Below are 230,807 nucleotides of genomic sequence, written 5' to 3'. Positions count from 1 at the left end.
ACAGAGGTATGTAGCGTGTAGACTGCCAGGGAGAAAGAGGCCATATTTTAACAGATCTGTCTTAGGCACTGATGTTTTACTCACACACATGCTTGTATTCTCCATATTTGATTAACTTGTGGCCCACACTCAGCCAGTTACTTTTGAATGTCTTTCACTGCTGTCAGTATTTGCCATGTTCTATGATTTGGGTTTGTTTGTCCTCCAAAGGTCCCCAGTGTGGCCATACGAAGACAGTGAAACCTCTAAGAGGTGAGGTCTACTGGGAAGTGACCAGGTCCTGGAGGACATCACCCTTAGAAGAGATCATTCAGTCTTATGGGATTCTACTCAGTTCCTGCAAGAGCCAGTCTGGCCCCAGAACCTCTTTGGCTTCCTCTCTTGCCATGTATTCCCTTCTGCACATGGCAATGGCTTCCCTGACATTGTGATAGAGAATATTGTGATTCAGCCAGGAAAATCCTAACCAGCCAGTGCTTTCATGATATTAAGACTTTCCAGCTGTCAGACTGTGAACTGAGTAAGCGCCTTTACTTTATAAACTTTCCAGCATCAAGCATTTTGTGATAGTAATAAACACAAACTGAAAAAGATCAGTGGGTAAAGGACTTGCCTTGCAGACAAAGACCTGAGTTTGACCCTAAGAACCCATGGAAAAACAGGTGTGATGACATGCACTTGTATTCCAGCACCAGGAGGTGGACAGAGATGGGTCCCTGAGATCCCCAATACTCACTGGACAGCCAGACCAGCCTACTTGGTGTGTCCCAGGCCTGTGAGAGACCCTGTCTTTACAAAAATTGTGGACAGTGCCAGAGGAATGACACCAGAGATTGTCTTCTGACTTCCACATGCATGTAGCCTCATACATGCATGTTTCCACACAAGTGCCTATGCCTACACATGTATATATACCCACACACATGCATGTGCCCACACATGTGCGTGTACCACACACAAAAAGAAAAGTAAAACAAATAGGAAGGAAGCAGACTAACACAACCAGCCTTATTACTACTTGTATCTTGGGGCTGAAGGGACGGCTCGATGGTTGAGAGCACTGGCTGCTCTTCAAGGGGACCCGAGTTCAAGTCCCAGCACCCACATGGCAGCTCACAACTGTAACTCCAGTTCCAGGGGATCTGACATCCTCATATAGACATACATGCAGGCAAAATCCCCAATGTACATTAAATAAATAAATAGACCTTTTTAAAAAAAAACTACTTGTATCTTATGATAATGTAATGTTTTCACTGTTCTTTGAGGGGTGGAGATTTTAAGTGTACACTGAAGAGCAAGTCAAGGAATGAGAAGTAGGTCCCTTTCATTGATTTGGACCCTGCCCTTTATTTATTCCTGCCTAGGGCTTTTAGAAGATCATGAAACCACACTCTCTCTCTCTCTCTCTCTCTCTCTCTCTCTCTCTCTCTCTCTCTCTCTCTCTCTTCTCTAAGCCTGTTGTGTTACTGTCCACAGAATTTTGACTTAGTCTGGCAAAATATCCCCACACCTTGAGAATGGCAGAATGGAGCTGCATGCTGTGACTGACTAGTTGCTCTTGGAAAGGCTGGGACTCCCAGTTTCTCCACAGCTTGGCTTCGCCTGCCCTGAGCCTTAGGGGATATTGCAGAAATAACAGACCTAGGAGTTCCACACTGCAGTGAAGGTTCCCACCTTCTGTACATCCTGGACATTTAAAAACTTAATTAATTTTTATAAAATAGCTATCATCAGCTGCATAAGATAGCCTCCCTAAATTCTTAAAGTCCTCCTAGACAACCTGTTGTAGCACACACCTCTAATCCCAGCCCTTGGGGGGAAGTGGGGCATCCTGAGTCCCAAGCAAGTTTAAGATGGAATGGGACTCCGAAAACAAAAACAAAGGGAAAATTAAGCTCTGCCCAGCATAGAAACACAGGCGATTTCCTTCGGCCTTATATATACACCCCGGCGTCATTTAGGATTCTACTATGTACTTAAAATGGTTCCTAAACTTTGGTTGTATCAGAAGTTCTCTGAAGTATCTGGAAACTTGTCATCAACAGAGACTTCTGGACTCCAGCTCAAACTCACACATTTAGTATTTCTAATGAGCTCCTTTGTTAATTTTAACACAATTTGCTTTTTTAAAAAAGATTTCTTTTTCTTCTTTTTAGTAATGTGTATGCATGCATGTCCTGGGGTTGGGGAGTAATTGTGCCTTAGTGCAGATGCCCTCTGAGGCCAGAGTATCAGATCCTCTGGAGGTGGAGATTCAGGCACTTGTGAGTTGCCTGCTGTGGGTGATAGAAATGAATTCTGTAAGAGGAAGTACTTGCTCTCACCACTGAGCCATGTCTCCAGCCTACAGTTTGCTTTTGGGAAACTACTGCCCAACATGGATTCCAACTGGTCAGTTCTGAGGACTGAACCCAGAACGCTGTGCATGCCATGAAAACACTTTTCACTGAGCTACACCCAGCTGGACAGTGAAGCCTCTTTACACAACGCACATCTCCACATTCTAGCTCTTTCTCTGGCCTCAGATAGAACCACCCCTTTTCTTGTCTTAAAACTTAGGCTTCAAAGCTCTGTTCTGAAGTCAGGAAGTTTGAGAAATCCCAGATGGAGGTGCCAGCAGAAAGCGGTCCTGTAGGGTTGGTGGGTCAGTAGAGGGACTTTCTCATTCAGAAAGCATGACTCAGCCAGCCTGGAGTAAACTTCCAATTCTCTCCTCCCCTCCCTAGTTCCTCATGTGGTTGATCCAGATGTTTGCCTTTCACAGGACTGGTGTCTACTTCCCTGTGGGACAGCTAAGGACAGCCTAGCTGTGCTTTATTGGCACTGATGCCCCTCACGACCCACATAGACTGAAGATACACAACTTGAGTCTCTTCAGCCCCAGTATGAACTCCTGGAACTTGTGCCCGCCAATTAAAAGTCTCCCTGGAAATATGTGTAGCTAACACCTTGGACCTCAATAAAAACATTCCTCTCTCTCTCTCTCTCTCTCTCTCTCTCTCTCTCTCTCTCTCTCTCTCTCTCTCTCTCTTCATCCCCATCCCCTCTTTCCTCACTCCTCCCACTCTCCTTCCATCCTTCTTTATATCTGTACTCAATTTCCAAGTTCCTACATTTAAAAAAAAGCCTATGTTCTCAATATGCAGGAGATCTGGTGCAGAAGGACCTTGAGGTCTGGATTAGACTGGGCCACACAGCAAGAATGCATCTTTTAAAATTCTTAAATTAAAAATGGATAAGTAAAGCAAAGAAGAGGATAGAAGCTAATGTTTGCATGGAGCTGGGAGGAAAATGGAATTAATTAAGCATATCCCTGCTCTGTCATGAAGAATCAAGGAAGTATAAAAAGGAAAAAGTCTATGTACATAAGAGACCATATACATGGATGCCAGTTGCTTCCTGAAGGTCCTAGTAAATTGTGTGGTCCTGCATTACATTTTTAAGTCTCTAGAAAGATTGATAGCCTCATGTCTGTCCTTCCTTTATCTGGCCCCATCTCCCTACAGGGGCTATTTCTTGCCCAGAACTGACCTTCTGGCTTTAACCCTTGAGTCATAGACCACCACCACCCCACCTCACCCTGCGACACCCACTGCAGCCCTCAGATTTTTCTCAGGGTCCCCTCAACATTAGAGGCCTTCCCCTTCAGAGGACAGAGTTTGGAGTTGTCAGGTACCTGAGCAGGTCTTTGGTGGCTGGGTCTCTGGCCTCTTCTAAAAGCAAGTGTTGCAAAAGGTTGTGTTGTGGCCTTTTATCCTGTGGACAACACACTTTCAGTTTCAGGTTGGATTTGAAAGGGAAGCCAGAGAGTTTATGAACTACTTAAGTTAGACAAATTGTACTTAGTTGCTATACCTTTTCCATTTTCCGTCTTTTTTATTTGCTTTTGTTTGAGACAATGTCCCCTTAGCCAGGATTGGATTCTTCATGGCTATGTAGCTGAGGATAATCTGGACTCCTGACTCTCTTTCCACAAAACTAGATTTATTTGTGCAAAAATAGAACCCAGGACCTTGTGCTGCTCCGCAATCACTCTACCAACCAAACTGCATCCCCATCCTGCATCTTGTACTTTGTATCAAAATGAGGCAGAATCTTTCTGTTGTTCCTCACAGGACTGGTGTGTGTGTGTGTGTGTGTGTGTGTGTGTGTGTGTGTGTGTGTGTGTGTGTGTTTGTGAGAGAGAGAGAGAGACAGAGACACAGAGAGACAGAGACAGAGACAGAGGCAGATATTGCAGAAAGCAGAAGTTGGTTGACTATACACCATTTTACAAATTATCTGAAAGCTTGTGGGTAACTCACCTCTCTCTCTCTCTCTCTCTCTCTCTCTGTGTGTGTGTGTGTGTGTGTGTGTGTGTGTGTGTGTGTGTGTGTGTGTGTCCGTCCTATGTGTGTTGATTTGAGGGTGTAGTATCTTCTGGAAGTGGATTTACAGACAGTTGTGAGCTGCCACGTGGAGCCTGAGAATTGAACCTAGGTCCTTTGGAAGAACAGCCAATGCTTTTAATTCCTGAGCCCTGAGCCATCTCTCCATCCCCCTGTGGCTCACATCTTTAATCCTAGCACTTGGGAGGCTGAAGCAGAAGAATCTCTGAATTTGAGACCAGCCAGGTCTACATAGTGAGACCCTGTGAACAAAACAAAACCACCACCAAATTGCCTGAGGCCTTTAGGGCAATTAGGTAAAGGTGAAGAGAGGTGACCAAGTTTGTTTGTTTGTTTTTAATTTATTGATTCTTTGGGAATTTCACACCATGCACCCTAATCCCACCCATCCTCCAGTTCCTCCACATGGACCCCTCACTCTTGTGATCCCCCTGAAAGAAAACTCAAAATTAATTAATAAATGTAAGCTAACAGTTAAAAAAGGAAAAAAATGCTAAAAAAAAATACGTTTAAAGATTCAAAATTAAAAATATACGATTAAAAAAATCAATTAAAATAAAAAATTCAATTAAAATTTAAAAACCTACAAACCAACCCAAAAACAAACAAGCAAGCAAACAAAATAAGACAAAATGAAACAAAACAAAAAACCACTTTGTTCCTCTGTGGCAGGGTCCTGTGCTGTTGTTTCCTTTGCAGAGGGGGCCAAGTAGGCACAGAGTCAAACCACACAGACTCCGGGAGGATGTCGAAAGAATAAGCTCAGTTTATTCAGGAAGAGGCAAGCCTTATATACCCTCCACCCCGCCTTGGGGGGAGGGCTGATTAATATGCATCTGCTGGTGTGACATGGCTGCCTCTCATTGGTCCAGGTCATCTCCAGATCATGTCTCAGCTGCTGTTGCTAAGACCATCATGCAGACCCAGGTTGGCTCTTAGAAAGTATCTTTTTTACTTGTTTGGGCCTCAAGCCTACTAGGGATGAGTCATCCCACAGTTCCTCCATTTTTGTCTCTCCACCCCTTCTTCATCTTACTGGCATTGGGAGCTGCTGTGTATCAAGCAGTATACTCTTTTGTCCCAACAGCTTTCCTTGCAAATGCTCATTGTATGTGCTATTGGTCAGGCTCAAGGCCTATAGCCTCTGGCATACCATCCACACTGGATCCCCAGGGAAACTCCCCAGATTCCCACTGTTGCTCCAAGTCATATAGACGATGTGGCCATAGGTCTGAGAACCAGTCCCTTCATGCACTCCAGCAGGTCATAGATGGGGTAGATGTTGGATGGTGCCAGCTCAAATCCCTGGTTTGTAGCTGTGTGGCTGCTGAGTTGGTCAGTCTGGGTTGTTGGGACCTCCCCCTTCAGGTGAGGGGTGGGACCAGTTCTCCCCTGCTGGTAGTGAAGGGTGGAGCCAGCATTCCCTAGTGTGGGGTGCCAGCTCTCCTATTAGGGGCAGAGCCATCTTTCCCATGCCAGGGTTATTGGGGTCAGTTATCCCAGAGCTGGTGAAGGACAGGGTCAGCGCTCCAAAGATTGGAGAGGTGGGAAGGGGCAGCTCTCCCCTGGCCAGTGAGGGGAGGGGCTAGCACAACAAGACCCTTGTACTTCAACTCACGGTTCAGCACATGGTTCCCATAGGCCCCTGTGGTAACATGGCAACTGATATCAACACAGACCCTATCTGTGGCAGGGCCATGGACACAGACATGACCATCAACAGTAGCATGGGCTCGGATGTCACCATGGCCCTGGGTAGTAACACAGGCCTCTCAGATTAGCATGGGCCTAGAAGCATGAGGTCCCCAGACTCCAACACAGTCCCAGGTGGTGGTAGAGACCCTGAGCAGCCACATATCCCCTAATGGCAATAGAAGCCATAGACCCTGGTTGTTATAGGCCACAGACTTAGATGGCCCCTAGCAGCAATTCAGGTCAGATGCCACTATGGCCCCAGGTGACAGCACAGACCACACAGATTAGCATCACCATGGCTGCAGGGTGGCCCTCAGACACCAAAATACTTCCAGGTGGAGGCCTAGATGCCAGGCACCCACTCCATCCTCCATGGCAACAGGAACCTTGTTTATCAACACAGACTCTGGCTGTGGTAGGGTCACAGGCCCAGACATGGCTCTAGGCTGCAGCTCAAGTTCAGACATCTCCATGGTCCCGGGTGGCAGCCCAGGCCCCTAAGATCAGGATGGACCCTGTGATGGCATGGCCCCTGGGCACCAAGCTGGCCACATGTGGTGGTCCAAACCCTGGGCATCCCTCAAGGCCTTCAGTGGTAGCAGGAGCCATGGACATCAGCACAAGCTGCAGTTGTAGCAAGCCTATGGACGCAGACATGGCCCCTGCCCCAGACTGGACATCATCAGGGCCCAAGATGGGAAGCGGGCCCCCACATCACCCTGTTTCTCACCACCTTTGCCTCCCAGATCCACTTCTTTCCACAGGACATGAACCTCACTGCCTTTCTCACCCCTATACCCCTCCACACATATGTTCACCAAAATGGCACCCAACACCCAGCACTTCGAAGCACAATTTGAAAGGATTATTAGGTGCTGCCTGTTTGGAGGAAGAGCGTCACTGGGGGTAGGCTCTGAGGTTACAAGAAGCCCATTCCCAACTCAGAGACTCCCTCTTACTGCTACCTATGGATCTGGATACAGACCACAGAGCTGCATGTGTTCCATGTACATCCAGTACCATGTGTGTCTATATGACACCATGCTTCCCACCATGGTGATAATGGACTAAATCTCTGAAACTGTAAGCAAGTCCCAATTAAATGGTTTCTTTTATGAGTTGTTGTGGGCATGGCTTCTCTTCACAGCAATAGAACAGTGACTAAGACAGAAGTTGGTACCAGGGAGCAAGGTTATAGACACGACCATGTGGCTTGTTGGAAGAATGTGAACTTTGGGAGTTTGTAGAAACATTGGATTAGTAGAAAATTTAAGTGGGGCTCAATGGGCCAGACTAGTAGGAGCATGGAAGACTGTGGTGCTGAGGGTGATTTGAACTGTGGTGCTGAGGGTGATTTGAATTGTAGGGGACCCCAGCTCAAGAGGTTGCAGAGGAGAAGAATATTACTAAGTGGTCTAGAGTCCATTGTTGGGATAGTTGGCAAAGAACATGGCTGCTTTCTGCTCTTGTCAAAAAAGTCTACCTGAGGCTACATGGAAGAGTTTTGGAGTTTAATGGCATTGGACGAGGAAATGTCAAGACAGCCTTGTACTGACTGTGTCCTGCGGTTATTAGTGGCCACTCTGATGCCAATCAAAAACTAAAAGGAGCAAGCTGAGCAAGGAAAAAACAAAATGTAATTTGAAGAGAAAAAGAGCACCAGGAACTATATTAGAGCGAAGTCAGTTGCTCAAGGAGATTAAAAAGTTTAAAGAAAAGCTATATGGAATAAAGGCAGTGGTGACCTCAGGCCAAGACACCACAGCTAAGCTTCCAACTTGTGAAAAGAAATTAAAGAAATGCTTAAGGAGTAAAGGAAACCACCAAAACAGAAAGCTGGTGAAAAGGTATATGAGCAAGGGGGCAAGTTCCAGCCCCATCAATCAGCAGAACTCCGATTGGCTACTTGGTTCTGGATTTAGAGTCAAGGATGCAAAAAAGGGCTGTGGTGTTGTGGGGTACCCACCAGAGAATACTGCTCAGACATGGTTTAAGCCAACAGAAAGTCTTTATTAGCTGGTCAGTGACTGCCGTGGGTGTTCAGGACCCAAGCGCAGTCCCAAGTTTTTCACAGGGTGAACTTTCAAGCACCAACACCGTATTCTGGGTTGACATACTTCAGTTAATAAGAACAGTTAGCCGGAAACAGAACTACAGAAGCCAAAAAGCAAGGTTACTACATTTAAGACTTTCCCAGAACCTTGGACTTGGATAGATTAGGTCTTTGCTTTCATTTTGGCAGATGATACTGAGTTTTACAGCCTGAATGGTACTGGCATCATGGAGTCGCTCGTGCTAGGTCTGGGAGCCTACTAAGGTCCAGGGCCCTATTACATTCCCCACTAGTCTAAGTGAAGAAGTCAAATCAAGGACTTACAGTGCTCTATAGTTTAAGATGGAGAACCCCTCCATTAATCCAATCAGAACGAGAATTGAAGTGCCAGTCAGTGATGGTAGCAGAGTCAGTAGCCAGGGGGACCAAGAGAACAGAGACCAGCACCAATTATCTAATCTCTCTCTCTCTCTCTCTCTCTCTCTCTCTCTCTCTCTCTCTCTCTCTCTCTCTCTCTCCTCCCTCTCTCTCTCTCTCCTCCCTTCCTCTCCATCCCCAACGATGACAATTTTTTTCTAATTACTCCTGATCAACCAGAATAGAAACAACAGGTTTCTCCCAAAGCCATACTTAAGTCCCCTACATCTCAGGAGAAATGAGTCTAAGCCTCTCTGACTTTGTAGCAGCACTTCTGCAAGGGAATCTAACTGTTGTCCTAATTCAGAAATTGAAACTTACAATACTTCTAGGTCCTGATCAGCCTGTCTACTTACTTTCTGAAGGTTTTATCTCCCATGACAAAGGCTGATGTATCTATGGCTACTGAGCTAGTTATCCCTGCTCTGACCAGAGTGAGAAGAGGACAGGTGCAGCTCTTCATTCATTCATTCATTCATTCATTCATTGTAGTCTAGGGTCCATATTGTTTCTTTTTTCCATTACATAAAGCATCAGAAGAGCACATTTAGTCAAGCCATTAGTACATGCTAACCAAGTGGTCTCAGGGGCTTGGTGCTTTTTCTGTTGTCCAGATGAGTTAACCCGCAAGGCAGAACAGCGGGCATCAGAATAAGGGGAAACACCTAGGTTAAAGGTTTTTCTGTAACAGACAAGTTTAAGGCCCATGTAAAAGTCCTCTAATGTTATTTTAGGCTGCTACCCACCTCCACCCCTGTCACAATGGGTTATGAGCTTACAATCTGCTTAGTTCCTATCTCTGTGTATCATGGAGGCTGAGTATCTAAGCATAACCAGCAGCACTGACCAATTTCTGGCTGGGAATGACTAACTCTATCCCCAGAGTCCCTCCCTGTGACATGGAGTCTGATTCCGAAGGCTTTCCCAGTTTCCCAAAGGTCAGATTCTTTTTATGGAATTTTCAGATTTTTAATTTTATGGCCATTGGATTACATTTTCCTATTGTACATTGCTGGGGAGGGGCCTTTCTTTCTATGTATTCATCCATGTGTTTTCAGGAAGCTTCTATTTACAGCCCTAGTTTTTGCAAAAGAAACACCCTGATTCCTGACAACTAGGGGTCCCAGCCACAGGGTATGCATAGAATTGTAATCTCTGTATACTTATCTAAAAAGATAGACTTTCCCATCTTTCTGTTTTCCAGTACAACCAGATATTTAAAGTGGGCATCAGTAAGTAAAGGTAAAGATGAAGTATGGGTTACTGGCCACATTATGTATCTAAAATATATATAAGCTATATATATTATAGCCACATTAGTTGTCACCTACCCATATCTGTCTTTCTCAGTTACCAGCTCCAGGTCTGAGGGCAGTGGGGGCTGGAATATGACCTTGTATTCATATCAAACATGAGACTCAGGAGGAAGTAGAAGGGCATGGAGTGGAAGGGTTTGGGTCCCAATGAAACCTTAATTTTCATGGGTCCATTGTGTGGGAGACAGTCCATTTGGCAGGAGCATCTCTTACTTCTACTTTCTTGACATGGATGTGGTGGATCCATGGTGTAATGCCAGCTACCTTCACCACCATAGGAGAAGCGACGATCACCATGTAGGGTCCTTTCTAAGTTGGTTCCATTGCCCATTTAGCTAAGCCCATTGGCCCAGACAGTATCCCCGGAACCAAAGCACAAATTGGTGGTAAACTCAGAGAGTGATAGGGTCTCTGGGATAGTCCAATGGATAGACTTCATGGAGATATGGAGAGTCTGTATTGACTTGAGAAAGGAGTGGTTAGGGAGTCCTGACAACTGCTGGTCTGAGCTGGGGAAACAGTGGGGAAAGTCTTCCAAACATAATTTCATTAGGGGGTAAATTGTCTCTAACTGGGGCTCAGGGTGTCCAAAGCAAAGAAAGGGATGAAATGGTCTATACACCCTTCACTGGACTCTAATACAGTTTTGTTAGACTTGTTTTGGGGTTTTTTGTTCTTTTAAATGTCCTGACTATTCTCTTTACCTGACCAGTACTCTGAGGTCTCTATGCACAATGAATTCCAATCTAACCCGACTATTTTTACCATTAATTACAATAATTTGATTCATATGCTCTACAGCCAGTGGGGAATGGTGTACTAGCTAAAGAACCTCCATTTTATGTTAGGCATCCATCTTGGTACCTAATAGTAATTTGACTCTAACTCCAGTCAATGGACGATAACTTCTTAGTAACCTCAACTAAGTGACCCAATCACCCCTGTCAAGAAAAGTACACCCATGACCACTCCTTTGTAGTATACTATCACTAGCTGCCTTTTTGGCCTCTGAAAATTGCTTATGCAGATACTCAAGGGCTATTCTTAAGTCCCCTTGATTACCTAATCTTGACAGAGCAAAACAGTTCTTGGTTTGCTTGTGCAGATTGACACTCAAGGTCTTCTTGTGGTTTTCACATTTAAAAATCCTTCCCTCATCTCCGCCCCTCCTGGCTCAACAGTCTCTGTTTTCCTCAGAGATTGTTGTCCTTCTAGCAGCTACAATACATTTAGCTGATTACAATCTAAATTGAGTCTGTGGTCTTTTCCCAGGGGCCCCTTACTCCATAACATGGGGATTAAGGGAAGCTTTATACACTTGAGCTAAACCCACTAAGGGTGAGTGCAGGACACAGACTTGCTGATCCATATGTGGCTCAAAACGGGCCTGTCTGGGTTTCTGAGATGGCTCAGCAATTCTTGATGTTTGAAACTGACAACCTGAGTTTGGTCCCTGGAACCTGCATAAAGGTGGAAGACAAGAGCTGATGCCCAGAGTTTCCCTCTGACCCCTAAACACATTTCAAGGTATGAACACACATACCAGGCAATATAGTGATGATAAAATTTAAAAATTTAATATGCTTATCCATGTCCTTAAAGATGATGAGAGTTATTGAAATAGGCTGATAGATCTCAGTAGCTGGCTGTATTTTTGATGTAGAGTAGGGAGTGGACTTTATCTAGGTCAGCCCTTACATTTATGGTCCACTCAATTTGTCCTGCAGGAGCATCTGAGAAATGTACAACATGAACTTTCTCAATTGTATCAATGCAGGCATCAGACTTCATGCCTTAGGAAAGTTTCTCAAACAAATAGTTCAACCTATAAGAATACCTAGTCACAGAAATCAAAGTGTGGTTATAAACAGTTTATTTCCTAGATTGTAACATTTACCACATACTGCATGCTTTAAAACTGTCACAGCTGACCATACAGACAAACACTGCTTTTTAATCATAGCAAAGTGTCAAGGGGTAGTAAATTTGAAGTCAGAGCATAAAATTTCACCCACAGACCCAGCAGGTTCCTTGGGTGTCTATGGAAGTCATGAACACTAAAGTAGATCTCCCCCAAAATGATTGCACCCTTCATTCTACCACAGACCTTAGAGAACCACCAAGTTCTTGCCCCTGGGCCTCCCTTCAACACTCAGACCCATGAACTGCAGGCAGGAGAGGGCTACAGCTCAGCAAGAGGAAGCAGCTGGACCAGGAGACCAGGTAGCACCACAAGCAGCAGGAATGCCCGGCTGTCTCTGGCTCCTGTAGATGGAAGGAGAAAGAGAGTTTTCATATGGGCTATCTCAAGACAGGGATAGCTCCCCTAAACATTCAGAACTTTACATCCAGCTCAAAGTCCAAGAGAGTAGGTTCTTGGGGGCCAGGATTCCTAAAGTACTCAAATACCAGGACGTAAAAAAGCTGATAGATCCCCACTATTTCCAGAGTACTGTGCTCTAAGACACTGACTGGGGTTAAAAGCCTTTCCTCTTAAGAGTCTTCCTGGCCTTCTAGGGAGCCCCACAGGCTTTTCCTTCTTCACCCAAAAGGAGGTTTCTGGGTCTGAACCTTCTATAAGTCCATTGTTGCATCAATGTATATTCCTTCTGTGCCAGCTAATGTGAACTAGAACCTACCTGTGGCTCTCAGCCTGCTTGGACATCAACCATTTGGCCCAGAAGGGCAGCATCTTCTGACTGAATTTTGGACCTGGATAGGAGTCATGCTTTTTGGGGGGCTTGACATAAATTCCAAATTACTCTATGCAAATTCGTGAAGCCCCTGTGATCACTCCTGTAGTTTCACTTCCTGCTTCAAAGACTTCCCACGTTTCCAGAAACAGAGCTAATTTGATCTAAGATTGCTCTGTACTCAGTAGTCTAACTGTAGCTCATTTCAGGTTCTCCCTGGCCTCTCACTCAAACATAACTTCCTCGGACAACATTTAGTGCAGCCTGGATGTAAGTAAGTAATCCAGACACTGTGCAGATCCTAAGTGGTGGGCATAGGAGACAAGGTCTCTAGACGGTAAGCAAGTGATTTTCCTGTGAATGTCAAAACCAGTATGAGTTCGGGTCAGATGACTGACAGGTGTACATGGTTCCTCATATTTAAAAATAAAAGGCATTTGTCGATTTATATCTACATACCAATCATACGTCTTGAATGCCTCTCTCTTAATTCTCAAAGCAATACTAGTAGAATATTTGTACAGACATTTGATAACTTGCCAAGAGTCACAGAGCTATCGATGTTTGAACCAGATTACCATGGAGTCTGACTCCAAACCTATGACAGAGAGAATGGTATAGTAATTTCCTCTGGAATATTGAGGAAGGAGTGCTATGATAAGTGATATTTAAACTATGCCTTAAAAAATTGCCGGGCGGTGGTGGCGCACGCCTTTAATCCCAGCACTCGGGAGGCAGAGCCAGGCGGATCTTTGTGAGTTCGAGGCCAGCCTGGTCTACAGAGCGAGATCCAGGAACGGCGCAAAGCTACACAGAGAAACCCTGTCTCGAAAAAACAAAAAAAAAAAATAATCACCAAACTAAAATTGATGGTGTCTTCGCTCCCATAGACTGAGACATGTGGTCAAGGGATGAAGAGAGAACCCAAACCACACACAATGATGGGTATACAGTCATAGAGACCTCCAAACACAGGGAATTTTTGGTTTGAGAGGATAAAAACCCACTGATGGCACTTCTCACTCCTCACAGGGCTGGGCCTGGTAATATCATTTTCCTGAAGTCCCTCACTGTGTGAACCATTTCTGATACACCTTCACTGATGCATGTGCCCCTTGGCTTTACCAAAGCTACCCTTCATCATTCTAGGTACCTCACCTTTTGCATGGTCTACCAGGTGTCTTCTGGTAGGGAGCACCCTCTCTTCCATTTCATGATGTCCCCACCAGCTCCACCTCTAACACAGACCCAGACTCACCTGAGCTGCTGAAATCAATGTCTATTTCAATAAAACCACTGTCTGTTTCAATAGACCCACTATAGTAGCAATTGAAGTTGCTCTTCTTTCTTTTGGGGGAGCCCAGAAAAATTATGTCAGACCCTTTTGCATTTTGTGTTACAGTTACTTTGTGATAGACTTCATAGACTGGAATTAACACCTCCTCTTCTTGAGGGAAGAAGGAGAATGCTTTGATATCAACCCCCAAGCAGGTTTTGATGTTAAATAGTGTCCCATGTTCACTTAAAAATGTTGAAACAGCAATTTTCCAAGCTGAAGTGGAGGAAGCGAACTGCCCAAACCGCACAGAGCCGTCCCCTCTGTAATGAAACTTGTTCTTGGTTCCTCGATAAACTGAGTAACAAGTCTGGTTACTCAGAAGCTGAAGAGCTCTTGTTAAGTAGTAATGGAAGGCCTTGTAATGGAAGTTAAGGGGATTTTTCTTGAATTCTCTAACAGCTCTGTTAAAACCTTCATGGATGTTCCCGGTGTAGGCCACTAAAGCCATTCCATGGAAATCTTGGAAACCTTCGGGAGTGCTCGTTGTATTTTTTATCTCCTTCCACCGTTGCTCTGCCTTTTCCCACTCAAGTTTTAAATCCCCATTCATGTTGAAGTCTTCTTGTAACAGCTGGGGTGCTTTTCTCTCCATGTCTTCGACACAGCCCTCATACTGATCATCAAATGCATTGGGAGCCATGTCCAGGTTGGAAGCCTCAGTCAGGCCCGTCACCTGAAAGAGAGAAGTAGGTTCTTTGTTACTAGATAAGTTTGCTAAGTTGTCAGTATGTGCTGGGTGCTGTCTGGAGCCTACAGCATGAGATGTTGCATGCGGCATCCTCACACATGGCACATGCATGGACACATTCTCATTATGTTATGAGGGGGTGCAGAAAGGAAAGGCTGAGATCTCTGATTTTTTTTGTTTATGGATACTACAGTTTTTCTTCTTATTCAATTCTTTTTTAGCTAGCATTCAAAATAACAGGACTCATCATCACATTTTCATATACATATATCATTATATATTGCTCATAATCATTCACACACAATGTCCCCCCCTTACTAATATTATCTTTACAATACTTCTTCAAGAGTCATGCTCTCTAACATCCTCTAGCCACAGACTCAACCCTGGCCACTGTAATATCACGAAGTCGTGGGCAGGTTAAAGCAAGGTCAACAGGATGTGGGTTGAGAATATTACCTGCTGGGTGAAAAACCAAGTCAGGAGGAGTGTGTGAACTTTTAAGTCTAGAAGAGAAGTCATCTTCAACTTCAAGAACATCTGCAAGCAAATATTAGACAATGAAAGTGGGATCCTACTCAGTTCCTGCAAGAGCAAGTCTGGCCCCAGAACCTCTCTGGCTTCCTCTCTTGCCATATATTCCCTTCTGCACATGACAATGGCTTTTCTGACACTGTGATAGAGAAGATTGTGATTCTGCCAGGAAAACCCTAACTAGTCAGCACTTTCATGATATTAAGACTTTCCAGCTATCAGACTGTGAACTAAGTAAGCGCCTTTACTTTATAAACTTTCTATCATCAAGCATTTTGTGATAGTAATAAACACAAACTGAAAAAGATCAGTGGGTAAAGGACTTGCCTTGCAAACAAAGACCTGAGTTTGACCCTAAGAACCCATGGAAAAACAGGTGTGATGACATGCACTTGTATTCCAGCACCAGGAGGTGGACAGAGATGGGTCCCTGAGATCCCCAAGACTCACTGGACAGCCAGACCAGCCTGCTTGGTGTGTGTCCCAGGCCTGTGAGAGACCCTGTCTTTACAAAAATGGTGGACAGTGCCAGAGGAATGACACCAGAGATTGTCTTCTGACTTCCACATGCATGTACCCACACACATGCATGTGCCCATGCAAATAGATATGCCCACACATGTACATGTACCCACACACATGCATGTGCCCATGCAAGTAGATATGCCCACACATGTGCATGTGCTCACACACAAAAAAAGAAGAGAAAAGAAAAACAAAAAGGAAGGAAGCAGACTAACACAATCAGCCTTATTAATTCTTGTATCTTATGAGAATGTATTGTTTTCAACTCTTTCAGGGGTGGAAATTTTAAGTATACACTGAATGGCAACTTAAGGAATGAGAAGCAAGGTCACCCTCATTGCTGTGGACCCATCCCTTCATTCCTGCCTATGGCTTTTAGAAAATCATGAAAGCTCTCCCCGACACTTATCTAATCTGTTGTGTTACTGTCCACAGAATTTTGACTTAGTCTGGCAAGATAATCCTCTCCCCACACCTTGAGAATGGCAGAATGGAGCTGCATGCTGTGGCTGACTAGTTGCTCTTGGGAAGGCTGGGACTCCCAGCTCCTTCACAGCTTGGCTTCTCCTGCCCTGAGCCTTTAGGGGACACTGTAGAAACAACAGATCTAGGAGTTCAGCACTGCAGTGAAGGTTCCCACCTTCTTTACGTCCTCAACTTTCAAAAATTATTAATTTTTGTGAAATAACTACAATCAGCTACATAAGAGCTGAGCTCACTGACATCTTTGCTTACAGACAATCACACTCTCAAGGACATCAGACAATTTGCTTCAACTTGATGTCAGGATAGATTGGACAGCACAATGGTGGCACTGAGCACTTGGGATACAGAGGCTAGTGGATCTTTGTGAGTTTCAGGCCAGCCAGGACTCCACTGTCATACCCTTCTTCAAATAAAAGATATAATGTACAAATAGCTACAATGAAATGGACAAAAATAGCCAAAAAAATTTATGTTGGACCAGGCATCAGAAGCAAACAAAAGCCTGATGGTGGTGGTTCACAGCTTTAATCCCAGCACTCAGAAAGCAGAGACAGGTGGATCTATGAGTTCAAGGACAGCCTTGTCTACAGGGCTAGTTCCAGGACAACCAGGGATAAGTGAAGAAACCCTGTCTTGATAAATAAAACAAAGAAGAGGATAGAAGCTAATGTTTGCATGGCACTGGGAGGAAAATGGAATTAATTAAGCATATCCTTGTTCTGTTCTGAAAAATCAAGGTAGTATAGGAAAGAAAAAGTCTATATATGTAAGAGACTATGTACATGGATGCCAGTTGCTTCCTATACGTCCTGGGAGGTAAATTGTGTGGTCCTCATCATATTTTTAAGTCTCTAAAAAGATTGATAGCCTCATGTCTGTCCTTCCTTTATCTGACCCCATCTCCCTACAGGGGCTATTTCTTGCCCAGAACTGACCTTCTGGCTTTAACCCTTGAGTCATAGACCACCACCACCCCACCTCACCCTGGACACCCACTGCAGCCCTCAGATTTTTCTCAGGGTCCCCTCAACGTTAGAGGCCTTCCCCTTAGAGGACAGAGTTCAGAGTTGTCAGGTACCTGAGCAGGTCTTTGGTGGCTGGGTCTCTGGCCTCTTCTAAAAGCAAGTGTTGCAGAAGACAGTGCTGTGGCCTTTTATCCTGTTGACAATACACTTTCAGTTTCAGATTAGATTTGAAAGGAAGCCAGCGAGTTTATGAACTACTCAAATTAGTTAAATTACATTTTTTACTATACCTTTTCTGTCCCCATCTCTTTTTTGAGTTTTTCATTTTTGCTTTTGTTCAAAACAAGTTCCCCTTAGCCTGGATTGACCTCTCCTCGCTATGTAGCTGAGGATAACCTGGACTCCTGATTCTCTGGCCACAAAACTAGATTTATTTGTGCAAAAATAGAACCCAGGACCTTGTGCTGCTCGGCAATCACTCTACCAACCAAACTGCATCCCCATCCTGCATCTTTTCCTTTGTCTGTACCAAAATGAGTCAGGATCTTTCTGTTGTTCCCCATTGGATTGATGCGGGTTTGGGCAGTGACTGTGCATGTGATATATAGATAATGCAAAAGGCAGAAGTTGGTTGACTTTTGCCCTATACTCCAATTTTACAAATTAGCAGAAAGCCTGTTGTGGTGGTTCACACCTTTAATCCCAACACTTAGGAGGCTGAGACAAAAAATCTCTGTGAGTTTGATACCAGTCAGGTCTCACTACACTGTGAGACCCTTTCAACAAAACTACCACCAAATCACCTAAGCATTTCAGGGGAATTAGGTAAAAGTGAAGAGAGGTGACCATTTTGTTTATTTTTGTTTGTTTGTTTGTTGGTTAGTTTTTCAAGACAGAGTTTCTCTGTTTAGTCCTAGATGACCTGAAACTCACTCTTTAGACTTGGCTGGCCTTGAACTCACAAAGATCCTCCTGCCTCTGCCTCCTAAGTACTGGGATTAAAGATGTGCACCATTGCTGCCAGACTTGAGTGGTGACCAATACTAAGGCTCACTTTTGCATCCTTAGTTGCTCCTGGCTACAGTTTTCTCTTATGCTGACTAGAGCATATGAACAAAGTGTTGATGTTAGAGTTTCCTCTGAGAACTACCTGCTTCTTTCAATCCAAGATCTTGTAACGAATCCATCTTCTTCCTGGGTCTCTAGACACAGCCACCAGGTGACATATTTGGTAAAAAATGCCATAACAGACCAGGTGGCCATAAATCTATAACCTCCTGTTCTGTCATGTGAGGAGAAGAGGGGGGAAAAAGAGGCTCCCCCAAAATAAATGCCCTGGGACCTTTTGTGCATCCAGCTTTCATAACTGAACTTTCCCAGAAATAGAACTAGGAAGAGTGTATGCTTATGCTGCTGTATATTTGGAGGATCTTACAAGTAAGAAACCTAACCCCCTTCCTCCTCTTATTTCCCTTATCTATTCCTCCCTTCCTCCTCCTCCTCCTCCTCCTCCTCCTCCTCCTCCTCCTCCTCCTCCTCCTCCTCCTCCTCCTTTGGAAACAGGGTCTTGTTATGTTACCCAGGCTGGCACAAAGTCTTGGTCTCAAGTCTCCTCAGTAGCTGAGAATATTAGATATCATTGCCCTGGATCTAACTCTCCCTTTAATCAAGATCTCTCACACAATCTTGGTGCAACAGGCTCCAGTGCTTTGGTTTGTTCCCACACTACTGGATAATCCCATGATGTTATATTGGACAAGACATTGTCTGGTCCTGATGATTGATATTGGACTAAAGGCACAAAATCCTACTGGCAGAGAAATGCAAACCTGAAAATTGTGGAAGTGTTCCCAGGTGTTCCCTATGTGCCTGAAATCCCAACACTTGGGAGATAGAGGCAGGTAGATCAGGAGTTCAAGGACAGCCTTGAGTACATAGCAAATTTGAGACCAGCCTGGACTACCTGAGAACTTATCTCAAAAATAGAATTTTAGAAAAGGAGGGTGGGTGGGGGATGTTAAGAAGGCCACTGCACAGGAAGGTGCTCAAACCTAAATTAGAAATCTCTTGGGGACAGGGTAGACAAATCCTTTATATGCCAAGACTGTGAGAAAGAGGAAGGTGGCTGTGAAAGAAGGGGGTGACAAAAATGCCATGAGTGTGTTTTAACACTCAACACACTGTGTGAGGCACGCCTTAACTGGTGGTGGGAGCCATGCTGTGGGTGATTAGGCACAGGAGTGGCGTTCAGCTGCTTCAGTGGTGCAGGCAGTTAGATTGTAGGAAGTTCACATCAAATTCGGCTCACACTTAGCCTGTCTGACTATCAGAACTTCTAATCAGCCTTGTTAGCGTTCCTTCTTGCCCAAGACTGGCTCAGAGGGACTGTCCTTCTATAACTCAGGGTAAGGGCAATCTAAAGGAGGAATCCCTCTTGGTGGCAGTGTTCCTGGAGGACCGACCAGTTGGTGCATCTGTTGGTGTGTTGAGACCAGCCTGGACTATACTCGGTCCTCCAGATCCAGCATCTTAAACGTAAAATGCCTAAAACAAAAAAAGGAGAGATATCAATGTGAAATATCCCATTAAAGTAAAAGTTAGAGCCCAAGGGAATCCAGAAAGTGGATTCTAAGAGGTAGCTAGATGGAGATCTTTTGATTCAATGGCACTGCTGCTTCCTGAGCTAAGACATTGAATTCCTGATGAAGCTGTCTTGATTACTTTTCACATGGGAGAATGCATAACCCCAGCATTTTACCTAAGAGCCCAAACAGCAGCCTGTCCGGTTGGAAGTCCATCCCATCTCAGTCTGCAGCATTGATGGTCCTTTAGGTATATAGGGAGTCTTTAGATTGTAGCCTGCAATGATTCTTAGGTCCTAGGAGGGAAAAATCCAGGAACAGGATAATTTAGAATCTTCAGGAGGATCCGAGCTGCCAATTTAGTTGTCACAGATGCAAGACAGGAAAGAGGGAGAAATACAAGAAACTGAATTTGAAAAACTGCAGTCAGATACTGAAGGAAATTGGAAGAACTGAAAATCTGGTGGGTGTTGAAGGTCAGGTTGTGGTGGCACAGGCCTTTAGTCCCAGCACTTGGAAGGCATATCTCTTTAACTTCCAGGCCAGTCTGGTCTACATAGCAGTTCCAAGCCAGCTGTGACTACACAGTGAGACCCCATCTCAAAAAGACAAAAGTATGGGCAATTTGGGCACGGTAAGAAGACCTCGTTCAATTTATAGGCAGGTACCAAAACTAGTTGCTCCATTGCAGAAACTAATTACATTTTACAAGATAAGATGGGGCTTCTATGTGTATCAATGATCCACAATTGATAATAGAAGAAATAATGTAAAGACCATTAATAATGTCAGAATCTGGTTATTTCAAGGTGTGGTCTCATGTAGCCCAGGCTGGCCTTAAAGTTACAATGTAGTGGTGGTGAGGTAACTTTAAATTCCTGGTCTTCTTGCCTTCGCCTCTCAATAGGCATTTGTCTCGGCTAAAACTCTCTTCTCATCAACTCTATAAAAAAGTCCACACAACTTTTTTTTTGTTAAGAAATTTCCTGTTCATTTTACATACCAACCACAGATGTCCCTCTCCTCCCTCCTCCTGCCCCCCAGCTTTCCCCCTCAAACCATCCCCCATTCCCACCTCCTCCAAGGCAAGAATTCCCATGGGGAGTCAGCAGAGCCTGGTACATTCAGCTGAGGCAGGTCCAAGCACCTCCCCCTGAACCAAGGCTGTGTAAGGTGTCCCACCATAGGCACTGGCCTCCAAAAAGCCCGCTCATGCAGCAGGGATGGATCCTGATCCCACTGCCAGGGGGCCCCTTAAGCAGACCAAGCTACATAACTGTCTCCTATATGCAGAGCGCCTAGTCCAGTCTCATGGAGGCTCCACAGCTATTGATCCACAGTTCATGAGTTCCCACTAGTTTGGTTTGGTTATCTCTGTATGTTTCCCCATCATGATCTTGATGCCTCTTGGTCATAGAATCCTTCTTCTCTCTCTTTGAATGGACTCCTGGAGCTCAGCCTGGTGCTTGGCTGTGGATCTCTGCATCTGCTTCCATCAGTTACTGGATGATGGCTCTATGATGACAGTTAGGGTATTCACCAATCTGATTACTGAAGTAGACCAGTTCAGGCACCTCCCCAATTTTGATTGATTCCCAATTTTCTGAGACATACTGATTTCCAAAGTGGCTGTACAAGTTTTCACTCCCATCACCAGTGAAGGAGTGCTCCCCTTGCTCTGCATCCTCTCCAACATAAGCTGTTATCAGTGTTTTTGATCATAGCCATTCTGACAGGTGTAAGATGGTATCTCAGAGTCATTTTGATTTGCATTTCCATGATGACTAAGGATGCTGAGCAATTCCTTAAATGTCTTTAAGCCATTTGAGATTCTTCTGTTGAGAATTCTCTGCTCAGCTCTGTAGCCCATTTTTTATTGGATTGTTCGGTATTTTGGTGTCTAGTTTCTTGAATTCTTTATATACTTTGGAGATCAGCCCTCTGTCAGATGTGGGGTTGGTGAAGATCTTTTCCCATTCTGTAGGCTGTCGTTTTGTCTTATTGACCGTGTCCTTTACCAAGCCCACATGACTTAGTCCATTCTATGAGTTTCTTTTGTCTTGCTTTCTACAGATATTTCTGTTCATCCAGTTGCATCCTAAACTTTCTTCTTTTGCATTCTGAAACAACTTGACATTTTACTGTTATCATTTCCTTCACAAAAGCACTTCCTGGATACCTTATCTACGAAGTTAGTCTATGCTCATGTGCATGCTTGTGTGTATGTGTGATGTATTTGTTTGTCTCTGTTTGCCCAGGTATGCTCACATGAGCATATGGAGGTCAGAGGTTAATGTCAGATCTACTGCTCTGCACACTGTATTTACCTGAGCCAGTCTGTCACTAAGCTTTTGAGACTGCCTTTGTTTGCTGTGTGATCTACAGAGGCTGTGTGGAAGTTTCCAGGGAGGGATGCAGGAGAGACCAACCAGCTGTCCTGGAATCTCAAAGGCATCTGAGCAGATAAAGCCTCATACTTATTCCTAGTCTCTCCTCAGCCACAGGTGTGAGCTCTTGAGGAGTGCCTGAATAAATGTGGGAGAGATGGCTTTCTGTCTCCTTGAACTAAAAAAAAAAACAAATTATTGCTAGTCTGTACAGTCTAAAGAATGATCTATGATAGCCATATTTGGTATTTTGAATCAATTAGTTTATTAAGTGTACAACAAGCCAAAGGATAAGAATACATGGCAAGTAGCAGTCAGGTAGGTAGGTGGGTGGGTAGATGGATGGATGGATGGATGGACAGGCAGATAGAAATAGATAGATGATAGGTATATTGATAGATAGATAGATAGATAGATAGATAGATAGATAGATAGATAGATAGATAGATAGATAGATAATACATAGATAGTAGACAGAGAGAGATAGAAAAGCATCCATCAAAATGGATGTTCAAAATATCCAGCAGAAATTAGCTGAAGAAACCCCATTGAAGCCCTATAGAGATCAACTTCTCTGTCAACATAAACATTAAACTTGGCTTATTTAAACAGGGTCAAAATGGAAATTTTAACAAATATGAAAGGAGGGGCTGGAGAGGTGGCTCATTAGAAAACCATAATTTTGGTTCCCAGCACCTGTATTGAATGGCTCATAAGGATTTGTAACACTCCAACTCCCAGAGATCTGATGTCGTCTTCTGGCCTCTGTGAATACCACCATCCCCATGTGCATGGGATACGAGAGAGAGAGAGAGAGAGAGAGAGAGAGAGAGAGAGAGAGAGAGAGAGAGAGAAGAGAGAATTAAATAAAAATAAAATAAAATATGTACCAGGCTGTGGTGGCACATGCCTGCACTCAGGAGGCAGAGGCAAGCAGATCTCTGTGAGTTTGAGGCTAGCCTGGGCTACAAAGTGAGTTCCAGGAAAGGTGCCAAAGCTACACAGAGAAACCCTGTCTTGAAAATAAATACATAGATAGATAGATAGATAGATAGATAGATAGATAGATAGATAGATAGATAAAATATGTAAGAAGTGCTAGAGATAATGAAAATGTGCTTCAGGTTTCACAAAGTCTTAAGAAGGTTTTTGAACACTTTACCATAGAGAGGCAATGTTCAAAGGGATATCTGTGCTTACCCTATTTAAATGTTATGCTGTGTATACATGTAACACTGCGCCTTAGTGTGTGATTGGTCACAAAAGGGGAGTTATCAAGGATGAGTGACCTATTGCATCGTTTGCAGTGGGGTGTCCACAAAGCTCAATGCAGACAGGGATGCAGGTTACTAAGTGCATAGTTGGGAAAGGTAGCTTGAGCCAAAACCTGACCCCTGGCTGCTAAGCCTTCTGACTGTTGTCTGCCTCAGCCCCACTAGTGGCCACGTTTTGGTAGTTCCACGGGATCCCAGGGACCTGCGCTTCTTGAATTGGCGTGATTCCTCCATCCTCTGGCAAGGCTTCTTCCATGGTCCTATGGGGTCACCTGTGTTCCAAGAAGCATGACAGAAAATAGAAAATCAAGAAGAAAAGTGAACAGCCACCGTCTTTTAGGGGTGAGGCCTGTAACTTGATCACATGGCTGTACCTAACTATAAGGGAAGCACAAGGCCCAGGTTCAATCCCTGACACCACAAAAATCTCCACCTGTCCTCTGCATGATGCTCAGTGTGTCTCATCTACATCTGTTAGACAAAGATTATTAGGACCAGGAAGCCAAGAAGAAGCCAGGGTGAAATTATAGGAATAAGTATTTGTTTGTTTGGAGACAGGTCTTGACATAGCCAGGCTGGCCATGAGCATAATATGTAGCTGAGGGTGACCTGAAACTCCCGATCCTCCTGCCTCAGCACCCAAGTGCTAGGATTACAGGTGTGTATCACCAAGCTCAGCTTTTCTCACAGCAGTTGCTTGTTGTTGTTGTTGTTGTTGTTGTTGTTGTTGTTGCTGTTTGTTCTTATGTTTTGTTGGCTTGTTTTGGGGGGTTTTGGTTCTGTTACAGGTTTCACTGTGAAGCCCACTCTGGGCTTGAACTCAGTATGTATCTCATGCTGGACTCAATCTCGAGAGCAGGGATGACAAGCAGCAGTACCATGCCAAACTCTGAAGCCTGTGTTACTAAACAAAGAGCATCAGTAAAAGTAATTATTCAGGTAATTATTCAAGAGGCATACATATGTTTCTTTCCTTAGTGAATTAGTTGCAAACTTACAAATATAAAGTTGAACTTACATAAAAGCATGGTATATGTAACAATCACACAGTGGAGGAGGGACACCAGGAAGCTGTATGTGAGCAGGAAAATGACATTAGATGGTAACTCAAGTCTAAAGGCAGAGTGAATGGGGCTGGAGAGATGGCTCAGCGGTTAAGAGCACTAACTGTTCTTCCAGAGGTCCTGAGTTCAATTCCCAGCAACCACAGGGTGGCTCACAACTATCTCTAAAGGGCATACATGCAGACAAAGCACTTGTATAATAAATAAATAAATAAATAAATAAATAAATAAAGGCAGAGTGAAGGCTCCTAGAAAGAGCAGACATGTTGCTTAATATAAGACTGTATAAATATATTTTGTCCTCCTTTTAGCTTTTCTGAAAGACATAGATTGTATAAGACAATAATTATAACACTATTGTTGAGTGTTAAAGAGAGATGATAAATATCAATTATGGCCCTGGGACCAGCTGCCCAACAGGAATTGTGCCTCTGTCCCTAATTCCCCCGCACCCTGGAGATAACAGCTGCAAAGACTCTGTGAGTGATTTGGCTTAATAGAGGGTGCTTTCCCTCCAGCAAGGGCTACACAGTGAGGCTCAGATAAAAAGTTAAAATTAAAATTTAAAAAAAAACAGTGCTGGGGATACAGCTCAGCTAGTAGGGTGCTTCCTAACACATTTCACATTTGTGAAATCCCACATTCAAAAATGCACCACACAGAAGTGCTGGGAAATGACTGTACTGGTGGAGCAACCCTGAGTGATGGAAGAGAAGACCTGGTGATAAATGCTTTCCCCATTTTTCCCAGGATGGTTAATATTCTTTTATTAAATAGTAGACAACCAGTCATTCACAGTGGCCAGTTCAGAAAGACATCTCTGTCCCCACTTCCTTCTTTACATTTTCTCTATCATGACCTTCGCTTTCTGGAATGAAACTCACAAATAAATTACTTGGATATAAATCTATGGTTCGAGCTCTACTTTCAGGAACTCTAGCTAAACAATTGGCTCATTTTATTTAAGTACAATCTCAAGTGATTTCCTAACAGAGAAGGTTTGAAAAATATTGTATCTTCTACATTTAAAAATATTTCTCTTCTATCCCACACAATATTGTTTAGTTGGGTATAAAATTGTCGATTAAAAGTAAATTAAATTCCCCTTAGGAAATTTGTGCGAACTATTCAGCTTTCTTTTCATTGCAAGTAGTTTATGAAAACTCTGTATAAGAATCCAGCCATCAGGTTGGATGGCACTTGCCTTTAATCCCAGCACTCAGGAGGCAGAGGCAGCTGGATCTCTGTGAGTTTGAGGCCAGCCTGGTCTACAAAGCAAGTTCCAGGACAGCTAGGGCTGTTACACAGAGAAACCCTGTCTCAAAAAATCTGGAAAAAAGAGAAAGAAAAGAATCCAGTCGGGTGTAAACCCTTTAGAGCCTTCAGTTTCCCTTCTCCATTACCCTCTGGGAACTTCCAGAATCTTCTTTCTATTTCTGAATTTTAATAATGATATATCTTGATGTGAATGAGTCTTTAAATTCTTTGTTCTGAGAAATTAATGGACCCTTTTAATCTGTAGACTGACTTTTTAACATCAAGGAAATTGTCTTCATTCTTTGATAATGTCTTGTTCTTGGCTTTCCCCCAACCTCTTGTGTGTGTGTTTCCTTGTCTTTGTTCTACATCCCAGGAAGTTCACAAGAATTTATCTTATGGTCTCTTGTGTCATTAAAAGCTTGAAAAATTTTTTGGCTGTACAGGAGATTGAATCTAATGTCTCATTCATGCTAGGTACGCACTTTACCACTGAGCTACAGCCCTAGCCTTTGACAAATATTTTTAACCCAAGACATCCTTCTAGGCTTCTAATTGTACCTCTCCTGTACACCACCATCAACATGTTAAGCTCTTTATTTTCTTAAGAGCAGTTTGGGTTTCACAGACAAGTGGAGAGGCATAGACACAAACATCTCTTAAACCCTATACCCCTATAACCTCCCCCAGTTCCTCTGTTTGTATAGCATCCTATCATCATCCCACATTGGTATCTTAGTTAAGTGCTAACACCTCCCACCAGCTCTTTTGTTTTATATAGCATCCTGTTATCATTCTATATTGGTGTCTTAGTTAGGGTTTTGCTGAGACGGAACACCATGACCAAAAAGCAAATTGGGGAGGAAAGGTTTTTGCTTGGCTTACACTTTCACATCACTGTTCATCATCAAAGGAAGTCAGGACAGAAACTCAAGCAGGGCAGGAACCTGGAGGCAGGAGCTGATGTCAAAGCCATGAGGGGTGCTGCTTACTGACTTGATCCCTATGGCTTGCTCAGCCTGTTTTCTTATATAACCCAGGACCACCAGCCCAGAGATAGCACCGCCCACAGTAGGCAGGGCCCTTGCCCATCAATCACTAGTTAAGAAAATGCCCAACAGGCTTGCCTACAGCGGGGTCTTATGGAGGCATTGTCTCAATTGAAGTTCTCTCAGATAACTCTAGCTTGTGCCACATTGATGTAAAACTAATCGGCACAGTTGGTCATTCTCTTTATTCTTGCAGACTTTCTTCATGTGTCTGTTTATATGTAAAAATAAGGCCACAAGGAGCTGGCATTGGAACTCTGGGTACATAGGCTGAACTTACTTGTTGGGGGACATTTGTTTACACTGTGTAAAGATATGTCTATGCTTTGCCTCACCTGCCTAAGGCACCTGATTAGTTTAATAAAGAGCTGAATGTCCAATAGCTAAGCAGGAGAGAATAAGCGGGACTTCCAGGCAGAGAGAGGAACCTGGGGTTAGGATCTGGCATGGGAGGAGAAGCCAGTGAGACACTGAGGAAGTTGGATGTACAGAAAGGAGAAGAGGCAAAGAGCCATGTCGCAGAACACAGGTTAATAGAACAAGTTAATTTAAGTTATGAGAGCTAGTTGGGAACAAGCCTAAGCTAAAGGCCAAGCTTTCATAATTAATAATAAGTCTCTGTGTCATTATTTGGGGGCTGGTGGTCCCAAAAGAAACTTCAGTGAGAAAATCCAACTACACTCACTCATTCAGACCCCGAAGCAAGCCAGCCAAAGGCAGACTGTCCTCTTTGGCCTCACAATGTCAGTAGCTCTTCTTGATCCTGATCAGCTCCATCATCGCCATCAACTTTCTTAGTCCTGGAGAAAGCCAGAGGAGAAGGGTTGGAGAAGGGTCAAAGGCAACTTCTTCAAATGAAATGGAGTAACGCCGGTTGCATTACTCACAAATGTTTGCAGAGGTTCCTCTGCCCCCCACTCCCCCACTCTGCTATGTCACCCCACTACTTTTCTGTGTGAAGGACAATCTTCGTTTGTGATCTCACTCCTTCAAATGCATTCCATCAGAGCAGGGCTAACCAGACCTTGCTTGTTTCTCTCAAGATTTTGGTCTTAGGCATAAAGGTTTATCAAAAGCTCTGAACATAATCACAGACCAAAGATTAGGAAATATTCTGTACCGTAAGTAATTTAGATATTTGCTCGTGATCGTCCTTCTTTGGGAATCTCCCCATCACATAGCTGATGCCGATTAATGTTCACTTTATCAAAGACTATTGGGTAGGAGCTGCTTAAATAACTCGACTTAGTGGTCAGGATTCATTGTAGAAACTGGAATTATACTAATACAGATAATAATAAGCAAACGTCAAGGAACGAGTATCTAGAGAGTTGGAGAAATAGAACCTCTTGTTGAAGGTGTAGAAGACAGAAAAGTTACTTACTAGAAACCTTGCATACCTCTCTCTCTCTCCTCTCTCTCTCTCTCTAGCCCTGGATTTAAAATGACAAAGAACATAACTGCACAAAATGTTCATAGAACATTCTTTATAATAATGAAAAAATCGCTGGGAAGTAGTGGTGCACACCTTTAATCCCAGCACTCAGGAGGCAGAGGCAGGCAGATCTCTGTGAGTTCGAGTCCAGCCTGGTCTACAGAGCAAATTCAAGGACAGCCAGGACTACACAGAGAAACTCTGTCTCAAAAGACAAATAAATAAATAAATAATGATTACGATGGTGATGATGATGATGATGATGATGATGATGATGATGATGATGGTGGTGGTGGTGGTGACAAAAATCCAAAGCATCACGAATGCTTAAAACCAGAACACACAGTCATTAAGTGATGACTGCAGAGATGGCTCAGTGGTTAAGAACACTGACTGCTCTTGCAGAGGACCCAGGCTTGGGTTCCCAATACACACATACTCCACTTACAACCATCTGTAACTCCAGCTCTGGGAGATCTGACTCCGTCTTCTGGCCTCTGTGGGTATTTCATGCATGTGGTACACTTACATACATGCAAGCAAAACACTTAAACACATAAAATAAATCTTTTTTTGGGGGGAGGGAGGGTCTTTCATGTAGCCCTGGCTGTTCTGGAACTCTCTGTGTAGGCCAGACTGGCCTCAAACTCAGATATTCTCCTGCCTCTGCATGGCCACTACACCTGACTAAATAAAGTAAGTAAATCTTAAAAAATAAAAATAAAGTGGTGACTGTATGCTTGGGCTATAGTTCAGTGGTAGAACACTTGCCTAGTTTGGACTTGAACTTACGAGTGAAATATAGGTTTTTCTTTTATATGATGATCTGAGTTGGTTCTTTCACAAATATTGAAAGTATGGTCTTTAACTCTCTCCCACGCCTGACTAAGGCATTGTTAGAAAGAAAGCCCACAAGCCTGACCCCCAAACAGAAGACAGAAACCACAGGTTGGGCTCATCTAAGGTCTCGCTGCACCCTCTGAATTGTGGGTAAAGGATATCTGCTCTGATCTCTTCATTTCCTGCCCCGACTTCCTTCTTGGATTGAAATCAGTGTTTCCACCATAGAAAGGGAAATGTTGTTCTGGTTTCTATCCCAAGGTAGCTGACTGGTCACTGAGAGGAGAAGTTCTTTGCAGAATCTGATGGCATAGGTGGTTCAGTGGTAGAATTCTCTTTGCAGAATCTGGAGATGAACTCTTCGTGAACCTGTGGGTCTCTTCTCAACGGTCTTTCTCAAGTTCTACTTCCCTTTCATCCAGCTGCTGAAACAGCCCAGGGAACCCAGCCCTTCACTCTGCTGTATGCTTGCTTTGTTGGTGTTCGTTTGCTTGTTTGTTTGTTTGTTTGTTTGTTTTTCAGAAAGGGTCTCCCTCTGTAGCCCAAGCTATCCTGGAACTCACTATGAAGCCCCGGCTAGGCTTAGATTCACTGCAGTCTTTCTGTCTTAACCTCCCAGATGCTGAGGTTACAGGCATGTGCTACCATGTCTGGCCCTCTACTTTCCCATATGTATTTTAAAGGCACCTCACATACATCTTGAAAGGCATCTTCGTTCTGTGCTAACTCTGCTGAGATACTTATTGGAATCACATTAAGTTTGCAGATCGGTTTTGGGAGAACCGGCCTCTTTATAATTTCTGAAGCAGAAGTTTTGAAGATTTCCTTATAGATCTATCAAGTCCCAAGGGCTTGAGATTCTCAGACACGCCTGTACCGTTTCTTCTCGTGTTTCCTGGGGCTTGCTGCTGCTGTGGAGAGGGATTGTTGTAGCTAAAGTTTTCCTGCCTTGCCCACAGTCAGGACAAATCTTTGTCACCCGCCAGTCCCACAGCTGCTCAGACCCAACCAAGTAAACACAGAGACTTATATTGGTTACAAACTGTATGGCTGTGGCAGGCTTCTTGCTAACTGTTCTTACAGCTTAAATTAATCCATTTCCATTAATCTATACCTTGCCACATGGCTTGTGGCTTACTGGCATCTTCACATGCAGCTTGTCATCATGGCGGCTGACAGTGTCTCTCTGCCTCAGCTTTCCACTTCCCAGCTCTATTCTCCTCCTTGTCCCGCCTATACTTCCTGCCTGGCCATGGGTCAATCAGTGATTTATTTATTGACCAATCAGCAACACATTTGACATACAGACCATCCCACAGCAGATTGTCTCTGCCAATCTTACGTCTCTAACACTGGAATACTCGTAGTGACTTGGCAGCACCGCTTGTTGGCACTTGTTAGTCTCGGACAATGGAATTCTCATGTCTTCTTTATCAGTATTTCAACCCTAATATCCTTTTTCTTTACTGTGCTGCTCTGGCTGGAGTCTCCGACTTGCTAACTAGAAGCAATGGGAGGGGGCTTTCCTGTGCCCCCTCCCTGACCTCAGAGGACTGCTTCCAGAGTTTTTCCATTTAGGATGAAGCTCATACTTTTGCACATTTCTAAATTATGTGTATGTCTGTGGATGGGTTGTGCATATGACTGCAGTGCCTTCAAAGGCTAGAAGAGGACATCAGACACTGTGGAGCTGGAATTACAGGTGATTGTGAGCCTCCTGATGTGTGTGCTGGGAACCAAACTAGAAGGTTCTCTATAAGAACAGAACATGCACTTAGCAGATGAGCCATCTTTCCACCCCCAAAACATACACCTTTTTAGAGACACAGTCTCGTGTAGTGCAGGCTGGCCTTGAATTCACTGTGTAACCAGTTCCTAATCTGCCTGTCTCTCACTCTCAGATGCTGATATTACAGGCCTCTGACTTCATGTCTGGCTTTAAACTCCTGAATTAATACTCTAAAGGTATTTTTAATTCATATTCATGAGTAAAATTGACCTATAATGTTCCTTTTTAAAAGTATCTTTGTTTAAACCAGATTTGGTGACTCATGCCTGTAATCCCAACACTTGGAAGACTGAGGCAGGAGGAGTGCTGTGAGTTCCAGGAAAGCCTGAGCTACAGAGTTAGATCCTATCTCAAAGAAAATAACAGAAGTAATAACTAAATAAGTAAGACATGAAGAAATATCTTTTAAAATTTTTAATAGAATGGCTGTTTGGATCTCAAGAGAAAGAGAATCAGCAGACTGCTGTGGAGGAAGGAGGTAGCAGATAAGGGAGAGAGGTAGATGATAGATAGATAGATAGATAGATAGATAGATAGATAGATAGATAGATAGATAGATAGCTGTAGATAGATCAACGGATAGAAGTTAGATGGACAGGGGTTGGGGATTTAGCTCAGTGGTAGAGCGCTTGCCTAGCAAGCTCAAGGCCTGGGTTCAGTCCTCAGCTCTGAAAATAAAAGACAAAAAAAAAAAAAGAAGAAGTTAGATGGACAGATGGCAGATAGACAGATAGATAGACAGATAAATAGATAGATAGGTAGGTAGGTAGGTAGATAGATAGATAGATAGATAGATAGATAGATAGATAGATAGATAGACAGACAGGAGACAGACAGACAGATAGGGAATTCATTGATTTGTTTATAGAAGTGGGCAAGTCCTGCCGGGTGATGGTGGCACACGTCTTTAATCCCAGCACTTGGGAGGCAGAGCCAGGAGGATCTCTGTGAGTTCAAAGCCAGCCTGGTCTACAGAGCAAGATCCAGGACAGGCACCAAAACTACACTGAGAAATCCTGTCTCGAAAAACCAAAAGAGAGAGAGAGAGAGAGAGAGAGAGAGAGAGAGAGAGAGAGAGAGAGAGAGTTTCTCTGTGTAGCCCTGGCTGTCCTGGAACTTATTCTGTAGACTAGGCTGGCCTTGAACTCAGAGATTCACCTGCCTCTGCCTCCCAAGTACTGGGATTAAATGCATGCGCCACCACCGCCTGGCTTTCTTTCTCATTTTTAAATAAATATAATTATATCATTCACCCCCTCCTTCTCCTTCTTACAACCTCTCCTGTGTTCCCCCAATTAACACAAACACACACACACACACACACACACACACACACACACACACACACACACACACATATACGCACGCACGCACGCACACACACACACACACGCATGCACATGCGCGCGCGTGTGCACATTTTCCAGCTAAGTCCATTTAGTGTTACTTGTATGTGTATGTTTTATAGAGCTGATCACTTGGAATTGAATAACCACTTGGGAGGCTTCATCCCTGGGGAAGACTAATTCCCTGTCTCCTAGCAGTGTTGAACTGCCTGTAGCTCTTCATCTAGGGGTGGATGTTAGGATCCTGCTCTCACTCTTCCAGGTCTAACATCTTACGTGATCAGAGGGGAGGGCGACTCCGTACTGCTGCTTGGTCACGCAATCCCCGCCTTAAAAAGTCAGGCCCGGATCCCCACCCCTCTCTTTTCTGTTTCCTCTCTGCTCTGCTCCTGCCATCTTTCTGTCTCTCCAGGCCTGGTGTCTATCTAATAAAGCTCTTTCTAACTGCCATGGCCATGACTTTTCTGCCAACCCACCAACGCCGTTCATCTTTCAGTAGAACCTTGTAAAATTGCCCATCCACTTTGGCACATTGACTGGTGTTGTCTTTGTTCAGGTCTTGTTTAGGCATGTTGTTGAGATTTCATGGGTATAGCTTACCTGTCAGATCTAGAAGACAGTCTCACAGAAGACTTCCTGGCCCTCTGGCTCTTACAATCTTTTCTACCCCCACCCCCTTCTGAAATGCTCCCTGAGCCTTAGGTATAAGTGTTGGGTTGTAGATGTATTGTTTGGAGATGGGCACCCACAGTCTTTTATTCTCTGTTATGGATGGTTGTGAGACACTAAGTGGGTGCTGGGAGTTGAACCCTGGTCCTCTGCAAGAACAAGTGGTCTTAACCACTGAGCCACCTCTCCAGTCCCTTTACTTTTTAAAAATTATTCTATGTATAGATGAATATATGTAATTTTCCATCCATTTTCCTTTTTTTGTTTTGTTTTGTGTTGTTTTTTCGAGACAGGGTTTCTCTGTGTAGTTTTGGTGCCTGTCCTGTATCTTGCTCTATAGACCAGGCTGGCCTCAAACTCAGAGATCCACCTGGCTCTGCCTCCTGAGTGCTGGGATTAAAGGCATGGGCCACCACCACCCAGTCCCATCCATTTATTTTTAACTTGCCTAAAGTATTGTATTTGAAGTGAGTTTCTTGTAAAGAGCATATAGTTGGGTCATATTTTATAACCTACCCTGGCTATTTATGCATCTTAATTGCTGTCCTTAAATCATTTCCATCTCATACAGTTACTAACATGTTAGGGCTTAAATCTACCATTTTGTTTGTTTTCTGTATCCTGCCCCTCTTTTTCTTATCTCCCTATAATTACTTGAAATGTTTTTTTAGATATTTATTTTTATTTGTTTACAGTACTTTTTAAAAATTCAGGTGGGGCTGGGTGACCAGACAGGCCTCAGACTTGCTATATTTTGTTAATCCCTGTTGTGGAATATTAGTTGAAGATGTGTTACATTCATTTATTGTGGGAGCCCGTTCTCGGGTTCCTCGTGGCTTTACCCAGCAGGTCCGCATAGAGGATGATGAGTGCAGGTGTCTGAGATGGTCTGCACTTGGCTGTGCTGGGGGAGGAGGTCTTTTGCTCCACCCCTTGGCGTCTCTATAAAAACCCTGGGGCAGAGACAGTTGGCCCGTTGGAAAAGGTTCCAGGCCCTCTTGAGGCTGTCCTTTATTTTCTATCTGTTTATCTCCGCAAGATTCTCTGCAATAAATCCTTCTATCTTATATTTCCTGCTGCTCACACTCAAGAAAACTCTGGGGAACTGTGGGGGTGGTGGGTAAACGCCCCACAATTTATGCTGTGGAATATTTGTTTAATGATGCAAATATGTATTGCATTTGTTTAACTCTGTGTTACTTTGCCTGTCCAAAACACCTAATTGATCTAATAAAGAGCTGCCAATAGCTAGGCAGGAGAGAGGGACAGGTGGGGCTGGCAGGCAGAGAAAATAAATAAGAGAAGGAGAAGGGAAGAAGGGAGAGGAGAAAAGAGGTAGGAGAGAAGGACACCAGGGGCCAGCCACACAGCCAGCAACAGAGTAAGAAATAAAGAAAGACTAAATAGAGAAAGGTAAAAGCCCAAGGGCAAAAGGTAAATGGGATAATTTAAGTTAAGAAAAGCTGGCTAGAAACAAGCCAAGCTAAGGCCAGGCATTCATAACTAAGACTAAGTCTCTGTATATTTATTTGGGAGCTGGGTGGCAGACCCCCAAAGAGTCAGAAAGCAAAGAGTTAAAAAAAAAAAAAACAACTACAAATCCCACCCACGAGAATAAGACTACTATCACAATTTGAGTCAAATTTGAAGCAAGCTTGATTTTTAGTGGAGTGCACCCAAGAGCTGGCCAGTGACTGCCTCCTAAGTTAGGTTAAAGAGAGCAGCCCTGAATCCATTTCTTGAGCCCCTTTAAGGAGTAGAATCATGAGTAGTTGCAAAGCAAGTTTGCAGAAGAGAGACAATGGAGCAATAAAGAAATGGAGGAAAAATCTCAAAAAATGTCATGTGGTCACCATATGATTAGGGAGGGTTCAGAGGGGATCAGGAAGGGTAAGGGTGTTCTCAAAAACAAGGCAAGGTCATGGGTTAGGGAGGTCAGGAAACAGACAGCAACTCAACTCTCACAGTAAATAGAAACTTATTTTTAACAGTACAGCATAAAGGCTCCGGCTTCAAAATGGAATCATATCCTAGGATGACAAGCTTTTGATCCTTCTGTTTCTGTCACTCGAGGCCTAGAATTACAGGTATGCAGCCGCCATACTTAGTGTGGTGCTGAAGACTGACGCCAGCATGTCATGCATGCTAGGCAAGCACTCTACCAACTGAGCCACATCCCCAGTCCTGTTTACAGTGTTTTGAGTCCATCCATACCTTTGTATAGCTTGTTTGATGTTTTTCTGGACATTATTTATGTCTGTACATACCATCACAGTCTACTGGTGTCATCATTTTATCAAGTTTGGGTGTAGAAATAATCTTGCTTCACTTAAATCTGTTTATGTCCCCACTTACAAATATTTCAAATATTTCCTCTCTATGTAGAGAGGGAACTGAGTACTCACATAAGCCCTGGAAAAACCAGGAACATTAATCATGAAAGGTCGTCTCCTCAAAGGAGGAAATGAATACCCATTTTCCACCCAGATGTTGTTAGTGACCTGATGACCTTTGCTCTCTATAAAGCCAAACCTCACCCAAATCCCCTAGAGTGTTTATCCGAGACTCTCCTTCTCTGGACCTTTAGCTTTAGTTTTGTTTCCCAGTCAATAGGACCCATCCTTAGGGGAGATGTCACATGTGCTTCATGGCCTGCTGACCTCTATGCTATCATGGTCAGGGACCACACCAGATCCTAGACTTTTAAGTTATAGAACCCATCTTCATGGTAGAGGTCACATGTACTCTGCAAAAGAGTTTCAATATAGTCATGCCTTAAGCTTTATTGTGTGCATAGGACTGAAATAATTGTTACCAGGAAAACTTTTTCCAAAACTGTACTGGACTTAAATATATCTAAAATAAACAGGCCTGGAATCAGATTCTAGAAGTTTGAACCAGTTGGGATGGTGGTGGCACACGCCTTTAATCCCAGTACTCAGGATGCAGAGGCAGGCGATTTCTGTGAGTTCAAGGTCAGCCTGCTTTACAGAGAGAGTTCCAGGACACCTAGGACTATGCAGAGAAACCCTTATTGAGGAAAGAAAGAGAGAGAAGGGGGTGGAGGGAGGGAGGGAGGGAGGGAGGGAGGGAGGGAGGGAGGGAGGGAGGGAGGGAGGGACAGAGAGAGAGAGAGAGAGAGAGAGAGAGAGAGAGAGAGAGAGAGAGAGAGAGAGGGAGGGAGAGAGAGAGAGAGAGAGAGAGAGAGAGAGAGAGAGAGAGAGAGAGAGAGAGAGAGAGAGAGAGGTTTGAACCAGCACCTGCCTACCAAAGTCACACTGAACCGGGTTTTCTTTTTATCTCACAAAGATCATTTGTCTGCTGACACTTGCAGCCTAAAGAGTGAGTTCCTGTTTCCTCACACCCTTATATACCTTTCTCTGCCCTGCCATATTACTTCCTGGGATTAAAGGCGTGTGTGCTTCCCAAACAAAGGCATGAGATCTCAAGTGCTGGGATTAAAGGTGTGTGCCACCACTGCCTGGATCTGTATCTAATCTAGTGGCTGGCTCTGTCCTCTGATCCTCAGGCAAGTTTATTAGGGTGCACAATATATCCCCCACAGTCTACTGAGAATAATACTCTCAAAGAAACAGCTATGGTAACACTTTCTGCCATCCCTTACTCAGGAGGCTGAGGCATAAGGATCCCAACTGTGAGGCCAGCCTGGGCTACACAGGGAGACCTCTGTCCCAGAGAGAGACAGAGCATTGTAACCAGCTGAAGAAGTCCTGAGTGAGTGAAGCCCTGACGTGGGCAGGGCAAACCCATTTCCCCTTAACGGCTAGGCTAAAGAAGAATGTCAAACCTTTCCTTGGGGGCCCCAGTGAGAGTGGTGTTACCAGTGTGTACAAAAACCAGCAACTGTGGCTTCCTCTTCCTGAATGTTTACAGCCTGAGACTGCTCATCTATACCTCCTACCCAGACTAGCTAATCCTGCCCCCTGTGCTATGCATAAAAAACACACCGAGGTTTCAGGTTGTGGTTCCAAGTTGCTGGAAGTAGTAGGTGCGGCTCCATCAGTGCCCAGACCCCCACAGGACCCCAGCTTTCCTGTACATGTGTCTGCATCCCTTCACCGCCCCAGTCAGGGTTCCAGGACCCGAGCCTCACTGGTCATGGCAGAACATGGAGAATCTGTTCTCTCTCTGCCCCTCATCGGAGCACAGTTACCTGTAATGGAGGCTCCAGCAAGAAATGGGTATCTGCAAGCCAAGGAAGGGAGACTTGTGGGGAACCAACCTGTCTTGCACTTTGCTCTGGAGGTGTCACAGCCACCATGACTTAGACATAAATTCTACTGTTCGTGGAAGATGGTGGCGCATGCCTTTAATCCCAGCACTAGGGAGGCAGAACCAGGCAGATCTCTGTGAGTTCGAGGCCAGCTTGATCTACAGAGCAAGATCCAGGACAGGCACCAAAACTACACAGAGAAACCCTGTCTCAGGGGAAAAAAAAAAAAAAGTTCTAGTGTTTGTGACACCTAGGCTGGGGGGTATTTGTAAGTGAAAATCTGAGCAGGCAAGCATATCATAGTATAACGAGTAGATGGTTTAAAACTAGAAATCTTGGGTGTTTGCATGCTGAGACTCTGAACCTGTGCTAGCAGCATAAGGGGCTACAGGTTCCACCTCATTATTGCCAAGTATGGATAAGAGGACAAGTCCTCCACCTAACCTCCAACCCCCAGGTTCCTTCCATGCAAAAGGAGGAGGGCTTCCCATGACTGCCTGTTAGGAAACAAAAGGCCAGGCTCCCTGCATGGTCTATACACTAACTGCAGTGTGAGGGGATCTTATTAAGGCTCAGCAGGGATGAAACTCCCAGCTCACTACTCTGCCTTTCCTGCTGTTCCCCCAGCAGGGAGTTCGGTGCCTCACTGCAGATGAGGGTGGAATCTACACTCCCACTCAGCGTTGGCTGCCATATGGGTGATGAAGTCGTGGATTTTTCCCTCCTTTGGTGCTTGGCTACTGTACAGCAACTGCCATTAGCACTAAGTCTTTGAGATTCATCTGTTTTTTCATATATATTAGTTGTTCATTATTCCTCATTGGTGACTAGTATTTCTGCCATACTTGGCATTTTAAGTATACCCCAAAGGCCTTGTCTCCAGGTAGTATCATTGATGCCAGTAGACCTCTAAGAAGTGGGACTTAATGAGCGGTCTTTAAGTCATTGGGAGCATGCCCTCCAAGGGAACAATGGGACCTGGGCCCTTCTTTTTCTTTTTAGTTTCCTGGCCATGAGGTGAGCAGTTCTCTTCTGTTGCATGATGTGCTGTCTGCTAAAAAGCCACTAGCCAGTCAATCACGGACTGAAATCTCTGAAACCATGAACTAGAATAAACCTCTCTCTCCCTCTCTTGCTCTACTCCTGCCCATATATACAGCCACACCCTTTTACCTTATACTAAGTTAACTAGCTTAGGTATTTGTTATAGTGATGGAAATATCTATAAATAAATACATATGATTTATTGATATACTGTATGTACACAAATACTGATATACTTGGAATATTTAAGTAGTCTGTGGCCTCTCTTTTGCTCTGTTAATGGTGTCTTTTGATGTACAGAAGTGTTGTGGTATATATGTTTAACTATGCAAAGATGTGTTGCAGCTGTTTAATTATGTAAAGAGATGTTGCTGTTTTACCTTGCCTGCCTAAGGCACCTGATTGGTCTAATAAAAAGCTGAATGGCCAACAGCTAGGGAGGAGGTCTAGGTGGGACTTCCGGGCAGGGAGAATAAGTAGGAGGAGGAATTTAGGCTCAGGGAAGAAAGAAAAGAGACTCCAGGGAGACACCAGGGGCCAGACAGACAGACATGGAGGAAGTAGGAAAGTAAACATACAGAAATGAAATGAAAGAAAGGTAAAAAGCCCTGAGGCAAAATGTAGATGAATAGAAACAGGTTAAATTAAGTTAAAAGAGCTAGCGGGACAAGCCTATGCTAAGGCTGAGCATTTGTAATTAATAATAAGTCTCCGTGTCTTTATTTGGGAGCCGGTTGGTGACCCAAAAAACATTCCAACTACACTGTTTGTTTGTTTGTTTGTTTTTTGAGACAGGGTTTCCCTGTGTAGCCCTGGCTGTCCTGCAACTCACTCTGTAGACCAGACTGGCCTCGAACTAACAAAGATCCACCTGCTTCTGCCTCCTGAGTACCTGTGTACGGAAGTTCTTGATGAAATTCAACTTACCCATGTCCTTCTTAGTAAATCTTTTCCATCTATGTTTTCCAAGAAACTTGACTACTTGGTTTTAGTTCCACATTGGAGTCTATAGCCCACTCTAAATTAAATTTTGATGATTGTGTAAAGGGGTCAAGTTTCTTTTTCCAACATAGTTATCTCATCAACCCATTTTTTTAAATAGCCCAACAAAGTGGAGTGGATTCCGTCATGAAAACCATGTGGGTCTGCTGCTGGGCTCTTTATTCTATTTCTAGGCTGACTTGTTCTTTGTTGGTGTTGGTGGTGATGTTCCCAGAACGGCAATAAAAAGCTGTAGCGAGGAAATGTGGATAAAGTCCTCCCACCTTCTCTCTCTGGGGTGACCACAAGCCACTGGGGAGATGTTTATCTCCCCTCCATGCTTTAGCAGACATAAATGCTCACATGGTCTGTATTTACAAAGAAGTTTTTAATGTGGAGAAATGTTTACTTGTAAAGTGGAGACAGTCAACTATAAATGTGGAAATGGAATAATTATACAATTATTGCAAGCTGTAGGGAGCACCATGCACAGCGGCTCTAAGTGTTTAGATTGGCTAACTCATCTAATCCTCACAATGGCCTTAAAGGATGGGGCAATTGCTCCCAATTTACAGATGATAAACATGCCCGGAGACACACCTGTTGCTTGAGTTTTCCTGCCTGGCCCACAGTCAGGACAAATCTCTCTCACCCGCCAGTCCCAAGCCGCTCAAACCCGATCAAGTAAACACAGACACTTATATTGGTTACAAACTGTATGGCCGTGGCAGGCTTCTTGCTAACTGTTCTTACAGCTTAAATTAATCCATTTCTATTAATCTATACCTTGCCACGTGGCTTGTGGCTTACCGGTACTTTACATCTTCCTTATCCTGATGGCGGCTGGCAGTGTCTCCCACTCAGCCTTCCACTCCCAGCTCTATCCTCCTCCTTGTCCCGCCTATACTTCCTGCCTGGCCACGGACCAATCAGTGATTTATTTACTGACCAATCAGCAACACATTTGACATACAGACCATCCCACAGCACTTCCCCTTTTCTTTTCTTAAAAAGGAAAGTTTTAACCTTTACACATCTCCAAAGTCAGCTTGGTGTATTTGGGAATTTGGGCGTAGCTTCTCTTACTACTTCCTGCTGGAGGGGGGCGCTGTATCTTCTGGGGAAACAAAGAAAATTTTAGGATCATGGAGTAGTCCGTGAGGCTGTATCATCTGAGCCAGTTGCCTTGAAACGGTTCTGGATGTTGGATCATCTGGGCCATGGTGTTATCGGAGACCTTTCAGGTGGTCTTGGCTGGTCAAACCTGATGTGTCTTAATCTGGAACAAATCCATAGCCTCTGGCTTTCTGTGGAAACAAAAGCAGAGCCTCCTTTCCAAAGCAACATATCCTTACATCCAAATTTTGAAGTCAAGGTACCTTTAAAATATACATTTTGGCATAACTCAACAGCTTTTATAATCAAATGTTTTTCTTTAGTTACGAATATCAAAGAGAACATAATCCAGATTCTCTGTGTGGTAGCCATCTTTACGTGGCTTATTTTTTCATATTAGCTTGAGCCTATTGCTTTAAACTGTAGCCTTCTAAGCCTGAAACAGCGCTGGTGCTGTGGCTGCTGGCTCCGCCCACTTCAGCTTCCCAACATGGCGACGGCGGTATGCTTACCGCCAGTTCTGGGAGCCATCGTGGGTCTATGCTTTTATCCAAGCAGCATGTAGCCCAGAAACCTCTTTTTTTTTGTTTTGTACTAGCAAAGGCTAAATCCATCAAGCAGCTTAATGTGCCACTTGCAGAGGCCTCATTCCTGCCATACTGCAGGTCGAGAGCGCACGCCAGCAACCCGCCAGTAGCTTAAACCGGCAGCTGCCGCTCATTTGAGAGAGACAATTAGGAAGCTGTTTTTAGCTCCATTTTAGAATCTTTTTTCTCAGGTTTTAGGTGGAAACTCTTGCCCCACGTTGGGCGCCATTTGTTGCTTGAGTTTTCCTGCCTGGCCCACAGTCAGGACAAATCTCTCTCACCCGCCAGTCCCAAGCCGCTCAAACCCGATCAAGTAAACACAGACACTTATATTGGTTACAAACTGTATGGCCGTGGCAGGCTTCTTGCTAACTGTTCTTACAGCTTAAATTAATCCATTTCTATTAATCTATACCTTGCCACGTGGCTTGTGGCTTACCGGTACTTTACATCTTCCTTATCCTGATGGCGGCTGGCAGTGTCTCCCACTCAGCCTTCCACTCCCAGCTCTATCCTCCTCCTTGTCCCGCCTATACTTCCTGCCTGGCCACGGACCAATCAGTGATTTATTTACTGACCAATCAGCAACACATTTGACATACAGACCATCCCACAGCACACACCCATGTACAGTGGACAGAGAGTTCACGTCCAGGCAATCCAGTCCAGAGTCCATGTTGATAATAAAACCTGTGAGAACATCAGCTGTGTTTGTCTCCATGATGGGTTTGTTACTTACATCCGGCTCACATCATTCTCCTCTTCCAGGACTCCCCACTCCGTTCCTCTTGCCTTCTAGTACACAGCACAGACGCATCATGACTTCTGGAGTGGGTTATTCAACATCTGTCTCCTTCTACATCCTTACTGCAGGCTCCATGAAAGCAAGGTCTAGTCTATCTGTTCACCTTCAGATGCCCAGAGTGGTTCCTGCCGCACAGCAGATGCATGCAAGGGTCTTGCCACACAGCAGATTGTCAGGGAGACAATGTCAGAAGGAGACATGAACTCGGGTTCCTTTCTTTGTGCTCCAGTATGATGCAGTGGAAGGTGCTGGAAGCTGATACATACCCCTTGAGTTTAGACATGGACTTGGCGACCTGTGCAAGCTTGGACTTTAATGCTCAGAAATACTTACTTGTAATATTGGGTTAAGCAGGGTATCTCACATCTACAAGGCTGGCATATAGTAGATATTCAACAGTTACATGACTTTCCTGAGTATTTTTGCAATACTTAGGTGATTTTTAATATTTATTTATTTATTATTTGCTCATTTGTTGCTGTGCTGGGGGATTGAACCCATGGCTTTTTGTATGCTAGGCAAATGTTTTACCACTGAGCTACATTCCCGTCCTCAAGTTTCTTAATACCTCTGTACTTCTTAGGTTTTGTTCATTTGTTTGTCTGTAGAATAAAATAATGAATAATGAATAATTCTGCTTTTAGGATTATTGTTAGAATTCAAGATGATAACTATACATTACATAGAACTCAGGGTCTGGCATAGAATAAATATCCAGGAAAGGTTATCTGCTTATTATTATAGGTGAACTATCTTCTGCAGTGCCTGGCACACAGTAGGTACTCTGTAAATAGGTGAGGCCCATCCTATCATTTTGGTCTGGACAGAGTTTTTATCTGTCTGCTTCTGGAGAGACAGTGTTGCCTCTGCCAGAGTTGGTGGTGTACAGACGCCACCCAGTGGCTAATATTTGCCACTGCACCCTCAGCTTCTGGTAAGACTTCCTGGCTCCATTCATACCTTAAGGATACTCTTCCCTGTACCGTTCCTTAGGAGACCAGAGACATTGGAAATAGAGAGGAAATGGAATTTACAGTTAATTCAACAAAACTTAGTGATCAGTTACATATCCCCGTGGGAAAGATGTATGAGCTATCTAAGACAGTGGTTGTCAACCAGGTGTGATAAATAAAAATACCCATAAGAGGATATTTATTTGACAATATCTGGAGACATCTTTGACCATCATAGGTCCAATCTAGGTCCTCTAAAAGAACAGCAAGTTCTCTTAACTGCTGAGTCATCTCTCCAGCCCTAAGTCCAAGATCTTAGGTTTACCACCAAAAAGTAAATTTATGTAGCCTGGAGAGATGTCTCAGTGGATAAGAGCAGAGGACCTAGGTTTGGTTACCAGCACCAATGTGGTGGCTCACAGCCATCTGTAACTCCAGTTCCAGGGAATATGATGCCCTCTTCTGACCCCTCTGGACACCAGGCAGGTACATGGCACATATACATACATACAGGCAAAACACTTATACACGTAAAATAAGTAAATCTAAAAAGAAGTTTTTTAAGTAAATATATGTGTCCACTGGGAGAGCTACAGCCTTCTGTGCAAGAAAAACAATACAAAACACTATGAACCAAGGAGAGATTCTACTTCTCATGCTCTCCGACATTTATAGCAAATTTAGGAAGAAGTGAGGTCCCTCCTTCTCTTTTTCATTTGTTCCACACTGAAGAACAATGGACGACGAACATGCAGAAGAGGGTCCACGCAGCAGGTGAGAGAGCTGAGGGGGGAGAACTGTCTATCAGCATGCTCTCTCGACCCTGGGAAGAGGATAAAAGGTTCAAAATATGGACCTCTCAGACCTTTCCAGCACCGCACTATAATCAATAAAGCAAGCAGAGGGGCTCCCCACCCCCACCCTGTAGACGCCTAGCTAGGTTCTCCTCTAGCTACCAAGGAAATCCTTGGGGTCATAAAAACCTCGAGTGTCCAGCCTGATGGGTACCTGTCCCCACTGCTGACTCTGTGTTTGGCCTCCCAGCTCTCAACCCTGTACAACCTGGATACCCTGGAGCAGCCCCGTGTGAGGTGAGAGATGCCATCCCTCTGGCTGGGGAAGGGAGTGTGCTTTCCAAGCTCCTCATTCTCAAGTCTCTAGCTCAGGAAATCAATAAACTTGTGCTGACAGATATTACTTTGAGTTCTATTCATATGTTAATGGATGTTCTGCTGCCTGGTGAAACCTTGCTTCTTTTTGGTATCTGGTGGGAATCATTTGATCCACACAGGCTGGGATGGGAGGCATCTTTCCTCTCCTTGCCTGTTTACCTGATCATTCCATTTCCTCTAAGGCATGATGTGAATTTTCAAAGATTGTAAAAGTTCCTTGGAAAAGCTCTCTCTGGAATCATCCTTTGAATTTTTGTTTCCTGTGTCTACAGTGCTTCTGTTTTCTGGAGAAAATTCAGAAAAAGACCATGGAGAGAACCCAGCTATCTCCAGCTGCCAGTTCTCATCTTTCCACCTTGTCCAGACAAGGTCTCCCTGCCACTGTATAAGCCAGGGTATCTGGTTCTTAAGAGTCTAGAGATTCTGGGGCTGGAGAAATGGCTCAGAGGTTAAGAGCACTGGCTGCCCTTCCAGAGGTCCTGAGTTCAATTCCCAGCAACCACATGGTGGCTCACAACCATCTAAGAGATCTGGTGCCCTCTTCAGGCATGCAGGCAACATGCAGGCAGAACATCGTAGACATAAGTAAATAAATCTTAAAAAAAAAAAAAAAAAAAAAAAAAGAGTCTAGAGATTCTCCTGTGTCTACCTCCCACTTCCCATAGGCATGCTAGGTTTACAGATGCCTGCACTACTGAGTCTGGCTTTTATATATGGGTTTAATGGGTCCAAAGTCAGGTCTTCGGGTCTATATGGCAAGTGCCTTTTACCCCAGAGCCATTTCCCCATTCCCACTCCCATCCCACCCTGTTTTCTGACCACACCCTTCAGTCTGTCCAGTTCGCACTTGCTTTATCCTAGAGCATCTCAAAGAGGTGCTTGGTACCCAGACCTCTGCCTGTCACCCTGGCCTCCTGCTCAGTTCGGGTGCCTGGATACTTGCCCAGAAAACTCTCGCAGCCACACCCTTCTACCTGGAAACAGGTCTCCTGACTCCCATGACCCTCTGATATGTCCTTAGACATACCGGCAGCTTCAGTGGCTCGTTTCAAGTGGTATGCAGACCTTTCTGTCCTTTCTGTACAGTAGGAATCCAGAGCTCTGCTGGACTAGAAATGGCCTGTGTCTTGTTTTGTTCTGAAAGAATCTCATCACGTAGCCCAGTTTGGCTTTGAACTTGCTTTGTAGTCAAGGGTAACCTTGAGCTCCTGATGCTCTTGCCTCCACTTCTTCCGTGTTGGGGTTGAAGGTGTGCACCACCACGCCTGGGTTGGCCTGAGTCTCTCAACTGAGCTCTCATTCGGAAACCCTGCTCTATCCCGTTGCAGCAGGCCTGCCTCTTAGAAACCCACTACTCTCCAGCAGCGAGCTCACTGCTGGCTCAGTGTTCTCTGCCCTGGGGGCTTCTGGTAGAAAACATCCCCTCTTCTACTCCCCGACGGCTCCACCAGCCCCATCTCCTACATAGACCCAGACTCATCTGGAGATGCAGTGGGAGTTACTGGCAGTTCTTTCATTTGTCTGTTTGCTTTTTCAAAGTTAATATTGTATATTTCCCTTTGTCTGGTCGTTTGTTTGCCTGACATTCCAAAACGCCTCATGTTCTCGGGAATCAGTACCTCAAGTTCCTGCAGAGCAAAACCACATTCTTCAGTAGAACCCCTTCAGAAGACTGATGGCGAGGCCTGAGCCTGGCCACCAAATTATGGTGGGTGAGTAGCTATTTGTTGAAAAATAGATGTGAGGTAAATCACGCACAATGTACATTTCCTTTCTCACTGTAATGAAACTTGGTCCAAGGGCCTCGATAAAATGTGCCCCACTTTCCTGGAGGGCGAAACTGAAAAGCTCCTGTCAAGTAATAATGGGAGGCATTGAAGCAAGAGCAGGGTGATTTGATGGAATTTTCTCGAAGCTCTGCTAATTCTGTCTCAATACGCCCAGCACACGCAGCCAGAGCTGATCCAAGGAAATGGCTGAATCATTTATTCTGCTTTGGGTTATTTGTGTTGTTTCTTTTTTTCCTCCGAGCTTTCAAGCTCAGTTTAAATTTTTTCATTTGCTTCCTATTGCCTTTTTTTTTTTTTTAAATAGCTAGGGTACATTTTTCCATTTTTTCAGTACAGTCCATGGGCTGTGAGATGTCATCAGTCATGCCTAAGTCCGCCTGGCTGCTCACCTGTGAATAAGGAAGCACATTCCTTCATCCAGTGTGTGCTGGAGGCTGGCCAGAGGCTTCAGCATGGACTTTTCTCTTGTGCAGCCTGAAATTCCACATTCTCCTCTCACTGAGCTCATGTCTGAGATGTGCATAGTGACTGCACAGTGGTTGTCACAGAGAGAAATAAGTGTTATGGCTTTTATTTAACTTTACCATTTCAAAAACTCATCTTATTTGAGATTCACAATCTCCAACAGACCCTAGCTATCTGTCCATCCCAAAGGTTATCTTTAGATGTGAAGAGCCTCAGAAAAAATGAGGGTCCAGGGATGGGAAAACTTTACCTGTGTACTGTTAGCTAAAAGAGTTGAAACCAAAAAATGATTGGCATGTCTAAAATCCATATCATCTATAGTTAATGATATCATTTTTAGTTACTGTGTCATCTATTAGTTGAATGAAGATTTCTTTTTAAAAGATTTTTATTATAGTTGTTTTGTTTTGTTAAGACAAGGTCTCACTATGTAGTGTTGGTTGTCCTGGAACTTGCTATGTAGACCAGGCTGGCCTCGAACTTACAGAGATCTGCCTGCCTCTGTCCCCAAGTGCTGGGATTAAAGACATACACTACTGTGCCTGGCCCTCAAAGATTTTTATTAATTGTGTACAAGTGTGGGAGAGGTGTGCATACATGTATGCCTTTAGTATACCATTCCATAGCACTTCCAGGTCAGTGGTGTCTGCATGATAGCATATATCCTAGGACCAATGAATTTATAGCATAAACCTTCTTTCACTATCAAATGAGCTTGTTGGTCGTGAGTTACAGGTGGGGTAACATTGTAAGAGAAACTGTCTTTGTGAATCTCTGGACAATGATTCTGACAGGAGTATCAGGAGCAAAAAAGAAAAATCTGGAAATATATCTATTCCCACAAGTATTTCTGTCTCCAGTAAAGGAAGCTTTCTGATTTACCACTAGATTCCTTTGGCTAATCCCACTAGGGAATGGTGCCATGCTGGGGACAGAGTGTCAGCTTCTGCTGTGGCCACTGGACATTCACCAGAGTGGGAGTCACACTAACTTAGCTGAAGGGTTGTACATGTTTAAATTGAGCCTGGTGTTCATTTCTGCCATTTTGTATCTGTTCCAGTGAGTAACCACTGGCACAGCTGGTGGAAAAAGCCAACTGATATGTACATGCCAAGTCATTCTGTCTATCTGACTTTTGAGTTTATTTATCATGGATGACTGTTGGGCATTTCGGTGGGATATGATTGTCTTTATACACTAAGCCTGTTCTAATAGGCCCTTCTATAAACCTCTTCTCCTGATCATCTCTGTCATGAGCTATAGAATGATGAGCCAAAGAAGACAATAAATAATGAATTGTGTAGCCAATAAAGGAATTCAGCCAATTAGTATAGCTACTTTAAACATGTGGGACATAAGAAAATAACCAGGTCCACTGTGCAGACAGTCAGGGCAAAACTCCATGTATCACATGTATCCATACATCCACATTCTTACCCACAGGTCAGTTTGTGCCACCAGTAAACGAGATCAGCACAGAACCATTGTCTGATAGTTCCCCAAAAGTTTGGGTATTTTGCCCTCTGGATACATAGTTGCTTGAGCAAGATACTGTAAGCCTTTTAGGGTTATACTTGTGGCAACATCCCAGGTCCTTCTCTAAATGGATGCAGCCTGCCTTCAATCAGTAATCTGTAGCCTGGGAGCTGCTTCCTTTGAAAATTGGGTGTAAGACAATGAATTCCTGCTATGCTGACTTCGTCATATAGACAAAGTCATCTTTGTAGATTGTCCATCTGCTCCTGCCTAAGAGCCCCACGATCAATCAGCTGCTACCTCAGAGCTCAAGAAACCAAACGATCTAATAGGCCTTCTGTCTCTGAAATATATTATGTAATTTATCCACCTTGATTCTTTTTTTTTTTTTTTTTTTGGTTTTTCGAGACAGGGTTTCTCTGTGTAGCTTTGCGCCTTTCCTGGAACTCGCTTTGGGCTTTGGAGACCAGGCTGGCCTCGAACTCACAGAGATCCGCCTGGCTCTGCCTCCCGAGTGCTGGGATTAAAGGCGTGTGCCACCACCGCCCGGCCCACCTTGATTCTTAAGGAGCCACTACCTGGCCTTTGCCCATCCAGAATCCTGTTATTTCCAAAAAGCCCAGTTCTCAAGTGGGTCCCCCATGCTGTCTTAGACATTGCTTTCCAGGGGTTCTCTACATGGTGCTGTGGTAAACGAAGAACCTTCTCTGGGTGGCAAGTGGGGGCAGCTGAGGAAACCACAGATTTAGGTCCACTCTGCTTCCTGTCTCCTGATTTCAGAACCTTGACAATTTGTCATTCTAATTGGCTGGAGGCCACTGCTGCTGTCTCCAAGCTTCAGAAGACTTGAGAAGTGAACTGCCAAAGGCACTTGTGGGCACTCATGGTAAATTCTATAGTGCCGATCCCATAAATACATTCCTGCCAATCATTTTATGCCAATCAAACTCAGAAGTTCTCCTGCTCGGTCTGATGCATTCCACCCATGCTTTCCAGCTTGCCCTGATTAAATGCATCAGCTCACAGGCTAATGTCTAAAAGAATGTTTATAACTTTAAAAATAACCGATGCAGCCAGGTGTGGTGGCGCACGCCTTTAATCCCAGCACTGGGGAGGCAAAGGCAGGTCAGCCTGGTCTACATAGTGAGTTCCAGGGCTGGTACACAGAAAAACCCTGTCTCAAAAAAGAAAAAAAAGACTGATACAAAATTCTTATTTTTAAGTTTTATTTATTATCATTGAGTGGTGCACCTGTGGAGGCCGAATACAACTTCTTGGGGTCAGTGCTCTCCTTCTACCTTGGTGTGGATCTGGGACTCAAACTCAGGTCTCCAGACTCATGTGGGATGCACTTTAACCATCTCAACACCTGACCCTACAGTGTGAAAATTGGAATGTGCCCCTAAGTCCCTTCGGCCAGGGTCCTTCTCTTTAGACTCACGTCAGTCACTCCTCTTGTTGTTCTCAAGCAAACCTTTCATGGTTACACTGAAGAACCCTCTGTTCTCCTAGCCTTTGGATAAGGGAAGCAGAGTGCCCCAGAGGAGTTAATGCTTTAGCACAGCACATCCTGACGCACAGCGGGAACATAGAAAAGTCATTTACAAAAGCAGGAACCAGGCAGGCAGGGCATGGCTTTATTTACATCAATGGTTCCTCAGTCTGTTTAGGTAACAAATCCATTGTGAGTCAACTAAAAGCTGTGACTCCCCTCCAGAAAAACTGCTTTTATTTTGTTACTGATTTTGTAGTTAGCATTTAAAGGGATTGGCCCAATGTATTATTGCAAGTATGTAAAGAATGTCCATCAGAAAGAGGGTGGCTGGTTATGCACAAAGACCCGCACCATCTGTGTCCAAACAATTATCAACCATTTGAGAAGTGCATCAGTTGACTGGTCCCAGGAGTGGGTAGGCTGGGAATTTCATCTTCATGAGGAGTGGTTCTCAATCTGTGTGAACTGGGGTCTTTCCAGGGGTCACCTAAGACCATCAGAAGACAGAGATATTTACATTACAATTCATACAGTAGCAAAATTACAGTTTGAAGTAGCAACAAAATTAATTTTATGACTAGGGTCACCACACCATGAGGAACTGTATTAAAAGGTAGCAGCATCAGGAAGGGTGAAAAACACTGTTCATGAGGCTTAAACCCATCAACCATTCACATAATCAAATCCTCTTTACTTTGAATTCACATGCACTGTGCTGGCTGTGTCAACTTGACACGAGCTAGAATGATCTGAAAGAAGGGAACTTCAGCTAAGGAAACGCTTCCATAAGATCCAGCTGCAGGGCATTTTCTTAATTAGTGATTGATGAGGGAGGGCCCAGCCCACTGTGGGTAGGGAGGGCCCAGCCCACTGTGGGTAGTACTGCCTCTGGGCTGGTGGTCCTGGGTTCTACAGAAAGCAGGCTGAGCAAGCCATGAGGAGCAAGCCAGTAAGCAGCCCCCCTCCATGGCCTCCGCATCAGCTCCTGCCTCCAGTTTTTGTCCTATTTGAGTTCCTGAACTGACTTCCTGTGATAATGAACGGTGATGTGGAAGTGATGTGGAAGTGTCAGCTGAAATAAACGCTTTCCTCCCACGTTGCTTTGGTCATGGTGTTTTACCACAGCATCAGTAACCCTCACTAAAACAAGCACTAAACAGACTTCTGATTATAATTTGTCTTCTTGGGGACTCTGTCTACAGGACAAAACTGATCAGGGAAGAGCTAGATGCCTCTGGCAGAAAGAGTCCTGGTGTGACCTGGCCAGCCTGAACCAACTGGAGCTCTCCCTTTTTCTTCTTGAGACAGTCTTGCTCTGTAGCCCAGGTTGACTGACCTCAGGTTACTGACGAGTAGGATTACAACTATGTGCCATGTCTTGCAGCGATTTTAAAATGCATCCTTCTCTGAGATTGGCTAGTGGGAATCTACAGATTAAAGACGATTCTAAGCTTCTGAGTATCCACAACGGAGAAATAACCTCTCTGCAGAACTGTTCTGGGTTCCTAAGCCTGTAGGTCAAAATGAACATGACGAATTTGCCACACTTCAAATCTAAAGCTCTGAAACGTCTCGTCTCTATAGTCTGCCAGGGTTATTTTGACTTGGGAATAAATGAGAAGAATCATATGTGGGATGTTCAAGGTCTCCTGCAGAACAAAGGCACTTCGGTTATTTATATATGGGGTTGCAGACATCAGGCAGAGTACACCGGTTTCCCCTGACGACCAATTACTGCACAACATTTTGGGATTCAAAATGTCTTACCATAGGAAACAATGTTAAATTTTTGAAGACCTAATATTTTCGAGAAGACTTTCAGATAGTCTTACAAAGCCACTTTTTTTAAAAGGAGATAAAATATTGAACAGGATGACTACACATAAAAATCCCCCATGCCAGCTACAATCTCTAGACCATTTTCCTTTCATCTTTTCCACACAAGGCCTTAGGACTGGCTTCAGAGTTCTGCATTTTATCTGTCTTACACCTTAATAACACTCTCTCCCTAGAATTTTTTCTTTTTTCTTTTTTTTCTCCTTTAGCAACTGAGAGATAAGAAGGCTTTATCTTCAGGCAAGATTTTATTAGCCAGAACTCAATGGGTAATGCCAGGTTTATAGAAACCTAGGAATTAATAACTTGAATGTGGAAATAACATGTTCTTTAAAAATGTATCAGTCACATTTCACCCAGCATGTAAATTGTCTCCTAAATCAAGTCTAAACTCTCAAGCTGAATTTTAATCCCTTCCAGAAATTGCTCTCATCCATATATTCATTTCGCCCTCAATCCCAGCTCTGGCAAGCGACTGTCTTTGTAGAGGTTCAAGTGCAGGCTGTTAATTTCATTTTGAGAAAGGGTCTTACTGTGTTGTCCAAACTAACCTCAAACTCACTATGTAGCCCAGACTGGCCTTGAATTCACCATCCTCCTGCCTCAGCTTCTCTGTGCTGGGATTACAGGCCTGCGTCATCATGCCTGGCTCACAGAAAGTTTATTTGGGAGACACAGGGGCCACCTGCAGGAGAGAAAGGGAAAAGACATCTAGCAATCAGCCAAGAAGCTGTGTTATCAAGGAACTGCCACAGAAAGCAGCTAGAGCTTAACCCTATGGAAGTCGGGAGTCGCGAGATGGTACAAGATGTACCAGACTCGGACCAGCAGGGAGGCGGGGAGCTGAGTCCTTCCCTCCCACTCTCATCGTCACTGGCTGAGGCCAGCTCGGGGAATGTCATTTCTTCAGAACCCGCACCACGCAGAGTTCAGAGTTCGTGTTCTGAAACAGCCCCCAGAAGAGTGATGTACCCAACACGGAAATGGTAGGATCAGAAGGGTCTAGGCAGGGCACTGAGAATATTTTCCAGACCTGGCCCCTGCCCTAAATAAGTCTGTGTCGCTCCAGTTTTCTTTCCAGAAAACCATCTTCTCATCCTTCAGCTTCCCTGCATAGCCCTCACACAGCTGCTAAGCGTGTGAGCCAGGAGTGAACAGGAGAAGCCGTTTAAACAAAAGTGCTTTCCTCTGAGAAAACACAGCCCTTAGGGACCACAGATCGTCAAGGAAAACACATCTTTGTCAGAAAATGAGGCTGGTAATCCTAGCGTTTGGGAGACAGAGGTGGGAGGATCAGAAGTTCAAGGCCAGTCAGGGTTATATAGAAAGTTTGAGGCCAGGCAGAGATAAATGAGACTTTGTCTCAAAAGCCAAACCAAAACAAGAGCAGAGCCCTCCTAAAGCAGCTCCTGCCTGTGGGCACAGCTTGGGGAGCGAAGTAGGCATTGGCCTTCACATGGGTAGACCCCCCCAGCCACTCGTCTTTAGCCAAGACAGAAACGGATCAACAGTATTATAGAATCCTACCGACTTCTGTCAACCCTCTCCTCTACAGCTATCCAGGACTTCTACATAGTAGAGCCTGCCAGCAGAGTATGATTGCAACAGATACTGGGCAGCAACAACTCGGTGTATTAAAGAGTTTTGTGACTCCGGGGAAGGAGAAATCAGGTGTTTCAGAACCAACTGGTGGGGGAAAAAAGCAAGAAAGTAGAAATTGGAAAAAGAAGTGTTGCCTGTGTTCCCAAAGCCTGTCGGTATTTCCGTCCAGCGGGCTGTCCAATCCTCTTCTCCTAACTTCCAAGACAATAAAGAGGAGCCCTGTCCATTTGGCATGCCCAACATCCATTTTATGGCACCTTCAAAATGACACAGGAGAAGGTGACAGATTAAGAAGAGGTGGGCTCCTGTTCAGAGCCTTGGTAAAACCTAGACCAGAGAGAGCACTCTGTATGCGGGCTCTGGGTGCTACTGTCAAGTTCATGGACAATGCAATGTGAAAATTCGGTGAATTACTTCTTTTCTTTAAACATTTAAAATTAGGGGCTGGAGAGATGGCTCAGCTGCTCTTCCAGAAGACCTGAGTTCAATTCTTAGCACCCTATGGTGGCTCACATTCCCCTGTAACTCCAGTCCCAGGGGATCTGATGCTTTTCTGGCTTTACCGGTACTGCATGCACATGGTGCACAGACATTTCATGCAGGCAAAACACACATAGACATAAAATAAAAATAATTTAACAAGTAAAGAACATTTAAAATTACATTTATACTGATATAAAAATTAATTAAAACTGAGACTGGAGTGGTGGCACATGCTTGTTATCTTAGCACTTAGAAAGTGGAGGCAGGAGAATTAGAGTTCAAGGTCATTCTCAGCTACACAGCAAGGTCAAGGACAGGTTGGTTGGTCTATATGATATCCTGTCTCAAAGAAACCAAAATAATAATAAATAGAAATAAGCATGGTGCTACGTGCCTGTAAGCCCATCATTCAGGAGGCTGAGGTAGGAAAATAGGCACAAGTTTGAGGCCAACCTGGTCTATGTAGTGAGATTTAGGCTAGTCAGGATAGCTAGATGCTGTTTTAAAACACAGATAATAGGGCTGGTGGAATAGCTCAGAGAATAGAGGAGACTATTTGAGCCTAATGGGCTGAGTTAAATCCCTGTAGGACCCACATGATAGAGGAGAGAACCAACTCCTAAAGACTGTTCTCCGCAGTTGTGTAGCTTGGTCTGTTTGCGGGGCTCCTACCAGTGGGATCAGGACCTGTCCCTGGTGCTTTAAGCTGACTTTTGGGAACCTATTCCCTATGCTGGGTTGTCTCACCCAGCCTTAAGGCAGAAGGAGGAGCTTGGTCCTGCCTCAACTTGATGTACCATGCCTTGTTGATGCCCATGGTTCACATGAGGGACCTTGAGTAGATGATGAGAGGTGGGAAAATGGAATGTTCCTGCTTGTCTTAGTTACTTTTCTGTTGCTGCGATAAAACACCATGACCAGGGCAACTTATAAGAGAAAGCATTTAATTGTGCTTACAGTGTCAGAGGTAAGAGTCCATGATAATGAGCAAAGGCATAGTGGCCAGAAGAGCTTAGAGCTCACATCTTGATCTTAAACAGGATCAGAGAGACATATTGGGAACAGCTTGAGTCTTTTGAAGCCTCAAAGCCCCTCCCCCCCTTGATAATCTTCCTGCAAGGTCATACCTCATAATCCTTCCCAAATAGTTCCATCAACTAGGGACCAAGAATCTAAACATATGAGCATATGGGGTCCATTCTCTTCCAAACCTTCCAATTACTACTCTTTCCACAGATACTAACCCTTCCTTCTTCTTCCCCTAAGTTCTCATTTTCAGAAGAGGACACGGATTAATTTATTTATTTATTCATTTTTTATTGCCATCCCTCATTCCCAACTCTAGGTACCCTGTTTAATATATCGGGTGTTCATCCTTTTCATTGTGTGTTGGTCTGTTTCCTTTTAAGATCGGGTCTCATATATCCCAGATACAGCCTAGATTGGTCTCACACTCCTGAAGAGCCACCTGCTCCCACCTCCTGAATGCTGGAAGTACATGTATACACCACAACATCTGGCTTAATTATGCTTCTTATAAACTATATTATCTTGGATACATGAAATTTTTTATTTGTAAGATGACCTGTGCTCATTTTTTTTTTCTTCTCTTGTTTTATTTTTGTACAAGGTCATCCTCACTGAAGGGTTTGTCAAGTATTCCAGGTTGGCCTTGAACTCATGTCAATGAGGATGACCTTGAACTTCTTATCCTCCAAAGTACTGATATTACAGGTGTGTGCCACTGTCCCTGATTTATGCCACCCTGGGAATTGAACTCAAAGCATGATGTATGCTGAAGGAGACCCCCATACAGTGGGGGCTTCCTCCCAAACCCTGGGTTAGACACAAACACCTGTTTTCACAGAGAGATCCTTTATTAAGCAGGGAAGAAAAGTTAAAGTGGCTGCTTTCTGACTCAGGCAGAGAAACTGCAGCAAATGGCCTTGCAGGTGTGATTTTAAGAGGAGAAAAGGGGAAGTCTGTGTTAGAATGGGCTAGGATACAGTGGTAAAGGAGGTAAGGGAAGGGGGACAAGGGAAAGGAGGAATGGGTATTTATCCTGAGGAACAAAGGACTGCCTCTGGATAGAGGGAAGACAGACACAGCCCATAGGCAAATGGTGGTTTATAAAGGTAAAGGCGAAACCCTGTGTTAGGACAAGGTGTTTAATTTTAATCAGGCATGTTAATTAGGTGAACCAAAGGGGGCTTTTGATTGCGGGGCTTTGGTAGTCAGCCTCAGGAGGAGGAAATGGCTAGACCTTGGTGGCTAGCTTTAGGAATGTAATCTAAAAGTTTTTAGCAAGGCAGGGGGAGTTTGGGGGAAGGGCAAGGCCTGCCAGAGCCACGTGTTCAAGTGGGCTAGTGTCCCTTCACATACTAGGCAAGCACTCTACTAATTGAGCTACATCCCAGCCCCCTCCTTAGTTCTTTTGTTTACCTACAATGTTTCTAAGACCTTGCCACAGTGCTGAATACTCACCCCATTTGCTGCTCCTAACGGATACATAATGTCCCACACCCCATATTTTACCTACTTAGTCTCCCAGGGACAGGAAAGTAGATTGCCTCCAACTCACTTCTTTTAAAAACAAAATCTTGCAATGTACACTCTTGTGCATCTCCCACTTGGACATGTGTGAATTTCCCTCAGATGCGCACCCAGGAGGAAAATAATTGGGTGGCAGAGCACATGAGCTCTCTGTTTTAATGAGTCCTGCCAGGTTGCTGGTAGGAAAGATGCACCAGTCTGCTCTGACAACATTTAGAACTAATTAGCTTTCTAATTTTTGCTGGTTAGCAGGGCAGAGGCGATCCTTCCCTCAATCTAAGCCATGGATCGGCACACGGCGGTGCTGCAGATGGAGTCAGTGGTCATCGATTCGGCCGCCCCTCACATCTCACACCTACCGAGCTTTGAAATCAGTCAGCTTGTGGCTCCACATCTCCCAGGGCCACCCCACTCCCTCTTTCCCCCTTTCCACCACAGTCTAGGAGAAAGATTCCCTTCTGGCTACTGCAATCACACCACCAATATATTCTACATCTGTTACCAAACTAATATTCTAGCAGCACCGCCCTTTAAGGCAGGGATGAGGAGGTTAAGCAGAAATAGAGGTAAGAGTTTTGGGGTTTTTTTTTTTTATTTTTTAATGATTTGTTTATTTTCATTTCATATGTAATGGTGTTTTGCCTGCAAGTACGTCTGTATAATGGTGTCTCATGCCCTGGAACTGAAGCTACAGACAGTGGTGAGCTGCCAAGTGGATGCTGGGAATTGAACCTTCTGTCCTCTGGAAGAGCAGCCTGTGCTCTTAACCACTGAGTCATCTCTCCAGCCCTGAGGTGAGAGTTTTTAACCTAAGACTCTAGTGCAGGGGTTAGATTTTCTTTCTAGAGAGGAGTCTCTTGTCCTAACAAAATGTCATCAAAGACATCTTTCTTAGGTAAATCTCCATACAGGACCCACGTTTGTTGTTATTTTGTTTTGAGATCCTTTTGTTTTGTTTGAGGCAGGGTCTCACTCTGTCACCCCTCCTGGCCTGGAACTCACTACATAGAGTTGAATTCATGACAGCTCTCCTGCTTCAGACTCCCAGATGCTGGGACTGCAGGTATATGCCACCATGGTCAGCTAGAATTCACTCTTTTGAGTAAAGGAAGTAGATAAACTAGATGTGGGAACACGTACTGTTAGTCCTGGCAATCAGGCTGAGGTGGGAAGACTGCCATGAGTTCCAGGCCAGCCTGGACCACAAGGTAAACTCCAGGTCCCCCTGTGCTAGAGTGATGTCCTGCCTCCATGCTCCCATAAAGGAAGAAAGGAGGACCAGGAGTTCGAGGTCATCCTCTGCTACATACAAAGTTCAAGGACAGCCTAAATGACATGAGATTCTGTCTCAAAAAGTCAACAAACAAAAACAAAGAATGGAGTCAGGGGTAGGAAGGGATGGGTAAGGGGTGGAAAGGACATTACAAAAATACAGAAGTGTCTCACAGAGCCCAAGGAGGAACGCCATCGGAGGGGCGTTTGGAAGTCCTCAGCGTAAACTGCAGCATCTCCCCACCTCTATTTCCCTCTCAGCCTGCATGGCAAATTCCCACAAATTCTCCCAATCAATGTTGCAAGTGTCACAACCCAACAAGACCAAGACCGTTATCTCTTGGCTTTAAGATTAAAGGTGACTCACACCTTTAATCCCAGCACTCGGGAGGCAGAGGCAAGTGGATCTTTGTGAGTTTGAGGCCACCATAGGTTACAGAGCTGGTTCCAGGACAGCAAGGGCTGTTAAACAAGGAAACCCTGTTTCGAAAAAGAAAAAAATTACCTCACTTTGCCAAACTCCCTGTATTTCTGTCACCCAGAAACCTGCCTAATAAAGAAACTGACAGAAACAAAGCACCACGAGTGAGAGTCAGAGGGAAACACTTGGTTTGTAGCTGCTGGATGGTCTATAAATGGTCAGAGCACGAGAAATAATATGTACACTGGATGCAGACTGTAGCTAGGAATCCTGAACTGGGAGCTGGATGTAGAGGACACAGGTGACTGGATTGTCACCCAAAGCGAATGTGAGGTGATGTGTGGTTTGTGTCTGTGGGGGCACCTGGAATTATACCTAAGAAGAAAGGAGAGAGAAGACAGCTGTGTGCTCTGGGCAGGTGTGTGTGTGCCCTGGGCAGTGGGGCAGCTGTGTGTTCTGGGCAGTGGGACAAGTGTGTGTGTGCCCTGGGCAGTAGGACAGCTGTGTGCCCTGGGCAGTGGAGGATAGGCTGACTGAACAAAACTGTATATGTTTCGCCAACTTCCCTTATACAAGAAAACCTTGAGATGCCAAACATTACTTCTCAAATTCTGCTGGTCAGAACTCAGACCTATGGCCACACTCGTGCAAGGAAGAATGGGAAAGGAACCCCAGAATATGACCAGAAGTAGAAGAAAGAAATTTGCTGACCATCTGGACACTCTCTGCCACCGAGGCCTTCCACTCTGTAGAAGTGGTTCCAAAACTCTTTGGATTCCAGAAAACCAGTTCTGTTCCCTGTCCACCATTTCCTGTCTTCTGGACAGCAGAGCATCCCAGCAAATCCTATACCTAGCCTGGGCACAGGAGGCCTAAAACTCACTTGCCCTTGTCCATGTTCATGGTCTCATCCTACACAGCAGTGGGAGGCGGGGGAGGTTCATTGCCGGAAAGGGGGGGAACTTCCTGCCTAGAGAGAGAACATGAGAAATGAAGAGTCACATGGTGTTTATCCCCCAGCTACATCAAAGAATCTACAGTGTGTTAACAATCTCTAGGCTCAGAAATGGAGAGGAATCTTTCCTGTCTGAATCTGCAGCACCAGATACATATTTATATCCCTCTCTAAATGAGGGGAGATGGAGATAGCAGAAGAAATGTCATTCTACTCAAACCAATATATATATATATATATATATATATATATATATATATATATATAGAGAGAGAGAGAGAGAGAGAGAGAGAGAGAGAGAGAGAGAGAGAGAGAGAGGATACACACACACACACATATATTCCACAGGCTTCCACGGTCTGCTGTTGGTTCTACCCACTGTTTGGGAGTTGGTGTTTGGGAGTTGGTGTAGGGGTGCTGTTTATCCAAGGGTCAATGAAAAATAATGCAAAATGGGCAAAGCTGCTTACTTTATAACCACAGCACTGAGAAAGCTGTGGCATAAGGATCATGAGACCCAGAACACCTAGACTACAGATTGAGACCTTATATCAGATAATAAAACAATAGAAGATACTAAAATAATTCACAACAGCCAAGGTACAGAAGAACTACCCTAGATGTCCATCAACAGATGAACAGATGGGTAAATAAAAAATAAAATGTGGGGGGTCAAGAGACGGCCCAGTAGATACTCTGCAAGCCTGAGGATCTGAGTTTGAATCATCACAGCACCCATGTTAAGAGGGAAAAAACAGCAACAAACAAACAAAAAATATGGCATGGCTGAGAGTATCTGTAACCCCAGCACTGGAGGGCAGAGGCAATGGACCCTGAGAGATCACTGGCCAAATAGCCAACCCAAACGGTAGGCTTATGGTTTACTAAGAGACCTCATCTCAAGACATAGGGCAGAAAACAATAGAGGAGGACTGCTGTGGGAACACACACACACACACACACACACACACACACACACACACACACTCGTACACTGTGAATATGTTTCAGTACCATTGGTTAATAAAGAAGCTGCTTTGGCCTATAGCAAGCCAGGATAGAGCCAGGTGGGAAATCCAAGCAGAGATACAGGGAGAAGAAGGGCGGAATTGGGAGGAGGTGCCAGCAAGCCACCAGAGCAACAAGATGTACTAGAGAGCAGGTAACACCACAAAGCCACGTGGCAAAATACAGATTAATAGAAATGGGTTAATTTAAGTTGTAAGAGCTAGTTAGTAATAAGCCTGAGCAATAGGCCAAACAGTTTGTAATTAATATTAAGCCTCTGAGTGATTATTTTAAAAGTGGCTGTGGGATTGGGCTGAGCAGAAAAGCCTCTTTTTACAGAGGACACCTGGGCCTTTCAGCTGAGGACTCAGAGGCATTCAGTCTGAGGATTCGTGGAGGAGTTGGCGAGGTGGGACGCACCAGAACCGACCAGAACATGCTGCCTGAGGCCAACCCAGGGCCCAGCTGCCGATCCTGCGAAACCCAACAACTTGGAGGTGTTGGTGAGATTGCCCTACTGAACAACTGGCTCAGCTGACATCCATTTGGGAAAGGTTTCAGAAGCCTACAGTCTTCAGTCTGAGGAAACAAGATCAGCTGAGGAGTTGACGAACGAGCAAAACACGATCAGAGAACACAAAAGAAGGAGCCGCCCAGCCACCAAACCAGATCACCAGAATCATAAACCCACCCTACACCGACTGGGAACAGGTAAGCACCCATCTCCGGACTGGCAGACCAGGTCTCTAGCCCCAAGGCCCTATCCATCGGAGTCCCAGGGACCAGACAGCTACCTTTCCCTGCTCCCCCACCAAAAAAAAGGAACCCATACGAACCCAACAACCACTGGAGCCATAAGCACACCCTGCACCAACTGGGAACAACTGTTCCCTGAGACAGAACCCACTAACACTGATTGGACTAAGCTGCTCCCAGAGAAATAGAGCCTAACAGCACCGATTTAACCAAGAACTCCTAGTGGACCAAGACTAACAATTAGAACAAGAGAGGCACCTTCAGACACAGACAACGCCTACACCAAGCAGAGGAAGAGATGAGTAGACGCCAGTGCGAAAATACAGGCAACAACATAAAGACCTATATGACAACTTCAGAACCTAGCGATTCTACACCTGCAAGACCTGAACATACCAAGGCAGAAGAAGCAGAAGAAATCAATCATAAAAATGACTTTAAGAAGATGATAGAGACCCTTAAAGAGGAAATGAAAAACTCCATTAAAGAGGAAATGAAAAACTCCATTAAAGAGGAAATAAAAAAATCCCTTAAAGAAATGGAAGAAAAAAACAAACAAAAAATTGGAAGAAATCAAAGAAAGCTGAGAAAAAGTAATTAAACAGATGAAGGAAACAATTCAAGATTTGAAAATTGCAATTGAGACAATAAAGAAAACACAAACTGGGCTGGAGAGATGGCTCAGAGGTTAAGAGCACTGGCTGTTCTTCCAAAGGTCCCAAGTTCAATCCCCAGCAACCACATGGTGGCTCACAACCATCTATAATGAGATCTGGTGCCCTCTTCTGGCATGTAGACAGAACACTGTATGTGTAATAAATAAATAAATCTTAAAAAAAAAAAAAAAAAAAAAAGAAGATGCAAAAAAAAAAAAGAAAACACAAACTGAGGGAATGCTGGAAATAGAAATTCTGACTAAACGAACAGGAACTACAGATGCAAGCATAACCAAACGAATGCAAGAGATGGAACAGAGAATCTCTGACATTGAAGACACAATACAGAAGACACCTGGTATATTGCTCTGGCATCTGCATGTATGTGCACAGGCACATACATCCACATACTCATGTGCATTCAACACACACACATACTCACACACACTCATGTACACACAAATATATAAAACAAATTTTAAATGGCATATATACACAATAGAATTTTACTCTGTTACAAAGAATGCAATTGTGTCGTTTTCAGGTTAAGCGAAATGAGACAGATTCAGAAAGACAAATGTTTTCTCCCTTATGTGGGAATCTATATTTGAACACATATATGTTATATGAACATGTAAGTGGGGCTTTGAGAGGGAGGAAGAAGTATAAAGGGATGGGTAAGAGGAACAAGAGGGTGATGGAGAAAAGACAAAATATCTCATGCTTTCTCTCATATGCACAATGTACACATCTGTATGTATGCATACAGGACAAAAACACAGAAGGGAGACTGTACAAGGGGGACAGAAGACCTCAAGAGTGGGAGTAAGAGAGGCAAGGGACAGTGGTGGTGTGGGAGTGATTAAGAATTAAGTATGGCCGGGCAGTGGTGGCGCACGCCTTTAATCCCAGCAGGTGGATCTCTGTGAGTTTGAGGCCAGCCTGATCTACAGAATGAATTCCAGGACAGCCAGGACTGTTACACAGAGAAACCCTGTCTCAGGATTAAAAAAAAAAAAATAGGTATGATATTAAAAAGCAAAAACAAAAAAAAAACCTATTTCAATGATGTGTGTGTGTGTGTGTGTGTGTGTGTGTGTGTGTGTGTGTGTGTGCGCACGCGCGCGAGAAAATGCCATATTGAGCTGGGGAGTGGTGGGACATATCTTTAATCCCAGCACACAGGAGGCAGAGGTAGATGGATCTCTGAGCTTGAGACCAGCCTGGTCTACAGAGCAAGCTCCAGGACAGCCAGGGCTACACAGAGAAACTTTATCTTGAAAAACCACAAAGAAAGTGTTATACTGAAATCCATTATTTTATATTAACAAAATACAGTAAATAAAGTCTGGCAGTGGTGGCTCACACCTTTAATCCCAGCACTCAGGAGGCAGAGGCAGATGGATTTCTGAGTTCTAGGCCAGCCTGGTCTACATAATGAGTTTCAGGACAGCCAGAACTGTTACACAGAGAAACCCTGTATCAAAGGGGGGGGGGGGTTGGGGATTTAGCTCAGTGGTAGAGCACTTGCCTAGCAAGCACAAGGCCCTGGGTTCGGTCCTCAGTTGGGGGGGGGGGAGGTAAATAAAATAAATTTAACCATATCCTATTAACCCAACATAGTCTTTGTATTTATTTACATTTCTTAGCATGCTTATCCCCAAATGCATGTTGTCAGAACACAGACCCTGTTTAAGACTACCTTATGACTATCATCCCAGACAAAAGCAACCTGAGGAGGCATGGCAATGAAATATAACGTGGCAGCCTCGATGGGATCCCAAAGAACATGGGACATTAGGTGAAAACGAAGGAAATTTGAAGGGCAGACTTCAATAATAAGGTGTCCATATTGTCCACCAATTGCCACAAACGTCACACAGACGTAAGACATTTGAGGTCGTTAAAAGAGGTGACTAGGTCCGGGTACATGGGAGCTCTCTGTGTTCTTCCCCATTTTTCTGCAAATCTGAAACTGTTCTAGCAAGTCAAGTCTATTTTTAAAAAGACCACATTATTATTCCCTCAACTAGCTGTTTTTCTAGCATTAGGCATTCATGCTGGTTCTGGTTTTCCACTGCTAAAAATAGTGTTCTAAGAACAGCCTGTACAGAGACCTTTTAAATGAGTTCAGAACCAGAGTCAGCCTCCAGGAGACCCAAAATGGTGGTGAGCTACCGTGTTCACTTTTACCTCTTCTGAGCCCTGAACCACAGCGCTTCCCAGCTTGCGAGATGCTTAGCGCATCTCACCACAGCACTTCATGGCCCGCATATGGCAAGCACTGTTCCAGTCTCTGCCTCTGTTCCCATCCCTAGAGCGAACCCTGACCCGAGGCAAGGGTAGTAAGCAGTTCTGGTCAGACACTCACTGAGCCTGTGAACTTACACAGAAGCACCTGTGATGTGACAGGTACTGCTGCTGCTCAAGAAAGCCCTCTTAGCCGGGTGTGAGGACTCACACCCCTGTCCTCCAAACTTGGGAGGCTGAGACAAGAAGACCACTGGGAGTTTGAGGCCAACCCAGGCTACATCAGGAGAATCCTGTCTCAAAACAAAGGCAAAAGAGAATCAGCGCTCTCTATGCACACAGCCATTTTACTCTAAGTATTTCGTGAATTCCTGTTAGTGGCACCTCACTTGAGGGTTTGCATTTTAAAAGCGAGGCTGGTTTCATCCTCTGCTTGGAGCACTTTTCTCCAGATGGTTTCCTCTTCTGTGATACAGAGACGAAATCCAGAATCTATATAACAAGCATTTTTTGGTTCAGGATGTATCAAGAATGAAAAGTCATTTTATACGGGGCAGTGGTGGCGCATGCCTTTAATCCCAGCACTCAGGAGGCAGAGACAGGCGGATCTCTGTGAGTTCAAGACCAGCCTGGTATACAAAAGCAAGAGAAAAACATAAAACAAGACCCATAAATCAGAGAATAAAACTATGATTTAAATATGTGGCTTGGAGCTGAGCATAGAAGCTATAATCTTAGCACTCAAGAGACTGAAGCAGGGAGATTTTGCATCTGAAGCCAGCCTGAGCTGCATAGTGATACTCTGTCTCCAAAAATATTAATTAATTAATTAACTAAATAATTAATTAAAATAATTTTTAAAACGTATGATTAGCATTTTTATATCAGTGGTGGTGGGAAAAATGGAAAAATTATCAGCCAGAAAGAAAATGAAAAAAAAAAACTGGACATAGTGGTGCATACCTTTAATCCTAGCACTCGAGAGGCTGAGGCAAGTGAATTTCTGTGAGTTGGAGACTAGCCTGGACTGCATAGCAAGTTCCAGGCCAGCCAAGGCTACCTAGAATTGGGGGAGGAGGGTGGCTAGTAATACCTGTCAATGGAGAAAAGTAGCAAGAACGTTGGTAAAGGAACTCGGACCATGACATGATGTGTCTAGGACGTGATGCACCCTGACTCCTTCTAAAAAGGGCAGGAAGAAAGAGAAGAAACTGGGAACACTGGAAGCTACCCGCCTTCTGACTGGTGATGAGTGGCACCGGTAGTGTGCACGACTCAGCCCCAGATTTTGGCGCTGATACTTTTCTCTAGGCACAAGAGCTAAGACTCTGAGGGAGATACTGGTTTCAACTCCTGAAGTAGAAAATGCTTCATCCAGAGCCTGGAACATCCTGTCATTCAAGCAATCGAGAACACATTCCAAGATTCCAAGAGCAAACTGACAAGATCAGAAAGGTCAGCCTAAAAATAAAGCATTGGATGGCCAGAGAGTGACCACAGAAATTCCAGAGAGGGAAACATGACCCCAAGATGTCAGGACTGGCCAAGCCCACTAAAACAGGGTCCTAAACATTTGGGAAGACTTCAAAAAGAATACCAAGAAGTGGATATGAAGCAAAACACTTACAACATAACGGACTTAAACTCCCATTAATCAGCACAAATTATGTCAGTTAAATGCATGAGTATAAACGTCAGTGGGCTTTGAGGGGCTTGGGATGTGACTCAGTTGGTGGGATCCTTTCCTAGTGTGCACAAAGGCCTGGCTTTGATTCCCAGCACCACAAAAACTGGTGGTGGGCATGGTGGTGCCAATACTGTGAAGTGGAGGCAAGAAGGTCAGGAGTTCAAAGTCACTCTCAGCTATATAGGCCCTATTAAACACACACACACACACACACACACACACACACACACACACACACACACCCCAGAATTGTCTTGGAGAAGAAAAAGAAATCTTTGACAGATGTGTATCAGCTGGCCATAATACTTTAGACCTGTAATGCCAGAAAGTTACAAGGTTAAGGCAGGAGGATTGCTACAAGTTCAGGCCAATCTGAGCCACCTAGTGACAACTCTAAGGCCAAGGCTAATCAGGATCCATAGTGAATCCCTGTCTCAAAGGAATGAATAAATGAACCATGAAAAACATTTATAAAAGTAAGAGAGCGCTTGTAGGTGGCAGGTTATTTGTGGAAAGCTAGGGTAGTTTTGCAGATAAGGATGCATCAGAAGTTGAGAAAATGTAAATAAAAAGGGGAGGTATGTCAGATGGGCCAAACTGGGAGGAAAAGCAATTTTCTGGGTTAGAATGAAGGAGGAAGCTAAGCTCAACGAACAGAAAGGATAAACCCAGGGGCCTGGGGAGATGGCCCTGTGGTTAAGAGCACCTGCTGCTCTTGCAGAGGACCTGGGTTCAGTTCCCAGCACCTGCATAGTGGCTCATATAACTGTCTCTAACTCCAGTCCCAGGGAATCTGGATGCCCTTTTCTGGCCTCCCTGGACATCAGGTACACATGTGGTCCATGAACATACATGCAGGCAAAACACTCATAAACATAAAATAAAAATTGAATGCACAAATCGGTAAATTCATGGTTTTGTGTACAGTTCCTTAAGTCCCCCTCCCTTCCTCCCAAAGAGTGGCACCGTCTGCAGCAACTGTCAGGCTGAGGGAGCTCAAACAGGGCCGTGTCAGCTGAGGTAAGAGAGGCCGACAGCGTGTCAGAGAGAACAATAGTTACGAGGGAGATGTCAGAAAGTAAAAATAGACGCTTCATATGAAGATGAAGAGTGGGAATTATATAAAATGGGTGAGGGAATGAAACGAAAAACAAAAAGACATGAATGTTTATCTAAGTTCAGTGGTGTCTTAATAATGAGTAGACAGGGGGCTGAAGAGATGGCTGGATGGTTAACAGCACCTGCCACGTTTGCAGATGACTCCAGTTCCGCTCCCAGCACCCATGTCTGGCAGGCAGCTCACAACTGCCTACAACTCCAGCTCCAGGGGATCTGACACTCTCTTCTGGCCTCCTCAGGCACCCCAACTCACACACATACACAGACACACACACACAGACCACACACACACACACACATTTTAAACTTTTTAAATTTTTTTATTTTATGTGTATGGATGTTTTGCCTGACTGTATGTCTGTGCACCTCACACATGCCTGGTGCCCAGGAAGATCACAAGGGGGCATCAGATCCCCTGAAACAGGAGTTATAAGCAGACGTGAGCTGCCATGTAGGTGCTGAGAACTGAATCTGAATTCTCTACATGAACAGTGTTCTTAACGTCTGACCCCTCTCTCCAGCTCCAACATACACAATTTAGGAAAAAATAATTTTTTTTTAGGTAGAAAGAAGTAGACATGAGCCAAGTCCAAGAAAAAACAAACAAAAACCTAGTCCTCTGCCTGAGAACCGAAAGAATGGGAAGATCACAATGGGCCGTGTTGGCAGTGAGAACGACCAGAGCTCAAAGGACCATGCCTTCCTCCTTCATGGGCCGGTACTGTCTTGCTGTGGGTTTCCATTACGTACTCTGGAAGTCAAGGTCTGGGCATAGTTTGCATCCTTACCTCTTTCCTAAATGTTCTCTTCATCCTCTTGCTCTGAAGAGGCTTCTTTCTTTATAGTCCTCTCAAGGTGGATGTTTGCTGTTCCTCAGACCTTGTATCACCTGGCCTAGGGCCTTAGCGATGTCCTTGTTCATGCTCCTTGTTCCTCATTGCTAATCCCTAATGTACCCCCTCCTCCATAAGACAAGACTACACCATGTATAACTGCCGTGTATATAGACACCTGTCCTCACCTGCCCCATGCCTTGAAAGTTCCAACCACTGGGCTAGGATAAAGCTCAGTTGACAGAGTGCTTGCCAAGTATGCACCGAGCCCTGGGTTTGATACCCAAAACTGCATAAACTGAGCACAGGGACTCATGCTTGTAATCCCAGCACTCAGGAGGTAGAGGCAGGAGGATAAGGAGTTCAAGTCCTTTCTCAGATACATAGTGAGTTTGAGGCCATTCTGGGCTACATGCGATCCTGTCTTTTTTTTTTTTTTTTAATTATTTATTTATTGTGTATACAGTATTCTGCCTGCATGTGCCCTTGCAGGCCAGAAGAGGGCACCAGATCTCACTACGATGGTTGTGAGTCACTCTGTGGTCACTGGGAATTGAACTCAGGACCTCCAGAAGAATCAGTGCTCTTAACCACTGAGCCATCTCTCCAGCCCGCGATCCTGTCTTAAAAGAAAGAGAGGAGGAGAAAGAGGGGAGGGGAGGAAGAGGAGGAAGGAGTGGAGGTGGAAAAGGAAGAAAAAAGGAGAGGAGGAGTAATCTGGTTACTGGACCACTCTCTCCAACACCCCACCATCACTGTGAGGATGTCCATGTCCAGCCAGATGAGTGTTCCAGAGACCTGAACAGATATTCTCTTCTCCACTGAACATGCATGTTATCCATTCTACCCAAGACATTCCTATGCATGGTCAGTTTCAAGACTCTTATTCTGTTCTCACCTCTTTTCTAACCCAAGTTCCCTAGAACACAAAGCCCAAGGAAAGAAACTTTGCTGATGCTTTGTGGACAGAAGCAAGAGAGAGGGAAAGGGACAGGCAGGCAGGGAAGCCGAGACAGTTCTTTACCCAGCCCACAACATCTGCACGATATCCAGCTGGGTTGAGAGTCCAGATGGATCCACTGAACAGTCCAAGAACAGTCTGACAGGAGAAGCAGAAGGAGCCATCCATCTCCTGTCCCTGTCTTCTCGTGTGTTTCCTCCCACTGCTCAAAATCGTTCCCGCGGGGCTCACAATTTGACCACTCTGGAGAGTCCCTGGGGGAGCCAGAACATCATGAATCCAGTCAGCTCAGCCCTTATGCTGGAGCTGTTAAGAGTTCCTGATGAGGCGGCTGTGACAGATGCTGTTGCAGACAAGCTGGACAGCCTGTCGTGGGCAGACTAAAGACAGAAGAAAATGAGCCATCTCAGGAACCAATCCACCTATGACATAAAGGGCCCACGCCAGGAGAAGGGGGAAGCCAGTCAGGTTGGGCACACTGCATCCTTACCTTGACCATGCATGTCCATCATCCACACCATACGGGTCTATCCTTACCCTTTCATACTGGATCTTCAGCAAGAAGAAAAGAAAAAAATATTTCATTTTTTTTCTCTAAGAAAGGAAGTTTAAATTCAATTCTGTAAACACATGCCCAGTTGCACTTAGTATCTTAAAAAGGAGGCCTAAAACATCAAGTTATTACATTACTAGAGCTGGTAATGGTTGACAGCACTTTTTTTTTTTTTTTTTTGAGACAGTGTCTCCTGTAGCCCAGGCTAATCTCAAACTTACTATATAGCTGAGGACGATCTTGAACTTCTGATACTCCTGCCTCTACCTCCCAGGTGCTGGGATTGTAGGCATGCACCATCATGCCAGGCTTTATGCAGTTCTGGGCTACTGGGCTACTTCATCAGTCCAGAGCTGATGGTCATTGATATCCAGGGCCATAGTTGGTAATTATTATCTTCCTCATCTACCAGCCATTCTCGGCTTGGTAAACACTTCCATGAGCCTGAGTTACCACACGGAAATGTCTTTCATTGTCTGCTGACCCACTGGCATAAGGAGTCCAGAGTGGTCACACAGCTCCCAGGTCACACCACACACACACACACACACACACACACACACACACACACACACACACACGTCAGGTAAAAAGTTACTGGAAACATGAGTTCTACAAGGGGGTCATTGAGAAACATGGTGTTCATGAGCAGTATTTCCACCAACCTGGAGTTGCCAAGACCTATTTATCATAGGTATTAAGGGAGACAAAACCATCTCACTCAGTACCACAACAGTAATGCACCCCTGAGGGAACTACAAAGATTGGTACCATTGCCAGAATTTGAAAGATGCCTGGTAATTATTTTGCCACACTCTTATTTAATTTGTCCTTTTGGCAGATGCAGAATCTTGATGAATCTTGAAGAATGACAACAGATCACTATCAACATAATTGGGAAGGGAATCCAATTATAGCTGCAGCCTTGGTGTGGTGTCTTTATTGGAGCTAATCAATACAGCCCCTGGCATCTGGAAAATGTCTCCTTTTCAACCTAAAAGCAAACTGCTTTCATGTGGCATGACAGCTGTATTCCTTCACTGATTTACCTCAGGGCTACATCAACCTTCAATTTCCAGTATCACATAGTTACAAAGGAGACTCAGTTGTCTTGATGGCCTGCAGAATATAAGGCTGGTTCCTTTTATTGATGTTAGTATGCTTATTGGACCTGATGAGCTGGAAGTATCAGGTATCCCAGGTACTTTGGTAGAACACATGCAATTTAGGTAATGAAAGATAAACTGTAACAATTAAAAAATTTGATATATAAGTAAGTTCCCTTCAATGGCTAGAGGATTCCAAGGCCTGGGACATATTGAAATTCAGCTTTGAAAATGAAAGACAGGTTGCTTTACTGTGCATTGTCCACTGTGAGCAAAGAGGCCCACAGCTTGGTAGACCTGTTAGGATTTGGTGGGAAATGCACGCACACACACACACACACACACACACACACACACACACACACACACGCATGCACGCACACATGCACTCATTTGCATCATTTGAATTTGTTGCATCAACCTGATGGCTTGCAAGCATAAGGCTTAAAGTTTTGAATGAAGCCCAGGGCAAGAAAAGTCTCTGTAGCTGGTCTAAGTTGCTCAAGTTCTCATACCCTGCTGTTTGGTATGAGAAGTGTCTTGCAACAGACGGAAAAAGTGTAGGGGTGGGCAGGGAGGCTACCAAGCACTCACTGAAGAATCATAAGCAGACCTTAGAAATCTACCATGGGCCTTAATTGAATGCCTATACACCATGTGCATGCAGGAGCCTGAGGAGGCCAGAAGAGGGTGTTGGATCCTCTGGAACTAGAGTTACAGATGGTTTTGAGACATCCATCATAGGTGCTGGGAATTGAACCTGGGTCCTCTGCAAGAGCAACAAGTGCTCTTAACCACTGAGCAATCTCTCTAGCCCCATGGATCTGATAAAGTTTAAATATGAAAACGTGAAATCTTAAGTGATGGAGCCTGCAAAGGGATGCTGCTGTCTATACAAGTTGGAATCGCAATCATAAAAAGTGATCAATTACTACAGTAATTGCTAAAATCCAAGAGAAGCTAAGTAGTTTTGACACAGGGCATCTCAGACTCTTGTATAGTCAGTTAGTTTTTCCACCATTAGGTGCTCTATCTATCTATCATCTCAACAGGGTCTCATTATGGAGTCCTGGCTGATCTAGAACTTACTATGTAGAATAGGGTTGCCATGAACCCAAAGAGACACATCTGACTCTGTCTCCCAAGCACTGAGATTAAAAAGCCGTGTCACAATGCTTGGCTAGGTTCTTTTTATCTCATATCCATTTTATTAAACCCAGCCAGTTAAAGATGGTAGCTATCTACAATTTCTATAAGAGCTTTAATACATAGAGGTATAAAAGCAAGCTGTGGGATGGAGAAATGACTCAGTGATTAAGAAAGAGCACTGGCTGCTCTTTTTAGAGGATCTGGGTTTGATTACCAGGACCCACGTAGTGGCTCACAACCATCCTTAACTCCAGTTCCAAGGGATCCAACACCTTCTTCTGGCCTCCTTGGATACAAGGTACACATGTGATACTCAGACATACAAACAGGCAAAATCCTCATACACAAAATAAAATAAAAGGACGGTGGTGGCGCGGGCCTTTAATCACAGCACTTGGGAGGCAGAGGCAGGTGGATCTTTGTGAGTTCGAGGCCAGCCTGGTCTACAGAGTGAGTTCCAGGACAGCCAGGACTGTTAACACAGAGAAACTCTGTCTCAAAAAAAATAAATAAACAAACAAACAAACAAAAAATAAAATAAAATAAAATAAAAAATAGAGCCGGGCGGTGGTGGCGCACGCCTTTAATCCCAGCACTCGGGAGGCAGAGCCAGGCGGATCTCTGTGAGTTCGAGGCCAGCCTGGGCTACCAAGTGAGTTCCAGGAGAGGTGCAAAGCTACACAGAGAAACCCTGTCTCGAAAAACCAAAAAAAAAAAAAAAAAAAAAAAAAAAAAATAGAAAAAAAAACAGTAATCCTCCTGGCTGTAACCCAAGTAGAACTGACTTTACTCTTTCTCCTCTGCTACGTCCTCCTCTGCACCTGTTCTAGCACATCATCTCGTTCAGTTTTCAGCCTGGTAGGGTGCCACTGGCCTTCACATCATCTCGTTCAGTTTTCAGCCTGGTAGGGTGCCACTGGCCTTCGTTTCTCAGGAATAAAGCTTTGTATCCTTCATCAAACAGTGGTCGCTACCGTTGCTCCTTCGGTTATTTCTAGGTAGAAGTGCCAAGACATGCCATTGAGTTCTGCCCTGCAAACGTTCTCCTCGGTGCCTCCATCTACCTCTGCTTGCTGTGATTGTCAGGGTCAGTAACCCGAATCAGTATAGCTTTCAGTGCCTGCGGGATCACAGGCACAGTGACCAGATGTCTACTGTAGACTCAGAATGGCTAGTGGCTTTATGGTGTCCCAGTGGAAAGTTCTCCACCCCCGGGAATACACTGAGGGAAGGAATACATATTTAGGGGTTGGTTATTGGAAGTGATGATGAGAGGAACCGATTTCCCTACCCTACTTTCTCTCCCTCCCTGCAGATCAAACATAGAGCTTCCTGTCCTCAGTAAATGCTCTTCCACTGAGCCACATCCCCAGCCAGAGAGGGGTCATCTTAGTCCAACTCCAGACACTGGCTAGCAGATAATGAATACTCTTCATCTTGGAAGGCAATGTCTTGCCCACAGAATATTGCCCCCAACCTGGCAGCTCGGCTGAGCTCTCTCACCAGCGGTCCTGCCAGCGGCCTTCAGATACATAAAATATGGTAGGACACTGAATCTTGTGGTCATTGTTATGCGCCTCCTTTGCCATAAGACAGATTTTTGGTCAAAGGCAAGATTATTTGAGATCTCATGTCAGTTCAGGCATCTAAGGCCAAGCTGCTCTGGAGGGGGAGCGATGTGGGGAAAGACACTTAGGACAGGAGCAGCAACCATCCGAGCAGGGGTCAGTGTCCGTAGTGAGCGATCACTTCCCTTTCCACCAAGTAGTTCTAGTAACCTTGTCACCTGTATTAGTCAGCGTTCTCTAAAGGAACAGAGCTGATCAAATGAAATTGTATATTTAAGGGGGGTTATTAGGGTGGCTTTCAGGCTGTGGTCTGGATAGTCCAACAATGACTGTCTCTTGACAAGAAAGGCCAAGAATCTGGTAGTTGTTCAGTCCATGAGACGGGATGTCTCAGTAGTCCCAATGTGGAGCTGGAGACCCAGGGGATTCCTAAGGAACTGCTGGTCTTCAACCTACATTGGAAACCTGAAGAAGTGGGTTCTAACACTAGTGAAGGAGAGCCTCGGCAACAGGATAGATAAGCGTGTCAGCTAATGAGGGCAAGCAGGCAAAAAGCAAAAACTTCCTTCTTCCGTGTTTTTATGTGGGCCACTACCAAAAGCTATGGCCAGCTCTAGTTCAGGTCTTTCTACCTTAAGTAACTCAATCAATAAAATCCCTCCTGGGTATGTCCAGCTGTTTGGTTTTAGTTGATTCCAGATGTCGTCAAGCTGACAACCAGGATTAGCCATCACACCACCAGACAGGGGCAGCTGACCCAAAAGAATGATACCACATGCAGGACTCAGCATCAGTCACTTGTGTTGACATATCAAGCATTCATCAATTGAAATACCGTATCTGTCTGATCCAAACTCTACAACATGGGGTTCTTGCACAGCTTCCATCCCCCACCACTGTAGCTAATCTGTTCCTGGGCCTACTGTGAGAATGAATCATGGCTGACAGAGACAGATATTTTCTTAGAGTCACTCTTTTTTTGTTTGTTTGTTTGTTTTTGTTTTGTTTTGTTGGTTTTTTAGAGACAAGGTTTCTCTGTGTAGTTTTGGTGCCTGTCCTAGATCTCGCTCTGTAGACCAGGCTGGTCTCGAACTCACAGAGAGTCTCCTGGCTCTGTCTCCCGAGTGCTGGGATTAAAGGCGTGAGCCACCACCGCCCAGCTTAGAGTCACTCTGAACACCTGGTTGAAGAGTATCATCGCTAGAGTAGACAGTGGCCAGTGACGGTCCCCAAGACCCACTTCCACTGATCTAGCTACATTATTCTTCCCTGTGCCACTCTGTCACCAATTTTCTAATCGTTCCAGATTTCGGCACAACTGGCTGAATCATGCATAACTGCTAGGAAGTGGATGGATGCTCTTATTTCAAGCTATTATTTTTCCTCTGTTATTAGTGACAGAGGGCTGAAGAACAGTTCTGTGATAGAGCACTTGCTCTGTGTGTGAGGCCCTGGGCCAATGCCCAACACTAAAGAAAATAATAACAATAACAGTGGCAGTTCAGCTGCTCCTACGTCTTCTAGGTCTCCTTAAGTGAACCATTAGTGTAGCAGCTGCCCAGTCTGGGCTAGCAAGAACTAGTGCACTGGGCCTCAGCACTTGGAAGACAGAGGCAGATGGATCTCCATGAGTTCAAGGCCAATCCTGTTCTATGTAGTGAGTTCCAGGACACAGAGATGGTAACTCAAAACAAAACAAAACAAAACAAAACAAAAACAAAAAACAAAAACAAAAAAAACCCCTAGCACACTGGGAATAGAGAGATGCTCCAGTAGTTAAGAGCACTTGCTGATTTTCCACAAGACTCATGTTTGATTCCCAACACTCATTTGGTAGCTCACAACCTTTGTAACTCATTCCAAGGGATCTGATGCCTTCTTCTGGTCTCTACAAGTATTGCACTTACTTTTACACAAAGACATGCATGCAGGTAAACACACTCATACACATGAAATGAAAATAAATAAATCCTTAAGGAAAAAAACTAATGCAGTCATACAAAAGTGTTTCCTCCTAATAACTCCCTCCCTACATACATACATCCCAAAGCTGCATGTATGAATCAAGAAGGACTGGCAGCAGTTCTGGACTACACCATGGCTACCAGGCTAGCCAAGCCTACAGAGCAAGACCCTGTGCCAAAAAAAACCTAAAATCATTCCTAAATTACTGCTTGCTCTCCAGAGCTTAAAGAGCTCTTTCATCTGGATAGCTCCCTTCCCTGCTTTAAAGACCCCATTTGTGGGCTTGTAACAGGGCCCCAGACCTTAGCACACCTGACACCATGATGGAAATACCATTCAGGCTGTAAAACTCAGCACCTAGGCAGCAACATCTGCCAAAATGAGAACAAAGACCTAATCCATCAAAGTTCTTAGTTCCTGGAAAGTCCCCAAATGGACTAACCTTGCTTTTTGGCTTCTGTAGTTCTGCTTCTGGCTAAGTGTTCTTGGCTAACTGAGGTGTGTCATCCTGGGAAAGGCTTGGGACTGCACTCTGGTCCCAAAACCCCGGTGTAGTTGCCAGCTGGATAATAGAGACTTTCTATTGGCTTGAACCCATGTCCAAAAGATCTTCTCTGGTAGGTACCTCACGATAGGCTTTGCATGTATAGTATTTAAAAAAAAAAAAAAAAGTTTCCTGGTACATTGACTCAGGGAGATAACAAAATGCAACAGAAGAACAGGCATTTAGAGACCAAGATAAACCCAGAGTGTCACCGTGGATGGAGAGTGGCAGGGTGCCACCTATACAAGGAAAAAGTTCAGTAGAATGGAAAGGATGTGGAGTGAGGGATAAGAAAGTAAGAATTGAGAGACCTAATGCGAAACATTTCTTGGTAAAAGCTCAACTACAATGAAGCACTAGTGAAGGCTGCCCACACTAGAGCAGTAACCCTATCCAGACCCTCTCACCATCCTCTGAACTCACCACCCCCTACTCTCTAATCATGTGGCTCCCTCTAGACTAATCTAGAGGGCAGGATCTCCTTCTGCTTCATCATCCCTGTATCTGTTCCTGTCTCCCAGCAACCGGCACAGTATCCAGCACAGAGTTCACTGGACAATCGATCAATGAAGGACAATGTGCAAGGTTTTGGTAGTCATGGTGACACAGTGTTCAGATTCTCCTGGTCAAGGACTTGCTGCTCACAGTCAGTGAGTGTAGCTCAGCAACAACAACAAAAAATGCCACTTACTGGTGATTGTGCTAGGTGGGAGAAAAGGGAGAGTGAGCAGAGCATCCAAAGGCTGCATCATTTCAGTCTGACCTGGACCACTCTTACAGCTCTAGGTGGGATAAGGCTTGACCAGGTCGGCTTAGCCATTCATTTTCTTCCCCTGCCCAGTCCTGCTTCTTCCCTCATATCTGCCCAGATGTTGAAGTCAGTGATATTTGTAGACTGGACTAAGTGCCTAGATTAGTAAATCCCACCTTAGGGATGTCATTCATGATGATATTTTCAGAGATGATTAGATCCTGAAGACTCTGGCCCAATGAAGGGATTAGCCCCTTGATGGAGTCTAAATACAGTGGTTGTTGGTGGAAACCAGGAAGAAGAACCCTAGTTAGAGGAGGCAGGTGGTTGTGAGCATGCCCTGATCTGTTCCTGTAGTCCTCTTTCTCTACTTTTTTGTCTGCCCTCAGGCAAACAGCTTTCCTCTGACACACACTCCTGCTACTGTGATGTTTCTGCCCAAGTACATGGTCCAAGTGACCAAGGACTGTATCCTCTAAAGCCATCAGTCCAAACAAATTCTCTCTCCCTTGTTTCTTTCTCTTTTTAAATGTATTATTAATGTGTGTGTGTCAATGCTTCACAGACTTGGAAAGAACAATACTCAACTTCATATGGAAAAACAAAAAACCCAGGATAGCTAAAAGAAGCCTGTACAATAAAGCAACCTCTGCAGGCATCACCATCCCTGACTTCAAGCTCTACTATAGAGCTACAGTAATAGAAACAGCTTGGTACTGGCATAAAAACCAATACACAGACCAATGGAATTAAACTGAAGACCCTGACATTAAACCACACACATATGAACACCTGATTTTTGACAAAGAAGCCAAAACTATACAATGGAAAAAAAAGAAAGTATCTTCAACAAATGGTGCTGGCATAACTGGATGTCAACATGTAAAAAATTGCAAATAGAGCCATATCTGTCACCATGCACAAAACTCAAGTGCAAGTAGGTCAAAGACCTCAACATAAATCCAGTTACACTGAACTTGATAGAAGAGAAAGTAGGAAGTACTCTTGAACGCATTGGCACCAGAGATCACTTCCTAAATATAACACCAGTAGCACAGAAACTGAAAACAACAATTAATAAATGGGACCTCTTGAAACTGAGAAGCTTTTGTAGGGCAAAAGGCACAGTCAATAAGACAAAAAGACAGCCTACAGAATGGGAAAAGATCTTCACCAACCCCACATCTGACAGAGGACTGATCTCCAAAGTATATAAAGAACTCAAGAAAGTAGACATCAAAATACTGAACAATCCAATTTAAAAAATGGGCTATAGAGCTAAACAGAGAATTCTCAACAGAAGAATTTCATATGACTGAAAGACATTTAAAGAAATGCTCAACATCCTTAGTCATCAGGGAAATGCAAATCAAAACGACTCTGAAATACCACCTTACACCTGTCAGAATGGCTAGGATCAAAAACACAAATGACAATCTATGTTGGAGAGGATACAGAGCAAGGGGAACACTCCTCCACTGTTGGTGGGAGTGCAAACTTGTACAACTACTGTGGAAATCAGTATGGCAGTTTCTCAGAAAATTGGGAATCAATCTACCTCAAGACCCAGCCATACCACTCTTGGGCATATACCCAAGGAATGCTTAATCATACTACAAAGATACATGCTCAACTATGTTTATAGCAGCATTATTCATAATAGCCAGAACCTGGAAACAATCTAGATGCCCCTCAACTGAAGAATGGATTAAGAAAATGTGGTACATATACATAATGGAGTGCTACTCAGTAGAGAAAAACAATGACATCATGGAATTTGTAGGCAAATGGGTGGAACTAGAAAATATCATCCTGAGTGAGGTAACCCAGACTCAGAAGGACAAACATGGTATGTTCTCACTCATAAGTGGATACTAGATATAAAGCAAAGGACAATCAGACTGCAACCCACAGATCCAGGGAGGCTACCTAGCAGGGAAGACCCCAGGATGACTATGGCTTATAATAAGTTTTGATTTTGCCCAATCACTGGGCAAGCTTTAGTGAAACATTTCACTATTAAAATAAGAATTTGTACCGTATCAAGCTGAAAAAAAAGTATTGTTAATAAAAAAAAGAAAAAAATGTGTGTGTGTGTGTGTGAGAGAGAGAGAGAGAGAGAGAGACAGAGACAGAGAGACAGAGACAGAGATGGACAGACAAAGATGAGACAGAGAAACAAAGAGAGAGATCCATGTCACAGCACTCATATGTGCAGGTCAGAGGAAAACTGTCAATCAGTTCTTTCTTTCTATCAAGGCTTCCGGGGTTGAACTTAGGCAAGTGCTTTTACTCACTTAGCCCTCTTGAGCAGCAGGCACAGGCCCAGAGCACAGAATAAGATCATCATGATGAGACTGAGAGGAAGCCCTGGGTTCAGATTAGCCTCCTCGGGTTCAATGCCCAAAGTCTGTCAACAGGAGACTTGCTGAGAGAACCTAGTAAGTCGCCCCCCCACCCCCCGCTGAGTTCAGCTACTTTTCTCACCCTTTGGCCTCTCTGCTTCACACTTGGGGGCTCTCTAGAGGAACAGAACTGATAAAGGGTACTTCTTTAAAGAGGCCTTCCCTGACCACTCAGCCTCTGTGGTGTCCCCAGAGAAATCTGATCTGTCTCCATGGTGACTCAGCACTCTGCGTTAAGATTGCCTGTTGGCTGCAGGGCTGTATGACAAACCATTGCATGTCTTGTTCATGACCATAGCTTCATTATTTACATGCTCTCTGAGGCCCAGTAAATGAGGCTGAATATTATCAAAAGTTTGTAAGTTTTGTTTGTTTTGAGACAAGGTCTCTCTACATAGCCTTGGCTGTCCTATGGCTGTTCTACTCGATCTGTAGACCAGGCTGGCCTCAAGCTCACAGAGATCCCCCTGCCTCTGCCTGCAGAGTGCTGGACTCAAAGGTGTGTGCCACCCCACCCTGAAACACTTTGTTTTAAAGGTAGGCAAAAGTCCAAGATGGATACTCAGTGCATATTCACTGAGAGGCGTGGAGCAGAGCGGAATGTACAAATTCTCACTTTAGAGATATTCAGCTGCGTTAACATAGATGCCCACAAGATGTCAGTGTTTCTACGCAAGGAAAAAGAAAATGATCTGCCAGTTTGGATGATACTGATTTACTGGGATGTAAAACATCAATAGTGAACATTCACGCAGAAACAACAGAGCCTTTTGGTTAGAGAGGATGGGTGAGACATACTCAAAGTACATGCTTCAAGTTCACGGGAGCAATTAAAACTCCCCTTTCTTTCTGCTTGTCATCCTGATGCCCCAGCTGCACTGTGACCACCACAAGGGTAACTATTTTTATCAGGCATAGGGTAACCCTAACATTTGTGAAGTAGAGGCTGGAACATCAGGAGTTCAAGATCATCCTCAACTATATAGAAAGTGCAAGGTCAGTCTGGGCTACATAGAAATGTTATTCAAAATAATAATAATAATAATAATAATAATAATAATAATAATAATAATAATAATACCAAGTCAGGCAATGGTGGCACATAACTTTAGTCCCAGCACTCTGGAGGCAGAGGCATGCAGATCTCTGAGTTTGAGGTCAGCCTGGTCTACAGAGTTTCAGGACAGCCAGGGCTACACAGAAAAACTCTATCTTGAAAAACCAAAACAAACGAACAAATAATTTCTTATTTTATGGGTGTACCAGTGTAATTATAACTTAAATTCCAGTGTTTTGCTATGGCGAGTTAGCCTACCACCGAGCTTCTTTTACACTCTCGCCAGTGTCTTTTTCTACACAGGCTTGTCACAGTTATTTTACACGTGTAAAACATTTTTACACACAAGTACATGCAACTATTGTAACAGGCCCCCAGACTTTAAGAGGCACAACTGACTCATGATGGAAGTATCATTCATAAAACTCAGCACCACCAGCCGAAATGAAAACAAAGACCTAATCCATCCAAGTCCACACAGTTCTGGGAAGGTCTCTAAATGTACTAACCTTGCTCTTTGGTTTCTGTTGTTCGGCTTCTAGCTAATTGTTCTTGTTACCTGAAGTATGTCAAACCAGGACATGGTTTTTGTGCTTAAAAGCTCACCCTGAGAAAGGCTTGGGACTGTACTCAGGTCCTGAACACTCAGTGTAGTCACCAGCTGGCTGCTGTGGGATGGTCTGTATGTCAAATGTGTTGTTGATTGGTCAATGAATAAATCACTGATTGGTCAGTGGCCAGGCAGGAAGTAAGGCGGGACTAAGAGAGAGGAGAATTGAGAGAAGTGGAAGGCTGAGTGAGAGAGACACTGCCAGCCGCCATCAGGACAAGGAAGATGTAAAGTACCGGTAAGCCACAAGCCACGTGGCAAGGTATAGATTAATAGAAATGGATTAATTTAAGCTGAAAGAACAGTTAGCAAGAAGCCTGCCATGGCCATACAGTTTGAAACCAATACAAGTCTCTGTGTTTACTTGGTCGGGTCTGACGGCTGTGGGACTGGCAGGTGAGAGAGATTTGCCCTGACTGTGGGCCAGGCAGGAAAACTTTAGCAACAGCTGGCTAATAAAGATTTTCTATTGGCTCACACCCATGTCCAAGTAGTCTTCTCTGGTGGATACCCCACAACGCTATAACATATACAATATGTATTTCCCAATGTGAAAAGTAAACTATGTCACATGTTATAGTTTTTGAAATAATGTCATTGAAGTATAAATCATTTCATACAATAAAGTTCATATTTAGGGGCTGGAGAGGTGGCTCAGTGGTTAAAGAGTATTTGCTGCTTTTGCAGAGGACCCAGGTTCTATTCCCAGCACCCATATGGTGGCTCACAACTGCCTATAACTCCATCTCCAGACGATCTGACACCCCTTCCCACCCTCTGGAACTCACTTCACATACCCACAAAGATACTCTTACAAATAATAAAAAATAAATAAGTAAATTTCCAAGCCTTTTTTAAATAAAATAAGTTCCACCTGTAAAGTGTAACTTCTGAGGCAGGTGAGATGGCTCAGCAGAGGGAGGAGCCTGTGTGCAGGTCTGACAACCTGAGATCAATACCCAGAGCCCAGGAGGTGGCAGAAGAGAATGAATTCCACACGCACACTGTGGCATATGTGCACCTGTACTCACAGGCACCACACAACACTCACAAGCACATGTGAATACATGCAAATACACAATAAACAAACAAACCAAACCAAAATCAAAGTTTTTTCTTCTTTCTTCCTTCCATTAAAAAAAAAAAATTGTGTGTGTGTGTGTGTGTGTGTGTGTGTGTGTAAGTCTGAGGACAACTTGAAGGAGTTGATTTTTCCTTCCACTAAGTGAGTCCCAGAGATTGAACTCAGGTAGTGACAAGTACCTTGAGCTACTGATCAGATGGTCTCACCAGATCTGAAATCTCCCTCCCTCCAAAGCCAGATTAAACAAAATCTAACCAAAATATACCAGAATAAATTAGGTCAATTTGTAGCCAACCACATCATACCAAGTTGTTGGGAGCTATCTCAAGATGGATCCACCAGTGTTGGGGACATGGGATCTGTGCCACCCACGTCCACTGCCTGACCTGTCATCTGACGTCCATGTCCAACATGGATGAGGGGTCAGAGGCTTTGGCTCCTCCTTTAGTTCTTCTTAGGCTGGGGAAGCTGCTTTGAGGGCTATCTAGTGCTGAAAATGGTTCCCCGGTTTGCAGGATCCAAACCCCAGGGAAATGGGTTTCCTCTCTGGTGTCCCCAGCAGTGGCACACACCCATGGGCCAGGCACACTTCTCCAGACCTTTAGTGCTCTCACACAGCAGATCCTGGGGATGGGGGCAGAGGTTTCTGGAACACAAAACAATAGACTAAGATCTAAACTGGGTGCTCTACACCACAGCACCAGAACTTTGTGCTATGGACAGGCACCATGAGCCCAGAGCCAAGTAGAACACTTGCAAGACATGGTTAAGGAGGGAGGGGACACTCAGACAATGAGGACTCTGCAGCTTCCTGCTCGAGAGAGCTACATGATACAACGATGATGCACCAGAGGCCATGTCACAATGAAGACAGTGAGAAGACAACGTGTCCTACCCCACTAGTCATCAGCGGAAGGAAAACTGAAGCCCAAACCCACCCACCTGCTCATGCCTGGGATTAGCAAGCCTGGCATTGACAGGCCAGTGTCAAATGCACCACTCATTTTGGGAAACGGCTTCTTCTTTTTTCTTAATTTTATGTGTACAGGTGTTTTGCCTGCATGTCTATGTTTGAAAAGAATATTCTTGAGGCCAGAAAGATGGCTCAGCAGTTAAGGGAACATACCACTCTTTTAGAGGACCTAAGTTCCATTTCCAGTATTCACACCAGGAGACTCATAACCGCCTGTAACTTGAGATCCAGGGAGACCCAACACCTCTGGCCTTTTTGGGCACCTCCACCCACATCCACAGACTTATACACATATGTGAAATTAAAATAGTAATAAAATTTTAAAAATTAAAGAATATTGCTGACCTCACAATCTGTCCCAATTGGCTAATTTAAAATCATCATAGAAAATGAAAGAAATAAGGAAGGGCTGGCTGCCTCCTGGTCATTAAGTGGCCTTTGTGTCAGTAAAAATTTAACCAGGTGGGGGTGGGGAAGATTAAAAGATTTGCATGAGAGGGGCTGGAGAGATGGCTCAGCAGTTAAGAGCTGTTCTTCCAGAGGACCCGGGTTCAATTCCTAGCACCCACATGGCAGCTCACAACTGTCTATAACTCCAGTTCCAGGGCTTCTGACACCCTCACACAGACATACATGCAAGGAAAACACCAATGCACATAAAATAAAGATGAATAAATAAATAAAATGATTTGCATAAAAGTTTTACAAGATGGAAGAACTCTGGCATTTTGGCCCTTGTGCTGGGGAGGTCAGAAGAGGGTATCAAATCCTCTGGAACTAGAGTGACAGGCTGTTGTGAGCAGATGTGTGGGTGCTGGGAACCGAACTTGGGGCCTCTGCAAGAGCAGCAAGTGCTCCTAACCTCTGAGCCATCTCTACACACAGACACACACTCAGTGGTAGCGGCTTCCTCTTCTTCTTCCTTTATTTATTGAGACAATGTCTCATCATGTAGCTCTGGCCAGCCTGGAACTCACTTTATAGACCAGGCTAGCCTTTTACTCACAAAGTTCTGCCTGCCTCTGCCTCCTGAGTGCTGACATTAAAGGCGTGCGCCACCACACCCAGCCCCAACGGCTTAAAGTATTAAAAGGAAGCGTCCCACACTGCCACAATCCAGCAGTTTTTTTCTCTAGTATATTTTTCCAAGAGAATGGAAACATTGGTCTAAACCAAGACCCGCTCAGAAGAGTTTACATCAGACAAACCAGGACACAGGGACAAGTGCTCTGTTCCCTCACCTGTAGGGGCAAACAGCAACTAGGCAACGAGAGGAGAAGGACCTGCCCCCTGTGGCATCGGCTGGACCTGGGGACCCTGCTCTGTTAGGTGGCAGAGTCCAGGCTGAAGAATGCATACTGTGCACCTCTTCGAAGATTCAGCTCTCTCTGAGCAGGCTGCGCTCACCTAAAGCATCAGAGGTCCGGCTAGCTGGCATGTGGGAGGACACTTGGGAAGGGGACAGGTTTCTTCCAGGGTCGTGCAAATGCTTACTGATTTTGGTGGATGTCACAAAGCTTCTGGGCTTGTCTAAAACTATCCAAAGGCACTTCTGAAATGGGCTCAATTTATTTTATTTTACTTTTTAGAGATTTATTTGTTTATTGTGTGTACAGTGTTCTGCCTGCATGTTTGCCTGCAGGCCAGAAGAGGGCACCAGATCTCATTATGGATGGTTGTGAGCCACCATGTGGTTGCTGGGAATTGAACTCAGGTCCTCTGGAAGAGCAGCCAGGGCCCTCAACTGCTGAGCCATCTCTCCAGCTCTAGGCTCATTTTATTGTGTGTAACTTTTGAATTATGAAGTTAATTTAAAAAATAATAAGGATCGTGACCTTCTATTGCACAATACAGACTAAGGTGAGGCAAGAATAGCACACTGTATCTGCTCTTCACACAGCAGAACCTCAGTGGAACAGATGATGCACTGAAGGACATGGCAGCCACTGTTGAGCCCAGCCCCTGAGGTCAGGAGATGTAGAGTACACCAACTAGCCAATGGCAGATTCAGGAAGAGCCCAGGCAGGAGTGCAGAGGTCCTGGAGCTCAGGGGCAGTTCCAGGGATAGAGATGATGGCTTTTCTCTTCCTGAGCATATAAAGAGAACATGAGAGCAACTGCTGTTGTTCAGACCCAAGTACTCATTTAGGACCCTAAATGAAAAGATAGGCATCCATTGTTATGCCTCAAAGAGCACCATGGAGACATCGAGTCTGTATGTAAAAGCAAAGAGCCTTTATTCAAGCTCGAGCCTTTATTCAAGCTCGAGCTTGGACTCTCCATCTGTCCTATGCAGCAGTGAGAGCAGAGAGCACCGAGCCCAGGCAGGGTTGGGTTTTTTGTTTTGTGTTGTTCTGTTTAATCATAGTAAAGGTTGAAGATGAGGTTCAGGACCCTGATTAGCTGACATTTATCTAGGGGTATCTTGGCAAAAGAGAGATAGGTGAGTGGTAGGCTCAGGGACATCTGGCTATCTTATCTAATCTTATCTAACAGTTGGAGTGTTTGGAATGTCAGGTACTTCTTCTTAGATGCTGGCCCTCCCTGGTTGAGATCAGCTTATGGCTTTTCCTGGATCTGGGTGTTGCCTGCCAGTAAGCCTATCATGGCAACTGTGTGGTCAAGCTGTTTTGGGGCAACCTACATCCATGACCTAGAAAAATTAAGTAAGTAAGTACAAGAAACCTCTGCAGATTCGTTCAACAGAAAAAATGTAACTGTTCCCTGAGACCCAAGCTCTACATGGGCATACTTCAAAAGTTTCCAAAGGGAAAATCCCATGACTACACACACACACACACACACACACACACACACACACCACACACACACACAGGAGGAAGTGCTCTATTCCCTCACCTGTAGGGACAAACTGTGGCATAGAGTTTGGCATTCCCACCACATTTAGGAATGAGACTAGGTAACCACGCATCCCATTTAACATCCCGTGGGAGCCCCCCCCCCCCACACACACACAAACAATAACCAGAAAGAAAGAGGCAGGCTGTCTCCACTGCAGACCACAGCTCTGGTAAACCCAAGGCAAGGGACCAGGAAAACACAAGAATTCATTCCTGGGGGAACAAAACATAAAACAAAGTTGAGGAAATCAATATTCCTTAGAGAGAGAAGACTCAGACAACAGTGAAAGGTAGCCTCTGGAGAGCTGAGGCCTCTCCCTTCCTCTGGGCCACAGGTAAATTTACTCTCCCAATGGAAAAAAAAAAACATAAATAGGAAGAGTCAGGAGAGCCCTGGAAACCATTAGCAATGGCAGGGGTGTGGGATTCTTTCCAGCACATGTTAAAAACTCTGAAGTGGGATGAGCATGTAGCTCAGTGGTAGAGTGTTCCCTAGCGTGCATAAAGTCCTGGGTCTAATCCCCACCACCACAAACAAAAATAAAAAAACAAACAAAACTGCCATGTAACATTAAAAGGAGCTGAATCGATGACTCAGTGTTTAAGAGCATTTGCTGTCTTGCAGAGGACCAGGCAGGATGTGGTTACCAGCACCCAGATGGCAGCTTACAACCACCTGTAACTGTAGCTACAGGGGGTTCCACAGATTGGCTTCCTTGGGCTCCTGCATACACATGGCACACATATAGACACACACAGGCAAACACCATACACAGAAATGAAATCTTACACACACACACACACACACACACACACACACAGAAGAGTTCATACCTAGTAGTGTAGCACTAATACAAAAGGAAACCAAAGGTGGAAGAGGCTAGAAGATCACCAACACATCCACACCATGAAGGACTTTAAGTAACACAGCACTGCCCAGCCAGAGGCAACACAGGCTTTGCTGAGGGTCCTTGTTTGACATGGTGCACTGCAGGGCAAACTCCAAGTAGATCAGTGACCAGAAATAAAACATGAAGTCGTGCAAGTATGAGAAGAGAAAAGTGTGTGATTACTTTACAATCTGGGCTTGGGGAAACGCTCCCTAAATATTGTCCAAGATTTCTTGTAAGTAGAGGCAGTGTTAAAGCGGCAAATCGGGAAGAAACACGTGCAAGCTTTAACACGCACTAATTCAGTTCCTATGAGGAGTTCAGAAGTGGAGAAGGAAAAAGCAAAGAGTAGGGCACGTGTCATGCACTGGCCTCTCTTTGAAAAAATGGATGCTAGCTAGTGTGCTCCAGGTACAAGTAAATGTAGACATGACCCTTGGGTGGGACAGATACAAACCAAGAGCTAACACACCTGTTCTCTGTTCTCAACCATCAGATTGATGGAAACTCCAAAAGCCTACTGCAAAGATTCAAAGAAGCCAGCTAGGCACCAGGGGACACCAACCAGCAAAGTGGCCAGGTCTGTCAGGAGCACTGGTCACCCAGACAAAAGTCAGGACTGTTCCCTTAATCCAGCCCAAGGAGGCTCTAGCGTAAGAACAGGGAGCATCCTACCTACAAGGCTTTCTCTGTAGCCTCTAGATCAGGAACAACTCAATAGAAAATACAGCTTTTGGCCGGGTGGTGGTGGCGCACACCTTTATTCCCAGCACTCAGAAGGCAGAGGCAGGCAGATCTCTGTGAGTTCGAGGCCTGCCTGGGCTACAGAGTGAGTTCCAGGAAAGGCGCAAAGCTACACAGAGAAACTCTGTCTTGAGGAAAAGAAAGAAAGTACAGCTTTAAAACCAGGGAAAAACAGCACCTCAGGAGATCCCAAACCTACTTCTGTAATTCTGCAAGACACAACAAGCCAGACACAAATATGTAAATAGCTAATTGTCTACCAACTACAGAAGAAATAAATATAAACATAAATATATTGTAGTATAATTCACAGATTTACTATTTTGCAACACATAACCAAGATGGCTCAACTAGTAAAACACACTTGTTTTTCGAGACAGAGTTTCTCTGTGTAGTTTTGGAGCCTATCCTGGAACTCACTCTGTAGCCTGGGGCTGGCCTTGAACTCACAGAGATCTGCCTGGCTCTGCTCCCGAGTGCTGAGATTAAAGGCATGCGCCACCACCGAATGGCATATATATATATATATATATATATAGAAACAAGAACATATATATTCTTTTGAGAGAAGATCTCTCTACCTAGCCCTGGCTGTCCTGCAACTATGTAGACCAGACTCACCTCGAACTCACAGAGGTCTGCTTGAGTCACTACGCCGAGCTCTAGGCATCTTTTTTGAGAAGCCTTACCAACCTGAAGCAAAGGTGGGGAGGGGTATAAGTACTTAACAAGTCTCCATCAAAGATACAGTTTGTTTATTTGCTTTTGTTTTTCAAAACAGGGTTTCTCTATTTAATAGTCCTAGCTGTCCTGGAACTCATTTTGTAGACCAGGCTGGCCTCAAAGTCACAGAGACCTGCCTGCCTCCGCCTCTTAAGTGCTGGATTAAAGGCATGAGCCATCACTGCCTGGCCAAAGATACAATTTTATTTAAACACTAGTGAGAAATTGCGTCGTGGTGTTTCAACTAAAGAACTGGTTCTAGGATTCCTATATGTCTTGTTTTGATATTTTACACACCCGGGGCTGACCTAGACCAAGGTGACCTTGAACTCTGATCTCCCAAATTCCCGCTTCCAAAAGCAGGGATTAAAGCTGTGGTCAACACAGACATCAGGCTCTGGAATCTTGAATTCTAATGGCCACGCCCCACCAGAGAGTTTTCCTTTCTGCCACGCCCCTCTACTAGAACTTCATTTCCCAACATTCTCCTAACGCCGCTAAGACAGCGGTCATTGTGACGTCATCCTACAGCCCTCAGGGAAATGTAGTTTGTTCATTCTCCAGTTAGGGAAAGATCTGGGGCCGTGGACTACCACTCCCGTGAGGTAGTGCGCAGTCCCACCCCATAAGCGGCGTCTTCGAACGCGCCGCGGCAGCCATGTTGATCGTGGCTAGCACAGGGGCCGGCACCAGGGGGTTTTAGAAGCAGGTGTCATGATGTTGTCCGCGGTGTTAAGGAGAACGCGCCGGCGCCGCGGCTCTGCCTCGGGTTACTCAAGTCTCCATCGCTCCAAAGCCGGGGAAGTGCTTACGGCCGGAGCATAAACACCGGAGGACCGCGGAGAGCCGCAGCGGCTGAGAGCTGCCGCCTGGTGCGCCCTGGAGCATCATCTATCTTATTCCCCGGACGGGGGGCAGCCACCTGGGGGCGCCGTGGAGAACGCACCGAGATCTCATGCCTGGCTGCCGCCTCGTGGGGACGCGGTAGTAGCCTCGAAGAAACACTCCCGGGACAGGACAGCTGGAATGGGGTTCCCAACAAGACAGGACTGGGCATGTGGGCCTTGGCCACGGCGCTGGTGGTTCATTGCTACAGCAAGAGTCCTTCCAACAAGGGGTGATTATGGGGCCAGTCTGGGTTCAAGGGAGAGGTGTGTGGGGGGTGGGTCCTGACTCCTTGCGGGGTTGAAGGTGTTTGTAAATTTAGACCCGCATAACCTTACCCTTGGAGAGGCCAAGGTACAATCTGCTGCCAAGGGCAACATGTTGCTCTGGAAAGCTCACTGCTTGGAGTTAAATAATTTTCCATTGTAGGTCTAGTCCCCTCTTCTGGCATCAGTTTGTGTATCTGTATAATGGGAACATCGGAGTGACTAATTACAGCCTAGTCCTTTTATGTACCAGTATTATATCTGGCCCATTAGTCTTTCAAGAGGTCTCCAGGGAGCCCCAGCAGCTTTAGGGATAACCTCTACATGTTTACCTGCATACAAGGGCCCAAGGAAGGAGGACAATTGGTTCTGGTGCTAGCTTGACTCCCATGCACCTCTCTAGTCTTCGTTTCCCTGCTGTATAGTGAAGGCAATTTCTCAGTACTCTGATAAGACTGACGCTTTGACCTCTCTTGGAGTTACGAGTCTGTTCAGCAGTTCCTTAGTGTTTTTGCTTTGCTTAGTATCATACTTAAGGTGAGCTGGACATTGGGGGGGGGGGGGTGGAGCCCTGGGGGGACAGGGAGTTGGCAGAAAGGAAAGTAGCTCTCTGGAGAATTAGAGCAGTCGGAGGGATAAGGATAGGAGGTGGAGGTAGCTAACCCCAGATTGGCATCTTACCTAAATGCTGAGAGCTGAGCAGGAGCTGGAGGAGTGGTCTGGCTGAAGCCAACCTCTCAGGTTCTCAGTTGCTGGTGACGAACTTGTTAAATTTAGCATGGTGCTCGTGGGTTCCATGCACCCCAAACTCTTAAGATTGTTGAACAAGATTGGAGACTGCCTTGACTTTCATGTTTGTTCAGTAGGATGTGGCCACCTGAAAAGAAAGGGCTTTGGATGAGGAATGAGGACACCGAGGATCTTGTTTTGTACTGTCTTGCTCGCTTTGTGAAGCTGGACTCCGTGGTCTTCGCTGGCCCTCAGTTTCCTTTCTACTAATGAGAGTATTGAAGTAGAGCCCTGCTAGCTTAAACAGGAAGTGGTTATAGGATCTGCAGCTTGGGTGTTCGTGGAGGTGGTGGTCTCTCAGTTTAGCTTGGAACTAGGTGTTCAGAAAGCCCCAACTTAAAACCAAGCTATTTAAGGGGACTGTGCAGGCAGTTGGCCATGCAGGGCTAATTAGTACTACAGAGGATCAGCGAGCTAGTGGGGTCAGTCAGGATAGCCTTCCTGGAGGACTGGCAGTCCTTGGAAGATGGGGAGTTTAAACTTGAATTCTGAAGAATAACACAGGAAATGTAAGTGTTTGTGTGGGGATGTGTGATCTTGTGTATCCCAGGATGGCCAGGCCTGCATCTTGCCTGTATTTTATTAGTATTTCCCTAATACTAAGCATCTGTCCACAAGTATGTGGATCGTGGAAGGGGGCTGCTTTAACAAATGTGCCTTGGGTTGGATTATATTCCATACCCAGACTTCAGCCAGCTTGGTGTGGAGGGGCTAGCAGTTTGGCCAGTGAGGGTGGAAGGACAGGGTCTTTGGAATGAGGTGAGAGAAGATGACATGGGCCCTGCATGCCAGGCAGGGGTGTTGGGAATTCTGTAGGTAGTAGAGAGCCAAAAAGGTTCATGAGTAGAGACTGTCCAGCAGCCATTGTGTTTGGAAGAACAGAAGAAATGTGTCTGAAATCTGGCCTGAGGGGTTACTGGGGGCCCTAAGCTGGATTTTATGGCACACGAATTTCAGTGATATCTACTTAATGAAATAGGTAACGACTCCAACTGTGGCCACTTCCAACCCTTCCGACTAGCCTGCTCTGGGGTTTTGAGCATTGTCGCTCAGTTCAGTGTTCTGAGAAACATTGGGTCACTTCAGGAGTCAAGATGAATTCTGCTGTAGGTAGTGGACAGCCAAGGAAAGATTGTGAGCCCACAATGCCCCAGGTTAAATCTCAGCTCATTTCTCCCTCCCTCTGTGACCTTGGAGAATGAAGGAGAGTAGATAAGTATTGATAAGGAATGGTTTTTCCTCTCCCAGCTGGAGATTAACCAGGCACAGTTAGGAGTGTGAATGAGAACAATCCATAAGAGCTAGGCATGATGGCACACACCTTTAACCCTAGCACTGGAGACTTAAGCAGATGGATCTCTGTGAGTTCCAGGGCAGCCAGGGCTACATAGTGAGATCTTATCTTAAAAAAAAAAAATCCAAAAACCAACCAACAAACCAAACAAAAACCAAAGAGAGAATCCGTAAGGTCAGTAGGACAGACCTGGCTCTAGTCAGAGACCGAGTCATAGGCTAGTCTCCATAGTAGGTGGAGTGGAGGCCCCGAGCTCTGAAAAGAACAACTATCTCTGGGCATGGTGGCACACACCTCTAATCCCAGCACTCTGGAGGCAGAGGCAGGTGGATCTCTGTGAGTTCGAGGCCAGTCTACAGAGTGAGTTCCAGGACATTCAGGGCTACAAAGAGAAACCCCATCTCAAAAACTAAAAAACAAAAACAAAGAAAAAACTGGTTTATGCACATGATGAGGCTGGCGTCTCATCCCACTTCACAGAAGCTTCGGCTCAGGAGTTTAGATGAGTTGGACGGGTCACACAGCAACTAATCGTTAGAGCTGGACTCAGCTTGCCTCTGACTCTAGTGACTTCTCTTACGTTTACCTAGTGTGTCTCCTGGCTACTGAATGCCTAGGACCGGGTAGAGTCAGCCTAGTGGCCAACAGTTTAGCCCAGAATCAGGCTGGGCACACAAGAGTGCCCACTGTGCCTCTGCTGTTGACTTGTGCGTTTTTCCAAGTGGCCACAAGGTGGTGCCAACAACCAGGCCAGGCTTCAGCTAGGCCTGCATCCTCAGGGCTCTGAACCCCTCTCTGGTCTTGCACCAAGGATTTTGGAGACTTTTCAGCCATTATTTTATCTCCTCAGCATCCTTGTGAGGCTGACAAGAATTATTGTCTGCCGAATACCGTGGGAAGTTGGTTGAGAAGGAAGGGCTACAGCAGCCACATGGAGAGTAATGGCTGAGTAGGTTGGATCCCAGTGTCCATGACTTCTTATTGAGGTTCTTTCCACTCTTAGGGAGACCCACCAACCTGAGCCTTAGTGTTTGGGAATAGTGGGGAAAATGGCACAGCATCTACCTGCATCCCCAGAGCAGAGGTGGGGTGGATTTTACCTGGGGAAGAGGTTTGGTTAGTCTCATGCCAGCCTTTCACTTTCTGAGGAACTTCCACTGGCTTGCTGGGCTTTCTCTCAGCTCTCAGGGATAGGTCCTGGCCAGGGGTCTGACCAGTACCCCATCTCTTTTCAGATGCAGCTCTGATGGAAGCTGCCCGTGCCAACAATGTTCAGGAAGTCAGAAGGTGAGTGTCTGGGCCTTGCTGTCTTATCCAGAAGGGCTGAGCAGAGTGTAATGACTCTGTCTTAGAGAAAATTTCTCCCTACCTGGACTTGGTTCCCAAAGGTTCCCTGTAACTGCAATCATAGGCTCCCTGGCCCAGATCAGACTCTATGTATTTTAATTATGGGTGAGGGCTCCCAACCATCTTTGAGTGTTTGGTGGCAATGGCTTGGAGCCCATGGACCCTGTGAATCTTCCAGTTTGTTCTTGTTCCTCTGTGGAAGTGACCATGTATTAATGTTTGCTGCCTGGACCTGATGTGGGTGGGCATCCTTGGAGAAGCTTGGGGTTTATTTAGGACTTTTTGTGACTAAGAAGGCCTGCTTACAGGGCTGAGACATGCTGCACTCCACCAGAAGCAGACTGTGAATCTTCTGGAACTGGAGTTACAGACGGTAGTTCTTCAGCTTCGGTGGCTCACCTAGTTTTCCCAGGTTCCTCAAATGGAGTGAGGTTTATTTTTGCTCAGAGGCTGACTGCTTGAGCAAGGGAAGACTCATCTTGAGCTGGGAAGCCGTGGGCTAGTACCATGGACAGGGCAGAATGTTCCTCCAGGATGGGGAGTGGGGCCTGGCCAGATGCTGAGAGTGTGGGCTATTGTTTAGAGACAGTATTCATCCCTCTTAGGCCTCACCTTGGCCTTATTGCCCTTCAGCTAGACCTCAGTGGCCATTGGACCCTCCCCTCCCTTACCTCACATACTTGTTTGCTTTCTTTTTTGCCATTGTGGATCTGAACATGTCTTAACACATACTTGGCAATTGCTCTACAAATGAGCTGCTTCTATAGCCCTTGGTTTTGTTTTGTTTTATTTGTTTGTTTAGTTTTGTTTTTTCTTTTTCTTTTTGTTTTGTTTTTAAAGAGTTATTTGTTTACTATGTATACAGTGTTCTGCCTGCACACCAGGAAAGAGCACCAGATCTCATTTTAGATGGGTGTGAGCCACCATGTGGTTGCTGGGAATTGAACTCAGGACCTCTGGAAGAACAGCCAGTGCTCTTAACCTCTGAGCCATCTCTCCAGCCCTTGTTTTTGTTTTTTAAGATTTCATTTTTATTTGTTTGTTTGTTTGTTTGTTTATTGTTGTTTTTCAGACATTTTCTCTCTATGTATTTCTGTCTGTCTTAAAACTCACTATGTACACCAGGCTGATCTTGAACCCCGAGATCCTCCTGCCTCTTCCTCCCAAGTACCAGGATTTAAGGCATGTTCCACCATGACCCGCCAATTTTATTTTCATTTTATGTGCCCATGGGTATTTCTGTGCATCATGTACATGCAGTGCTCTTAGCAAGAACAGGGCATTGAATCTTCTGGAACTGGAGTTACAGACGGTTGTGAGCTGACCTGTGGGTGCTGAAAATTGAACCCAGGTCTTCTGGAAGAGCAACCAGCACTCTTAACCTTGGAGCCATCTCTCCAGCCCCATAGCCCTTGGTTTTTTGAGAACACATTTTGTTATGTAACCCGGGGTAGCTTTGAACTTTCAGGCCTCTTGCCTCAGCCTCCTGAGTGCTGGGATTATAGGTGTGGGCAACCATGCCTGATGTTGTTTGTATTCACATTTTAGACAGGAAGTCAGTGTTTGCGGTAGTTATCTCTGCATACCCTGGATCCTGGGTGCCCTTCCCCACTCCAATGCTTGAACATTTAAGAAAGTGTGGAAAGGCAGCCACAGCTCCACCAAGACTTACTGCTTTGATTCTCTTTCATTTTATCTGCAGCGTTATTATTGATTCTCAAGGGTGCTTTTGAGTATTAATGTTCAAGGCTTAGTTTTTAATAAACCACTTTTGGAAGTATGGGCTGGGAGTTGTTTTGTAGCCAAATAAATATGATGGAGCAATAGTTTAATAAACATGTGATGATGCATCTTAAAAACCAAGCACAGATGTCATCTTGTTGTTATAAGAGCCATTCATAACCGCAGCTGCGGGCGGCGGCGGCGGCATCTTCATGCCCCAGACATGTGCCTGGCTTCCTAGAGCCTCATTATAGGGAAGCGAAGAGTCAAAACTGGAGTCAAAAATTACCCAGAATCACCTGTTGGTAGCTGCCAAAGGCTGCCAGTCTGCAGCTTCCTACCCCCAAGCCCAATGTAGGCAGGAGGGTTGCCAAGCAGAGAAGGCTGACTCTGGCTGATTTCAGCAAGCCCCACTCCAAGGGCTGATAATTTTAGCTCTGAAATTTATGAGGTTTTTGTTTTGTTTTCTTTTTTTTTGTAGTTTTAGTTTTTTGAAGCAAGGTTTCATGTACCCAGGTTGGCCTCAAACTCACTACATAGCCAAGAATGACTTCTAACTTCTGATATTTCTGCCTCTACCTTCTGAATGATGTGATCGCAAGTGTGTACCACCATGATCGATTTTATGTGGTGCTGAGGATCCAACCTAGGACTTTGTGCATGCTGAGAAGGCACCTACCAGCTGAGCCTCAGTCTTTGGGGTTTGCTGCTGTTGTCTTGTTTGGGGGTTTGTTTTTTGTTTTTGAGGAGGTTCTTGCTATTTGGTCTAGAAAGGGTTCTAAAACTCGTGATCTTCCTGCCTTGGCCTCCCAAGTGTGTGATTGCAAGCAGATACTACCATGCCTGGTGAATGCCTTCCCTCCCTCCCTCCCCCTCCCTGCTTCCCCTTCCCCCTTCCCTCCCTTCCTTCCTTCTGCCCCTGCTTTCCCAGTACTGGGATTATATGTGCACACACCCTGTTAAGTACATTCATATTTTTAAAGATTTTTTTAAAATTATTTGTCTGTGAAGGGGAAGAAGGGTCTGCCCCTGTGTATGCAGGTGTTCACAGAAGCCAGAAGAGGGTGTCAGATCCCCTGATGCTGGAGTTACAGGCAGTTGTGTGAAGAACAGTATGTGTAATGACAACTAAATACCCGCCAATGGTGTACAGAAAGTGATTGGATTTCTAGTATGTGACTCAGAATTGTGGGGACGGTTTCATACATGGGTAATATCTGGGAGGTTTTTAAGTGTGTCCTCAGTCTTTAGCCTGCTTTTCTCCTTCCTGCCTCTCCTTATCCCTTCTGTTAGCATCTCCCTCACCCTGTAAGGAAATCAGTTGAATGAGGCACAGACTCTCCTCAGCGCCCCCTCCCCCCTCCCAAATGTTGTCCCCCAGAGCTGGGACAGGCTGGGCGAGGCAGGAGGCAGGCAGTGTGGGCTGCCAGCCCCAGGACTTACACAGGATATAAGGAGAGAGTGAAGGTGACTGGAGATGTGGTGGGAGTGTGCCTGGCCTGCCCTGACCAGGGGTAGGGGTTTTGGATGCGCTTCCTATGAGCTTTTGAGCAGGGGACTGAGCCAGTTAGGGCTGTTTCTGAAGGTGGAGGCAGAAGAAATGGGAAAAGGCTGAAGGCAAATCTTTTCAGAGGCTGTCTGAAGAAGAAACCAAGCTGAGGAAGGCCTTCAGGGCGCTCCTCCCTCCTCACTCAAAGCACTTCTTTTTTTTTTTTTTTTTTTTTTTGTTGGTTTTTCGAGACAGGGTTTCTCTGTAGTTTTGCGCCTTTCCTGGAACTCACTTTGTAGACCAGGCTGGCCTCGATCATACAGAGATCCTCCTGCCTCTGCCTCCCGAGTGCTGGGATTAAAGGCGTGCGCCACCATCGCCCGGCTTCAAAGCACTTCTTAAGAAGGAATGAGTGACTGGGCATGGTGGTGCACACTTTTAATCCCAGCAGAGGCAGATCTTTGAGTTCTAGGCTAGCCGGATCTACATAGAAAGTTCCAGGCCAACCAAGGCTACACATAGTGAAACCTTGTCTCGAAAAACAAACAACAGAAAAACAAAAGAAAAAGCAATGTCCTCAGCTGGGCACTGTAGATGGTGGGAAGGAGTAAGGGTAATGTCTTGACCTCTGGCCTGGAGGAAACAGACGTGTAATCCCCCAGTTGCAGTTCTTCCTTTTGACAGGCCGGCGTGGAGCAGGGGTGGGGACCTGACATCCCCACAGGAAGGAAATGGTCTTGAGTTTTGTTCAGTTTTTCTATGTGTGCCCTTGCCTCCACTGACGCTTTCCACCGCTCTTTCCTTGATCCTGTGTGTGTGCTAGCCTCTCCTTCTGCCCAGCAGGCCTGCCTGTAGCAAGACAGAATTCTAGTCTCACACCCCGCCCCCCACCCCTCAGTTCACACAGTTGTTTTGCCACGTGTATGATTGGTATGGTTAGTGATGTCAGTATTTGGAATAAAGCTTAGACTTGGTGAATAAATAGTATTGCTACATCTTGGGGCTCTCATTCCTATGCCTTGACCTCTCTTAGCTCCTGTCACCAGCCCAGAACCTCAGGAGAGCTCAGGATGGGAAAGGACAGATGCTTGGGGCTCTTCTGCTTAAAGAGAGGAGCTTCACCCCAGAATCTGCAATCCCTGGAACAGGGTGCAGACTCCCTGCTGCCACCCCCAGCCCACCCCCACTCCATTCACGGCCTGTTGCTCCATCAGGCCAGTCTTTGAGGCTCAGTGCCTTCCTGTGACCTTTTCCTTGATTCCTCCTAGCCGTTTGGGTTGCTCCTGACCCTTCTACTGTATCCTGTCCTGTGGTATGGGAGTCTGAGGGTCTTCTGGGAGAGAAATTGGCTGTCAGTTGGAAAAGAGCTTACATGTCAAGAATGCAGTCAGTATACTCAGGAAAACTAGTGACCCCACGTGTCAACCCAGTCAGGAACAGCTTGGGAGTCCTCACAGACTGGGAGAGCATTGAATCAGCAGCTCTGGACTGTGATCCCAGTGATGGCTCTGGACTGTTTACTGCTTTATGAGAATCTGGCTAATTGTGTGTAGGGAGGCTGCTTGATCAAAAGAACAAGCCAGGATTCACCATTTCACATATTATGTTTTCTTTTTACATTTTATTTATTAATTTTGTGTGCATCTGTTTGGGCGTACTGGTGCTGTAGTGTATATATGGAGGTTAGAAGATCACCAGTCTGAGTCAATCTGAGTCAGTTCTTTCCTTCACCATGTGGGTCCTGGGGATTGAACTCAGGTCCTCAGACTTGGTGGCGGCACTTTTAACTGCTGAGCCATCTCACTGGCTTCACATTGTTCTTTGTATTAAGGAGTTTGAGCTGGTCATACTGGCTCAGGCCTCTAATCCTAGCACTCAGAATGAATAAAACAAAACAAAAACAAGCATAACACCAAAGCAACAGAACTACCTTTCTGTTTGTGAACTACCTTTCACCTTGAGTCATTGAATTGCATGCCTCCCCAAGGCACGGACAGGGTCTGCTATCCCTCTCTCTCACCTATTCCCAAGCACAATGTGACTGACTTCAATAGAACAGAAGCAGGCAGTCCAGAGGCCTGTGCCAGTCTCCCACTGGCACGCAGGAAGGCTGGGCTCTCTCTTGCCTCCCTCTTCCCTGTGCAGGAACCATCTCCTCCTTTCTCCTCGAAGCACTTACACTTTGTAAGGTCACCCAGCTCCCAGTGGAGCAGGGAGGCTGGCCCCTGCCCTGCTTGGCAGCTGTGAGAGCAGGTGACCCCCCTCAGCTCAGCCCCACCCGGAGAGCCTGGCTTTTACACTGAGCCACTCACCCAAGACCAAGGGCATGGGACAGACAGCAGCACATCTGTCTGGGCTCAGGCAGAGCCATGTGGGGCCTGTCAGGCTGGGGACAGGATTGGGAAACCTATTTTCTGCTAGAGATCGCATTTCCTTCAGATCACACCGCTGACTGACAGCATCCGGCCTGCTCTTCACTTCACTGGACTGACCTGGGCCTCTGTTAATGTGGCCCCATTTAGTCCTTCATCAGCCCAAACAGGTTCAAATGAAGAGACTCTGATACCAAAAGCTTTGGGCCTCTAATGGCTGGCTGCCCTTTCTTTTCATAGTTCATGTGTTCATTTGACAAACATGTACTGAGTACTTGCCATTTCCTGGGTCCTTTGTTTGGCACAGGGGACACCTGAGCAGGTATGACTCCTTCCTTTGATGGAAAAGAGGTGGAGCTGGATATGGCTGTTATCCACTTGTCATCCCAGAACTCTAAAGCAAGAGGTTGGTGAATTTGAGGCCAGCCGGGACTACAGGGGTATGACCCTGTGTTGAGAGGGAGAAGCAGAGGATATGACTGGACTCTAGAGAGCAAGGGTGGGTAATATGAAATCATATTGGATAGCGTTAAGAAAGGACCATACCACATTGGGCTTTTTAAAGCCAGTGTGTATATAAAAGGCAAAGATGCTAACAGATATATTTGTAGATTTTAATTTTTAAAGTTGTTTTTTTTTTTGTTTTGTTTTTTTGTTTTTGTTTTTTCGAGACAGGGTTTCTCTGTGTAGCTTTGCGCCTTTCCTGGGTCTCGCGCTGTAGACCAGGCTGGCCTCGAACTCACAGAGATCCTCCTGCCTCTGCCTCCCGAGTGCTGGGATTAAAGGCGTGCGCCACCACCGCCCGGCCAATTTTTAAAGTTTTTAATGCTTAGTGGAAAACATGTTGGTCGACAGCTATAGTAGTGTGGGAATACTGGCTGAAACATGCCTCTAAGCTGGATACAGATCATTGACAGAGCACTTGCCTAGCTTCTGTAAGCCGGCGTCAACCCCTGCACCAAAAAAAGAAAAGGAAAGCAACTGAAGAGTCCAGCAGATGGTGTGTGTGGTTGGGCTAAGATGTTAGTAGCACAGATGGGGAAAGCTAGCTGGACTAGTCTGCAAGGGTTAGACCAGTGCTCGTGCCTGATTCAGAGTCTGGTACACAGTAAATGTGCAACAGATGCCGGGTGAATGAATAGGACTGGTTGTTTAGTTCAGAAAGGAAATGCTAGTGAATTTCCATTTTTCTGGCTGGAGCTCCTGTGTAGATGCTGTTGCCACACTCTGAGAAGAGGATTTGGAGAGATTGAGTTGAAAAACAGATTGAAGTCTGTTTTTTTGTGTGTGTGGTGGTTTGTTTATTTTGTTTTATTTTATTTTGTTTTGTTTTACAAGACAGTCTCTCACTTACGTAGGCTGCCCTGGAACTCACAGAACTCTGTGGACCAGGCTGGTCTGGAACTCACAGAGATCCTCCTGCCTCTGCCTCCCAAGTGCTAGAATTAAAGGTGTGTGCCACCATACCTGAATTTTAATTATGTGTAGATGTATGGATGTGGAAGCCAGAGGTGTTGGATCCCCTGGAACTGGAGTTACAGACAATTGTGAATCACCTGATGTGGGTTCTGGGGACTGAACTCAAGAGCAGCATATGCTCTTAACCGCCCAGTCTTCTCTCCAGCCCCAAAACATGCTAGATTTAGCCAGATGTGGTGACACATGCCTGTCATTCCCGACACTTGGGAGGAAGAGGCAGGCAGATCTCTGAGTTCAAAGCCAATTCAATTTATGTAGCATTCCAGACCTTGTCTCTAATTAGTTATTAAGCATGCTAGATTTATCAATTATCTGGAAATTCTTTTGACATACCGTTTTTGGTTTCTGGTTTGGTGGTTTTAGAAAATAAAGGATTAAACTGGTTTACTAGATGGCTTTGGGAAAAAAAATTGTACAGTTCAGGAGAGAAAACAGGTTGGGCTTTGTTGAGGGTAAACACATTTATTCTAGCTTGGCACTGATGACTTGGTTTGGCTCTTGTCCCCTGATGCCCCAGCTCCAGGCAGTTGTCTGTGTGCCAGGATCAAGGTGTCCCGAATGTGTTTAGCTACAAGCATAGGTGAATGTTCTAAGAATTGATCTGGGGATTTTATCTAATTAACAAAAGTCCTGCCTGGTAAATACATTTGGCTGTCTCTGGGCCTTGGAGAGGCTGTCTGTTTATCGATCGCCGTATCATTTTGGCTGGGTGGGAAGATATTAATGATGGCATCAGAGCAACCAAAACATCCAGCTCTCTTAATCAGTAAATATGTAAATGTCTTTGTGGCTTGCAGTGGATTGAAACAAAATCTTTATCCCAGACCAGCAGAGTTCAAGGCCTGAAGAGCATCATTTTCTGTAATTTGATAGTTTGTGCTTCCGGAGGATTCCAGGTTTTTTACTGTAACCCTCACAGGTGTCCTGAGTGCTAGGACTTTGAAAGGCAACATAATGTTATAGGAAGAATGCAAGAGTTACAGAATTAGAAGGCCTGGGGTCTGCTTTTGTCATACCTACTCACCAGCTGTGTGACATTAACATGTCACAACCTTGCCAGTAACAGCCCCCTTCACAGATAATGACTCAGGAGTTCAGGCTTCTTAAGTAAATCTCTCAAAGCTGCCCACTTGGGAAGTAGCCCTCCTTCTTATCTGACAGACTAGGGGTCTGTGGGGCTAGAAGCCAAAGAGAGGCTGGCCTGGGTTCCTATTTCCTCTTAGGAAGCTGGCCAAAGGGACAACCATTTCTGCCAGGCTTATTTGGAACTCACAGGTTCCTAAGGATAAACTAAGGCTTTGCAGCATTCTCACGGTCTCCTGCCTGTCTAGATCCTGGCCATGCCTCATTGCCCACCTCAAGCTTTTCCTCCAGAAAGCTCACCCTGGCTAATAAGAACAGCAGTTGTTCATTGGCTGTGAACTCTGTGGCAGGCAGACAGTAAATACAGTGTGTGTCCCTTACCAGTGTGTTACAGAATAAACTGTTGTGTGCATTTTCCAGATGAGAAAACTCAGTGCTTACACAGACTCAGTTCCTTCTGGTTACCTCCCAGCCAGTGTACACTTGTGATTTACACCAAAGCCCATACATCCACATTACACCACATACATCCACAACGTGCTTTTTCCCCCTCAGCAGCTTATATTGAGTGCTCATCTTTCTTACCAAATTATATGGATCTTAAAGGCTGAGTGGTTCACCTCCTTGCCTTTGTTTTTCTCCAGTTGCTTCATGTGTTTCTCTTCAACCTGGCTGTGAACCCTATCTGAATAGTCTAGATAGTACCTGCTTCTCCTGCCTCCCACCTTAACAAGTCACATGTGTCTGTCTGAGCACTCCAAAGGAGCAGAGTATAGAGTCTGGCCTGTTGATTGATTAGTTGATTAAAGTACTGTTTAGTCTCCAAAAACTACCCAGTAGGAGAGCACAGCCCTGGGCAGCAGCTGGGCCAGGAGTCTCCATTCATGTGGATGGGAGGCCCTGCCAGCCTGCATAAGAATCCTTTCTGAGGCTGGGCTGAAACTTCCATCTCAATGGCCTTTTGTTTGGGGTTAGCACCCTGGCCTCCTGAGAAGGCTGTGTGTTTGACGAGGCTTTGCAGATGGACGGTGAGCAGGGACGGGTGGTAAAGTACAACAATTAGAGGAGGCCCCTGGAATTCCCCGGGAATCAGAGCTTGGAATACCACAGGCAGGGCAGAATCTCCTCTTGGGCTGCTGAGTGCTCACTTCCAGTCCCGGCTTGGGTCAGCCAGGATTTTAGGCATGTTTACTCTACCCCTAAGCCTCAGGTGCTCTGTGCTCCTGAAAGAGAAGTAGATTTTGATTAAACAAGCATCTACTCATCCACTTAGTTGTTCTCTCTCCCTCTCTTTTTAAATATAACTATGTGTCAGAAAATTCAGCCCTTTAACATGTAAAATTTAGTAGCTTTTAGTACATTTATAAGATAGTGCCATTAACATGGTCTAACTCCAGAACATTTCATTACCCCTCCCCCCTCCCCCCACCCCCGGGCTCATTAGGAATCATTTCCTCCTTCCTCGCCACAGCCTCTTGCAACCGTAGTCTGTTTGCTGTCTCTGGGTTTGCCCGTTCTGGACACTGTACATGAGTGAGAGGCCCCCCAGGCCCCCCCCCCCCCCCCCCCCCCCCCCCCCGCCATTCTGTGGATTTTGTGTGTGACTTCTTCAGCTTAGCTTAACTTTCCAAGATTCACATGTGTTGTATCACATTGTCAATACTTCATACCTTTTAAAAGCCAAATAACATTCCACGTACCATGAAACACATTTGATTAATCCATCTGTCAGTTGACAGATATATTTTCACAGTGTGAAAATGATCAACAGGTATGTTATTATGAACAAGGCCAATGTTGTCCTTTAAATTTTTTTCCAACTGCATTAATCTCTTTATTCTTTGAATAATCTTTCCCACAGTAACTATTTCCATGATGAAGTGGGTGGAGTTCCCATAGCACTTGACACAGCGAACTGCCACTACCTGCTAGCCCTTCCTGGGGTTCCAGCTCCATCCTCTAGGACTACTCATGATGCTCCTTTCCTTGTTCAGCTCTTTAAATGATGAGATAGTGCTACTAGGAGACAGACAGTCATAGGCCATGTCATTCTACCTGAGTCTGGCTTCTTAAGCTGTGTTTGAAGTCACCATATCCTGCCATTTTCTAATGAAACGGCTGTGAACATTTGGCATCCCCTCTGAATTCCAGTGTGATGTTATTGTTGTTGTGAGGGGCAAGGCAGTCATACCCTTGTTGAAGATGTTATGCTTCTATTAATATGGCCAGAGCCTACATTAGCTTTCTTGCCTCTGTCTCACCGGATTCCTATAATCTGATAAGCTTTGATGAGGCCGAGGATCAGGACTGCTTACACACTGTAAACATTTGAGTGTATCTATTTGCTTAGCTTGGTTTGGGGCAAAGGCACGCCACTGAAGACACTGCTTATCCGTGTGAAATTGGTGGTAGTGAGGAGACAGGTAGTTGGGGCCTTTCTCATGCTGAGACCAGAAGAGGTTTTTGGGGAGGTGGAGGTGGAGCAGGGAGAAGCCGCTAAGAAATGGAACTAGTCCCAGTATCTCCAACCTGTAGATCACCTTCTCCCTGGAGGTTTTTCCTTTATCTGTGGCCCCTTGTCCCATCAGTCAGCTGGGGTATGCAGTCCCATTCTGTGAGCAGACAGAACAGGCTCTGTGCCGCAGGAAGCAAAGAGTAAGGGCTACAGTTCTAAGCTGCCTCTTATTGCCCTGGGATCTGACGTCCCTGTGTGAGATGGGGCTTTTTTGTCTAATTCTCAGAATCAAATGAGATCATAAATGTCAAGTGCCTAAGGCACCTAGGTCAGCACAAGAAAGATGAGCCATTGATCTCCATTATTTGAGTCCGTTATTTGGGCCTTTAATCCTAGCTACTGGAACACTGAGGCAGGATGATCTCAAATTCAGGTCTACCTAGACTATAATGTGAGTTCATAGGCAGCTTGGACATGTATTTGAAAGTTAGAAAGGGTTGGGGGACATGGCTGAACAGTTGAGTGCTACTACTTTTGTTAAAGGACCTGGGTTTAGTTCCCAGCACCCACATCAGGCAGCTCACAACCACCTGTAACTTCATTTCTTGGGGATCTGATGCCCTCTTCTGGCCATGTGGACTCATACACACACACATTTACCAAAAAAAAAAAAGTAAACCATGCTGGGGGTATAGCTCAGTGATAGAGTGCTTACCAGGCATGCAGGAGGCCCTGAGTTCAATCTCCAGTGCTGAAAAAAACAAAAACATCATTCAAGAGTTTACCAGATATGAGAAGCCAACATGTTGTTGCTGTCCTGTACAGACATCTCAGAGGACCCATGATAATTCATTGGGGGACCTGTTCCATTACCCTTCTCTAAACTCAAACAGCTCTCTCACATGAGCAAGGTCTATGTCTGGTCCATGGCAGGCCCTCAGTCCCAGCACAGAGGATGGCTTTGAGAAGCTGTCTCGTGAGTTCTGTTGAGTGAGGAAGGCTGACTGGTCCTCCGCTGTCCCTTGCAGGTGGGGACAGGTTTTATGGTCAGCTTTGCCTGGTCTGTTGATCCTCACTGAAAATCTCATGTGGACCTCCGTGTAGCTTGGCAGTAGTGGTTCAGCTGACAGTCCGTTTGGGGAGTTGGATCCACTACTGTTTCTCACTGCTGAATTGTGACAAGTTTCCTGGCAAGCAGCCAGCTGCCCAACTGCCCTCTACTGCAGCCGAGAGTCCTGTTTGGGGGCCAGTAGGTGGCGCTCTTAACCCTTTCCCACACCTCAGCTCCTTGGACCTAGCCGTAACTAAAGCAGCTGCTGACAGGCTGTAGCCCTGTGCCAATGTACGTACCCACAGGAGGGTGTCCTGGGTCACTCCGCTCCCTTACTTGTTGTATTTTCATGGTTCATTCCGTCTCAGCTAGGCACATCTCCCTGGGAATGCAGAGGTGTTTGCCTTAGGGGATCCCAGGAGATTGTTAGAGGAATCCTTGCTTCTGCCTGTTGCCTCTGGCAGAAGAACTCTGCATCCAGAAAGTCATTCATTCCTGTTACACTGTTGCCCTGACCTTCGTTTGCATGGCACTCGCCTCCAAAGTCCTTGCTTGTGTTTTAGGTGTTTGCCAAGTATGTGTCTGTCCAGCAGCTGCCTTGAAGGCCTGGATCAGCACCACTCAGAGTCCTGTAATCATCCGTCCTCAGGAAGAGTTTGTGCAGTGATGAATGAGTGTGGGAAGAGGTGCCTCAAAGCTGAATGGGAAACACAGAAACTAGCCTTACTGTGCAAAAAAAATTCCAATATTATGAAGATCACTGAAAGGTTGAACTATTCTAGAGGAAATGATGAAGACACACAGTGTTTGATCTTTATTGATTCTGTCTTACATCTGGATCACAGGGCTAGGATGCTGTGAAAACTATTAGGATAACTGGAGACATTTGAACACAGGCAGAATAGGAGGTAAAATTATGAGGTAAACTGCTCATCCTGTTGTATCAGTTGGTTCCAGGATCCTCCATAGGTCCCCCAATCTGCAGATGCTCAAGCCCTTTATATATTATGTTATAGTATTTACATAAAACCTACATATATGTATATATATATTCTTGTATAATTAAATCGTCTCCAGATTACTTATATATGATTTGGTGTAAATGCTATGCAAATGGTTGTCATACTCTATATTGTTTAAGAAATAATGACAACAAAAATGTCTGTATATTGTTCAATATAGATGCAGGGTTTTTTAGTTTCTGAATTTTATTATTTATTTATTTACTTATTTACTTATTTATTTTTGATCTACACTTGGTTGATTCTCTGCCACATTGAGACTTTGGCTATTATGGCTGGTGATTCTGTAGAAATCTGTCATTGTTCTAGGAAATACATGCTGAAGTATTCGGAGATAAGGGGCATAATATCTGAAAGGAATTCTCACATGGAGAAGTAAAATGTATTAGAAATAGGAACCAAATGAATCAAGGTGTAAAGTGGATACATGTGAAGGATCTGTGAAGGGATTTTTGGTGCTATTTTTATAACTGGTTTCTAAGTTTAGCAATTTAAAAATAGCAATCTGTGCACATTGATATATAGCAGGTATCTGTAAAGAATAGGATAAAGAATGGCCACCCAGCATTGGGCTTTATTTTGTTAGACCAGGAGTATCACTTAGGATTCGGATTGACTCCTTCACCATTTGCCTTAGCAGCTATGGTTTAGAAACATTGTACACATTCACACCCTCATCTCCTTTGGTCTAGAAACATTGTACACACTCACACCCTCATCTCCTTTGGTCTAGAAACATTGTACACATTCACACCCTCATCTCCTTTGGTCTAGAAACATTATACACATTCACACCCTCATCTCCTTTGGTCTAGAAACATTGTACACATTTGCACCCTCATCTCCTTTGGTCTAGAAACATTGTACACATTTGCACCCTCATCTCCTTTGGTCTAGAAATATTGTACACATTCACACTCTGATCTCCTTTGGTCATATCGGCATTCTTGTTAGGTGGTTCTGGCAGACTGATGAGGTAAGATGAACAAGGTTCTGAGAGGTTAGCTGTACTTGCCCATGGGCACACAGCCTGGCAGAGACAGAGAAAGGTTCCTGCCTGGGTGAGTCTTTTCTAGGAGAGGCTTTGTGAACCTGCTCTTCCTTGTGTTTAAAGATTGGACTGTTGATTCTGCAGGGCACTCCTTAGGTTCCAAAACCCTGGACTAACTGTAGTAGGAAAGAACCAGAGGTGAAGTGTGCAGATTCACCTCATCTAAGTTGTGGGTGCTGTGCACAGTCTCTGTTCTCTCTTGCTGCTGTTCGCTTTCCTGAGACCAGCTAGGTGTAGAGTGCTGGGCACTGGAAGCAAGGACACCTGGAGGGCTGCCTAGAGGAGGGGGCCTGAGCTGAACTTTAGAGGCTGGTGCTCAAATATCCAAAGTAAAAAAAAGCCTAAGAGGTTCTGCACCTCTGCAATCAGAGCACCAGGCCCTTGCCTTGAAATCTATAAGCCAGGCTGGGATCCAAGAACAGCCTTTGCTGCCCTCCCCCCACCTCCCCATCTCTGGCTGGCTGGGAGATAAGGCACAGATGGAGGCTGCCTGGGGATTCTAGCCCCAGGCGCCTTGCCTCTGTGCTCAGACAGAGGGCCTGCTGCTGTTATTACTGTAAACAGGGCCTTCTGGGCGGCTCCAACCAGGGTCCTGTTGCCCAGATAGTGATCATGATTGGGTCTGCATGGCTCAGTGCTTCCAGGCCTCTGATGCAGGTGGGACAGTGCTCTCCACTCTTTGACCCCTCCCCGGCTGCAGCTGAGGGCCAGTTCCTGCAAAGGATCCGGAAATCAGTTGGAACAATGCATGATTGAAGTTCACTGGCCGCTTTGTATTGATTGGTCATAAAGAAAAAGGAAGAAAAGTGAAGTGGTATCTCTGTGAAGAGCTAGTTAATCAGAATGACTTAAACCTGCCTCTGCCTGCCTAGGACTTCTTCCCTCCTGCAAGCAGCAAGTCTAAGGAACTGTCTTGTCTTTGCAAGTCTTACTGTGTCAGGTCTGCTAGGAATCCACTTCTTAGTTTTCATTTTGTAGGTTAGATTTATTTATCTTTATGTGTGTGATTGTTTTGCCTATGTACATGTATGTGCACTGTGTGTGCCCAGTGCTCATGGAAGTCAGAAGAGGATGTTGAATTCCCTGGAAATGGGTGGTTTGGAACCACTGCATGGGTTCTGGGAACCAAACCCAGGTGCTCTGCAAGAACAACTTATGCCTTTTAACAGCTGAACCATCTCTCAAGCTCCAGATGCTATCCATATTTAAAATGATAAGATTTTAGCAGTAATTAGAACTTTAGAGATGTCATTCAATTCTGTTTTCCTGTAGAGGAAACATAAGGCCTACAGAGGTAGATTTATCCTGAGCAACATATCAAGTACCTGACAGAGCTATGACTAGAACCCATGACCATCAGCTGTCCAGGCCATGTCCCCAAATGTCTCCACCCACTCCTGAGTCTGAGATGCCTCCTACATAGTTATACCCAGGAGCCTAAGTACTTTGAAAAAGACTGTTAGGCCACAAATCAGAAGTATTGGTGGCAGATTGGTTTTTTTTTTTTTTTTTTTTTTTGGTTTTTCGAGACAGGGTTTCTCTGTGTAGCTTTGCGCCTTTCCTGGAACTCACTTGGTAATCCAGGCTGGCCTTGAACTCACAGAGATCCGCCTGCCTCTGCCTCCCGAGTGCTGGGATTAAAGGCGTGCGCCACCACCGCCCGGCCAGATTGGTATTTGTAGGTACTATAGAGAACTCCTATGTGCCAACCGCCAGGGCAGGAACCAGGGACATAAGGAAGACAGGTCGTTTCTGGAGGATGCTGGTGACTGAGGAAGTTAGACAAGACAGCCAACTGTGACTGTTTTGATACAGATTAGCACAGGGGACCTGGAGGCAACAGACCATTTTAGGGAAACCTTCAAGGATGAAACCTGATTTGGTTAAGAAGAAAAGTGAGTAATGCTGTGATCACTGCTGTGAAAACAACAGCAGAACTTGGCAGTTGTCAGGAGTGTTCTGAGCCAAAAGTGAAAGTCAACCTGCCTCCCTCCCCTCCCTCCCCTCCCCTCCCCTCCCTAGCAGAAGTGATAATGCCACCTCTTGGTCATTGGCCTGCTGGCCCCTCCTACATACATCCCTGGTTGCTAGAGGAGACTTCGTTTTTTCCTTGGCTCTTAGGCTCTGCTACTGACTGCCTTTACTTGGGAATTTTAGGCAGTTTGTTTGTTTGTTTGTTTTTAGAGATAAGGTTTCTTTGTGTAGCTTTGGCTGTCCTGGGACTCACTCTGTAGACCAGGCTGGGGCTCGAACTTAGAGATCCGCCTTCCTCTGCCTCCCAAGTGTTGTGTTTAAAGGCGTGCACCACCACTGCCCTGTGGCAGTTCGTTTTCCATCCACAGATATGTTCGGGTACTTGCTGTATTTTCCTATGCCATCCTGATTTACTCAGGACATCAGGTGTGACAGCAGGGACCCTTACCCACTGAGCCGTTTCTCTCTGCCCCCTCCCCCATCACTAATGTAAAATGGGCAATGATGCTAATGGCATAGGCACATTGCTTTATTATATGCCAAGTGTTTTAGCCATCATGACTTATCTTTTGATGGCACTCCGATGTGTGACGTGCAGTAAAGCTGGTGGGAGACTTTTTTTCCCCTCGAGACAAGGTCCTGTAATATAGCCCCGGCTAACCTTGAATTCATGGCAGTCCTCCTGCCCCAGCCTTCTGATTATAGGCAGGCACCACAATACCCAGGTTTTGTTCATTCTCCAACAGATACAAAGAGCAGGAGCTGTTTTGGGAAGGAACAGAGAAGCCAAGTCACACATTTATCCATGGTCCCTCTCTCTGTAAGTGGCAATGGCTGTATCTGATCTGAGATCTTTTCTACCTGTATACCCTGGGAGTTGTGCAAGAGCTGGGATTCAACTCCAGATGCCTGCTGTGGTCTCCTGTCTACTACCCTGAGCCATCCCCAGTTAGTATCACCTACCACTGCCCCGCCAAGCAAGAGAGTTAGTTAGTTCATTAGGTAGGGCTGGCCCCAAGTCCAGAGTGAGCCTGCTGTGCCCACCCCCTCCCCAGCACGACGTGGGCTGCTCTGTCCTGACTGGCAGCCTGCATTAAGCATTCTACTCATCATCTCAGGGATGATGGAATCCTAACCTTTACGGAGACACCGTGCTCTGTCACAAGCATTGCTCTTTTTAAAAGAGATTAATTCACTTGCCGCATTTTGTCCATTGGTGAAAATCGCAGGGGAGAGCAAGGGTGGCTTTCTCTGGCCGGCCTCAGAGGCCCTTTCAGCCGCTCTCAGCAGGCAGTCACCCCCCACCCCATCCCCAGCTGGCTCAGGACTTTGAAATGAGTGCCTGCTGGGCATTCACTTGTGAAGCAACAAAATGAAATAGGGAGATCTGGTTTGTGAAGTCCTAATTTGGGGGGCTACTCTGTACTGGGAGAAAGCAAGGGGGGACTCAGTGCCCTCCCCACCCCTGACTCAGCACTACAAGAGGAAAAGTTGTCTGTGGTAAGGTTAGCTGTGGCTCTTCCACAGAGACCCACAGTGTGGTATGTCTCTCAATCCTGACAACCACCTTGCGTGAGAGGGGTTAGCATTCTGTCCTTCACAGCAGGTGAATGCAGAGCCTGAATCTGGATACCAGGACCCTCTCTTCCATTATACCCTGGCCCCAAGAGTGCAAAGAAAGATGCTCAGTCAGGAGCTGGGCTTGAGAGCTGATCTCACTGAAGAACACCACGTTCACCTTCTCCTGTGGCTGAGGGGGGTTGCAAAGCCCTTCCCTGCTATACTGTATGTGGAACTGGCAGGAAGTGCAGTCCTCACTGACCTCACTGAAGGTCAATGAGGGGCTATGCCTGCTTAGGATGTTAGGACAGTAGGTAGCAGAACTTAGAACTAGACTAGACAGAGGGCTTCTGACTCTGCACGGTGTTGTTTTGTTATTGTTTGAGACAAGGTTTTACTGTGTATCTCAGGCTGGTTTCGAACTTGAAGCAGTTCTGCTGCCTCAGTCTCCCCATGAGAGGTATGTACTACCATGCTGGACTAGCCTTATATTGTTTTACTAAATGATAGCAAGTCAGAAGGACTCCCCCTCTGCCAAGAGTTTCTTCTCCTAAAAATGAACTAAACACCTTTACAGAATAGACAGCCCCATATTTATATGTAGATCAAAATTGTTCATGATCACAAGTTAAAAAGAGCAGTATATCCTTTGTACCCCTTAGACCTATAATCTCAGTGTGCAGGAGGTTCATGAGTCAAGGCCTAACTGGGCTGCTTAACAGGTTCAAGGCTGGTGTAGGCAACATAGTAAACCTTGTTTCAAAAAGAACAAACAAAAACAAAGAAGCCTATTACTGCCAAGTGTTGCAAGAAGAGGCACACACAGAGTGTCCCTGTCCTGCTGGTATAAAGGTCGATAGAGCGTCATTCTCCTGGAGGATGCTGGCACTGTTTATTCACATCACATACATGCATGCCCTATGACCTAGAGGTCCCAGGAAACATGGAAGAGGATGTTCTTTGCATATTGGTTTTGGTGGCTACCTGGGTGTGGGTATCCCTGGGAGAGGGTAGAGGAGTGTGATGGATTATTCTGGTCCCCTGTCCCTGTTGTCTCCCTTTCACAGCCATGGATGTTAAAGAAGCTAACCCCAGGTATACATTATTTGTGTGGGGGAAAAGTCTCCTTTTGCACAAACCATGTGGTGTCATTGAAACATTTGGCTCTGAAGCTTAGAGTGTAGATTAAGTTCTGGTCCTCACTGTGATTCTGAAGGAAGCTTCAGTCCATATAGGATAGAAGATTGGACAGGATGGAGAATATCCTCCGCCCTTTCCTCATATGGACATCTGCCTAGTGGATGGACCATGTTTGGGTGTGCTTTTAGAGAGGGTCTTGCTACATTCCAGGCTGGCCTGGAACTCATTATGTGGTCCAGCTGGCCTTGAATTCATGGCGAACTTCCTGCCTAGGCCTGAGGATTATAGGCGCGAGCCACCATGCCTGGCTGAATTGAATTCTTGATTTTTGTCTTCCTTTAGTGGCACCATGGTCTTTGATTTCTTGCCCACATCTAGAGTTGAGCATAGGACCATGCCACTGGTTGGCTGAAATCAGTTTGGTCTTCAGACCTTTTGTTATATGAAGAGGGGTACAGTCTGGAGGTAGGCCGATGAGACAAGGTGAGGAGAGTCCATTACCAACCTGCTGTGTGACCTTTCACAAGTCATTTTCCCTCCTGTTTCCTCATCCATTACAAGAGTTTACAGTCTGCGCCTTAAGCTTGTGAAGAGTAAATAAACTCAGGAACAAGAAGTTCCAAGAGGGCAGGCCATGCTCTACCAGGTGCTAAGTAAGACATGGCTTTGTTCACCTGTCTCTGTCTGCCCTCTGTTATAGGGATCAGAACCCAGAATTTAGATTTACAATGATGTGCTTTAGACTTTGGGTTTGTTGGTTTACTTGACAATCGATGGACTCCTATATGCTAGGTACCTGGCATGTAGATCCCAATAGGTCTACATAGACTGTAGTGGGAACCTAACTTAGCATTTCTGAAATTCTTTCCGTCTTTCTTTGGGTTGAAGGATTTGTATTTTACAAACAGCCATGATAAAATAAATACATTTGAGGAATGTGATCCTTTTGTGAACAGGGAACTACCTGGATAAGACTAAGCCTGTTCGGTCTTCTGTGCTAAACATGGAAAGTTAAGGGAGAGGGTGTGGGCACCAGGTTTGTATCGCATGGCCTGGAGACAGGATTTCAACTCAGCAAAGGGGCTGAGAGGTTCTTGGGCCAGGGAAGTAGAAGTTCATAGTATCACTATTAAGATAGAGAAGGCTTGGGGGGGGGGATGACAGTATGGAGCTGGGTAGAGAGGGACAAGGGGATGCCTCTGGTGAGGGGAGTGATCTGAGGCTGGGATTGGGGATTAGAACTCAAAGGACTCATCCAACCTCCATATTTGTGATTCTTTATCTGTTCTCTTGAGATAGTGTTCTATTATGTTGTCCAGGCTGACTTTGCACTAACTATATGTCCTAGGTATTTTTCTGTGATTATTTCCACTCTTGTCCATGATAAGCCACACACTGAAAATATTCCTCTGTCTTTTGTCAGACTATTGTCAGAAGGTGCAGATGTCAACGCAAGGCACAAACTTGGCTGGACAGCTCTGATGGTGGCAGCCATCAGCCGAAATGACAGGTAAGAGTCTCCTTCCATCCAGGGCTGCCTGAGCCGGGTGGGTCTCTTCCGACTGTGTCCATGGCTGCTTGCTGCCCACCGTTGCTGCCCCTGCCGTCTCCTTCAGAGGCAGGAAAGCTAAGGCAGGAAGTCCAAAATGCTGCATAGTGGATGTGGAGAGCCACATGTGGTTTCAGATTACAGCAGTTACCATTCATTGGCTTGTGACCTTAGGCAAGTCACTGGTGTTATCAGAGCAGCCACCTGTTTAAGAGCAGATTCTAAATGGTTACGTGTGTGAGTTTTCACCCTATCGAGAAGTCTTCAGTTACTGCCCCTACTGAGGGCTCTCCGAGTGGATTTTTCTTTGGAGGGTCTGGAGACTTTCATCCCTTCCTCCTGTTGGTGGCTTTTCCCTTCATTCAAGGTAATAGCTATCATGTAAAGATAAAAAGTAGGGACTGGAGAGAGCTCAGTCACTAAAGTGCATGAGGACCTGAGTTTGGATCCCTAGCACCATGTGTAAGCCAAGTGCATCTGTAACCCAGCACTGGGAGGATTGCAGGGACAGAGACAAGTGAACCCCAGGGACTCTTTGGCCAGCCACTCTGAGTCAGTGAGTTCCAGGTTTGATGAGATGAGGACCCTGCCTCAAAAAGTCAGATGGATTAGGCTGGGCATGGTGGCACAGGTCTTTACTCCTACTACAGAGAGGCAGAGGCTGGTAGATCTCTGAATTTGAGGCTAGCCTGGTCTACATAGCTAGTTCCAGGCCAGCCAGGGCTACATAATGAAAACCTGTCTCAGAACTTTAATAAACAAATAAGTCACTGGACCCAACATTTGCCTTTAGCCTACACACACAGGCAAGTGCACAAGCACGGACATATGTACCCACACACTAGACACACCAGAAGGAATATAGGTAACTATCTATAACTTTGGTTTTGGTTTGGTTTTTCAAGCCAGGGTTTCTTTGTGTAGCCCTGGTTGTTATAGAACTCACTCTATAGACCAGGCTGGCCTCAAACTTGGAGATCCGCCTGCCTCTGCCTCCTAAGTATTAGAATTAAAGGCATGCGCCACCACGTCTGGCCTTATTTGTATTTCATAGCCACTCCACAAAATAGATATTGTTTGCAGTTGAGAAAACTGAAGCTCAGAGAGAAAAGGTGTTTTACCTAAAGTCATGTGTGCAGGCTGATCCAGCATGCACAGAGTGCATTCTATTCTGGGTATCAGTACTCCATCCAGCCCAGGCTGTTCTGGTTTCTGCCTCAGGGTCTCTAGAAGTCTGGTGGTATGAAGTGTACAGTCATTCTAGCAGTAACTGTATGAAAGAAATTGTGCAACAAAAACAACAAAATGTTTTTAGACTTTTTATCCAGTGCTGGAGATTGAATCTAGGGCTTCCGGCATGTGTGGCAAGCACTTTACCATCGAGACACGCCAGCTCTTAAAGGGATGCTTTCAGAGAAGTACTAGACCCTGTAGCAGAAGCTACTCAGATTGATAGTTAGAGGCACCCGTTTTAATTCTCCCATCATGCACGTCTTTAAGGCTCTTATTGCCAGTTCTGGCCACTTTGGAAAAATCTGGAATGTGGAGAAAAGCCACAAAACTGGGAGTTTGAATTTTAGGACTTGGTCCGCTTCAGCTCATCTGGAGATGCAGCTCTCCTTGAGATAGGCCTCTTTCTGCTCTTATCATGAACTTGGTCTCTATCACTCACTTGCCTTATTTCCATCTTCAGCTCCAAGCATTTATTCTTTAAAGATAGTAATAAGTGCTGGCGATGTAGCTCAGTGGTAGAGTACTTGCCTGGCATTCGATCTCCAGCACCACAAAACAAAAGCAAAAGGAAGAAACTATATATATTTTGCTTTTGAGAGAATCCTGTTGTGATTCTGCGTTTCTCATGTGTTTCTCTCCATGAGAAATTATTTTTACAAACTTTCAGTAAATATGTGTTCTTGGGCTTCGCTAGTCTTTGAAGAATCAAGCCTTGGGGAGTGGAACTGGAGAGATGGTTGAGTGGTTAAGAGCACTGGCTGCTCTTCCAGAGGACCCAGGTTCAATTCCCAGCACCCACATGGCAGCTCACAACTGTCTGTAACTCCAGTTCCAAGGTATGTGGCACCCTCATAGAAATAGATATAGGCAAAACACCAATGTTCATAAAATAAAAATAAATACAATCTTTAAAAATACCTTGGGGAGTTCATAATTTAATATGGAAAAGAAGTGCCAGTAAGGGAAGAGGAAGACAGTCGAAGATTTGGGTGCAGGATCTGCAGGGTGTGGGGTGGTTGGGTTGAAGGGATCTGTCTGGAAGCAGAATAGGTGGCTCACTGTTTCTTATAAGTCAGATAAAAAATGTCCGCTACAGGTTACAAATGGGGAGTTGTTACTCTCTGGTGACCAAGTACACATGTTACCTCTTTATACCCGAGCACATGTTACCACACACGTTATTTCCCACCACTGATTCTACACCCACCTACCCATTGTCTTGCCTAGTTTGCAAGTTTTTCCATAGGTGGGAAGAGTCAGTGGTGGTGAAGCCGGCAGTGTTTCTTCTGTGTGGCCTTTTCAGAGTTGAGACTAAATAGGAAATCGCACTCTTCTTAAGAACACTCTCAATTAGTGACCAGATAGCTAGAGGATGTGCTTTTGGGGACACTGCTCTCTGAGTTTAATGAGGTGTTGGTTTAACTGATTGCTCTGTCCTTCTCCAGGGACATTAGCAAATCAGTGACACCTGTTGAGCAAAATGAGTGTTGGCTTTTACCTATTTGGCTTCTAAGACTATTACTAGTTGGTTTTGTTTTTTGTTTGTTCGTTTTATCTTTGTAAACATTTTCTCGTACATAAATGTTTGTTATACATTGGGCATAGCCCTGAGCTCTCCCTTTGTGTTGTTGTTTTTTAACCAGTGCTGGAAATTGAGCCTAGGGTCTTTTGAGATGGAGGTACTGGTTGAGATAGGGTCTCATGTAGCCCAGGCTGACTTTGAACTCCTGATCCTCCTACCTTAGCTTCCTGAGTGTTGGGATTTAGGCATGTGCCACCATGCCCAGTGTAATTACTAGCATTTTTTTTTTAAATGTTGGTGGGTGAGAATGTTATATACAAGTATGTGCATATGTGTGCACTCACTAATGTATGTACTTATGGAGACTAGAAGTCAGTGCTGAGCCAGGTGGTGATGGCGAATATCAGTGATGGCACTTTCAAGGCAGAAGACAGGTGGATCTCTGAGTTCGAAGCCAGCCTGGTCTACATAGTGAGTTCCAGGACAGCCAGGGCAACACAGAGAAATCTTGTCTCGAAAAATGAAAAAGTCAGCATTGGGTATCTTTCTCTATCACTCCCCATTGTATTTTTTGAGATGTAGTCTCTCACTGAACTTGGTGATTTGACTGACTGGCTAACAAGCTCCTGGACCCACCTGCCTCTGCTTACCTCTGCACTGGAGTTATAGACATGGTGCCATACCCAGCTTTTACTCAGATACCCAGACCCACACTCAGGCCTCATGCTTGCCCCCTGAGCCATCCAGCCACAACTGCTGGGTTTTTAAGTATCCATTCTATGCCCTCCTCTTTCTTCCGTTTTCCAAGTGGAACAACTTTTTATTGAAAATAGCCCTTGTCTGGTTAGGTTTATTTATTAATATCACATATAAGTTTGGGGGTCCCTACTGGTGCTAGGTACTTGAAATAACATCAGTGATAAACAGATCTCTGTCATGTAGAATGCTTTGGATGAAAGTAGGGAAAGCAGAGAGGCACTTCCCCTTCATTCAAGGCTGACAGCAGAGGACTTCTGCTTCCTTTAGATGTTTGCAGCCTGTGGACCCAAAGAGAGCCCAGTTCACCCTCAGGCATCAGCTTAACGTGTTAAGTCCATGGGGCTCTAGAACATAATCGCCTCAAATCTTTAAGGAGCTTAGCTGCTCACCAGTTGGGATTTCTGAATGCATTTATTTTATTTAGTTTTGAATAGGAAATGCAATGTCATCACTGTAAACTTTGTAAGTATGCACAGAAGCTTAATTTAAGATTTACTCCTTTATTTTATTTATAAAAAGGTTTTGAAGTGACTTAATTAAATACAAATATATATCAAAGATTTAAAACTGGATCAAGATCAAAATAATATTTTTAAAAGGAAAGATAATTGTATCAGGATATTGAGCCAGAGGTTTTCTTTTCTAAAAATAGGTTGTTTGTGTAAAAATAATATTGAGAAGAACGTGGCAGTCTCCCGAATTCCTTCTATCTAAAGATTAGTTCTTGAGTCATACTTAACATAAGTGGAAGTTTGCTGTATTGACTGTAAATTAGGTAACTAATGAAGCCAAATATCAATTCGGAGTTTTGGTCCTGGAGAGAGACACTTTGTTCTGAAGTTCCTTTAATATTATTTCATACATCCAGCAAACTTTGAACCATCATGTGTCAGATGCTGATGTGCTGAGCCACCTGAAGATTCAGAGTGTAAGCAATCACAAACTTTGTCCTAAAAACATTACTTGAGGGAGCAGGAAAGTGGTTTGGCCAGTAAAGTCTGGCTGCATAAGTAAGAAGACCCACATTAAAAGCTGGTCAGGACAGTGTACCCACCTGCCTGTAATCCCAGGCCTGGCAAGGTAAAAATGGGCAGGTCCCTGGGCCTTGCTGGGCTGCCCTAGTGAGCTCCAAGGCCAATGAATAATCTTGTTTCAAAAATAAGGTAGAGAGAATTGAAGACATTCAACATCAGCCCCTAGCTTCCACACATATGTGCCCATGTATACATAGCACATCACACACAATTACACACACACACACACAAGTTTGACTTCTGATAAGGACTTGAGTAATATAATGGCCATTGTCCTAAATAGCCAAAGACTTACTGACACTCTACCAGGACCATCACTTAGTCAGCCCTAGGAACAGCTTGGGTAGAATATTAACAGTAACAGTCACTGGTTTCCAAGCCCTTGATGAGCCTCCTGCCACAAGGCACTTGTTTAGCCTGAGTCCGGATGCCCCATTCTGTGTTGCACTCTGACCCAGCCAAACTAAAGGCCAAGCCACACGGTCCTGGGATGATCATTTCCACTTAGAATAGCCTTTACCAGCTAGTGCAAATATATGGAACTTTCAGTGAAATTCAATTAGTCTTCCTTTAAGAAGGAAAAGAAATCCAATTTTACCAAACATGGACAGACGGTGGACAGCACTTTGATGTTACAACCTCTCAGTGGTGCTTTACTTAGTCACAAGTTCATAAGCAAGAAGGCTTAATTACTTGGGAAAACACAGAATTAAAGCGAGACACAATGTCTGAGTATCTGCTGTCGAGCGACTTGATTCGAACCTGTGCACCCAGTTCGTGTGTGGTGGAAACTTTGATGTGTGGGATGACAAGCTGAAAGTCATGACCTGCTTGGAGAATCTCCTTCAGATGGCAGTTGCAGGATATGTAGGCGGAGAGGCAGGGTCTGCCAGGCCTGTTTGCTCAACTTTGATGTCCAAGCAGCCACAGGCTCCACTGTTTGCTCTTTCACTGGAGGATGGATTGGGAGCCTCCCACCTTTCCCAGTGGACAATTGCCACCAATGAAGTGTGACGACTGTTGACCATTCCAGAAGCCTGGCGAACCAGAACAGGGCTTTGGGAAGTACAGAGGCGGGTGAGGGTGGGAGGCTGTTTGTAAGACAGTCATTTCTCCAGATGTAGCTTTCCTTAAAGTCCTGGGGTGGTTGGAGCATGCAGTGGAGATAAAAATAGTCTTCTATTAGCAGACACCAAGTACAGCTTGAGCTAAGGTCCAGTATGCCAAGAATATTTGCAAATTGAAAGTTTAAGTCTTTCTTGTTCCCTTCATCAGAGTATATGTGCAGAGAGAAACGGTATGGTAAAAAAATGGCATGGTCTAGATCATTTTAGTTTCTAATTCCTCAAAAAGCAAGCTGTGAAAACATATGTCTGATTAAGAAATAGTAGTAGACTATATAAAGAACTTTTACAAATCAATCAAAAGACAAGCAACTATTTTTTTTAAGTGAGCAAAGGACTTGAGATATATCACTTAAATAAGGGATAGATGGAAAATGTGCATATGAAAAGACATATCATTAGTCATTAGGGAAATAGAAATTAAAATTATAATACTATGCTAACAGTACTAAATCCTGGCAAAGTTGCAGAAAGAATTGCCATGCATTGCTTATAGGGCATATAATGATACAGCCACATCGGAAAATACTTGCACAGTTCCTTACAGAAGGAAAGCAAACATGTGCCACATAGCACAGAAATATCAGCTCCTAGAGAAATAAGGTATTTGTCCTAGAGATAAATGACTTGTATGCAGATATCTGTAGCTATGTATGTAGACTTGTATGCAGACATCGTAGAACAACCAAAGCCTGGAAGTCACTCAAGTGTCCATCAAGTAGCAAACGGACAAATTGTGGTACATCCATGCAATTGAACATCCCTCCATAGTTTAGGGGTCGGGGGCAAGGGAAGCTGGAGAGATGGGTTAGTGTTTAAGAGCACATACTGCTCTTACAGAGGACCTGAGTTCATTCAGTTACCAGCATCCACATCAGGCAGCTCACAAACACCTATAACACCAGCTCCAGCTCGAATACCCTCTTATGGACTCCACATGCATTTGCACGTACCCACCCTATCCCACCCTCACCACATTACATAACCCAAAAGAAGTCTTTTTTGGTTTAGGGTCTCATTATGTAGCCTCAGCTGGCTTCAAACAAGATGATTTCTTTGCTTCCTTTTAAGGTGTGTACCACCATGCTCCTGGCAATAAATCTAATTTTTTTTTTTTTAAGAGAACAAGGAGGTTAGGGAGATGGTTCTGTCAGTAGGAGCATTTGCTTGTGCAAGTAATGAGGACCCAAATTCTAATCCCAAGTACCCACATTAAAAAAAAAAAAAGCTGGGCATGCATGCACATCCATATAACCTCAGTATTGAAGGGTTGGAGACAGGCAGATTCCTGGAGCTCACTAGCCAACCAGCCTAACTGGGATGCCACCTTCAGGTACCATGAGAGACGCTGTCACAAGGACAAGTCCTCTGGTTTCTGCATGCACAGCCACAAGTTTGTCCACCTGCACACAGAAGGGGAGAACAGGAACTACTCAAGATACAGAACCAAAAAAGGTTTCTTCAAAAGCCTTATGCTACAGTAAAGTCAACCAAAATCTACCTGTTGTAAAATTCCATTTATACCATATTCTGGAAAAGGTAGTTAGTGTTCTAGGGACAGAAATCAGATGAATAATTGGGTTTGGAAGTGCAAAGGGTATAGAGGACCTTTTAGGATGGTAGAAATATTCAATATTCTATATCTTTTGGTTGGTTGGTTGGTTGGTTGGTTGGTTTTTCGAGACGGTTTTTCTGTGTAGCCTTAGCTATCCTGGAACTCACTATGTAGACCAGGCTGGCTTCGAACTCAGAGATTCACCTGCCTCTGCCTCCCAAGTGCTAGGATTAAAGGTATGGGCCACCACCGCCACCGCCACCACCACCACTGGCTAATATTCTATATCTTAATGATTGTGGTGATTACATGTGGTTACCTACAAAATTATTAAAATGCATTAAGTCAAACATCTTGAAAAGTTATTCTTGGCTACAAAATGATGTTAAGACCAATCTGGTTACATCTACATTGACCCTGTCTCAAAAAATGTATGTATATATACACACACACATACACACACATGCACATAGGTGTATTTTAGAATGGTATTTCAAAAGCATAAATGATACTTCAGTAAACATGACTTAGAAAAGCAATTTTAAAAGCTGTCATCCCAGAGCTGGATGTGGTAGTTCATGTCTGCAATCCCAACATTTCAAAGGCTGAGACAGGAGGATTCCCACAAGTTGGAATCCAGTCTGGGCTATATAATGAAGGAGTTTCAGACCAGCCTGGGCTAGAGTGAAACCCAACCTTTAAAAAGCAAAATAGATAGCATAGGCACCCCTGTAATCCTAGCTCTCAGGAAGCAGAGGCAGGAGCATGCAGTAAGCTCAAGGCCAACTGGAGCTATATATTGAGGTCCTGTCTCAAAAAAACAAAACAACTAGTTAAATAGCTAGCTAGATAAATAAATAAATAAAAACTGTCACCTCTCTTGAATATTCATTATTAGCTGTGACTGATGATATACTGAGAATTCGTGTTTGTGGTATTACAGTTAGTTACCAAGAGTGTTTTGATTCTTTCTATTGATGGTATCCAGCAACAGAACACTACGTTCTCATGGTTAGTAGAGAATGGAGATCAGTGATTTCATGAAGTATTGCTACTGGGGAATAGTGAGAGTCACCTTTGTCACAGTATATGCTCACAAGGTATATGACTCTTCATTCCAGTGAGGAGAAAGTCGGCGCTATTAGGTGTCTCCTTACCCCTAGGCTGCAGGTCAGTGAGACCCCTGAATAGTGAGGCTGTTACTAGGATCCTGAAAGAGATCCATGGTGTAGACATTTAGATTTGAGGCTTCTGGAGCCTGCCTGTTTCTGCAAGCTCTGCCTCAGAGAAGGTGCAAATCTGAGGGAGAGTGAGGACCCCAGCAGAACTGTTTGAAATTCCCCATGAGAGCCTCCCTCCTCCTCCTCCTGCCTTTGCCCGCCCCCCCCCCCCCCCCCCCCCCCCCCCCCAGTGCACTTCATCAGCATAGGAAGGACTGGTTCCCGGCACTGCCTGCCCTGCTTGGCTGGCGTCCCTGAGGAACTGAGCTAATGAGTGGATAACACGCATTTGCCAAGGCCTTCCTGGATGTGGTACCTGGGCTTTGTTAATTTTCAGATGCTGCCATCCTTGGCTGACGACCATTTAATTCTCTTTCAGAGCAGTCATTTATTTTTAGCATTTGCTTATTTTCCCTCCACCTCACCCAGGAAGGGGGACCATTAAGTCCTGTCTGTAAGAAACCAGTGGTCCCTGACAGGGTGTTGTCCCACAGGGGAGGCTCTATAGGCCTCTCTCTCTTATGTACCCAGAGACTCCACAGGTGGTCTTGGTGCCAGCAAGCCAGTGCTGCCCTTGCTGGACTCTGGCAGCCTTCTTTGCTGCTGCCTGGATCAGAGGTAGAGCAGGCAAGGCATCCCTGTCTGTATACTTTGGCAGGAAGAGGAGCTGGCAGGATCTAGGACCAGAGAATGCTATGGGAAGATTCTCAGGGTTTCTGTTGCTGAGATGGAACACCGTGACAAAGCAACTTAGGGAGGAAAGGGCTTATTTGGCTCACACTTCCACATCCCCGTTCATCATTGAAGGAAGTGAAGACAGGAACTCAAACAGGGCAGGAACCTGGAGGCAGAAGCTGTTACTGAGGCCATGGGGGATGTTGCTTACCCGTCTGATTCCTCTGGCTTGCTCAGCCTGCTTTCTCTCAGAACCTAGGCCCACCAGCCCAGGTTGATGACCCTCCCCCATCAATCACTAGTTAAGAAAGTGCCCTACAGCCATATCTTATGGAGGCATTTTCTTAATTGAGGGTCCCTTCTCTCAGATTAAATTAGTCAAGTTCGCTAAAAAACTATTTGTGCCAAGTTGACATAAAACTCTCCAGCACAAAGACCTTAGTTATAAGCATTGGCAACCTTCCTCTCTGGCTGTGACTGCCTATCTAGCATAGGTATATCCAGTCTTCCTCTCAGGATATCTATGAATGCAGCCCAAGACATTCGAAGATGACAACACGGTATCTCCATGCCATAAGGTTGGACATCTCTAGGTAGTATGTAAACAGTCGTGGGCTCTAGGGTCAGATATCTGGGTTTAAATTTAAACTCTGCTCTTACTCACTAGGTGCTTGTCAAGTTATTTGACTTCTTTTGTGATTGTTTCCCCAGCTGTAAAATAGAATAAGTGTGTCTACCTCAAAGCTGCAAGGTCTAAATGTAGGAACATACAGAAAGTGTTTAGAACAGTGTCTGCCATATAGTAATCTGTGGTGAAGTTAAGTGCCTTCATTATGATTACTGGCTTCCCCAGAAAGGCCTTCAGGTAAGTCTACCTTAGATGTGGTGGCAATAGTACCTGCCTCATCGGCAACTTAGCTGACCAAGAGTCAGCAGGGTTCTGGAATTCTCTTTCCACCACTTTTCCCTCTAAGAAGCTATAACAAGGGACCCCTGAGTAAGATTCCCTGATATGTAGTTGGCTTTTGTCCCAGGTGGCCCTCTGCCCAATGCAGGACAGTGCCTAGTATTTCCCAGCAAGGAAGGGTGGGCAAGGGTGCTGGCCAAGTGCCTGGAAAACCAGTGCCATGCCCCCAGAAAAGTACCCAGGGCTTGATGGTTCTCCACTGCTGCTGTGGCCGATTATCTCTGAGTAACAAAGAATCATTTCTAATCCCATTTGGAATCGTTGCTCATGATAATCCTGTTTCGTAGTAATGATATTCCAATTGCAGCGTGCTCCTGTTTCTAGTTTGGCAGATGCATGCCTCGACCTCAGGCAACCCAAGACACTGCTCGATGGAAAGCTGTGCCAGCTCATTTGCCTAACGTGACAGTATCAGTCCTCCCCACCCCATTTCAATTCTATATCTTATCCTGGAGTTGTGTGTTCAGTGCTCTTTCTTCTGGAGAGTGTCAGTTGGGGCAGGGAGGCATCCAGTGCCATCTGGTTCAGCTGCTGAGGAAAGGCTGTTCATTTTGGGGACTGTGATATGGTCCAGACCCATACCTCTTCTTTAAGATGCATCTTCCAGTGCGTCTGTGCCATAAGCTACTTATCTGAATAGGGTTCTCAAGCTGGAGGGGCCAGGGTCTGAGTTAGATAAGGCCAGAGTGTCCTGGTTTCAGCAGTGTGACCTCTACATGAGTAAAATACGATGTGGGAAATAATGTATTTACACTAATAAATGGTGAATGACCTGGTTAGTTGTTTATATATGAATAGACATAAGACTCCAGAGCCAGAGTCAAGTGATGAGCCATGGGACTATGTTCTGTTCAGTAGCTACATCACTGATTTCATTGAGGCCAATCAAACTGGCAGATTAAATGATGTGCAAAGACATACTGATAGGCTAGGTGAAAGTATATTATCTCAACGGTTTATAACAATGGTTAAATTGGTGCTGGTAAAAAATTAATAGGGCCAAGGGTATAGCTCAGGATTATAGTGTTTATATGTCATGTATAAAGCCTTGGATTCAATCCTCAGCACTGCAGAAAGAATTCGTGTGTGTGTGTGTGTAGACTAAAGGTCAACATTGAGTGTCTTCCTCTGTGGCTATAAACCTTGTTTTTTGAGACACAGTCTCTCACTGAACCTGAAGCTCACCATTTGGCTCTACTGGCTGGCCAGTGAGCACTGGGGATCTGCCTTTCTCTGCCTCCCCTCCAGTGTTAGTAGTACAGGCACGTGCTACCACACTGGACTATTTTCTGTATGAGTGCTAAGGATGGAACTCAAGTCCTTAGGCTTGCACAGTAGGCACTTTGCTGACTGACTGGGCCATCTCCCCAGCCCAAGAATTCTTTTTTTTTTTTTTAAGATTTATTTTTATGTGTAGTACTTTGTCTGCATATATACCTAGTGCCCACAGAAGCAAGAGGGTTTCAGATCCCCTGGAAATAGAGTTACAGGCTATGATTGTTTGAATGAGAATGGCCCCCATAAGCTCATATGTTTGAATAGTTGGTTCCCCATTGGTGGAACTATTTGAGAAGAATTAGGAGGTGTGGCCTTGCTGGAGGAGGTATGTCACTGGGGGCAGGCTTTGAGGTTTTAAAAAACTCAAGCCGGTCCCATTGTGTCTCTGCCTTCTGCTTTTGGTTTTGAGATGTGAGCTCTCAGCTGTTCCTGCTGTCATGCTTTCACTCAGCTATCATGAACTCTAGCCTTCTGAAACCATACGTCCAATTAAACACTTCCTTTGATAATTTCCCTTGGTCATGGTGTTTTTTCACAGCAGTAGAAAAATAACTAATACACAGCTGGTTGTGGACTACCATGTGGGTACTGGGAACTGAACCCGGTCCTCTGGAAGAAGAGCCAATACTCTTAACCACTGAGTTATCCCTCCAGCTCCCTAAGAATTCCTTTTAATTAAAAAATTAATAGAGGAACTGGAGAAATGACTTAGGAGTTACGATTGCCTGCAGTGTTACAGAGGACCTAAGTTCAGCTTCCAGCATCCATGCCTGACAGTTCACAGCCACCTATAACTCCCACTTGAGTAGCTAATGCCCTCTTCTGTACTCCATACAAATATACACACACAGACAGACACTGATACATATACATATAAATAAAATGAATCTTTGAAAAAGGAGGGCATCTTCAAGAGGACCCAGATTCGATTCCCAGCACACACATGGCAGCTCACAACTGTCTGTAACTCCAGTTCCAGGGGATCTGACACCTTCACGCCGATGCACATAAAATAAAGTTAAATAAATTTTAAAAAAAGAAAGAAGGAAAAATAAGAGGGGTGAATGTACAGATCAGTAGTTAAAACCAAAACTCCTGTGAAATCCAAGGTAATACTTAGGTAAGTACTAACTAAAAGCTCCATGTCCCAAGTGGCCATGTGCAGGACAGTGTCCAGTGTGCGTAGTGTAGCATTTCCCATTTAGTCATTTTTTTTTTAACCCAGCCTTGTCGTACTCTGATGGGTCATTTGCCGGAGAGTCTAGTTTAGACCTATACTGCAGGCAGAAGCCCTGACAACAAGGTTTGGTGACCATATGTTATGAGCCATAGCCTAGAGGTCATGGAGTCATCTTAGAACTAGTCAAGGATTGTCCTAGGAAGGCTGAGCTGGTGATCTTCATTCCTTGGCTCTCACCTTACTATGCCATGCTTTTTTTGAGCCTTACACCTATGTGTCACCCATCTTGGACCACCACTGATTCTGACCCTTGTTCATCTTGGACACATTCTCTTTGTCCCAGCTAGCTGCTGTGACTTGCTTTGCTTTAACTGCCTAGCGGGTCAGTGGCTGAGATAGTACAACACTAGGCAGGGGTGGGGTGGTGGTGGAGCATGCCTTTAATCCCAGCACTTGAGAGGCCGAGGTAGATTTCTGAATCAAGGCCAGCCTGGTCTACAGAGATAGTACAACAACTTGACAGAGCCACTGAGGCTTAAGGAATGTGCCCGGGTTTAGACCCAGTCTGAACTGTATTTTTGCATCTTGGCCAAGGAGTGAAGATCACCAGCACAGCCTAGGAATCCTTGACGAGTTCTAAGAGGACTCCATGACCTTGTATACATTTGGCTCTTGCTGAGCCTCTGTCTGCTCCTTTAAAAACAGTATGTCTTTCTTTGCAAGTCGCATAAAGATCCGAACTAGTGATTCTGCGAGGTGCCTAGTACACTGGTGCTTATGATGGATGGTTTCTGGTTTTGTACTAACTCTACAGAAGCTTATTACTGTCCTATGAGAAACTGGAACACATTTTCCACAGGTACCTTACTTGCTACCTTTCTTCAATTCATTTGTAAAGAAGCTAGCTTTACAAAGAAAACTCTCTGTCTCCCTGTCCTTCGCCTTCCCAGTTCATGCACAGTGCCAGAGGGCCTCTAGAGTTAGCACACATCAGTGCCTGTGGTCAGGTTGCCCAGCCTGGTGAAGTCAGACAGTAGACCAGGCTACTGAACATCCCTCCCCCCCGACACACACACCTCTTGACTTTCCAGCCCAGCTCCCAAATTGACTTCTTGACTTCCTCATTGAGATGTGGCCTGGGTTGGGAAGAGTTACTCTGTTGTCTCCTGCCTGTGACTTACCACAGTGGCCCTGTATGTGCTTTAGATGTGGGATGGGGAAGAGGAGGAGGATGTAGAGTATCTCGTGAAGCTTGACATTGTGCGGGGATGACCTGGATCTGGAATCACTGTCCTTTGCTTCAACTCCAGCTGCTCAGCAGCCTTCTTGACCACACCTGGCCCAGCCCCAGCTCCCACCTCCCACCATAGGCTTCTCTTCTCTCCCCTAAACAATGTGAGGACCCCAAGCCACTGCAGCCATTGAAACCAGAAAGTAAGTCTTAACACTGATGACTGTAAGGCCCCCACACACACACACACTGGGGCCTGAAAGCAACAGCTCACTGAGGTCAGAATGAGCCAACGTCCGACAAGCACTCCCCCCTCTAATCTAATTACTGCTAGATCAACAAATTAATTAGCTGTGGCTCCAAAGGGAATTCCCTGAGTCCCAGGAACTGCCTCTTGGGGACCACTCTCCCAAGCAAGTCCTCAGTTTTGTCTAGGAATTGTCTGCAAGCTGGGAAGGGCCTGGTGCGTAGAAAGAAAGATGCAGGTTTTCACAGCTAACCACCTGCAGCCTGCTTCAGACCTTCAGAAGGTTAGGTAGAAGAGTCACTTTTCTTCCAGATTTCTTTTCCATTCCCCATCAAATAAAATGATTGTATTCCTTTCTCATTCATGTATTCATGTACTCATTCAGAAAACAGAATCTGTGAAGTGCCCAGTACACTGGTTAGTGTGATACAATGGTTACAGATTTCAAAGTAAATATACAGAAGATCTAAGTGCCTGCATTGAGTACAGGGCTGAGAAATAAGTTTGGAGACATGGCTCTTGTTTTTGTACTCTGGTGGGAAGGCAAATGAGAGTCAGTAGGCAGCTGTCAACCATGAAGGCCACCTGGGTGCTGTGCAAAGAGGAAGGATGAAACCCCAAGTTGGGGGCCAGAGGGCATCACCGAGTTCATGATGTGCCAGTTGCTACCTCAAAGGTGAAAGAGCACTAGCCAGTTGAAACAGGGAACATTAATGTGATATCTTTGGCCTTTGATATACTTCAGGGAGTCTACTGTTTATATTGGGTCCCTAATTCTTCAGTCCAAAAGATCACTGATTTTTTTAGGACTTAGAAATTCTATAATTGAGGAAACTTCCTAGAAGGAATAACCTTTGCAAGAAAGGACCAAGCTCAATGTATAAATAGAAGTGGATACTCAGTCCCCCTTAAAAAGTCATATATCCATGTTGCTGTGTGTGCATCAGCTTGACTGCATCTTATCCTAGCATGTGGCTTCCAGAACAGAATGGCTTTACTGGTCTATCTACCCTGACAATGCATGAAGAATCTCAGACTCCCATGTTCTCGCTGTACTTGGTATTTCTCAGCTTTCTAACTTTTGTCAGTATATTGAGTTTCAAGAAGGAGCTCGTTGTTGTTTTAGTTTGCGTTTCTCTCATAGCAGATGAACTATTATATGCTTCCTCATCTGTTCTCTGGTGTCCTCTTCTGGAAAGTGACTTCATATCCTTGCCCTGGTTTCCGTCTCTTCCCCAATCATAACTTGTCTGTTGAGATTTACTACAGACTGATAGCTGAGAGTCAGTTTGAGGAAGTGAGAGCTCTGTAGCACACCTCTCATACTGTAGACACTCTCTGCTTCTTCATTAGTAAGGATGAGCTATCTCTAGCTGTGAGATAGGCAGATCTTTCTGTAGACCACCAGAGGCCAGATCCTGAGCTGCCAGAGAGAATTGCTGTTAACTCAAGGCCGGTAAGAACCAGTTGAGTAGTTCCTTTGAATAGAGATGAAAGATTAGAGAAAACTCAGTTGAACTGAATGCTGTCCTCTGCCTCCTTTAGTCAAGTAATTAAGACCCCGTGTAGGCCATATCCTGTTTGATAGTAGCTACTTAAATTTAAGGCCGTGGAGGCTCAGCCTAGGCCTGCAACCTGGCAGTCAGCATGCCAGTACCAGAACAGAGGAGAAATAGATCCTACCCGCCACTGGGCTGTCATCTTTTGTCCTTACTGCTCTACCAGCTGCCCCACCATCTCCCTGTGCTCACCTCTCCTCCCACTCACGCTTTGGACCAGGGAGTTTCTTTCCCCTGTAGCAGGAAAGAAGCAGAAATCACTTCCTTCCCAGCATCCCTTCATTTCTGTGAACTTCTTGGCAATCCCTGTGTCTGGCTTATAGCTAAGCTTGTCCTCAGCAGCCTTGCAGTTGCTTTCTCTAGCCAGGCTCACACCCTAGCCTGTGTTGCTGGACCCACAGTGCAGTGGGGATCTTTGGTCATCCGTGCTAGAAGTGAACGGTTTTCTAACCTAGGTTGGGCTGGCTTCCATACAAAGGTGCTAATCAGAGATCAGTGCTCCGTGCTGGTGCTCTGAAGATGTGACCATTGCTGGAGAGAAAAATTCATAGCCATCTGACAAGGTGTTTGGAGCCGTGGTTGGCAGGAGGAGCAGTCGATTCCTTAAGGCCTGTCTTCCCTCAGTGGGGCTGCTGCCTTTTGAGTTTTATCAGACAGGAAGGGAATCTTCTCGAGGCTGCAGATGAGTCACTATCTTGGATTGCTTATCCTCTTCAGTCTCCAAGTTTTCGAAGTGAATTGCCCATTTCTTTGATTGAGTTAGCAGCCCCAGGGCTGATTCCCAGCCACTTTCCTCTCCCCATCCTGCCAGACCACTGTCTGCCCTTCAGGGCCAAGGGCAGCATACACGGTTGCTTGGACACGTCCTGCAGCCTGCAAATTGGACAGATGAAATCAATACTCATGAACCTGGAGAAGCCCAGGTAGCACAGTTAGTGACACTAGCTGCCTGAAGGGACAGCCTGCCACAAGAGGGGGTGTGATTGAATAGTGATTGGACACAGCAGCTGAGGATTAACCAAATTATGTCCCTTTGAATTTAGATTGACAAACCCTTCTCATTTGGACTTGAAAACATGTCAACTTGTGCAGACTATAGAAGAACTGCCTACTTAGTGTAGGGCTATGCCGGCATACATCCTGGGAGGGGTCAGTTCAGGCCCAGATTCAACTTATTCTTTTTGTCAACCATGAGAATAAGCTCCTGTCTGTGCAGCTTTTTCCATATACCTGTAGGTACTATAGAGTTTACTTCCCTCATAGTCTGCTAGGACGCATTGCTGTCTCTGTTATTCTGCTAAGGAGGAGGAGGCTCTAGGTCGAATGCCTTGTCCAAGACTCCATCTGTAAATGACAGAACTGTGTTTGGACTCCAGGTCTCCATGCATGTTAGAAAGTGCCATACTGTCTACTCAGTTTAAGTGCTTTAACCCATACTTCCCTGAACTTCATTGGTTTTCTCTGGGGCCAACAAGTTAGCTCAGAAGCCCAATGACTTGTGTTCCATCCTTGGGTCCTTCATGGTAGAGAACTATGTAGCTAGTCAAAGGCTAGCCTGGGCTTCAAAAGACCTTGGCTCAGCCCTGTTAGTTGAGGTGTGGGTGAGCCAGCCCCAAAGTTGTGAGCATGGGAGAGATGAGAGAGATGTTCCCATTCCTCATCTGTCTTGTCTGAGACAGGTAGGAGAGCTGGTCCTGTGGTCATAAGAGTGGGATAGCCATCCCTGACCTCCACCAGCTGCAACACTCGGGAGAGCAGGCCCTGCACCTTGCCAGGGCAGCACAATTGAGTGCAAGTGTGGGTGAGCCAGGCCTGAAATTGTGACCATAGGAGAGCTGTCCCCATTACCCATCTGTCTTGTGGCAGCATAGGGGAGGTGCCCCCCATCAACATCTGGGGCAGGTGGGAGAGCTGACCCTGTGGTCATAAGAGCCAGAGAGCCAAGCCTATTAGCACAGGTGTGAGTGAGCCAGCCCTGAAGTTATAAACACAGGAGAGCTGTCCTCAGGCCCAGACCCAGGGTTATAGCTTGACCCACCCCATCTATGTCCTGCTGGAACATGTGAAGGAACCTGACCCGAAGACCCAAAGCTGCAGAATCTCCACACCATAGGGCAACAACAGGATGGATACCCAGGAAGAGTCCTAATGATGACCCAGCATGGATAGTGTAGTAGAAACCAGAGGCCTCGAACCAGACAATGACTCTGCAATGAACACTTGCAAATAAAGATGTGTGGACAAAGGGTTTATGGCATGACTCACTGTGTCACACTGCAGCTTCCATGATGAGATTTTTTAAGTTTTTCCCTTTTTTAAATTTTTTTTCCTTTTTTCTCTTAAATTTTGCTTTATTAGGGGGCATGCAGGGGCAGAGGACGGGTATGAAGGGATGGGGAAATGAATGGGCCTCAAGATACATGAAGACCTTGGTTCAAAAATAAAAATTACCTTTTTTTTTTGGAAACAGTATGTCACACTTACAGGCTAGCCTCAATTTTCTTGAAATCCTCCTGCCTCAGCCTCCCTGCTGTTGAGTTTACTAGCACAAACCATTGCTCCTGGCATTGTTTGTAACCCAGGCTAGCCTTGAACGCACTATGTGGCTGAGGATGACCTTGACTCCAGATCCTCCAAGTACTGGGATTAAATGTGGACTCATAGAATTGCATCTTATTTGATGGGTTGTTATAGATCTTGTATAGACATATAAATATTATAAGCACAACTTACCTGATAATGCCCGCACTCACCAGTGTGTGTACCTTCACTCTAAGAAAAACTCTCTCCCAGTTCTTAACTTTGCCTCATCTCTACAGTCTTCCTCTAAAGAAAAGTATGTATGTAATTATAACAGGTTAGTATAAGCCATTGTTGTCATTACTCATGTAGTCGTGCCCAGATTGTCCCAGAATTTACTTAGGCAGATGTTGTGCCTGTTGAAGATAGCAACGTCCAAACCAGGTGACCCATGGAAAAGCCAACAGCACTGTTGGCTGCAAATACTGAAAAATCAAAAGAAAAACTGAAACGAAAGTCTGGCTTTTTAATAGTTTTGAAAATCCCAGGGATTTGTTTGACACACCTGCCATTTATGCCTTTCAAAGTGTTAACAATTTTGAAGGTCAGTTCAGAAAAAGTAAAAAATTACCTTTCACGAAGAGAAGATCGGGCAAAGGACACTGATAAAGAAATCATGAAACAGGGAACAGAGGACTATTACACCTAGTCTTTAGAAATTCAACTCGGCTAGGAATCAGAGAAATGAAACTTAGAATAGCAGTCTGGCTCCATGTTCTGTCTACAAAAGAAGAAAGAGACATGTCCGAGGGAGAAAAGGCACAGAGTTCCTGCATGCCTCATACTTGACTCATGAGAATAAAGATTAGCCCCATCTCTGAAAGGCAGCTCAACAATACTATCAGAGTCCTTTGAAATGCTTATGCTAGTGTTGGGTGCCATATGCTTGTAATACAAGCACTCAGGAACCTGAGGCAGGAGGATTTTCACAAGTTTAAGGATAGCCAAGGCTACATAGCAAGTCCTTGTCTCAGTGGGGAGAAGAAAGAGCTCCTTATACTTTCTCCTAGAACTGTAACTTCTAATAAAAATATTAAAGACATTCTCTTTTACAATAAAAGATTGGTTAAAAGACAGAATAGCTGGCTGTGGTGCATGCTTTTAATCCCAGCACTACAGAGACAGAGACAGGAGGAGCCTATGAGTTCGAGGCCAGCCTGATCTATAGAGCAAGTTCCAGGACAGCCAGAATGACAGAAACCCTGACTCAAAAATCTAAAACAAAACAAACACAGAATAATCTTAGAATACTCTACAACTGTAACAAATGATGTGTCTGACATGCATGAAAAGGGTGTTTGTGCATTTAGAGTTTATATATGACCCAGTTACTGTAAATTATAAATGTGCTTCCTGAAAAAAACAGTCAACTGTCCTGTTTTAAGACATCTTTCTTCTTTATGAAGTCTTTGTGGGACCGTGACGTCACAGGAGAGAGAAGGGAAGCTAACATACACTGAACATGTGACTAGTTCAAGCTCTGTGCCCCATGCCCTTGTGGAGTCTGCCAACTGTTAAACTCCTCCCAGTCCATTCTTACACAGCTCCTGGAATGATTCCTCTAATTGTAAAGGCTTGGTACAAATTATGCCATACTCTTTATAATGATTGCTCTTAGAATTTGGATTAAGAAAGTGGACCTAAGGAGATTCTTCCATTTTTGATATTTTAATATTGTCGGAATTTATTCTTGCGTGTGTGTGTGTGCATGTGTGGATATGTAGAAGAAAGCATATGTGATCATGTTGCTTTTCCTTACCTATGTCCTACTGTCCTTCCCCTCATTCAAACCTCCTTCATATAAAGCACTGAGCTTTCTTTCACTCGTATTGTGCTGTCCTGTCTCCGTCCTGCTAGAAGATATTACTCGGGCTCCTCCTGTGCCCTACTAATGCACATGTACTTCCCATCCTGACCTATGTCACACTTTGCTGTAGTGTTTCTACCTCCTTTCAAAGCTTTATTCCTAGGTGTTTTTATTAATTAAATTTGTTCTTAGACACTTTTCTATAAATATGAAATGTATTGACCCTCTCAGCCTTCCTCCCTCTTTTCTCCCTGTCACCCCTGTTCTCACCCCCAACCCCAATCTCAACATTCATGTCTATTCATATTTTTTTCTTTGCTATAATTGTACACTTGTTTCCTTCCCAGGAGTCATAAGCTCCATGTTATATGGAGTCTAGCCCATTGACCAGTGACTCGAATGTAGTGTGCACTTGTAAAGTAGTTGTTGGATGAATTGTTTGTCTTGTAGCTGTGAAAATCAGACCTTATGATCTGCTTTTGCTTCCAGTGTGGTGCAGGTCCTACTTGCTGCTGGAGCTGACCCAAACCTTGGGGATGATTTCAGCAGTGTCTACAAGACTGCCAAGGAACAGGGAATCCATTCTTTGGAAGGTAAGGTTGGGCTACCCCACTGCTCTGGGTGTCTCCACCTGTGCCTTTCACAAGCTTTGCTCAGTGTCCCAAAGGGCTTAGAAGAGATGCTTTTCATAGTGCCTTTCACCACTTTGAAAGTGTTGGGGAAAGAGTAGGAGCCTGAGTTCGTGGCTTAATTGAGGTGGGGCACATTTCTCCTCGTCTCCTGAGACTGGGAGCCTCAGAGGAGCAAGCAATAGAACAGATTTCAGTGAAATGGTTGAAGATACTGCGTGGAATGTGGGCTTGCTCCTTTTACTTCCTCTAGACTTCGTGCCCCAGTACTAGAACATACTGTTGTGGTTCCCTTAGCCATAGAGATCTCTAAGTACAACTTTGAATATTGCTTTTTCCGTGTGTGGTCTGATCTCTGGGACTGGCTCTTTGCTTTGCTGTGACCTAGGGCAAGAAACAGACCTTTGTGCCTTGATGTTCTGAGAGCTGTAGAAATGGGCTTGTTATTAATACCTTGTGAGTATGTGGGTGATTATTGGATCACAGAAGAGGTGTTGTGGCAGCTATCTGTTGGAGAGAACCTGGTCAAATTAGTCTGTGTTGTCTCTGCTGAGTAGTTCTTCAGAAATGAGATTGACAAGAGTGTAGGTTGCATTGGCTGCAGACTAATGTCTATTTTATATCTGAGCTTTTGCCTGTATAAACTGTGCCTGCCTCCTGCCCGTTGTCCACCATCACCCAGATAGACTGCTATTCCTCTGAGATTTGGTGACAGCACAACTTTAGCAGTGGCTGCTTTAGAATTGGTACTAGTAATAGCAGGACAGTAGCCCTGCTGACTGCCTTAAAAGTCAGCTCTTGAGCAGGTTGGCAGTGGCGCACGCCTTTAATCCCAGCATTCAGGAGGCAGAGCCAGACAGATCTCTATGAGTTTGAGGGCAGCCTGGTCTACAGAGTGAGATCCAGGACAGCCACCAAAACTACACAGAGAAACCCTGGCTTGGAAAAAAAAAAAAAGAGTCAGCAGCACTTGACTCCTAGAGGAGACTCGGCAAAGGAGAGACTCGGTGCCCTCAGCCCTCCGAGTGGATGCTCTGAGAATGACGGCTCTGTGGTAGCCCAGAGCAGAGGGTTTGTTGCTGCCTCGGGGAGAAAGTTTCTCAGATTGGTGGCATGAGGGGAGTGTCCAAGAGCATCAGGGCATTATGCCCACATGAAGTGCGGTTACCCTGCCCTCAGCTGCTACTCTGAATGCTCCTTAAATTTTGGCCTTTTCTCTGGTTATTTGAACTCCCGCCTTTCCATATGTCTTCTCTCTCCTTCCCAGCTGACAGTTCCTTGTGTGTAGGCCGTGACCTGTGCCTCTGTGAATTCCTCTGAGCTGGAAGAGTGTTCACTTTATACTCCAAACAGAAGAGAAGTTCAAGAGTACCAAACTCGCCCTATATTTGCTGCTTAAAATGGCCTCGGCTGATGGGCTGTCTGCTGTCACTCAAACGCAGCGTTCTCCTTGAGTCTGTGTGCGCGCTGTTTGGGCGCTCTCACCAGAAAGCAAGAAACTTTCAGATGGTGGGGCCAAGGAGTGGGGGGTCCAGGAATGCCTTCTCTTCTGCTCTGAGAATTTTAGCAGATGTTGTGGAAACTAGTCCAGCTTTTGCTGTCAGCTTGGTGGCTTTGTGTTCTGATGTTTCTCTGTATGTTGATGCTCAAATTCATTCTAGATCAATACAATAGTGGTCAACAGTTTGTTTGTTTGTTTGTTTCTGGGAATAGCCAAATTGTGTAAATTTCAACTTTACGGACCATTCATCTTTGGTTTGACTACTCAGCCTGACTCTTCAGTACTGAAGTAACCATAATGGTGCACAGACAGTCTGGTTCATTTATTCATTTGACCAGCCTCCCTGAGTTCTTTCTAACTCTAATGCCAACCAACCTTCATTGCAGGTAGACAAATGGGTAGGTTAGACAGACAATAAAAACATTAGGAAAGGCTGCCATGAAAGAAAGACAAAAGTATTAACTATTTCTTTCAATTCTGTATAGCCTGCAGTTCCAGTGGGCTTTCTGTAGATGCAGTATTTATTCCAAACTACTTACTGATCACATTTCTGTGTGCTAGCACTCTTCTAGGCAGCCACGCTCCCTACCATCATGCACTTTTTAGATCAAATGATCACAGGGCCATTGATGGTGCAGAGTCTCCAGCATGTGGCAAGGCAGTTTCGATGTGTTGTCATTGCCCACAGCTGTCGTCAACCAGCCCCTTCTTTTCCATCCTCGATCTTTGTCTACAAATGGGAGATTGTTTTCTACTGTTTGTTGTTAAAATAAAAAATGTCTCCTACATTCATTTTCCTTCCTTATCCTAATGACCTTTGCTTACCCCTGCACATGAATGACTTGTTTTCAAGGAACCTATAGGCGCTCAGTAATCATCAGAGTGCTTAAGAAGCATTTAAAAAATGCATCCCGGGGCCGGGCATAGTGGTGCACGCCTTCAGTCTCAGCACTTGGGAGGCAGAAGCAGTTGGATTTCTGAGTCCAAGACCAGCCTGGTCTATAGAGTGAGTTCCAGGACAGCCAGAGATACACAGAGAAACCCTGTCTCAAAACAAACAAACAAACAAAAATAAAGAAAGAAAAAAAAAGCGTCCTAGGGCTAGAGATGCTGCACAGTGGTAGGGTACTTGCTAATAGGCATGAGGCCCTGAGTTCAGTCCCCAGCACTGTTTTTTTTTTTTTTTGCTTTTTGTTTTTAATTCTAGAATTTGGTCAGGAATCGTTAATAAACTCAGTACTGGTAGCTTATAAGATCCCCTCTTCTTCACTGACTACCTTTGTCTGCCAGTTTATTTTCCAAGGTGTATCTGTTTAGATGTACTTTGTTCTCTGCTTTCTGGATGGGACTAGGATGATGACAGTTCATATATGTCATCTCAGGGCTCTTCTCTAGCTGCCAGGTTAATTATGAGGATGGCCTAACATTGTAGACCACATGTCAGTTTCCAGGATCCAAAGGTTAGATGCCCCACAATCCTTTATCATCCTCTTCACCATGTTTTCAGACCTTTCTCCATTCAAATACTCCTTGTCTTTTCATCCCTTCTGTTAGTAGTCATTGCCTGCCTGTTGTGAGCTAGGACTGCCCAGCTCTGGTCATCCTCATTGATGAGATACAAGTTTACGATCCCTGTGGTTCATTTGACTGACTTGACATGGGGGTGGGGAGCTGGGAGATGTGCAGGGAAGAATTTAGAAGAGTGAGTCTTGGTATCACAGAAAAGCCACAGGCTTAAGGCAGCTAGACAGTCCTTGCTGTCAGAGCAGAGTCAGTACTAATTCACCATATTTTATAATTGTTATTTCTGTGGGTCTCAACCTATCCTTGGTACTGAGGGAAGATGGTGGATTGTAATTTGTGACCTTGGCCCAATTCCCCTAACCCCAGTAGTATACCCTTTGTCTGCCTGTCAGTATCGCTGTGTTGACCAAGATATAAAATAATGTGACGTGTGAATTGCCAAGTTCTCTACAGTTATAATTGCTTATTAGTTCCACTTATTTATAATTCAGCTTGCTTTTACTGCATGTCAGGCACTCTGCCAGATGCTGGGAATATCTAAATGAATATACATGGTCTGGCCCCTCGGCAGTGCTCCTAGTCAAATAAGATGGACCTTAGCAAGGAGTCACACTACCGAGTGGTAAAGGCAAAGGTAGCTAGCTGTATGAAGAACGTAAGCAGCACAGAATGAGCTACTGATGGTCTCTCTAAGATCAAGCTGTCTTGGACATGTCATTGGGTGAATGACTTTGAATTGAGTCTTAAGGGTGAGTTGGAGATTGCCAGGTTGGCTGAGAAGAACTCTCCAGTAAGGAAACCAAAAGATAGGAGACACTTTGTGTCTACATTGCTTGCCCAGAACACACACAGCCTGAGGAGGGAAGAATGGTCTTTGCTCTCCTCACTGAGGCCCTGTCACAGGTCAGCCATGCCTAGGAATGCCTTTCCCCTGCCTTACATGCCAGCACTGCTCCTTGAAAAAAACTCAGGAGATACTGCCAGGTAACCATGGTTCATCTAAGCCCTGTTACTGACTGCCTATGTAATCTTGGCAAGTGACATAAAGTCCTTGACTTTCAGACTTCTCTGTGATACAGGGATAACAGCACCCATGTTGTTGGACTGTTAGGATGATTAACAATAACCATATGTATGTAAGAGTCAGTGGCAATGAAGTTCCTCTGTGAGTGTAGTTGGGTGCAGTATAAAGTCAGGACACCTGATTAGCAAGTAGTGAGCAATGTACCAAGGAGCATGAACAGGCTGGATATCTGCCCATCAAGGCTTTCTTAGGAGATTCTTGCCATGGGTCACTGGGTTATATGGGCCAAAGGTCTTGGTAACTGTATGATGTCTATGGTTCTGAATGTTCAGCTACACATAGAGCAAGTAATAAGCTCAGAGGAATGGGGATTTGAGCTGCTTCAGGCTCAAGAGGAGGGGGAAGGAAATACATTCTAAGAAGGGGACACAGATGGGACAGATATGACAGACAGGTGGGAGTATAGCTGTTCCTCTGCCAGCTCATTCCCTGTCTTGACCACATTCCCTTCAGAACCTCAGCCTACCTGCTCACTCCAGGAGACTTCCACTTGTGGCTGGGCAGTGGGCTCCGATCCTCAGGTGGAGGAGACATTAAATTAGTGGTAACAGTAAACAAGTCGCCCAGCCCGTGGATGCCGCAGGCTGCTTATAAGTAATGGTTATAAACATCCAGTGTCTGGTGCTGTCAGAAATGCAAGCGAGCACTCCAAGTGCCTCTCATATGTACAATTAAAACAATAAAACATGGTAGAAACGTGGCCAGAACAGGCCATAAGTCAGGCTCTCTTCTCAACTCCGAGTGGCAGCTGAATAAAGATGAGTCCTGAAGAACTGGGTTGGCATAGGGCTCTTCTAGAGTAAAGGCTTGTCAGACTGGACCTACCAGAGCCAAGCCCTCCCACCCAAGAACCCCTTCCCACAGGGGCGACAGGTCCTGGCCTGCTCCAGCTGACCTCCCCATCTCTTGCCTTCAGATGGGGGACAAGACTGTGCAAGCTGGCGCATCACAAACCAGTGGACAAGTGCCCTGGAGTTCAGGAGGTGGCTAGGAGTCCCCGCTGGCGGTAATGGAATTGCTCTCTATACTGTAATAGTTCTTCTCATCCCCAGACCATGCGAGGTGTGGTCTCACCAATTCATTCCATAAGCTAACCATCCAGTGTATAAGTTAAGCACCATGGGCCCAAGCCTTCTCTGGGACAATAGAGAATGCAGACAAATAGGAATACAGAGGCTCCCAGCGGGGAGTTTGGGTCTCACCCCCAGAGACCTGACTCTGCATGTATGCCAGCCCCCCTTCCCCTGCACAGTCCAGATGATGGGTGTTACTTGTAGTCCAATGCTTAGATTGCCACTCTAAGCTTCACCCATAGATGTGCTTAAGCCGTGGTGGGTTTGTAGACCACTTAGTAGCTGTGACACCTGGAGCAGTTCCCTAGACATCTCAGAAGCTCTCCTTCCCAATTTGTAAAATAAAAGTGATTAAGAGAGCTAGAAATAATATATTTATCCCTCTCCTAAGCCCGGAATGTAGGAGGAATTCCGTTAATGAAAACCTGTTTGAACCTCATCATGATCATTAGTCTCAGTATGTCCATAGGAAAACTACAGGGTCTTTGACAAATTATCCTTAAAGAGTCAAATATTAATTTGAATCTAAGAAATGGATTGTCTGCTACTTAATGATGGGATCTTGGGCAGTTCATCCTGTTCTGTGCTGGTTTTCTCATCTATAGAGACTATTTCTCACACCACATATTTGTTGTAAGAATCATTTGATTGCTGGTTTGTTGTTGCATGCCTATAATCCCAGCATTCAGGAGACTGAGGCAGAAAGAGTAAAAGTTTAAGACCAGCCTGAGCTACATTGTGAGACCCTGTACTCCCAACCCCAGGGGGGAAAGAGTCAGTTGACATACTTATGAAAGCACTTGAGAAAAAAGCAAAATATCATGCAAGTATAATGTGTAAGAATGGCAGCTAATAATAATAAAGATTGACACAACCAAGACACTTTAGACCAGGGTCCAGTCACAAGTACAGATCACAACAGAGCTCAGAGCAAAAAAGGTTGGGCTGAAGCAGGCAAGGAAATAAAATTAGCCCTGATTCTCAAAATCTAGGAAGATTTGAGGCAGCTGCCAGAGGACAGAGGAGTGGGTATGGAAAGGTGTGAGGAGAGCAGGGATGTACCTTGTCCAAAACTCTCAGATGTGGGAAATAGAGAAGTTCTGTTTCAGGCTGGAGAATGAATATGTTAGGGTACACCATCCATGCAGAAGATCTCCTTTCAGTGAGTAATGAGCCATAGCAACACAGCATTAGAAGATGAGTCAGATCAAGACACCAGGATTTTATCTTGAAATGCAGAGGCACCTCCAAAGTCCTGGAGCAGAGGGGGCTGCAGGAATTGACTGCTTCAAGGGTAGAGAAGGGGAGGGTGTGATGAGGCCACACCATGTCAATAGCTAAGGCAGCAGCAGGTAACATTTATTGATCTTATGTTCAACATTGTGTGCTCACTAAAGGAAACCAAGTCCAAGGACTGGAGAGATGCCCCAGCAGTTAAGATCACTTGCTGCTCCTTCAGAGAAGTAGAGTTTGGTTCCCAGCACTCACATCAAGTGGGTGATAACTGTCTGTAACTCTAGCTCTAGGAGATTTGACACCCTCTTCTGGCCTCTGAGGCTAAACATGTGCGCCAGTGTGTGCACATACACACACAAATAATCTTTTTTTTTTTTAAGCAGTGATGTCCAGTGCCAACGAAACTATTTCCTTCCTTATATTGAGCTCAGAGACCATACCAGGCTGCATGCACCTCTCACTGAGTGTGCCAAGACCTTTGCCTTCTCCAGAGGCCTGGGAAACCAGAAGGCTGAAAGCTCTTAGGCAAGTTGTTTTATTAATGCCTTGACTCCTCTTCATCCTTGTCCAGGTCCACTCAGGAGTCTCATTGCCCTTCCAGGGCCAGTAGTTCTGCATGCCATTTCTCAGTACTGCCACAGAATCAGCAGGGTGGACAGAGGTCTGTCACTCCATCAGACATTTTGGCCAACTTCAAGATGAAATGTATTAGCCAGTTAGGTTAATTATTTCTATACTTTTAGCCCTCCAAACCTACATGGATATATATGTCTTTCTCTCTTAGAAGAGAGAGAGTAGTTGACATGTTTTATTAAAAAGAATAAATTCGATGCATTTATAAAAATAAGAAAAAAGTATGATGGCGTGGCAAAGAGCTAGTCTTGTGATTTTTAACTGATTTACATATTTTGTGTATAAATATTTTTTCATCAAAAGTTCCAAATCAGGGTTGGGTCCCACACACCACACAAAATATATTAGAGACATTTATATGGATAGCAGGAAGGGAGACAGAGGGCTGAAATTTTCCAGGCACCCAGTGATTGATGGGGGCTGAGGCTCCCCCTGACGCTTTATTGAGTTTCCGATGATTATCTCTCGCTGAGACATTTTTTACAGATGACGGTCGAGCTGTCACAATGGACCATGGGGGAAAAAAAACCAACAATAATAACACTTTAATCTTTTTACTGCACTGCTCCCTAGTATCTCAGATTCATCTTCTCTGACGCACGCAGTTCATTATTCTGCCCCTCCCTGGATGGGAAATAAAGGAAAATAAATATATATGTAGACACGCTTACCCACATGCATACACACCACACAGAGTATATAAAAGAGACCACCTCAGAACCAGAGAGGGGCAGAATTTATTGTTCTTTTTGCAAGTGTTGAGGTTTATTAGTAGAGATGCTTGGTTGGCTTGGAATTGGCTATTAATTACAGCGTTTTGTATTTGTTTTTTATTGCAAGTTTTTAACATCTTGAAGAAAAGGCAGAGGAGAGGCAAGCAGGTGCAGAGACAGGGATCACTGAGGGACCAAGTTGGACCAGCCAGGTTGCACAGCTGCTGAGAAGCAGGCTTCTTACTGCCAGCTTGTCCCTGAGGATCCCTGGGGCTGAAAGGATGTGCCTTGGTTAGGATGGGAGAGGATGAGTGTGGGGTAATCATAGAGCAAAGTAAAGAGGACCAGAGACCACTGAACACCATGCTACTCTAAGAGTCAGCAAAGGTGAGAAGTGAGAGAGACTGAAGCAGTGTTTGGGTTTCAATACATGTCTGTAACAGACTCCTAGGAGTTCGCCCCCTTTTTACATTTGGTGATGGGAAGGTGTGATGTGGGTCTGAAAAGCCTCACCAGGCTCTCTGGTAAAGGAATCCTGGGCCAAAGAGTACGCCACTCAGAGTCAATAAGCAGTCTCCAGTTCCTTGCCAGGCTCCTGCTCTCCCTTCCTTTCTGTGAAATTAGAAGAGATGAGCTGTGCTTCCTGTCAGAAGACTCCTGGCCCAGTCTCCCCTGTAATCTGTCACACCTTTTTTGAGCCGGTATGTGCTAGCTCCCTTGTTACATATGGGACAGGTAGTGATGGGCCAAGAAGGACCCTGTTCCTAAGGAGTCCATGAATGGAGAGCATGGTACCTATGACAACCGTTTTTAAGTGGAAGCTGGACCTGAAGCCAGCCTCGGCCACCATGGGCTCATACATTCCACAAAGGATAAAGCTGATAGCAATATCCATACTTCAAGAACCTAGTTTCTGCTTAGGATGACAAGCTTAACATCTCACTAAAGAAGTATTTATTGAGCACTTGCCACATTCAAGAATATATGCATGAAACTGTGTAAGAATACATAAGCCCATGCAGGAGAAAATGTCAACTAATTTGGTGTGAACTAGACATTACTAGAATGCATAGAGCAAGGGAGATCATGACCTCAGGCTGCTTGATTCATAAAGTGTGAGTCCACTGTAAGCAAATACGAGGCCAGAAGGAAGTCACAGTCACACAGAAAAGAAGACAAGCATCTGAGCTGGACAGATAATCATTGCCTGATGGTGCCACTTTAAACCATCTGCACTGAGCTAAGACTGGTTTCTTCATTTATTAAATGGCATCCCAATGCATTCTTGTGAGGAAAATAGTTGATCAAGTGCCTGGCCTGATCTCTCACACATAGAGTTTAATAAATAGAAGGCATTATTTTCTCCCCACAGTACTGAAGTGACATACCTGTGACCCTCCACTGAAAATGAATGAGCTTCTGCCATTTTCCAGTATTAGTGTTAGGGATGGTTCCAGCCAGGCAGGATGGCATCACAAGAAGAAAGAGCATGATATAAACTTACCACTTGTTGACTCTTTCCTGAATGCCAGAAGTATGCCCAGCTTCCTACATTCACTTTATTTTGAGATAGAAACTCAGACTGGCCTAGAACTCATTATGTCGCCTAGACTGGCCTTGAACTCCCAAGCGTCTTGCCTCTTCAAAGTGCTGAGATTACTGGCATGTGCCACTACACCTGGCAGTCACTTTTTTTTTTGGTTTATACTTTTACTTATTTAATTTTTTGTTTGTTTGTTTTTCAAGACAGGGTTTCTCTGTGTAACAGCCTTGGCTTTTTTGGAACTCACTCTGTAGACCAGGCTGCCCTCAAACTCACAGAGACCCACCTGCCTCTGCCTCCCAAGAGCTGGCATTAAAGGCATGCACCACTACTGCCCAGCTTGGCTTATACTTTTAAATGTAACAGCTTTATTGAATTTAATTCATATATGATGAAGTTCACCGTGTAAAATATATAACAGTGATTTATTCTTATTCACAAGAGTTACACAACCATCATCCCAATCCATTTTAGAACATTTTCATCAGATCATAGAAAAACCTCATATGCATTATCAGTTATTCTCCATTATTCTCCATTTGTTTGCAAGTCTCTGGCAACTAATGATCTACCTTGTCTCTATAGATTGCCTAAAATGGACGTTTCTGTGTGCGTGGAACCATATGCCATCTGGTCATTTGTGACTAACTTCTTTTACTTAGCATTATGTTTCATGCATATTGTGGCAAATATCATTACTTCATTCCTTTTTATGGCTGAATAGTATTCTATTATATATTGTTTATCTGTTCATCAGTTGATGGATGCTATATTATTTCTACCTTTGGGTTTTTATGAATACACGGCCATAAATCTTTGTGTTATTTATTTGTCTATCTGTTTGTTTATTGGAAGTAGGGTCTCCTGTTGGAGCTCTGGCTGGCCTAGAACTCACTGTGTAGACTAGACTGGCCTTGAACTCAGATGTGGACCTGCCTCTGCTCCTGAGTGCTGTGTACCACCTGAGGCACATATTGACACCCCTAATCTATGTCAGATTTTATTTAAAGAATTATATCTTTAAGAAAGATATAATTATTTTATATTATAATAAAATTATAGACTTATAATTAATTGGAAGCATTGGTATTTCAGTACAATAAGCACTAACCAGTATTCCTCAAATTATTGTTTGTCATACCCATTTTACATAGTACTTAGCACATGACAAAACTAAGAATGGCAGACTGTGTGACATCTTCACCTTAAATATTTCTCAACTTGGGAGGCAGGGCTGTGTGTTTGAGTGGTCCTGAGAAGCATCCAGAGCTACATGGAGGCCTTCGGGACTCTGACTGCTACTGACTCCAGGGCCCTGGCTGTGGACCCGAGTCATAGACTTCCTGACATTGACAGGCAGAGGTAGGGGGCAGAAGTGAGCAGAGTAGTAGCTGTCCCTCCTGTAGCCAGAGGGGTGTGGGACCTCCCACAGAGACAGGGAAAGCTTCTGGGAGAGGAGCCTGCCACCCCTTGTGCTGGAGACAGGTGGGAAGATGTCTTTGTTAAGAAGGAGATGGGTCGCTGGCTAGAGGCCAGCCTTAAATGCTGGGTCTCAGAAGACCACCTTGGTGGCCAGCTGGTGAGACAGGCTTGGATGCTCCCTTGGATGACTTTGCTTACTCTCGGGCTGTGGGGGTGGGGGGGTCTTGTTCCTTTTCTCCACCCCCTTTCTACCTCCATCTGTCTTTTATGGCTTAAGAAAAGGGAGATCTCAGGATTGGGCCTTTTTAGCAGTTAGCAGTGGGCTGTGTCTTAGTTACTTTTCTGTTCCTATGAAGAAATACCACAAGCAAGGCAAAAACAAAACAAAGCACTATTTGAGGGCTTGCTTACAGTTTCGGGGGGCGGGGGGGCGTGTGCGTGGGGGGGGGGGAGAAGAAGGAGGAGGAGGAGGAGGAGGAGGAGAGAGAGAGAGAGAGAGAGAGAGAGAGAGAGAGAGAGGAGAGAGAGAGAGGAGAGAGAGATTCCATGGCAAGAAGCATGACAGCAGACCAGCAGGCGTGGCACTGGAGCAGTAGCTGAGAGCTTACATTTTAGCTACAGGTTAGAGACAGAGATAAAGGGACTGGGCCAGGCCTGGGCTTTTGAAACCTCAGAGCCCACCCCCAGGGACACGCCTTCTCCCAAAGATCATACCTCCTAATCCTTCCCAAAATTGTTCTACCAGCTAGGGACCTAACATTCAAATATGAGCCTGTGGGGACACGGGGTGATAACACTGGGCAGTGTAGATAAGGCTTCATGCCAAGCACAGAATGGGCCCTGCTGAACTGGAAGATTCCTGCTTGCTACCAAATGTCCCTCTGCTGAACATCAGGGTTCCCCTATGAAATGGGAGCGTAAACTTAGAGCTCACGGAGCAGTTCTGAAGTGATCTTTGCTGACTCTGGAGGGCACCAGCATTGCAGAACTCTAAGCAGACATTGCTGAGTGACACTACGCAGAACAGGTGGTTGTTACCTCACACCTGCAGTGTCCTGCTCCTGTGCCTTTCTAAGAGACTAAATAGAAAGGATGATGACTGACACTGAGACCAGATGCTGCTTTACCACACCCAGAGCAACCCACCAAGAGATTCCTGTTCTGTCTTTCCATGACAGACAGGAGTTTGGCACAGAGAGGTCAAGCAAGCCGTGTGAACCTGCACAGTGATCAATCCAGGATTCAAACACCAGTGTCTGGCCCTCGAGCTTGCTCAGTTGCCAGCCATTCTCTGCTGCCTTCACTAAACATTTGTTTGTAGATGTCGTAATTGCTTTCCACAAACAGAAATATCTAACTTTAATTGTGTGAAATGTTAAATATATCTATCCAAAACACTTGGCACCAGAAGAATTTCAGATTTAGGAGTTTGTTTGAAATTTGGAATATTTGTATATAGGTTTTATTGGTTGAACACCTCTGATCCAAAAATATGAACTCCAGATGCTCCAAAATCAGGAACTTTTTTGAGACAAGGTCTTTGTGTGTAGTTCAGGATGGCTGCAAATTTGTAACCCTCCTGCCTCTGCTTCCCATGTGTCACCAGCCCAACCAAAATCAGAATGGCGCCAGCACAGAAAAAGGTTTTGGAATAAAAAAGTTTTGGATTTCAGAGTATTTTAGATTTTCGACTTTCATAAAGAGGCACTCAGTTTATATCTACTTGCTGATTCCACCATCATCTGTCAAGCAGTTTTGGCCCGCTGTGCTGTGTTCTGGACTACAGCGCAGAGTATATGTAGTGAAGAAAGTAGACACACTGCCTGGCCTCCAGCTAGTAGGTGCTCACCCTGGAGTGCCTTTGGGAGAGGGAGGAGATGCTAGAGGAGCCCTCAAGAGTAATACCTACCTCCACTCAGGAAGGAAGGACCACCGGACAAAGTGACCCTTTGTTAGAGACCTAGAAAGGAATTAGCCAGCCAAGAGACAGTTAAGGGATGGGTGGGTTCAGCTGGAATAGCATTTTCAGAAGTTCCAGGGTAAGAACGAGCATTAGGAAGGCAATAGTGAGGTGAGACCTCAGATGAGCAGGACACTTGAGGAACAATGCTTATCCCTGGGCTGTGATACTGGTCCTCTGCTGAAGGACCAGCATTCACCTGAAGTCGTCTCCTCTGTGTTCCTTGAAGTCACCTGCTTTTGTGGTAAGCACCTTGTATGCATAGCCTTGTCATCATACTTGTGAAAACACTTTACTGGTTTGATTCTCGATTCAGACAGTTGATTCCTAACATCCGAGATTGCCCTATTCATTCATTATTGCATCTCCAGAAGCTACCACCACGCACGGGTGCTCATTACACTTGTTTGCTGAATGAATGATGGGTTTTCTTTGTAAAATGGATTATACCCTTCTTGCTTTCTTGAGCCAACTATCACTTTTCTTCAGGTTTATCATTATAGCCAGCAGTTAATGTCCTGTGTGGCAGTTCAGAGATGCCCTTAGGGCCTTTTGAGGTGCTGTGCTTGGAATCCTTTTTCAGCTTTTCATTGTCCTGTTCTTTTCCCTCTCTGCCTGGCCAGTGTTGGATTGTGATCAATCTGCTTGACTCTGAAGTGTCCTCCCCAGCCTTATTTCCTTCTCCTAATCTGCAGTGGGCTAGAAACAAGGTCCCCAGTATGATGTGATAACTAAGAGTGGGTAACTAGCGTGATTTGTGACTAAGTGTTGGAGCTCTGATTGAGCTCCTAAAGGGCTTGAACAGGAAAAGCACAGATACCATTACACACACGCAGAGGCTATGCTAATATAGGTGACTCCTCAGATAATTCTAGCTAACCTAGATAATTCCTCGGGTATGCCCAGAGGCCAGGCTAATCTAAATACCCACACTCAGGTGTGCCCAGAGGCCATGCTAATCTAAATAATCCCTCAGGTGTGATCAGAGGCCAGGCTAATCTAGATACCCACACTCAGGTGTGCCCAGAGGCCAGGCTAATCTAGATACCCACACTCAGGTGTGCCCGGAGGCCAGGCTAATCTAGATACCCACACTCAGGTGTGCCCAGAGGCCAGGCTAATCTAGATAATCCCTTGGGTGTGCCGAGAGGCCAGGCTACTCCAGACCCTGCCCCCTCATGCGCCCAGAGGCTGATCGAACACTAGCTGCTCACAAACTTTCTTACTTCCTGTTGTTGGTGCCCAGGAGGAGGTCACATAATACTGTAGGGTCAGCAGTGTGGTCTGATCTCGAGCTCTGAGTTCCACCATCTTCATTTTGGCCAAAGGTTTGAAGTGCTTCCACCCAAGCTGGCTTGTTAGGGTGCTGGCTACACACTGCAGGCTGTCATATGGTGAGGGCAGCTTCCACTGAATGCGTTAGTGTTGTCAGAGCAAGAAACGGAGAGAATGCAAGGGACTAAGACTGGCACAACATCCGGGCTCTGCTTCTCTGTCTGGGCTGGATTCTTTCATTGACGCGTTGCGGGGAGGACGAGGCCTCACCCTGGTTCTGGTTCTGACCGCTGGTGAGTCTGACTACTAGACTGAAGCAGTCCGTCCACCCCAGCCTCTGAGCTCCTCACACACCAGTAACGAGCCAAGTGAGCTGAGCTTCCACGTTCTTGTCTGAAAAATGGGGCTGGACTACGATTGCTGAACAGCCTTCTGACTTTTAGAACTTTCGAGAGTATCGTCAGTATTAAAGAGGGGGCACACATTCAGTCATTCTGAAAGGACTCAGAAAGAATGGCGTAGGAATGATTGCCTGGTGCTGCTATCTAGGCAAGGTCACATTTTGCCTTGAACCCACCCTTTTATCCCTCAAGAGGCAAGAGGAGCCTGCCCTTTACAGGATTAGTGCCAGGGGATGGGAGAGCTGTGATATGGGGAGGCTGGTCCTAGATCCTAGATTCTGCCCCAACAAACTGAACTCAGGAGATAGCATTAGAGAAAACTGGGTTCCGGGTAGTTTCTACATGAGGGAAAAACAAACCTCATCACCCAAGCAGGCTAGAAACTGCTCTGTGGGGCCTTACCTCCCAGGCAGTGTCCCAGAGGGGTGGAACCTTCTAGTCTATTAGCCAGTCTAAAAGGGTCTGGGCAGCAGCATAAGCCAGAACCCATCTCATAAGCAGATATGTGTATGTCCACCGACCCAGGGCTCTTGAAAAGAGGGAACAGTTTCAGGTTTTATTTTAATACAACAGGAGACAGAAAAGAGAGGGAAAATGAATAGTAGGACTAAAGTAAGCCTGAGGGTTTGCAGGTCTGTTCACGTGAAATGTCTATCCCTAACTTTCAGAAAATGTTTACAGATAGTTATTAAGGGTAAAAAATCAGATTGCAGGGCCTGGGACGGAGCTTAGTGGTAGAACTCTGTCTGTCATGCACAAGGATGTGTTCAACACCAGGTTCAACATTCAGCACCACCAAAACAGACAAAAAAGCAAATTACAGGATACAATCAATTCTGACTTTGTAGAGAATGCACACCCAGGCACAATATGCAATCCCTGAAGAGCTAGACCAAAATGTTATGTGTTCCTTCTCAAGTTGCTGAGATATTAGTTCCTTTTTCTTCTTTGTACTCTTCTATAGTTGCAATTTTTACCTGATTTTGTAAATCAAATTTAAGTTACTTACTGAATTGTAAGCAGTAGAAGTGTGTGGCTCTTCTGTACAGAACAGCCTCTTGCCCCACCCCCTTCCCTGCTCTACCATCCCACCCCCTTCCCTGGTCCTACCATCCCACCCCCTTCCCTAGTCCTGCCATCCCACCCCCTTCCCTGGCTCTACCATCCCACCCCCTTCCCTGCTCTACCATCCCACCCCCTCCCCTGGTCCTGCCATCCCACCCCTTTCCCTGGCTCTACCATCCCACCCTCTTCCCTGGCTCTACCATCCCATTCCCCCTTCCCTGGTCCTGCCATCCCATCCCCCCTTCCCTGGTCCTGCCATCCCACCCCCCCCCTTCCCTGGTCCTGCCATCCCACCCCTTTCCCTGGCTCTACCATCCCACCCTCTTCCCTGGCTCTACCATCCCATTCCCCCTTCCCTGGTCCTGCCATCCCACCCCCCCTTCCCTGGCTCTACCACCCCCACCCCCACCTTTTTTATCACCTGGACTCCTCATCCTTTGAATTGCCCAATATTCTAGGAACCTTTTCTTTATGCTCAAACTGAGTTCAACTGTCTCCTGGCTTTGTGTGTCATTCCATTGTACCCCAACATAGGATTTATCTGCAACAACACTGCACATCTGTTTGTTATCTTCAGTCAGCTTAGGTCAGGGACTGTAATGATTCATTTCTTGTCCCCAGAATGAATCGTAGATGTCAGTCAACATTCATGAAACAAACCAGACTTGTTTTACCTCTTCTTGCCCAGCCCAGGTGACCAGGCACACAGTGTAGGTACAACAGTGTTTAGAAGTACATGGATAAATTAAAATACTGAAAAGTCAGGCACTCGAGCAGCTGAAACAAAATGATTAGCCTGAGGTACATAGAGAAGCATTACTCCAAAAAAAACATGAAAAATCAAAAGACAGATGAAGCTGGACATCGTGGCTCATACCTGGAATCCCAGCACGTGGGAGAGAGAGTCAGGGGTAGCCTGGCAAGTTGAAGGCCAGCCAGGGCTACATAGTGACACTGTCTAAAAAACCAAAGAGAGCATGTGTGGTGGCACAGGCCTTTAATCCCAGCACTCGGGAAGCAGAAGCAGTTGGGTCTCTGAGTTCAAGGCCAGCCTGGTCTACATAGTGATACCCTGTCTCAGGGAAAAAAAAAAAAAGCCAAAGAGAGCCAAAGGTGATGGTACACACTTTAGTCCCAGCACTGAGAGGTAAAGGCGGGCAGAGCTCTGCTAGTTCTGGGCTAGCCTGCTCTTCATAGTGAGACCCTGTCAACACACACACATACACACAAAGGGAGATGGAGGTAGGGAAAGGAGAGAGAAAAAAAAGGAGCATGCATAGACTAATTTGTTGTTAACGGGGGTTTTGTTTTCTTTTGGTCCCCCAGTCCTAGTCACTCGAGAGGATGACTTCAACAACCGGCTCAACAACCGTGCTAGCTTCAAGGGCTGCACAGCCCTGCACTATGCTGTCCTGGCTGACGACTACCGCATCGTCAAGGAGCTTCTGGATGGAGGTGAGAGCTGTGGGTTGTGGTTGGCAGGGGAGAATAATCCACACTTCTAGCATCCTGTTACTCTCCTTGAGCTAAGGGAGTGGTCATGTTTCCCAAGAATAATAGTGTCAATGTCAGATTTGCCCTCTGGTGGTTGGTGTATGTTCTTGGGTGAGTGTGTGTGTGTGTTGTGGGGCGGGGGATCCTCCACCCTGTCTGTGATAAGCTGTGAGGGGGTTTTTCTGGGGGGGTGGGGGGTGTTATTTGGCTTACAAGTTACAGTCCATCATTGAAGGAAGCCAGAACTCAAGGCAGGAACCTGGAGACAGAACTGAACCAGAGGCCACAGAGGAGGGTTGTGTACTGGTTTTTCCCCCCGGCTTGCTCAAGCTGTGAGGTTTTTATAAAACATTTTTTTTTTTTGGTTTTTCGAGACAGGGTTTCTCTGTGTAGCTTTGCGCCTTTCCTGGAACTCACTTGGTAGCCCAGGCTGGCCTCGAACTCACAGAGATCCGCCTGGCTCTGCCTCCCGAGTGCTGGGATTAAAGGCGTGCGCCACCACCGTCCGGCAAACATTTTTTTTTTAATTATGTGGAGGAGGTATGTGCACCTGAGTGCAGGTATCCTCAGAGGTGAGAGGCATTGGATCTTCCTGGAGCTGGAGTTACAGAAGCAACATGGGTACTAGGAATTGAACTTGGGTCTGCTGGAAGAACAGAAAGTTCTCTTAATTGCTGAGCTGTCTCTTCAGCCACAGTGTGAGAGTTTCTTCATTAATAACTCTTGCCAAAAGTATCCTCTCTTTCTCCTGTGACCTCCAGAGCAGGACCAGGGGATCAAGGGAAGTTGTGTGAAGCCCTCCCAACCCGTCACAAAGTTGTTCTCCTGGATCTCGGCCCTACTGCAATCTCACTTAGGCCTCTTTATTACTCTGAGCCTGGTGTCCTGTTCACATTCATTCTTGTACTCAGATGGCTGGGACAGAGAGATTTTAAGTTGGAGGGCAACCTGGACTTCATAGTGAATTCCAGGCCAACCTGAGCTACATAACTGAGATCCTATCTCCAAAACTAGCAGCAATAACAAAGCAGAGAGCTTCTCACTTGACTTGCCCCCTGAGAGTGAAAGTGGAGACCATATTGACTTAAGTATCCCTAGTACCAGCGTTCCTGGTACATAGTGAGTGTTCTAAACTATCCACTGAACAATGGATGTCCTCCCTTTCAAGAGTGTCAGTTTCATTACAGAGATAGAGTGCACCAGACTCCAGCTGGGCTGGTCCTATCTCAGTTTGGTACAGAGTTCACTGCCAGACACCTTTAGACAGCCATTCCCTTCTTAGTTCCCCTTATCCCCATCCAGCTTCTGGAAGAGTGGCGGCAGCATGTGGGGGACCCAGATCCCTACCTGAGATAATGGTGAAAGAACACCTATTCACTCATTCCCTGCTGCTTCGTGAAGGCCAGAGACCCATTCTTGGGGCTGGAACCTCGGGTCCTCCATGTCAGGATTCATTCGCCATGGGAACAAAGAACTAGACAGTTCCTTTGAGGCCCTCTGGGTCACTCAAATTTGTCTTCCTCCCTCACAGAAGATATCTCTCCAAGACTGGTCGGCATTCCCTTGAGTGGATTTTATCAGGGGCTGAGGGATCCTACTCCTTCCTCGGGTAGTCAATTCCATTTTGCTTCTCAATGACGGGTGGGAACACCTTTTAATGAGCTCTGATCGCTTTGTATCTTCTACCGACCGTCTACTGTTGGCGACCTAACCACTTTTTCCACACTCAGCCTTCACAGGAAGTTCGTTCTGTTCCAGAGCCTTTGCCTTCCAGGTCCGGGATCCCAATTATCTTCCAGCCCATGTCATGTCCTTGGATTTGGAACACATCGCAGGAACCCAGTCTTACCACCTCCTGTCAGCCATAGGCACACTGGTTTCGTAACCGGACCTTACTTGTACCCTCAACTTTGAAGGGGCCAGCCCCAAAACATGCCTTGGTCTATAACTGTAACTGTAACTGGCAAAACTGCTCTGCAGTGTGGCGACTGTGCCTGGGGTGACTGAGTAAAGACTACTCCCCGCAGAGGCTGCTCTGACTCTGTCCTTTGGAAAGCCCTCTGGTGAGACACTTGGAGCTAGGCATCAGAGCGTGCACTGTGGGGCTTCTCTCTTCCATGCCTTAAAATCAATAGGCCCAGTCATTGTTTCTGGTTCATATCCCTGCTTCCCCCAGCCACCAAACAGTCAGAGTTCACTCTACAAGGAGCTTTCCACGCTCCTCTTCCAGATCGAACACCTTCAAAATGAGGAGGCGAGGGCCTTTTATGAGGCTCCCTCCACCCTTACCCCCCAGGCCAAGGCTAGCCCTTTGAGCTATTCCAGGGACATGCTTTCCTGCCCGGTGACTTGGAACGGATGCCCTGAGCCCCCACCTTTGCGTTTCTCCCACCTGCCTTTTTAGGAGTCATCCGTTTATACCCCTGCCCCAGTTCCCCAGCCTCGAGGGCCAAAACCATTAGCCCGCTTGTTTCTCCCTTCTAGACCTGAACACGTTGCTGTCACTCAGGGCCTGCAGGCCTGCCAACTTCTGACCCCTCTCCCCTTCTTGACCTCCCTTAGTCTGCCAGTGTGTGTGAGCAGCCAACCAAGAGGCAGGATCCTGCTCTCTTGTCCTCGGGGCTGTTGTCTGTGACATTTCCAAAGTCTTTGACCTCTGCTGACCTTTTCCAAAGGGTCTGCCTTCCTGCCCATCAGCTTTATCAGAGTGCTCGGCCACCAGCTTTGCTGTAGCGCTGTAGCAACACAGAGGGAGGTTCTCTGCAAGACCCAAGGCAGGCCTAGGCACAAAGACTGTCTGCTCACAAGGGCTGCAGGGATTTGGGTTCCTGGATCTGCACTTAGGGGTAGAGGGAGCAGCCGCTCTTGCTCTCTGAGCTGTGAAGAGGCTCAGGCAACATCAAGCTGAGGATGTGGACACCCTCCAGCCTGTAGGAGGCAGCATGGAGTAGTAGACGAGATACAACAGGCTTAAGACTCAGCCAATCTGGGTTGGGATCCACTTTCCAGTAACCGGCAGGTTATCCTAACTCTGCCAGCCTTGGTTGTTTTATGTCAGCGGACACTGCCTTCATAGGAGTATGTGGAGATTAATACTAGGCGTCAGAGCTGCTAGCAGACACATGGTAGACGCTCTGTGACAAGTAGTTACCTTTTTTTTTTTTTTTTCATTTTTGTTGGGGTATACTCATTGTATATAATAGTGGATTTCAAGTCTCGTGTCTTTGATCATAGTTCCTCCCATGCCCTTCTCTCTCCCTCCCTTCTGCTGTCCTAATAGTTGCTCCATTCCCTCAGTCTCACTTCTACTTTCATGATGTATATGTAAATGTTTTTATGTGCCTGTGTAAATGCTCAGATCCACACTGAAAGACACATGTTTTCTATTGTCTGTAGCAGTTATTGTTATGACTTAGGTACAGAATCCCACTCTGTATGTGGGCAGTTGTAACTCCATCTCTGCCTTCAACATCCCCACGCTGCCTAGAGGACTGTTATATTTCCTCACTTGTCACCCAGATACTCAGACACCTCCCTCTCTTGGGAAGTCTTTCCTACTTGTCCTCCTATTGGGGCACTTCCTCCTGTGAGCTTGTACAGTGTTGTCCCAGAGCTTACCACAGACTGCTCAGGATCATTTTTCTGCTTCAAGAGACCCCATAACTGTGAAAAGGTGCATGCTGTGGAGACAGACTGAGCTTTAAAACATGTCTCTGTTACATCATATGTTACTGTCTCTGAGATCATGAACCTCAGGACATCTTAAGGATCAGGCAGTGTCTCTGACCCTGAGACTCTCATGCTGACAGATGTGTAAACAAGGCCATGGCAATGGGGCGGGTGCTCTGGCAGGGGACTGAACAAGGGGCTCCGTGGAAGTGAAAGAGAAATGCCTTCTTGACTGAGCAGGTGGTGGAATAAGTTACAGGAAGACTCCTGGGTTGTAGGTGATCCCCCTTTCCAGGAAGAGTAATGGGAAGAGAGTTCTCTGGTAGGGATTCAAATTAACTGGTGTCCATCTTCTGTTACTATGGTACAAGAAGTATACTGACGGTGTATATGTTCCATCCTTGATGCTGCTGCCTCTGTTTGCTTAGAACAGGAAGGCTCTGCTTCCATACTTGACTTTGCAAGTACATGAAAAGATGGAGGTGGACACCATGACTGGAAAGAGAAGTCACAGAGAGGTGGCTGCAGTTGCCTGTCTCAGTACACCCAGGGCTGTTAAGCTGCATTAACACTTTCCTCTCAGAAATGTGCTCGCATGGCCAGCTCTGTCTGCCTAGAGCATACCTCTAATCATGGTGGATTTTTGACTCAGTTTTTTCAGAGAAGTAAGCCCTAAAGCCCTGAGACGTCATTGTGTACAAGGAGCTCACTTTTCTTGGAGGCATCTAAATGGTACAAGGTAAATGCCACTCTTGGGAGAGGTGATAACATCATCTTTCACCAGCCTGACACTCAGCTGCTCTTCCTGCCCGCCTCTAGCACCCATCAGTGTTTCCAGCGCTGCCCCTCTACTCCTGCAGTTCCCTCTGCCCTGTGTGTCCCACTGAGGCGTCCTCAGGCTGCTGGCCTTCTTTCTACCAGCCAATCACCAGTCCTCAGGCTACCTTCCTGCTGCCATCTTCCCTGCCCTAGGACTAGGGAACAGCATCACTTACTAAACTAAGGTAGAGTGTATACCAAGAGAGTATCTAGCCTTTCATCTCCACCTCTTTAGCTACACGCTGACGTACTGCTGAGTACATTTTTGGATGTACTAACAGATCTCAAAAGTCCTGCATGGCTTCCTGACCCGCCCACTCTCAGTGCTGCCTCCCATCTGAGCCACCTCTTTCTCTGTCTCTTCTTCCCACTGCTTCTTCCTGTTTCATCATTGGTGCTCCTTACCTCAGAAATGCTTAGCCCCTCTGAAACCTAATCCATCCTCCCCGGGGCTTCCCTCAGTCCTCCCTTCCCACTCTGAAGGTTCCTCTTTGACCCCTTCTCTGAGTGCCTGGCTGACTTGTCGGTGTTAACCTGCCAGCATCCACTGAGTCCCTAAGTTCCTGCAGCCCGCCTGAGGCAAAGGGCTGTTGTAGTGCTGCCATCCTCCCTGTAGCAGCCTGTCGTCAGCCCATCATCAGGACCAAAACTCAGTGTCCCGTTTCTTGTTCCACTTCACTGTCTGTCCATCTGTCTACACCAGCAGATGTTGCACCGGCAGCTTTCTTTGCCTGGGGCTGTCTGCTCTCTGTTGAAACTTCACACCCAGCAGTGCAGAGAAGGATCAGAAGTTCTGATTCTGCCAGCCGCAAATTCTCCTTTGTGCAAACCCTTTCTCATTCTCCAAAAATAGAGCAGCTACCAAAGCTGATCTCAAGGACCTCTCCCAGCCCTGGCGTTCTGGGTAGTCTCTGGGCAAGTCCCTTCTATCATTTATCATTCGTTTGCTGTAGTAATCAAACTTTTTATTGCTGTGACAAAATACCCAGTATAAATATTAAAGAGAGAGAGTCACTTTGCTCACAGTTTCAGAGGTTTTAGACCATGGTGGGGAAGGTGTGGCAAAGCAGCATGTAGGAAGGACAGAAGACAGGAGAGGGAGGGAGACTATGCTGGTGGCCTTTCTCCCCCGACCTTTTGTTCCTTCCAGGCCCCAATATACATGATGGTATTACCCACATTGAGAATAGGTCTTCCCCCCTGAGCTAATCCTGTCTGGACACTTGCTCACAGGCACATCTCTGGATACATTAGCAGTTTACTAGGGGTTTCTTGGCCTAGTCAAGGTGATAGTGAAAATTAGCATCACATTTGCTGAGCGCCTTGCCTGTCACAGGCCCCAACCTAGGCACCATGCCAATAAATATGATCTAGACCTGAGTGTTGCCTTTAAGGAACTCACAGTTTACTAGAAAACCAGACATTTAACAATGACTCTGAGATAGTGGAGATCTAGACAATGTGCTGTGGGATCACAGAGATCTTAAGCTGCATGTTGTGGAAGAGCTGTCATCCTAGCACTTAGGACATAGAGGCAGGGGGATCCAGAGTTTGAGGCCAGCTAGTTAAAGGGGTGGCCTGGAGGCCTGAGACAATAGAATCATAAGTGTGAGACCATCAGGACTACATATTGAGTTCAAAGACAGTCTAGGCTGTACAATGAGACCCTGTCATAAAACAGAACTTTCTAGGTCTCCAATAAGACAAGGAAAGCCTGGTGTAAGAGATGGTATTTACTCCAAGTCTGAAAGGATGAATGTACGGCCCCCAGGTTGGCAAGGGTGGTGACTAGAGGGGGCATGTGTAAAAATATGGAAGACGAAGCAGAATCTACTCTTCATAGAATCCAGGTAGTTTAGAAGAGCTAGGACCCAGGTGTCAGAGGGCAAGAATGGAAAGCAAGAGCTGCTTGAGGAGGGTTTGTGCTAGGAAGTCGAGCTTTTCCTCCAGTGGCAAACCATGACAATTGAGAGAAGAAACATGGCAGGTTTTGTGGAGGGTTTTTGTTTGGTTGGTTGGTTTTTGAGACATGATCTTAATGTGTTCCAGGCTGGCCTGAACTTTCTGTGTAGCAGAGGATGACTTAGAACTTCTGGTCCTCTTGCAAGTTTCCAAAATGTTTAACTGCTTTTGAAATAGGGGAATCAACTGTGGAATTCTCACAGCAGTGGGAATGAATGAACCTGGTTCTGCCAACACGTGTGGGTCACATGTCTTAACTGTGTGCCCATGCTTAGAGTTCACAGCAGACAAAACAAGTCAGTGGTGTAAGCAGTCAGGATGGTGGCTAATCTCGAGGACAGTGGAGTGACTGGAAGAGGACAGGCAGGGACTTCCAGGGCAGGGCCCCTAGCTTGAAACTGCACTGAACTGCACTCTTCTATTCTTTTGCTCTTTTCTCTGTGAGTCCTGCACTACCTTGAACTCCTCCACATATATGACCCTAAATCTCACCTCATGAGGAAGTGCCAAGCTGCCCCCGCTGCACTTCATGAGTAAAATCACTTTCTCATTCTAGACCAAGGCAGCTTCTTAGCCTTTTTTTCACTCCTCAGATCTGTAGCTCTGTAAGTCTCCCCCCCACCCCCCTCATGAACTCCCAAGCTGCTCTCCTCTCATAGTTCACAAAGAAGATGGACTGTGGTCAGAAGGGAACTTCCTCCCTGCTGCTGCCTGCCATCGTTTCCACCTGCCTGCCTACACGGTGCTCTTTGAGAATGATACCTTCCCTCCAATAATGAAAATGTTTCCTAAGACCAGCCCTTCAGGGGCGCTGGTTCTTCTCTCCTCCTACTTTCTCAAGAACTCTGCTCCCCCATTCATGCCTTCCTCTCCTGCATTACTTCTTTCTCCTTCCCGAGATTCTCATTTTCATTAGTGTGAAAATGTGCCTTCATCTCATGCATTTTAAAAAGGAAAAAAAAAAAAAAAAAGGCCCCATAGCTACCTCTAAAGCTCACCTTACTTCTTGCATGTTGTGATGACTAAAGTTCTCAAAGAAGTGATTGCCACCCATCGTCTGCCTCCTCAGCTTCTCTTGTGTCCTGAATCTCAGCTGTTAACCTCAGTGTTAAACATGGCTTACATGGTACCATCATCACCTTGATTTTCAGAACCAAAACCTAAGTCATGCTTGAACTCTTTTCTCTTCCACTCCATGAACAGCACTTTGATAAGTCCTGTCGATTATCCCTGGCCCCATCATCTCTCTTGGACCACCCTGAGAAGACTGTTCTCACTGTTTACTCCTGTCCCTCTCAAGCCTCCCTCCAAATTACAGCCTAAGGGATTTTCCTTAAATATGTCATGCCCCAGCCGGGCAGTGGTGGCACAGGCCTTTAATCCCAGCACTCAGAAGGCAGAGGCAGGTGGGTGTCTGATTCGAAGAGAAACCTTGTCTGGAATAACAAAACAAAAACAAAAACTCCAAACAAACAACAACAACAACAAAAAGTTTCCTACTTAAGAAAAACCTTTGACCCCAGCATTGAAGCAACAATAAAGGCACCTTACCAGAACCTTAAAAGCCCCTTTCTCACCCAGACCTCTGCAGCCTCAGGTCACTACTGTGTCAGTCTTCTGCAGAAACACTAGCCCTTGTTGTCTCTCAGACAGATTGTGGCCCTTCCCAATTTCTCCAAAGGATGGCCACCTCATCATTCAGGCCTTACCTCAAATGTCCCTTCTCAGGGACCCTCCCAAGCTATCCTAGTAAAAGTTGCTCCAATGCCACTTTATCCTGTTACCCTACTCTGCCCTCCTCATGGCACTTAATTTGGCACCTGCAGATCTGTTCGTGTTGTTCTTATCTGTCTCTTTCCTGCCAGCACATGGAGTCCTGCGGCCACAGAACCCTATCTCTTAGACAGACAGTCACAGTGAGCATAGGTCAGGCGGTGACTCGTAGTCACTGACGAGGAACCTCATGGCCCCAGTCAAGGGCTAGCAGGGCAAGCTGGTAGGTTTGAACAGGAAGACGGAAGTGACCATTCTCTTGGGATGGCTAAGGTTGCACATTGCCCATGGGTAGTGCAGCTGAAAAACCCCAAGGGCCCCACTGGTGTAAGCCCAAGAAAAGGAGCTAAGCACGGGACTCAGGAAGGAGGAGTGCATCTAAATAGAGCACCTCACACCATCTGCAAAAGATTTTCTCTGTGTTAATCTGTTTACCACAAACCACTATCTTCTACACTAGATTTTAGCCAAAATTTTGCTGAGAAACAATAATACTTTCTTAAGTGCAATCAGAATGAACTATTAGAAAAAGGATGTTTTCAAAAGAAATGCCAACTACATGCCCGTATTTATTTGTTTCCATAGACATATAGAATGATTCTGAAAATCACTATGAAAGTGTCTTGTAGAGGACAGGTAGTGAGGTTCACTGACTGATACTAGTTCATGAACCCCACGTTAAGCATCACTGCTGTACTGGTCCTCTGGGCAGAGAAGGGAGACAGATGAGCAGAAGATGAGATAGCCTCTGCCCTCAAGTAGTCGGTTCAGGACACACATAATCATGCTGCACGGCCGACAGGTCAGAGGCTGCAGGCATCGGGAACTGTGATCCGCCCCAGCTCTGCTACTGTCTCATCCTTGGAATCACAGCACCTTGCTGGCATCACTTTTTCATCTATAAAATGAAGAGATCATATTGATAACAAAAAAGTTTCTTTTTGCTTGGCACAGATACAAAACCTTTGTGCTAACAGTTGTCTAGGGGAAGTAGTGGGGAGAGATTGCTAATGGGCATAAGGTTTGCATGAAAATATTCTAAAGTAGATTATGATGATGGTTATATGGTACTGTCTGTATGCTAAAAAGCATTAAATTGTATACTTTAGATGGGCAAACTTTATGGCATGTAAATTATATTTCAGTAAAGCTGTTAAAAAGAAAAAAATTCTCCATGCCATTCCAAACTGAACAGTACTGGCTTGGATGGGTGACTGGTTGCCTGGAAGCAAGTCAGAAAGCCAAGAGAACTGGAATCAGCTCCTCAGCTAGCGTGGAGATGAGATGACCCATCAGTGATCCAAGTCAGGTCCTTTTCAAGAGTGCTGTTGAGAGACTGGAGAGACAGCGGCTCACCACCCAAGAGCCCTTGCTGCTCTTGCAGAAGACCTGAGTTCGTCCCCACCCCCAGTTTGGGCTGCTCATAACTACCTATAACTCCAGCTCCAGGGTATCCAACAACCTCTTCTGGCTTCCACAGTCACCTATACACATGTGACACAGACACACATAAATAAAAAATTTTTTTAAAGAATGCTGTTAAAAATTTAACTGTAAACATTCTCTCATTCTTAATGGCATTTTGAAAGATTTCATCTTATTATCTTAAAAAATATTTATTGCGTACCCCATCCCTTGCAAAGCTTAAAGTCTGTCAGAGTAGAAACATTAGACAAATAATTACTAAGTTATTAACTAATAATGTAAGTACTATTACAGAAGAGTAGAAGGTACTATGAGAGGATAATGGAAACCTAATCTAGTCCAGGGGGCTGAGGGAAGTCTTCTGAGCAAATCCATGTGTGCTGAGATCTAAAATATAGAGACTAGCCTGTCATCTAGCTTGAGACAGCCCTGTGGAGTAGAGATGGCCATTAGTCACCCTTAGGGACCAGCAATCATGTATCCAGGGACACTGGAAAGTAGGGATATTCGATGGCAGTGGTTCTCAACCTTTCTAATGCTGTGGCCCTTTGATATAGTTCCTCATGTTGTGGTGACCCACAACCATAAAATTATTTCATTGCTTCTTCATAACTGTGATTTTGTTACTGATATGAATTATAATGTAAATATCTGATATTCAGGATATCTGATATGTGACCACAAAGGGGGTCATAACCCACAAAGTTGAGAACCACTGTTCTATGGTATTATCATTGCAGTCCACATCTTGGATCAGATGTAATGTAGGACTGCCATGACCCTGAGTCCTGCCCTCAGCACTGAACCAGCTCAGAATGAAGCTTCCCTTATTCATCCCCAGGATGAGGTATTTCTGTACCCCAGGGCCTGTGGAATCAGTGAGTGGCTGAGCTGGAGACAAGAGTCTGGTCACCATGCTTTCCAGAACCATCTGCCATCCAGGCACCCGCATTTCATCAAGGCTTTAATGGGCTCCAAGCAGTCCTCAGATGAGCCTGGCTGGCATCCGGCATGAGCTCATCACCGCCAAGAGTAGCAGCTGGAAGCCAGGGCTCCCTTGGGTGAAGGAGAGGTCAGCATTGGCTAGGCAGGTCATTCCATGCCCTCCACCTGCACTGTACCTGGAAACAGCTCCCAAGGCCAGCTGTGCTTTGCCAGCTTATTACATACCCCTCTAGGGTATATATCTTAGACTGGAAGACTTTAGGAAGGGAGGGTATCAAATTGAAGGTCAGAGCCTACAGAATACCAACAATAGGGCAGACTGGAGATGAGCCAGAACCAAGATTCCCTCCCCAAAAGGAGTTTGATTCTAGCATCCCTGTGTTCTTTCCTCTGGACAGAAGCCTGACTGTGTCCTGGGAAAAACCCAGCAAGGATGTTCTCTGTGAGTTTGAGCCACATACTTCTTTCTGAACTGCGTATTGAAAATGAATTCTTTTCATTATAACAGAAGGGAGCTTGCCACTAAGAAGCCCTTCAGGGGCCCCCTTTGAAGTAATGGATCCCTGTGTGATAGGAAGTGCTGACTGGGCATTGGGGTCTGGCACATACATCATTCTGAAACTGACCCTATCTGACCTGAGTCCTTCCCTTTAACATAGTAGCATCAGTTTACCCATGCTAAAAGTTAGCCTGTGATACCCAAACCTTCCATTATGATATTTGTGACACTGAATGAGCATTTGCCTTATAATTTACCCAAGTACATGCAAATATAAGTTTTCATATTTACTCAACAAATATTAACTCTTTTTCTGCAACTGATCACCACCATCTCTGCTTTAGGCTTCTCTGTGTGCTCTTCAAGCATCCTGTCTAATTTCTTCACCACCCTTATTCAGAACTAAAATATCTCCTTCCCTCTGAACCATACTCTCAAAAGGCAGAGTATGGATGTGGTTGCTTATGTTCCCAGCATCTCACCTGCTCTTAGCATATGACAATAAATATTTCTTGACTAAATTAATTTATAAATGGGCACAGGCAATACAGGGAATAAGAGAGGAGATGCAGGCCCTCCTCTTGTCTTCCTTCATGATAACTGGGGACAAGGAGGTGGAAGACCTGTACTGGCCTTAAAGCAGGCCTTGAGGATTAGGTGGGACTGCAGGTCCAGGCCTCACAGAGTTCAAGCAGGCAAAGGGGAAAGACAAAGCTACTCCGAGAAGTAGAAACAAAACAAGCCCTGAACCTGCATGCCATGTAGAGATTACAGGAAAATGGCCACCCACTGGGCTCTTAGGGAGACTTGAGTGCAGAAGGAAGGCCTTTGGGATGAAACAACCAGGATAAGTTTGTAGTCAAAATAGTTTGGAAGTGATTGTCATGTGTGTATGTGTTTGACCATAATGATTTTTTTTTTGTTTGTTTGTTTGTTTTTTTGTTTTTCGAGACAGGGTTTCTCTGTGTAGCTTTGCGCCTTTCCTGGATCTCGCGCTGTAGACCAGGCTGGCCTCGAACTCACAGAGATCCGCCTGCCTCTGCCTCCCGAGTGCTGGGATTAAAGGCGTGCGCCACCACCGCCCGGCGACCATAATGATTTTTACTTTTAAAAAGGTACAATATAAAGTTTCCTGCAGCACTTTAGGAAAGGAGGGTATCAAAAGAGGATACATAGTGGGAAAGAGGTGTATGTCCCTGCCACATCTCTGGCCCTCCTCAGGGCAGGCCTGTAACTTTTCTTATGATCTCACCACTGTGGGAGAAAACCACGAGTGTGGTTAGGGAATAAGTCTGAAATGGGTCTCACTAGGGTAAAATCAAGGTGTCTTCAGAGATGCCTTCCTTTTTGGAGACTCTAGCAAAGAACCTGTTCTCTCACCCTGTCCAGTTTATAGAGGCCTTCATTCCATACTTTGGAGCCCATCCATCTCCAAATAACAATGACCCATTGAGTTTCTTTCATATTTCATCACCCTAACATTCATTCTTTTCCCTTCTTCCCCCCTTTATAAAGACCCTGTGGTTATGGTGGGCCAACCTGGATAACATAAGGTATCTCAGCCAACCCAGAAGCAACATTAATTGTGTCTGCAGCCTTTGTGCCCGTTCTTGTCTCCATGACATATTTTCAGGCTCGCAGGACTTGGGAACATCTTTGTGGGCATACTCAAGAACACTCTCAGAGATATTTTATGTATGCTTTGTTTTCATTCTTATTTTTGAAGAGTTAATATTTGCACATAGCACAAATTTCAAAAGTTTTCAGTGATGAAATTCTTAGCTCCCACCCCAGCTCCAACCCAAGTATTATCCAGTCTCTGTGTTGTATTTCTTCTTTTTCCTCCTTGTATTTAATCAGCACAGACACTTTTATTCCCAAGCAAATACCCTTGTTCATCAGACTTTCCCCCAGAACCTGGCATTCCTGAGCTTCTTGCCAGAACCAGTCTTTATGTAGCACTTCAAGACAGATGTTTTCCATATTTTCTAACCCCAGCATCACCCACAGTGACCAGTTGACACGTGACCTTCTGTGGTATGCACAACCCCTTCCCCCATATATCTATATATTGTCAGAGTGTACTCACAGATACATACTGTTTGAATGCCTGTAATTCATTACTGTCCTTAATTATATTAAATTGTCTGATTTTCCAGGGTAGCGTTCCTTCCTTCCTTCCTTCCTTCCTTCCTTCCTTCCTTCCTTCCTTCCTCCCTCCCTCCCTCCCTCCCTCCCTCCATCCCTCTCTCTCTCTCTCCCTTCCCCCCTCTCTCTTTCTTTGTTGTTGTTTGGTTTGTTTTGGGGGTGGGGAGACAGGGTCTCTCTACAGATCCCTGGCTGTCCTGGAACTTGCAATATAGACCAGGCTGCCCTTGAATTAAGATCCTCCTGCCTCTGCCTCCCGAGTGCTGAGATTAAAAGTGTGTACCACCGTCTTTGTTTTTATTCTTTGAGCATTAGCAGGACAGTTCAGGCTCATCTTGTGCCCACCTTATTTCTACCTTGACTGGGATTTTTAGTGAGCAGTTGTCTTAGAGACTAAAATCTAGTCCTGAGCTTCTTTTCTTCCTCCTCCTTTTTGCAGTTTTTGTGGTTTTACTTAAACAAGAAATAAAACCTGCCTGCGAGCCATCTCTTCCTTCGCTGCCCAGCCTGGTGGTGTTGGGATCGGTGACTCTAATGGCAGCTGTTCGGCTCTTTCTACTGTGGCTCTGCAGTTCTAGGAGGAGACGCAGTAATGTCAGCGCAGTCAAGATCTGTTGCTTCCAGCTCCTTGACCTCATGGACCTAGTTACCTTTCTATTGCCTCAACAAAACACCACGACCAAGGCATCTTATAAGAGAAAATGTTCAACTTGGGGCTCCTGGTTGCAGAAGGTTAGAATCCATGACCATCATGGTAGGGAGCCTGCAGCAGATACACAGGCTTGGTGCCAGAGCAGTAGCTGAGAGCGCACATCTCTGTGTGCAGCACAGGACAGTGAGGTCGCTGGGAAGGGCTTGGCTTTTTTGAAACCTCAGGGCTCATCCCCAGTGACACATCTAACTAGTGCCAGATGACTTTCTTTGTCTTTTTTTTTTTTTTTTTTTTTTAATATTCTTGGACTTCACCAGAGGTCAGAGTGCAGCCATGACTCCACATAGGAAATGGCAGCTACTTTAGACAGCAAGGAGGAAGAAGGCTTGGGTACACTTCTTGTACTTTCTGTTAATGGCCAACATTTCCAGGTTTCTATTAGGGGATTGGGGAGGATGTATGAGTGTGTGTACATGTGTAGAGGCCAAAGGTGGACATTAGGTGTTTTCTACAATCATTTGCCACCTTACTGTTTGAAACAGGATCTCTTGTTGAACCTGGAGCTCACTGATTGCCTAGACTGAGTGGCCAGCAAGCTTAAGGGATCTCCTTGTTCCTGTCCCCCAGCCCTGGGGTTACAAATGTGCCACTGTGTCCTGCTTTTACGTGGGGGCTGGGGATCCAAACTTAGGTCCTCTTGCTTACCTGGAAGGTACTTTACAGACTGAGCCATCTCCTCAGCCCCAATTATTTACATTTTAGACACAAGTGCATACATGTCTACCATGAATATGAATGTTCACCTGTGCATATGTACAGTGTGGAAATCCTAGGAACAGTAGTGACTCCTGCTTCAGTTGATTCCTGCAGAGGTGTGTTCTTCACACATTTCGTTACATGCCTCTCCTCTGTTCTGAGAACACTGGCTGTTAGCTCAGTCATACAGTACAACACAGAGTCTCCAGGTTCCTCTGCCCATCCTGCTGTAGAAAGCCAGGTTGCTAAAAGAGCTTAGATCAGGGCCACTTGCAGTTCTCACCCCTACTCCAGGATGGCTTATCATCAAATCCTGAGCTCAAAAGCTGTTTGAGTTCATGTTCTCCCTTTGGTGTGTCTGTTATTCATCTGAAATGTAATGGGTTGATTTCGCAGTTTGCTTTCAGTTGTAGGGTTTTTCCTCCCTACCTAACCTGTTGGCATAAGTTTGCCTTTTAAATATATAGAGCATTAGCTTGTTTCTAAAAGTTAAAGTTATAAAAGGGAGGCTGGGGATGTAGCTTAATTGGTAGAGTTCTTATCCAGCTTGCATAAGACTAAATCCCCAGCACAATAACCTGGGTATGGTGGTACAAGCCTGTAATCCCAGTACTCAGGAGGGGGAGTAAGAAGGGGGAGTGTGTGTGTGTGTGTGTGTGTGTGTGTGTGTGTGTGTGTGTGTGTGTGCAGGTGCACATGTGGGGGTTATGTGTATGCATGCATGTGGAAGCAAGAGGACTACTTTGGGTATTGATTCCTCTGGGACACCATCCAGCTCCTTTAAAAGAGGATATCTTAAGGACATGAAGCCCACAAATTAGACTAGACTGGCTGACCAGCAAGTCCCCAAGACCCTCCTATCTCCCTCCATACCCACCTGCACCTCCATCACTAGGATCACAAGCACATGCTCCTGCACCCAGCATTTTTACATGGGTCCGAGGGATCAAACCCAGGTCTCCGTTCTTACAAGACAACTGCTTTACCGATGATGCCATTTCCCCAGCCCTAATACTCATGTTTTCTTACTTTGCCTTACTTCCTGCATAGGAGAAACACTATATGTACTCTTTTAGTTTGCTTTTTTTACTTAATCATGCTTCTCAGGAAACATTTTATATAGATCAGCTGTCTCCCATTTTATGGCTGCACAGTATTCCATTCCTGGCCTATGCATGTACATGATTTTCAGTATTCTGTAATCATAAACAGTGCAACTATATATGACCTGTTTGCTGTATATTTTGATATTACTGGCTGTGTGTCTGTCATAAAGTCCTATAAGCAGTAGTCTTAATTAGGAGGACATGTGCACAGGTCTTTTGGTTACGTACTAGATGTTTCTCCTCCACAGAACTTGTACAGCTTCACACTCCCACTTATCTTACACAAGAGTGTCTATACCCCTCCAGCCCCTCAAAGACTGGATTGTCAAGCTTTGGGACTTTTGTCATAGTAGAAGGGAACTAGTATTTCTTACTTAGTTACTTCGTTTGGTTCTCTTATTACAAATGTATTGGAACATCATTTCATATATTTAAGAACCATTTCGGCCAGGTGGTGCTGGCACACACCTTTAATCCCAACACTCTGGAGGCAGAGGCAGGCAGATTTTTGTGAGTTCTAGGTCAGCCTGTTCTACAAAGTGAGTTCCAGGACAGCCAGAGTTACACAGAGAAACCCTGTCTCCAAAAAAAAGGGAATCATTTTGATTTTCTTTTGTGAATTTTTTTCTGTAGGACTTTTGGTCTTTACTTTTCCTCTTTGTTATTTTGGTTTCGGTTTTGTTTTTTGAGTCTTGCCATGCTGTCCCAGTTGGCCTGGTACTCACTTTGAAGCCCAGATTAGTTTCAGACTCATAGCAATCCACCTGCTTCAGCCTTCTGAGTGCTGGGATCATAGATACATACAATACCCAGCTCTCTTGTTTTTTGTTTGTTTGTTTGAAGATTTATTTTTATTTGTCTGGGTGAGCTTGTGCCATGTGTGTGCAGCTGCCCAGGGAAGCTAGAAGAAAGTATCATTTTTTGTTTGTTTGTTTTTGTGTTTGTTTTTTTTCGAGACAGGGTTTCTCTGTGTAGTTTTGGTGCCTGTCCTGGCTCTCACCCTGTAGACCAGGCTGGCCTCGAACTCACAGAGATCAGCCTGGCTCTGCCTCCCAAATACTAGGATTAAAAGCATGTGCCACGACCACCCGGCGCCGGAGGTATCATTTTTTTGGGGGGGGGAGGGGGGGGTTTCGAGACAATGTTTCTCTGTGTAGCTTTGCGCCTTTCCTGGAACTCACTTGGTAGCCCAGGCTGGCCTCGAACTCATAGAGCTCCGCCTGGCTCTGCCTCCCGAGTGCTGGGATTAAAGGCGTGCGCCACCACCGCCTGGCTGGAGGTATCATTTTTAATTTGACCTTTACTTGGTGCCACAAATCTGGTTCATCCTGCAGCCTCAGCTCTAGGACAGACTTGGTAAAGTCCTCAGAACTCATTAGGGAAAAGCACTGTTGAGTAATAATCCAGCCCAGGCAAGGAGTTCATCAGAGTGGTCCTGTGCCTATTCTCCACCCTCTCCTCACTCCTCCTCCCCCACCACCCTCCTGATAACTGCTAGGTGTAGAGGAGGGAGCATAAACTGGGAGAGTTGTTGGCAGTAGCCTCTGTGTTGGGAAAATGCAGCAGTTTTATGAGGAAGGTGAGTAATCCCTTCAGCTTTGATGGGAGGCTGAGAAGCACCAGATAAATGGTTCCTTTGCCCAGACCCGTAGCCTATGACATTTGATACCATATTAAAGACACCTCTTCCACACTTGTGACTCTTCACACTGGTAAGTACAGTTAAGAAGATCCCACTGGGATGTTCCTGCACTTATTTGCACAGTCAACTATGAATAAGTCTTCCTGAAGTGCAGAACAGAAGTCTGTGAATGCGGCTTATTCTAGAATCTAGAGGCTCATTCCTTGCTTTTATGTTTTGTTTTGAGACGATGTGTTGATGTCTAGCTTGGACTGGTTCAGATTTATAACAGTCCTCCTACCTCAGTCTTTCCAGTGCTGAGATGACGGGCATGAGCCACCACAACTGCTGATACTTTTTTAAGAAGTCTGGACTGAGCTTTGGGGAACAGACTTGTGAGGGGAAGCCTTCTCTCCACTGCTGTGGACATCAGCTGGGATTGATCAACAGACGCTTAAACATCTGGTCAGCTCAGCCCTTTGGGGTGAGCAGTGTTTTATAGACAACCCATCAAGATTGATTGGCCTTCTAACTGAATTAGCCAGATGTGTGGGCATTGTGTGCCCTTTCCTCAGCCTCCTCCAATGTTGTTAGAGGAAAGCAGGCATGCGATTAGCATGTTTGAAGATGCTGTGGTTTTAGTGCGTAAACAAAAGAGGCCTCCTCCCGCAGACTGTGCCTCTGCCCCAAACACCAGCAGAATAATTACAACTGCTGAATTTAGCCTAGACCTAAGCTTGGCTTCCTCAGGCTCAGCTGCTATTTACAAGATGGGGAGGGGAGTCAAGGCTGACAAAGCCTAGGGGCCCAGGCTCTTATATAGTCTGCTCCAAGCTCTGCTTTATCCAGAGCATGCTGACACCTTTGAGGGCAGTGTGCTGGGTTGGGGGGAGGAGGAGAAATAGGGCTAGTCTGAAACCCATAACTTTACAAAACTTTCAACAAAAAATATGAGCTGAGCTTCTGGCCCCCAGTGCCATCACATGCTACTCAAAGCATTATGTGCATGTGCAAAGAGAGCTGGGGTCTGAGGCAGGAGACTTGCCTTTTGCTTGGCTGGCTCTGCATGTGCCATGTGTTTGGGTGCTCATTCCTTTGGTAATTCACCTCCTCTGCTGACCACACTGGCCTGCATATTTTCCTTAGAACAAACAAGGCATTTTCATGTTGCCAGTAGCTCTGCTGATGGTAATATTCTGTAAACAACTCACATGCAGTGTGTCCAAACCTACCCTCCTCACACTGTCTTCCACACTGCATTGGTCAATGGTGAATGACATTGTCACCATCTACCAGCTTCAACAGGAAAGCATTATAAGTGAGTCTGTTGCCTTGTGCCTCAGTGTTTAACAAGCCCTGTCTGTCTGAGGATTTCCTCTCAGGTCCATCTTTCCTGTGTCCGCACTCACACTTAGTTCAGGCTTTACAGTGCCTGCAGCACTATAGCAGCCTCATTGTTGCCCTACCTTCCTTTAGGATCTCCTTCAACCCAGCCTCTGCCCTGCAAAATTGTTTGCTCCCCTGATCTGAAACCTCCAGCAATTTCCAGTGACCAAGGTCAACCCAGATGCCTCACCCTGCATCCTTGTTCTCTGCAATCCACATGAGTCTTCTGCCACTCTCTCAAAGATGCAGGGGTGATGGTTTGCTTTGAGACTGGGACCAGTCCCTGCTGGGCCCACAGGACAATGTCTGGGAACTAGACAGGAGCTGTCTTCAAGGACCTGCTAAGTCACTCGTGCCCTAGCAGTCTTCCCTTCTCCAAGCCTCCTCATTCACTTTTCCCTGTGAGAAGCCTTTTCCTACTTCTCCAGCTATACAAGTCTGCTTAACCTTCAGGAGGCCACTCCTTACATCGTCTCTCAGGCATTCCCTGGTGTCTTACATGAGGAGACTCACTTCTTACTCTCTTCCCCCACAGCAGTGTGAGAAAGCTTAAAATGTACAGATTTATTTCAGTTAAAGATTTGAAAAACAGATCCCTCTCTACATCCCCTTCTTGCACCCCTTCTCTTGGCTCCACAGATTCTGCCACCAGTAGCCCTGGCCAGGCTATTAATGAAGCAAGAGCACCCAGTCCCCCTCCTGTCTGCTGTGAAAGTAAGGCCACCAGCTCCCTGCTTACCGCCCAGATGCATGCATATTCATAGGTGGTACTTGCTGCAGGAAGGACTGCTTAGTAATGACAATTAGAGGAAGCCTAACAGTAGCTGTCGTCACTCATTGAAACCTCACTACATGCCAAGGCTTCTATCTCTTCTAATAACTAACCACAAGGTACAGACTCTTATCATCTACATTTCCTGTGTGTGTAAGAAGGGTACCAGACTGTCTGGGAACTTGCACAGGTTCACCCTCATAAATGACAGGATCATTGTATTATATTTTGCTTATCTTCTCATGAGCCAGATTCCACAGTCAACACTACAGGGTAAAGTGGGTCCTGGAATGTTGGTTGGCTGATTGGTTGGTTGAATGGATCAGTGTTCTTCCCATTGAACTTGCCTTCAGGTTTAAGAGGCACTTGGCTGAGTGTCTGTAGCTTATGCCAAGAAGTATGGATTTTGTCTCATCTCCTAATGCCCAGCTGTACACAGACATGTTCCCTCCCACTCAGTAACAAACTGCCTGGAACTCTTTCCTGGCTCATATTTACAAGAGAATGTGATAAATTCCGTATTGATCCCTCCTGTTCCACTGTAAATTTTGCAAAAGATGATTAAATAGAGCAATAGAGTCTGCAGGCATTGTGGCTCAATATGTTGTGGACTGGTGTATCGACCTCCTCCATCCAAAGGCAGCCAGCGCCTAGCCCTGCTGCCCCAGACCAGTAATTAAAATCCTGTGAGACTGGGATTTAAAATCCAATCATATCCCTGAATCAAGCCTTCTAGCCTCCCCATGTGACGAGTGCAATAAGGTAACGGCAGGAGCGTGTTTATGTCTGTGCTGAAGCAGTCCCCATAGGGTGGGTAAGAAATGGAGAGTTGGGTAGCCCTGCTGGCTAAATCACTTCACCCTGACACCACAGCCACTTGTAAGACAAGCTGTAGGTACATAAACAAGTCCCAGCCAAAGACCACAACTCAGGCTGTAAGAGCAAAACATCAAGCACAAACATCCACAAATTCTGTTTCACTGTGTGCTTCTATTCCCACAGACGGTGTGGTGAGTTTCAGTGAGTGATTTGGTCCTGATTAAGCTACTTGGGGAATTTGGCAGTCAAATGTGTGAGAATTTCCACCAGAACTCTTTGACTAACCTGAACTGAAGCTAGACTTCCCTTGTACTGAGTCTTGCTGTCAAGGCTCATGCTACTGTTGGAGATAGGCATGTCCCCTCCTCCCTGCAGGATCAGGAGCTCCCTAGGAGCAGAAACAGCATCTTCTTACTCACTTTGTATCCCTCAGACCTAGCACACTGATAGACGTGTGAAGGACTCTCAGAAAGTATCTTTAAATGAATGAGTGAATATATAGAGAAATTAGCAGTTAATACTGAAAAATAGGGACTGACTGGCAAGATGGCTCAGTAGTTAAGATCATTTGCTGCTCTTGCAGAGGGCCAGGGTTTGAGTTCCAACACCCACATGGTGGTTCACAACCATGTGCAACTCCATTTCCAGAGGATCTGACATACTCTTCAGGCCTTCATAGGTACCAGGCACACAAGTAGTGCACAGACATACGTGCAAACAAAATACCCATTCATATAAAATCTTTAAAAAAAAAAACTATAAATGACATTTCAGTAGTACACTTACCAAGTATCTATCCATTCAGTACATGAGCACTTCTGGTGCTGGAGAACTTGGCTGTACCACATTCTACTTCAAACTTTCTGATGCTTAGCAAGTCAGCCATGGAGTGCATCCAAGGGTCTTATTATTAACCTCCCAGTTCTGCATGATGGCCGGCTTGATCTCCTGAACTTCTTTTTTTTCTCCAGCCCAAACTACCAACCAGTTCCTTGAGCCATTTTTCTCACATGGCTTCTAAACCCTTTTCTACACCAGTTGTATTTCCCAGAACAATCTCTCTACTTTGTCTCTCTTCCAAAACCTATGACTCCTCCTTTATACTTTACCTCTTAGTGTCAATCTTCTGTCGGATGTGTTGGGTACCCTTCCCACCCTAATTACATCTACAGATTTAATAGGTAGCCCAGCCCATGATATCCATAGCAGAAATAAACATGCTGAACAGGACCAAACCCACCTACTGTCACTGGAACTCTTCTGGTCTATCTTTTACCCTATCCTCCTGGGGTCTGATTGTCTCTCAATCGCTGACTGACATCCCATATGTTACTGACATCCAGCTTCTTCATTGTGACCACAGGGTTTTCCTGAGACAACCCATCAAATGTCTCTAAGTGCCTGACTGAGCTCACAGGTAGTCCTGACACAGGAAGAGGCTAGTCTCATGACTAACACGGACCATCAGTTGCCCAACAGTCACCCACCCCTCTTTCTAGAGGCTCACAAAGCACCCTTTACTAGTATGTTTGGTTCTGGAGATGAGGCACTCTGTGGAAAGTATATGGTGAGGTGAGTGCTTTAATGACTCAAAAAAGGAAAGGACTCAAAGGCTGTTCATTTCCCCGAGTTTATTTATTTGCTGTGTGTGTGTGTGCATACATGCACACGTCACAGCATGCATGTGGAGGACAGAGGACAACTTGTGGGAGTTGGTTCTCTCCTTCATCATAGAAGTCCCTGGGCTCCAACTCAGGTCATCAGTCTTGGTGGCAGATACCTTAACCTGCTGAGCCAAGTACTGAGTTTGTCCTCTGCTCCTCCCAGCTGTGGTTTCCCAGCTCCCCAGACTCATGGTGCATGATGGGAGGGGACCGATCCATCTCCTCACTCCTCCATCCAACGTGTTGGTTTCTCTTGTCTGTCCCCCTCCAGTCTGGGTTCTGGTAGAAGATAAGGCCTACTGCTTTCACTGTGTGCCAGTCCTTGGCCTGTCTGTGCTGTGGGACTTGATGGAGTGTCTGAGTGGTAGCTTTCTGTCACCCAAACTCCAGAAGGTAGTGGAGCCCCTCCTGCTGTCCATCAGAGGAAAGGTCTCTGGGTGCTGTCTAGGAAGTTGAGTTACTGTGGCTTACCATTCCCTTTGCCCCAGACCAGGAACCCTGAATGGAAAGAAAGGAAATGCTTTGTCCTACCCTTTCTACAGCGATGTCTGTCCCCAGCCCATGATGGGAAACTTCTTTGTCTTGCTTGGCCCTAGAGCATCTAAGCACATTGGAAGAGAAGGGGACGAGGGAGGGGGAGATGGTCTTGATGTCTTTTTGAGTCATCAGGCCTTTGGTGGCACTTTGAGGTGGGATGGGGAGCAAAGTGAGCTTCTTCATTTAAAAAAAATGTAACATTTCAAACATTTATGAAAGAGAATGAACCCCTGTTTTAAATCTTAGCTTCACTGTTTGCTCTATGACCACGGGCAAATTATTTCAACTCTGAGCCTGTTTTCTCTTCATGTGATGAATTATTCAGGCACAGTATGTAAAGACTGTGTACCCAGCAAGTGTTAGCCTGTGTCCCTGCTCTTACTCTTCTACCAGACCCAGGCAATCTGTAAAGTGGAAGAAAACAATACCTCCCCTGCTTCCTTCACCAAATTGCCAAGGATTAAATCCATGGGTATAGTCAGCAGAAGATACGGCCTGGGATACATGCCTTATCACTGTTCTTGGTTGAGGCACGGCACGTCTGTGAGAGTATCTGTCTAATGTGTGCACATGCTGAGCAGTGGTGAGTAAGTATGTGGAACATGGAAGACACTCCACATAAGGCCTCAGGAGACTCTTGCTCCTTCTGCTGTGTTTCCTTTGTCGCTGTCAATGAGCCTTAGATGTCTGCCTCTGGGAATGCAAGAAGAGTTGGTCAGTGTCTGGCCTCAGGAGTTATGGAGACTAGTTGTGACAGCTGAAGTGTGGCAGGCCATGACCAGAAAAGGGAATGAGGAGAACAAGAACCCAGAGGGGAGATTCCTGGCCACTGTCCTTGAAGAATGTAGGATCTAAGAAGTCACAAGGACAAGGAGCAGGGCTCTGGACTGAAGGAACTACACAGATCTCATGCCAGAATGAGTGTGGTGACAGGGAAGGCACACAGCTTGTCCCACCATCTTTCCGAATGCTTACTTCCCAAAATACTAGTCTACATTGGGTACCTCTAATCATGGAGGGACACTTGTAATGCTCACCAAAACCTCTCACTGCAGATAGGAGAGAGACTGCCAGAATCATGAAAGTCAGGACGAAGGGAGCAGAGGAGCAGAGGTAAATGTGAAGAGGAAGAGTGAATGAGAAAGCTTTTACAGAGATCACTGTAATCTTTTTTCAACCATATTCAAACTTTGTCTCCTCATAAAACCCATAGAGGTAGGCAGGACAGCAGTCGGAACAGTAGAGAAGTACCCGGCCAGCAGGTGGTAATCCTCCCCCGCCTGCTCCCAGCCTGGAAGGGAAGTGCTTCTCCTTTTCTCACGACAGACAGAAAGGCATCTGGGACGAGCAAAGAGTCTAGGGGCTCTCTCTTACAGGAAGGAGGGCATGACCACATACTTGCTGTAGGAAGGCTTTTCCAGCAGACAGAACAACTGTCAAGTTCTCTCGGCCTCAAAAGAGAGCTCCTGAGAAGACAGGTTTTTCTGGCAAATATGAGTAAGCATCTGTTCTGGGCCCTGCGCTGGTGTATAGCAAGGCGGAGACAGTGTATAGTGATAGCCTTTAATGGAATTCTTGCAGGAAGACAGACAGAAGGCTATGGGAGTGTAGAAGGTGGTATGCAGGCTTTGCTGAGTTCTGCTCCAGTCCCAAACAGCCTGTGGGAGGGAGTAAGGAGGCCTTCCTGGAGAAGACAGACTCAGTCTTAAAAGATGGAGTCAGTGGAGCCAGGGGACCACCTATTCCTGATGCAGTAGAGAGAGGTGACAAGTGAACTCTTGGGAGTCAGAAGACTCATACGAGGTTCTTCCCATTTGGAGCCTGGATGATTGTCAAATCACAGGCACATGCTGACCCGAGAAGAGCAGTAGGCTCCCTAGGCACCAGTGAGCCCGGTGTCTCTCACCAACCCCCCTTCCACTCCCTTCACCTACTGGGTGAAGAGATCTCAGCCAGCCACAGCAGCACCAACCAGCACCAGCTCCTTGCCCACCCAACTACCCCTACCCTACTTTCTGGGCCCAATCCTTATTGACAGATCCCCCAGAATCTGAAGGAATTCAAGACAAATGGTTAAGAGGATGGAGTTAATAAAATTTGAAAAATCGAGGCCTGTCACTCCACTAAACTTTTTTCAATACCACTGACAGAAACATATTTCCCCAATGAGTGACCTTCCACAGCTGTAGCGGGCAGGCGCAGCCGCATCCGTGCTGCCAGGAAGCCAGGCTGCTATTTATCAAATATTATAAGCTGGGACAACTAATCTGGAGCAGGAGAGGAAGGAGGGGTCCTGCACCACACTGCCTAGGGTGCTCCAGGTGTTCGCCCCAGCCCCAGACAGCCAGTGGGAGGTGACGGATGGCCTGCGATTAGTGCTCCCACCTCCTTCCAGCCCTCTCACTTGCTCCCAGAGGCCTGGCCCTCTAGGCCAGCTGCTTGGCCTGGAGGGGCCCTGGGTGGGAGGCAAGGGGAGGTCAGGCCAGGGCACGGGCCATCCTGATGCCCCCGGAGAGGGCAACCGGGTGAGGCCCAGCGTGGTTATTTATTGGAGTGTAATGGTTTGTGGCCGTTGGTCGTGAAGGTGAAATCGATCAGTGGTAGAAGTCAGGTTCTATCAATTATTAGAGCAATTAGTCAAGTCAGAGGGAGGGTGTGAGTCTGGGGGAGTAATATTGGATGGACATTATCCAGGTGCCCCCGCCTCAGCCTTCCTAAAGTGGGCAGATGTGCTGCCCTGAGGCTCCAGAACCTTGGAGAACCCGGCTGGTTTCCCCTGGCGAGTAGCCTGCCCTGAGAGTCTTCTGGACTGGAGCCGAGGCCCAGCGCTGCTGTAAGAGAAAGTGTGCTGACTGGCCCAGGTGCAGAGAGGTCCTACTGTCCCCACCCCATGCTTTATGAGAAGTGACACGACTCTTGCTAGAGATTACTCGGTGGCCGATGTTTGTGGCACACATTTTTCATTCTGTAAGCAAATATAGATCACTGACAGCCAGGCTTGTCTGAGGCGGCTGATCTCACCCTCCTCCTTTCTTCCACCGCCGCCTTCTCTCACCTTCTCTCCTCCTCCCCTGTGCCATTCCTCCTCCCTTTCTAGTTCCTCTTCCTCTGGAGAGCTAACCCCACTCCACAGAGCACCTACCTAATGGCAAGACGCCCCTCCTGGTCAGAGAAAGGAGAGGTCTCTCCATTACTCCTTTGAGGCCCCAGGCCCAGCTGTGCCATGGGAATGAGCAGGAGGATGCCTGACACTGGCTCCTGGGACCCCAGTACCCAGCACCCAGAAAGCAGAGCCATGCCAAGAGAATAAACCCCAAATGCTCTGATCCTTCTTGAACTCTGTGGTTCTTGTCTATCCGCCTGTCCTCCAGCACAGTGGCCAACCTCGCCTGTGTTACTGTCGTGAGCTCATCATGTCCCCATAAGCTCTTGGAGAGCTTAGTTTGTACTAGACTCAAGCTCAGAGGACACCTGTCCCTAAAAACAGGAAAAGACGTCTGCAAAAGAGACAGAAAGACTGATCACAGGATTGAGGGCAGTATTTGAAGAGGCCTTAAAAAACTCAAAGGAGTCAATAGACAGATTACCAGTTACCACAGAACAGTAAGGAGGGATTTAAAAAAAAAACAGATTCCCAGCACTCAGGATAACCAGGCAGGGGAGCTCGTCAAGTTCAAGGATTGAGTGGGCTATATAGTGAGCTTAAGGCCAGCTCCTCCCTAAAACCAAAAACAAAATAAGTATGGGGGGAGGGGCTGAAGAGAAGTCATGGGTTAAGAGTGCTGCTTTCAATTCCAGTAGACACATCAGGCAGCTCACAACATTCATAACTCCAGCTCCTATGCCTCTGACCTCTGTCGGCACCTGCACACACACACATACAATTAAAGTAAATCTTGAAGGAAAAAAAAGTATATAAAGAAGAAACTGCTCATTAGCCCTGCCAGTCCCCATCCTGCACACAGAGCCGCTGGTGTGCAGTGCCCAGAAAGTGCCAACTGATCTTAAAGAAAGAATGAGGCTCTGGGTGAGCCTCTGAGTTCTTAAAAGACTAGAAACTTAGTAGTGCTGATAAACACACACTCTGTTCAGCCAGGCTATGGGGGAGATATGAACCTTACTGGAGGTAGGAAGATCCCTCCTCGCTGGACACCCCCCTCCCTACGGAGGCCATACTTAGTGCTGTGGACGGTGAAGGAGCACTGGAGGGATTTCAGCAGTAGGGTATCATTGCCACTCTGCAGAGGGTGTGGAGCATTGGAGTTAGGGAAACCTAGGGCTAGGGTGGACTCCTGGCTCAGAACAGTATGTTGTTGTTTGTTTTTTACTCTTTACTCTTTTGGGGGGGGGGCCGCCACCCAGCTCCCAAATAAATCACACACAGAGGCTTATTCTTACTTATAAATGTCCAGCCTTAGCTTGACTTGTTGCTAGCCAGCTTTACTTAAATTATCCAGTCTACTACTCTGGTGATGGGATGGCCAAACACCCTAATTGTCATGCTAGAAACCCCATGCAAAGACTGAGGGATCTGAATGCAGAGATCCATGGCTAGACCCTGGGTGGAGCTCTGGGAATCCAATTAGCGAGAAAGAGGAGGGTTTATATGAGCGAGAATTATTGAGACCAAGGTTGGATAAAGCATAGGGACAAATAGCCAAATGAATGGAAACACATGAACTATGAACCAATGGCTGAGGGGTCCCCAACTGGATCAGGCCCTCTGAATGGGTGAGACAGTTGATTGGCTTGATCTGTTTGGGAGGCATCCAGGCAGTGGGACCGGGTCCTGTGCTCATTGCATGAGTTGGCTGTTTGAAACCTGGGGCCTATGCAGGGTCGCTTGGCTTGGCCTGGGAGGAGGGGACTGGACCTGCCTGGACTGAGTCTACCAGGTTGATCTCAGTCCGCGGGGGAGGCTTTGCCCTGGAGGAGGTGGGAATGGGGGGTGGGCTGGAGGTAAGGGGAGGAGGGTGGGAGGGGGGAGAACAAGGGAATCCATGGCTGATATGTAGAACTGAATTGTATTACAAAATAAAAAAAAAAAATGAACTCAAAAAAAAAAATTATCCAGTCTAGCTTTTGCCTTTGGGCTTTTACCTTTCTCTATTTTTGTATACCTTCCTTTCTTACTCCGTTGCTGGTTGTGTAGCTGAGTGGCTGTCCCCTGATGTCCTCCTCCTTCTTCTCTCATTTCTTGATCTCTCTCCTCCCAGATTTCTCCTTCCATATATTTTCTCTGCCTGCCAGCCCCACTTGTCCTTTCTCCTCCTCGACATTGGCAGTTCAGCTCTTTATTAGACCATCAGGTGTCTTAGACAAGCACAGTAACACAGCTTCACAGAGTTAAACAAAAGTGCCGGGCGGTGGTGGCACACGCCTTTAATCCCAGCACTCGGGAGGCAGAGCCAGGCAGATCTCTGTGAGTTCAAGGCCAGCCTGGACTACCAAGTGAGTTCCAGGAAAGGCGCAAAGCTACACAGAGAGACCCTGTCTCGAAAAACCAAAAAAAAAAAAAAAAAAGTAACACACCTTAAAATAATATTCTCCAACAACAGTAGGCCTGTGGCTAATGGTTGTACTTGAGTCCAGTTTCCATGTCTGTGTCTTGGTGATTTTAATTCCTCAAGGTTTCAAACATTAAATGAAAAGAAAAAAAAACCCACATAATAAGTGCAGAGTCAAGCATGAATACAGTGATCAGTAGACTGTTGTTACTGTCACCCCAGGGCATCTACTGAAAAGACAGGAAACGTACAGAGTTTGGCAGGGTGGTGTACACAGCTAGTTCCAGTACTCGGGAGTCTGAAGCAGGAGGAATGGTTGAGCCTACGTATCAAGGCCAGTTTGAGAGAGAGCGAATGGGGTGGCTACTTGGTGCCCCACTCCTGTAAAGCACCCAGGAAACTAAATCTTGAGTTCAAGATCTGCTTGAGCTATATAGTAAGACACTCCTCCCTCAGGAAAACAAAGGCAACAACAAATGGAGACTTGAACAATTTGTGAATGTTCTGAGCAGACAAAAGGGGGAAATAGCTCATATGTCCAGCTAGTAGATAAGAAAATGTGATGTCACAGAACAGAAAATTATTCAGCCGTGCTACCACATGAAGGAACCTTGAGAACATGTGCTATGAAAGAAGCCACACGGTGATGGCCACATGTCGTGCAATTCCAGCTATATGAAATACCCATAAAAAGAGGCAGTCAACCTTTGTGGGGGTTTTTTGTTTGGTTTTGTTGTTTTGTAGTGGGTATGGGGTTTCTTCCTGGAGAGGGGTAAATTAGATAGTAGTGATGGTTGCAACCTAAGATTAAACACCAAATGCTACACTTTAACACAGTAGGTTTGTGGCCAGAGAGATGGCTCAGCAGTTAGGAGAATTGGCTGTTCTTCTGGAGTACCTGGGTTTATTCCTAGCATCCACATAGTGGCTCATAACACCAGTTGCAGAAGACCAGACACCCTCTCCTGGCCTCTTCATGTACCAGACACCAGCATTTTAGGGGCCTATGGTAGCTCAGTGTTAGAGCACATCACATGTGTGATACCCTATTCCCAGCACTGTTTAAAATAAGAGGGGGCATGCCAGGAGGCAGTGGCACACACCTTTAATCCCAGCACTTTGGAGGCAGAGCCAGGCTGGCCTCTGGACAGTCTTACTGTTATACAGGGCTGTTACACAGAGAAATCCTGTCTCGAAAAACAAAAACAGAAGCAAGATAGCTGGCATTGGTTAGAGTCGGGAAGAGAGTTGCCCAGAGCTGGGCTGTGGAAGAAGAGTCGGCCAGCACGGAGAGTGAGAGGAGTCTTGTCATTTAAAGCCTTGCTAAGTACATGCCATATACTGGCTGCTCTGTGCCAGCACTTAGAAGGAAGTCATGTGGCTCTTGGCTAACCTTTGTCCTCCAGTCATCAGAACATACACACTCTCATCAGCTACCAAGACAGAGCCACGGTCCAGAGGACTTGGCTGACTCTGGCTGGCAGAAAAGAGAAGAGCTGGGTGTGGTGAGTCACACCTGTAATCCCTCCATTTAGGAGGCTGAGATGGGAGGCTTGCTTTGAGTTTGAGGCAAATGCCAGGGCTACATAAGGAAACTCTGTCTCAAATGAGAAAAATAAGATAATATTAACTTAATATGTTTTCGTGTCATTCTGTAATCTCGTAAGTTTCCATGGGGATTCATACTGAAATTGAGGCTCCTAAGCTACCTGTAAATACTGAGGACCTGCTAATCATTTGTATAGCTCTGACCATTTATCCTTTTTTTCCTGCCAGGAGCCAACCCCCTTCAGAGGAATGAGATGGGACACACACCCTTGGATTATGCCCGGGAAGGGGAGGTTATGAAGCTTCTGAAAACCTCCGAGACCAAAGTGAGTAGTGAGAGGAGGCTGTAGGTACCCCTGCATCATTTAACTTTCCACTTTTTTGCAGGGGGGGGGATGCGGGCAGGGGAGTGTTTTACCTGTGTGTGTGTGTATATATATGTACCATGTGCATGCAGTGCCCAGAAGAGGCAAGAAGAGGGCATTAGATCCCCTGGACCAGAATTCAGACAGTTGTTAGTGACCACATGGGTACTAGGAATGGAACCCAGGTCCTCTGAAATAACAGCCAAAGCTCTTACCTGCTGAGCCATCTCTCTAGCCCATAACCTTCCACTTTTTCAATTACTTCAGGTGCGACACCAAAAGCACTTCTTAGGTGATCTTTTATTTTCTGGCAACTGGTCTTACTACATAGCCAAGGCTGGCACTCCCAGAGTAAGTTATCAACTGAAGCACATGCAATTGACCACGAGGATATCTAGTAGGGTCCGTGCAGGAATGAGCTCAGAATACCTGGCTTTCTGACCCTTGTCTTGTTCTCTTTCTAGCATAGGGGATCTTTTGTCTGCAGACTGGCTGAAGTGCCTTAAGATAATCCCAAGTGCTGGGATTGCAGACGTGCATCACTAAGCCAACCCTTGATGATGATTGTCTACTTAAATTCACATCCAGCTCTGGTTGTACCAAGAATAGGGAGCTTTCCTGTCATGAACATGGAGAGGGAGAGGACCAAGACATTTGTGGCTTCTAAGAATTAACAGTCACTTTTTTTTTTATGGTTGATACGCATTTATCTTTTTTTTTTCTTTTTGTGGCATCCACCTTTATTTCTAGCACTTGGGAGGCAGAGTCAGACCTCTGAGTTTCAAGGCCAGCCTGGTCTACATAGAGATTTACAGCAGGACAACATAGAGAGATTGGGTCTCAAAACAACAACAATGAAAACAAAAAGTGATATGCCTAAACTCCAGTAAACATTCCAAAGGTTTACTTCTTCACAAAACAATTATTTTCTTAAATTACAAACTGCAGGGCTGGGGTAGCCCAGTTCTTCAGAGCACTTGCCTGACACACAGAGGGGCCTGAAAATTAAAGAAAATAGATTGTGAAGCTGAATGGGGACCATACGGTCTTGAGTCTTAGATGCCAATAGATCCGTGTGCCGCTACCAGGTGGACTGTGCAGGCCAAGGTCTGGAGGGGGAGGGGTGCGGACCGCCCTCACCTGTGAGTGTTTCCCAGACTGACACGTAAATGCAGTTGTTCCTTCTGCAGACGGTGTGGCGTCTGTTTGGTCCAGCCTTCCAGTCACGTTTATTTAAGGTGACAGCCTCCCAGCTGCTTTTTAGCAGAAGCCAAATGAAGTCTTGAGCAAATTATTAGTTCTTAGCCAGGTAGTGGTGATACACACCTTTACTCCCAAGTACTTGAGAGACAAAGGCAGGTGGATCTCTGTGAGTTCAAGGCCAGCCTGGTCTACAAAGCAAATTCCAGGACAGCCAGGGCTGTTACACAGAGAAACCCTGTTTCTGGGGGGGGGGGGGGGGGAAAGAGTTCCTCAGGCCTCACATCCCCTACAGCCTCCTACATCCTTCCCCTTCGTCAGTCCTCCACCCTTCCCCTGCACACAATCTCAGTAGGAGACATCTCCAGCCTAATGTTATTTTCTCAACACTGCTGCTTCCAGATAGCCTCGGGAAGTGTATCCCCTCAGCTCCTCTTTAGACTTGGCCAAGAACACGTCTGTGCTGTGTCAAATGGTACGACATAGGGCTGGTGCTGGTCGTGCCAAGGTTTCTTTCAAAGTGAACAAGCATCTTAGTGTCGGCACAGGTTGTTAGAGCTACTGAAGGCCACTTAACAAAATATGGTCCCCTGAGGGTGCTGGCCACAGTGTTAGCCTAGGACGAGGTGCCCTCAGCATCTCCCTCCTCTTCTGCCGTCTACATTGTCTTTGGGTTGGTTGTTCCGTCTCTCCCTGCTCTCCTTTCTCCTCTGCTTGTTTTCGCCAAACTGCACAAGCTAGCTCTTTGAGGCAGATTTTTGTGGGAGAAGCTATGTTTTTGCCCTGAGCTCCATCTCTCTCTGCCAGGCAGTAAGCTGTAGCTGCCCCTACAGAGTTCAGGCCCTGCTATCTATAGCAGTGACTCAGACTTGGAGGGTGCTGGGGTCCTAGCCTCAGACCTGCCCTCCTGGTTGTGTCTAGGTCTGTGTCTATTGCTGTGACGAAACAAACACCATGACCAAAACCTGTGTGAGGAAGAAAGGGCTCATTTCCCTCCCAGTTCCCCAACACAGCTCGTCATCCAAAGCAGTCAGGGCAGGAACTCAAGCAGGGCAGGAACCTGGAGGCAGGAGTTGATGCAGAGGCCATGGAGGGGTGCTGCTTACTGGCTTGCTCCTCATGGCTGGCTCAGCCTGTTTTCTTATAGAATCCAGTACCACCAGCCCAAGTATGGCACCATCCACAATAGGCTGGGCCCTCTTCTATCAATCACTAATTAAGAAAATGCCTTACATGCTAACCTACAGCCCAATCTTTTTTTTTTTTTTTTTTTTTTTTTTTTGGTTTTTCAAGTCAGGGTTTCTCTATAGCCCTGGCTATCTTCGAGCTTACTCTGTAGACCAGGCTCACCTAGAACTCAGAGATCCGCCTGCCTCTGCCCCCTCTAAGTGCTGAGATTAAAGGTGTGTGCCACCACCACCCAGTACAGAGCCCAATCTTATGGAAGCAGTTTCTTTCTTTCTTTTTTTTTTTTTTTGGTTTTTCGAGACAGGGTTTCTCTGTGTAGCTTTGCGCCTTTCCTGGAACTCACTTGGTAGTCCAGGCTGGCCTCGAACTCACAGCGATCCACCTGGCTCTGCCTCCCGAGTGCTGGGATTAAAGGCGTGCGCCACCACCACCCAGCTGGAAGCAGTTTCTTAATTGAGGTTCCTTCCTCTCAGATGACCCCAGCCTGTGTCAAATTGACACAAAACTATCCAGCACAGTGTGAGTTACTGCTTCTCTGATCTTACCTTGCTCCCCTTCTGTTTCTCTACACTGCACCCCACCAGTACCCAACCAAGCCTCTTCTACCTTGACCTACCATTCTTTAGTCAAATTATACTCGTTATGGAAAATTGTGAGTGTTAGCATCATCTGTCTGATTATGGAAGATTTGGAAATAAGATGAAGAGAATTTAAGGTTCTTTAACTGTCATGGATTCCAGCTCTGTGCTGAACTGTGGGCTAGATAGCAGAAAACAAGTAAGTCACTCCAGGAGTTCAGAGTCTGACAGGCAGACAGGCGAATAAGTCAGTGGAGGACTAGTCAAAAAAGGTTCCTGGAAGAGAGGTCAATCGCAAGTAAAAATATCCTGCCTGCTGTCCATGTATAATGCTACTCACATTGTTACTCCTAACAGTTACTGAGTGCCTCTAGGACTGTGCTGCGTGCTTAACATACACTTTCTCTATTTCTGTAACAACCCTGTGCAGCTGCTCTTAATTAATGCTCCCATCTCACAGATGGGAAAACTGAACAGGCAAGAAAGAAGGAAGTGACACACAAAATCAAGTTGTCTGTTGGATTTTAAAGAGATGTGCCTCAGTGGTACTGTATGAACTCTTTTGAGACCATATCCACATCTCTTTACGTAGGTGGCCTTTTTGCCTAAACCTACTGGCAACTATATTTTATATGCCAACCCGGAATTCCCCAAAAATGTGAATTTAAAGACACAGGACTTTTGCAGCGTTGGATTTTCTTCATCTATTGCCAGATGGCAAATGGGACAGTGACAGGGAGGGACTGGGAGATAGACTCTGCCACCATGTCCCTGCTGTGTTATGTCCTCATCTGTCAGGTGTTTTGTGTTACCTGCTTGGCCCAGAAGGTGAATCTGAAATCTCTCCTTCCCCCTTACTATTAGTGATTTCTGCATATTTAAAATTATCTGTAATCCTAATTTTTCACTTTATTCCTCCTTTTAAAATATGTCACTGCCTCTCAGAATCTCTGTCACCTTAACTGGACCAGATGATTTTCTTGCAGTGAGCTCTCAGGTTCTCTGGGTCTTTCAGCAGTCCCCAGGCCTAAGCTTTCACCCCCTGGGGAGATCCACAGTGGGAGAGACCCAGCCACTGGCTCTAGCCTGCTGTCCTACTGTGGGAGAGACAGGCATTCTTTGCTCCATTATCAAAAGAACTGGCAGGTGTCTCAGGAGGGGTGTACAAGGTTGTGGAGGTGGCTCTAGGAAAATATGGCTTGTTCACCTCCTGGCAGAATGGGCAGGGCAGGTTTACAGAAGAGGTTAGTCTAGATCTCACTTTGAATGATTTCAGTACATGGAGAGTTTAATACTTAACGCCTAGACCATTTTCATGTCCTAACTAAGAGATGAAAGAGAGGTAGAAATATATCTCTGTGTACATGATGGCAGATAAAACAAAAATATGGGGAGCTATCCTATGATGAATATTCAGCTGAGGGGGATGCGCGCATGCCAGCCGCAGCTCCTTTCCCGCTCCTCACTCCACTGAGACTCACGAGGAATTTATTGCTCATTTTAATCACACCCAGAGAATGAATTGGCAGGAATATTAGGCAGATAGGCCCATCCTATATATTTTATTTGCATATCCCAGTGACAGCATCACAAGCACCATTCCTATCTCTATATTTTCTCATTTGCTTCAGGGTAGCTGGGGATGTGATGCTCCCCTGGGCCAGCATCCCAGGCTGAGAAGCTGGTGCTCCCACCAGACCTGAGTGAAGCGGCAGGAGTGGTGGGGCAGGCACCCAGGTGGGCAGGCACCCAGGAGGGCAGGCGGGCACAGCTTCCTCCTGGCATCATGCTCCGTGTCCCGTGTTCCCTGCTGCACATCTCGGCACAGGGACCTGCTTGCCTGTCTCTGTGGCCCTGCCGAGGGCCACATAGGTGCTAGCTTCACGGGAGCAAGCTTCTGTGAGGTCTCTCCTCCCACCCTTCAAGAACTTTCTGTTGAAATATATTTGTATAAGGAAGATGTACATATCAGAGACATGGCTTGTGTGTTGTCACAAACAGTCCTGATAAGGAAATTATCCCAGAGGCCTGTCCATTTCCTGACTTTCCTACCTTTATTTTGGTCCAATTTCAGAAATCATGGAACAAGTTCCAATAAACTTTTTATTGGACCCCCAGCTGCTAACATTTGATCACAGTGGTTGTGTTTGTGTAGGTAGGTAGGTAGAGAGATAGATAGATGTGTGTAGGTAGATAGATAATTACATAATTATACATGAAGATATAGGTAAATTTTTCTGAATCATTTTAAGGTTGTACTCATGGTGATTCTTTATTCTCCTGTGTGTGGGGGAGGGGTTATTTGTTTGCTTGTTTGTTTAAAACAAGTATTTGACTGAGCAGTGGTAGCTCTCACACCTTTAATCCCAGCACTTGGGAGGCAGAGGCAGGTGGATCTCTGTGAGTTCCAGGACAGGCTCCAAAACTACGCAGATAAACTTCCCTGTCTTGAAGGGGAAAAAAAAGGATTTGTTTGTATTTTGGGAATTTGCTTTTTTTCTGTAGGGATTGAACCCAGAGCCTCAGGACCACTGAGCATGTGCACTACCTCTGAGCACCATACTCAGCCCACGTTGTCTTACATGCTGTCAAGACACTTATCAAAATCACAATATCACCGGGTGGTGGTGGCGCACGCCTTTAATCCCAGCACTCGGGAGGCAGAGCCAGGCGGATCTCTGTGAGTTCAAGGCCAGCCTGGACTACCAAGTGAGTTCCAGGAAAGGTGCAAAGCTACACAGAGAAACCCTGTCTCGAAAAACAAGACAAAAAAAAAAATCACAATATCAAAAATAATTGATATTGATAATAAATAACCCTCCCATGATACTCAGATTCCCAGCTCTGCAGGATTCTCTTTGCAAAAAGTCTGGGGTCCTTAAACTGCATCTGGCCCTCATGATCCTCTGACAGGGACTGGTTTCTCAGTCTCTCCTTGTCTTTTATGATCTTGCCATTGTCACAAGTACAGGCTGGTTATTTTGTAGAATATCCTTCATTTTGGGTCTTCCTACTGTTTCCTTCTGATTCAAATTGTTAGATATTTCTGGCCAGAACACCCTCTGGGGTTTATTTGCAATAAATTCACTATGTAACCCAGGAGTAGAAGCAAAGAGAGCAAATTTGTGTTTTAAATCTCACCTTCATAATTAGACCTTAAACTGAGTGAAGATGAGGCTTCTCTCATCCCCAGGTAGAAAGTACAGGCTCCAGAGGCAGCCTTCCAGGGTTAATGACCTCTCTTTCCTGCTACCGGTAGATCTGGCTTGAATTCCCTTATCTCTCCAATCAAGACAGTGACTTGGTCAACCTTCCAGAGCTGTGAGGGTCAAAACACTGACCCCAGATCAGTCAAGACCCATCACTGATGCCAAAATCTAGAAACTGAAAGCTTGCAAAGTGACCGAATATTTACTTCACAATGTCAAAGCCTCCCCTAAAAATAAAGGGGAGATTGGCAGTGGAGAAACCTGGCAGTTACCACTTTATTATCCAAGGGATGGAGGATGAGGAGCCATGGGATTGTCAGCATCACATGCCCAGAACCTGAGAGCATCCCACTCCTTTCCTCCCTGTACCGCTTGCTTGCCCTTCTTAACATCCCCTCACCAGTCTTCGGAACAACCCAGCCATTTACAGAGATGTGACACTGTCAAAATCACACAAGTAAATTCAAGCCAGGTCTGTTGGCAGCAGGAGAGAGAGCCCTAGCCCAGCAGGACGGCTCTGGAGCCTTCAAAAGAAGACCCAGTACAAGCAGAGGCAGGGGGCCCTCTGGGTTGCCATAGAGAGGTGAGATTTTTAAAACACTTCTCTGGCACATAGAGGAGGGACTGGAAAAGTAAAGAATGGGCTGTGGAAGCTGACCTGGTGGTCACCAAGGGCAGCGGGACTGACGCTAGCTACCCTGTGGACAGCCTTTTCACATGGAGTGTGTTTTATGGACTAGTTCAAGAGGCTTTCAAGTCCATTCCTACCTGTCACCCCATAGTCTCCTCTTCCCATTTGATTGGTGTCCCTCAGACTTACTATATTTTTTATATAACTCAATAAGGCAGTTTCTTTGTGTTGGATACCCTGGATTTCCTCAGCTATGGCCACTTCACCCCAGTCTCCTCTGTGCCCTCTAGACCCCTTTGTTGACCTTCCTGCGTAGTTCTTCCTATCACCACATTTCAGGGACCTGAAGCCCTGACCATGACCTAAGTTCAGATGTGAATTAGGAGTCAGAAGTATGGGGCACACCTGAGGGTATAGGAACAGCCCATTTCTCTGGCTGTCTCGCCTTGCCAAGAGAGCTTGCACACTTGGCTGGACCTCTCTTCTGTTCCTTCCTCTACACCTCACAACCCTACTCTTGTCCAGGGACTTATTCTGTCCACCTACTACCAGCACACAGCTGCCCTCTCCTTACCAGCTTCGTTGTCAAGCCTGTCCCTTAAAACATGCCAGTCATCAAGATGCTTGTCATGCGCCTTTCACTCAAAGACCTTCTTTGCAGCACCACTCAGCCCTGCCACTCACCTTGGAGTGGAACAAGCTTAGCTAGGCCTCCCAGCCCTTTCCTGTAAATGCACTCATAGCCAGGAGGAGTGCCATATTAAATCAAGACTGATAGAAACCAGGGGCTGTGATTATCCAGCCAAGATGCAGCATGGGAAGCTGGCTACTGCCAGCTCCAGGTGAGAGTGTCTGAAGTTAATTGTCCCAGGCTTTTATTAAGAAAATGGTCACTCTGCACAGCTGCTCTCCTGGCAGCCCCTTCGCAGGACCTCAGTCCAGCACCCTCTGCTTCTGTTGGCTCCTTACCTGCCATGTCTTCTAGATAAGTGGAACCCTCCTAAAGCAGACCCTTGAACTCTGTCCTGTACCTTCCTCCGCCAGCCTCAAAGAACCAGCACAACGGTAGCCTGCATCTGTGCAGCTCTTCTCCTTCTGCGTCCTCTCCCCTAGATTGAACAGATACAAATATACAAACCAAGTGTTTCCTTCTCCAGTTTTCTGTTTGTTTGTTTGTCCCCCACCCCCACCCCACCCCCGACTGACTAGCTTTCCATAAGGCTGGGCTTGGGACAGATGCCTTTAAAAAATGACCTGGAAGCGGGGAGGAGCTGGAGAGATGGCTCAGTGGTTAAGAGCACTGACTGCTCTTCCAGAGGACCCACATGGCAGCTCACAACTGTCATAACTCCAGTTCCTGGAGATCTGACACTGCTATACCAATGCACATAAAATAAAGTTAAATAAATGATTTTTTAAAAAGTGACCTGTGCCTAGTATGGACAAGACCCAGTGTTCAATCCCTAGTGGTGTAAAACAATACAAATTAAAAGGTGATTTAGTACACTTTTTAGTACAAACTCTTCTATGCCTTGGCAAAACAACACAAAACAGTAACATGTGGCCTCATTTAACTCCCAACATGCTGCACATTTTTTAATTTGTGTGATATACATGATACGTGTATATAAATGCAGAGTCGTGTATGCCATGGTGCACGTGTGTGGCAGCCAAAGCGCACCTCTCAGAAGTTGTGCCGTCCTCCCATAGGATCTGTGCATTGAAATCAGCTGGTCAGGTCTGCAGAGCAAGTGCTTTAACCCAGTGAGCCATCTTGCCAGCCCTCCTGTACATTTTTATCAAAGAAATCTGTACACGTTCAGAAATTTTTCTAAATAAATAGCTATTTCAGACTTGATGCTTAGGAGGATCTGAGTGTGTTCTAGGGGTTAATTTCATTGGAACCTTTCCCAAGACCATCTAGGAAGCTCCCAAGAAACCAGTCATTCATACCTATTTCCCCATGCTCTCTTCCATAGTAACTAGAGACTCTTGCCCTTTGTCCAAGAAATTAATGGAACTTCTAAAGCAACATACAATCTTGACCCCAAAGAAGAGTTACAGGAAGAAGAAATGTTCTCTGGAGAATACTTGGGGAACCATGGTGGTCATACATCACTCAACAATTGGAATAAAAAGTCTCATTAGGCATTACCTGGCACAAAGGAGAAAGGTGTGTTCTATGAGGCCGCATGGAAAACATGCAGAGACAGAATTCCATGCCATGTAAGGGAAACTGGTGGCCAGGGATGGCTGCCTCAGGTCGTCAAGGAGTCTCCAGAAATAGACGATATGGAAACAGCACCTGCAGACTGAGGTTCCAAGAGAGGGAGCCTCAGGAGGTGCTGCCCGGGCAGTGGACACCCAAGTGGACTTGGTTCCAGCTTCTGCTTAAGCCAGAGCACCTCTTCTTTCAGTCTGTGGTCCTCTGCCTGTGATTGAATTGATTCAAAGGAATCCTCCACCCTTGCCAAAAACAAAAAACAGATGATAGATTAGCCAATTGCTTACCAGCTGGAGTAAAAAGAAATCGTATTTATCCAAGACGAGGGCTGGCATATACTCAGGGTTACAGTGCTTGCCTAGCATGAGCAAGAACCCTAGGCCCAATCCCCACTCCTGGAAGGAAAAGGAAAGGAAGAGAGAAAAATGCGCTCAAACACTTGCTAAGGGCAGGTACTTGGAAGACATCTCTGACTACCACTTTTTATCCACCCATATCTGCTGTGTGCCAGGCTCGGCCAAGTGCTTATCTCCTTCCCTCCTTAAGCTTTCTAGAGGGTGGGTGTGAGCACCATCGCCATGCTGTGGTGAGGGAACTAAGCTCCTGGAAGGAAAACTCACTACCCAAGGTCACTAGCTCTTAAATGATGAGGTCATTGGAGTTCATATCTGTCTACAGAGAAGCTTTTTCATTCTGCCAAATAATTAGTTCACTATGAGCCAGAAGAGGAGCCCACCTTCAGATAGATAATGACTCTAAACATTGAAACACTGGATGAAGTGCTGAGCACAGTGCCTGGCACACAGCAGTCTCATGGTAATGTGTAAACGTGCCAGCAAACCCTGGCGAGCCAAGTGTGTGTGTGTGTGTGTGTGTGTGTGTGTGTGTGTGTGTGTGTGTGTGTGTGTGTGTGTGTCTTGCCATCAGCACCTCCCAGCCCAGTGGGCCTGAGTGCTGAATGGGCTTGTGGGCAGGGAGGAGATAGAGGCAGATATATGGCTGGAGTTGGCAGAGCCAGGTGATGTATGTGGCGCCTGAGGGAGCTGCACAGTGACACTCTGGATTCCAGCCGGCAAGCGTCACTCCACTGGGATCGGCGCCGAATTATTGCTCCATATGAAAGCGAGGACTGATGGGAGCTTTCAGTTACGGACTGATAGCAACAGCCAAAATTGGATTGTTTGCTATTTATTTTTTTTAACTTCTGTCAAGGTCACTACTGTAACAGGAAAACACTACCCAAGCAGCAGGTATTTTTCATCCACTCTGCCCGCAAGAACCATCTGCAACCACAACTTCTGTGACAGGGCCTTACCTTGTCAGCTCTCTCCCAAGAAAGATGCCTGAGTTACTAGGGCTGCCTGAGACCTGGCATTTGCCCCTCAGTTTAAGACCTGCCTGTTTCTGCTTCAGGAAATGATTTCCCATCAGGCCTGCACCCTCAGCCCCTCTGCCCGGCTGCCAGTCCTCCAGCTTCTGCCAATGTCCTATGTCCCAGAAAGCCCCTCCCCACAAGCATTCCATATTTGTGTATCTTCCCCTTTTCTGTACACCTACACCACCCCATCTAGCTGTTAATTCTCTCCTTTTTTGTGCCTCCCCTTACATTAATTTTTACACTCACCTGATGATGCTGGGTCAGAGTCCATGACAGAAACAGCTGGAACCTGCCCTTAGGAAGCACTCTGTGGAGTCAGGACAGGCTGACAGACATTCAGAAAATCTCCCAGTAGCATTTTTAGTGAAAGGTACAGTCTTGGATGGAAGCAGTTAACCACTGTCAAACCATGTGAAGAATGGTTGGTTCTGTCCAAGAAGCATTTGTGGGTAGGCCCTGCCACTCCTGCTTGTCCTGAACAGTGGGGCTGGGGATGATCTGGGCCAGTCTTCAGTGGTCAGGAGCCAGAGCAGGACCCCTGGAGCCCCAGCATCGGCAGCTCTCCCCTGCATCGAGGGACCTTTAACCCAAGGTCCTGCTGAGGCCAGCCCCCCTGAACCATTTGTTCTTTTCCCCTAGTACATGGAGAAGCAGAGGAAGCGTGAGGCAGAGGAGCGGCGCCGCTTCCCGCTAGAGCAGCGACTGAAGGAACACATCATTGGCCAGGAGAGTGCCATTGCCACCGTGGGTGCAGGTGAGTCCTCAGCACTAGTCAGGTGGGGAAGGGTCAGGGTAGCTTGTGCTCCGCTGCAGAGGTGCAACTCTTGCTGCCCCAAAGCCGGAGAGATACAGTTTATAGTCAAGGTTATCATTTGCTGAGTACCATCTGTATGCCAGGCATTGTCTTAAAGTCCTTGGCATATTTTGGGTCATTTAGTCCTTATAGCAGTGCTATGAGATGGGCACTATCAAATGCCATTATACAGAGGAACATGGTGCAGCATTTAAGAAATTTGCTTGAGGCTACTTTCCTGTGCTTAGAATTGAACTCTTGCAATCATCTGGTCCACTACCCCCATCTCCTACTTTTAAGGTGGGACACCTGAGACTCAGAAAGGGGTGGTAGGTAGCTAAGCTAGAACAAGGCTTCAGTTTCTATGTGCCAGCCAGCCCAGGACTCAGTCCCAAACTTTGAGAATGGTTTACCAGCAGCTGCATGGCTGGATCTTACAGAAAACACCTTCATTTCCCCACTACTGAAGGGCTCATTCCTATCCTGAGGGCCTCCTGCCAAGCACAGCTCTCTCTTGACAGATGTGAACAGTGGGTGCTGGTGAAGGTAGGTGCTTCACCTTTGTTCTGCAACTCAGACCTGTGCCTGTTTCAGGGTGACTTGAGTCAGGTGAGGCAGGGAAGCAGTTGCCTGTGCCAGATTAAGCTAAGTGGGGAGGGGGGTGGGGGGTCACCCATCGAGACAAGTGATTTTTTCCAAGGATATTCTCTGCACCAGCAGCCACAGTTTCAGGCCTTGATTTACACCTATGAAGTCAGAACCCAGTTTTTATGTTTTGAACAGGCCCTTTAGCCTATCTGCCATTCAGCTAGAGTGAACTGTCTCTGCTAGTCCTGCTGACTGGTCCCTCTAGTCTCTAAGCATCTCATCCCATTGCATGCCACCCAGTGTCTGTTCAGGACTCACCGAGCTCTACCTACTAAGAAAGGGGCCATCAGGCTGGAATCCAGGCTGCTCTCTTTGGGACATTCTGGGGACACATTAGGGAGTAATTAGAAAATGGTGGCATTTAGCCCAAGACATCTTGAGCCCAACCTTATCTCCATCATCCTCATGTATCATGAGAGCTCATGATCCCTTCACCAGGGGCCTGACTCCTTCAGCAGATGAATGAAGCCTAGGGACCAAAGATGCCATCCCATCTAGAAATCAGAAGGTAATCTGCAGTGTTATGTAGGTGCTGAGAAGAGCCACCATTTGGACCCAGTTCTGCTCCTTGATGCTCCTAGGTTCTAATTATACACATCTGTCTCCAGCTGCCACTTATGGGGTGGGAACCCCACCTGAAGCCTAACAGAAACACGACTTGTTGGAGTCCGACGTCCGCTTGGACTGGACTACAGCTGCCCTCAGTGATTCAGCTTCTTACATACCTGTTTCCAGCTGGCGTTTTCCTAACCTCTGACCTTCACTTCTCAGCAGCCCCTCAAGCCCGGACGCTCAAACACTCCCCAGAAACAGCGTTTACAGGGGCACTTTTCCTCTGTGCACCTCACCCTCTTTAGCATCACTCTATAGTGCGGTACCAAGACCAACACCCCATGACTCGGAAGCCCGTGCTTTTCTTTCGGCCACTAGCCCACAATCTAATCCCTGTCCTCAAGATGTTTTCTTGAGTTGGATCCTGTACTCTTGAGGTCACGCCCAGAGCTGATTTCTTTCACTTGTAACTGGGCACCCAGTCCCAGCTTGCCTCTTTCCCAGCACTGAACTGACCTCTGGTGCCTTTCTTGATGCCATCCCTTGCAATTGGTTCAGACTGGCTGATCTAATGTCTACCTCCAAGAACTGTCAGAATATGTACCCTGGGAACTCCATTCCCTGAAAGCCTCTCTCTGTCTTCTGAATGCCACATTAGGTCAGCAGTGAACTGACTGCCAGGAAGGCCCACTCCTTGCTCCGGTGTATACAGATTGGCCCTGCTATGGCTCTGGTGACCCTACATAAGACAGTACCCTTGGAACCCATGTTGTATGTTGTACAGGGCAGTGCCTTTTTTTATTTCATTTGCTGTGCACCTGCCTTTCTGAGGAGCCCTACCACTGGATCACACTGAGAATGTCCTGCACCATGCTCATTCCTGTGACCAGATCCCAGAAGCTTCTGGATCCCCAACAGAAGGAATGAGCAGCCTAGTGGCTGTGGTGCAAGCCTGATCAAAGCATGAGGCACTACCCAGGACCCTGGCACCTTAGAACTCCAGCAGGCGTAGGAGGGTGGGGCTGATTTAGAGGCCATGTCAGGCCTTTCTGGATTCTCCAAGATAGTGTCACATGTATGTTAGGGACTATCTAGATGGGGACAGAACCTGGCACCCCCTGGGTACCATGAAGATGGGCAGCCAGAGAAGTGCTGCAGAATGAATTGATTTGATAAATGGCCATTTATTACCCTCACGAATTGGCTGAAACCAATTTCGGTCACATCAACCCCTGGTAAGTGCTGGGATATTGATTTGTGCAAAGTAATACAGTGAATTTATCAGTGTGATCCCCAGCTGCGGGGCTTCTAGCAAGGCTGGCGCACAGTTACTGCCTTACAAATGGAGGAGCTGAAGCACCAGCCCTGCAAACCAGGCCCCCAAGGCCGCTCCTGTCTGTTAGGGTCACCAGATCCACAAGGCTAGCCTACATACCACATGGACATGGAGAGTGAGTTTCTCCTTCCAGAACCCAGTCAAGTGATGGAAGATGTCATCCCAACTGGCAGACTTCCTGGGAGATCAGCACAAGTCCTGCTCACCTCAGAAAGGCTGTCTGCTGAGCGTGTTCAGAAGTAGGCCTCCATTCACTGGTCTTCTGGATAGAAATGTAGACTTTTCCTTGGCTCCGCCTCCTTTCCTTTTCATCCAGTACAGCTCAGTATCGAGTTCTGTCATTCTCTTCCATGTTTCTCAAACCTAGCCTGTCTTCCTTTTCCTGTCCAGTTTTTACATTTCATTGCTGTGATCAGATACCTAACAAGAAGCAAATGGAGGGGGGAGGGGGAGCGGGGTGGGGGGTGGGGGACAACACGCACGCCTTTAATCCCCGCACTTGGGAGGCAGAGGCAGGTAGATCTCTGAGTTTGGGGCTAGCCTGGTCTACAGAAGGAGGATTTTTTATTTGGGCTCATAGTTCAAGAATACAGTCCATAATAACAGGGAAACCATGGTGACCGGAGCTTCCGGCAGTTGGTAGCAGAGAGCAAGCAGTTAATGCTGGCGCTTAGCTCATTTTCTCCTTGATTGAGTTTGAGACCCTGCCAGTGAAATGGTGACACCCACAGATGAGGTGGGTCTTCCCACCACAACCCAATCTAGATAATCCCACATAGGCATGGCCAGAGTCTTGTCAGCTAGGTGAGTCTAGAACCTGTCAAATTAACAGTATGAACCATCACATCCTGATACTCTGATGTGGCCATGCAGTGGCCTCCCTTCCTTCCCCTAGTGTTCCTGCTGGGCCACAGTGATCTTGAGAAAACAGATCTAAATACCATTCCTCGTTGAAGCCTTCGAGTGGCGCTTATTCCCCTAATGGGGCGGGCGTATCGGGCCGCTGCTGCTGTTGCTGCCGCCTCCATCGCTGCCCCTGCTCGCACTACTCACACCAGCCACAACCACCTGCCTTTGCCTTCCTGCACACATGCTGCCGCTTTCCCGTCTGTCTGTCAGTACTGCCCTCTCAGCCTACAGCTCTTCAGACCTTCCTGCCACCCTAGGGTCCAGCCCAGCCCTACACGCTGGCTGACCCAGTTCAGGAGCAGTGAACTTCAGGCTCCTTGTAAGAAGATACCAGGACGTGTTTGTGTTATCCACTCCCCACTCAAAGTAGGTGCTGAAGCAGTTTATGAAATTCACTGACGAGGTGTGGCCCCTTGTTTGACCCTGTCAACTGCTCTGAGGAAAGAAGAGAAGCTACAGCACGTGCCCTCTGGTAGCTCACAAGCATACTGGAAAGGGAACTCCAGTGAGGTTGTCAATTACAGCCATACTCCTTGGCCTTTGACCTCTAGAGTGTCAGCCGGCACATACCTGGGGGCTTCAGAACTGTGTCTAAGTAAGGACATAGGCCTTACAGACATCCCCCCTGTCCCCGCCCGGCAGGTCCCAGTAGATGCTCTGAATCCCCTGCACTCCTTCCTGCGACTCTGTCCTTCCATGGCACATCTGCACTAGGGCTTGACCACATGCCCTTCCCTGGCATGCCTTCCAGTTCTCCCTGGACTTACTGGAACCCTTTTCCTGGGCTTCTGTGAACACCTGTCATTACATTGATGGTTTGATATCTACTGGGTTTGTGTGTCTTTCTCTCAGAGGTCAGAACCTACTTTGTGTCAACTGTTTCCCAGGGTCAGGCCACAGCTGTACAAAAAGGTTGAGCAAAGCTGTACAGAGGTGAATGAAGACAGAGCCCATTTTGATACTGCTTGTCTGTAGATGAGGGTGACTCTGAGCCTTGAGCATCTCTGAAGAGCTGGTTCCCCGGGAGATGCCACAGCATGGAACAGTTGTGTTTCCAGGTTACTTTGAAAATCTTCTCACATGAAACCATTAGAACTTACCAAGAGGGGTTGCAGAGGACCTGAGTTCAGTTCCCAGCACCCACAAAGGGTGGCTCACAACTGCCTATAACTAGCTTCAGGAGTCTGACATCCTCTTCTGTCCTCCAGCTACCAGCATACACAGCATACACACATAAATAAAATTAAATTTAAAAATAAAAGAACTTATCAAGAAGTATGAGTCAGCTGCCCAGGCTGCCCCAGAACCTTCAGTTGAATGGAAACAAAGTCCTGGGCTAAGAGGAGGCAGCTCTTCCTCTCTGCTTTTTCACACACCAAAACCTTCCCAGAATGCCCTGTTCTACCTCATGCTTCAAGCATGGAACATCATCCAGCTACAAATGCTCTGCCATACTCCCAGCACACTCATCCCATCTGGAGCCCTCAGTCTTCATGGCAGTGTTTCCCTCAGGGGTGCATGCCAAGTAAATGGCAAAGCTTGTTTGCAGAAAAAGTACGTAAGTAAATAAAAACGTAAACTATTTTAAATGTCCGACATTAACTGCCACCGCTGCTACCACTGTGACTCCTGTCACTTTCACCCTAATCTTTGTCCCTCCCTTTGCAGCTTTTCCTCATGCTTTCCTAACTACCAACTCACTTCATCTTCATGGGCAGCTGACAGCATGTGAGTCTGTGTCCATCTTAGAAACGAAGAGAGACTATAAAGGAATAGGTATCTTACTGAGTCAGTCAACAAGACTCCAAGCTAGCTCCTCCTAACTCATCATCTCCACCACACCACTCTGTAAATGAATACACACCAGAGAACTGATAGGCTAGGGCCATGATGGTGGGATTAATCCTGAAGACTTGGTATAGATGTGTTCTTCAGTGGTCTCACAGTAACAACCGTGGCCAAGAGAAAGCATCTAGAAGGGACGGGATACAAGCGCATGTGCACTAGTACAGCTTGTGAGAGCAGAGTCTGGTTGGAACTTGTGGAGCTGGGACTTATGGGGGGGGGGGGAGATTGGGGAGGAGCTACTGAGTTGCTCATGAAGAAACATGCCCCCCCCCCCAGCACATGGAGAGCCAAGAGTGGGGAGGACAGGATCAGGGGACAGTGTGCTGGATGGCTGAGCATGCCAGATTGGAGGACTAGAGAGGGAAAATTTTGAGAGTGAGTCGGGACCGTGAGATCTGCCTCCCTTTGCTATGCTCCTGACACAGTGTACTTTCAGGGGTTAGCCACAGCAGGTTTAAAACCCTGCTCTTCTGATTATGTTCCTATGGACCTGAGCAGGTCCACAATGTCTGTATATATTCTCACCTATAAAACAGGAATCAAGTTCCCTGCCCATCTTGCCCCATATATTCATAATGAGGAAATGTGACATTACTGATACAGAGGTTCTTTATAAACTATAAAGTGCTAGCCAAGTAAGTTGCACATTTGCTGAGCCATGGAAAGAACATCGGCATTTATGGCCACATGCATGTGGGCCCACTCAGGTCTCCATCTGGCCCAACCTCTACCCTAGCCTGACGGGACTCTTTCTTACAGGCTCCCCAGCCTCAGTCCTCAGCCACCCGACCAGCCACACACACCCTGGGGCTCACCTTCCCCAGTTTTCCTAGCTGCCTTCATTTTTCATTCTGTCGGACTCCATCTGCTTGGCCGTTTTTCTCTTCAGATATTATTAGAAATATCCAGAGTTATAATTGTTTAATGGTTGGCATTTCGCCTGTTTCACAGGGACCCCAGAGCAGGCCCACCCCAAACTCATGCCCTGGGTCTGGCAGAATTGACCAGGGACAGCTGTGCAGTGGAGTCTGCCTGGCATTATAAAGAGCTCTCTCCCAGGTGCATTATTAGAAAGGAAGGGGAAAGATGGCCCCAGGCGTAATTCAATTCCACATTCTCCATGGTGGGTTTTTTTTTTATGCTGCACAGCCTAGCAATGTGCAGCTCTCAGTGGGTTAGTATGCTACCCCAAAAGAGCAGAACCTCACAAACGTGATACCCTGCCTGAGGGGGCCATACCACCTGTCTGAGTAATGCTGGGTCCTGCCTTCTCAGATAGATAAAGCCTGAACCTGCTTCAGGCTTCCTCTGTTCTCAACATAGATTCTCATCTGCCAACTTTTGGAAGAATGTGGCTCTTCCAGCTGATCCTCTCTCAGCCCTGCCCCCATACATGCATGTTCACCCATAGCATTCACAAAGTCTTTACTTCTGCCAATTTACTACCTGAACTTGTCCCCAAATACCCTCACCCCTAGCTCAGTGTTTCTGTTGGCACCAGACTCCTCCTCAGACAGGCTTGGGGTTTCCTCCTTATCCCTGTGTTCAGGCCCATGAGGTCTCTGGAGCCCTACTCCTAACCAGCCCTTCAGAGAATCCCAGCCAGCCAGTTAGAGCAGATTCCGATGGCAGCCCACGGGGGCAGTCAGGCCATTTCCCCCGGCCCTCCTCTGGGAGCAGCTCCTGCAGCACAGGTGGCGAGTCTGGGTTCTGGAGTTTGTACTGCTCCATCTGTTTCTAGAAGGTGAGGAAGACCACAAGCACGGGGCTGCAAGCCTTAGACAGGTGCTCCAGACTCAGCTGGCTCCTACCCATCCTTCTATTCGTGTGTGTCATCACCCCCACCTCACCCCACTCCCGCCACCCGCTTTGTGCCGGCCACCTCTGCAGATCCTGTCAGCCCCTGTGATCTGTCATTGGTCCTGCAGCTGCTTTGAAGCTTAGCTGCATAACATTTGGGAGCTTGACTCCTCAAGGTTGGCAGGCGCATCCCTAAGACTGTTGACTCCTTCTCCATTGAGTATGTTTCCAGGCCTTGTCCTCTGACTTATATCCTTTTCTTATTTTCCTCGACACTCTGGGGACCAGAGCAGACACACTGTTCCATCTGCGGCCAGCCCAGACTGACATTGCACAGTGCTCTGTCCTCTTCCTGCTCCTAACCACTATGTTTCCATTAGCACAATCCAAATTGGTACTCACTTCTTAAAGCGGCTGTATTGTGATTTTTTTTTTTTAATAAAGGCAAGTTTTGGAAAAGAAGCAACTCTTACATGACTTAAACAAGTCTCTATCCATCTTCTGTTTCCTATTCCAGATAATGGAGTTAAAAATCTTTTCCCTTCAGTGTTTCTGTGGGTCTTGAATAAATACATTGTTGGTAGTTTCCAATTGTACCTAGTGTACAGGTGTTCAATAAACGACTCTTCTTCTGGTTCCGCCTCATTCCACTCCCTGCTCTTCCACTTACGGCCTGATTCTCCCACTCCATAGCTGAGACTCAGCCTCCTCACCTTCATGCATAGCCCTTGAACACTTATTATTCTTGAAGAAGGGCTTCAGGGAACTTAGTACAGGTCTGTCCCACTCCTCACCCTCAGGGCTTCAGGGAACTTAGTACAGGTCTGTCCCACTCCTCACCCTCAGCCTTCCAGAATCCATAGTTAGCAAAGATGGACCCCAAGCTCTACACTACCCTTGATTGGCTTCCAGAAATGCTTTTGGCTCTGTTTCTACTTCTTAAACCACACACCAGAGCAGACCTTGGTTTCCCCAAATGAGAAAGAACCCAAATCTTACATTTCCCTGGGTCCCCAGATATCACCATAAAATTATTCTTCTACTATTTCCCCAGGAGAGTAGAGGGGTGACCAGCGAGAGTTAACGTTCCTCTCAGATTCTCCTTCACCATCCCCAACCCCCTTCACCTCCATTCACCATCCACCCGCCTTTCGGTTTCCCTGGCAACGCTGAGTGCTCATCCTGGAAAACTTTATCCGAAATCTGCTCTGGGCAGCTTTCCAAATCCATGCTAACCTGATTAGGTGTCTCTAGGGGCCTTGCCAGCTAATCAGATTAGGCAGCACTAATGGTAGTGAGGACTTTGAGTGGGCGCAGAGCAGTAAAACATATTGTATACTTAGTGATAATTATCCTGCCTTTTGTGTCATTGATTTATCTGTCTCCCTCCCCATCCCGTGTTGTATGTTTGGCCATAGCGATCCGGCGGAAGGAGAATGGCTGGTACGATGAGGAGCACCCTCTGGTCTTCCTTTTCTTGGGATCATCTGGAATAGGTAATCACAGCAGATCAGCCACTGGAGCAGGAGAGCTAGAGAAGCTTCTGGCCTCAGCCTGACAACTCCAGAAACAGCTGCCCCAGACTGCAGAGCCACCAAGAAAGAAGAGCTGGACTTCTTCATGGTGCAAGGGTGCATCTGACCATCGGGGCCTGTTAGCTCTGGCCCAGCTACTGAGCATCCCTATAGGCTCACCTCTGGGACAACTGACCACCTTCACTGCCTGGCACATGAGCTGTACTCAGGGCAGCCTACCTACTCCTGTGCACAGTGCACGGCAGAACTGATTGGAGTAGGGGAGTGGATACTTTTCTCGTCAGTTGGGCTGTATTCTCTGAGATAATTCTCTACCTTTCCTCCACCCCTGCCTCCCTCCGTGGTTTCAATGGGTATCTCAGGGTCTAGCCACTACCTCTTCCCCTCCCAGCTGGATTCATGGATCTGACTCTCCTCAGATCCCAAAGGTCGATAACCCTGATCATGAAGCTCTATGTACCACATAGTGGCTTTACCATCATTCTAGATTGGCCCTTCCAAACTACCACACTGGAGTTGTCCTCTTTTTCACAAGAAGATCTGTGGAGCCAGTGGGAAGTACTCTGTATCCTCGTCTAGCCTTTTCTTGGCTTGAGGTTTCAGGGTCTAGCTGAATGGCTGGACCATGAGTATTTAAGAGAGATGCAGGGCACTCCTAGAAGAGATAGGTTTGTGCTCAGCTTCAAAGGATGAGTTGGCTTATGAGTCCTCCCGCCTGCAACCACTCTGGGGGTGCTGCTACAGAGAAAACTCCTGGTTTCATCACAGGAAAATTGGGAGGCAGTGTAGGCTTTCATTGTGGTCCCAGCTTCACCATCCATTCCCTGGGTGACCTTGGGAGAGCTTCTGACTCTCAGCTCCCTATCCACAGAAGGAGTACTTGTCGGTGTCCATTCATCCCTATTATTTACTTACTTGTTTGTTTGTTTGTTTGTTTGCCCCTAGCTGTCCTGGAACTCACTGTGTAGATCCTCCTGCCTCTGCCTCCTGCGTGTTGGGATCAGAGATGTGAGCCACCACTCTTGGCCCTAGTGTTCTTTCACTCCAAAGATTGTCATCTGGTCCTGATCCAACTCATCTCCCTTATTCCTAGGGAAAACTGAGCTGGCCAAGCAGACTGCCAAGTATATGCACAAAGATGCCAAAAAGGTAAGGAATTAAGACCCAGGTCTCGTCTAAAAGCCAGAGAAACCATGCCATTCATGCTTGTTGTCCTGAAATCTAAGGAGCAGCGGGTCAAAAGCTGGGCCCTGGCCCCAGAAGCAGGCCTTAGCTCTAGCCAGGAATTGCTCCAGGAATTAATGTTTTCATGCCTCAGTTTCTTCAGCTGTGAAATAGAAATGATCATCCTTAGTCTACCTGAGTTAGGTCTCTTAGGAGAACTAAATGAGATTCACCTGCACATAGCTGAGCACCTGGTCCATGCCAAGCATCTCGCTGGATGTATTCACAGCTAATACGGTATTTATTGAGGCCTCTGTCTGCAGGAGCTCAGGCTAGCTGGGTATTCCAGGCAGGTGCTACAGGGAACTTCGGGAGATACTGGAGCAACCAAATAGGAATGGTATGGTGTCTGCTGTTTCTCTATCTAGCATGTGCCCTCAACTGAGACTGCTGCTCTGCTCCTTCCTGTAGCCCAGAGCCCTGGGTTCTCCCCAGCAAAGTCCATCCCCAGCTCCATTTATCCACACCTGGCTTTTAAAGGCCTTAGATGACAGGAGATGCTTTTGAGAAAGCATTCCTTGGTGACAGTACAAAATACTCAGTGAAGGCTAAGTATCTTCCCAACATTAAGGCTAAGTTCCCCATTTTCCAGGAGGTTGCCCTGGACTCCAGTGTGCTTGCCTGGTTTCATGGACATCTCCCGTCTTCCCCACCCCCTACAGACAAAGGAAGGGTTACTTAGGCCCTTTCCAGCCAAGTAGCTTCAGCAGTCGAGTCCTGAACTCCTATTCCCTGTGGCCTGCCTGCTCCCTTGCCACCTCCCTGAGGATCCTTGGAGCCACAGAAACAAGAGGGGGTGTGGGCCCCTTCTGTGGATCAGCTGGCAGGAAACTTAAACCTTCCTGTCTCTGCCACAGCTGTGCTCAACCTCTGCATACCCACTAGACAGGCAGGCAGGCAAGAAGAAGTGTGTGGCATGCTAATGTGCTCCAACCGAAGTAGCAGCTTTAGACAATTCATCAGGGTGGCAGCGATTGAAACAATTAGCACTCTGGAAAGGGCCATAAACTAGCAAGACTATTAGGAAAGATGCAGTTACGGGCAGGAACCACCTGATTAGGGATGAAGAATTCTGAGTGGTTTAATTTTAATACTGTCAGAAAGGTTAATATTTAATTACAAATTATAATCTCTTTACCCATGCCGTCTTAATATATCTTCATACACACTGGAAATAGGAGAGTATCTTGCTGCTATAGAAAGAAGGGGCCCTATTAGAAGACTGATGATACGGGTATTTTTTAGGTGCTGCATCTAAATGGGAGACAGAATTCCCCCCCGTCAGGGTGTCCCACAAGTGGGATGGTGTCTTCCATCAGTATATGCCTCCCTGAGAATGCAAGTATCACCATGTCCTGCCTACACCTGCTCTCTGACAGTGAGATATGCTGTACCAAGCTCCAGAGCCAGGGACCCTCGGCTGGAGTTCCAGTTCTGTTTTCTCCTGGCTCTAGGTAGCTCCTTACCTGCAAAATCAGCTTTCTTGTCTCAGGGCAGAGCTCTTCAGTTGTGTCGGAGGTTGTGGTAAGCATTAACCTGCTCAGGCTTCAACACACTGTCATAGACTACTCCCTCACCTTTATCATGCCCCACCTGCTGTATGTTCTTACGTGATCCTAGGAGGAACTTAGCACAATGCTAACTTAGATCTGCTCTTTGGTTGAGAAAACTGAAGCCTTGGAATAGCAAGAGGCTTACCCAAGGTCATTTGGTAGGAGGAGGTGTGAACCCAGAGTCCAGCCTTCCACTCTTTTCTTAGTACCGTTATTCTCAGCTGCTCTAGCGGGGAGGAGGCAGACATGTTGATTAATCTGTTTCACTGAGAAAGATGAGATGCATAATGGGCCCCCAGAAACACTTACTAAATCATAGGTGATTCTTTAAACCCCTTATCTGTCCAGCCCCCTGCGCCAACTCATTACAGAATATGTTTACGTGAACATTGTCTATCCATGGAGCATTCATGTTTGAAGCATGCTTTCAAAATCCAAGAGAACCCTGGACTGTAAGCTGACTAACCAGTGCTCCTGACACCTCCAGGACACTCCATAAAGCAAAAAGTGTCAGGTTTGAGCCCAGTGTCACATGGGTCATCTCAAGTGGGAGCTCTCTTCTGGTGCCTCCCAAGGTGGCTCATGCACTGAACTGAGCACTTGCCTGGGAGTCCAGTTCTAGTCTGCCTCTCTGGTTTTTTTTACTGGTTTGTGAAGAAGTACTAATGCCTTACTGCCTCCCAAGACGTTATTTATAGCTGCATGTTTTTCTTAGCAGGTCCATTTGTGAGCTCCTTGGTTTTTATCCCCCTCAGCTTCTGTACTGTTTCTCCCCAACTGGACAGCCTTGTTAACTCTGAGTTCGTAGTCCTTGAGGAAGAACCTTTGTTCTGTGATGGTATCATAAGGTCAGGTACTGGAGCCCAAAAGACTTTGGAGTCTTAGTGGCAGTATGGTTACAGGTTAAGAGCAAGTATTTGTGGAATTGGCTGGGACCCTGGTTTCACCAGTTAGCTAAGTAGTGGGTTCCATGATGCTGCTCATCCCACTAGATGACTGAGACCGTGATGTCCGATGTTGCGCTCCATTACTCAGTGTTACCCGTTACCCAGAATGCACAGTCAGGACATGCTGGATGAGCCCTTGGTTGTTGTTGTCTCACTCGGTACATAATAACCCCAAGTTAAAGTCACGTGTAACCAGCCAGGTGGCGGTGGTGCACGCCTTTAATCCTAGCACCCGGGAGGCAGAGACAGGCAGATTTCTGTGAATTCGAGGCCAGCCTGGTCTACAAATCAAGTTCCAGCACAACCAGAGCTGCACAGAGAAATCCTGTCTCAGAAGAAAAAAAAAAAGTCATATGTAACCAAAAAGATTTTAGCCAAGAATATTAAGCCCAAAAACTTGTCCAAGCCTCTTAGCAAGACTGAAATAGACTCCAGAATAACTGGGTGTGGTTGCTGTAAGGAAGCACTACTCTGTACCTTCTGGATCCAGTGACAGTCCCTTCTGAGCACAAACCTCTAAACCTTTCAGGTGAAGACCATGAGAACCCAGCTGTTTGGCAGAGGGGGAAGCGAAGGGCAGTACTTGTCATGACTGAAAACATACCAGCAAAGCCTGCATGACCTTAGACAGGATACTCCAGTCTGTGGCTGTTTCTTCATGGCCTGCTTACCATAGGCGTGTAGTTCTAAGAACATTGCCAGGCAGGTAGTAAGCATGGCAAATGTCAACTGTTACCATCAGTAATGTATCCATGACTCTTCCAGACTCTGGCTCCTTCCGGTCAGCACTTTGAACTTCCCACAGTCATCCTGTACCTTTCCAGAAGCTTCTGTGAATGCGCTGCTGAGACGCTCTTGAATATGGTGCTCATGCCCCATGAACTGAGAGCAGTCCCCACCTGCCACATAGCCTTAATAATATAATCTTTCTCCCCTTTTCCTTCCTGTTGGCTTAGGTCTCTCCTCAGGCCCCAGCTGAGGCAAGGAGAGGAGCCAAGAGCCTGGTGTCACACGGACAGAGCCTGGCTTGAGGGCTAAAGCCACAGTTAGTGGCAGCACTGGGCCCAAGCACCTCCCTCCAGCCTGTACCCATGTGCAGTGACGGGACAGACTACTCAAACCACTTGGCTGAGTGGCTGCCTGTACAGTGGCCTGGCTGGACCATAACCATGGGTGCTTCCTTCTGAGTGTCCTGGTGCCACGTTGCCCTCAGCTCTAGGGAGCAGCAGTACTGTACATTCTATAAGAGCTCGGAAGGAGAGGGGAGCCGAATTTTTCCATAGTCAGGTACCCATGACCAGGAAGGGGTTCTCTGCCTCTGCCAAATCGCAAACTCTAGCACCTCTTTCCCTGGCACTAACTGTGGCCTTCTCCCTAAAGGGCTATTTTCTGAGAAATTAGCCTCATGCCCCCAGTGGAGAGAGGAGACCTGTAGGGTCAGCATAGATGCCTTATAAGAAAAAACGGAGAGGAAATAATGGCTATGTACTATAGAGGAAAACACGGGGACATAGGCCTCCCACAGCCTTGCAAAGTTGAGGAGCACTGTGGAGCCCCGTCCTTCATCTCTGCCATCTACACTGGTGGTGCTGACCTTGACCGTGCCTGCCTGCTCCACTCAAACAGCTGCTCTTCAAGGACAAGATGTCTGTGCTGGGCACATGTGGAAGGGAGGGGAGTGGGAGCTACAGATAATGTGGTAAGAAGACCAGTAGAAGCTGCCTAAGGGAAAGGACATCTGAATCATTTAGAAAGGCAGAGATGGGATTTGGACTTACTAAGGTAGAAAATGGAGGTATCTTGTGGGAGAGAAGTAAAAACTAGGAAAAATGTGGACTTCGGAGAATGTGAGAGACATCTCCAGCTGCTGTGACCTGAAGGCCAGGATAGTTGAGGGCTCTGGCCTGGGCCCTTCCTGTCTCACGTTGACATACCTCTTGCTTTTTTCCATGTAGGGCTTCATCCGGCTTGATATGTCCGAGTTCCAGGAGCGACACGAGGTAGGATGGTCTACTTTGGTGTTTTGTATGATATGTCACTTGGGCCTTCAGGCTTCCGGAAATTCCAGCAGCCCTAGGATTTGGGGGGGGGGGGGGGGTATACGCACACTAGTCACTGATGTGCTCTTTACAAAATTTGCTCTGAAGAAGCTGATCCATCATGGCTGGATTCCTGACCTGTAGCTGACTATCCTTGCTGAGACTGGCCCTCTTAATACTGTACGCAGCCATCTTCCCACACTGGCCCCATATTGTAGGCTAAAAACACAAAAAGAAGCCAGGTGGTGGTGGCACACGCCTTTAATCCCAGCACTCAGGAGGGAGAGGCAGGCAGATCTCTGAGGATAAGGCCAGCCTGGTCTACAGAGCAATACAAAGCTATACAGAGAACCCTGTCTCAGTGGGGGGTGAAGACCTTCCTAACATGTTCTTGCCCTACACCAGGTAGCCAAGTTTATTGGGTCTCCGCCAGGCTACATCGGCCATGAGGAGGGTGGCCAGCTGACCAAGAAGCTGAAGCAGTGCCCCAATGCAGTAGTCCTCTTTGATGAAGTGGACAAGGCCCATCCAGATGTGCTCACCATTATGCTGCAGCTGTTTGATGAGGTAAAGCAGGCTGAACCAAGATGGAGTAGTAGGGACACAGCATTAAGGGGGCTGCGGGCAATTGGAGCCTAGGGCCCAGAGCCTGTCTGGTTGATCCTCTGTTTACTGCTCCCCTCCTCCCATCTGTACTCAGTTACTTGGAAAACGTGACTCCATCCCCTCTCTGGGCAGGGCCCAGGTGAGGCACTTGAAGGGAAACCAGCTAGACTTCATGGTCTCCCAGGCTGCCTCCTACAGGTGCCATGGTGTAGGGGTGAGGGAGGCAGGAATGTTAGCCCTGCTCCTTACTGACTTTGTGACCGTCACTCCTCATCTCTAGATGTCAGTGACAAACAAGGAGGTTGCAATCTTGCGTGTGTGCGTGTGTGCGTGCGTGCGTGCGTGCATGTGTGCGTGCATGTGTGTTGCCTACAGAGGCCAGAAGAGGGCATCAGATCCCCCAGGGCTGGAGTTACAGATGGTAACTACCACGTGAGTTCTGGGAATCAAACCTAGGTCCTCTGGACAAGCAGCCAGTTCTCTGAACTGCTGAGCCAGCTTTCCAGGCCTGCACAAGTTCTTTTTAATTCCAACCACATTATTACTAATGAAATGATATTACTGGTGTTCATAGTGCCCATCTCCCTACAAATGGGCAGTCCCTCCAAACAGACAAGATGAGCTATAAATGAGAACTTGCTCTCCTCAGTGCATTTGATGTGGCCCTCTAGTAAAGATTTAACAGACATCACTGCTGGTACTGTGATAGGCAGGAAGAAGTTAGCTTATTTTTTTATAGACAAAAATACCAAAGTTCAGAGAAGGTATAAACGAAAACTGTGTGGCTACAGAGCTTCTGTGAAAAAACAGGGTTGAAGCCGGGCAGTGGTGGCACACGCCTTTAATCCCAGCACTTGGGAGGCAGAGACAGGTGGATCTCTGAGTTCGAGGCCAGCCTGGTCTACAGAGTGAGTTCTAGATCAGCCAGGTCTGGTAAACAGAGAAACCTTAACTGGGGGGCCAGCAGGGTTGGACTGTGGATACATGTGATCCTGAGCCAGCTCGCCTCTACCTTGTCTCCTTGAGCCCGAGTGGTGACTGGTCCTCATAGCAGAGGACAGGCTCCACCTGTTCCAGGGTCCCTGCCCTTCCAGAAGACTGTGAGGACCAAGGGCTGAGTGGAGATGAGGACCTTTTCTCTCGCTAAGAGCTGTACTAGCTAGCACCATGTCTTTGGTCCCCTCCAGCTTTGGGAAAATGAAGATTTGTTTTGCTTCCCATGTCACATGAGGCACAGGGAGAGACTCTCCGAGAGCAAGTAACAGTTTAGGCCCCAAGTCACAGGATCCAAATGTCCCCACCAGCTGCACCAGCCTTTCCAGCTGGCCCAGAGTTGCCTTTTCCCCAGGTACGCTGCCTGCTCTTCCCAGTCAGCTGGCCTGAGAGGAGGAAGGCCAGTCACACATGTACTCGGGGCCTGTCGGTCAGATTCAGGAGCTCAGCTGGGGATCACACCTGTTGGTGGGATTCAGGAGCTCAGCTGTGGATCACACCTATTGGTGGGATTCAGGAGCTCAGCTGTGGATCATACCCACACCCGCCGACTGAGCTACCTACGAAGCGGGTAGAAAGGGGGCAGGTACTTACTAGTTGGAGATTTTGTACTTTGTGTGCTACCACAGACCGTTCTAAGAAATACACATGTATCAATTCTTCCCATCCTCACAGTGACACAGAGGTAAAGGTGGTTAGCCCAGGGAGGCCATTCCAAAGCTTGCAGGCTACATGACTGCCATTGTCTAGGGCCAGAAGGAGGCCAATCTGTAAGGAAGCATTTGAGAAGAGGAGAGCACAGCTCAGGGGGGCGAGCTGGCAGCCTGTTTGGCCTCTGGCCTTCCTACACAGATTCATATGGTGGCCTTCTTGGCCCCAAGAGAGGTAAAGTGGCTGCTGACAATCAGCCCAACTAGAGCATGCTAATACCTCCCATGAAAGCCAGTCCACCTCTGTCCTGCCACAGGGTTCCACTGCAGACCTTTTAAGAAGCTGATACTAATTCCTTCCTCCAACATGCAGCCCGGCCTGCAGGTTTGTGATGCTCTTTTTACTCAGCCAGAGTTAAAGATATGCTTGCTGAGGATGGGACTTTGACTGGAGCACCTCAGTCATTGCCCCAAGCCCTCCAAGCCAGAAAATGCTCTGCTGACTAACTGTAATTGTGGTTTTTTGAGGTGGAGTTTCTCTGTGTAGTCTTGGCTGTCCTGGAACTTGCTCTGTAGACCAGGCTGGTCTCAAACTCAGAGACCCACCTGTCTCTACCTCCCAAGTGCTGGGATGAAATGTGTGTGCGAGCATGTGTTTATGAGGTGAACGCAGAGAAGGACTGCAAGAGGAAAGCTGACACCACAGAGCCCCAGGGATCTACAGCTCTTCTCCAGTGCTGTCAGACAGGAAGCAGGAGCAGAGTGGGACAGATGAGGTCACCAAGGGACACACAGCTAGGAAGGAGGCTCAGAGGTAGAGCACTTGCCTAGCATGCTGCAGGTCCTGGGTTCCATCCTGTGTACGTGCGCGCACGTGTACACACACACACACACACACACACACACACACACACACCCCAAATAATATTTAAAGCAGGCAAGGATATAGATTTATCCTACAGGGAATAAGGAACACTTGAAAGATCTTTAAGCAACAGGGTTAGATTTTCACTCTACAAAGACCCTGAAGGCAGGTCTGCAAAGGAGACCCAGTGAGGAGACACCTGAAGAATCCATCTGTAGCTGCAGCAGCTTAGTCTAAAGTAGGTTCTGTGGGATGCAGAGAACCCCTAGACATTTGCCTGTGAGGAGAGGGAGGTGTCCACATGAGCCGATTTCTGGCCAGGGTAATCACATGGCTGAGCCATAAGCTAAAGCAAGGAAATCTGCAGGTCAGGCAGCAGACACAGACCCCATCTGTAGGAAGATGCACCTGGGGAACGGCAGTTGCTGAGAACGTGATGCCTGTGAACCAGCCCATAGATACTCCAGAACTTAGGAATGCTCTGGCCAAAAGTCACAATCTTGATTCTTTCAGCACAGAGGCTAACAGAGGCTTCCAAGGGTGCCACGTCGATCTAAGCAGGTTTCTGTGGCACAGAACCAGTGAGGGACTGAACTACAAGCCTGGCGCGGATCAGAGAAGGCTCAAAGAGGGGGTCACTGCAGTGGTAGGCAATCCACAGTGTGTATTGTAGCTGGTGTGTTTATTCATGAAGCATTGTGCAGGACAGAAGGGGCACAGCCTGGGTGTTAATGATGAGCGGAGTGGACAGGACACCTGAGGTAGCTGCTATGCTGGGGGAAGTAACAAGTGCAGCAGTTAGAAGGGCACGTGATTCAGACTTTGGGGTGATGGAAGTCCCTGAACCATAACTGCACTGAGAAAATCAAGAATTCTATGGCTGTCACCAAAGCACCATGAATACTAGGGTTATCTCCAGTGGATACAGCACTTATAGCCCAGTGTAGAAATCCCAGAAAAGCCTATCTCCTCCTCTCATTAAGTACTCAGAAGGATTTGAACCTGAAGTATTGGCAGGGCAGACAGGCAGCAGCCCATAAGCCTGGGGTGAGATTTGCACCCCAGCCAGGACAGCTGACAAGGACAGCTTCATCTTTGGAACACATCTTAATTGCTAAGGAAACAGGTGAATGTGAAAGTCACCCTTAGGGTCAGTTGTGCACTGCTCCTGCTCCCCTCATCCACCTAGGACCATCCTGAGGCCCAGTTGGGAGCAGAGCTTTGGTCTCTCCTATTGAAATTGCTGCTGATTATTGCTTTGTCCAGGACAGCAATACATGAACCCAGTCCTCAGAGGCCAGTGTGGAACACACAAAGTGAAGTGCCATGTGCACATGCTTGGTCGTGTCCCACAAGCACCCAGACTTGGCTCCAAGTTCAAGCTCTTCCCCACTGATTCTGTTGTGTTAGAGCCAGTGAGCAGGGGCAAGAGCAGAGAGCGCAAGGGCTACCCTGCTTCCCTCTTCCACCCCAAAACAAGGACAGCAGGGTAGCCCACTCCAAAAGGTGGAGGGCTGTGCCCCTTTGGAGGGAGGGCCAGGCAAAACAAGCCTGGAAAGCATGCCCAGCACTGGGGATTCTTGCCTCTGCATGGACTTTAGAAGCAAAGACTATCCCTGCTTCATTCTGGTGCCATCAAGGAAGGGGAAGGAAAGTTTGACCTAAGCATGGTGACAGGTTTAGGCAAGATCAGGAGCCCACCGTGGTTTGGTGATCTGTCCCCAGGGCCATGTTCTCTAGCTCTGTCATACCTCAGACAACCTCAGGCAAAGATTATCTCCCTCTTCCTCACACTTGTCTCCAGGAAGAAGCAAAGGATTCAAACTAAGTTTGGCCTAGAAGGAAAGCTGGGGAGGAACGCATGAGGCACCCTTGGGATGCTCTCTAGCCTGGTGCAGAGGAGAAGGCAGAGCTCTGGAGTCAGTTTGTCTCTCTTGTCCTATTCCTATTCTTGGCGTACCTGTCTCTAGGAGAGATGGCTTCCTCAGTGTCACTTCTGGAAAGAACTAAACATTCCAAGAAAATTTCCTGAAGTGCTTAAAGGAAGAACCTCACCATCTCTTGCTCTGCCAGGATAGAGGATGGCTCCAAAGGTAGATAAGCTGAACCTGGTGGCATACACCTGTAATACCAGCACTAGGGAGGTAGAGACAGGACGATCAAGAGTTCAAGATTGTCATCAGCTACACAGTAAGTATGAAGCTAGGCTTGCCTACATGGGACCCTGTCTCATTAAATAAGAGATGGATAGGTAGGTAGAGAGAGAAAAAAGCTAGAGAGGCAATGGCTAAGAGTGCTTGCTTTTCAGTTCCTAGCAGCCATGTCATGTGGCTCACAACCACCTGTAACTCCAGCTCCAGAAGATCTAGTGCCCTCTTTTGACTTCTACAGGTACCTACACATGCATAGTATATACTATATATCAAAAAGAGCCAGGCACAGTGGCATAGGCCTTTAATCCCAGCACTTGGAAGGCAGAAGCAAATGGATCTCTGTGAGTTTGAGGCCAGCTTGGTCCACATAGTTAGTTCCAGAGCTACATATTGTCTTGAAAGACAGAAAAAGAGAGAGAGAGAGAGAGAGAGAGAGAGAGAGAGAGAGAGAGAGAGAGAGAGAGAAAAGGAAAGAAGGAAGAAGGAGAAAGAAAGGAAGGAAGGAAAGAAAGAAGGGCAAAAGAAAGAAAGAAAGAGAAAATGTAGAAGTGAGAGCTGTCTAGCTTTCTTTATCAGACATCGTTAGCCACAGGAGTAACAGCTATCTGACCATTTGCCCAGCATGGCTTCCTGAAGCTCTTCCACCAGTGACCTCTTCTGGTCCTCATATTCAACTCTAAGATTCCCTCCTTGCACTTCCACACTTCCCTCCCAGGCTTCCCTTCATCATCATCGTTTGTTTCCTGGTCTCACCGACCCGATAGACCAGGATCGTGACAAGGCTCAGAGAATTCCTACCCAGAGTAGACCTCCAAAGGAAGTGTGCTTGCTTGGGAGTCAGACTGGCCACTGGAAACCAGGAATGCTAGGTGCCCTGAGGTTCCAAAAGCAGGTGCACCTCCCCTGAAGGCCTCAGTTGGTAAAGCCATTGTCAGGATGTGAGTCCTATGCTCAGAGAGCTTAGAGTAGGAGGCAACAGCACAGGGCTCTGGGAAACAGCTGTCTGATGGAGCCTACCCAGCTACCAGCCTCTTAAACATCCCATCCCTCATCCTTACCAGGGCCGCCTGACAGATGGCAAGGGGAAGACCATTGATTGCAAGGATGCCATCTTCATCATGACTTCCAATGTAGCCAGTGATGAGATCGCCCAGCATGCACTGCAGCTGAGGCAGGAAGCTTTGGAGATGAGCCGAAATCGAATTGCTGAGAACCTTGGTATGATGTGTGGCCTGGGGTGTCCAGGGAGGTGATCTGACCACTGGCATACTGGGGACAGAAATAGAATTGGGATCCTTAAAGCAGAAAGTAGGTATCATCTGAGACAGTAGTGGGGACAGGAGAGAGTGCCCCCTCCCTCCTTCAGTAAAGCCTGGGTCCACTGGTTTACAGGGTGGCTTCAGACCTACCACCCAGGCCTAGGGACTAGAGAGATACACACTCAACAGAAACTCTGAGGAGACATCAGGTCAGACATTATGGAAGTGGGCAAGGCCTCACGTATAAGGGTCTTGGAGATGGCATCAGAGAGAGGCTGCAGCTGCCTTTCTCATCAAGGGAACCCTTGACCCTCTTTGCTGAGTCAGAGCTCAGGTCTTTATCCTGAGTCTTCTGCCTCAACCCAACCAAAACTGAGCTTGTGGTTTGTGTCATCTGCGAGCCAGAGGGCCTCAGAAGTTAGCTGAGGCACTCAAGACAAGGCCCAGGACCTTAGACTGGCTACATGCACCCAACAGCAAGCCCAGGGCTCTTCCATGGGGCTGACAGAGCCCCAGAGGTCCTGAGTGTGATGGGTAATACTTTATGATCTGTCTTGACAGGGGACGTCCAGATTAGTGACAAGATCACCATCTCAAAGAACTTTAAGGAGAATGTGATCCGCCCCATCCTGAAAGTGAGTGTTTCTTTTGGCCTCCTGCTGGGGCTTGGGGACAGAGGAACCCCTCCAGAAATATGGAAGTCCTTATCTTCCCCATTGGTCCAGAAACTTCCCCACCATCACTGAGTGCCTCCACTTTTAACCTGGCTCTGCAGGCTCACTTCCGGAGAGATGAGTTTCTGGGACGGATCAATGAGATCGTCTACTTCCTCCCTTTCTGCCACTCAGAGCTCATCCAGCTGGTCAACAAGGAACTGAACTTCTGGGCCAAGAGAGTAAGAGAACTGACTGCCCATGGGTGGGGATAAGAGATCTGGAACTCTTAAAATGATTCCTGCCCTTAAAGGTGGTGTGTGGCCAGTGGTCCTGGGGGCCCAGTCTCTCAAGGCCCCCGTGGAGCAGTGTGCCTAGAGCTGGAAGGTACTAGGCAACATGCAGACAAGCCTCTCTCTGACCTACTTCAGGCCAAGCAGAGGCACAACATCACACTCCTGTGGGACCGCGAGGTGGCAGATGTGTTGGTTGATGGCTACAATGTCCACTATGGCGCCCGCTCCATCAAACATGAGGTGAGCACAGACACCTGAGACCAGCATGGTATCTCTACACCTTCCTCCGTGGTGCCCCGAGCCCCAACTTTCAGGCTTAGGTGGTCTCCATGTAGTTCAGCCGCTGGAATTATCCACACCAACAGTGAACAGAAGCCCCTTCAGAACTAAAAATAAAAGGTGATCAATTAAAACTAGTCTCTAGCCAGGCAATAGGATACACACCTTTAATCCCAGCACTCGGAAGGCAGAGGCAGGCTGATCTCTGAGTTTGAGACCAGCCTGGTCTACAGAGCAAGTTCCAGGACATCTAGGGTTACAGGGAGAAACTTTGTCTCAAAAAACAAAACACAACACTAGTCTCTAAGCGGGGTGAATAAGTATGAACCCTCATTAGAAGGACCTGGGCTGAGACTCAAGAACTAACATCATGGAGCCTTTAGCAGTCACTGGTGAGCTGGTTGCCATTAAGCCCAATTTGCAAGTGAAAACTGAGGCTCCGACGTTTCTGACTTGCCCAAACAGTAAGTGACAGAGGCCAGTCCTGGCTCAGGCTATAGGTCAGGTGCAGGCCAAGGCAGTAACGGCCATGTCACCTTCTACTACCTGCAGGTAGAGCGCCGTGTGGTAAACCAGCTGGCAGCAGCCTATGAGCAGGACCTTCTACCAGGGGGCTGCACCCTGCGCATCACCGTGGAGGACTCGGACAAGCACCTCCTCAAGAGCCCTGAGCTGCCCTCACCTGAGGCTGAGAAGCGTCCACCACCCACACTGCGTCTGGAGATCATTGATAAGGACAGCAAGACCCGCAAACTGGACATCCAGGCACCACTCCACCCTGAGAAGGTGTGCTACACCATCTAGCATCCACCTGCCTGTATGTACCCTGAACATCTAATAAAGGCCCCTTGCTGTGGCATGGCAACTGACCTACCGTGCCCTCCCCTGCCTTCTGGGTTGTGAGGTTCATAGTCTGTTATGATCTCCAAGGCAAAGAACAGGAAGCCTGGTCTGCACTCGGTGTGGACTCAATTCCATGCTGTCACTAGAACATGAACATGTTGCCAGAAGCTCAGAAGCATGGCAACAGAAAACAAGGCTGGCTGGAAGAAGACAGGGACCAGGCTGTGGTATGCCACCTCTGCTTATGCTAATGCAGCTCATCTCCATGATGTCCCCATGGAGTGGAGGAAGGCAAGAGCCCCAAGCATGGTGGCTCAGTAGTTTATTCTACAGCTGACTCTTTCCAACGCCCTACAAGTCTTTATCATAACCACCCTGGAGTCAAGCCTTATGACTAAGCCAGTGTAGGGCACCCATAGGTCTGAGTGGTTCCTTTTCCTGCCTTCCTCTGGGATGGGACCGTGATCCCTGGTAACCAAACTCAGCTCTGAGGAGGGCTCATTCAGCAGGCTGGCAATACAGGTACTGGGGTCAGACTCCATGCAGGTGGACATGGAGTGTGCCTCAGCCATCCCTTAACTGCTCCCCCAGGCAGGTGAGTCTGGAATACGCCTGCTGATAACTCAGCGTGGCGTGCTCGATATGGACAGCTGGGCAGGATACAGCAGACCTGACAAGTCCCTGTGCATCATCTGTGGAAACCACCAGTTGTCACTGTTACCTACAGGGTTTGAGTAGACCCTCCTGCGTGTTAGCTAGCTTCTGTCAGGATGCAGAGATGGCGCTGAAGGCAGTGAGTGCCGTGGGTCATAGAAGAATGCCATGACAAGATGGTCAAGCCAGGCATGATCACAGCTCTGGGTGGCACCACCTAGCCTGTCCGGCAGCCTGCTGCTCTCTACCTCAATAATTGTATTCTCTTTTTTATTTTGAAGTTGTTTAGACTTAGAAAATTATCCTCCCCAAAAAAAGGTAAAACTCTCATACCTTTCCCCAGCCTCTCCTAATGTCAGACCCATGAAACCTTGGGTGATGGCAAAACCAGGACCAGGAAATGAGCGTTGCCACATGCTCCTGCCCATCTGCCAGCATCTGGAGTTCACCAGCCTTCCTCTGGTGTCCCTTTTCAGCTCCAGTCCTGCCCAGAAACCCCATATTGCACTTCGCTTTCCATTGCCTTCCCCTCTACCTGCCTGAGGCAGTTTCTGTGTCCTCCTCGTTCATCTTCTCTCTGGACATTTTTAAAGAGTCCCTCAGCTTGGATTTGTCTAATGTTGTCACTGATGAGACAGGTCTGCATTCTTGGCAAGGTGACCACAGAAGCCATCTGCCCTGCTGCCTCCCGACACTGGCCTGTTAACTGTAATCATGAGGTAGGGTTGTCTGTATAAGGCTTCTCGACTGGAAAATTGTAAACTTTCAGGCTGGGGTATAGCTCAGTAGTAGACCTTGCCTAACATGCATGAGGACCTGGGTTTGATTCCCAACACCACAAAAATATAATATATATATATATATATATATATATATATATATATATATATATATATATATATATATATATATATAATTTTCCCCTGGAAATGAAATCAAGCCAAACACACTGGCTTATGCCTGGACTCCCAGCAATTGGGAGACTGAGGTAGGATTGTCACAAGTTTAAGACTACCCTCTGCTACACAGTGAGTTCCACACCAATCTGGGCTACATAGTAAAACCCTGTCTCCAAATAAAAAGAGCCAAGCAAGTAGATCTCTATGAATTCTAGACTGGCCTGGTCTACAGAGTGTTCTCCAGGCCAGCTCGAGCTATATAGTGAGACCCTGTCCAAAAAAAAAAAATAGTGAGAGGGCATAATATGGCTCAGCAAGTTAAGGAGCTTGCTGCACAACCTGATGATTTGAGTTCAATCCCTGGAACCCATATAAAGATAGAAGGAGAGACCAACTTCAAAATAATTGTCCTCTGGGCTGGAGAGATGGCTCAGAGGTTAAGAGCACTGAGATCCTGAGTTCAAGTCCCAGCAACCACATGGTGGCTCACAACCATCTGTAATGAGATCTGGTACCCTCTTCTATCGTGCAGGCAGAACACTGTATACATAATAAATAAATACAATCTTTTAAAAAATTGTCCTCTGGCCGGGCAGTGGTGGCACACACCTTTATTCCCAGCACTCGGGAGGCAGAGCCCAGCGCATCTCTGAGTTGGAGGCCAGCCTGGGCTACAGAGTGAGTTCCAGGACAGGCTCCAAAACTACACGGAGAAACCCTGTCTCAAAAAAAAAAAATTGTCCCCTGACCTCCATACATGCAGTGACATGAGTTTCCCTGCCCCCCCCCCACACACACACAACACCCAGTAATAGTAATAATAAGTTGTAAAAGGATGAAAATGTTTTGGGAAATACTTGAAGCTATTTAAATGTCACATGCCTAGAATTTTTCCTAGAGTTGTGTCCGTCTCGGCTCAGACATTTTACTGTGGTATTTACTGTATTCCTTAGGAAGACTTGGTTGTTCCTTATTCATCCACCTGTATTTATTCATTGGTATTCTGTTCTAAAGACCTTTTACCTCATTCAGTAGTGTATGCTAATTTATTCTGTGGGTTGTCACGTAGGAGAAGTGTGGTGCTCAGTGCAGCCCTGCCTGGCCACTGGGAGGTCCTTCGTGCTTGGCCTCTGGCAGCCTCATGTTCCGGCACCACAGACTCTTCAGGGCTCACTCACAGTCTCCATACCACAGCTCCCATGTCTCCAAGACTCCTGCTTCCTTTTGTTGTGTGAGCCAATGTTGATGCTTCAGGACTGGACACCAGGGGTGCTCGGTGGTGCCCAGGCCCTCCCAGCAGATGCGCCAGGAAGTTAAAAGGTCTATTAACACATGCATACACACACGTCTGGTTTTATCGCTTCATCTGTGTAATGAAAAAAAATCATGAGTTCAAATTGGTGCCTACAGTCCAATCTAATACTGTAATGTGTGGCAGCCTTTTTTTTTTTTTTTTTTTTTTTTTTGGATTTCTGTGTATTAGTGTTTTGCATGCATGTATATATATGCACCATATGTGCACCCTGGAAGCCAGAAGAGGGTGTTTTATACCCTGGAATTAGATATGCAGGGTGGTCTTAGGCAACCCCTGTGAAAGGGCCATTTGACCCCCAGAGGGGTCACACCCCACAGGTTAAGAACCACTGCTCTTAAGGGCAGTCTGATACCACACAGGAAGAAAAGGAAAGAAACAGAAGAGGAAGAAACAGAAAAGGAATAGTAAAGTCTTAAGAAGGGCACTTCATGTGCTGGAGAGATAGCCCAGTGGTTAAGAGCACTGGCTGCTCTTTCAGAGGACCCGGGTTTCAGAGCACCTACATGAGCACCTACATGGTGACTCAATACTGTCTGTAACTCTAATTCCAAGGTGTAAAAGACCCTCTCAGGGCCTCCAGGGTGTACAAAAAGCACTTGAATTAAACTTTTATGTGGGGGAGAGGTGTGTAGAGGACAGGAGTCAACCTCAGGTGTGTTTCCTCAGTAGCCATTTGCCTTGGGGGTTTATTAGTACATTACATTTTGTTAGCATTATTACATTTTTACTACTTTGTATGTGGAAAGGATGAGCAGGGCATATACGCCATGTCATGCATGTAGAGGTCTTAGAGACAGGTAAAGGAGCACCTTCACCTGCTGAACCATCCCATTGGCCCTTAGTTTGTGAGACAGGATCTCCGGGGGTGGAGGCTGAGCTGGCTGCCAAGGAGCTGCCTTCCTCCCTTGCTCGTGCTGTGGTTACAAGCATGTGCCGCCACATTGAGCTTTGCACGTAGGTGCTAGGAACTGAAGCATCTCCCCACCCCCATAATTAAACTTTTGAGATATATATTTATGTATGTGCAGGTTAGTTTCAACTTGACACAAACTCAAGTCACCTGGGAAAAGAGGACCTCAACGGAGGACCTGCCTTCATTTGGTTGCCAGTGGGCAAGTCCGTGGGGCGGTTTGTAATTGTAAATTTAAGTAGGAGGACCCAGCCTTGTGTGGGCAATGCCTCCCTGGGCAGGCGGGCCAGGTGTATAGCAAAGATGGATGAGAAAGCCAATAAGTGGTGATCCTCTGCGTCTCTGCTTCAATTCCTTCTTCGAGGTTCCCCCTTCGCGTTCTTGACTTGGCTTCCTTCGATGAAACAATGGTACCTATGGCAGTAGGAGGGTTGGGAGTTCAGAGTCATCCTCAGCTACAAGCTCAAGGCCAGCCTGAGCTATCTGTGTCTTTGTCTTTTTTTTTGGGGGGGGGCACAGTGGCTCATTCTTGTACTCCCAGCACTTGAGAGGTGGAGGCAGGAGGATCATCCCTGGGAAGTGACTGTGAGGCCAGCCTGACCTATGTGAGACCCCGTGGAACAAACTAAATAAAAGACCCACATGTACTCAGACTTGATAAAACTGACTGAAAGAACCACAATCTCACCTCTGACCAAATGCAGAAATTCCAAGTGAGTTGAACTGTAGACACTGGTCTCATGAGGGCATGCTGCTGCTGCCTAGTATCAGCAAAACCATCAACCTGCCACGTCAACAGCAAGTGTTAGACAGCTATGGAAGGAGAATGTTTCCCTTTTATAATTATGATTATTGAAGAGAATGGCCTTAGTTTTAGAAAATACAAAGGCAACTTGAGCCATTTCAGGAATCTTAGTTTGCCGTGCATGCTTGCACACTCTGAGGAGAAGCTGCAGTCGGCGTTTAGAATCTGCAAGGTATACAGAAATTCTTTGTATTATTTTTGCAACTTTTCTGTAAGTTTAGAACTACTTCAAAATTAAGGTTTTTAAGTGCAAGATAAAACATCAATGTATGCAGTTTTGAGTGGGATTTCTTTAACCCTGAGTTAAAGGAAAATTATTTGTATATAATGATAGACCACCAAAAAAAACTAATAAATGTTTTGCTTTTAAATACTAACCCTGTCTCTTAAGGCTGAAGTAAGACATTGTTTAGAAGGTTCCAGAGAAAGCAGCTAGGGGAAAATACCAAATTGGTATAAATGTTAGAAAGTAAATTCTCTTGTTCTGATGTACAGTTGTGTATTTAGAAACCCCAAAGGGCAGATGTAAAAACCTATTAGCATTTGGTGAGTGACTAAATAAAAGCTGAATATTAAAAAAAAAAAAAAAATCTCTTTATTCTGCCAGCCTATTAGTCACTTTTCTGTTGCTGTGACAAAACTCCATGACCAGGGCAGCTTATAGGAGAAAAGGTTTATTTGGGGCTGACAATTCTAGACGGTGGAGTCCATCACCATCACTGCCAGGAAAGGTGGAAGGAGGCAGGCCTTGCGACTGGATGTGAGAGGTCATATCTTCAACCATAAACAGGAAGCAGAGAATGAACTTGGGATGGTGAGAGGCTTTTAAACCTCAAACTCCACCCCCAGTGATGCTTTCCTCCAGTAAGGCCACACCTAAGTGTCACCAGCTGGGGGCCAAGTCTTCAAATTATCTGGAACATAGCGGACATTTCATTCAGACCACCACAACCAGTACAGGAAGCGATGAGAACAAAAAGCATTCGAATCTCAGTTGCATCAAACAGATGGGTGTATTTACTCAGGTTTTCATAATCCACCACACAAAGGGGAGACAGTTGGCTATCTGAGGGACAGCAGTAGAAAGGAAATGTCAAAGTTCACTTTTTAGACAAGTTTTAAACCATATCAGTGTGCTACCTATTCAATATTATAAAGTCTTATGAAATTTAACAGGAGAAAAACATTGAACAAGATCTGACAAAATTTAAAAACTGGGGATGTAGCTTAGTTGGTGGTGTGATTGTCCAGTATGTGTGGAGCCAGTTCTAAGCTATACTGGGCTTTATAGTCAGACCATCACCCCAAAACGTTTTTGTGATGGAGATGGAGAAACTCATGCTGACCCTTGTCACAGAGGCAGCCTACAGCAGTCAAAATTTACAAACCTCCAGGAGAAGAGATTCCCAAAGCAAACCAAGGCAAAGCAGGCAGGCATTGTGTCCCACTCAAAAAAGGAAAGTAAGTCAGCAGAGGCCGTCCCTGAAGAAGGTATAATAGCAGGTTTACTTAACACCTGGCTGGCCCTCAACTCACGTTGTAGCCCAGGCTGTCCTCAAACTTGGAACAGTACTGCTCCTAGCCCAACTCTCCCTATTCTGGGATCTCCTTAATTTTTTATTTTTATTTTATGTATATGAATGTTTTGCCTGCATGTCTGTCTGTGCACCACGTGCATGCCTTGTGCTCACGGAAGCAGAGAGGGTGTCACCCGCTGAAACTGTGGTTACAGAAGGTTGTGTGTGACCTTGTGGGTGATGGGAGTCGAACACAGGACCCCTCCCAGAGCAGTAAACACTTACCACTGAGTCATCTCTTCAGCCTTCCTTCTTGGATTTAAGCATGCACCACCACATCCAGCTAGGTAAAATCTTTCAAATAACAGACTTAAATAACCAAAGGAAGACATAGATAAAGTTAAATACTGTGTGAACAAAGTGTGAATATCAGGGTAGGCATGTAACCCAGAGCTAAAGTGCCTGCCTAGCATGAGTAAGGCCTTGGATTTGACCCCTAACACACACACACACACACACACACACACACACACACACACACACACACACACACACACACACGAGCCCGAGATAACACATGCCTGCAATCCCAGTACTCAGGAGGCTGAGGCAGGAAGGTCATGATTCAAGGCCAGACTAGGCTACATAAAGGAGTGTGGTGGTGAACACCTGAGATCTCAGCTCTCAGGAGGAGGAAGCAGGAGGACCAGGCATTCAAGTGCACTCTCAACTATATAGTGAGCTCGAGGCCATCCTGAGCTACATTCAGTCCTGTCAGGAAAGAAAACAGAGAGGAGACAGAGAAGAAGTAATGGCTGAAAACTTCCCAAATTTGATGAAAGACATGAATATAAATGCAAGGTTCAATGGACATCTCTAATCCCAGCAAGTAAGATAAACTCATAAACTAACTAGTTTATGTCAAGTTGATACAAACTAGTCACCTAGAGAGAGGGAACCGAATTGAGGCATTGCCTCCATCTGATTGGACTGTGGGCCATTTTCTTGTTTGATGATTGATGTGAGAGGGCCCCGCCCACTGTGGGCAATGCTAGCCGGGGGCAGGCGTCCCTGGGTTGTATAAGGAGGCCACAGGAGCAAGCCAGTAAGCAGCCGTCCCCAAGGTCTCCGTTCCTTGATGACTGTGACCTGGGGTGTGAAGCAAGCCCTCTCCTCCCTGTTTGCTTTGGTCCTGATGCTCATCACAGCCACAGAGACACAAAGTAGGATGTAGCTTGCGTTTTCCTGCCTGGCCCACAGTGAGGACAAATCTCTCTTACCCGCCAGTCCCACAGCCGCTCAGACCCAACCAAGTAAACACAGAGACTTATATTGCTTACAAACTGTATGGTCATAGCAGGCTTCTTGCTAACTGTTCTTATATCTTAAATTAACCCATGTCTATTAGTTGCCACGTGGCTCGTGACTTACCGGTACCTTACATCTTGCTTGTCATGGTGGCGGCTGGCAGCGTCTCTCTGACTCAGCCTTCCACTTCCCAGAATTCTCCTCTCTGCTTGTCCCACCTATACTTCCTGCATGGCTACTGGCCAATCAGTGTTTTATTTATTAACCAGTCAGAGCAACACATTTGACATACAGAACATCCTACAGCAGTAGGACTATACTTTACACTTGAACTTCTCAAAGAATCTTGAAGGCAGCTAGAAACAAACAACTCAAGTGTAAGGATCCAAAGTAACACTGAGGGCAGACTTTTTTATTTTTATTTATTTATTTATTATTTATTTATTTATTTTTGGTCAGAAATTTAACCAGGAGGCAGTGGGCTGCTAAATCCAACATTCTTTAAACAGCAATAAAAATATCAGTAAAGGTGCTAGCTGCCAAGTCTGACGATTTGAGTTCAGTCCCTGAGATCCACACTATGGAAGGGAAGAACCAGCTCCAGCAGTTGGTTCTCAGACCGACACTCGAGCAGTAGAATGCATACAACAAACAAGTATAGACATAGAGATATTTTTTAGTTTAAAAAGAAAGAGTTGAAGCCAGGAGGTGGTGGTGCATACCTTTAATTTCAGCACTCCAGAGGCAGAGGCAGAGGCAGGAGAATCTCTGAGTTCAAGGCCAGTCTGGACTACAGAACAAGTTTCAGGACAGCCAGGGCTACACAGAGAAACCCTGTCTTGAAAAACCAAAGAGTTGAGTGTGATGGCAGCCAAGGCTACATAGTGAGAACTTGTCTAAAAAAATCAACAACCCTTACTTGGAATTTAAGAAACAAGCAGAGGAAACTAAACCCAAGGCTACCAGAAGGAAGGAAATAGTAAAGATTAGAACATAAATTAATTATATGAAAGTGAAAAAATCAAAAGAGAAAAAAATGGTTCCTAGAAAAGACAAGACCAATTACTAAATTCAGCCAGACTGTGGTGGCACACGCCTTTAATCCCAGCACTCAGGAGGCAGAGGCAGGTGGATCTCTGTGAGTTTGAGGCCAGCCTGGTCTACAGAGTGAGTTCCAGGAAGTTCCAAGGCTGTTACTGCTGTGGGATGGTCTGTATGTCAAATTGCTCTGATTGGTCAATAAATAAAACACTGATTGGCCAGTGGCCAGGCAGGAAGTATAGGTGGGACTAACAGAGAGGAGAACAGAGAAAATAGGAAGGCAGAGGGAGACACTGCCAGCCGCCACCATGACAAGCAGCATGTGAAGATGCCAGTAAGCCACAAGCCACGTGGCAAGGTATAGATTTATGGAAATAGATTAATTTAAGATATAAGAACAGTTAGCAAGAAGCCTGCCACGACCATACAGTTTGTAACCAATTTAAGTCTCTGTGTTTACTTGATTGGGTCTGAGCGGCTGTGGGACTGGTGGGTGAAAGAGATTTGTCCTGACTGTGGACCAGGCAGGAAAACTCAAGCTACAGTTACACAGAGAAACTCTGTCTTGAAAAAAATAATAATAATAAACAAATCACTAAAGTCAGAAATGACAGTGAGGCATTTCTAGCATGAATAAGTGTGTTCTAACAAATGGATAGCCTAGAAAAAATGATAAATCCCTGGGAATTTCAAATCTGTCAAGATGGGGGCTGGAGAGATGGCTCAGCAGCTAAAAACACTTGGTACTCCTCCAGAGAACCTGGATTCAATTCCCAGCACCCATATGGTGACTTTAACTCCAGTTCCAGGGGGTCTGATGTCTTCTGGCTTCTTGCAGCACCAGGCACCTGTGTGGTGCACAGACATATGTTCAGGCAAAACACTCATACACATAAAATAAAAATAGTTAAAATCTGTCAAGATGAAATGGGGGGTGGAGAAAATATAAACAGACTTATCACAAATCTATAAATCTATTTCTCATTACTATATTAAAATCCCCGCTGCACTTGTATAAAAAGTTTGTTTACTCATAGTATTGGAAGTTCAAAAGCATGGTACAAGCAGTCAGTTCTGGTGAGGGTGGCAGATAGTTGCACGTACATGGAGAGTGAGTACTGATACTCAGTACATGTGAGAGTGAGTACTGATACACGGTACATGTGAGAGTGAGTACTGATACACGGTACATGTTAGAGTGAGTACTGATACACAGTACATGTGAGAGTGAGTACTGATACACAGTACATGTGAGAGTGAGTACTGATACACAGTACATGTGAGAGTGAGTACTGATACACAGTACATGTGAGAGTGAGTACTGATACACAGTACATGTGAGAGTGAGTACTGATACACAGTACATGTGAGAGTGAGTACTGATACACAGTACATGTTAGAATGAGTACTGATACACAGTACATGTTAGACTGTTGACACCTGAGAGACAAGACTGATCTAAGGACCTCCCATTAAGGTCCACAGCACCTTCCAATACTACAACCTTGGTGAGCAAGTCTTGCAAAATACAGGGTCAATATCCATTGTTTAACCATAGCAACTAGGAAGGAGATTAAATCAGTAATCAAAAATGTCCTGACAAGGTGCTGGAGAGATGGCTCTGCAGATAAGAGCACTGGCTGCTCTCCAGAGGACCCGGGTTCAATTCCCAGCACCCACATGGCAGTTCATAACTGCCTGTAACTCCAGTTTCAGGGGATCTAACGCCCTCACATAGACATACATGCATGTGAATACACCAATGCACATGAAATAAAAATAAATTATAAAAAAAAAAAATGTCCTGACAAAATCCCTAAGACCTAATGGCTTCGCTAGTTAATTCCCTCAAAGAGTTAAAGAAGAACAAACAAGAATCCTAAAGTTCAAATCAATGGAAAGGAAGCCGCACTCCTCCCTCAAGTCTGAGAGCAGGTCACCTCGATACCAAAGGCAAGACATGAGGAGAAAACCACAGTCAACACCTCTTCTGAACACAGGCCTGAAGTGCTCAACAAAACACAAGCAACCCAAATCCAGTAGCATGTTAAAAGGATTCCATGTTGTCGCTAAGGAGGATTTACCCCTGGAATGCAAGGATGATACATGGAGAAGAATCTGTCGCTGCACTGCACCAGGCTGACAAAGAGGGAGAAACCCACGTGATCATCTTGCTTCATTAGAGGAAGAACTGACAAAATGTAATGTCTTCTCTGGACTTTAAAAAAAAAAAATTGAAGGAAAAAGTAGAGGCTGGAGAGATGGCTCAGTGGTTAAGAGCACTTGCAGTTCTAACAGAAGACCAGGGTTCGGTTCCCAGCTCCTACATGGTGACTCACAACTGCCTGTCACTCCCGTTCTAGGGGATCTAACGCCCTCTTCTGGCCTTCATAGGCACCAGGTACGAAGGTGCTGCATACATAAACATTCAGGCAAACATGCATACACATAAAATACAGAGAAATGAATCTTTGAAAGTTACTGAAGACGTTTAAAAGTAACCCACAGAACTGGAGGAAGTATTTGTAATTTGTATAATAGCGGAGGATTAAAGCGTGTGGAGATCCAAGTTCAGTTCCTCAGCACCCAGGTAGGATGGCTCACGACCACCTATATGTAACTACAGCTCCAGGGATCCAGCGCTTCAAAATGATTTTTAAAGAAGGAAGACGGGCCGGGCGGTGGTGGCGCATGCCTTTAATCCCAGCACTTGGGAGGCAGAGCCAGGCGGATCTCTGTGAGTTCGAGGCCAGCCTGGTCTCCAAAGCGAGTACCAGGAAAGGCGCAAAGCTACACAGAGAAACCCTGTCTTGAAAAAAACAAAAAATAAAAAAATAAAAATAAAGAAAAAAATTTAAAATAAAGAAGGAAGACAGGGGAAGAAGAGGAAAATGGAAATTTTAAGGGCTGGATACAGTTTAATGTTAGCACACTGACTTGGAGTGTATCAGATGCCATAGGACCCTGAATCCCTACCACCAATCAATCAATTAAAAATATCAATTAATCAATGAACAGGAAGTTGCCTGCCAGGGTAAGTCCAGTTCTTCTTAAGGATGCACTTTGCTCTGCCCCGTCATCGTCCGCAGACGTCAGACTCCACCCGCGCTGTGCTTCTGGCCTCCAGCCTCACACTGGGTGGCATCACTGGGCCTTGCCCTGAGGCTGCCACATTCCCAGGCTGAGCAGCTACTCCTTTCTCCGGATCTCTAGCTTGCAGATGGCTGTTGTGGGACTACCCAGCCTCTGATTGTGTAAGCCAATCTAATAAGCCCCCTTTATAATTATATATCGATTCTATTGGCTCTTCGCCTCTAGTACAGTAACCTAGCAACAGTAAAACCTATATCCAGATCGACTCTTCACTAAGTTACCTAATTTTCCCAGGCTGTTAGTCCAGCAGAGGGCCATACCCTTATCTAGACACAAATACTGTTATAGCATCTACTGCTCACACATATTGTCCAATCAAAACTTATACATTACAACTCAAAAGAATAAGAAGAATATTGGGACAACTGAATATCCATGTGCAAAGAAATAAACTCCATCTGTTTCTCACAATGTATACAAAAATTAACCCACAATAAATGAAAGGCCTAAATATAAGAACAAAGCTGTATCGGGCAGTGGTGGCACACACCTTTAATCCCAGCACTCCAGGCAGAGGCAGAGGCAGGATCTCTGTGAGTTTGAAGTCAGCCTGGTTTACAGAGTGAGTTCCAGGACAGCCAGGGCTGTTATACAGAGAAACTCTGTCTTGAAAAGCCAAAAAGAAAAGAAAAAGAAAAAAAAAAAGCCTTTAATCTCAGCACTAAGAAGGCAGAGGCAGGCAGATCTCTTTGAGTTCGAGGTCAACCTGGTCTGCATAGTGAATTCTAGGAGAGCCAGAGCAACATAGTGAGACCTTGTCTGGAGGTGTTGTGGGGGGGAGGCCATGAGGCTGGGGATATTTGGGCCTCAGGAGATGGTTCAGCCAATAAGGTGCTTGCTTGCTATAGAAGAATAAGGTAGCGGCATTATTCGTAGTAGCCAGAACCTGGAAACAACCTAAATGCCCCTCAACTGAAGAATGGATAAAGAAAATGTGGTACATATACACAGCGAAGTATTACAAAACAGTAAAAAACAATGACATCATGAAATTTGCAGGCAAATGGATGGAACTAGAAAATATCAGAAAGACAAATATGGTATGTACTCACTCATAAGTATGTATATATGATGTAAAGCAAAGGATAACCAGACTACACCCCACAGCTCCATGGAAGCTAACAAAGAGTGCCCTAAGAGGGATGCAGGATCGCCCTGGGAAGGGGAAATAGATGAGATCTCCAGAGTAAACTGGGGGTGAGGGGTGGGCAATAGAGGGTAGGGGATGGGGGATGAGAACATAAGGGAATGGGATGGTCCAGCTAGAACAGGGACGGAGTGGGAGAGCAATGAAAGAGATATCTTGATAGAGGGAGACATCATGGGGATAAGGAGAAACCAGGTGCTAGGGAAGTTCCCAGGAATCCACAAGGATGACCCCAGCCTAGACTACTAGCAATAGTGGAGAGGGTGCCTGAGCTGGCCTACCCTGTAATCAGATTCGTGAATACCCTGTCATCATAGAGCCTTCATCCAGTAACTGATGGAAGCAGATGCAGAGATCCACAGCCAAGAACCAGGCCAAGCTCCAGGAGTCCAGTCAAAGAGAGGGAAGAGGGATTCTGTGAGCAAGGGCATCAAGATCATGATGGGGAAACCTGCAGAGACAACCAAACCAAACTAGTGGGAACTCATGCAATTCAGATCAACAGCTATGAAGCCTGCATGGACTAGGCTGCATGGACTGGACTAGGCCCTCTGCATAAGCGAGACAGTTGTGTAACTTGGTCTGCTTAAGGGGCTCCCTGGCAGTGGGATCAGGATCCATCTCTGGTGCGTGAACTGGCTTTTTGGAGCCCAGTATCTATGGTAGGACACCTTGCACAGTCTTGATGCAGAGAGAGGTGCTTGGTCCTGTCTCAACTGAATGTACCAGGCTTTGCTGACTCCCAATGGGAGGCCTTACCTTTTCGGAGGAGGGAATGGTGGGTAGGTTCATGGGGGGAAGGTCTGGGGGGAGAGCGGGAGGAGGGAAGAGAGGGGGATCTATGGTTGGTATGTAAAATGAATGAGAAATTTCTTAATTTAAAAAAAAGTGGAAAAAAAGAAGATGAAGAATGAGGAGCTCAGTTCAATCCCACAGAACCCACATTTAAAACAAAACCAACAGGCAGAGGCAGGTGGATTTCTGTGAGTTCCAGGACAGCCAGGGCTACAGGCACTAGAACACTCACTCACTCAAAACAAGTCTTTAGAAACAGCCCGCAGCCCTGTCAGCTGACTGATGGACCAACAAAATGTAGCACATCTGTGTCAGGAGTACTATACAGCCCTAAAAAGTGACAAAATATTGCCAGGTGGTGGTGGCACATGTCTCTCTACGAGTTCGGGGTCAGCCTGATTCGCAAAGCGAATTCCAAAATAGCCAGGACTGTACACAAAGAAACCCTGGCTTGGGGGGTGGAGGGAAATGACAAAATATGGACACGGGCTAAACCTCGAAAGCCTCAAGCTGAGTGAAAAGTCAGACACAAAAGGAGACATACTGTATGAGTCCATCTCTATAAATTGTCCAGAATAGAGACAGACAGACAATTAGTGGGTGCCAGGATCCAACAAAAGGAAAGAATGGGAAGTAATGGCGTAACGGATGTAGGAGTTTCTGGAACCAGATAGAAATGATATCCTGCAACATGGTAAATGCATGAAATGGCATTAAATAGTGTAGCCCCAGCTGGCCTTTTAACTCACAGAGAAGTGCCTACCTCTGCTGCCCAGGATCTAAGGTGTGTGCCACCACCAATGGCCAAAAAGTACATGCTAGAATGGTCTAAATGGTGAGTTTTGTGTCTATATGTGTGTGTATATAAACCATAATTTTTGAGATGCGGTTTTCATGACCTTAGACTAGCCAATGGCGTCTTAGACATGACATCAAAAACTAAAGCTTCAAGCAGGTCCTCCCAGCAGCCATACAATTCCTGCTGAACCTCCTCCTCTTCCGTCTCTTTCTCTCCGATCCTGGCCAGAGCCCAAGCATGTGGTTCTGGTGCTCTGGGCTTCCTACTCCTTTCCTAAAGTTCCCCTCCACCACAGGCAGCTTCCCTCAGAAACCTGTGGTTTTTATTCCTTCTCTTCCCCATTCTCCTCCGATGGGCAGCTGATGGATTTACAATTTGCCTACCCTGGGGATTAGCTTTTAAACTCTAATAAAATTGTCTCAAGCTTTGAAAAAGAAGAAAAAAGAAAAACCAAAGAAATCAAGGAGCTGTGGGTGTAGCTCAGTTGGTAGAGCGTGCCCAGCATGCACAAAGCCCTGGTTTAAGAAAATAGGCATGGTCATGCTCACCTGTACGCACAGCACTCAGCAGGTGCAGGCAGGAGGATCAGAAATTCATGGTCATCTTCTGCAACAGTAGTTCTCACCCTTCCTAACGCTGTGACCCTTTAATACACACAGTTAGTTCCTCATGCCGTGGGGACCCCCAACCTTAAACTTATTTTGTTGCTACTTTATAACTGTAATTTTGCTACTGTTATGAATCATAATGCAAATATCTGATATGCAGGATATGTGATTCGTGACCCCTGTGAAAGGGTCATTTGACCCCGAAGGGATGACCCGCAGGTTGAGAAACTGCTGCTCTACAATATAGTGAGACAACCAGCCAGGGCTACAAGAAAACACACCACACACACATACACAAAAGTTTTTAAGGAACGAAATTGGACTATCAAAATTTAAAAACTTGGGCTGGAGCAATTACTCACCTATTATAAGAATGGTGACTGCTGTTCATTCATTTCCTAATACCAGCATCAGGTAGCTCATAAACACCTGTAGCTCCAGTTCCAGAGGATCTGATGCCCTCTTCTGGCCTCTTCAAGTACCTGAACACATGGCATAAATCTACACACATACATACATACACACACATGCTCTCTCTCACACACAAATAAAAATAAAAATAACCTTTTAGAAAATCAAAAGGTTAAAAAAACTTTTATTTGTAAGGAACACTCTCAAAGGCAGGACTGTAGCTCAGTTAGCAGAGTGCCTGCCTTGTCTGAACAATGTAAAACCCATCTCAAAACTTAAACAAAAGATAATATTATTAAGAAATTGATGGGGGGGTGGAGCTGGAGAGATGGCTCAGTGGTTAAGAGCACTGGCTGCTCTTCCAGAGGACCCAAATTCAATTCCCAGTACCTGAAATACAGCTCACAACCGTCTGTAACTCCAGTTCCAGAGGAGCCAACACCCTTAAACAAGCATACATGCAGACAAAACATCAATGCACATACAAATAAATAAGTAAAAATAAAAGATTTTAAAGATTAAAAAAAATAAAAAAAGAAAGTGAACGGCCAGGCACAGTGTCACACACCTTTGATCCCAGCACTCAGGAGGCAGAGGCAGGAGGGTGTCTGGGAGTTCAAGGCCAGCCTGGTCTACAGAGTGAGTTCCAGGACAGCCAGAGCTACATACTGAGACTCTGTCTCAAAAAACAAAGAAAGTGAAAAACAACCTGCAGATTGAAAGAAATATCAAAACAGTATATTTAATAAGGATTCGGAGTATATAAAGAACTATTACAGCTTAACGATAAAAGGATACCTGATCTTTAAAATGAGCAAAGGGTCTGAATACACTTTTACCCAAAAAAGATAATTTTTTTAAAGATTTATTTATTTATTATGTATATGGAAGAAGGTGCCAGATCTCATTACAGATGGTTGTGAGCCACCATGTGGGTGCTGGGAATTGAACTCAGGACCTCTGGAAAAGCAGTCGGTGCTCTTAACCTCTGAGCCATCTCTCCAGCCCCAAAAAAGATAATTAAGTGGCCAATAAGCACATGAAATATGCTCAAAGTTTTGCCTTAAGTGAAATGCAAATTAAAATCACAATGAGAAAACAGGCTTGGTGTCCCAAGCTATTAATTCCAGTACTTGGGAGGTGGAAGCAGATAGATCAGAAGTTAGAGGTCTGGGGGTTGGAGAGATGGTTCAATGGTTAAGCACACTGGCTGCTCTTCTTTAGTTCAAATCCCAGCACCCATGACTGTAGTCCCATGGGATCCAATGCCCTCTTCTGGTATGCATACATGCAGACAAAACACCCATGTGCATAAAATACATAAATAAGTCTCTTTAGAAAAAAAGAAAGAAAGAAAAATTCCGCAGCATTTTTGACTACACAGTGAGTCCAAGGCCAGACTGGGATACATGAGCCCTGTGTCAAACAACAAGTCACAGTAAGATGTTGTGACAGTTAATCTTGCTTGTCGATTTGATTGGAGGGACCTAGGAGATTGGTAACGCTCACCTCTGTGTATGTCAGTCCAGAGAGGAAGGTGGAGTGGGGATATGGCGCTGCTGGAATTTGGTCTGTTGAAGATCTGGATTAATGAAGTGAGCCAATGACTTGACAGACTGGATCAGTGTGTCAGGCTGCAATATTTTTTTTTAATATTTTTGATCATATTTACCCCCAACTCCTTCCCTTAACTCCTTCCAGATCCATCCTCCCATTTTATGCTTTGGTTTCCTTTTAGTTAATAACCGTGGACTCCAGTTTGTGCTGCCAGCGTGTAGGGTCATCCACTGGAGTGAGGTTGACCCTTGAAGGAGGAGCCCCTTCCCATTCCATGCTCGAATGTTTGCTAGATTGGCCTTGTGCAGGTCTTGTGCAGGCAACCACAGCCGGGGTGAGTTCATGAGTGCCCTGGCCCTGTCATGCCAGAAACTCTGTTTCGCTCCAGTCTTCCTCAGTCTTACACTCTTTCTTCTCTCTCTTCCAAGATGGTCCCTGAGCCTTGGGAGGAGGAGGCTGCAATATCTTTACTGAAGCAATTTAAATATAAGAATAAAAATAAGTCTTTCCGTTCTGCTGCCGCCATGCCATCCGGACTGAGGAAGACCCGGAAACTCCGGGGCCACGTGAGCCACGGCCACCGCCGCATCGGTAAACACCGCAAGCACCCAGGAGGCCGCGGTAATGCTGGAGGCATCACCACAGGACCAACTTCGACAAATATCATCCAGGTTACTCTGGGAAAGTTGGTATGAGACATTACCACTTAAAGAGGAACCAGAGCTTCTGTCCGACTGTCAACCTGGATAAATTGTGGACACTGGTCAGTGAGCAGACACACGTCAATGCTGCAAAGAACAAGACTGGAGCTGCTCCTGTCATCGATGTTGTGCGATCAGGCTACTACAAAGTTCTGGGGAAGGGGAAGCTCCCTAAGCAGCCTGTCATCGTGAAAGCCAAATTTTTCAGCAGAAGAGCTGAAGAGAAGATAAAGGGTGTTGGAGGTGCCTGTGTCCAGGTGGCTTGAAGCCACCCAGGGAGGTTAATTAAATGCTAACATTTTCCAAGTGAAAAAAAAAAAGAATAAAAATAAAAATTAAGGAGTAGGGGGATGTCTCAATAGGTAGAGTGCCCGCCACCTGCAATTATTAATAAAATGGACACATGGAGTCTGGACTATCCAGTTAATGTATCTATACCCAGAAAGTCAGTCTAACTTTGTTTCTTTGTTTGTTTGTTTGTTTGTTTAAGATAGGATCTCACTACATAGCCCTGGCTAGACTGAACTTGCTAAGTAGACCTGACTGGCCTTGAACTCACAGATCTGCCAGCCTCTGCTAGTATTAAAAGTGTGTGTCACAGGCTGGAGAGTTGGCTCAGTGGTTAAGAGCACTTTCTGCTCTGCAGAGGACCAGGGTTCAGTTCACAGCACCCACATGGCAACTTA

At 45.9% G+C, this 230,807-nt stretch overlaps 2 protein-coding genes across 2 annotated transcripts; one reads left to right on the top strand and one right to left on the bottom strand.

Moving 5' to 3' along the window:
* Positions 1-12,054: 12,054 nt before the first annotated feature.
* LOC128123914 (T-cell ecto-ADP-ribosyltransferase 2-like) lies at positions 12,055-14,682 on the bottom strand. Its single transcript, XM_052760189.1, has 3 exons — positions 14,659-14,682; positions 13,824-14,577; positions 12,055-12,137 (listed from the first exon to the last, which is right to left on the bottom strand). Exons 1-3 carry the CDS (start codon positions 14,680-14,682, stop codon positions 12,055-12,057), a joined length of 861 nt encoding a protein of 286 aa, XP_052616149.1.
* Positions 14,683-87,001: 72,319 nt separating this feature from the next.
* On the top strand, positions 87,002-230,423 carry Clpb (caseinolytic mitochondrial matrix peptidase chaperone subunit B). The gene is given in 22 exon segments (XM_052761133.1): positions 87,002-87,029; positions 87,032-87,120; positions 87,122-87,158; positions 87,161-87,403; positions 90,757-90,808; positions 110,690-110,776; positions 131,276-131,379; positions 148,172-148,300; positions 178,176-178,273; positions 189,360-189,474; positions 198,025-198,102; positions 199,235-199,290; positions 203,821-203,865; positions 204,310-204,471; positions 210,233-210,389; positions 210,992-211,065; positions 211,206-211,325; positions 211,515-211,619; positions 212,211-212,444; positions 229,602-229,754; positions 229,849-230,050; positions 230,053-230,423. Coding segments are annotated over 22 exon segments (2,703 nt in total). The 3' UTR covers positions 230,388-230,423.
* The last annotated feature ends 384 nt before the right edge of the window (positions 230,424-230,807 follow it).

The sequence above is a fragment of the Peromyscus californicus genome, unplaced genomic scaffold (genome assembly GCF_007827085.1).
Source record: "Peromyscus californicus insignis strain IS unplaced genomic scaffold, ASM782708v3 Scaffold_4__1_contigs__length_199733344, whole genome shotgun sequence".
NCBI lineage: Eukaryota > Metazoa > Chordata > Mammalia > Rodentia > Cricetidae > Peromyscus > Peromyscus californicus.
This window is presented reverse-complemented; position numbering and strand designations above follow the sequence as displayed.

What these genes read in the sequence shown, in the direction of transcription:
- LOC128123914 (XM_052760189.1), bottom strand. Translation starts at nt 14,682, where the DNA reads ATGCCGCATGCAACATCTCATGCT. An exon ending in CGCATGCAACATCTCATGCT is followed by an intron (nt 14,578 to 14,658) that starts GTAGGCTCCAGA and finishes TCTCTCTTTCAG; the next exon opens with GTGACGGGCCTGACTGAGGC. An exon ending in CATTGATTTCAGCAGCTCAG is followed by an intron (nt 12,138 to 13,823) that starts GTGAGTCTGGGT and finishes TTCCATCTACAG; the next exon opens with GAGCCAGAGACAGCCGGGCA.